General features: G+C 39.6%; 2 protein-coding genes, 1 long non-coding RNA gene and 1 other non-coding gene across 10 annotated transcripts in view; 1 reads left to right on the forward strand and 3 right to left on the reverse strand.

The window, feature by feature from the left end:
• The first annotated feature begins 6,277 nt into the window (after positions 1-6,277).
• On the forward strand, positions 6,278-158,434 carry TSPAN5 (tetraspanin 5). The gene is made up of 8 exons (XM_006208940.4): positions 6,278-6,761; positions 128,873-128,923; positions 145,488-145,634; positions 148,900-149,070; positions 151,406-151,531; positions 153,574-153,621; positions 153,711-153,827; positions 156,218-158,434. The coding sequence occupies exons 1-8, from the start codon at positions 6,681-6,683 to the stop codon at positions 156,281-156,283; spliced, it is 807 nt and encodes a 268-aa protein (XP_006209002.1). The 5' UTR covers positions 6,278-6,680; the 3' UTR covers positions 156,284-158,434.
• Positions 147,678-150,250, reverse strand: LOC140686379 (uncharacterized). The gene is made up of 2 exons (XR_012060122.1): positions 149,493-150,250; positions 147,678-147,954 (listed from the first exon to the last, which is right to left on the reverse strand). It is a non-coding gene; the product is annotated as an uncharacterized lncRNA (long non-coding RNA).
• A 16,736-nt stretch (positions 158,435-175,170) lies between the features above and the next one.
• RAP1GDS1 (Rap1 GTPase-GDP dissociation stimulator 1) overlaps positions 175,171-288,358 on the reverse strand; it is a 125,337-nt gene continuing 12,149 nt past the window's right edge. The window contains exons 2-15 of one of the 7 annotated variants that reach the window (XM_072940141.1): positions 274,030-274,137; positions 254,558-254,680; positions 247,879-248,004; positions 221,843-221,989; positions 209,027-209,155; positions 204,031-204,156; positions 196,061-196,204; positions 195,474-195,605; positions 194,178-194,312; positions 193,098-193,223; positions 190,630-190,769; positions 185,034-185,160; positions 181,305-181,433; positions 175,171-175,838 (exon numbers count right to left, since the gene is read on the reverse strand). In XM_072940141.1, the coding sequence (XP_072796242.1) occupies positions 175,711-175,838; positions 181,305-181,433; positions 185,034-185,160; positions 190,630-190,769; positions 193,098-193,223; positions 194,178-194,312; positions 195,474-195,605; positions 196,061-196,204; positions 204,031-204,156; positions 209,027-209,155; positions 221,843-221,989; positions 247,879-248,004; positions 254,558-254,680; positions 274,030-274,137 (1,820 nt within the window). In that variant the 3' untranslated portion in view covers positions 175,171-175,710. Of the gene's footprint in view, positions 175,839-181,304; positions 181,434-185,033; positions 185,161-190,629; positions 190,770-193,097; positions 193,224-194,177; positions 194,313-195,473; positions 195,606-196,060; positions 196,205-204,030; positions 204,157-209,026; positions 209,156-221,842; positions 221,990-224,545; positions 224,849-225,931; positions 226,002-247,878; positions 248,005-254,557; positions 254,681-274,029; positions 274,141-288,358 lie in introns of those variants that run through there. The other 6 variants (XM_072940152.1, XM_072940133.1, XM_072940160.1 and 3 more) reach the window with 6 other exon arrangements.
• On the reverse strand, positions 192,905-192,980 carry TRNAI-AAU (transfer RNA isoleucine (anticodon AAU)). The gene has a single exon. It is a non-coding gene; the product is annotated as a tRNA-Ile (tRNA).

Here is a 288,358-nt window from a genome sequence, read left to right on the forward strand (position 1 = left end):
GGGAGGGCAGAAGACCCAGGAGGATCCCGAAGGTGTGAAGGGTGGCCTCAGACTTGTCCGGGGGCTGCAGTCAGTGAACTCGGCAGTTTTGGGTTTTTTTTCCCCTTCCCCTGCACAGCATCACGAAAGGGGGTTTCCAGTTGACCGAACGTGTGTCATGCACTTGCCCTAGTGAGGTGAGAGTTGGGCCTGGCACCTTGAGTCAGAGGCCTCACTATTTCCAAAGCAGGAGGAAACTGAGGTGATATTTCCAAAAGAAGGTGGAATAAAAAAAAAAAATCAATGCCTGCTCTGTCATATTTTGTAAAAGAATTCATTTTATTACACAAGCAATTACAATTGATTTTAAAAAGTAAAACAACTGTGTTCTACATATGCTTGTTTAATTGTATTTATGAGTGAGACATGCTTTCTTTTTCTGTTCTTCCTGGGGCCTCCAAACTAGCTTCTTTAATGGGTATGTGTGGGCGTGGGGCCAGAGGGGCATGGGCATGGTACTGATTGTGGGGATCCATTGTATTTTAGAGAAATATAGTAGTTTAATCTACTCCCTTTTCAACCAAAGAACAGTAGGCACAATATTTAATTCACTAAATATAACAAAAATTTACATTATGGCCAATTAAAAAATGTTTTAAGTCTACTTCATTAGGTAATGGATTTGAGGTGGGAGGACCTGCTGTTTTAATCAAGGTTCTTTGATTTCAAATATGAGATGCCCGTGGCAAAGTAGCTAGAGCCAAAATGGGGTGCCATGGAAGAATTCTATCTAAAAACCTCATAAACCTCAAGGATAGGGTCCTTTTGAAGATATTCTGAAGTAGAAAGCCTTTAGCAGGGCTGGAAGCTTTTCAGAGCACAAAATATACAGCCCACGCTGTCAGAGAGTCTGACCTAGTCTCTCTCACTGTTTGTGCTTCCTTCCTCTTTCTGCAGAGAGTCTTGTCTTCCTCCTGGGAACACAGCTCTCCCCCAACACACCTCTTGAAAATATCACCTCCATTTCAGCCATGTGCAGGGATCCCTTTGCTAAGGAATCTCAACTGGAGAGAGACAGACTCTCCAGCTGGCCCCGCCTGGATCAACCCTGACCTGTCAGCTGTGATGTACAGACGTGGCTGGAGGTGGGGAAGCACTTTGTGGTTGAGAAAGCGAGAGAAAGGAGTGGGTGTGAACTGGTCAGACTGTGCTAAAGGTTTCCCCTGTGTAGTTGAAGAAAGACAGGAACGGTTGAGGAAGAGGTGGGAGAGGGATAAGGAGAAAAAGAGTGGTGCTGAGAGAAGCGTGGAAACCCTGCTGGTGACTCAAGAAGAGAAAATCAAAGGGTCGGGGGAGAACACCAGAAGGAGAGTGTTTAAAACAGAACACTTTGAGCTGCAGGAAACCGAAAACCTCCCTCAGGGTGCCTCCACCAACGCATTCTCTCCTGGGACAGGAAGCCCTGAGGTAACAAATCAGCCAGGCGACGATGGCTCGGTTCTTTTCATTTCCTCACTCTGCCATCTTTGGAATGGTCTTTATGGTCAGGCTGTAGAGGATCCAGGTGTCATATCCAAACACAATTAAGTCCAATGCCGAAAAGAAGACATCTCTTTGGCTTGAGGAAACTCCCAGCAGATTCTCCTCATTGGCCAGAGTTGTCTCATGCCCATTTCTGGACCAGACATTGGCAACAGCCGGGTTTGGCTCAGAAGGTCAAGGCTCATTCACTGGAGTTGGGTCTTCCCAAAGCATGTGGCTGTGAAAAGAGTGGGGACACTGGAACACCACCCGGGATCCGAGAGGACGGAGGCATCGAGAGTGGGTAGGCGACCATCAGGGCCGGCCACAGAGCAGGAAAAGGAAAATAGAGGATGAGAGTTGCAGAGAGACAGAGAAAGAGAGGGAGGAGGGAGGCAGAAAGGTGGATGGGAAACACAGAGACAGACAAGCTCATTAAATTTGGTGTCTTAGGTTAACATGCTGTTGTCAGTCATATCTTGTTGTCTAGCTAGGCAACTATTAGAAGAACATGCTTTACCTGCTCTCACTGCCATTTGAAAGGCTGATTAACTTTTCAGTAATTAAACTTATTAACCATTTTTTCAACCTCAGAAATATAAAGGAGATGCCTACAACATCTCCAGGGAGAAAATTACTCTTTTTTTTTTCCCTCCTTAAAATAGGTCAGAATTGATTGAGTCATGAAAAGTTGTGCTGAAATAAATAGAATGATTCCTTAGTTATTGGTTTATGTCTTTACTGATAGTTGTATCCTTGTAATTGTAAAAGCAATATAACCACATTAAACAAATGGAAAGCAGAAACATGAAAACGAAATCCCCCACAGTCCCACCATCTAACAACTGTTATTATTTGGCAAGAATTAACTCCTAACTTTTTTTCATATAATCGCCTACAGTTTTATAGGTTGACTTGTTTTTCGAAACAGGCATATTATATACATGTACAAAATTTGTACGTATACACGGTACAAATTTTGAAAACAGAAGAGTATATTAAAAAAAAAAAGCAGTAATCTCATCGAAAAATAAAGCGGGTCTCCTGCCCATTATATCTTTAGCCCTGCGGTCTGTACTCCCCAATCCCCTAAACCATTACTATGTTCTTTTATTTTCTTCCATACATAGCCTACCCATTAACAAGGAAATATGCCAACACACTTTATTATTACAACTATTTTTTACAAAATGGTAGCCTACTATGTATACTGTTTTGTACCTTGCTTTTTTCATCTAATTTTCATATTACTTTGAGATAGTTCCACATGTAGTACCTTTAAAAATTAACATTATAATGTATTCACACATTGCCACATCCTCTTTATGATCAGCATCCTTAATGTCTATCAAAGGTTTGACTCAGTGATTCATCCATATTTTAGAGAAATATTTCTCAAGCACCTGAAACACGTGCAGGGCGCTAGTGATTCTAAGATCAAAAGGCGATAGACCACACCCTTGAAGGAGTCGCAGTGGAGTGGAGGAGACCGGCAGGTAAACAAGTAATTACAGGTCGTCTCCAAGCGCCAATGCAGAGAATGTAAGAGGTGTTGGGGGAACAAAAGACAGAGACTTTAAATGCCGATCAAAAGTGTTGAGGATAAGTAAGAGAGTTCAGCTCACAGACACAGGCAGGGAGGGTGCTTCAGGCAGAGACCAGGAATGCTCTGTGCAAAGCAGAGAAATGTGAAGCAGCATTGTGGTCCAGGTGGCTACAGGAAGTTGGAGATAGCCCCTACTCTATCTAGCCTCTTGTAGCTGTGGCCAAGTCTTCAATATAAATAATGCTGTGACGTACAACGTGCAGGATATAACTTTTTCCATATTTTGGAGTATTTCTTTGGCTAAATTCCCAGAAGTGGGACTGCTGAGTCAAAATGTAGGGGAGCACTCTGACCTGTAACATACAGCCAAAATGCTTTCCAAATGGCCAGTATCATTTTATAGCTCCACAAGCAATGTATGAGCAAAGCATGCTTATTGTCTTTGTATCTTTATCAGCGATTTGTTCTAACATCTATTTCTTTAATTACTTTAAGGTTATTTTTCACCATATATTTACTACTATTTGGTTCCTTTGTATGTGATTTATTTGTCTTCTGTTTATACTCAATCATTGAGATTCTGTATTTTACCTTACCTGTATGAGCCCTACTTATAATATAGCTATTCATACTTCTTTCAAATTTGCCATCACTATTTTTGTTGTTGTTGTTGTTTGTTTTGATTTAGGTTGCTGTTTAAAACAATGTTTGACATGGAAGTTTTGAGATATTACCCAGACATATCCATTGATTATTTTCTTCTGTTGCTTCTAAGTTGAGAAATACTTCTAGCCAGAGTCCAGAGTGCTCACCATTACACGGAATGCTTCTAGCCAGAGTTTAACAAATAGTATTCTATTTTCTGGTTTGCTTTAAAAAGTATATTTAACTCATAAATCCTCCTAGAACTTACTTTTTATTTATTTTTATTGATGTATAGTCAGTTTGCAATGTTGTGTCAATTTCTGGTGTACAGCATAATAGTTCAGTCATACATATACATACATATATTTGTTTTCATATTCTTTTTCATTATAGGTCACTACAAGACATTGAATATGGTTCCCTGTGCTAGACAGTATAAACTTGTTGTTTATTTTATATATAGTAGTCAGTATCTATAAATCTCGAACTCCCAATTTATCCCTTCTCAGCTCCCTTACCCTCCGGTAACCGTAAGTTTGTTTTCTATGTCTGTGCATCTGTAGAACTTACTTTTGACATATGAAATGAGAATTCAACTAGCTACCCCCTGCCCTCCAAATTACCAGTGAGTTATCTGAACTTCCCCTTCTCTGTTGAGTTTTATTTTGAAGATAAATCCTGTTTAGGGATCAACTCAGTCATCAGCTGGATCTAATTTCTAGTCCTTTTCTAAATTGTGTCACATCAGCTTAAGATAGATCTTTCCTCTGACTTATCTGGGAATCTGCAGCAACTGTTCTATTTATATATGGAAAGAATTACAATATAGCACAAATAGACTTAGGTAAACCTTGCCAGTGCCTTCCTGTTAGTAGGGAACCTGCTGCTGAAAGCAGACTTTTCCTTTGAAGTCTACCAGATTGGTGGTAGTATGCTGAGTGTTTCGGGTGAGTGGAGGACACTTGAGGGAGAGAGGGTTAGTTTATCCAAATGGCTAAAGTTACTGTTAGCCAGTGTCATAGTTCTGGGGTATTGAATGGGTCAGATCTCCTTCTACCTTTGTGGGTACCCTGGCTCCTATCTGTGACCTCAGAATGGCCCCAATCCCTCTCAAGGACAAGCCTATAGACGTGTGGTTTATTGCAAGAAAAAGTAACTTCTTGCTGCTCCATAAGGTTATCAACTAGCTAGCTAGTTTTTGAGAAAAGTTCTTACTTTTAGTTAACTAGGGAAACCCTATGCCAAAGGTTCTCAAACTTCAGTGTACTTAAGTATCACCTGGGGACCTTAGGAAACATGCAGATTTCTGTCCCCAGTACCAGGTTACACGAGGTGGGGCTGGAAATTTTTCCTGATCTCATCTCTTTCTAGCTTTCTGAAGCCTTAAAAAAATTCCCACAGATGTTTACACAGAGTTCTGAGCGGTTCTTCATTCTTTTTCCATGAAATACTGGTACTGGCTTGCCAGAACCCATGAAACCCTCCAGGAGGTGGGCAGACACGCAACCCATGGGCAGATCTTCTCAGATAGGGTTACAACCCAATTTCCAGCCACGTTCTATCTTTCTCAGAGGTCAAAAGCTTAATCGGTCATGAGCTATAAACCCAATTCAGATTCCCCAGAAGACCGTCCTGGAACTCCTTCTGGATTCCTTCTTGGAGTTAGGACCGGTCAAGTTCCTTTGGGCACTATTCCATTTCGGAGCAGGGGGTGGGGGACTCATTTGCAGCTGGGTTTGTGTTGTTGGAAACAGACCTAGGGCGAGGATCGTGTCCCCGGTCAGGACTCCTTTGGGCCATCTCTCCTTCCTCGTCCCCATTTCTAGGATAAGCCTCTTCCTCTCGCAGATAGGGAGGTTGGGATGGAGCCACAGCACTGGGATTCCGGGGGCTTTCTTGTGCAACCCTCCACATTCGCTCTCCCCCCCCAACCCCCCTCCGTTTCCCGTCTCTCTTTTCTCCCCCTTCCCTAACACCTTATCCTTCCCCTTTGCTCCCAGCAAAGTCTACGACCCATTTCCTCTCCGGTTCGGTGGCCCGGCGTGTTCTCTTGCAACGTAACCGGGTGGTGGAGGGGGCGCGAGTGTGACTACACCCAGATGGAGGCTTGTCGGCTGGGGGACTCTCACTCAGGATCGCTACTCACCCAGCCCTCTCGCCCCGAAGCCACCTTCTCCCCCACGTCCCTCCAGAAGCCGCCTGCTGCTGCGAGTGGCAGAGGGAGACCCACTGCTTATCAATCCCGGTCACTCCTCCAGGCTGCTCCCAATGGGCGCTCTCCTCGGGTACCCTTCCTTCTCCCTTCTGCCTGCCTTCCTCCCCACCTACCCCGCTGCAGTGCCCGGGGGTCGGCGGCGCTCAGAGCTGGCCTGAGAAGGGGCGGGGAGAAAGGGTGCAGGAGGAGCGCAGAGCGCTGGAAGGAGGGGCGGCGCGGCTACGTGGTGCACAGCGGCCGCCCGGGAGCGCCCGGGCCCGTGCGCGCGCGCACCTCGCTGAGGCTTGGGCGGCAGGCGGCGGGCGGCGGGCGGAGCTGCAGGCGGCGCGGGCGGAGGAGCTGCAGGCTGAGCGGGCGGAGCGATCGGCGGGCGGAGCGAGGGGTGGGAGGGAGCGAGTAGCGTCTCCACCAGCATCTGCCGCGGCCGCATTTGCCCGAAGCCCGGAGACGGACCGACGGACAGATCGCCTGGCAGAGGGACTTAGGAGCTCGCCTTGTGCTCGAGGCCAGCTTCAGCGAAGCTCGGGGCTTGCAACGCGCGCTTCCCCGCCGGATCGCGGCCACGCCGGCTCCGGCGGCCTCGGCGCGCGAGGGGCTGGAGGTGCGGGAGCCGCTCTGCGCCGGTCGGTCCCTGCGCTGCTCAGCCCCGGCCGCCGCGCCGCGGCCCCGAGCAGCGTCCCTGAGCCCCAGTTTCCCGCCGGACTGCTCCGAGCAACCGTGCTCCGGGGCTCCAAACTCGGGCTGCCGGGGCAAGTGTCTTCATGAACCCAGAGGATGTCCGGGAAGCATTACAAGGGTCCTGAAGTCAGTTGTTGCATCAAATATTTCATATTTGGCTTCAATGTCATATTTTGGGTAAGTTGGAGCACTTCTGGGATTTCAACTATTGTGGCCGGTCGATTCGCGACGATTTCCCCCACGTTGCTCGCTGCCTTTACTTTTCGCAGACCTTTGGGAGCTTGCCGGAGCACTGAAAGGCATTTGCCTTCCGCTTTTCCAGCCTGCGCGTTGGAGAGATAAACATTTAATCCTTTCTAGGAATGAGAAGAGGTAAAAAGAAAAATCGAGCCGGAAAGGGGGCACCCAGGCCTTGGGTTGGCTTTTTAAGGGACGAATAGCAGGGATGCAGATGAAAGAAAGGGCTCGGCCGTTTGAGAAATGAGCAACCATTCGAATGAGATTTGCTCCCGGTGGGATATGGATGTTGGTCAGAGCGTGGTGTCATAATAGGGAAGGCTAATCGGGTAGAGCCGACCCTGAGGTCCACCTTCTAACAAGGATCTGATTGGACAAGGGCTTGGCTCCGTGTTGCCGCGGCTGGTCTGTGCCATGCTCAGCGTGTATCTTCTTGCACCATCTCAGGCTTTGTGTAGGATGCAGATGCGGTGGTATATGGTTCTGTAATGTGTACGTAAATAACGTTTACTGCACGCTCTTCCTCTTCATCTGGAAGGCGCTCCTTTTGCATAATGGACTGACCAGTGGGCGTGTGGGGTTGAGGGATTTATTTTTCTCTCTTATATTACTGTCAGGTTAATAAGTCACCATCAACATATGTTTCAGTGTGTTCGTGCCTCACGTCCTCCTTTTCTGAGGAGTGACATGGAGCGGGGCCGTTTGGGGGAAACCTTGGAGAAACGCAAAGGAGAAGGTGTATGAGACATGCTTTAGGGGGCTATCAAGAGAGCAGATGCTTGAACGAAAGATTCAGACCATGCTCTGCTGGCACTACAGTGTGCTGGGCACCTATTGTAATTAGGCTGGGACGCCTACTCTTTTGTTTGTTTCTTTTCCTTGATCTCACAAACATGTTCAGCAACCAGACAAAGAGTTCACAGGACAAGGGGAAAATGTTGGTTCAAGGACCTTGTTATTTTTCTTCTCCATCTCATCCCATCCCATCCCATCCTCTTCCTTACTGTGCACTCTTCTCCCCGTTCTCCTCCCATGGAAAGTAAAGATGGTGGCTGTCTGGGGTTTGGAGGGTTCTCCAAGTTGCTGTTCAGTATAGGTTCAGTATGAGATAAACAAAAACCCAATGGTGGGATCAATAATAATCCACAGCAGTCTGTACACAAGGGGTATTTATTTTGATTCTCCTTTAATTTAGGCCTTTGCTGTAAACATATACATCTATGAGAATAGTTGTCAATATAGCTCTCTATATTCTTTTTTTTCCTACCACGCATTTACCAGGCTATTTTGTTTTCATTTTCTGTTTTCTGTAGGAGCATCCTGCATTACTCACGCATGTTTTGCGAAAGGAAGTGGAAGGGGTTGGAGATCACTTTCTGTATTAATATGTCATCTGGCCTCAAGGACTGATAAAGATAATGAGGGGGGACACGTGAATAAATACCAGATTCAGTCCTTCACAGGCAATTTTTTGTCAGGGATGAGACATGATTCCTATTAGCTGTCACCCCCTCCCTGCAGTCAGACACTGCTACAAATATAGGAAGAAGAAATTATTTCTTTGCTTTCTTTTTTTCAGTCCCTCTTGGGAACGTTTAAAAGTGGTGGGTCGTCACATTTCTGACTGAGGCATTTTGATTTTATTTGAACTTGAAACTTTCATGACTTTGAGAGTCAGGGACTACGGAATTGGGGCCAGATCTTGTGAGGGTAGTGAGTCCAAGCCTCTTGATTCTACTTGAACACTTCCAAAAGTTGCACATTTCAGCTACCAGGCAACAAAAGGCACCCAGGGGCTTTCTCTGCAGTTTCATAGCAAGAGGTGGAAAAGAAATAAAGGGATTTGGGCCTGTTTCCCTGACAGTTTGGCATAATTTTGTAGTGTACAGAGGCACATTTAGTATTTTCTGTGGACTAGGTTGTAGCAAAACCTCTAGAATTGTGGAGAGCTTTAAAGAATTGCAGCATGCTTGCATAGAGAGTTCCAGAAGAGAGTCTGATTTTGAAGGTCTTCATCTCTGGAGGGGAGTTTTATGGGATGCCTGAAAGGAGATTTAGTCTCTGGAACGAAACCAGCTGCCCCAGGTGGAATTATTTCATAGATACCTTTGTTATCGGGGCCCCTCTCTTACTTTGCTTTTTACACACCTTGTTCCTCCTTTCTGTGCCTAAAGCCTTCCACTCCCATAACCCTTTACACCTTCCCTAATCTGCTGTCTGTTTCAAAGTTACCCGATATTTGAATCTCTCAGTTTGTCAGTACCCTGGTCTCTAGAGTGATAGTCAGCAGGCAGGTGGCCATGCTATTTGATCACAGTTATTCAGACTAAGACGTTAGTGACTGAATGACTGGGGTCAGTAACTGCTAGGCTGCTTCTGTACAGTTGCACACCTCTGCTCTGTACAGAGTCACCATCCTGTCTGCGACTGCCAGAAACGGCAGACTCGGGGCTGCTCTTAAAAGATTATGAACAAGAGATTGATCACAGAGAGCATGGTTTCCTAATTTTCCATTTTCACATTGTGAAATTCTAGGCTAGAAATTTAAAAACATTGAAGACATTTTGAGGTAAGGTTCTGGGAAAATAAAAATTGAGAACATAGTAGCACCAGCTCTAAGAGCTTGGTTCTCTTACTAATGAGTAGTTTGACTTCTTGCTAGTCAGTTAACTGCCCTAGACCTCAATTTCTCAGCTGTTAAAATGAAGAGTTAGACAAGTTGTAAGGTTCTTTCTGGTTCTGAAAAAGAATGAGTCTACTGAGCTCTAATACGCGGGGAAGAAAAATAGAAGAAATGGGCACTAATATATCATGAAAGAAGTATATATTGGGACACTTATTAAATTATAGACTTTTTCTCTTACTGAGACTTGTCTGAAGGTCATTTTTTTTACTCTCAAAGATCCTTTCATTAAAAAGAAAAATCTTTCCCTAATTTCTTCTTGGCTTATTCACTTATTGGCATAATATACATTCTTTCCTTTCCCCACTGTGAATCTCAAATGTAGTCCTGTGAGTCATTAAATATATTTTTATTATTACAGTTTTATGTGCAAAATCTGAATACTTTTTATAATGGTTGTAATGATATTCTAAGTAACAAAGTCAACGTCTTGTACAGATTCCTTTCTCATTAGTTATCAGGGGGAATGGGGAAAATCTTATTTTCCCTATTCTATATTGGAAGAACTCAAGCCAGAAGGGAATTGATTTCATTGAGAGTGTCACCATATTGGGACATTTCTCAGAAAACCCTGAGGCTGCTTTGGGGTGGGGGAGGGAAGAGAAAGGCAGTTTTATTTTAAAATTGCTTCTTTTGGGTACTGAACCCCCACATCTCATCACTCACCATTAATAGATGTTTTGCTCTGGACCTTTTTATATTCTGGCTCTAATACTTCACTGTTCTTAGGGAAGTAAATTGATCTCTTAGTATTCTGGTTATCTATTGCTACATAACAAACAACCCCAAAACTTAGTGGTTTAAAATAAAATTGTATTGTGTCTGATAGTTCTGTGATTTGACCAGGCTCATCTGGGTGATTTGCACTTGGAATCTCCCATGCAGTTGCAGTGGGCTGGGACTGGGCTGCAGTTACCTGAAGGCTCACAGGGGTGGGATACCCAAGATGGCGTACTCACGTGACTGGCAGGTGATGCTTGCTGAGAGCTCAGCCAGGGTTGTTGGCTGGAGCACCTAGACATGGCTTCTCCCTGTCTCTGAGACTGGAAGAAGAAACTTCCAGTCAGTTAAGGCTACTCCCGGAACTGGCCCAGTGTCACTTTTATCTTTTCCACTGTTTAAAGCATATGTGGAACCTGCTCAGTTTCGGAGGGGCAAAGAAAGCAATTCCTTCTTTTGTTGGACAAGTGTCAAGGTTGTGTGGGTTGTGACCATCTCTGGAAAATAGTCTGCTGCACTGATCCTTAATTTTTTTTATAAAGGAAAGATAACATCATTCAATAGAGTTGTGGATTCAAGGATGCAATAAGGTACGACTCAGCACAGTGTCTCAGTATTTAACAAATGGTGAATATGGTTTGTGTCATTGTCTCCAGATTTCATACTAATTTCATCCTGGCTATAGAATTTCTAGAATACCTTATTAGCCTGGTACTCCACCATCCTTACTACCAGGTAATGATGCTCCTCTTAAGATATGCCAAGAAGTTGAGGTGAATGGATTCAGCAGATTTAATCTTATTTGAAAGAAGCCCAGTGGACCAGTGGAAGGCTTGAATGACTTGGGAGATCAAGTCATTGTTCTCTTTTCTTTGCTGTACAGAGTTTAGAAAGCCTTTGATACTTGAGGCCAAATTTTTCTTTGATATGCTTTCAAATATTACATTGTGTCTTTAAGTGGAGGTTTATCCAAGTTTGATGGCAGAATGTTGCATCTAATTTGTTTCCACAGGGCTTAAATTCAGAGGAGAGAGATTTAGGGAACCTTGCGGGAGGCATCAAGTGGGAAGCCTTATCTTATGATTCACTATAAATTGTAAGATGTTCTGGGATGATGATACATCAGCAGTTTATAAGTCATAATTTTTGTTTTAATTTGCTAGACATCTGTTAGCTTCGATGGCAACCATATGGGAGTCTAAATTGCCTTTTGAATTACAGGGAGATGGTAGGAAGAAAGCTAAATATGGTTATGAAAGTGTCAAATGGGAAAAATGTAAGAAGGGTGTACAGACCTCAGTGGGGAAAGGAATTGAATACTGACTTACTTGGTCTGGTTGTTCATTCTTGGGTCAGTGAGAAGGCAGTGAAGCATTCTCACTTGATGATATGCCCAGAAGATTCAAATGAAGCCAAGGGGAAAAGTTGGAAAACCAAGTAAGGTTCCACCCACCATAAAATTGCCAAGGTGAGCTCATTTAGATGGATCACTCTGTCTTAATACATCCACGGTAATAGTTAGTCCCAGGCCAAGGGTATAAGCAACCTGTATTTTAACAGAGCTTTGTAATTATGATGTCCTTCTTCAAAGCATCTCAAAGCATTTTACAAGCCTATTATGACATCTTCGCGACAGACGAAGAAATTGGAGAGCAGGAACGTGGAATGACTTTCAACGTGTTGAAGAACATATCAGGGTTCACTTCTAGAATGTTAAGTCTCTTGCATAACTATAGCCCTAGCTTCTCCTTTGAAACTTATTTTAGAAGATGCTTGTTATTCTAAAATAAAACATCAAGCAAGTCATTTACATCTGTTCATAATTGAAAAGTGATGAAGATTTTGCATATGCCTCAGTTAACACCACCCACAAGTGCAAAAAGTTAGGATGAAAATGTTGTTAAAGAATATGATAGAATAATAAACTATTGTGTAGTCACTAAAAGTTCGTAAATGAAAAATGGAGTATTCAAGACAATGTTCTTGAGTCACATGCTTTTTTCTATATGTAATACTGATGATTGTCTTAAAATTCTAACAAGACTTCTGAATCATCATCCTTCACTGGAATATAAGGGCTTCAACTGCAGAGATTGTTACTCATTTTCGTAAGCTCATGGTCTAGCAGATTGTCTGAAACACAGTAGGTTTTTAATAAATATTTGTTGAATGAATGAATTATGAAATCATTGGAAAGTACGGAGGTGTCATCTTCTCTCACTTTCTAATCAGTGAGGCACTTTCTCTGTAACATCCTGCCAACCTTTCTAAGGATGGATCTGTTTTGGGACCACTTTAATCACTTCAGAGTTTCATCAATCCCTCACACTAGATGTAACCTTTTCCCCCAGATTCTATCTTCCTAATTTACTGTTGTTGATTTTTAATTTTTATTTTGAAACAATGTCAGATCTGCAGAGAAATTGCAAGTGGTACAATTTGTTTTTTTCCTGAATCATTTGAGAAAAAGATGCTAGCGTGATGGCTATCACACCAATACTTCAGTGTATATTTCCTGTAAACTAGGATATTCTCCTAGATGACCACAGTACAGCCATCAAAGCTAGGCGATTATCACTGATACATTACTACCATCATTCAAGTTTCCTAGGTGTTCCAATCATGTCTCATCAAGCAAAGGAATTCAGTCCAGAAGACACGTTGTATTTAGTTGGGTCTTTTTCTCTTTTAGTCGTTCAATGTCAGGTTCTTGACACTTTTGAAGATTTTAAACCAGTTATTTTGTAGAATGTCCCTCAATTTGGGTTTGTCTGCCATTTTCTCATCTTTAGATTCTGGCTGTGCTTCTTTGGCAGGAGAATTACAGAAATGTTGCTGTGTTCTGCTCACTGCATCCGTCAGGTGGCAGTGATTTCTGTTTGTATCTGTTCCATTACTAATGATGGTTACTTGATTAAAGTGTTGTCTGCCAAGTTTATCCACCGTAAAGTGACTCTTTTCCCTTTTGTAAGGTAGACATATTTTGTGGCATGTTACTGTGAAACTATGTAAATAGCTCATCCCTCATCAGATTTTCGATCTGTTCATTTAAGTACATCACTAAGAACTTGCGATCTCTTTTTTCCTAGTGTGTTTTAATTAAACTGTTATTCTTATTACTTACTTTGGCATTCCGGTCGGTCCCAGGTTTGGCAGTCCATCTTTTCACGCTGCCTCTTGTGCCCTTTAACTCCCATCATTTTTCGAGCACTGCTTTGCTTTCTGGTATAATAAGATGTTCCAAGCTCATCTTGAAATTTACTGCTGTCATCTTTTGTATCATATATTTCCCCAAGAAGTCCTGGTTCCTTTGAGTGGGGGATGATATCTAGAAGCCAAGATCCAGTCACAAAGTGTGCTTATTGCTCTGAGGCTATCACCACCGCTGGGGCATCTCAGTGGTCAGAACTATGGAATATGTGTATGCATATACACATATGCACATGTTTACATCTGCATTTTTATACGTAGCTATATATTTTGAAAACTATGCGTTTACAGTGGTACCTCAGATCCCTGTCTGATGCCACAGGGTTTATTTTAGGTTTTTCCTTTTCCATATTTGACAGTGAGAATTCTGGCTCCCATTATCCTTAACAATGTACTTATTTAATTAAATCTCCCCTTATGTAGCCAGTCTTCCACTGCTCCCCCTGCCCCTCACGTGGTTGCCCTCCTTACCTGCTGGTGCTCCAGCCCCACATCCCACTGTGGACACTGATCAGGCTCTGTTACGCTGCTCTGGGCTTCCACATCCCTCCCCATGTCTTTCCCTGCATGAAGGTCTACCTTCCTGTGCCCCTACTCGTAACTTGAGGACTGAATTTTTCGGGAAGGAAGAGTGGAAGGGCCTAGGTTAGTCCTGGGTGATACCATACGACTTGTCTTCCTTTTGCCTAGCCCTGTGTTATTAAAAAAATGGCTGTTATTGCCATTCCTAAACCTTCTGTTTTCCATCTTTAAAGGCTCTTAGTTTTTCCATTTGTTATGCATATACTATTTCCAGATTGTTCTTTGTCCTGGTCATGGTACTCGGCCTGTGGTCCCATTTGGACACACCTCCATTAATGCAGCAAACAGAAGGGAACACGTTTGCACACACTGTTCCAACCTTCCAGAGAGTGGTGGGCGGTTAGTTTCGAGCTCCCCCTTAAGTCTCTGGGCCATGCTGGACCTGGAGGCAGAAGCCTGGGTTTGTCCTGGAGTTAGTTACTCTGACATTCTTTCTTCAGTTGCTTATCTAAAATGTGTTGAATGTAATTCCAATAGCTTGCAGAGTTGTTACCTAACATTAAACGAGATCACGCATGTGAAGGTACTTTCTAAAAGGAAAAATGTCTCAGTACAAGAAGTAGTTCTTAACCCAGGCTGAACCACACATGCTTGTCCTGGCAGCCAGAGAACATTGTTGGCTCAAGTTGAATTTCTAGGGAAATGAAACCTTCATCTCTTTTTCAGGTGAACTTCTGTTAAACCCGTTTCCCTGCGCTAAGCGCTAATCAGAAGCCCTAACCCTCCAGTGCATTACTTGAATTTAGATTTAGTGCTATGTATTTATCCCATTGAAATGTCTTATTCTGGCCCAGTGGCTTTCAAACTGTGCTTCCAGCAGCCCAGGGCTTCCCTGAGGTGTGCCCAGGCCTGAGTGAGAGGTTCTCTGCCCTCTCTTTCCCCTGCAGAAGCTCAGCCATTAAGTTTAATGTTTTGGGATACCACAAAGAGTTCTGCTTGAAAAAAGGGGTCTACTGCTTAAACAAATGATTGAGAACCACCATTCTAGCCTTCAGATAATTTTAAATCTTGAAGGTCAAGGCATGTGTAGAAAAAAATATTTCTCATCTGGGTTTTTCTTCTTTGGGCTTTTCTTCAAGCATAGGAGGTCCCTCTCCCTGATGAGGGGTGACTTCTGACGGATTAGTTGATATTTCACCCCTTCATGGACACAGCAGTGTAATCAGTCAGTTGTTAGGAAATTTCAGTCTTCCCACCAGGAGGCCTAGGATGGGACCCTGGTATTAGTGGGGTGTTTTTGTTTGTTTTTGTTTTTGTTTTTTTCTAATCCCAGCAGGTGATTTTGATGCCCAGCTGAGATTGAGGAGCTCTAGCTTGTTTTTCTTGGCAAGATGTGGCATCTCTTCCCATTACTTTCTGGAGGGTACACTGGGGGAGCTGGAAGAGGGTGGTATAGGGCTATGACCAAAGGGTGACTGATCTCATCAGCACATGAAGCTGGTGTTCTTTGCTTATGAGGAAAAAAAAAATAGTGTGGCCTATTTTATCCCTCATGGAATTTTTTATTAATCCAAAAATGCCAGTTTATTTTTAAACCTGAAAGCCCTGAAAACAAAATGAGAAAATCTCTGCTAAAGAGACTCTCTTGTGCTGCAATTAGGATGCTAAAAATTAGCATCATATAGGGATGGAAGCTAGTTATTTATTCGACAGGAACAATGAAGAAATAGGCATTTTGTTCTTTTGCCCTTGCTGTCATGCACCCTTCAGTGCAGTGGACTGGATCTAACCATAGATGCCAGACAGGACAGCGCACTGCCCTCCCCTCCAAAAACCAGCCTCCCTGTCCAAGGTGCTCTTCCTTTCAGGCTCTGTTTCTGGAGACATCCTCCCATGCCCTCAGCCCCAAGGGTCCTCCCCTGGAGGTGGGGAGGTAGGGAGGAGGGAAGGAAAGGAGGAGGGGAGGAGGGGAGTTGCTTTCTGCGTCTCTGTGGCTGTTTCATTGACTTCCCTCTGCTGTCAGGTCGAGGCGGGAACATTTCTTCTCTTGTATCCAAGTTTGCAGCACTGTCACAAAGGGCTGACAGTAAAGTGAACATTGGAGACCCAAACCTGATATTTGTCACTTTTCTTTAGCAGGAAAAGTTTCAATGTTGAATATTCAGAGTGGGCATAATGAATTCTGCCCCCTACCCCCAGACTTCTTCCTTTCCCCTGCCCCCTTTAGGAAAAAAAATAGGTATTTGATTATGGCTGAGCTCCTAAATTGGTAATCTTTTGAAAGAAATACAATTTGGAATAAAAATCTCTTATGAGGGGGAGGCTATAGCTTGGTGGTAGAGTGCATGCCTAGCATGCATAAGGTCCTAGGTTCAATTCCCAGTATGTCCAGTTAAATAAATAAATAAACCTAATTACCGCCCCCCACCAAAAAAAAAAAAACCCTCAATTATTTCTCAGAGATATTTTTACTGGGGCATAGTTATCAGCATTTCTAAACAAACACACCCAGAATGGCGTACCAACCCGGTGGTTAGCACTGTGATATTATCTGTATGTACATAAACGAATGTTAATCATGAAATGTAAGGTGTAATTTTTAAATAATATAATCACCAACCTTAATAACAAAATAGTATTTGGACATGGTGGGCAAAACATTTTGGCTCTTCTCATTGAAAAGGCACAGTGATGTTCCATACCTCTTCCAGCTACTATTTACTATTTGGATAAGTATTGCAAGACATAGGGCTCTTTTTACTTGTTGAAATTTTTTTTTTCTAAATTATACTTGGCACCAAGTCTTGAATTTCTAAAAATCTGGAGGGAACAGCTGGTGCTCTAATAAATATTCAGGCCAGCTATTTTAATGGTTGGTACTTAATTAAGTAGTCCTAATAAAAGAGGAATACTTGACTTACGCATTTCTCAAAGTATAATGTTTTGCTTCCAACAAAAATTTCCCTCAACTGTTAATATTTCCCCCGAAGCAGCCTTAAAACTTAATTTTGCCAAGTGAGTAAGTAGTTCTAATCACTCTTGAAGCATTTAATGCCAAAACTTAGTTTTCCTGTTTTAAGGTATAGTCGAGTCAATATAGTGCAGCCCCTTAACCTTTGAAGATTCCAGTCATTGAGCTCTTGGAAGATTCTTTACAGGGTCCAGCATTAGAGGGTAGTTGGGCGCTCTAGTGCTCTGGTGGAAGGCAGGTGGAAGAGCCTGGTGTTAAGGGGTTCGGAGTTGGAGTGCGTCTGGATTTTTACTCAGTGCCACTCCCAGGCTTGTGTCCTTAGACAGGCTACCTACTCACCTTGAGGTTGTCTCCTCATCTGCAAAACAGCACTCCCTGTAGTAGTACTGATGCTCTTAACAGTAGTATTAAGACCTAACATCTATCTCAGAGTCAGGAGGATTGGAGGAGTTCATATGTATAAACTGCTTGGAATAATCAACAGGTATTAGCAATTATTCCTCTATTTTCCTCCACACCTGTAATTTCATTTGGGTTTTTCTTGACTTCTTTTAAAACCATTAAAATAATCTCCCATTGTAACTTATATTTTTTTGTTCTCTGTAATGTTCTGCCTACATAAGTACATTCTCAAAATAACTAAAGGGAAAAAAGATCTAACAAGTGTTCACAATGTTCTTTTCATTGTAATGAATGGCATGTAATTCTTATCATGGATACCAGACCATGAATTCGAGTCTATTGTTTGTCGTTAATTTCCCCATTCTTCTTTACCCCTCAGAGTCACTCTTCATTTTCTTGGTAAAACCAGACTGTCTCACATTAGTGTTTTGTACTGGGAAGTTGAGTTTCTGATGTTGAACTCTGGTGTTAGGCCTAACACCTGGGAGAAGTAGAAACACTGTAGTGGGGAGGGTAGAGCTCAGTGGTAGAGCACATGCTTGGCATGCACTAGGACCCGGGTTCAATCCCCAGTACCTCCATTATAAATAAATAAATAAACCTAATTATGCCCCCCCCAAAAAAGATCCTTAAAGAAAAGGAACACTTTATTAAAATCTGTTAAATCTAGATATTCTGGAAATATCTAGATGGCTGTAATGCTACATTTTTAGCTTTTAAGGTATCATAAGCCCTGCATATTTTGGTCATTGTTTTACGCTGTATTTCTGACATGTTCTTTCAGCTGTGAAGGTGAACACTGAGTCAGCTATACAGATTGGTCAGGCTTTCCCCTTGGATGTCTGTCCAGTTGACGAAGACGTAAAATTTTGGCCTGAACTGCTGGATCATTGGCCACCCATCTTGGTCTGCCTGGCTTCTCCTTTGAAGCATCACTGGCATATGCACCAAGAGCTGTGCTCTTTTGCTTCCAGGACTACCACCTGATGCAGCAGACCCAGGTGTTTTATTTCCAAGCATAATTCTCTCTCTGACTGGGCTTAGCCCTGGGAGAAAAGGCCAGGACATGCTAATTTAGTAGGTGTGAGGAGCCTGGGCACTCATTCCCATGCTGAAGGTGTGCAGAAAGCCCTGGCCTTCGAAGAGGGAAGTGGAGGGATGAAGGAGAGGGTTAAGTAGAATTTTTACTATAATATTCATTAGTAAAAAAGATGATCTGTGTCACATGACAGGATATTATAAGAGCATATTTAAAGTCATTTTACCTTACCCACAACACCCCCCAACACTACTGGTTTAGATTTACTCACTGACCTCACAATCCACTGACGGTTTGTGACTCCCAGCAGGAAAGCACTGGAGTTTCCTCCCTGTCCTTCTGACCTCCACTAGCTGATTTCAGTGAGTGCCTGGAGGATGGCCACCTGATGATCCAAAGCAGCGAATCCCAAAACTCAGTCATTTGCAAACTGCCTGCATGGTTTTGGACAAACTTTTGTACCACCCTAGAGTTTCTCAAATTTTAACTCATGTGGGGATCTTGTTTAAAATGCAGTTTCTGATGCAGTAGACGTGAGAGGGGCTGAAGATCTGTTACATTAACATGCTCCCAGGTGAGGCTGGTGCTACTGGTCCACTGAACTCATTTTGAGTTGCAAGGATCTAGACCATTTCAAACTTACTCTTTTCTTTTAAATCTACTCCGGTTTTGTTTTTGTTTTTGATGGATTGGGGGAAGGTAATCAGGTTTGTTTGTTTGTTTGTTTTTTTATTGAAGGTACTGGGGATTGAACCCAGGACTTTGTGCCTGCTAAGCATGAGCTCTACCAGTGAGCTCTACCCTCCCCCCAAATCGATTCTGTTTTTAAACCTTCAACACGTTTATTTAAAAATGAAACTTAAAAAATATCACTATTCAAATGCTTGCAACAACAACCTTATGGCTTGTTAACTTCTAGGTAGCCACGGGTGCCTGCTGGCAGCCCCGGGTCGGAGGAGCTCATTTCCTTTGTTACAGTGGAGGTTAACAAGTGTACAAAGTGTTCAACACCCTGGCATCAGATGGAGACTTTCTCCTTGATTAGACCAGAGGATTAAAAGAGAGTTGAAAAGGAAATGACTTTCTCATTCAAGATGACTTAATGCTGTATTCTAAAATTGTCTCCTCTGGCACCCCAGGTCACCAGGGAGTCTCACTTTGGGGAACACTGCTTTTAAGTAATTTGCAGGAAGACCTGCATTTATAAGCTGAAATCTGTTAGCCAGATGGATGACTCTCTTGAGGTAAAATGTTTGGGAGGATGTGTTAAAATTTTCCCCTACTCCAGGTTCTATTTCCTATTGGGAAGAAAGAGGGGTACCCCCATTTCTGAAAAGTTGCTAACCCTAGTGCCAAGTGAGTAGTTACACTGTAGGTGTAAAAAGGAAACTGCTTTGGGAAGTTGGATTTCAGGCAAACAGAAAGTCAACCTTAAATACTTAGGAAATCTGTCTCCGTGGGTTTCTTCTCCTCTGTCTCTTCTTCCTTCAAGTTACTATTATGTTCAATTTGGAATGAATTTATTTGATTGCATTTTTTAGAATAGGGTACTTTCTTTATACTTTTCTATTGTAAAAACAATACAGCAACTTTAATATACCTTTTTTTAAGGAAAAGAAATTCTACACAATCCCAGTAATTTCTCTTGGTTCAGTTACATTAAAAGTAGAGACTTAGTCAAATGCTGAGAGCAGCAAACACCCCAAAACAAATAGCCCACTTTAGAGTTTCAGTGGTAGTTACAATGATCTGGATTTAGCAAACCCCGGTTACTTAACTTTGCAAAGGAAAAGTGTGCTTTTCCATCACTAGCTTTTAAGCATTTCTTCTGACTTTACCAGTATTTATCCCCCTCAGGATAACATTTAGAATAAGTGTTTCAACATACAGAACAAATACCTTGTAAATAAACATCAATTTCACACAACTCCCCCAAAATCAATAAATCTGTGTTGGGCATTTGAAAAACCCTATACTTTTAAAAGAAGGTGTTAAAGCTTTAAGTAACTGAAAAACAAAACCCCAAAACCTAGGCTCTTAGCTTTAAATGTTTTTTAACATGACCTTTACTTGGACAGAAAAATGTAGCTGGCAACTTTCTGAATACCCGTTTCATTGTTGGTACCCTGCGAGTTCAAGGATGTGCAGAAACTGCCCACATGACAACTCATGTGAGAAATGCTACTTAGTTTTGTTTTTTTTTTTAAATGTCATCACTGGAATCTTAGAGAAAGTATTGTGTATTTTGGTACCAGTTCTTTTTAGCTTTGTTGGTTTCTGAAAGAATAAACTGAATGGAGTGGCTAGATGATATTATTATATGTGGCACTTTAACTTTTTTCCCTGGTCTGCAAGATTTAATACCTAATATTCCTACTGTCTGCTTTAAGAATTTTAAAGTTGCTGTCTAGTCAGGGTCTGAAATAATTGTGTAAGTTTGAAAATAATGTTTTACTCATTTTTTTTAAAGATACAGAATCAGTATTTTAGAAATGAAAGAATTGGTGTCACTAAAAAGAGGATTGGAATAGCTTTTATATTTTGTAAAATACATATATTCCATTTAAAACTGATATATATCCTTGAATTTTTAAAGTATATATAATCGGGGGGAGGGTATAGCTCAAGTGGTAGAGAGCATGCTCACCATGCCCAAGGTCCTGGGTTCCATCCCCAGTACCACCTCTAAAAATAAATAAATAAACTTAATTACCGCCTCCCACCAAAATAAATACATAAATAAATTTTAAAAATTAAAAAAATATATAATCAGTACATAGCCTTTCAGTTGTGGAGGTTAGCATTTGAGCCAGCGATATAGATCATTCAGGCTTTCCCCCGGATGTCTTTCCAGTTGACAAAAAAGTAAGATTTAAATTAAATATTGTATCTAAACAAGAAAAAAAAACCATTCTTGTTTTTTGTTTGCTTGTTTGTATTTGGTTGGTTGGTTTGTTTTTGGTTTTTAGATGAAAACTAGAAAATAAACTCTTTGAACTACAAAATTACTGTATCTTAGCTGGAGGCCCCAACAAGTCATTAATTATTGCTAAGAACCTTTTAAAATACAGTTTTAAAATTTTAAGCGTCCTTTCTGTTGAATCCCGCCCCACCCCCTTTTTTCCTGTGAAGTTAATTCCAGAGTTGAGAACACAGGTTTTTTGTTTTTTTTTTTTTTTTTTTTTGCTTTTGAGGTAACAAAATCTGTTGCTCACTCTTTAAAAAGGTTAACCTGCTGATGAAAGCACAGAAGGTTGGAATTATTCGGAACAGGAATGGCCGCGCACACATTTGAGTCTTCTTTGGAGAGTCTTTTTAGTGCTCAGGTATTGGAACTATCCTCTAATTGGTCTTTTGCCGTCTTGATAAAATCTCGACTTCCATGTTGAGACCTTAAAAATCTTTTAGGCCTCTAGTTTTTACCACCTTTTCTCCCCCTTTTTCCCCTCTTAATAGTGGACTCCTCCCCCCTCCCCCCAATGGAAACTTCTCTGCAAAACCCCCAATTGGTAAAGCAGGGACAGCTGGTGCTCTCGGCGCGGACCGTCTCCGTGGGCGGGACGTTCTGCGCTCGGTGCGCGGGTGGAGCGTGCGGAGCCGACCGCTAGAGGCTTTGAGGATTTGACGTGGTGCTGAGCGCGGTGGAGAAGGTATCTACCTGTTTGCTGCTTAAACGTTGATCGAGGCTGAAGCCGGCATTTGGTCTCTGCTGTCTGTAGGCTGTGTACTTGCTGAATTGCCCAGGTTTCCAAGACCCAGTGCTTTGACTCCGTTTGGTTCTACTCGTTTGGTTCTACTAAACAGTTTTGGCTCAGTCATTTTGATTAACATCAACCTGACTTTATGTTAAGTGAGTATTCGGATTATTTGTTACGCATTACTCTTGCGCTTTGGAATGAGTAGACTCAAAAACTCCTGCTTCGTATCGATTCCGTATGTGGCTTTTAAGTTACCAGAGACGCAAAGGCCTCCAGTTAAATTGCACGTAAGGTTTTGTATTGAACAGATTAAGCTTGATGGCATAGGTATTATTTGAAGTTCTTTGTCATTTCTAATATTGTTAATGTTTCATTTAAGCTATTAGGTGTTTGGTGATTCTGTGTGATGAACTTAACCTATGAATTCGCTTGTGACCTATTTGGGTTTTTGAGGGGGGGTTTGTTTGTTTTTGTTTTTTCATTACTGGACGCAGATAACCATGGATTTTGTTATTTGTTTTGCACTGATGTGCTCCAAATAGTACGAGGTGATATATATTTTTTAAAAGGTACATTTCTTTTTCCTCTCCTCCCTCCCCAGCCCCCCTCCCCCATCCAAGCTAGGCAGAGAATATTGCGGTATTTAAGATAGTCATTAAAAGTGAGACTTCTTGGGTTCAAATACTGGCTTTGGTACTTTCAAGCTGTGTGACTGTGAAGAGTTATGTCATCACTCTGAACTGTTTCTTTTGGGCAGAAAGTGGGTAACGGTAATGCCCACCCATAAGGATAATTGTAATGATTCAGTGAGATGAAGCATGCGTAAAGCTTGACAAGGGGGTTGGGGGTGGTGAGTGCCCCGTGAATGCTGATATTGGAGTCGGGTGTGGAAGGGATACCTACTCAGGACAGGTGCAGGCTTTTGATTCATTATTACCTAGGAGAGGTGATGTCAGAATCCAGGAATGTCAACTTTTCCTTACTAGGGAATTGCACTCTGTATATTAGCACTTTTCACTCACGCCAAATTTTGTTTCTTTTTGTCCTTCACCTACTGGAGGAGTTTTTATCTCCATGCTTTCCTTTGACAGCTGGATCTGAGAGTGTAGTTTTCTCCCTGGGGCAGCTGCTCCGTTCCCCAGTCTCCTGGACCCTGCTTTCTCCTCTCACAGCTGCAGCTGTTCTCCATGGCCATTCCTGCCACGACCTGATCAGCCCTCTGTGGCTTTATCACAAATGCCAGCATTTCTCATGTATTGCCTATAGGGTCATTTTGAGGCCACGTACCTACCTGTTTGTTTTTTTAATGGTAGTATATGCAGAACATTATAATTCCAATACAATAACATAAAGAAATATGCCTAATAATTAGCAGATATCCAGTAATTATTAATTGAATTAAGTTAGTTGAAACTAAAGTAATTTTCTCAGCTTAGGAACAAGGTTAGCATCCATCTGGGCCCTTCTGCAAAAATTTGTTATGCACCAGGAGGTGTGTTTATGAAATGTGGTTTATTAATATATAATTGTAATTACAAATTTTCTAATTGAATTTATATTTAGAGTCACAAGTTTTTGTTACAGTGTTATGGGCTGTTGAATTTTAAGGAATCTGGCATTTTAAATTGTTCTTCACTGTATGGGAATGAAACAGAAGTCTGAAAAATCAGTGATGTTATAGTAAAAGAAAGCAATGTCCCTCCCCAAAGTTAGTGCCTTTCAGAGTGTGAGCGTTTATCAAGTGGACTTGTTGCTTTTCATTTTCTGAGCTATGGCAAAGTGGTTTCTCTTCCTTCAACTGTACAGGGGAAGATCCCCGGAACTAAAGTTTTGCCCAGATTGAGACCAGCCTCTATCCTGTCCACTATAGATACATGTAGATTTTATACAGATAGATGTGTATAGGTATGTGTGTATATGTTTATTTTTTGATTATTTGTGCGTTTGTAAATATAGGTAAGTCTCCAGAAGTGGAGGAGAAGCAGCAGAGGTGGTGTTAGGCCACTGAATTGACGGAGGGATGCTTGGGGGCATCCCAGACCGTGCCGCTGAGCAGCTGCATTATGGGGTGTTTCAAAGTACCTTTCCAGGGAGCGGCATAGTGCTGCTGCTTTGTAACTCACGGCATGAAGCGTGTAGGCGGCTCATGTGGGGGGGGTTGTTGAGACCATGAACCCCATCAGGGCCACCATCTAAACTGAGGAATGTACACAGTTTGGAGACAGTTCTCTGTGGGTCTCTTGTGCTTCTCCACGTCTTGCCAGCTGTGCCAAAAATGCTGTTCACCTGGACTGTCCCTTAGGGTTGTGTTTGTGGCAGCAACCCTGAAGGGTGAGGTAACGTCTCTCCCTGGGACAAAGAGCAATCTAGCTTCTTACTATGAAGCAGCAGGTTCCCGAGGCACAGGCTGCACAGCTGTGACCCCGACGTAAAGCAGCACGTGCACCTCCCTCCGGGGCCCCTCAGAGCCACCTCTGTGGACTTTGGGGAGAGGAGGGCTGATGCCCATGCTGCCGATAATGCCAGGAGTCTCGAGTCTTCGGCCAGCTTCCATGAAACAGTACTGAGGTGAGTGCGTTACCTTGGAAGGAGGGTAAAAGCAAATCTGGAGCAGACACAGGTGTGCTGTGTACCCGTTGAGTGCGTAGCCAATTAAGTGTGTTCAGATGTGTCCTGTTTAGAGCATAATCACCTGGGCCTCACCTACAAAGGATGTAGTTAGGAAGGTGAGGGTGGGTGGCTCCTCGGAGCTCAGATTTCCGCGACCTGATGGGGGCTTCTCAGGCACTTCATCACGGTGCCACTGGCCAGTGTGACACCAGGGAACCGAGGGAGACCAACGCGTCTTAGCAGGCACTGTTGCGCCCTGAGTGAGGTAAGTCGTATAGCTGACACATGAGGGGCTGATTTTGAGTGTCAAGCAACAGGGTCCATGATTATTGGTGGCAGTGGAGGAGAGCCCAGAACATTGGGAGCCTCGGCAGCCCCAGAGGGCACAGACAGGGCTGGGTGCAGAGATGGGCAGACATCTGGCCCTGAAGGGAGAGAAATGGGCAAGTCCAGGCCAAGGCAGCGGTGGACCAGAGCTAAGAAGGAGCAGGGACAGTTCGTCTTAGAAGCCGCCTGGCTCTGCTGCACTGGACTAGGGAAGAGACTTTGTTTGCTTTTTGATACTTGTGGAATGAATTGTTTTCAAACAATCAGTTAACCAGCCTACTGGAGAATGACACTGAGATCACCTCTAAGCTGCTATAGGCAATTTAGAGAAGCGTTTATAATTGACAGTGGTGCAGCTGATGAAAGCTAAATAAGAACATTTGTTCAGAACATTGTTTTGTGAGTGTGTTTTTAAAAATATAGCTGTAAAAATGTATTTGCCAGTTATCTGCAATAGATACTTGCTTCTTTCCTCATCAGAGGAATAATATGTCTACATGGTAATCGGGCCAGACATTAAGATTCTAGACGGAGAGAGGGCTCTCAAGGCTCAAATACACAAGATAAGATGTAGAAACCCCACTCCTGTTGTTTCCAGCATGAAATAAATAAATACTGTTTTTCATTCATTTAATGATATGTGAAAATTATTAACTTCCTGCAGCCATCAATTGAGATCTGTGATGACTGCGAGAATCTGGGGATTCATGGGTTATGTTTAAAAAAAAAAAAGAATTCATGGATCGGGAAGTGGACTTTGATGGGGAAGTATCTGTGGGAGTGACCTCCTTCCCCTGAGGGTGCTGCTACCCATAGCGACACAGGTTGTAGGCCGCACAGTTCCCTGGGACAGACATGGAGCTTGGTCCCCGGAGTTGTGTAGGGTGACATCTTGTGGGCGTTGGGCAGTCATCCAAAGATTTAAACAAGTGGTGTGTTAAGTGGGTGATCCTTTTAAATTGAATGGTTCAGACTTTTCTGTTAGTGTGAATAAGCACCACCTGTGCCTTTCACCCCTTGAAGAGGAACATGATGGTGAGGATGGGGGCTTCTCATGGGGAACTGAGAGCTCCCTGCCAGGGGAGAGGGTTCCCCAGTCCGACAAGGACTGCTTAGTTGCCTGAGCTAAGAAACCTGAGGCCAGAGTCTGCTGTCCTGCTGGTTCCCGTTGAGCACAGCGAGACTGAAAGACCTGCAGGTGCTGAACCTCTGTGTCTCCTTGGGGTCAAGCAAGCCATTTGTTCACGTATGTTAATAAATTAATAAGCTTGCTCACTCGTGCTGAAAAGAAAGGCCCTCTTTGGTTAATAGTAATTTTCTGCCGTTACCAGTTGATTCTTGAATCCAATACATAATCAAAATGAAGAGGCTGCCAACCACATTCTTTTTAGTTTCTTAATACAGCTTACTTTCTTTTAATCATATGTGACATGTTAGCTAGTTTAAAGGCACAGATGGATAGAGGTCATTTTTTATATGGAAAGTTATTTTATTGCATACCTCTGCAAGTGATTTCAGGAAGTAACGACTGTGTATTAATATATAAACTTTCTTCACCATTCTGAATGCATTCTAACACAAAACTTTAAATTTTGCAGGGTGGATATTACAAAAGACATGGGAGTAGACCTCTCCCCCACCACATAGAGATACCCCTGTGTTGCCTTCTACAACAGGCTTCTGTTCCACCGTTCGGGTTTTAAAACATATAACTAAAGGAGAACCTTTGTCTTTAGAGCTAGGTAGAGTCACCAGCCCCTAGTATGTTCCTGTTCCCTTCCCAAGTGAGCTGATAACCTCCAGGAAAGCCTGGAGGACCTATTTCCCACCCCTATCCCCTCTTGCCCTACGGAAGTCCCTGTGTTCTATGTAAGAAGATTTTGAATAGTGGAGGGCAGTAAGGCTTAGCGTCATAAAGTCTGGGTTTGAATCTCACTTCCCTTACCTTCTAACTGTTTTAGCCCAACTCATCTTAAGCTCTTTGAGCTTTAGTTTCCTCATGCGTAAAGTGAATATGTTGGAAAACAGTTCTCCATCAATCTCATGTTTCTGTGCTGCTTGCAAGCTGAGGTACTGACTGCCTTTGTTCTGGACCGTCTTTTCAAGGCTGTTTGTAGAGTGAGAAGTCTTGGAAGCTAGATGCACATGAGAAAAATACTTGGGCTCCCTGAGTTCAAGGGTCCTCTCTTGTGATGCAGTCCACTGGGTGAGCCGTCTTTGCATTGTCCAGGGGGAACTGTTGCTCAGGGAACCGGTGCAGATGCTGATACTGTGGCTGCTGTCTTGCTGTGAGTAATAAACTATCCTTCGTCTCTGACCCAGGAATTGTGTGGGTCCTGCCAGCAGCTGTGAAACCGCGGTTAGTTTGCAGGTAGGTTAAAATCGCGGACCTTGCACAGTGCTGTCAGCAGTAACACCTGTTCAGCCTTAATCAGTGTGCTCTCACCTCCTCCTCCCCACCACCTGACCCTGCCTTGGTTCAGGCATTGCCGTTTTTCCCTTGCAGTGTTGTTGTACCCCCACTCCTTCCCCAACACTCTATTCTCTGCAGGGAGGATTTGCTAGTGGTAAATCTGATTGTGCCATACTGCCTGCTTTAAATACTTAAATGGCTTTTAACTGGGACAGGATTAAAGCTGAACTCCATGGTAGGGACTCTGCCTGTTTCTCACTTCTCATCCGCATTCTTTTCCCCGACCATAGGAATAGGCCTATGTGATGTCTATTATAGTCAGGATCTCTAAATTCAGGAGTCCTCTGCTGTGATGCAGTCGGCTGTGTAAGAGGTGTCACTGGGTTCTCTCCCCGTCACCCTGTGGGAATGGGCGTTTGGGAACGAGCCCCAAATTGTGAATTTATTTATCTTTCCTGACTTTAATTTTGCGTTTACCCCTGCTTTCAGTGCTGTGTCTGCCATTTCTGTCTACCTTCTCCCGAAGGTATGGTATCTGCCATACAAAGTTGTAAAGCACAGAGGCCGTGAGTGCAAAGCACTTCTCTCAGGGCCTGGTTGGCTGCTGGTTCTAGAATTACAACCTCTGGGAAGTCTTTGCTGAATTTCCTCTACCCCGCAACCCCACCCCGCCACTTAGCTCTACCCCATTTAGCTGTTCTGAGCTTCAGCATATATTCCTTTATAGCTCTTTCACAGACATATTTTTAAAAGCATCAGAAATACACCAAAATATACTACAATACTGAAAAGGAGCTTACAGATTTTGCTTCTGGCTGGTTGGTTGGCCTCTATAGAGGGGGCTGTGGGATGTTCTAGCAACAGAGTGCCAGCCTGTCTCTCCCCCCTCCCCTTTTTAACACCCTGTTTTTCACCTCATGGTCTTTGATTCACAGCACACTGTTTTTTAAATGGTAAGTCAAAGGTGGGTTGAAATGGTTAAAATACAGGCTGGCTATTGTGAGTGTTAGCAGCTGTCAGATCACATGGATCAGGTTCTGTCTAGCGCGGTCCACCCTTGGAACCATTTCCATTGGTGGACAGATAAAGACATCAGGCAGTAAATCTCTGCCTTGTGTAGGAATTATGTTGGCGGATTGCGCCTCCCTGGGGCACTTGCCACAGTGGTCATCTTGGATGCGGATTCAGTTAGGAGGCCCATTTCCACTGGCCTTTGAGGTCCTTGTGGGCCAGGACCTGAATGGGTTTCATTCCAGGTCTTGACAGGGCCTGGGTCCTAGAAGGCATTCCAGAAATTGTTCTGAATGCGTGAATGACTCAAAATGTGAGAGTGCTTAGTTAACTGTAAGCCATTAGCCCAATGTGAACTAATTTATTCCCCCTTCTTGGATGTGGAAAGATGTGCTGGTGCGGGAGCGGCGGCATGACAGTGGAGATTGGGGGGAATGGAAAATGCCTATTTTGCTTGGCTTTCTCTCTGCTTGTACTCCTGCCTTTTCTCACCTCTTCCCCGAAAGCGTGGAGAGGCTGGCTGTGGAGCGAGTCCTCAGCAGTGTGTGGTCCTGACTTCTGTGACCCATCTGAGCTCAAACCTAGAGGGCTTTCCAAAGATTGGCTATCTTTTGTCTCTTCTCCCACCCCCTCCCGATGGGTTTATAATCCTTTTATTCCCTTAATTCTCTCCACCTCCGTTCAGCTCTTCACCATAGAGACTCACCTCTGATGCAGTTTTGCGTATCCAGGAGAATCTCTCTCCTTCCAGAACCACAGACCCCTCCTTTGTGTCCTAGGGCCTTTTTGAGTGAGGTGGGGGTATGTCTGGTAAGATAAGAGAGGGGTGGCTATCTACTTTTAAAAATTCAACTTGGGACAAAATGTCTACAGATTTTTTCCCCCCTACTTATGGACTTTTGTAACAAACATTTTATAATGGCATACAAATTAAACTGTAATGAATTATTTTATTTTAAAGAGTACACTTAATAAGGCAAAAAAAAAGTCATATATGTGTGTGTCAGTTGATGATACTTGAATATTTGAAATCTGGATCATGGCACTCTCAGGTAGAGAAACTTTATATACTGTAATCCAGACTTTGGTCCAAGACAGTTTTCCTTTGTTGGCTCATGTAGGGCCCTTGTGACAAATCTTGATAGTCAAGTGCACATTTGCCTGCTTGTGCTTTCAAGGTCACCGAAAGTAGAGCTTTGCAAACTAGAGGGTATGATATAAGTTGTAATTTTTGCTGTGATTGATCATTTTTACTTATGTGCGTGGGGATTCTTGGCATGCAGGAGAGGCTGGGCACTGTTCTGTTTTCTGCTTGTGATATATTCACGCAAGCCTAATCTTTAGGGGTAGGGGTACAGGGTGGTGTAGCCACTGTAACCATAATGATTCCTTTCTATTTATTTATCAGATTCTCTCAAAGGGTGACCACCAATCCTCTTTAATTCTGTTCATTGAAGTGATGAAATAAATGGGGACCAGATATTTTTAAAATTCAATTTATTTTTTAAATTGAAGTAGTCAGTTTACAATATGTCAGTTTCTGGTGTACAGCATAATGTTTCAGTCAGACATATATATATTCCTTTTCATATTCTTTTTCATTATAGGTTACTACAAGATGTTGAATATAGTTCCCTGTGCTATACAGTACAAACGTGTTGTTTATCTATTTTATATATAGTAGCTAGTATGGGACTAGATATGGTTTTTTACAGATTTTCACTCCTAGAACGGATTTTCAATTTGAATACCATCCTGAAGATGGAAGGCAGACTTCCTGTATCCCTCAGAACTCTTAACTTCATTTTCAGTTGGATTATTGGGTGACATAACTGAAGAGGTCATGACAGACCCTGAGAATATTGAGTTGTTTAGGTGAATTTGTCTTGTTTAGATTGTTGAAAAATTCATTGATTTGTGGGAGAGGGAAAACTGGCAGGGTAGCTTTAAGTGTTTCATTTTAACATTATGTTGCGTGGGGTTTTTGAGGCTGCGTGAACAAGACGGCAAGGCAAGGTTAGGCAGTTTGGGAGCTGGGCAATGTAAGGAACTGGCTTTGCTGCTTACGTTCAGGCCCTTTTTTTCTGGCTGAGCCAGAATCTTGGCAAGCTTCCTCCCCATCAGTGGGGTCATTGGACGTTGCATCTCCATTTCTTTCACATCTGCTCTCGTTAGTCCACCTGTGCAATCATTGCCCGAGTCCGAGCCCTCATCCTCCTGACTGCATGGGCCTCCTGCTATCTCTTTCCTCTCTGTGGTCTCCTGTTGACCCTGGGCTAGAGTGGTCCTGTCCTGTGTCTGATCATGACTCTAATGCTTTGAGTGATCTCCCCGGCTTCCCACTGCCTTTGATCTTGCCTAAAATCCTCCCTGTCCTCTTCCTCCTCCAGTGCCCACCTTTCAGCCATATCCCCTCCTTCCTCTCTTCCTCCTCTCCCACTCCAGCTCTGGTCTTACTTTTCCTTCTGGAATTCCTCCCTACTTCACATCCTTGACATGTGCTCTGCTCAGAGCATGTGGGATTCCCCCCAAATCAGGTTAAGCCTTGGAATATTCTCTTATAACACTAGGACTTTTGAGCACCCATCATAATTAGTTAGCTCATCATTACTTATTTGGGTGATTATTTGATTGTATCTTGCACTAGTCAACTTCAAGAGGGTTGGGGCTACCCTTTAATGCCACTTTGATGATAACCTCAGCACCCAGGGTTGCATCGTTCAAGTGCTTAATGGGTCTTGGTCTTGGGCAACAGTTTTAGCTTACACCTGTAGTCTCAATGTAATGATGAGTAGTGTCCCCTTTCACTTTGGAAATTATTCATCTTGGATGGCAGCATACACAGTGATTGTACTTAAAGCCCAGGGATGTTGAATCACTCTGGTCGAGGGTTCCACTGCCTGGCTCTCAGAGCAGGAGGCTCCCGCGTAGGGTGGGGGTGGGAGGGAGCTGTTGATAAATTTCGATTCTAGCTGAAGATAATTTATGTTCTTAAAACTCTGGCAGCACATACAGACGTGCATGTTAACATTTTGAAGAGGGGAGAACGTTGCCAGTGCACCTGGGACTTCAGAATATGATAGTGGATGCATCACGACTGTTAACAAAGTGGAGGGTAAACACTGGGTAGCGTCAGGTCGGTGCTTCCTTCAGTCCAAGGCTTGTAGATTGTCAGTGGGAAGGGGTTGAGGATGCTGTTGCATTTTGTTGGGCCAGCAAGCGTGGTCCTTGCCTCTCAGTCCAGGGCAAACCCATCACTGGAGGCAGTGTGTTTTGGGGGGAACTGGTAGGAGGCACAGGGATAATATATGCTCCCATTTCCCTGCCCACCTGTGGACTCAGAGGTGATGCGGACAGTGCCAAATGATCGTGTTGCATTAAAAAAAAAAAATCTAAAAGGCAGCATGAGGAAGGCCCTGGTTTGCAAGGTCTGTAATGGCCCAGGCCCCCAGAGACTCAGTTTCCTTCCCTCTGACTTGGAGCTGCTGCGCGTCTGCCTCAGGGAAAGCTCTGAGATGAGAGCAAGAACATACTTTGCAAGACACTTTCAAATTGCGGGGTCCGTTTGGGGGAAAGGGGCTTTTTGTGACACTAGCCTGAAGATAATTTTTCATCAGATTCCATAGCCTGAGGTCTCAAAAACAACAGATAGGAGCCCCTCTCAGACCAGGCTTCTGGGCAGTAGCCGGGCTGAATCCTGAAGAGGTGGATTCCTTCACGCTGGCCCGGCACAGAGGCCCAGGCAGGCAGAGGAGCTGAGAACGAAACAGACAACAGAGCACTGTCTTTGCTCATGCGCAGGTGTGATCCTTTCATAGATGCAGGCACGGCCAGTCAGAGCCAGGGATGGGGAATGCGGGCTCAGGCCCCAGCCTCCTGGGATGTAACCAGAGTCCAAGATAGGCTCGGTGAAATTAAACACAGCCTGCCTTACTTTCCCGCCATCTGTCAGTTTCACGGTTGTGTGCCGAGGTCTCTGTTTACCTGTCCAGTCAGCTCAGGCCTGAGCATCAGAATGTGGATGTGAGGCCTCGTGGAGATTTTGCCTATCGGATGATTCAGCAAAGCATTTGCAAGGTTCCTCTAATAGTTAAATAGCTACAACAGGCTGGATTTGGATTGGCTGAAAAAGAAGGTGAAATGAGGTAATCAGAATTATGATTTGTGTGTGTGTGTGTGTGTATGTGTGAGAGTGAGTTCTGGCATCTTGTGTTCTCTGCCTACCAGGAATACTCCAGCAGAACCGTTGATAATGCCTTTCACGTGCTAAGCCTTCCAGATGGCCCCTTCTCAGCCAGTGAGCAGAAGAGGGCGTGGAACGTTTGAGATTTACGAGCGAGTTAATTCCCTCCCTTGGTATGACCCAGTGAGCTCTTCCTCGTTTGCTCTTTGTACATTGTCCTGAAGCCCTCAGCCCTGCAGGGTCTTTAAAAACCACTACCCCTCATTTTAAAGGGAGGAGTATGTCTTCACATTCCTGGGAATAACTGACTCTGGATAGAGCACTTAAGAGGCTTTCTCACAGCTCTTTGTAACCTAAGCAGACTCTAAGTTCTTTGAGAACAGAGGCTCTCCCTTCTGCTCAGCAGCGCCATGTGCAGGCGAGGTTGGCACTGGAATCCGTGGGCTCCACCTCAGTGCCTCACTGTCTGGATAGGATCCCTTCCCCTGGCTGAGGGACCCTCCCTGTCACTCTCTCCAGGGATGTTTACTGAGTGTGCAGGCCTGGGACCACAGTACAAGATGGTTTCAGATTGTTCTTGGACTTGGGGAGCTCTCAGTCCAGTGGATGGAAGACATGTAAAGAAATGCATCAGGGGAAGCGGTGTGTAAGCCTGAGGAAGAAGTGGTCAGGGAGCGCTTCCCAGGAGGCAGAGTTGCTGTGTGTTTTTAGGGGGGTTAGGGATTTGCTGAGCAGAACAACACTTGCTGTATTTTTTTTTTTTTCCAACAACAAAACCTCCGCCCCCTCTGCCCAGCTTGCCAGGGTGCAGCCTGGGTAATGCGTGTTACACACTTGCTGTATGCAGCCTGGTGGATGGAGACAGCTGTGGCGCTGTTACGCTGGCATCTTCCTCCTTTGTCTGGATCCCGTTCACTTTGAGGGCACTTGCAGTGTGCCCTGGGTGCCCCTCTCTGTGAACTCCTAGAGTGGATTGGATACTCAGGGGCTACCACTTGGTTTGTCTCTGTTAGTTTTGTTTCCCACCTAGATTTTAGACTCACTGAGGGCAGGGACCACCCCATCAACATTAAGCCCAAATGCATCAGTGCATATGGAAAGCACTGAGGGAACGCTGGTTGAGTATTTTCCTATGTCATTATCACCTTGCTCCGTAAGTATGAAAAGATAGTTCGGCATTGACTCTTAAGTACAAGCAGTGTCTTTTTTTGGTTTTTTTGTTTGTTTTTAGGGAAAGCAGAAGTTTGTGATCTGCAGCATGTCACCAGTTGTGTATTGATTTATTCTTTCATTCATTCGTTCACTTACAGGCTCTGCCTTTAGGGGTAGTGCTTATCTTTTCCTGCATTGATTTTTTTTTTTTGAATGCTGCGTTTTTACTGCACTGGGAATTTTATTCTTCAAACTTGATGATTGTTTTGATAAATCTCTATCACTTGGATACTGGTTTAGAGCTAATTCTTTTCTATTAAGTACTTCATAGAGAGGTTGACCATAAACCATTTGAGAAATCACTACTTTTATTAATGACTTTGAGATTTGACAGCCAGTTAAATTGATAATAATGGAATGTGCTCTGAGTAGAAAACTGTAAGACAGTGTTTGACTCTGCAAACCAAGGCAGAGATGAAGATGGTTCTGACAGAACATAACTTATCAGTAATTTAGGTCAGTGTATCAAGTAATACAAGGCTGGGCAATAGTGATTGTTTCTTTTACTGTTCTAAATCCTGCTTGTGTGTTAACTCATTTAATCTTCCCAGTGAACCCATAAGGTGTCCGTGCTGTTCTTCACCTTGTTCTGATGAGGACACTGAGGCACAGGAAGTGTGTGCCTTGTCCATGGACATGGTTGTGTGTCCACAGGTAGTCCCTCTGGGATTGAAAATGTTCTAATTACGTATAATCTGGTATGCAACTAGGAAATTGGGAAGTATTCAGAAAAAAGTTAAAATATTCATTATTTTGACAATTGAGGGCAATTATGCTTATTAAACTGTTTCTACTACAGTTTATGTGTGTTTATGATGGTTATTTTTTCTCATATTTTCTAAATCGTGGTGAAATATACACGACTATGATGATTAGTTTTGAACTGATGCAGAGGGTTTCTGAAACAAACAGCTGCTCGTTTTGATAAGCAAAGATACTTTCAAAGCATTCCTGTTTTCCCCAGCAAAGTGTTTTCAGTTGAAAATGATAAACTTTGCCTGTGCCAGTGATGCTTGTGAGAATGCCTTTGGAAGAATGTGAATGTAATTTATTGTACATAATGTTATTAACGTGGGCTTTCTCTTTGAAGTCTGATTAGAGCAGAATGTATAAGATACAGGTGAGAAGGGATAAATTGGGAGTTCAGGATTTGCAGATACTAACTACCGTATATAAAATAAATAACGAGTTTCTTCTGGATAGCAATATTAAAGGTATTCAATATCTTGTAGTAACCTATAATGAAAAAGAAGGAATATATGTGTATATATGTATGATTGAGACCGAATGCTGTACACCAGAAATTGACACAACATTGTAAACTGACTATACTTAAATTAAAAAAGAAGGTACAGCTCAGTTTTGGTATCCTCCTCGCAAGTTGGGCATTTTGTTGTCTCTCGTCTTGTTTTGGATTTTTTCCAAGCTGGGGTTGCAGATCCCTCTGCTTAGAGGGACCAGGCAGATGACGAGCCATTGAGGGTCGGAGGGGAGTGTGGTAAAGGGTTAGCCGTGCTTTCGCCCAGTGCAGGGAGAGCTGCTTTCCTCCAACTGATGCTCGGCCAGAGAATATGAGCCTGTGTTGCCAGATCTAACCGTGTTCCAGGAGCAGCTGGAACTTCACATTTTTAAAATAAGCCATTTCTCAATTTCACCACTGTGGAAGAAAATCTAAATGAAAACAAGCCAATACCAGAGAGCATGGTGGACCCCACATACAGAGGAGTGGAGGGAGCTCGGAGGGTGCTCTCTCTCTCTCTAGACCCTCGCTGTGGCATTAAACTCCTGCTTTCGCTTGCCTGTTGACGTTTTGGTTGTACAGTACGGAGCTGTGTCCCTGAGAAGTTGTATGTTAAGCTAATTTTGTTTCTTGCCTGTATTTTAAAAATGGCCTTATACCTCACCATGGAAGACCAGGGAACTTCTGACGAGTCCTTTGTACCGTCAGTGTATTTCTTTTGTATGTTGTTCTAATGTGTTTAAAATGGGGAACGCTGTGAGCAGTTGTACGCTGCCTGAGTTACGGGGCCATTAGCTAGGCACGCTTTGGGTTGCTCTGAGATTCTTACGGCTGTGCTGTTTGTTGTAATGATATTGGACCTGTCAGCGGAGCTGCAGATGCTTGGAAGAGAGTTTGGTCCTTAATACTGGTATCTAGATTCTAGGCATGTTGCCTGTAACTTCCAGTTTCAAAAAAAAAAAAAATCTTTGTCAGTCAGTTTCTCTATACCCCAGTGCTGTTTCTCCTCCACCCGCCTTATTTTATATTTAATCATTCTCTTTGGCTCACAACAGCAATCCAGTCCAAAGATTTACTTTTTCTGTTTTCAACCCCATCATTATTTTTATGTAAAAAGTATGTTTTGAGTTACAGCAATTCACGGGGCTCAAGCTTTACTCTGTAGGGAGAAGAGAGATGTCATTTACTACAGAGTTTATGCAGACAAATGTCCTGCTGCGTGCTGTGTTTCCACTGTGATCCAGGGGGTTTGCGTTATACTTAAAGAAAAATGACCATATTTGGCCTGACTCTAAGCCAAGATGACATAGGCCCAAAGTTTTTCTTGGAGGAATTGGGGAGCAAAGGGAATAGAAACGTTTGAAAGAAATAGTCCTTTTTCCTTCTATTTTATTCATTGGGCATTTAATTCACAGATTATTTAATGCATTACATTTACTCATATAATTCTGATTCCTTTTGTGTTTTCCGACACCCCTTGCCCCCTTTTTCTTCTTTGGAAACAATTTCAAACTTACAGGAAAGTTGCAAGAATACTACAGAAGAACTGCTCTATACCTTTCTTTATCTATGGCCTCCAGGTTTCTCCAGTTTCCACAGTAATGCCCTTTAGAGCAGAAGGATCCAGTTTAGAACCACACACCACACCCAGCTGTCACGTCTTCCTGGTCTCCCTCAATCTGAAAGATTTCCTCATTCTTTTTGTGTCTTTCGTGACACTGACATTTTTGAAGATTGCAGGCCAGTTGCCATGTAAAATATCCTTCCTTTTCTAAGAAACTGTTTTCTGTTCTTCCTTCAAAACCCAATTTGTGTTCGCTTCTGTGAGGGGAGGTGGGCTCTTCCCATGAGGAATGGGTAGTCTGTCCTCTAGAGTCCTACAACACTCCACTGGTGCCTTTATTTGAGCATTTATGATAGTCAGTCATTCATTCATCCAATGAATACTTTTTGATGTCTGTGTGCCAAGTGGTATACATTTAAGAACAAAAGAGATTGAAAAAAAAACCCCTGCTTTTTCTGAAGCTTACGTTTTAGTGAGGGTAGAAGACAACTAACAAGATACGTAAGTAAACTGGTAACTATTTCAGATACTGGTAAATCCTAAAGAGGATAAAATCAGGAAAATGTGTACGTGTGTGTGGTGGGGGAAGGAGAGTGGTTCTTGATAGGGTGGCCAGGTAATGCTGGAGCACGACTCCCAGGGAAATGAGATGCAGGCCATGAGATACCTGCAGGAGAGCAGTCCGGGCAGGGGAGCCTATGGCCACAAAGGCTGTGCCTCTGGCGGGCCAGGTGTGGGAGGAGGCAGCACAGTGATTGGCACCACGGAGAGGGGGACATGGCAGGAAAGGACAAAGTGGGAGAACATTCAGAGCTGTGGCCATGAAGGGACATGAGAAGCCTTTGGAGAGTTTTGAGCAGAGAAGTGGGCATGATCTGACTTACGCTTTAAAAAGGAACCCTCTGTTGTATAGAGACTAGCATGTATGTGTGGGGATAGAAGGGCAGAACCAGGGAGACCAATTAAGGGGCTGAGATAAGCTCTTTGCACAGCTGGGATGGTGGTACTCAGACTTTGGGAAACATATGCACAGTGTGAGCGATGCAAAATTCTGCCCTCAGAAATGAAATTCATTAGGCCTCACCTGTGTTCACAGCCACCTCCGGGCGATGCTCATGTGGATGGTCCTTGAACCACGGATTGATAGAGAAACAAGTGATTTTGGAATGAGTGAATAATTGGTTTATGAAAAGTCATTTAGAGATATTTATCGATATGAAGTGTTTCCACTCTATAATTTTTAAAATTTTTTATTGAAGTGTCATTGATTTACAGTGTTAGTTTCAGGTGTACAGCAAAGCAATTCAGTTATGCATACATATATTTTTTTTTCAGATTCTTTTCCATTATAAGTTATTACAAGAAATTGAATATAGTTCCCTGGCTACATAGTAGGTCCTTGTTTATTTTATATATAGTAGTATGTGTCTGTTAATCCCCAACTCCTAATTTATCCTTTCCCCTTTGGTAATCATAGTTTTTCTGTGTCCATTAGTCTGTTTGGTTTGTAAATATAATTTGTATCATTTGTTTTAGATTTCACATATAAATGATACCATATGGTATTTGTCTTTCTCTGACTGACTTCACTTAGTATGATAATCTCTAGGTCCATCCATTTGCTATGTTGCTGCAAATGGCATTATTTCATTCTTTTAAAAAATTTTTTGGTTGAGGAGGGATAATTAGGTTTACTTATTTATTTTTAGAGGAAGTACTGGGGGTTGAACCCAGGACCTTGTGTATGCTAAGCATGCGCTCTACCACTTGAGCTATAGCCTCTCCCTATTTCGTTCTTTTTTATGGCTGAGTAGTATTCCATTGTGTATATATGCCACATCTTCATTCAGTCATCTGTTGATGGGCATTTAGGTTGTTTCCATGTGTTGCCTATTATAAATATTGCTGCTACAAACATTGGGGTGCATGTATCTTTTCAAATTAGAGTTTTCTCTGGACATATGCCCAAAAGCGGGATTGCTGGATCATATGGTAAGTCTATTTCCACCCTTATTGATTTATTTCTTATAAACATATTACTCAAAAAATTATATGTGGTAGTATAAATTTCCTTTTATGACTTATCTAGTATGTAAAGATCTAACTAGACAAGGCTATTATTTTTTAAAGAGAAGATGTGTATTTTATGAAATAAACATAACACTCTAACATGCTATTTTCCTGCCTCCTAACATGTGGTTTCAGAAGGAATGAATAAATGGTGCTAATAGGATTCATTCACAAAGAAGCTATTAAATGTATTCAAGAGAAAATTGGATTCGGGGAGTAGTAGGTTGGATGAAGCCATTAAAGATGTGAATGAGTATTTGAGATATGAATGAGTGTTTTAGAGCCGGAATGGACCAGATATGGCTTGGCATTTTATTGTACCAGAGGTCCAAGGGACCCGTGACAGAGGGAGCAGTGGAACATGGTTCAGTGCAAAGCATTAGGGATTTTTGTTTCCTCTCCTTGGTGAAGTAAATTCAGTCTTGCGTAGGTAATCCTGGGTTGAACGTGAAAACAAGTTGTGCCTTGTTTAACAGTATAATGTTGTGGCCAAGAGCATGGACTTTGGAGCCCGACTAGTTCCAAATCCTGCTCTGAACTCTCAAGGTGACTCTGGATTTACTCCCATGCTGCCGTTTCCTCTCAGGAGAGTAGTAGCACCTGCCTCACAAGCTCATTGTGAGGGGCGGCAGTTAATGCCCAGCAGGTGCTTACTTAGAACAGGTCTGGCACGTTGCACACGTTCAACAGTTATTAGTATTTCTCCTCCACCCCCTGCGATTATTGTTATCATTATTAGTATGCTTCAGTGCTTTCAAATCATATTTTCCCTTCTGGAATACTACAGATTTTCAATGATTATTTTGGGATGAACATAGTTATTGTGTCTAAAATTAAGCTCATCCATGTCTCTGATATATACGAGGAATTTAAAGTCTTAGTGTAGTGTTTATCCTTTGTATTTATGACTAACACTCTCTTGGAAGTCGGTTGCCATCACTTCTGTAACATTGGGGTTTTTCCCTCTGTAAAAGGGGGATGCTCATACTTGCTTCAGGGACGTGTGGTGAGAATTAATGGATACGTTAATGGTTGTGGCTCTACTGTGTGAAGTACTGATAAGCAGTGGTTACTGCTCTTATAATCTAAGTGTCATCATCAAACTGGGTCTCTGAACCAGGAGCACTGGGAGGACTTTTTCTTATGAACTGTGGGGAAATGGTGTTTTGGAACACCTTGGCTGTTTTATTACTTCCCGTGTCTGAAACATGAAAATGACTCCCCATATCTAAAATTCTCATACCTCCCCAACACCACTAACAAAACTAAATCAAATAACTTCTTGTAGAACTCTTAGTAATAACATGTTACTTATTAACTGAGTATTAAGTATATTTTCCGCTGGGAGATCACCATCTTTCATTTCTGACTTTCTTTTCTCATCATCATGCAGCAGTTGCAACTGTACTTAGCAATAACATTCTAAAAATTCCCATATCAGGTCTCTGAAGGCTTAGTCTGGTGGAGGCAATTGTAGTAGTGTGGTTTAAAAAAAAAATAAAGTACATTTCAATTCTGTGTCACCAGAGGCAAGATTGGGAGCTTCGGCACTTCTGGCCCTTTGTCCGTAAAATGGGGATAATAATACCTTTGGAATAACATATGTCAAGTACCAGGCACAAATACCAGCCTGTGTGGCTGACTGTGGCTAATGCTCGCAATGATTTTTATTACTTTTCCCAGTGTGATTCAGTTTTCTAATGTAACTGGAACCAATTTCCTAGTTTTCATGTAAAGCAAAAGAAAATATCTTTTAGGTCCAAATGTCAATCGGGTTTTTGCCTGGCATGGACTTGCCTTAAACAGCTAATTTCCAAATTTACTCTGGGAGGACACCTTCTATCAGTCGATAATATCTGTTGCAAAGGGTATGAATACGGAGTGAATATGGGATTGCATATTTTATTCAAATAAAATAAGTCAGTGTAATGCAATTTTACATTTCCCGATTTTTATTAGTGTTGCGGGTCACTAAAGGAATAGACTAACCAAGGACACAGGTCTGTATCTAAAAAGGACCACAGCCTGAGCGGAGATTGGTTCCTGTGCAATGTTTCTAAAGGCAATGTTTATTTAACCCCAAGAGTCCTTTGTTCATACAGTTGCAAAGTTAAAATTCAATTCCTTGTAATGTAGTTTTAGCTGCACCCTTGATTAATATGTAAATCTCTGGATATGGCTTTTGAGGAACAAAATAATCTAAACTATAATTTTGAAATGGGACAGAAGATGTCATTACAGGTTTATTCTTAGGAGTCTCATCTTTTGATTTGCCTCTGTAATTAAATACCTACTTGTCGGCCGGGAGGGTGTGCAAGGGAACGATTTTCCTCCTGCTTTAATCGCTGTGGATTTCTTACTTTGAAGTGGCGTGTGACCGTCTTCCCTGGCTCTCAGACGCTTTGATGAAACAATAGGAACTTGTTAAGTACATTACCAGACTCTTTTCACGCGGCTCCCTTACGGGAGCTCTGTTTTAAGTTAAATAGGTTTGATGTCCAGACTGAAAAACGTTTATTCATCAGTTCGGATAAAAGATCAAGTAGTTTAACCTCTCACAACATTAAAAGTGAGGGAACTAAAATGAGTTCCTCTCTCCCTTCCAAAAAAAAAAAGGAAAGAAAATAAAGGGAAAAATGGAGGAAAAGTAAAATGGTGCATATCTGATTCTTTGTTAAAGTATCAGAATTTAGACCCTTTTCACATCTTTTGTTTCTTGTTACAGTTTTTTCTGTTTTCTTTGTTTTTTTTCCTGTTGTTTGGCTTTTTTTTTTAATCTTTTGTCTCCTTCCTCTTTCTTAATCGACCAATTTTATAATTTTGTGACCTCCTGTTTATTTTGTTCCTTTCTTCAGACTCCATTTTCCTCAATCCCACCTTTCATCTGAATCGCCTAAAAGATCAGACCACGCTTTTCTTTTTCTCCATTCTGTGCTTCCTCTTGAGGAGTCTTGGACATGCTCCAGGCTGCTGAGCCTCAGATTTTAACTGTAGAGCTGGCTGACCTCCTTTCCAAACCTCTCCTACCTGCTATCTTGCTGTTTCCACTTGAATTTTATTTTTTGATTTTTTTTTTGGAGGGGGTGGAGGTAATTAGGCTTATTCATTTAAAATTCATGCATGCTGAGCACGCACTCTGCCACTGAGCTATACTCTCCCCGCTACTTGAAAGTTTTAGGACCCATCAGTCCAAAACCAACTCACATACTTTCACACAAGCTAATTCCTCTTGTTTTTCTTTTTCAGAGCACAATTCTGATGTTTACCCTCATTGGCTTATAACTTTCCAGGGAGCCCCCAGACATCGCTGGTAGGAATGAAAATGGTGCAGCCACTGTGGAAGACACATTGATGTTTCCTCAAAAAGTTAAACATAGAGTTGCCATGTGACTCAGCAGCTCTATGCCTAGGTAGAGGCCCTAGAGAATTGAAGACAGGTGTTCATACAAAGGGTGTCCAGGAGTGTTCAGTAGTACCTTTATACATAACAGCCAAAAAAAAAATGGAAACAATTCAAATATCCATCAACTGATGAATGGATGAATAAAGTACACTCGATGGAATATGATTCAGCTGTCTAGAGGAATGAAGCACTGATACATGCTACAGCATGGAGGGACCTTGAAAACGTTATGCAAAGGGAAAGAAGCAAGACACACAAGGCCACATATTGTGTGATTCCATTTATATGAAATGTCCAGAGTAGACGAATCCACAGCGATAGAAAGGAGATTAGTGGTTGCCAAGGCTGGGGAGAGAAGGGAACAGGATTTCCTTTCCAGGTATGAAAGTGTTCTAGAATTAGATAGTAGTGATCATTACACTATATATATATTTAACACATTTTAAATTTTATTATTAAAAGTTTAAATTTTTAGGGGGGAGGTAATATTTATTTATTTAATTAACTTACTATCATTATTATCTTTTTATTTAACAGAGGTACTGGGGATTGAACCCAGGACCTTGTGCGTGTTAAGCATGTACTCTACCATTGAGCTGTACCCTCCCCTGACACTGTATTTTGAAGATACTAAAAATCAGTGAATTACATACTTTAAAGTGTTTTAAAATGGTGACAGTCTTAGTTCCCTGGGGCTGTTGTAACAAAGTACCACAACCTGGGTGATGTTAAAAGCAGGAATTTGTCGTGAAGCTCTGGAGGCCACAAGGCTGAGATCAGGGTTTTGGCAGGGTTGGTTTCTGCCCCAGGCCTCTCCCCTGGCTCCTGGGATTTGCTGGCCATCCTCTGCATTCCTTGGCTTGTAGACCCATCACCCCAATCTCTGCCTTCGTCTTCATATGCCATATCCCTGTGTGCTTGTCTGTGTCCAAATTTTCTCTGCTTATAAAGACACAGTCCTGTTGGATTAGGACTTAACCTTAGTTGCCTCATCTTAACTAACTACATCCCCCATGACTCTATTTCCAAATAAGGTCACACTGTGAGGGACTGGTTTTGACTTCATATGAATTTTGGGGAGACATAATTCAATCATAAAAGTGACTTTTATGTGAATTTTGCCTCAATTAGGAAAAAAATCCAAAAAACAAACAACCGTCCAGGAACTTCTGACTGCTGTCACATGAGAGACCAGAGCCCTGAACATGGTCTGGCCCCCGTTACCTGGTCAGCCTTGTGCTCTTCTCTCCCTGTGCTCTGCCCAGCCGGCCTCTTCCTGCACCAGCTGTGCTCCCTCTGACCGCAGGGCCTGTGCCTGCAACCTACTCTTATGCCTTTTTGACCATCCCCTTCCCTTCCTTTTGTTGCAAGCCTTTTCACCCCTTGGCTCTCAGCCCCAGCCTTACTCCCACGTAGAGCGCTTGTCTGCCCAGCGTACGGCAGGCTGCTTTATATATACACCACCTCTGATTGGGTTGTTTTCGCTGGGTAGTGGAGCACTCCACAACTTCCTGGTGTGAAACAACCATCCTGTTATGCTCTGGGATTCCATCGGTCAGGAAGTCAGACACGCTGAAGATGGCTTGTCTCTCCTCTGTGATGTCTGGAGCCTCAGCTGGGAAGATTTGAACAGCTGGGGGCTGGAATCATCTGGGAGCATCTCCACTCGTGTGTCTGGGGCCTGGACAGGGGTGACTCAAAGGCGAGGCTCAGCTGGGACTGTTGACCAGGGCTCCTACCCAGGGTTCCTTTGTGTGGCTTAGACTTCCCCACAGCCAGGGTGTCCTGGGGATGGCCAGACTTCTTAGCACGCCAGTGCAGGGCACCGAGATGGAGTATTCCAGCAAATAAAAAGAAGCAGAAAGCAACATGGCTTTTGTGACTTAGCTTTGGAAGTAACATAGCATCATTTCCACCCTACGCTAACTATCAAAGCTATCAGAGCCTACCCAGATTCACAAGGAGGGAACCTAGACCTCACTTCCTAATGGGAGAAGTATCAGAATTTGGAGCCATGTTTAAAGACTGCCACAGTACTTATCAATCTCTGTTCCTTCTCAGTGCTCCTTTGTAAATCACTCGCTCCTTTGTGTCCTTACTTGATTAATTTCTGCCTTTTCAAGCAGGCAGTATACTTACTCTGCTCACCATGATATTTCCAGTATACAACACAGTGGATGGCACATAAATGGTGCTTGATAAGACTATGAAATGAAAGTTGACTGTGAAGAATTAGACAAGGTAGAGAGCAAGGCAAGACATCGGCCTCTGTCGTAAACATCACAAGCACGTGCCGCTGAACTGAGCACGATCACCAGTAAGTACGCCCAATGGCCTGTAGCTTTATTGTTCCATCCTTATGATCTTAGTTGTTCAGCAGTAAGTCTGTGGCTGCCTTGTGCCTCTCGATATTACATGTGATGTCTGAGAACTGCTACCCAAGAGAAAGTCATATTGATGCCCGCAATAAAACAACAACAGAAGTATAAGCGAGGCCAAATGTTTGCCAAGTGAATCCCCCAAAAGAAAATAAACAGAATGAAAAATTTAAGGTGTAAATAGGCTAATACTAATAGGGTTTGTGTGTGTGTCCATGGGTTTCTGTGCTCGCTAGGTGAAGAAGGGAATGTAGTGAAGGAAACAGTTTATTTTTTCATTTCTAACAGACTGACTGTCAGAGCTGTAGGGGGCCTACTATGTTCATTTAACATTCTCTGTAGAATTTAGAAGTAGATTCTCCCTTCCATCTCTTTGGCTTCTCATTTCTTTTAGAAATTTCAAGTCTGAGACAGATGCACACATAACTTTGCCAGGCACACGGTTCACTTGTCCCCCCACAGCTGCTTGCATCTGTGCTGCAGACTTGGTAGGTGAGTGCCAGTTTCCCTCCCTTGCCTGTAAAATTTTCAGGGCAGTCATTTACACAGAACCTCTTAAAATGCAGAGGGATGTGGTTCAATGAAAAACGCAGTTTTAGTGTTTGCTTCTACACCAAAGATCCCGAGCCAGAGTGAAGTCATGTTAAAAATGGCTTTGGGGTCATGTGGACCTAGGTTTGAACCTTGACTTGGCTGCTTTTTGTTGACCTTAGGCAAGTTAGTTATCCTCCAGATGCCTCTTTCACTTAAAAAAACGAGGAGATAGAGTTGTTAGAAGAATTCAGTGAGATCATACATTGAAGAATCTCCTGCAGTCTGGCACATGGTGAATGCTCAATCAGTGTTAGTTCTTATGACTATTATTATACAAATGTAGCTGCTTGGGGTTTACTTGGAATTTAAATATAATAATGGAGTGGCTTGCAGAGAATGCTCAGTTTCATTCTGGTTTTGCTCTTAATTGAAAAGTAATTTTATGCTGTTTTAGGTCTGGGATATTGGTATATTATTAGTGTGATTGTTCCTACTTTGTATTTAATACTTGCAACTTGTGCTTCGAAAAGTGTCTATTAAAGAATAAGTAAAATGCGCATTGAAAGAGATAAATGGTCCAAGATCCTAAGAGTTGAGGAAATTGAATGTATTATCCTGGCATCTACAGTCGTTAATGCCCTGAGACAGAATACATGGAGGTGTTTGTTTCAGGATGTCGGATCTGAAACTACTGGCTCCTGTGTTTCTGGATGAGGTCCTCATGGGTGGCATCCTCTCCAAGGTCACCCCGGAGAGCACCACAGACTTGGTTCCGAAGGCTCTCGCTAACTCCCGCTTGTGTAACCAGGGATGGTGGCAGATGCCGCGGTGTGTTATGAAGTGAAGTGGGAGGAGGGAGGGTTTTGTAACAGATGGTTTCTTGGATATCTGGGGCTTGTCCAGCTCTGAGCTTGGAGAACGATGGGCTAGACCCTGAACAGGCGCAGATGTAGTCCTGACTGCCAGAGCAGGAAGTGAGGTCCGCGGGCCGTGTCTTTGGGCCAGTTGCTGCTGCTCAGCTGGTGGGCTGGCACGGCAGCACCGGCGTCCTGAGGTTTGGTGAGGTAATTGTGGCACAGTAACAGCAAGGAGGTGGGAAACCCAGCCTGGAATCTGAGAAGGTCATAACCACTTTGGAGCTATTGGTCTGTTTTAGAAGGAGTGTCAGCTACTGTGCCTTATGGGACTCATGCTACCTCTGGATGAGAATGTGTGAACCGATGATAGATGCGTCCTGCATTGATCAGCCCCGTGTTTCAGCTTGTGTGGAACAGTAAGCAGTGCTTTGTGGGAGGGCTTGGCTGTCCTCTTTGACATTTGCCTCTAGAGACTAGGAGCTTATCCCAGACTGCTAGCGTCCTCTGATACCTTTTTGGAATGAGTAAATTATTCTTGGCTGGGTTCTAGTGTTTGGCCTTCCTCTCACTAGCTGGGTATCCTTGGGCAAATTACTTAATCTCTTTGTGCCTAACTTTGTTTATCTATAAAATGGAGAGGCCTGGATGAAAGACTAGATGAAATCATACATATGAGATCTTTAGTGCCCAGCTCTGATTAGATCATTTCAATGTATCCATTTATTTTGGTATTTGTTTTTTTGAGTGGGGGGCTCCACTTTTCCTCTTAAATTCTTCCTTATGGATTCAGGTGGTGCTTCTCCATACCTAGTATTCAAGAGTTTGGAAATTAGAATCTGCATCATTATCTTACAGAAAGAGAGGGACCCAGATTTTCTCTTTCTGCAGCCTGGAAATAATTGCTTCCCATATGTGGTTGGGACAATGCTGGTCATAACTGTCATTGGGGAGGTAAAGTATGGAAAGCACGGTGTAGAATTATAGAAGCATATTGTTGCAATGGCAGTAGTGGCCATCTGGTCAACCCTGTCATGTTGTGAGAAGAACGAGGCCTGGAAAGATTTACCACCTGTCTGTCTGAGACTGTGCAGCTGGACCCCATGAGGACCGAAGTGAGCACATGTACTGTACTCTCTTCATCTTGACATCCCCACTGCCTCTTGGGCATCCCATCCAGCTGATTTCTTTATCGGTGCTTGTCGGAGTGACCTGAGGTAAAGATGCTTCACGTGAATTCTCCCCTGACCCATTCGGTTCTGAAATGTCAAATCACCCATATTCCAAAGAATAATTTCAAGATGGAGAAAATTCCAGGAGCCTTGGATTCCCTCTTCCGTACGGTCTGTGTAAGCATGAGCTGCTTCTCCGCAGCTGGGCTCAGGCTCTGCAGGTGTTCTCTGTAAGAGGTCACTTCTTACCTCTTCCTCCCACAATGCCTTTTTCTCTGGGGTTTTAATTTGTAAGAGGGAAGCAGAGGTACAGTTCTGAGGGGTGATGCAGATTCTATGGAATGCAAGAGAAGCAAGAGCTAGGTGGGTTGGGTTAATGTGAAACTAAGAACCATTGTGGGGGTGAGAGTGGGGGTAGGGGAAAGTACAGCCGGAAAAGCCTTCCAAGTCTACCTGGTGTTTGGATGGAATTCGTCTGCACAGCTCTCTGGGAAATTGGAAGCATTCTCTAGAGACTGCGTGTGCATCACCTAAAGTGAGTTCTAGTGTCCGTGTCTTGCTTCCTTTTGCTTCTCATTGTTCTACTACTTACCTGGCTGCAGCCATAACACGCCCTGTGTGACGTTTCCTAGAACTCTGCTGCCAGCCCATTTTGGCCATTTCTGCTTTAATCCCACCACTTCTCCCCAATTGAAATAGACACACTTACCTTATTTTCTTCATTCTAAGACAGTTTTTAAAAACCTGTCTGAAATCCTGGTGAGTCTAAGAATTGATGTGTATATTTAATGTAGTGTTTTTCTTTTCCCTAAAAGCACTGTTAGGAAATTTCTGCATCTAAGAATTCAGAAATAACAAGAATTAAACGCTGGACTTTCTTAGCGAAGAGATTGAAGCTGAGGGATTGAGAACAAATCGATTAGAAAGAAAGGGCAAGAAAGCCATAAAGGTGGGGATGATGTGCTAAGTGAGGTGGAAAAGCACTGTGTTCTGCCGGCCCCCTGAGGTTCTCCAGCTTGTGTAAATTTTGCACAGGGGCAGCCTCTCAAGGATTTGCAGGAAAGTTGTGGCCTTAGGCTCTCCTGTTCCCAAGGCATGGGGGTTATCATGCAGGTTACATGTGGCAAGGGAGACGGAACCTCAGGACTGTCTTACGGATACGAACAGTGTCCCAGGCCTCACACGTACCAGGTTGACAGGTTGTTTTAGACCCAGAGCAGCACTGGGGATGTTGTCAGTGGGAGTTTGTGACTACCACTTCCTCCTTGAAACCTGCTAGGATGTCTTATTGTGGGTGTAGCTAATTACCAGCATCTCTGTGTAAGTAGCACTTTTACTTAAATACGTTGTCCTCCATTGCTGCAGGGCATCTGTGTGTGTTGGGTCAGGGAGGATGGTGGAGGTGGTTGGCTGCAAGGTCATTTAGCTCAGGCCACGCATTCATGAAGGGCCTCAAATTTATTCCTTTAGTGCTATCTCCACATGTGTTTAAACCTTCAGTAACAGAGACAAAGTGGCAGGATTGAAAGAAGATGGCATTCATCATCCAGATTTAAATTTGTTTCTCATTAATAGACATTCTGCTTATAGTGCCCTGTGAATTAATATGTTTTATAAATCTTGTAACTGTCTTATGAAGAGCATAATTAGTCGTAAGTGTTTGAGTGTTAGAAACGTTAATGCATTCAATGTAGGCATTAAAAGGGCTTGTCATTTCTTTATTTTTAACCTAACGGGGAGTGTTAACAGTTGAGAGTGGCTCAGTCCTCTTGAGTCTAAAACCGTGCTGAACCGTCTTCCCATTGGCTGTCCTGGGTCATGTGCTCACTCCTGGTCCAATCAGCTGGGAGTGGGGTGGGGCCACCACGTGATACTGAAGACTTTGCCTCCTGGGTACGTGGACCAGCCTGGGAACTTTTCCCTCAGCGCAGTGGGTGTGACAGGCTCGCGACAGAGTTGAAGTTGGGGAACCTGAGAGTCCGACTTACCCGACCGAAGAGTAAGCAGAACCCTGGTTTCAGGCATGAGATTCCGAAAGTTTTAGGCGGCTTAGCTCCTTCCTCTGCTTCTACCCTCGGAAGTTACAGATGAATGTCACCAAATGACTTTGGAAAACAGAGGACTGTAAAACTCATTTGTGCTCTGAGATATCAAGCCACTGCTAAAATACTTCCTTAAAAATGAAGTAATTGTTTTGGTGGCTGGCAGTTGTTTCTGTAAAATTTCAGAGTGAACGGCTCTATGAGAAAAACAGTTCGAGAAATAAGAAAAGAATAAAGAGATGCAAGGGGCCATTTAGTTGCGGAGATGAAGGCTGGAAGTGATAATTGGTTGCACTTAGGAAGAGATAAAATTAGAAAGCGGTGTGAAAATGCAGCTTGGGTCATCGTTGGGGGGAACTCTGAAATGAAAATCTGGTATTTAGTAGTAATAGTGACCATGCATTTTAAATTCATAAGCCTACCTCCACCCCAACTCCCCCTTTCTCTTTATCAGCCTGTAATGATTTCTGTTGTAACCATCACCAATACCTTAGTCAGGGCTGGATCGCATCAGTCACCATTGTTGTTGTTGTTACACCAAAGCTTTGTTATTTACAATAGGGACTAGAAAGCTTTATGGGGAAGGATCGGCATGTTAACAGACGTTGAGGTAAAAGCAGTCTGGGACTTTGTTGCGTTATGAGGGAAGGGATTTTGGACCTTGGTGTTTTGCAAAGGTACATTTGGATGATTAGAGAGCGCAGAATTATTTATGGGCAAAATGGTTGTAACTGCTTAACTAGCCAGTATATGTGGATTCTTGTGCCTTCACAAAATAGCTTTTCTGTGTGCTTGTTGAAACTGTAACATCCTGGATAGGTTTTATTACAGTCACTTGTTGGACTGTCAACATATCTGGAAATAGTAGAAGAGAGTGGAGCGTAGGCAGCATTTGTAAGCCTGCTGCTTTCTGGACAGATGGTGCTTATCAGAAATTGCTGCATTACTGTAAAATTTTCTTCAGGCTTCTTTCGTATAGAGCGATCGACTTGATGTTTCAGTGTATTATTTTGGCAGGAAAATGCCAGGTTAGTACTCCTCTCCACAGGGCACCGTGCGTCTCAATCACCTGTGGAACTTAAAGGAAAATCTGGATCCTGGGCTCAGCACAGAGCTGTTTGAATGAAACCTGTAGTGCTTGGCCTGTCATTGTCCTTTTGATTCTCATGTCTCTTCCAGCCTCTGTTCCTTCAGTGAATGAATGCTGAGCTTGGTGGCTGTTACTGAGCTGGTTATAAAGTCAGGAACAAAACCAAAATGATTCTTGACTTCTTGGTGTTTACGTCTTTAAGGGAGCAGGGAGTAAGGACATAAATACTACAGGAAGCAAATTTATAAATTGCAGTAAGTGCTGTGGAGAGAGAAACAAAACACAGGGGGCAGTGGAAGAATGACAGAAAGACACAATTCAGGTGGGAGGAAAGGCGTCTCTGAGGACGCCCTCTGGCAGCTGTCCTGTGGGACGGAGAGGATTATTCCTGTGAGGGAGGCACTGCCTGGTGGAGCAGGCTCAGGAGGTGGAAGAGCTGAGAGGGGGGCCTTGTGGAGGAGAGCTGGGAGGGAGAGACAGGCAGTGGTCAAGCTGTGTCTCCTCTCCATTCCCTTGGCCTTGTGGTTACAAGATGACTTGCCCGAACGTCCCCTTAAAGGCAGAGGGGTCCTTGCCAGTTAGAGCGGTGTCACTGTGGAGGGCCGCTAAGCAAAATTCTAGGTATCCGTTGGCTTTGTTTTGGGAGTTGTAAGTGGATTTCACTTGAGAACATTACAAGAACCGAAAGATTAGTTTAAGCAAAAGAACTTAATTGAAGGACACATCATTGTTCTTGCAAATCCTTTGATGCCTGGCCACTGTCTTCTCGCCTTTTCATTCAGTGTTCATTGTCTTCTGCTTGGAACACTGGGCTGTCAGCCTTCACCTCCAACCTGTCTTTTTGTAATGCTTGAAGCTTTCCTTTTTTATTTTTTCCAGCACATGGGAGATGGGAAGGAGGGTTGCCTTAGCTCTTCTTTGAAATGGAATATACCTCAGTTTCCAATGAAGGAATGCTGATGGATTTAGTGACAGGTAGTGGGTTCTCTCCGGAACTGAGATCCCCAGAAATGTGATCTGCTTTATTGATAGTAATGCCGTATGCACTTTACATTTGGGACAGTGCCCATATACCGTTGTAGAGTGTTTTTCAGCAAAAGGGCCCTGGGCGAGGGTCAGATGCACTGAAAGGTAGCCCACTCTCAACATCCAAGGCCACGGAGGTGGGTCAGCCTGGAGGAAGGAGGTACCTTTTTTTTATTTCTTATGAAAGCAACTTAGCCAGCTGAGCCTATTTCCAAAACGCCCCAGAGGTGCCATAACGGCCGTTGGGGCCCTGCCTGAGAGAAACCTTAGGGGAGCTCTGGGTCCTGCCCTCCTGCTCGGGAGCGCCCTGCGGAGACCTGGTGGGGTGTGCTTAGAACCTCCTTTGGTCCTCGTTACACCACACAGGGCTGCCTTGCTTTCTCTCCTGGTGTATCACTGGTTTTGATGGACGTAGTTGTGCAGTCATTGCCTACAAATCATATTTGTAAGCATTCAGTATGTTTTAAAATATTTTCATCATCACACGGAACTCCCCTGTTAGCTTGTCCAAAATAGTAGTAGTCTGGTATAACTCAAACTTAGTTTCCTTCTGGGCAATGCTTTCCACCAGCGTGCAGTGCCCTGGTTGTGGTTACATCAGATTTGTTCACAGAGGCTGCCTCTCACAACTTTCCAAAGCATATGCACTTGAATGGTGTGCTTAATTTTTCTTAATCTTCTTTAATAACATTGAACAGGTACTTTTATCCCCAATTTATACAGGAGGAAATCATGGAAGCTGGGAGATTAAGTGGCTTTGCCCCAAATAAATTAGGGGTTGGAGTCAGGGCTGAAGGGTGGGTTCTCTGCTTCCGTGTGGAATTGCTTATGGTGTGGATTGATCTCCTGTTGTGACAACAGTCCCTTCGAGTACAGTGGTCCTCAGATCCTAGTCCAGAGATGAGTAGGGAGGGCTGGAAGGGTGGCTCTGCCTTCTTCCACCCCTGGCCCAGGTGGCTACATGCGCCACCGTGTCTCAGCCAATGGTGCGAGTGGCTTTGTCCTTAAGAAAGTGACCAAGAGTTGACTTCTCACTTTAAGTCATATCATACCACTTAGAGTCATAGGAGCTTACCTAGTTTCAAGAGAGCCTGGGAAATGTAGTCTGTGTGAGACGGGGCCACATGCCTGGTTACCAATAGGGAGACTGGGGAAAGGGTATAGCTCAGTGGTAGAGCGCATGCTTATCATGCATGAGGTCATGGATTCCATCCCCAATACCTCTGTTAAATATAAATATAATAATAATAATAAATAAGCCTAATCACCCCCCCAACCCCAATAAACAATAGGGGAACTTATTGCTAAAAGGAGCAAGAGGAGGATGCTGGGAGACTGTCTCCCACATTGAAGTATAGTTGACTTATAATACTGTGTTAGTTTCAGGTGTACAGCACAGTGAGTCACTATTTTTGCAGATTATATTCATTATAGGTTATTACAAGATAATGGGTGTAACTCCCTGTGCTATAGAGTATATCCATGTTGCTTATCTATTTTATATATAGTAGTTTGTGTTTCTTAATCCCATAGTCCTAATTTGTCCTTCCTCTTTTTCCTCTTCCCTGTGATAACCAAAAGTTTATTTTCTATGTCTGTGAGTCTTTTTTGCATATACATTCATCGTCTTTTTAAGATTCCAAATATAAATGATACCATATACTGTCTTTGTCTGACTTCTTTCTTTTAGCATAATACCCTCTAGAGCCATCCATGTTACTGCAAATGGCAGCATTTCAATCTTTTTTATGAATGAGTAATATTCCATTTTGTGTATATGTGTGTTGATATATGTATATGTTTTTGTTTTTTTCTGGATATATACCCAGGAGTAGAATTGCTAGATGATGGGGTAGTTCTGTTTTTAGTTTTTTAAGGAAACTCCATATTGTTTGCCATAGTGGCTGCACTAATTTACATTCCCACCAACAATTTATAGGAAGTTCCCTTTTCTCCACACTCTATCCAGCATTTACTATTTGTAGACTTTTTGATGATGGCTATTCTGACAGGTGTGAGATGATACCTGGTTGTGGTTTTGATTTGCATTTCTCTAATAATTAACCATGTCGAGCGTCTTTTAGTGTGCCTGTTAGTTATCTTTGGAAAAAAGTCTATTCAAGTCTTCACCCCTTCTTGGTGCAGCATTAGGGCGAGTGAGGGACACTAGGTGAGTGGTTACTGATAGGAACATATAATGAAGGCAACAGAACATTTTATGATGGTTCTACTGTAGCTTGATCAGACTCCTTTTTGTACATAGGGTTTAATGTGCTTCTCGGGGTCCAGTTCATTCACTCAACAAATACGTGTTGAGCACTGACTCTTGGCCCGAGCAGCCCAGGAATTGACGGTGCCTGTAAGACCGCCTGGGCCAGCCCTGCTCATGACCCACCAGAGAGAGGTCCTGCTTTTGCCGCTAATTTTGAACCCTAGACAAAGTCGGAAGTTGACTTACCTGTCATCAAGTTTTACAAAAAAGGTATCTGTGACTGGTAGTACCTGAGTGGAGCTGGAGTAAGAGGGGGCCGTGCCGGCTCAGGGCGTCTCCTGTGCAGGCTGGGCTACTGGCTGCACAGTCTCTTAGCCTGCTGGTGTGGACTGAGGGCCCTCCTGCTGGCTCCACGAAGGCAGGGTGCTCACAGAGCCACAGGCATCGGTTAGCCAGCCTCTGACTTCCCTTGTGCTGTCCTTCTGCTCAGAACCCTTCAGCTGGAGCTGGTTGTCACACTCACTTTCCCTCGGGCTCAGATCTGTCTCCCCTGCTCTGTCCCAGGCCTGCGTTTGTGCGGGCAGGGGCCCTCTTGCCTCATTAAGGTAGGGGATCAGTTGTGCCTGACCCTTCAGGGAAAGGGGTTTGGGGCATTAGGAACCCACTGAACTGAGAGGTGATGGTAATGATGGTGAACAGCTGCTGGGAGTGATGTCCTTTAACACACCTGTGAGTCAAAGGGACATCTGCACCCAGACCTCGAGAGGGATGGAACCTGGGTTGGGGGACATGTTCTTGTCCCCTGTGCCAGCTGGGTTGCTGTCTGTCCCTACTATCGCTTGGAGAACAGATTCCCTTCAAAGACCTGACTTTGTGTCTACTTGGTGATTGTTACTGAGAGGACCAGCAAAAAGGGGCACACAGAGACACATCTGATTTTTCCCTCCACATTCCAGTCACCACCTCTGCTTTGGCCCTGACTCTCTCCTGCCCGCCACTTGCCCCAGCAAAAGGGCTGGGTTGGGTATTTTTCTGCTCTAGCCCCACAGTGGAGTAACGTGGTAGCTTTAAAATATCCAGTGTCCAGCTCCCACTCCAGCAATTCTGAGTTAATTAGTTATGAATGAGGCTGGGCAAAAGTATTTCTTTTCTTTTTTTAAGTTCTTTTCAGTTGAATTTAATGTTATGACTGGGATTGAAAATACCGGTCTACTTAGACTATTTACTGTTGGTAATGATTTTCCTCCCTCCCTCCCTCCCTTCCTGTTGGTGATGATTTTCCTTCCTTCCTCCCTCCCTTCCTTCCTTCCTTCCTTCCTCCCTCCCTTCCTGTTGGTGGTGATTTTCCTCCCTTCCTCCCATTGTGATTTCTTAGTCTACCTTAATATGCTATATAAAACCCTCTAAATTTAAGTCCTGCACAAGGGAGTGATGTAAGTAGATTTATGAGATACCTTGGTCAATAAAAAGGGATTCGTGTTATTTATTGGTAATTGCAATTTTATCTGGGGGAGCAGCAGAAAAGATTTTAAGGCAGTAGTGTGGAAAAGAAGAAACATTGGTCTTTGAGTACTAAGGTTTTGGATTTAGTGGGACAAGGCCTTAAAAATTCAAATAATTGTTGAATTTTATCAAGCATTTAGAGAAGAATTAACACCATTCCTTCCTAAATTCTTCCCCCAAAGTCCAAACTCATTTTATGAGGCCAGCTGCATTGCTGGGCGTATTGGGTGCAGGAAGGACTCCATGTGGCTTCCTGAAGTAGAAACTGACTGCCTTCCCTGCCATTCCTCTGGCAAGAAGGAACCCAGATGGGGCAAGGAGTTTGTGAATACCTTATAAATTATGTGTTAAACATTGTGCGTGTTTGTTTGACTTTGCGTGTTTTTCTGGGGGAGAAGTCCCGTGGCTTTTAAAAATCAGAATCGTAAAGGGGTTCCATTGACTGTAAAAGGAAGCAAAGGATTCCTATCACAGGTGTGTTTGTCTGTGATGGGGGAAGGGGATGTCTATATAATGGACGAGAGAATCCTTTGAATTCAAACAGGGTTTTTTTAGTTTTTTGGTTCATTCACACTCTGGTAGCTTATACCTAGCTTGCTATTCCATAATGGATGAGGTTTCCAAAGTTAGACTGTTTCTGATGATTTCTCAAAAAATGCCATTTTATTAATAGCTACAGCATATATAAACTTTGTCAGGCATTACAAAAAAATTTTTTTAAACTATACTCTAATTATGGGCAAAAAGTAAGGAAGATTATAACAAAACGTAAATATAGACAATAGGACTAATAAAATACAAATAAATGATAAAAACCACTTAGAAGAAGGGGGAAGTAATTATATCAAATAACATAGGTTGGTGAAGTTACTGTAAATGAGCATTACATTTAAATCTGAGCTTCCTGCAAACTAAAGTAAAAACAGAAACATAGTGGGTATTAGAATTCTTTCTTAATGAAAGAAAGCAAATTATTTCAGTAGGTGACATACTGTCTGTGGTTAACATCTAAGATTTCATTGCTTGTCTCCATGTAGGGGCCATCCTCTGCGCTTTTGCCAAACACATGGAGATGCTTTTCCTTCTACGTCACCAGTTGTTTTATAGGGGAAGTCTTTGTGTGGGATGCTAGCTAGTGGGGTCCCAGTGTGTGTGGGTCTTTGAGTTTTCTCTCCCCTCTTTCTGAAAACTTAGTTGTCTTAGCTGCCAGCAGTTGTAATGGCTAACGATGGAAGATTATATCCTGGGACTGCCCGGGGCTTGGATAACGAGGAAGGCCGTAGTGTGCTTTCCTCAGGACCCACCCGCAGCAGCGATGATTTTCTGCTGTGGGAATTGAGAACCCTGGAATATCAGGAAGCTGCGCTGCAGGAAGGCCCTTTACTGCTCAGTCTGGCCCTTGTCCCTTACGAAGAACTGTTTCTTTCACCTGCTTGTGGAGCACATTCACTTCATGATTGTGCATAAATGCCCCTTTAGTTTGGAATCACAGTAAAGCCTCTTTAGAATCAAATTATATTTCTTTACCGAACTGCAAGGTTTTCTGCTCTTTTTCCTCCTCAATAAAGTTATAAAAATTCAGGAATAGAGACGGCTTTTATTGAATTCCTCATTTCTTTCTGTATGTGTTCAGTAGTTGTATAAACTTTCTCACTTAAGCCATAACTAATAATAGCTTTTATGTTGTTCTGGAAAATTAAAAACAAAGTTTCCAAATACATAAATACTTCAAAATATATTTTCTTGGTAGTAGTGTTTGCTTTGGGGAGAGGGTAGAGAATGAGGTAGGGAGAAGAAAATATTTAAATACTTAGATAGCATTTAAGAATTCTGTCTCCATTAGGATTCTATCCATAAATAGTGTGTGATGCAGACAGATTTCCTTATCTTCCTGGAGTAGCTCATGGGGAGAACCTCATATTGCTTTGGAAGGTTTTGTCGTCTGAGTGTTTTGTGTTTGTCCTATTTTCTTTTGAAAAGTACACATCCGAGCATGAACCTTTCAGAATTGGGGGGGGAAGCTAGAATTGGACGTGACCGGTTGCTTTGTGTAGCAAAGACTGTTTCAAGGGTGCAGGTAATCTGCAGAAATAAAATCAAACTTGTTTTGGTCTGTTGCTGCATCACATGAAAATGGTTCAGTAGATTTTCACTTGATTTGGAGAGTATATTTAGGGTGTTCTGATGTAAAATGTAGGCTCTTGTGATGTGCATAATTTTAGATGGTCCTGATTGCCCAGAGCAGCTGAGAGGGCTGTACAAAGAGACATGTTTAATTGCCCTCTGGGAGAGATGTACCATGGGCATAAAAATGCCGCCGACAGAGACAACCCACAGTGTTTCACTGCGAGCCCCACGTCGGGTCACCAGGGCACACTCTGCATTCCAGGGGCAGAGGTACAGTTGAGCTGCTGCTTAGGAGGGCACTTCCGTGAAGGCTGCACAACAGAGGAGCTGGAAGGTGTGCATTTCACAGTGGGGCATGATTTTCCTAAGCAGCCCTGGGTAGGCAGCTAAAATGTAGTTACACATACACACACACACACACACACACACACATACATTAACTTAAAATGGGTGAATTTTATTTTATTTTATTTTGCAGTTTTTTAATTGAAGTATAATCATTATACAATGTTGTATTAATTTCTGGTGTACAGTGTAGTGATTCAGTTAAACGTACATATATATTCCTTTTCATAGTCTTTTTCGTTATAGGCTATGACAAGCTATTGAATATAGTTCCCTGTGCTATACTGTAGGACCTTGTTTAAAAAATGGGTGAATTTTAAATTCACACATGCACATCTCTATTGGTAGACTGTTTAGAAGTCATTGAAAATTGGTTCTTCCTATGGTTACTCACAGGGATGGAGCGCAGTACTGTGGTACTACACCATCCGCGGGTGATTGAATCTGTGAATAAGGGGAACCGCGGATACGGAGAGCTGACACGGGCTTTTTTGACTCCACGGAGGGTCAGCTCAGATAACCCCAACCTTGCCCAAGGCTCAGCTGTATTGAGGGAGATTAGCAGTTAGGGGCTGAGCCATTTAAAGGCTGTATAAACACAAGGCATTTAAAGTTAGCCTTATAAATGAACTGCAGTCTCCTGTAGAATATTTTGCTTAAACATTGTATGCCTGTTGTCTTCTGGGCATTCTTTGGGCTAAAGGCTCAGGAGAGTCACACAGGAGAGCCCAGTGAGAGCGGCTCCCATGGGAAGACGCAGGTGGGCAAAGGGACCTTTCCGCTCTTCTCACCTGCAGCGGTTGTATTCTGGGGGCTCTGTCCACAGATTGGTCCTGGTACCAGCTCTGGAGGGGTGATGATACCACATCCTTTTTGGTGAATTAACTCACGCCTCCAATACTAAACTTTAGCCAAGCCGTTGCTCGATCATTGACATATTTTTCCCTGACGTGCTGATAATCCAGTTACTGCTTCAGGGTTACTTAAAATGTTTGTTTGACTCTCTCAAGCCTCAGGGTTTATGATGATGTCAGTAGACCACCAGACTTTGTGAAACAGTTCTTGATTTAACAACAACAAAAAAATTACCAAAAAAGAAAAACCCCAGAAGGAAGGAGCATGAAGAAGCAGTAATAACCTGCTCTTAATTGTTAAATCAAGAACTGTCTTCTTTTGTGGGAATAGTTATTTAAAATATTTAACAGATTACATAATATGTAAAATGTAGAGCAAATGGAGGATGAATTCAGTTTTGGATCTGCTGAGTTTGCCGAGTCTGGTAGCGGTTGAATATGTAAGGGTATGTCTAAGTGGGAGAGAGGGTTGAGGAGGCTAGTTAGGTGTCTCTGGGCAAACTGCTTCATATATTTGAGCCTTGGTTTCCACGGTTTGTGCAAAAGGCATGAAACCTGCTTTTTAAGTGGTATTAGAGATGAAATGAAGAGTCCTCTAAAGAGTACTAGGAACATAATATGTGCTCAAGAAATGCTCTTTTCCATTTCCCTTCTCTCTGGGTTTTGAGGATAGTTGTAAAACTTTTTTACACGTTTGGAAGCACATCTTTCCCTCAATGTAAGCCTCCTGGGCTTGTCCCAGCTTGTTTACCTGTCTTGAAAATTGGGACCTCAGATGACATTTGGAACCTCAGACGACATATGCTGTTCGAGTATGAATCCCACTGCCTGGATTATGGTAGGGTGGTGACTTCACAGTCCATCCATGCCTTCTTCCTATTGCTCTGTCTCATGTCATGATAGCTGTCTTATAAGTCGATTCATTGCTGATTCATCTCAGCTCTTCAGTTCCAGAGTGGCATGGTGTCCAAGAAGCAGTGACTGTTGTGTTGATGAGATCTTGGAATGATTTTCAGGGTAAGAATCTGCTTAGCATTACAAAACATTCATTTTTGTGGAAAGAAATCTTGAGCAAGCCTAGGAATTTGACTAAAGTAACTTTTTTTGTTTCGTGTTAAGCAGAGTGCACATTTGAAGTTCGTGTGACTGGTGTTGGGGAGAGTTATTACATGAACCGAGCTTTGGCCTCGTCTTCTGGAGTGACGGTAGTGAGCTTGCGTTGCGCGGCAGCACCGCCGACTCGCAGAGCACCCGGAGCTCACTGCCGTGCTGGGCGATGGACAGTGCTGATATCCCCTCTCTCTCTTCATCCTGGCTCACCCTATTTTCATACAGTTTCCAAGGCTAAGTAAGCATCAGTCAGGGACAAGGAAATGGCAGGCGAACTGAGTGGTAGTTCAAAATGACCAAACTGTTCCCAAAATTCAAGAAAGTAATTGTTTCTCAAGTGCCTATTAAGATTGAGCTGCCTTAGAGTCTGCACAACTCAGAAGTGATTAGCGGGGCTTTGTGGCTTTTCTATTCTCTGATGGCTGGAGCTGGTTTCAAGCTCCAGAGTAAGTAGCAGGGGAGGGAGATAAGAGATGCTGAGGAGCCAGGGTGGCACCGGTCGTCATTCCACTACGAGGGAGAGCTGTGTCTGTGACCTGCCGTGGGGTCCACTCACTGAGTTACACTGGACTCTTGTGTGGTACGGTAACTTCACATGATTTCACTGAAAGAGTTCGATCCCCATTGAAAGTGTGTGTTCCACTAGAACTCTTAAGACAGTTGCATAAGCCAGAAGTGGTTTATCCATTTCCTGGCTGATATCTAAGTTCTCTGGGTAACTTTACTCATGAGAGTTGAGATAGTAGAAGACAAACTCCAGTGGCATTGATGTATCAAGGCACCAGTTCTCTTTTGCTTCCCTGCCCCGGTGCAAGGTGGCTAGCTCATCATGGCTTTAGGCTTGCTGTCTACTGACAGCAGACTTGTTTTGATAATAAAATTGCTTTTAGGCTTGAGTTTCTGAAATCCGATCTTTTGTAATAGGCCTTGAGGAACATCATGAAAACATGTGATGTTAATGATGTGGCTGGGGGGTTCTTCAGCAAGGTGTGTGTGTATTTGTTGCTAGGGTTGAGAAGGCCATAGTACCAGCAAAGTGCCTGGCAGGGTGAAGTCGAAAGGAGCTAGTAGGCAAAATGATTGTTGAAGATCTGATTCTAGCATAGATGGCAACAGCCAGCTTAGAAATGATAGATATCCTATTGCCACCACCATGCTGGCCATTACTATGGGTTCTGATGTACAAAGAACCTGAGACTTTTTGGAGAATTTGTGAATTCAGAGGTATAGAAGAAGGAAAGAAACTTGTGAAAAATGGAAATAACTTTGGTAGACAGAGACTGTCACAAGGCAGGTCTAGCTTACAAGCACAGTGAACTTTCTATCCTAAAATGAGAAAGTAAATCTTCTCCTGCCTTACCTTGGACACCCACCTTTCATTATTTCACTCTACGTGATTGCACGGCTGTATGTCACACACGTTAGGGACCCGTGTGGAGTAAGAGCACTATTGTGAATTATAGAGACAGTCATTTCTTTAACCTTTGTTTGAACATCTTCATTTAAGGGTTACCAGTCCTTCATCCGAAGGTGCTTTTAATCCGATTGCCTTCCTGATTCCTAAACTTGAGCAGTAAAACAGAGAGGCAGAAGTTTTGATTTGTAGGAGAGGAAGGGGAGGGAAAGAATCGTAGCTTTAGGAAGTGGAACACTTTGGAAGAGTGTATGCACCGAGGCATCTGTGGAGACTAGGGGAGTGAAGGAGAGGTGCATAAGTGGGGCTTTGTCAAAAAGTTTTGAAATGGGCAAAGTGTTTCTAGTTTTGCCAATAGAAAGATGGCACAGGCTTTTTTTTTTTTTTTAAAAGCATCCCAGTAGTGATAATATCAGGCCCACAGCAGGCTGAAAAGACATTTGTGGGTCAGCTTTTAAACTTTAGCATTAATCGCAATGTAAAATGGCACAGGCACATTGGAAAATGACTTAGTTCCCTAAGATAATTAAAACATGTGTCCACAAAAAGACTTACTTGTGAATGTTCACAGCAGCATTATTCATAAGAGCCCCAAACCAGAAAGAATCCAAGTGTCATCATCCAGTGAAACAAACGGTGGTATATCCATACAACAGAATCCTGCTCAACAACTGCAAAAAGGACTGAGCTATGGGTATACACAACGGCACGCCTGAGTCTCAGAAACTCTGCGCCCAAAGTAATGAGACACAAAGGAGTACATACTGCATGAATCCATTTATATGAAGTTCTGGAGCTAGCAAAACTAGACTGTTTTTAGAGAGCAGATGAGTGGTTGTCTGGGGCTTGGCATGGGGGGATTATGCCAACGAAAGAATTTTTTTTCGGTCCTGGGGTTGTTCTATGTCTTGAGGTGGAATGATTACATGGTGAATATAATTGTCAAAACACACTTAACTGCGCATTCTAAATGAGTGTATTTTAAATAAATTATACCTCAGAGTTGCTTTTTTAGAAGTATCTGTTAAAAAGTAGACATTTGTAGTGTTTCTTTAAAAATATTACTACTAATTATTACCTTGTTTCTGTAGACAGGTACTACTTTCTAAGTTTAAAAGACCAATTAAAAATGACTTTTTAGATTATCTGTATGAAATTGGGAATATCTGCACTTTTATATTATTGGTCCATTTTGATTCCTTCTAAACAGCCTTCTGGATTATGTGCTATTTTCAGAAAGCTTTTAGAGATTTTTTAAAGTGTATGTTTAAACAGGATTTTCCTGTAGATTTTTGGCAAACTTTGTACTTTATTGTTTGAAAAGCATAAATAACAACAGGACAGAGTTATTTTCTGGCACATTTTCCTCCTGTCCTGTTGCTTCTATGTTAAATAACTCTTCAGTTCCTGTTGTTCCTGCTTTTGAACTTAGAAAAACAGACTATCTCTCATCTACCTGAAATAAAGGGAAAACACAAAATACAGGAGAAACCTGGCAGGGCAAAGAGGCTGGTTTCCATTGGGCTATCACTGAAGACAAAAAACGAGGGAAGTTGATTTCCTGTGTGATGCACACACAGATATTTGAGGTTTACTGAACTACCCAAAATGTGTGTTCCTTCTAGCCTTCTTTGTTTCCTGCATTGATGGCTGGTTATTTGAAGAACTCATGGTTCAAGATCTCAAAATTTCAGAGCTATTATCTTGTCAAGGTAAACCTAAATTTGATGAAACCCAAATTAAAGGGAATTGTCCGAATAAATCAGTATATTGTATGTTTGGCATGCAAAACATGAGTTGAAGTGGTTGAGGATGGGTTGTTGGATTTTCTAGGGGGTGAGTTCTGCTTGGAATCCAAGACCAAGCCCCGCTGTATTGCCAGACTGCTTATGGCCTAGAGTCGTCCTGTCCTCAGAGAAACAGATCAGATCACAGACAGTTCTAAGCTTCTTAAAGATCAGCTGTAGGCTTTTCTTAATACTGGTCACTAGGTTAAACCACTTCCCTTGGTTTAGGTAATAAGTAGAAATTACACTAGACTTTGAGTTTGACCCAGCACTGGCCAGCACTGTGACCTTCGGCAAGATAATTTATGTTTTGAGCCAGTTTCCTCATCTGTAAACTAGGGGTATCCACTTGACAGAGTTTTCTGGAAAATGAGATAAAAGGAGGGGCAGTGCTTGGCGTTGTGCCTGGCACATAATAGGCACTTGGTAAACCTGAGTTCATTTCCTTTCTTTGTTGGGTAGCTTCCTGATTCTGGTCTGTATTATGCGCCTCTGACTATATGTCCGGTAGCACCATACTCATTTTATACAGTGCTTGAACCATGAGAGTGAGGCGAGGAGAGTTTGAGGCCATGTGCTGAATGTTTGTTAATTCCTTATACCTTCTGAAATGGAAGTGGGGCCCCTTCATTTCCTAGCCTGTGTTGTGCACCTTGCCTTCAGTATGCAGCCACGTGCCTGGAATTGCAGACAGCAGGCTGGGAGGCTGAGAGTAAATCTGATTGGCGAGGGTCATTACCTTGTGATTGCGGCGAGGGAGAGAGGTGGTGTGATGTGTGAATGGAGCTCGATGTGCTATTGAAATCATAACTCAGCAGATTCTTAAAAGAGAAAAAAAAAAGAAAGGGGAAAAAATCCCCACCTTTGCAACAACATTTTCTTGATATGTTTCTGTGGACACTGTGACACCAGATAGAGATTTGGTGCATTTTGCTCCAACGTTTTACACTTGAGTCAGAGGAAACACTGACAGGCTAGTTCACTTCACACAAGGCAAGAAAAATTTTTGTGCCAGGGTAAAGCATTTGTAAAAAGCTTAATTATTAAATATATCATCGGTGTTTCTGTTCTGAGTCTAATTCTGGTAGTCTGCATGTGGATAGCGAGCCAGTCCCCAGTTGTGGGTCTAGGCAATTGAAGAACGGAAGCAATTATCCAGCTAATATAAAGAAATCTGCTAAGGAGGAAAGACAGGCGCCCCTCACCCTCTCATCAATTACTCCAAATTGGTGTTTATGGGGAATTAAATTCTTTGAAAATTGCCGCTCTCTTCCTTTGTCTGTTAGTGCCATCATCAGAGGCCTCAAGCGAAAGCCCTGGGAGTATTTCGGCCTCTTCTCTAAGTCGGGCTGTTGATCTGCCTGTTAAACACCCTCTTGGGTTGGGTAGGGGGTGCTTCAGTGGTGCTTCCAGGCCAGGATTGGTTTTAGTTCCAGGAAATTACTTGACCCTTAAGATATAATATATTGCAAAAATATGCCCACCCCAATTTGCCAACCAGCGTTTACTATGCCGGAAATTACGCTGTGGTGGCCTACAGATGTCTGGTATTAAAAGTAAGGTATGTCTTGTTTCCAACATGGACTGGTCCAGGGAGACTTTCGGCTCACGTAGGGAGCATCGTGCAGGAATGTTGCAGAACCAGCACTGGATTAGGGGCCAAGGGTGTGGAGCCTAGTCACAGACTCCCACCTTGTAGCTGTATATCATTTTCCAGGCCTCTCACCTGTTCTGGGCCTCACTTTTCTCATCTGTAGAGTGTGATGGTAGTAGTTTACTTTCCAGCAAACCTTCTAGGGTTTTTATCAAAAAAAAAAAAGTGATGTTTATAATGATACATTATAAATGAAGACACATCACAAAGCACTCTTGTGCTTTGATGTGAGATGTTATTGTAGGTAAATTCCATGACTTGGTTTCAGGGCTCACGTTGGAGCAACAGCATTTGAAGTCTTCTGAGAGCATGCAAGTAATTGGAAAGCTTCAGTTGCCCTTTGGTGAGGCTCTTTTAGGACCACTCAGTATTCCCCAGGGCAGACTCATCTCTATGAATATCATGACTGGACTTTCTTTGGCTTTCTTTTTCCATTGTTTAATCCTCTTAGCTTTGTCCTGTATTTTCAAGCTTTGGGAATAATGGGAAAACTGGAAGGTTTTTACAAAGAGTGAAAATAAGTCGAAAGACCCCTGTAAAGAGAAAAGAGGTTCTTTAAAAATGGGCAGTGGTAATTTAAACATTTCTTTTTTCAGAAGCAACAGACTCAGGAACAGAGTTAAGAAAAAAAAAAATTGAAGTCAACACCCAGCACTTCCCTTTCTTTACTTAGTGAAACATATGGTGGAGACAGATTTTGTCTCTGTCACCGATCACCTGTCGGTGTGCCATTGGCACCACTGGCTCATTTAAAAGTCTCAGTGACGTCTTAGAAGCCTAATGGCGCTCTGTTTTATTTTTTCATCCTGCAGGACATGATGAAGTTAATTCCTTTTCAACTCTCTGAGACATGGCCACTTTTACAAAACAGGAAAATGAAAGGACTCCTAAAAGTGGGACACAGAATATCCAGTTTGCAGAGTAGACAGTATAGGCCTGTGCTCGGCTGGAGGACGGAAGGCTGGCCATGGGTTTCATTTAAGAACTCAAGGTAAAAGGACCAGGTGGAAAGTGTAGGGAACACCTTCAGGGAAATAAATGCCAAAGGGGCTGATTATTATTAGAAAACATGGAAATGGCTGGGCCTTGTGGACCGGGGTCCAAGTGCCCTGGTCTTTAAGGAGATGGCGTGAGTGCCTGGCCTCTCTGAGGTCTGCACCGAAGGAGTCCCTCTTCCTGCCTTGCTCATGGCTCCCCTATCCCTGCCCACTGCCTTCAGAGTAGCGAAATATGTTTACTCTTCAAGGAGCTGAGAAAAAGGCAGACAGCCGAGGAAGAGACTAATAATTAGGCCTCTTTGGAAGGTGTGAGACAAATTGGCAGCAGGGCTGCCCGGGAAAGCACAATGGGTCTTTGTTAGCAACTCAGAACAGTAGAGAGCCCGGTGTCCCAGAGCATCAGGCTTCTGTAGCTGTGGGAGCCTGGCCCTGCCTGTGCCAAGCCAGGCTGTCTAACTGGACCACTGGTACACACGAGTGTTTCTTCTTCTCTGCCCGTCTCCCTCCAGAGCATCTATTTGTTTCTGTTACTGCAGTATTCAGAGCTGACCCACTCCCCCAGCCCCCACCCCTCCTTTGGCTTCTTTCATCCTTCTTGAAGGAAGGCTGGGAAGCAGCTGCTGGCATGTGCGGTGGGCAGTGCTGCATGCTGGCTGTCGGAGGATGTCTGTAGGAGTAGAAGCTGCCCCTCCTCGGCCCCTTCCCCTTGGCTTTTGATCCCTTCTGCCTCCCAACTGCCAATGGGTTCAGTCCCCTGCCTTTGTCCAGGCGCTGGACACAGCACCACCTCCTTGGCTTCCCTTCCCCGTTTGGAAGCCAAGGTCATCCCTCCAGCTGGGGAACTGCCAGTTTCTTGTGCACACCACTGGCTTGGTGGGAAGATAAGGGTGGGGCTTCTGACCGCTGATCGTGGGGGGAGTTGGCCAGGGTGCATGTGTTGTGCCATTGTTGGTCATCTGTAAGGGAACTGCAGGGACAAGTGTCTAGAATTAGATCCAGTGCTCCAGGACCCCCATTCCTTTTTCCATTTAGACTTTTCTCAACAGAAGCTCCTTTTCGCCTGATTAACTGTAACAAACTCTCTTTGGAGTTTTGTGTTTTGGAATCCACGTTGCCAAAGGAGGATCATTATGTCTGTTGTAAAAGCCTCTGATAAATCCCTCCTAGTATAAATGGAGGCGAAAGAATAGAAGGCTTTAATCTTTTGCCTTGCCTATTAGTGAAATGCTACTGAGTGACCTAGTTCATCTGCATATTAAATGTGCTAGACCTATCTCTGCTTTTTTCTCTTACTTGTTACCTTGGAAACGATGCCCTGGCTCAGAAATTGCTTAAGGCCTGCTGCAAATCTTCAGCATGGCTTCTTCACGCTGAGAAGGCAGTTAATGGGGAAAGGTTGGATTTTTCCAAAAACGTCTCCAGTGGTTCGTAGAGAAGAGAGGAAGGAGAAAAAGTGAGAGAGATTTTATTCTTGGAATAGTTCCAGGATACTACTTTTAAATTAACTGCAAGCGGTTTTATCTAGATTTCAAAGGAAAATCTGAGTCTGGCCTCCGATGCCTTGAGACTGCTTTTAAAGAACTTCCCTGATGCCTTTGGCAGCACCAGCACATGGGAAGACAGCTACCAATTGACACTGCATTCCAGTCCTACCACTAGGGAATCTCGCCTCTCACTGCTTTGTTTAAAGCACCGTTCTTCCAGATTGTTTTGTGGCCTCTTAGTTTCTCAGGCCAACTTGTTCAGGAGACTGAGAAGCAAGATTTGAAAATAAGGTTCAGTCAGCAGCCAGAGAGCAAAACTTGCTCGTTGTCCAAGCTGAATCTGGAGGCTGCATGTCATGGTGCAGCAGTGAACTCTCACTATCTTCTACAGCCTTACCAGCCAGGTGAGGAGACCTCCCAAAGCATGCCTCTCTTGTGGGCCAAGTCTGGACTGAAAATCAGATTTCTTGACTCCAAGTGTAGGGCTCTTTCAGCATCAGTCCTGACCTATTAGAGGTAAAGGCATGTGAAGGAAGTGTAAGAGGAATGCTCTTCTCTTGAGTGAAGCCAGCCACCAGCCACCAGCCACCAGTCAACTTGGGAAACTGGAATGGAGAGGCATGGTGTCCTCAAATTCTAACTCTCCTCTTCTTGGTATTTGCTGTTAATAGAAGGAATTAGATCCATTCTGGATCCGTGGGTGCTCTGAGGATAAGTTGTCCAAAGTGTGCCTTGTCATTCAGGGCACATTCGGTTCTCTTGGTACCTCCAACTTTCTGTTGTCCTGTATGTCTTGCTTCACAGCCGCCATGGACCCCTAGTACGAGGAGACAAGATGTCCTTTAGGCTTTTTTCTTGAAAACTTGGGATATGGACAAGTTAGCCTGAGGCAATCACAGCATCTTTAAAAAGAGACTTTAAGCTAGGAAATCGTTTTTTTCGCTAGGACACAGGATTCTGGACATTGGTCATTGACTTTGAACTGGAAAGTCTGCAGGTAAAAGGGAAAACCGTGTGTACTTTCTGCTGTGTCTGTTCCTTGTTGATAAATGTTTTCTTACCCGCTGCTTATTTGTGCATTCAGCAGTTACTGAGCTTGTATTAAGGACCACATACCATGCAGATGCTTGGGAGGCAGGTCTGAGTGTTATACATCATCTCTGGCTTCAGAAATACTTAGACATATGCCTGTTCAGTAACTGGAAAACTTTAAAAAAAAGACATGAGCATTTTGACTGCTTACATTTAATGTGAAGCATTGAATAACTTTTTGTAAGATGGTAGTACTTCAAACATCCTTATTATACGAAAAATAACTCAGAAGGTCTTTAGAAGGTCTCACTTCTCATTTTCCTCAAAACAAGTCAGGTGCCAGAGGGTATACAGAGTTCCACAGCCTTTTGGCTCAGGGGGTTGTTTAAGAGGGGAAGGTGGGGGCAGGGAGGAAGGTGGGGGGGGAGCTGTGGCCAGGAACGGTAGCGTCCCTGAGTCTGCCTGTGTGTAAATACCACAAAGACCTGTGACTGTGCAGTGGGTGGGAAAGGGCGTGGGGAAGCAGTGCATAATAGCGATATTCCGTGCACTTTACTGTAACACCTGCCAAGACCCGGGCCCCTATAGGCACTTTATATGTATCCTCTCACTTATTTCTCTCAACAACCTCGTGATGGTGGTCTGGTTACCTATTTCCATATCGCTGATGAGGACACTGATGCTGTGAGGACACCAACATGGACAGGCTCTATGGCAGCGTGGTGGAGCAGACCTTAAATCTGGGGCTCTGCTGTCCAAGCCCACCTTGCCTTGTCAGGACCATGCGGCTAGCTTTTTTCCTCCTTTTACTCATTAAAATGGGATCTCTGTGGTCCCTAAAGGGGAAACAATCTGAAGGAAAATTGTATTAGAGTGTCAAGAGTAAAAGTGAGAATCAAGGACCAAACTGGTAAAAGGAAGTAGAAGTTAAAGGAATCACATCCATAGCTTTGACTTCCAACTCACTTTGCCTTAATTACGTTATTTCAGTTGAGCTGAATTTGGGTTAGGGTTGTGGGGGGGCATGGTGGGAGGAGGAGTCCGTGAGTTCTGGATAAATACAATATTCCGTGTTCTAGGTGTCAGTAGGTCTGCCCCTCTTTTTGTACGGTACCAAGAAGTGTGTTTTGCTTTCGTCTCACATAGGGACTTCATAATTAACGGAAGTAATTTGGCCTCTTTGGCTGCCATGCACACTTCTCTTCATTCTAGGGACTGTGCTTTGATACAGTAAAGCCAACATAATCCCTGCCTTCAGAGAGTTTGCAGGGGATGCATGATTACAATATAGTGGGATTAGTGCTGGGGAGGCACCGATAAACATAGTGTGAATTCATATTTAAACTTTATTGATGTGGAAAATAAGCCAATGGAAAGATATTTTGGACTTCATTTTACAAGGAGCTTGAGGAACTCCTGGAAAAATTGTTTTGCCATTAAGACTTGGGATTTTAAGTTGTGATTTAGTGTTGATCATGGCGAGATTCTTGTCAGTGAGGCTTCTGTTCAGATCTGTGTGTGGCAGGTCAGCATATGGTGGTTGCCTTCCTGCATTTACTGTCAGAGTTGCAAGAAAGTCTCTTCATACTTTTCCATCTTATTTTCTTTGTTAGTGCATGTGTAGGGTGCATTTATTTTCCTTGCAGGTTTGCGTGAATGCGATCCTAGATAGCATCACAATTTGAACCAGGTTTTAGTGATAATCACTCAAGGCATCTGAGACATCCTGGTCAGCAGTTGAGTTTTTCCCTATTGGGCCCCTGAGGAACATCAGCTTCTAGTCAGTTTTGTGAAAAATAGTATAATTTGGTTTCATGCGGCAGGTCTCTTAGGCAGAAATCACATTTATAGGCAAATTTACTGGCTGCGCAGGTTACTTTGAAATATTTTCAGTGCTTTAAAAAAGATTCAGAAAGTCAGTGGAGCTGAAGGCAAAGGGAAAGAATTATATTTTTCTTTTTAATGTGCAGCAAAATATGCACTAATGATGCAGTTACAGTCTATGAAGTTAATACAATAAATACAAAAGTTAATCCATTTTGGACTTTATTGTGTTGTCCTTGTTTGTGGAGTAATGTAATTGGGACTGAGTAATTAATACCCTACAGAGGGATTAGCAGTAAGATGGAGATAAAAGAACAAGGAGAAAAGAACCGAGTTGTCTAGAAGACGGGAGTTTAGAAAGTGCTGAGGCATAGAAATTCCAGAGGGTGATTTTTAGCTTTCCTGACTCTAATTATACACATTCACATCTACTAGGGACCACCAGCTGGGGAATGCAGGTAAAACGTGTCAGAAATGATGGAGTTCCGAGATGAATCAGAAAGAATGCTGTTCCAGCCAAGCCTCCGGCTTTTGCCATGTTATCAAAGGCTTTCTCATCTCCGTAATTTACATGGTTTTGTTATTTTTGTTATGAAAATATCTTTTTGGTCATTATTTCATCTACACAAATCTTAGAAAACCAAGAGGAGTTCCCCCGAATGAGTACTTGGCTTTGTATCAGAGCGCGGTGGGCCTCTCAGGGCCGACGGATTGTTCTGGTTCATTTTTCTTGCCCCTTTTGTTGGCTCTGGAGTGTTTGATGGTCAGCCTGTGCTTCCAGATTGAAGTCGTTAACTTTGACCCAAATGAAAGGGATCTGAGAAGAGAAGGAGGCAGTAGAGGGGAGAAAGTGGAGATAGAGCTGGAATTCCTTGTTTTCCACAGAAATAATTGCACTGGGAAAAAACTTTAAGAACCAGATTAGGTGAGCTTTGTCCTTCTTCTCGGCTCCTGCCCCAGGCAGCAGGGAGAAAGTTCTTTCCATATACTTGGCTGACATTGTAAATTCTCTCAAGTGGCAGGCAGGTTTCTCCTTTTTGAATTGAAAAATAGGCTTCCGTATTAAATTAGTAAAAATTCTGTGGTTTGGCTTTGAAATCAAATCATTTGTTCATAGGTGAATTGGACATGATTTTTAGTTTGCTTTTCATTGTTTGTCGTCAAGTGTTGTTCATCTTGGCCTTTTTGGCTGTCGTCTTGGCGTTCATGGGTCTGCTCTCTTTGTCTCCTCTAGTCTGCTCTGGGCAGCTTTGTCCAGGTTGGTGGTCGTGCTGTCCGCCGCTGCTCTGCGCAGGAAGTCTGGAGCAGGTACAGATGGGGCTTCTGGCCTGCCCTGGAGAGTCTGAGCCCAGGGTGATTTTACCCTCAAAATCTTTCCACAGTTGACATCAGCGTCAGGGAGGTCAGCGAGACAGCTCAGCCTCACTGGACCTGAGCAGTCTGGGCCAGGTGGTGTTTCCATGGGCCGTTTTCTGGGTCAGATGGACTTGTCTGCAGAGCCAGCATCCTCAGCCCCCATCTGCATGAGCCCGGTCCTAGTGGGTGGTCACTACCTGTAATATTTCTCAGAGACCTCTGCGTGTAAAGCCTACATCTCAACGTGTATGTTTGCAACTGTGGTGGGCAAGAGCTTATTTTTCTTACAAAGGGTGATGGAAATTTGTTTCAACTAGTGTTTCTATTTTCTCTGGGCAAAGAGGTAATTTTTTTTTTCCTCCTTGAGAAAAACCTGGAGGGAATCACGAATACAAAAAATGCTGTTGCATACTGTTAAAATGTCACAGAGCAGATATCCTAGCCAGGCATCACATAGACATATAACTTCTTTTAAAGGATGATCTAAACTTTATCCTTTAGGATTTATAGGTTTTTCTTTTTTAAAAACAATGTTTACCTGGCCTCTAAATACAAATGTATGAACAATTTTACATAAATTCTCACATAAAACTTCACATAATGGTCACATCCAAATTATTTTCCTTTTTTTTTTCCTTTTATGTCTGTCTTTCACATTGTTTATGAAGGTCTGACTTGAATAAACATAACCTTGGGAACTTTTGCTTTCTGTAGATAAGCCTGAATGTTGTACTGATGCTGCATAAAATAGCTAGGATTAGAAGAACTCTTGAAAAGCAGAATTGGTAATGGGGAGTGATAGCTGTGTGTGAAAGCTTTAATGTTGAAATACATTCTTGTAACGCAATTTTCTTGTCCTCCTTGTTATCTTACAATTTCAGTGGGAAAACTAATAACAATGTTATTTCAAAGAAGTGGTTAAAAAAATAATCAAATTTAACAGAAAATGGAGTTCTGGCCTTTGGTTAAACATTCAATTACTCAAACTTCTCTCTCAATGTCTCTCTCCCGTCTGTATTTTTTTTTTTTTAAGACAGAACCACGAATCCTTTTTTGCATAGTTTCAGGGGTTGGTATTAACTCTTCCTCAGGCTACTGTTGGTTCAGGGATCCAAAGGTTTCACTTGCTCCTGGTTCAGGTGTGAAATGCTGCACTAGGGTAGGTTTGCGGAGGTTTGAGAATTTATCTTCTTCCTCCGATTGAGTTTATGGTGGGTGTGACAGAGGAAGAGGAACTTGCATGAAGATGCTGGAGAATGCCAAGATGAAGCCAGGAGTGTGGAGGGACTAGAACCAGCTCTGGCCCCCTGGAGAATGCCATACCACTGTGATGTTATGTGACAGTTGATGGTGCCCTTTCGGGGGACCTGGGGAAGCAGCTGTTCTGCTTCGGCAGCTTTATGGGGGAGGAAAGCCACCCCTCCTCCCCCCGCCGCCCAGCACATCTCCTTGTTTTCTGGACATTCATAACCGTATCAGGGATATACCGAGGACAGTGTGGTATGATGTAGGGCATACACAGATGGAAAACAGACCATCCTCATCCCCTAGTTGCTTTCAGCTGGTGGGTGTGTCGGGGGAGGTGAGCCTTAAGGATGTGCTATATTCGGATTAGAGGAAGGGATTCCTGAGATGATCGGAGGAGGTGAGATCTTGCACCAGATCTGGAAGGAAGGAGGTGCCACTATCCACCTGAGAAACTGGTACAGAAACAATTTGCTGTTTCTTCCGTAGTCTGATGGGTCCATGACAGAGGGAAGGGCTCCCTTGCTCAAAGGGAGGACTTGGGAAGAGTGTCCGGGTGCGGGTGGAGGTGTAGTTCTGTTTCCTCCTGTGGATGCAGTGTGCCTGGAGGACCCTTCGGCCAGTGCTTGTCTCATCCTGTGCCTCAGCAGTCCTGTCTCGTCCACGTAACTTCACATTACTCTGAAGTGAATTTTTAAAAACTCAAATCCATTGGGTATGGATTTTCTAAATAAAGGGGAAATTCTTCTCAGCTTTCAAACAAGGGAAGGGGCTGTGGCTCTTTTGTTTGTATCCTATCCCCAAAGCCCAGCACAGGGTTTGGCTTATAATAAATGCTAATAAATACCAGTAGAAAGAAGGGGAAAAGTCCAGGGGTTATTATTTGGAAAAGAGCTAAGAGGGGAATTCATTTTTGAGGAGAGAAACTGAATGTAATTTCAGGATTATTTTCTCCTCAAGTGTAAGCATTTGGGGGAACTGTGGATAAACTTCCTTTGCAGGTGGGGTTGCTCCGGAGGGATGAAGGGGGTGGGATTCTCAGCTCATGTTCCAAGTTCATGTCTCGAGGGGAGGCTCAGTGAGACTAGGGGCTGCCTCCTGACCACACACCTTTGCATAATTGATTAACTCTGCATAGCTGTTTGCATTTCTTTTCCTAAAATAAATATCATTTTCTAATGAACTCTCCAGAACTAATAAGTGCCAAAACCCAGGATGTGTGTTGAATCTTGTGATCTGATGTGATACACCCACAAAAGCTACAGTGCGTGATCTTGAATCTCAGGGCATTCTTAGTTCCCGAGGTGGTAAACAAACGAGCCTCTGAAAAAGCTAGTGCTCATTGTTGACCATGGGCCAGGCGTTGCACTGAGGGCTTCACCTAGTTACCTCCTTTGATGATCTTTTTCTAAATCATCATAAACACTAAGAATTAGCACCATGAGTAGTAGCTCCATTTCCAGCTGTGGGAACAGATTCCTGAAGTGGCAGTCACTCCAGGTTGACACAGCAGTAAATAGTAGGACTGGATTTGAGTTGAAACAGGTTCCTAAAAGCCAGGTGACACAGCTCCTCTCTCGTGGGTGTTCCCGTTCTCCTGAGTGCTTTCTCATTTCCGCTGTTTGTCATCCTCATACTCTTGTCAGATGTGATAAAGGGCATTTTGAGTGGGTATATCACAGATCCCAAATAAACAGACCCGGAGGCCATAACACAGGTTGAGATTTTTGGCAAATCACATCACTTGCGTAAAGGTAGGTGGCGATCACGCAGGGCGTTCGAGGTCAGTTTTGGAGCAATGCTGTGAGGGATAGATGTGTAGTTTATACCAGCAGAGACCATGAAGCTGGGGGAAACCACATGATGAGGGGACTTGCGGTTTCAGGGGGGAGAAGATTAAGGATTCTGGTTGGCAAGTCTCTTGGAAAATTTAAGGGCAGTAAACACTTTACATTCAGTACATGGGTATTTTTTGGATGAGGCGATCCAGGTACTTGGAAACACTTAACTATAGTGAGTGAGCATTGTGGTTGATAAGCAGGGTTGATGCTGATTTTCTCTTCTGTGTTACCAGAAACATGAAAAAGACAGATGAATTTTTTTTTAAATTGAGTGTTAGGTTTTGGTAAAAACAGAATATAAAATGATTGAATACCTGGATAGAAGCCTTATTAAAAGGGAATAGCTAAGTTTATGCTAGAAAAAAATCATTAGTCATGACACTTTTTGGATCAAAGTGTCATGAAAATCAAAGATAATCAGTGCCTTCAGGAAATCTAATTTGATGTACAACTGTTATTTCCCTTTTCTAAAAAAAGACAAATTTTGTGGATATTAACTTGGCAATACAACTTTACATAACTTTTGTAGCATTACAGGTTGATTTTGAGTTAATTGAACATTTTGAAGTTTTAATATCATTGGGAAAGAAGATACGTGCACATGAACTTAGATGAAAGAAAAAAATTAATACTGTTTGGTTTTTTAAAAAAGATTCTTTTGTAAATAATGTGAATCTCTGTTATGAAGAAATATACTAGGCCTTCAGAAATAAAATAACCTTTCTCCTCTTTTTTCTTTCAAGGCAGATGAATGGGGATGCATTGTTCCCATTCATCTGGATAAAATGTTCAGGGTGTTGTTTCCAATGAAAGAGAAAAAGTTCACAGAATATTGTGTTAAGGTGCTGATCATTTAGGAAAAAAAATTTTTTTAACTCTCAGGAATTTTTTTTATTAGTTAGGACATGTGGAAGAGTTGGGATATTATCCCTGACCCTCCCTTTCTATCTGAAGAAACTCAGATAAACCCCAATGGCTCTGACTGGCAAAATCGCTCAGTAAGTAATCACAGATCCTTGTCTTAAGTAGGAAGAGAAGAAATTAAGCAGAAGGAGCTGGGGAACAGTGCTCCCTAGGGGCTCACAGACATTTGTGTGTTGGAGAGTTTCAGTCTGAAAGATGAGCATTTCTGTGTCTCATTGGGAAAGGGGGAGTATGGGCTCTTTCTTCTTTAAAAACAAACTCATCCCCTCCCCCCGCCCCATCCCATTACAGGTACACTGTGTGTTCCAGTCATTCCCCCAAACTTAGAAAACCTGTATATGAATATGAGACAGTGTGTGTGCGTAATGCTTGTCCCTGCTGAATTTATATATATTTTTAACAATTTCAATATTTTTTGTGTTTTCCAAAAATTTGTGTCTATGTATCCACACCTTTTTCACGTTTAGTTTGTGCTTTACTTTTTCATCTGCCGGTAGCTAGTGAGCCTTCCTCTATACCACTAGATATTCCCTGCAAAGGGGAGTTGTGGGCTGAGAGCTTCTGTGGCTTCAGCGAGCCCCGACTTGTCCATCTCCATTCGGCACTCCGTGTTCCAGTGTCTGCTCTGCTCTCAGCTCCTGCATCATGTTCTGTGCTTTTAAACTTAATGGTAGCCTCCCCCCTTTTAAAATTTAGATGGATTTTAATGCATTGGAAAGTGGGCAAAGACCATTTTCATTCGATTACAAAGAGGAGCCTTCTTTGGGCGGAACAATCTCTAACCTCTTCAGTAATATCATCATTTATCGTGTGTCCATTGTGGGGCTCAGGCCCCTTGCTAAGCACCCTTCCTGCTTTCACATTGTATTTATAGCTCCCCTGGCTGGGAGGTGGTGTTCTTGTTTTAGAAAAAGATGAAACCAGGGCTGAAAGCAAGGTGTGAGGCCAGGCCAGGACTGGAAGCCCCCTCTGTCTCTGACCTTGGATCCTGTTACTACTTTTACTTGCGACTCGCTGGGACGTTGTGGTGGGCAGCAGGGGAGAAATCTTGGTAGGCACTTGGTGAACCACTGCATCTCTGCTAACCATTAACGGGGCCCCGATGAACTGGAAATCAGATTCATTAAAAGACCTAGTCCTGAAATACCTGAAGTTACAGAGGTCTCTGGGAGAATGTTCAAGATCTCTGAGGAGGGTAACTGTTAACAGTCTCCTAAGAATTAGTCTTAGGCTACACACATGCCAGGAAGGTAAATAACCTTGACGCAGACAGGAGAAGAGCCTTTAACAAAATCTCTCATCTCTCAGGAGGAACCCTATGTGTCATTAGCAGTTGGTAAGTTAAGAAAAATAAAAGAACTGCAACTCAACTTCAGGAAGGCAGTGAAACATGATGTGCTAAAACCTTTAAAGGTTTGAGAGGTTGATTGTTTTGGTGACAAGGGTCAACTTAAGGATTAATGAGTCAAGAGATCTACAAAGTTAAAATTTCCTTTCTTTGCACTATTCAGTTCTGTTCAGCAAATACTTCCCCAGACCAAATGGAACCATTAGCCTGACTTCTAGCCTTTTTTTAAATGATGAAATTGTGGCCAGCTTTATGAATGTAATTTCCGCTTGACTCTGGAGACCATGGGTGAGATGAATTTTCTGATGCCTTAAGGGAAGTTGGTTGATGAAGAACTGGTTTCTCTGGGTCTCACCCGTGGTGTTAATGACCCATTTCTACCATGAGATTCTGACGTTTTTCAGTTACCGAAATGCATTAGTGTTCTCTGCCATGTAATTTTAAATCATAGGCACATTTGGGGAATAATTTTTATTCATATTTTGATTAAAAAAATAAGTGAAACCAAACTAAAATCCAGAACATTTTGTACGGCTGCTTCTTATTAAGATTGTTTAGTCATTGGTGGGTGATGTGAAGAGAACAGTGCTCAACAATTTGAGAATTCTCTCATAAATCAAAAAAAAATAGCATTGGAAGACAGGTTTTGTATAGTTCCAAATGGTGATTTAAAATCATTTGCAGTTGTTACCTACTTGAGAGTGGAGCTACTCTGATTGTAAATTTGCTGTTTGATGACCTCGAGTACTAAAATGCCAGAGACGAGGCAGGCAGGACCGTCTGTAAGACAGTGTGCTTGAGTGCGCTTGCCTTCATGTCGCCAGGTTAGACCATCCGAGAGAACTAAAATTCTGGGGCTCTGAGCGTGCTCACTCTTCTTGGTAGAGCCTTTACAGTAATGTCTAGAAATTGTTAGGATTGTTTGGGTTGGTAGCCAGAGACAAAGCATAAACAGAACAAAATAACAATTTTTAATTAAAAAAATGTGGTTAGGAAGAAGTAGGTGTCTGCCCTCCCTCCAACAGCCCCTGCACCAGAGGAAAAATGGGTTTGTAGCATTTTTGGGGGGGAGGAGTGTATGTTACTGTAGTTCAGCCGTTGATGAAAGCAACATATGGTTAGTTTTATGAGGACTTAGAGACAGATGGTGACCTATGGGCTAATTATGCAGTGGGCAAGATTCTTTAAACAAATCACTGTGATTGTGGCATGGCTCTTTCTCAGGAGTTAGGCAGTCTGGACTGTTTATTGTCACACTAGGTAAACACGTTCCAGGTGAATGGGGAAGAGGCGCTACGTGAGGGAAGTATATGAACAACTTCTTTTCTTCTCCGTATTCATTGTAGTGGCTAAAGAGAAAAAGGAAGAAAAGCAGTCAAAAGAGGCAGTTACAATAAAACCCTTGCTTATGCTACCACTGCACTATTTCGGACCACTCGCTTTCTGCAGAGCAGAGGGTTTGGCCCTGTTAAACATCAACATTTGACTTTTCATCACTTTGAATGAAACCCTCTTTGAAGGAGCGAAATAAGGTCTGAGATGAGCCCGCGGGCAGGGCTGCCACCTGGGAGCCCTCCTGCTTGCTTCTCCCGCCCCGGGAGCCGGCCCTGCTGGGCTCCCCAGTTCCCTTGGGCCCATCCCCGTGCCAAGGTTGCGCCCTCTTCTGGGCTCTCCCTCTCCCTGACTTCAGTTTCCTTCACTTTGCAACCATCTGACAGATTATTATTATTTTTTTAACTTAAACATTTGTTTATTTCACATCTCTTTTCCCACAGGAAAGCCTCACAAGGGCAAGGGTCTCAGACAGCTCTCTGCTGTGACCTCTGCGCCTGGAATAGTGCTAGCACAAGAGCTTTTAAATATTTGCTGATACAGTTAACTGACTGATGAGAACTCCTTTAATCTTCACTGTGCTGCACTGGGGGGCCCTGTTCTCTCTTGCCTGTGCCCTGGTCAGATGGCCCGCTCATGCACCGCTCATGTGCTTAGGGTTCTTGGCATTCAGCTCACTGTATTTCTAATGCCTTTTCTGGTCTTTCTCCCCTGTTGGACTGTCTCATCTTTGACAGTGGACATTTTAGAGGTTTTCCATGTTGTTCACAGTGCCCAGTGAGTCTTACTGGCACTTGTTTATTGACCGCATGAATAAACGAATTCCCCAAGGAACATAGTCACTGCCCTGGGCTCTTTCCTTCACAAAACCCTTTGAGGTAGATGGTTTCATGCCCATTTTACAGATGCTCAACTAAGAGAAGCAGCCATGATTTGAATCCAGATTAGCCTGACTTCAAGGCTCATCTTTGAATATGCCCATCTTTTCACACCTAAGGACTCTTTTCTTCAGCGTCAAATTTCTCAAACCTCATACATCATGACAGATTACTTTGTTTTTATTTTTTGTTTAATGTTATTTTAAAATACTTGATTTTTTTAGGGCAGTTTTCAGTTGATAAAATTGAGAAGATGGGGCAGAGATTTCCCACATGTCCCTTGTTCCTCACGCACCTTTTGATAACCACCTCCATTGTCAGCATGACTCACCAGAACAGTACATTTTTCACCAAGGATGACATATCACCCAAAGTCCACGGTTAACCTTGGGGTTCACTCTTGGTGCTGTACATTCTGTGGGTTTGGACTACATATGTATCCATCATTATAGAAGATATATATATTTTTTACTTATCTGATTGAAAAACTGTATAATAGAAATGCTTTAAGAGTAGCAGTGCTTTTAGTTAAGAGCTTTATTAACTCTACTAATATACATTTGAAAAATAGCCGGTCCGCTACGTGGGAAGCCTTCTTATCTGTGATGATGCTTGGTGCTCCCTGGAGCATCAGCTTCCTGTAGTAACTCCGTGTCCCCTGGCAGCGCTGGGACCCCTCTTAGGCACCTCTATATCCCCTGTGTGTCCTTTCTTCTGTGAGTGGCTGCAGGCTTCTGGATCCGCTTCATTCTTTGCTCCACCCTTCAGGATGTGATGTCTCCTTGACTGTCTGTATAGCTCACAGCCAGCCCCATTTCTTCCTTCTAATTTGCTGCTCTGTAATAAGCCTCTGGTTCAGAAGTCAGGTGATCCAGCCTGCTGAAACTTGTCAGGATGAGCAAAAGGGACAGGTGGGCTCTGGGTGAGCAGCAGGAACCTGGATGACATGGGGTCTGTCCTGTAGAGGAATCTGGCTATGGTCCTCATCAGGGTACCTGCTGCTAGGCGTTGCCCGGGCACTCATTGCACACAAGCCAGTGTCGCTCAGTTCTGTGGGAGGTAGGCTGTGGACTTAAGGGAGGTGGGGTGAGAAGAGTAGAGAGGAAGAAAGGATTGGCAGGCAGGATGAAGGAACATGGCCATGGGCAAAGGTGAGGACTCGAGGGGCAGGTCAGCTTCATGTCAGGGCTGCCTCAAACCCCCTCCCTCTGCGTGAGCTTCCCTGATGCAGATGCTGTGTTGTGGCTTTTCACATCCGTGCTTTTTTCTTCTCACCCTGCAGAGGGCTGAAATTTGCAGTCAGGATTTGTCTATGCTCTATAAATAAGGCAAATTAGGAGTACAAATAAGATGCTACAGGGGACCTTACTTAGCCTTTCTACTATAGAGGAGTGGTTGCTATTGTTTTGCTTAATTTTTTATCACAGATTATAGTTAAAACTGCTATTAATGTGGAGTCTCTGGGGGAAAAAAAGATACAAATGAACTTATTTATAAACCAGAAATAGACTCACATAGAAAACAAACCATGGTTACCAAAGGGAAAGGTCGGGGGAGGGAGAAATTAGGAGTATGGGATTAACGTATACACATTACTGTATAAAACAAATAAACAACAAGGACCTATAGCACAGGGAACTATATTCAATATCTTGTGATAACCTGTAATGGAAAAGAATCTGAAAAATATATTTATACGTATGTATAACTGAAGAATCACTCTACTATACACCTGAAACTAACAACGTTGTAAATCAACTGTACTTCCATTAAAACATTTTTTTAAACGTGAGTCTCTGGTCTACACCCGGGGTGTACCAAGTCCTACCTGGGGTATCTCTAGCCATTTTCTATTGTTAGTGCCCTTTCCCCATGATTTGGTTGAAAAGCCACCACAGAAATATGAGATGCTGATCTATTTCTCCACCTCTGTATCAGTTTGCTCATCCATTTGCCCATCCCGTCATACGCTAACTTTTCCAAAAACAAAATTTAATACATTTAAATATATAAAATATAAATATACAATATGTAATATGCATTATAAATACCTTACATGGTTTAAGGAGTCATAAGGGATGTGTGGACAGGGTATGATATTAGAATGTCTAATAATAAGCACTCAATAAATATTTGCTGTTAACTATGACACTTTTTTGTTTATTGTTTTTAAGTAAATTAGGAGAATGTGTGAAGGGAAAATCAGGGATAAAAGTAATCTTTTTGCACTGGTGAGCAATTGAACTTGCTGAAAGTGTGCTGCAGATGTTTCCCTGAGCTTCCTGTTAACCAGTGCTAAAAGGGAAACACGTCAGCCTCATGTTACAAAATACGCAATACTGCTTAGAGAAGTCATGGGGCCTGGTAGAATGGATACTGTGTGATAGTGTAAAACAGCTTTAGCAAAATCCCTACAGTAAACACCATGAGGAATTTTTAGGGCAGCTTCCTAGGATATTCCTCAGTGTTGGCCATTGGGACAACCAAAAAACGCATCTCAATAGAGTAGCCCACCAGGGACAAAGCTGTTTTGAAGATGTATTCTATAGAATGTGTAATGGAAATACTTGTTTCCTATAATCTTCCAGTCTCACTCTTCTGCAAACACAGCTAGCATATTATACTAAGACTTGTTGGATTGTTGGGGTGGGGGGTGAGGTAAAAAATGTAGGCAGGAGGTATGAGCTCTAAGACCATCTTTCTTTCTGCTTTTTGATATGTCTCTGCCTTTTATAATGTCTGTCTTTCAGTGCTCTTAGTTATGTATTTTCCTGTGTACCTCTGTCAACACTGTCATGGTGACTGAGGAAGATCCTATGTCTTTCCAAATTTTCCAATTTTTGGTGACCCTAGAATATTTTCTTTGCTTTATACTGGACATCATTACTTTTTTGGAAAATTCCATTGGGTTGCAAGATAACAATATCTTGAAATTGTCTTGCTTTCTAATTTTGCTTTTCTTATCAACTGTGATTTTGTGATCTCTTAGATTCTCAGTGAGTGGAAAATTAAATTGTTAATATGAATTTCAGTTTTGGAATTTTGTACTAGATGAATGTGTGGTCATTACATAGGCAGTGCCTCTCAGGTTTGGTTTTGGCCTGAGTATTGAATGTTTGCCTTTTCATGGGTTGTCATAGACCTGGCTTCTACCTTTATTTTATTATTGGGAGTTTTCTACAAATGTTGCTGCAGTCTCTCAGCTAAAGTCATTATTTTTCAATCTTCTTGCTGTTTCTTTTTCACCACTTACAGGATGAAAGAAGATAAAATTAGATATGACTTGATGTCTGATTTACAATCAACATTTCAGTGGATTCAAAAATTCAAGAAGGTGAAAAAACAACATTGATTCTTCTTTTTAGAAAATCATTTATCTCTTTTGGCTGAAAAAGTTTAGTTTTTCTCCCCCATGGTGTTCATTTTAGAAGTTCCCATTGTACCCTGTGCATACCCCCATCATAGCACCTATATTTACTAAAATAGTAAATTAACCTGTCAACATCACTAGACTGTAAGCACTTTGAAGGCAGGGCTCCCTGGTGACTGGTGGAGTAGTATCTGGCATGTTGTAGATACTTGGTAAACCTTTGTGGAATGAAAAGAGTGACCAGCAACATAATACCTTTATGGTCCCAAGTGGTCGTTGGACTGGGCATAGCTACTATAGTGTCAGCTCCAAGGACTGTCCCAAGCCAAATCCAGTTCAGGAAACCTTCTCTCTGTGTTTTAGAGGTAGAGGCCCTACTCTGAGTCCCTGAAATTGAAAATCTTAGTCATCTTTGCATTTCTTTGTTCCCTTGATTTTCTCTTGTATTTTCTTTTTTGTACCCACTCTATTCCTATTGCCTCTACTCTAGTTTACACTTTTGGTCACCTAACACCTGTGGCTTGCAAGCTAGCTTTGCTGACACAAGTCTCCCCTTGCTGGCCCTGCAGCAGGCAGACTGGCTGCCTCCGACATCCCTGCATGAGAACCCGTGGAGACGCTCAGTGTGGGCTTTCCCAGGGAGCTTTGCAGAGCAGCCTGTTCCAATAGGCGCCCTCATTCCCTTGGTGACTCTCCACTCTATGGGCTCAGAAACAGATTTGGGGAGCATAACAAGAGTTCATCTCTCCCTCTTGTTGACTCAGTTCAGAAAATGGATATATAAAAGCGAGTTGCTAGCTTACTGATTTAAAATGAGAAGAGAACTGTTTCTACTTCCATTTCATGGCCTGGGATTCCAGTGTGGGAACAGCGGGGACATACTTTCTTCCTGTGGCCAGACCTGCATGGAAAGCCAAATCATAATCAGACGCTTAGTCGGCCAGCATGGAATAAAAACAAAGAAGTTAAGTTTCAGATGGCATCAGGGTAAGTCGGAGGCATCCATTTCACGGTCCGGAGGCTTGCCAGTGGGAGTACCCAGAGGGAGTTGGCTCATCTCCGCAGGGGCACTGACTTGCCCCGAGGTCCTGAACCCTCCAAGGACTAAGGATGTTGCCTGTGGCTCTCTCCCCCTGTCTGTTGCTCGGAGCGTCAAGGCCACTGTGGCTGTCTTCAGATCTCCACTTTCAGGTCCGACCAGGCCTGGTCTGACGGACATTCTTGCACCTAGATTCAGTACTTTCAATTTGGGGTGGTTTCAATTAGAGTGGTTTCTCTAGGATGTCTTTGCAGATCTGGACTTTTAAAGTTTAGCTCTGAAAGCAGGATTATTTCCACAATTTCAGAGCCTTACTGTTACCTAGCACCCCTACCTCATATCTCTTTTCCTCTAAGACCTCATTAGCTCCCTGACTCTTGTTGGAGGAAGTCTGAATTTCTCTGCCTAGCCTTCAAGCTCCCGCCCGCCTCAGTTGCACTAGCCAGTCCTGATACCTGCTTTCCTCCCTGTTGAATAAGTGGCCTAGAGCAGAAGCCTCAGCGCAAGTCATTCATGTCTACTGGAGTTCTTTGAGCCCCCAAAATTTGTCTTTGTCTCTTTCATAGGATTGTTGTCAGGGCCAGATAAAGTGATGTATGATCATTTATTTATCGGTGTAGGATTCTGCATGGGTAGGGTGACTTCTTTTAAGTTATCATATGTTGAGCACAAGCACTTCATACACATAGTTTCACTTAGTAGGTACTATTATTATTCCCATCTTACAGATGAGGAAAGTAAAGCTTAAAGTCTCAGGACTGATAGGGGCTGCCTGATCTGTCCAACTCCTTTAATCCACTCTGAACTTCCAGTGCCCTCTGTCACATGAGGCTGGACTCTTCACTCACCTCCAAACTAGCCCCTCCTATTTCTTGCATCTCTGCTCCTCCAGTCTGGCGAAGACCCACTCACCTGTCCAAGTCTCCTTCAGGTTGTACCTTCTCTCACTCCTCTTTCCTCTCCAGCCCTCTTTGCTCATCATTATCTCTGAACTCTTATGGTGCATGAGGATGTACTGGAGTCAGACCCATCTGGGATTACATCCAGGCTCTGCTGTGCTGCTTTGAACAAGCTGGTTAACCTCTCTGAGTCACTGAAAAAATGGGCAGTTCCCTCATGGGGTTTCTAGATGATTCCTTAAGACAGTATATGTGAAAGTTCTTTGTAAATGGCTAAATGTTCCTGGCTTCCTCAGTAAATCAGCTGCTTTCAAACGTACTTTTACTCTGATCCACAATAAGAAGTATATTTTAACTTCATGACTTGGTGGTGGTGAATACACAGACTTGAATCAAAAGTTTCATAAGAGTTTTCTCTTACTCTTGTATGTGTGTGTGTGAAAACCAGTGCTGATTTTGACCCATTTAACTGACTTTGACTACCCACTATGGAAGGCTAGCCACAGTTTGGGAAAAAAACCCACCTGGCCCAGATGGCGATAGCCCTTTGAGGGCAGAGAGGTTATTTCCTCCAACTGCATCCTCACAGGCCTAACAGGTTTTGAGAACCTTGGCAGGTTCTGGTTGATGGGTTTTTGTCTGGGGGGCAGAGGAGACTTGAGCCAATTATACGATCATTTATCGAGTGCCCTTTTGCACGAATCGGCCAGCAAGGCCCTGGGGGCGGCTTTGTTTCTGCTCTGCTCAGGAGCCTGCACCCTCTTGAGGACATCGTGCTGGCATCCGCGCACTTGGCCGCATAGCTGCAGCACAGCTGTTTCTGCGACAATCGACTTCAGTGTTTGATTCCTCTCTCCCGGCCAAGGCACGTCTGTCGCCCACCCTCCCCCCTGGGGTTGAGGGGGGATCCGCTGCGTTGGTTCTGCCCCTGCCCCGGGCACCCACCCGCTTCAGAGGCCAGCATCTCTGTTGGCGTCGTGTTTTCCCTGCTGTGCTGGCGAGGACGGCCTCCCGCAGCCTCCATGAAGCTTAGCTGTGTATATGCCGCCTGCCGGCCTCCCCAGCATCCAGGCTTCCAGGGTAAAAGGCTCTTACAGCTTACATCCTTGGGCCGGAGAAAACAAGCCTGCCGCTTGTGGTGCCTTAGCACCAATTTGTCACCCACTTCACTCAGCGCTGGCCCGCGGCTTCTCCTCTGTATGGAATCTTTCTTTCCCATGGCTGCTCCAGCTGGGCTCCGGCCTGACATTGGAATCACATGTTTTGGCTCCAGCCGTTGGCATTATTCTCAAGGTTGTCAGCACACATCTCTGCTGCCATCTTTTTCTGATGCTAAGGTCTTTTCATTAATAGATGTTTTTTTCCCTGGGAGACTTATTGAGGCTAATGCTCCCCTCACCACCCCCGACAAGGGTTTTACCTGCCAAGTCAAAGACTGATTTCCAGCCACCTTCAGAAAAACACCGGGGCTTCACTTTGTTTTTCAGCCCAATCAGCACACATAACTTTTCCTTCTTCAGTTATGTTAAATGTCACTTGCTTCTGACCCTAGAAAGAGTTTAGAATGACAAGTTAAGGTTCATAAGCACTTGTAATCTCAGGAGCCAGAGTAAGGAAAACTGGTTTCCACCATTTCCCCCAAACGGACCTGGCAGACGGCTGGTGCCCCACCTTCCCTCTTATTTCCCATCCCAATGTGTCCAAGATGCTCTCTGCATTTTTCCTTCTGTCCTCACTAAAGCCAAAGAACTTTCCCTTGTATTTCCTTTCAGCTTCTAAATTGCTCACTTGGCTTTTTATCTGAGCTCATATTAAATTGCTTCATGATTTCATGCCTGGAGAGCCTTTGGCATAACCTGGCTCAGAGAGAAGTGTTGTTTTTTTTGTGATTGGACCGCTTCGCTGCAGCAGCCTCTGCTTACATGTGAGTCGGGCATGCAGGTGAGGCTAGCACTCCGGGCCAGGGGAAAAGGAGAGACCACAGGCACCCAGGCTGACCGTTGGCAGCTGTGATTTACTCAGGAGAGATGTTACTTCTGTGACTTGCAAACAACCCCTGGGGGCCTCAGCTGCTTGTGATAAGGGCTGCAGAAAAGCGGGAAACTTCATTCCCTTTAGTACGTAACTTTCCTACCTTACAGCAGGCTGAGTTTAATGCAGAGCCGTGGAATTAGATGTATGTGACTGATGTCACGTCAGCAGCCACATCTTGAGTCATTACTCTTTTCAACAATTCTGTTTCAAGAGGATTAAGGGAACTGAGGAAATCCATGTGGGGAAAATTTTCTCAACTGTAAATGTGGGGTCTACTATGTATCCGTATCCTTCTCAATTCTTTAACATCCCATTTCATCCCATCTGAAATGGGATGAAAAGTTGCTCAAAAGTTCTCATGCAAAATCATAATAGCAGGAGATCTGATCCACATGGAGATATATTAGGAAATGATCAGATAAGTTTCTGAAATCCTATTAAAATGCTCAACAGTTATATGAAACATACAAGTATTAAGTATTTAGAACTTTAATTGGCATGGCGGAATGGGATGTTCCTGTGATTTTTAATAAAAAAAATTCAGGGCACAAGGAGGAAAAAAAACCCTTAAACATCAAAAGGGAAAATGCCCTTTATCTACTCATGAAAACAGTTCCCTTGTTCACAAAGGACACGACAAGCCGTATTGTGCAGGGTCCAAGGTTCATGAGAAGCAGGGTTGTAAGTGGCAGGTAGTGGGAAAGTGATTTATGTTCCATGAAAAGCCATTCAGCGGTTGTAACACTCCCAGGACATCTGATGCTTAAGGGAGCTATTGTCTTAACATTGGCGGGACAAAGGCCTCAATTACCAGAGGGTGCTGGTTTGGGGTAGCGATATCCTGTCTCCTCTTCCAGTAAAGGCAGGAGCATGATTATCTAGGGTTCTTTAAAAAGAAAAAGCTTTTGTTCTTTCTCAGTTACAGTGGGAATTAAAATAGAACCTTAAAAATTAGGAACATAGTCAATTTTAGTGGCAGAATCTACTAAGCACATTGGTGAAAGTTAAATCAGATGCCTCCTTATAAAACGTGTGAACAGTGTTCACTTTCATTTAAATTTGGGAAAACAAATGACTGGCTATTGAGGTTAGGCATGGGAAGCAGTAGTTAGTAATGGGATAAGAGGACTCAGGAGTGACATTAACTTAGATCACCTATATTTAGCTTCCACTTGTATTTCATTCTGTGTGGCTTTTTCATTAATCTAAATTAACTGTCAGAATTGCATTACTCAATATGTAGAGCAATGATCAAGAAGTGTTTGTATTTCATAGTAGACCATTATTTTTTCACATTTCTGTGACTTGGAAAATAATAATGGAATTTTACATAGAAAGATTTGTTTATTCTTGTTAAAGATTTTGTTTGGGGCAGAAACTTGGTATATTCTAAGAGAATGTGACAGAAATTATAGCGTTTGCTTCATCAAAAAGCACTTAAACTGTATACATCACTTAAGTTTCCAACCTTTCTTACTGGCTTTTTTGGTAATCGGAAGTGGGAGCCTAAAAGGATGGCAGCGACAGCAGGAGAAAAACGTAAGTGAAATTGTTGCCCAGTCCTTCAGTATGGTGTGGGAACTCTTGCATTTAATTTTGTCTTATCAAACGTTTTGGGGCATCAGAAGTACGTATTGGTCCCAGGCTTCAAGAAGCTTGTAGTTTAACAGTTTTCTCCACCTTGACACCACCGACACTTGGGCTCAGCGGATTCTTTGGAATGGGGGCTGTCCTGTGCATTGTAGGATGTTGAGCAGCATCCCTGGTCTCAACCTACCAGGTGCCAGTAGAATTCCCCCCACCCCCAGACTCCTGTTGGGACAACCAGAAATGTCTCGATTTAGTTAAATGTCCCTTGGAGAAGGAGCAGAATCATCCCGTTTCAGAACCACTGATTCAACTCAGTGCATCTTGCTGTAGAAGCTCAGCAGCGTTGTATGCCATTCCAGGCTTCCAGTTACTTACGTTTATTCCTAGTTTGGGAAAAGCCTTTTGGAAATGCCCTAAAGTTAATTTCATTCTAGGCCAGAGGAAGATTGTTCACCGTGTGTAGGCGAGTGTGTATGCATAGGGGTGTTTTCTTCATCGTCATCACCATCATCACCAGTTTACAAAGAAAATGGAGCCCTGGAACCTGTGAGCCGAAGGAAGACCCAGACTGAGACCTCAAGAGCGAGCAGGCTGAGGATTGTTTGCCATGAACTCCTGCTGTTCCCTGTAGTAACAGAACCTGCTCAGACCATGAGAGCTTTAGGGGTTAATACAGCTTTTGCAATCTTCAATTTAGAGGATAGAGAAGATTTTATAGATCAGTTCTGAAATGGAGTCTAAACAAAATGGATTGGCTTTGCCCCTTTTCACCCCAACCTGCCTTCTCCCTTTTTCTCCTCTTTCTTTCCTCTTGCCTCTGCTTGTTCAGGAATAGCTCTTTGGGCAAACTTGTTGCTTCTCCACACACTAATTTTGGTGAATTAGAAAGAGATGCCCTTCTCTCCAGATAATTCATTACAGTTATCTACCAGAAAAGTGCCATGATATCTGTACAAAATGGCAATGACCCAGGGCACTTGGCACTTTGGGGAGTTGTGCAGTGCACAACTTCTGCAGCAGTATGTGTTGGCCATGTTTGGGCAATTTCATTCATTCCCATAACATTAGCTGTTACTTGGATGCTGCTGGTTTCTTCTAGTTCTGAACCAGACAAGACCTTTTCCTGGAACATCACACCGGTGTGTCCAGATGCCTTTTGGACATTTCCTCTCGTGACTACCTTCAATTATCCCAAACGTAACGTCTGCAAAACTGGATTACTGTCATTTTTTCCCAGCCTGCTTTTCCTTAAATTTAGGCGTTGTCTTAAAAACTCTTTTTTCCTATATACAAAATAATCGTAAGTCCTCCCCATAGTGTTCCTGGATCTGCGATTTTCATTCTACCCCCACTCCCCCTCTTACCTTATTTCAGTTTTTGTCTCCTCTCACCTGGGGCCTGGGCCATTGCAGTCATCCCCTAAGGATCTCCTGTGGTGACACACCCCTTCACGTACATTTCAGCCAGAATGCTCTTACGAAATGCAAATCTGATCTTGTCCCTGGCAGAGCTCTCTGATTCCTTCTCTGTCCAGTTCCTGCCTCCTCTCCACAGTGACTTCTAAACTTACCCTCTTTCCCCAAATCTGGCATTTCCGATCTGCCCTTCCTGCAGGCTGGGTTCCAGGCACTGGAGACCCAACATGAAGAAAACAAAATCTTTGCCCTCTTGGGGCTTACTTTCCAGAGGGCTGAGCTATTTGCAGTTCCATGAATTCACCAAGCTGCCTAAGCCTTTGCTCCTCCCATCCCTTTGGAGCACCACCCCGAGAATCTTCTGGAACTTTAGGATCAGGATCAGCTCTGGCATCACGATCCCCAGTAGAGTTAGCACTCCTTCTCATGTCTCCTTTGCATCCTGTACTTCGAGATTTCCTCAAGAAGGGCCCAGCCGTACCAGGCTTTGCGCCTCTAGCACCTTCGGTCGTGCCTGGCTCATGGTAGTTGCTTAACACTTGTTTGCTGAAGGAAAGGTACTCAAGTATGGCCACTTTTTTGGGTCATGTCCCTCAAATATATCCTATATTTTCTTCTTCTCTTTGCTCATGCCCTTTGTTCTGCTGAGAATCTCTACCCCTACACTCCACCCATCCCTTGTAAGTCACTCACTCCATATCCGTATGGTGAACCCTTGCTCATTCCTTTCCTCAGTTTCCTTTGAACAGAACTAACTGCTTTTTTCACTATTTCAGTAGCATTAATGCTAGGAACTTGCCACTCACTAGGAGTTGTGAGGATGAAAAAGGCCTGATCCCGGTCCTCAATAAACCCACAGTCTAATAGGAGACAGCGTCTTGTTCATGCCTTGTTCAGCGGATGGCTGTCCTCATGCAGCGATCCGGGGGCCCAGCCCCACCTCTGTGGCTCTGCTGACCTCGCTGGGCTCTACTTTGTGAAAGGGAAAAAGGAGCCTGGAGTAGGCATGCCGGCTTCTGAAGGCTTTGCCTCGGAAGTGGCACGTACTGCTGCTCGCTTTCCATTTGCAAAGACAAGTCACGAGGCCACCAGAATGGCAAGGGCAGTGGAGACCTGTGGTGTCCCTGGGTGCCCGGGAAGAAGGGATGGGGTTTTGGTAGACAGCTGGCAAACCCAGCTACATACCCCATCATGCTGGTTGCAAGTTGTGTTATCATGAGTTGCCAGCATACTGATTCGTCCTCACTGTCTAGAGCATTTGCAGGATGGGCTCCCTCACCACATTTAAATCTCATCTGAAAGGTCTTCCAAGTGTAGGGCCACCCAATCTCGAAAAGCTTCCCAGCCCTTTAAACTGCTTTTTTTCTCTTTCGAGACCCTGTCACTCACACTAGATTACATATGTATGTCAAATACAGTTTTATTATTATATAGAATTTATCATATTTATAATAGTTTTAAAATTTTTATTTATTTGAAGTGTTGATTTGCAATGTTAGTTTCAGGTGTACGTATGCATGCAGATATATATATATATATAAGTGATTCAGTTATACATGCATATGTATGTTATATAATATATGGTTTTAATTTGTCTCCCCCATCTCACCTTTGACTCACCTTCTCTAAAATATATGTCCCTTCAGGGTACTAGGTTTAGTTTGGCTCACTTGCTGTATCTGCAGAGCCTAGAATAGTCCCTGGCCTTTCAAAGATTATGAACTCCTTGAAGACAAGGATTTGTCATTCACATTTCAGCAAGTATTTGGTGACAGTGCCTTGTGCTAGGCAGGCCTTGGAGACACATGCTGAACAAGGGGTTTAAGCCCCTGCCTTCCTATACCATGTAGTTTATTCAATATCTCTTTCGACTTTCTCATGTGCTTAGCATTCAAGAGTGTTTAAATATGTTTGTGGAGTGAAAAAATTCATTAGCATACCTGGAAAAAAAACTCCCTGTAGTAAATATCTTATTTAGTTTTAGGAAATAGTAATAATCTAAGTGAAATACTTTGTAGATCATGAGAAAAGCTTGGATAAAAATCCACTCTGCTCTAGCCTTTGAAAACGTCTGCTTCTAAGTCACTCTCTTCATTGCTAATAATACCACCAGTGAGGGGGGGGGCACTTGAATAAAGAGGCATTTGTCACCAAATGGTAAGTTAGCAGCATGTCTTGTTATCTGGATTGGAACACATAGTCATTAAGTGGCATTTGGACTAAATCTGATTAGAATTTAGAATCTACTTGGAGACAGAAAGATGTTTCTGCTTTTTTCCACCTCAAATGTTTTGGGTTATAAAAAGATTAAAAGTAATTTTTAAGGGAATGCCTGTCTTAGGATGGTTGTATAATGGTGGAAATTCTTCAGGGGAGTGACATCTCAGGAGAAGGAAATACAAAAACAGCTCAGTACAGTCAATTCATTTTTACTCTGAGGGAAAAATAAGTGAAACTGCTAGTTGGTTTTCTGCAAGCTGTAGCAGTTGGTTGACTCAAAATTTTACTTCCGACCAATTGTGAAAATTTAGCCTTCATTTAAAGAGTGCCTGAATGTTCATGTTCGTTAGATACAAGGGTTAAGGAATACAGCTGTGGCTTGTAAGTGGTTAAATTTCTGCAAATGCAGAAAAGCTTTGGAACCTGCTTATCATATTCTGAAGTATTTCCAGTTAATGGTTATTAAAGTAGTTCAAGCAAAATCAGTATCTAATGATAGTAAAAAAAAAATAGTTAAAAAACTGCTTTAAAACAGTGTTCAAGAAAATAGTGTGTATATGATAATTTAGCACATGTAAAGCTTTAACTCTTGTGAACTCCTACTCATCAATTTCTATATAATACCCTGTTTTAATTCAAATTGATAAATTCTTCCTTTCTGGATAACAGCAGGAATAAATAAGAATAGACAGAAATTCTGTCCCCCTTCATTAAAGTTTAAAGTTATTCTCGATGGTTCCCAAATTTGAGAGACTGGGAAGGAAGATTGTAGCCCGTTGGGCATTTTATCTAAACAGTGACGCCCTTTTGCTGTAGAGAACATCGGAGGGACATGGTATTACCGTCTTTACTGATGCTGCTTGAATTCTAGAAGGACTATATCCATGTGAGTGCTGCTGCATTGTATTTGGGGAAGGGAACATGAATGCCAGAAAGAATACAGGTTTGGGGCCAAGAGGCGTGGGTTAGAATTCCGGTCTGCCACTCCTAGAGGGAGTTACTTCTCGTGGCTGATTCTGTGTCATTAAAGTGGGGACATTTAGAGGACCTACCCCGTACCAGTAGGTTTGAACAGGACAACAAACCGAGACCCCTAGCACAGGGTAGGCTGGAACTTTTGTCCCTGCTTATGTCCTGCTGCTAAAGAAAAGGAACGAAAGTTTTCCATTTGTATTTTAAAATGACAGTCCGGAAAATATCGTGATCCTAAGTTAGACCCTGGCCTGTCCAGTCAGATGCGCTTGCCCGCGTCGCTTGGAGAGCGCGGACGGGTGGTCAGAAACGGGACGGCTAAAGTAGAAGCTAGAAAAGGCGGAAACTACGTATCAGAACTCAAACCTGCCTCCTGGAGTGTTCAGATGATAGAGGGGAAAAAACTTTAAAGGCCCTTTGGAATATTCTACGTGTGTTAATCAAGAACCTCAAAAAGTGAGTGGGCAGAGCAGATCTCTGAGGTCGCCCCACTTTAAAATGCCCCGCGGGGACTGTGCGTGTTAGCTGGCAGTGGTGCGTAAACCCTCACTTCTCTGCAACTTCCAAAACTTTCTGCCTAATAATCTCAGTTCTACACTCAGTCTGGACTGACTGTGTCAGGAGATTGAGATCCCGAGGCATGGATTTTAATTGCTAGTTTCATTAAAAATTACTTTTTCAAGCCTTTTTTTTTTCCTTTGAGCTTTTTAGTTTTCTAGTCTTCACACTCCAGTAAAATTGGAAATGCTTTTAATGTTTCAATGGCTTTTTCAATATTATAGTGTTCTACGAGCACGAAATTTGAGAGAAAACTTTTTTCTTTTAAGTTTATTATGCTCCATTCTCTGAGAAAAACATACCTTTTATTTTTATTAGCCTTTCCCCCCCGCAACTGCTAGGTTTTAAAACTGGTATTTGAGCAATAAAATAGCCCCAACTCCAAAAAGGATTCTAAGGCAGGTTCCTGTGTCCTATTCAGGGATTCAGCCAGCTGAAAAGTTTGGATAAATAAAACCCTTCAGCCAAGTTCAATGGTAGACATCTCACAGTGTAATTACTGCGTTGTAATTGTGCTTAGAACTGCTAGGAAGGAAGGAAGATGATTCCTTGCAACATTTTTAAAATTAAATTATCCATGTTTTGGAGTGCTATGCAAACCTCACGTCTCTAAACTTACTTGATTTTTTAAAAATAAAATCATTCTGTTTAGTGAAGAAATCAAGTAAAGAAGGATACATACATTTAAGTAGAAGAATGTTAAGTTTTCACCATGTGCCCCTGTTCAGACCTCTTCAGTTGTTCTTATTAAGTCTTCAGAGGATCAGCTTAGAAGGGAACTACAGGCCCTGATTCTTGGTTGAGAAAGATTCTGTTCTATCTGCAGTGACTGATCCACAGTTTCCAAAGAAAACTGCCCCGGAGTACAATAGCTCTTCCTTCCAAATTCAAGTCAGTAATCCTATCTGCAGGGTGCAAAGCAGTGAGAAGATAGACTCTTTGTAAGATTCTCTTCCTCCCAGATGAAGGCACATGTTATACCCCCCACCCCAACTTTTTAATTGTAAGCTTAGACAGAAAAGTGAAAAAGTAAGATAGAAATCCATGTGCTTCAATAACTAAAAATAATCCCTAGCAGTGAACACTGTGGGCTGGGCAGTGCCAGGAAACTAAGAATCCCATGGGTCTTGGTTGCCTTGGGGAAGGGGGCTTGCCCTTGCCAGAGAAGGCTTTTACAGGAGCTGTGTTAGCACCATGTTAACACCATGTTGAGAGGTATGTTTCCCCAAATTGCACCATGACACCTAGTCCCTGGGGATGCCCCTCCCAGCCCATAAGTCTTCTGGTTGAAGATGTTTGGAAAATGATGCAAAGTATCATCCTCTTCACTGTGGCCATTTGAATTAGAGACCCTAAGATGTTCACCCACACAGGAACCTGTTTGACCTTGACTTTACTAAGCTTGCCAAGAGATTGTGGCACAGAATTTGCCCACCACACACCCACACCCCTGATTCTTCTCTACCAGGGTTGTGTGGAACTGGCAGCCCCGCAACAGCTTTGTACAGGAAGTCAGAAGATGCCACTGCTACCTGAGAGGGGAGTCGATAAGAACAAGCTCTTCTTAGACTTCCTTTTGTTGGAATCTCTCTTGTTTTCATTCAGCGTAAAACGATCACCGTCTAAACAACAATGAAAACAAATTTTAAAAGGGTTTAGAACTCTTAGCAACATATTTCTACCTTGTTTGTGTTCATAAGGGAACTGAAACATGAAACTCATAGTTTTTAAAATAAAGTTCAATTTTTAGAAGAGTTTCAGATTTACAAAAAGACTGCAAAGTTAGTACAGAGCCCCCTTCTACCCCTTACCCAGTTTCCTGTTATTAACATCTTATGTCTCATTGTGGTATATTGATTACAGTTAATGAGCTGGTATCTATACATAAATATGTGTAGACACTAAAGTCCATGCTTTATTCAGATTCCCCTAGTTTTTACCTAATGTCCTTTTCTATTCCAAGATCTCATCCAAGACCCCACATTTTCACTTAATCATCGTGATTTCTTAGGCTCCTCTCGTCTGCGACAGTTTCTTAGACCTTTGTTTTTGATGACCTTGACAGTCTTGAGGATCTTCTCAAAACCATTCAGGTATTATGTAGTGTGCCTCTCCATGAGGGTTTGTCTGATGTTTTTCTCATGATTCAGCTGAGGTCATGATTTTTTGGGGAAGACCACAGAGGTAAAGTGCTGTTGTCACACCACTACATAATAGTACTGTTATCAGCATGACTTACCACCGCTGACGTTGGCCTTGGCACTTGGCTGATGGAGGGTCTGCCATGTTTCTCTGCCGTTACTCCTAACCCCCTCCCCTGCTATACTCACTGGAAGGAAGTCACTATATAAAGCCCACACTAGAGGAACAGGGAGTTACGGCTCCCCTCCCCTTGCGGACAGAGTATCTACATATATGATTTAAAATTCTTAAATACGTTTCTAAGTGTGTGACTTTAAAAACTACTTGGATAGGACGGTTACTGCTGTATTCATTATAGTTACCTGCTGACTTTTTCTGATAAACATGTTATTCTAACTTAGAGAAAAGTCGGCTTCCCAAATTGAAGCCACCCAGCTTTGATCAGAGACTGTCGAATTTGTGTGCCTGCCAGTGTTTGTTCTTACTAGCTTGCCAGAACTTCCAGATGCTGCCCTTTTTTCTGTGTCAAGATTTAATCCTGTTTGTGCATTTTTTTCTGCTTCAGTTGCATTGGTGTCATTTTTGAAGACCTCAGACCTGTTTGTGCCTTATGTCACTGTCAAGCGTGTACCCTATTTAGAAAAGTGCTATTATGACTAAACTTACTATGATGTCTTTATGTATTTTAAAGACACTACCATCAAAGACATCCTTTCATGTCTATTAGTTGCTTTGACTTTAGCCACCCCCAGTAAAAGTATGTAATTAAAGATTTTCTGTGTAATCAGCTTTCAGATTACTTCATATTTAACATTTGTGCACATAATAATACAGTGTGGTTGTAGGGATCGTTTTGCTTCTTAGTTCTTTCAAAATATTGGTATAATTTTTAACAAAGTTATTTTAGAATAGCCATTTCACTTACCTTTTGATAAGAATAAACTTGGTGAGAATTAGAAGTTTCTTCCCAGTATAGAAGTGTATATATATTTTTCTTATGTTTATTTTATTATCTTTATATCAATATTAAAGATTAAAGAAAAGATCGTTAATATTTTATAAATATAAAGATGAATATATACATATATTTACTTATCTTTAGCAAAGGGTTATAGAAACTGGACTTTAGAAGACTTCCCTTAAGGCAGTGATTCATAGATGTTCTTCCAGCTCAGCAATTTTATTGCTAAACATGGCTAATCACCTATCCCTATCCACAGAAGAAAAAAAAAAAAGGGTTAATAGAAATAATTTTTTTAGTTGCAAGTTTTTCTCTTGCCAACTATTCTTAAGCCTTTGGCATCAGCTGCCACATACCTACTGAATATTAGCAGACATGAATGTAAGTTGCAAAAAATTATTAACGAAAAAACTCAACCAGCCAATGAGTTCAATAACTCTGTTATTTTGTTGAGCACACACGGTTTTAGGCTGTGGTTTTACATGGCATTCATATTCTGCCTCTTCTGCCAGAAAAAGTGTTCCTGATTCATAAGAAGAAACAAAGTATTTCATGTTTTTCCTCAATGGGCAGCATGACTGCCAGGTGCTTCATCATCTCAAAATTTGAAGCTGGCTGCACTGAGGAATCGGAGGCGATTAGAGAGCCTCTGGGAGCTTCCTGAGACAGGAAGGCACGGGTCATCCTGAAGCTGTGTAATGATTGTCCGTATATCCTTCTGCAGGAAGGATAGAATTGGCTTTCCCACCCACAAATTTGGCATGCAGTGTCTGTATCTCAGGCCAAGGGTGTGTGTAAGGATTATGAAGTCCCCAGTGGGTTGGGTTGTAGCTGGAGATACCAGTCCAGTGCTGGAGAGCCCTTCCCGGCAGCACTGTGTGTGTGTGCGTGTGCACGCAAGTGCCTGAAGTGATTTTCCAGTCTTTTTACAGGAAGAAAAAAATGAATTAACAGGATTGTCTTTTTTTCTAATAACATCCTAATAATGTGGTAGATCTTTTTACTTTTAAAGGGTAGGTTAAACTTCTGAGTAGCTGTTAGTGTGTTGTTTTGTATTCAGCATTGTGATTCCAGTGCTGGTGGTGGTGAGTAAAGCACGGTATGTGGAAGCAGTCTGAGAACATGGTTTTTATTCTGCTTCATTTCAAACTAATTCTTAATTTTAACTACTTGTTTTTTTTTTCGTCTACCTTTCAGCATAATAACTGGGACATTTTTTGATGCAAGGTACCATTTATTCGTTCAGGCAACTTGCTTTTGAACACTGATGTTCAAGGCCCTACGCTGGGGGAACACAAGTGGAAAAGATGTATTTGGTCTCCATTCTCATGAAGCATACATTCTAGTAGGGGGAACGGCTGAAAAACGACTACAAATGCAATTAAAAGATAATTTTAGGACGTGGTAAGTGAGATGACGGGGGAAATAAATAGGTGATGTAGTCAAGACTAGCAAGGGTGGGCAGAAAAGACTTGTCTGAGGAGATGTCATCCAAATGAGCCCCTGCATGATGGAATAACCACTCTCTATAAAAGGAGAAGGCACAGGTTTACTAATCGCGAGGGCTGAGGTGGGAAATCGCGTGGTGTGGTCAAGGAGTAGAAAGTAGACCTGTATTGCTGGAGCGAATGGTGGGAAGGGACGTTGGAGAAGACGTGGAGACCCTCGTGGGTTATGAAGTATGTGCGTACAGAAAAGTGCTTGTCATGGTGGGTTTCCACAAATTGAACATAATTGTGTGACCAGCACTCAGATGAGAAAACTGACCATCTCCAGTTCCACTGGGAAGCGTTGTGTGTGGCTATAACTCACCCTTCTTGTTACTTTCTCGTGTGTGTGTGGTCCAGTCAGGTGTCAGGGGCTTGAACTGAGGAAACTTCTGGTTTTCACAGGCTGTTTCTTTTATAACCATCCAATGCCTAAATGCTTCTAGCAGAACACAGGGTATTTTTCTATGAGGTTTCATAATCCCATAATCCACATGTTCCCTGCAACCCTCACTGTGAACATGGGCATGGAATTATTTGGTAACTCAGATACACATTTGTTCTCCCAAAGTCTTTTCTTTAGAAAGAAAGACTTGATCTTTCAGAGGATTCTTTCTCATATTTGTGGATCTGTCTTTTAGGTCCAAGCTGAAACTTTTGTTTTCATTTGGAATTCATGCATGCTAACAGAGTTTATATTTTCTGTGGTGATGGAATATTTTAGGGCTTGTTGCCTCATTGTACTTAAATAAAAAGCCTGAGGGGGCATTTAACCAAGTTTAAGCTAGAAATAAAGATAATATAGTAATTTCAAATAGTTTTGTGTATTCGAGATGAGATTTTGAAGTGATGATTCCACAGTGAATTTTAATGATGATTGTGTATAATGACGTTTATGGATGTTCCATCACCATTCATTTTAATGAATATAATTAGTATGTTAGATTATGGATTTTTAATGTGAAATGAGAACTTTTAATAAGCTTTCTCTATAATGGTTCATGCTGCGAGCACACAAAGTATGAGACACTGAACTTGACTAAGTCATAGCAGGGCTTTCGGAATCAGTAGGCTCATGTTTCAAATCAAGATGAATTTCAAATTTTGAAAAACGCAGCTAAAAAATTAAAAGGCAGTTACATAACCAGATACTCTATATCCTTTTGGGGAAGTTGGGACAAGATGTTAATTTTTATAATGCAAAGAAAATTTTACTTTTGAAGGGATCAAGTAGAAAATGGAATTGAAGTTACACTTTGAGTAAAACTTGTTGATTGCAAGACCCCGTTAGCATTTTTAACATTTCACCACAAATGCTTTTGACATTTTCTTTGGGAAACTTTTGGAGAAGAACCAGCCAAAGTCTGAAATTTGTTTTGGTGTAGTCTTGCCCAAACTGGCAGTGAGTCGTTTTGACCCCCGATCTGGTGATCCCCAGAAGCTTTCTGGATACGTACCTGAAAATACAACAAATACCAATTTCATCATTTAAAGTTTTGTTTTTTCCCGTAAAAGGATGTGAAAAAATTTTTTTATGAAGTGTATCCATTCTTACAACATTTTGAAGAAGTATGGTATTATTTTCAGTCTATATCATTAGCTGGTCTTTAATTTTTTTAAAGCTCAATTTTTTTCCCCTTATCAAGACAGTATGATCTGGGTAGATAATTTGGGAAAGACACAAGATTCATTTTGTTCTACTTTTCTGTAATGCCGCCACCTGGAGATAACAGTTTTAAAACTGTCGAGGACTTAATGTCTTGTTTTCACTTCCTTTAAGATCCATTTTAGTGTTTTAGCCTTGGACTTTAATTTTTTTTTTCCCTCTTGGAGATTTAGGTTGGCCCTAAAATGCTATCATGTTGTTTCAGCTTTTACGTAATTTACTCTATTACTTTTAGACAACAAATCAGATACTTTCATATTTCTAGTGTTACCTAGCAATGTTTTTTCTTACTGTTACATTTTAAGATGTTAGCTCAGAAAAAAGTCTTTCAAATAAATCTGTATTAAGTAAAATGTTGAGAATTCATGCCTGTAATTAAATAAAGACCATTGTTTTGTTGACTAGTATTGTAGTGGCATCAAGTAAAGTAACAATAAATGGGTCGTTGATCATTTTAAATCTGTTATGTTACAGGACAACTTAGCAAATTGTGTGAACTAGTGATAGGAAAGCGGGTGGAAAAGTGTAGAACCTGAAATTACTGTGGTGATGGATGGACTCCACGAGGTTGGAGCTTATTAACTCATACACTTGAAAGAGCTTCAGCTACAGCTGTATCCAATGATCAAACTACGTCATAAGGGATCTGTCCATTTCTTGGCTCTGCTTTCTCTTGGGTTGATGTCATTCTTGGTCAGGGTATCCCCATATGGTTTCAAGATGGCTACCAGCAACTGCTGGCATCTTTCCTGCATTTAATAATCCTAGCAAATGAGAGTTTCTCTTGCCAAAGGCTTGAGCAGAAGTTCCAGTATTGAGTCTCATTGGACTCACTTTGAGAACTTGCTATTTTCAAACCAATCATTGTGGCAAGGTAGGTGGAATGCTGTGATTACCAGGGTTGGGTCACATCCCTCCCATGTCACCCTAGGGCACAGCGCGTTCCCCCAACAAACATCAAGATGATGTAACCAGAAGAAAGGAAACAGACTCTAAAGCAGAAAAGCTCCTGCGTGTCTGCTGTGAAGATCAATGAAAAGTAAAGTCTAATTCCCATTAAACCTTTCGCTGTTGCCACATGAGTTAGCAGGTAACTGTGTGTGGACTTCTTTTTCTACCATTGCTTCATGTATTGGTTTTGTTAAGATGAAGGGCTGAAACTTCTCTTTTTTTAAAAACTTCTCTTTCAGCACTAAGCATGGTCCTAAATAACTGAATATTGAATTCTGAGGTATACTAGAGTTAAGTAGGAGATATTGACACCACCGTTTTGTTCATTGTATCTTTTGGGATGTGTTTGAGAGAAATCACCTAACTCTATAAGTGCACAGGTTTGTTTTTTTTTTTTTTAGTGTAAGTATGTGGGAAGATTTTTTTGCTACAAATATGTTTAATACTATAAAAGGTGATAGAGATTAGGACTGAGAATATTAACCTAGGGTTATATTCTTTCTAAGAGACCATGGAGGGCTTTCTGGATGTCTGTGAGCTCCCTAAAATCCTAGCAAAATCTGTATACCTGTGTAGTTTTCTTGAGAGAAGGCCTGTAGGTTTCATTAGGTACTCAAAGGAGGACCCATAGCCTACAAAAGGTTCAGAACCACAGGATAAAATACGTTATACGAACCAGTATTTCCTCACTTGACGAGGTTGAACAACTTACTGTATGGGGGAGAAATTAATAATGCAACTTTGGAGACACACGAAGGAATTTAAGCTGTAGGATGAATTAAGTCATGCTAACCAATTCAGTCTGTACAGGGTTCAAATAAAATGTATTATGGATGAGCCTGTAATAAAATGAGCTTCCTCAGTGCTGCCAGTTCGATGGTTAATGACTGGAAATGTGCAGCCAGCTGATTTTTGGCTCAAGGCTCTGAAGCAGGCACAGGCCCACCTCTTGCCATTAGGAAGTAAAGGGAAAGTGATAAAAGATGTTACTTTGCTCTCATAAGCGATTTATGACAACAGTTTAATAAAAGTTTAATAAGTTTCCTCCCCCCAGGATGAGGAGGGGAGCCAGTCAGCCTCAGGGGGAGTTTCATGTGGGATGTGAAGCCCCTTGGCATCTGTGTTGCTTTCCCCCGGGAACCACGCAAGGAAAGAGGGAGGAAGATGGAGCCTGATGTTTCTCTAGCCCAGTCAGGGCTGCTGCTGTGCTTGTGTGTTTCTTTCCCCTGCAAATGCAAGTTGTCCCAGTGAGTTTAAGCTTCAGCCTCACGTCTGTGGTGCTGCCCAGGCTGTGAGCCTCGATAGTTTACACACAGGGCGTTCTGTTTTAATACTACCACCATCACTCTTTTCAGCTACATAAACATCATCAGAGATTGAGGGTTTTGTGAAGGGATTCATGGTCTCTAATATTTAGTGAAGGAACAAAAGTTCTCCCGGGGAGTCCAGTGGGCTCGTTTAAAGGATTGCTTCATGAAGATGTATTGCAGTGTGGGTCAGTTTTAATTTTCTTCAACCCCCCCCCTTTTTTTTTTGGAGGTACTAGGGATTGAATCCAGGACCTCATGCATGCTAGGCACCCACTCTACCACTGAGCTGTACCCACCCCCCAATTTAGGCCATCTGGTTTTAATGTCTGCTTTCCTCCCCAGTCCTGACCCTGTGGGTCCTGGTGTAGGTGGTTTTACAGCCAGCATGCACAGAGCCTTTTGTTTATTAACGGCTTAAAACTCTTTTGACAATAATCTGTAGTAAGATATGTTTTACGTCATGACCCAGTATATACATATATCAATGGGTATGTAGGCATAACAAAAAAGGTTTCACAAAGCAATATTTACTCTTATCCACTGTGTTCTGATATTTTATTTTCTATTTGGTCAAAGAAAATACTACTTGTTTCCATTCATTCAGTTGGTTTCATAGCCCACTTACAGTTTGCTCCCTGCAGTTGGAAAGCCACCTCTCCAAGGGCTACTCCATGACGTGTTGACATTTGTGCTGTGGTGAGGGTGGCTCAGGGCACCGCAGAGCGGCTGAGCCTTTGTGTGGCGTGGCAGAGCCGAGCTGTGTGTTGTCTTGGTGGCACATGGGATCTTCCGGAGGCAGTAGAGCATAGTGGTGAAGAGCAAATGTTCTAGTTAGAGTTAGAATATTCTAGTTTGGTTCATTCTTTTTTAAAAATTTTTATTTTAATTTTTGTTGAGGGAGGAGGTAATCGGGTTTATTTATTTATTTTTAAAGGAGATACTGAGGATTGAACCTAGGACCTCATGCATGCTAAGCATGTGCTCTACCACCTGAGCTATACCCTCCCACCTGGTTCAGTTCGTTCTTGCTCTGGGACACCACCATTTGTCTCTGGTTCTGGGCAAGTTTCTTAAACCTCTCTGAGTTGGTTTCCCCATATTTAAAACAGAAATAACGAGACTACTTTCTTAAAACACTGTGAAGGTTGAGTTATATAAAGCATTTGGCATAAGCACCTAGTGATGTTTAACGACTGTTTGCTATTAATGTTGTCAATATTGTATCATAATAATCACATGTGTCCCCAGTTGGATTGCATTTTCCTTCTGCCCTTTGGAATAATCTGGGCTGAGCCCACTAAGGCTATGTGGCTTACGTGTAGGGATAAATCCTGTGTTCCACAGCATGGACTGTAAGCAGTATAGTTAAATGGAAGCAATATATTACAGCCATTTACACCTTGAATTGGTCAGGACTAATTTCAATGACACGAAACCGAAACCTCAATCAAACTGGTTTAAGCAAAAACAGGAAATTATTGATTCACATAATGGCATTGCTTTTGGCACTGGCTGTATCCAGCTGCTCTGACGATATCAGAAATGTCTCTCCCTTTCTTGCCCTTCCTTTCCCTGTTGGCTTCATTTTCAGGCAAGTTTGTCCCAAGCAGAAACAGCCACCAGCTTCTGTAGTTCTGTATGAGATACCATCTCACACCCTATAGGATGTGAGCAGGAAGAGGAAGCCTCTTTTTTTAGTAGTTTCAACTTAGTTCTACATCTGATGGGCATTGACTCAGATAAACTCATCACCCCTCCTGACCTCTGTGGTCTTAGTCACTGAGTCAAAGGAGGCAGTATTACCAACCCTGGGTCTATACCTCCCCATCCCACTCAAACCACACGGGAAGGACTGGGCAGGGCTGCTGCGTGGGGCAGTCACCACAGATGTCCACCGTGCACCTCCACCGTTCCGTCTTGTAACATAGGACTTTGTGCATGAGACTGCCTTGGAAGAATACAACTGAGATCCGTGTTATCAGTTAGATACTTCTCATTCCAGACTACATTTCAGTTCCACTGTATGGCACAGCTGTGTTTGAAGATGTGCCATCCCTTCAGCAATTTTCTGATCACTGTTAAAAAAGTTTCTTTTCCTCCACCCCATTTTTTTGTTGCCACTTAGAAGTTATAATTTCCTTGTGTCTTATTTTGTGCCTCCATCTCTGATCTGCTTTCTCAAGCTTTTAGCACTTGTTGCTCTCATTACCAACACAAAAAAATGCAGATATGTGACACTCCACCTCCTCCGTGGTCACTGCCATTCATTTTGTGGTCTGGCCAGTCTGAGGGTCAGACTGTGTTGTACAGTGCCCCTTTCATCCTTTGGCCATGAATGAGGATCTCCTGTTTGCTGGACTCCATGAAGCTGGATCTCTGAGTTGTTGGACAGCCCCTGACTTTCCCTGTACATGCACGCATGCACACACAACACACACACAGCCATGCACACAGACACGGATGGGACTGGTGACAATGGGCACTGTAGCTTCAGTGGAGGCTCCAGATGGTGATTTGTGTCTGCCAGGTTGTTTAACAGTATTGTGGGTCTGGAGCCAGCGAAGTTGAACACACACCCCAGAGCCTTTCATCTGCCATGTGCAAGATGCAGTTAGCCCCCTAATGAAATTAGAAATAAGGAAAGCACCACTCTATTCTTTATTGTGTTAAAATACACATAAAATTTACCATCTTAACCATTTTGTAAGTGTACAGTTTGGTGGTATCGAATATACTTACAGTTAGGTTATCATCACCACCGTCTATCCTCTTCACTCTTTGCATTTTGTGGAATTGAAACTCTGGCACTATTAAATAATAATTCTACATTCTCCCCTCCCCTGGCCCTTGGCAACCACCATATTTTCTGTCTTTGTGATTTTGACAGTTCTAGGTACCTCATATAAATCAAATCATGCAATATTTGTCTTTTTGTGACTGGCTTGCTTCACTTAGCCTAATGTTCTTAAGGTTCATCCATACTGTAGTATGTTGCAGAATTGCCATCCTTTTTAAGGCTGCGTAGTACTCCATCATATGTATATACACATTTTGCATATCTGTTCATCCACTGATAGACACTCAGGTTGCTTCTATGTTTTAGCTCTTGTATATGAGTATAGATATATCTCTTTGAGACCCTGCGTTCAGTCTTTTTGAGTATATACCCAGAAATGGAATTGCTGGGTCATACGGTACTTCTAGTTTTTAATTTTTGTAGGAATCTCCATCCTATTTTCCACAGCAGGTATACCATTTTACATTCCCACCAATAGTGTACAAGGGTTCCAGTTTCCCTACATCCTTGCCAACATTGTTTTTTTGTTTGTTTGTTTTTTTGGGGGGTTTTTTTGGTTGGTAGCCATCCTATAGGGTGTGAGATGGTATCTCATTGTAGTCTGATTTACATTTCCCGAATGATTAGTGATGCTGAGCATCTTTCCATGTGCTTAGTGGCTATTTGTATGTCTTTGGAGAAATGTGTATTCAAGTCCTTTGCCAATTACTTGCTCTCCTTTATCTTTAAAGCCCAATATTGTGCTTTAATATTCTATAACTGTATAGGAGACACAGACCAAATGCTATGCATGTATACACAAAGGTACAAATTCAGTTATTCCAAAAGTATGTATTATTTTAGGGACAAAATTAGGAAACTCCCTAAAGACATTTAAAAACTTTTTAAGTCTCAAAGTTTTTATGTGTAAATTTATATATATGTGTGTTTATAAAATGTATGTATATTAAACACCAGGCAAGGAATAGATGTGATTTGCATATATTATCTAGTGGGAGCTTTGTAACTCCATTGAGCATGTCCAGTTGTGTGAAAACATGAGCACGTGCAGAGTTGCAGCCTTGTTGTCAAACTGAGTAGGACTGGCGACTGGTTAACCTGAAGGCTCAATTAAGATGATGAGGATACATGATAAATGACCCATGCTTTAGACATTTTATTTTAAATGAAAACATAATTTCTGAGCAACATGTTGATTAGCATTTTGATGTTTCCCAGCAAGTGATGTGCACATGGAGACCCCAATATTTTTCTCCCAGTGGTCTGTCACTTGCTGTAAAATTTTGAGGACCAAAAATGTTCTGATGTCGGCCCAAGACCTTCAGGAAGGATCCTCTAACAGAAGTATCTTTCTTCTATAAACTCAGCCATAATTTATCACCATTTGTATTTCTTTAAGGCAGATCTAGAATTTAGCAATACTTGCAAAATAATCTACGTTCAGGATCCTTCCAGAATTTTCCTAGTCTTTTATACTTCTCTCTCCCACACCTGATTCACCAGCAGACTTTTTTCATGGTTTGCTTTCACTGAGCTTGTACAAGGCATTTAACTTAGTTTTTAGAGAAGTGTCTCCTTTTTGACATTCATAGTTAATTGCTTTTGCATGATTCTTAGCGAGTATAAATGCAAAGCAAATATGATTGGCCTAGAAAGGAACCGCAGCTCACCTGGCATGAATGCGCAGCTCCCTTGGTGGCAGCAGATGCGAGCAGGTGTGCTGGCTCTAGGAGCACCAGTGACGGACACGTATGTGGGAGTTGCTGTGTGGTCTAAGCTCTTTACATACATTGACTCACTTAATCGTCACAGTACCCCTATCAGGTACGGCACGCTTATTTCTTTCTCACAGATGAGGAAAATGATGCACAGAGAGGTTGGGAGACTTGCCTAAGAGTAGCCTGCTAGCTGTCAGCCTCCAGCCTGCCTTAGTCATTTTGTTTTGCGAAGAGAATGAGAATATTTTACATGAAGGTAGATTAAGAGCGAGGAGAGTGAGAGCAAAACTGTGGCAATATCTATCCCCTAAACAAAAACCCTGTCATAACACGTAAAGCCTTCTGAAACATTCTCCGTAGCACCCTAAATTAGAATCTAGTCTTTTAGAGGTAGAAATGACCTGTATAATCATTTATCCCATCCCCCACACACCCTGACAAGATTACCAAGGCCCAGAGGGGTGAGATGATTTGCTTTACAAGGACCCAACTCGTTCGTGGCGTGTTCTTTGTGAGATTTAGCTTCCTGCCTTACTCCACGTTTCTTTCCAGGAGAAAGAGATGCATGCCTTCCTGAGAGGATCGTTCAGGAAGTGAGTCTCAGAGTCTGCCAAGAGAGAAGGAAGGTTGGTGGATATGAATCCACAGCTATCTATCTCAAGCCAGTGTAAGCCTGTACCAGAGAGTCTTACGGCTAGAAAGGGTCTAGGAGTGTGGTTTTCTCCATTCTGTCTAGAAAAGGAAGGAATGCGGCCAGCTGCACACCTCCAAGGCAGGTGGTGCAATCACTACTTTATGGGTGAGGAAGCAGAGCTTCAGAGAGGTATAGTGATTATCCAAAGTCACACAGCCAGAAGGAAATGGAAGCTGGGCATGAACCTCTACTTGCTGAAGCTGAGGCCCATTGTCATTGTGCCGCCTTGTGATGCCACCCAGGGGCAGGGTAATTGTTCATCCCACGTGGTTGTGTGACAAGTTTTCTTGGCAAGAAGTTCTTCCAAAAGCTAATCCTAAATATCTCTTTGATTTAAATCTATATCCTCTGCAGCCCTCAGTCAACAATGAAAGTAATAATAGATCATAGTATCTTGGGTAATAATCTATATGTATGTATTTAATTGGGGTGTAATTGACAAATAACAATTGTATATACTTAAGGTATATAAAGTGATGATTTGATATATGTATACAGTGTGAAATATTTTTAAGTTTTTTTTTTCTGTTCTCAAACTTTTGAAAGTTGAAGTAAAATTGATTTACAAACACTGTTAGTTCCTGGTGCATATCATAGTGATTTGATATTTTTGTACATTACAAAATGATCACCACAGTAAGTCTAGTTATCATCTGTCACCATACAGTTATTACAGTATTATTGACTTATTCCCCATGCTGTACATTTCATCCCCGTGATTTAGTCTATAACTGGAAATTTGTACTTCTTAATCTCCCTTACCTATTTTGCTCATCTCCCATACCCTTCCCCTCTGGCAACCACCTGTTTGTTCTCTTTATCTATGACTGTTTCTGTTTTGTTATGTTTGTTCATTAGTTTTGTTTTTAGATTCCACATATAAGTGAAATTATATAGTGTTTTGTCTTCCTTTCACTTAGCATAATACCCTTAAGATCTATCCATGTTGTCATAATGGCAAGATTTTATTTTTTATGGCTGAGTAATATTCCATTTTATATATTTATATATGTATGTGTGTATGTATACACACACCCACCCCATACATACAGACATCACATCTTCTTTAACTTCAATGTATTGATGGGCACTTAGGTTGCTTCCATATCTTGGCTAATGTAAATAATGCTGCAGTGAATGTAGGGGTGCATATATCATTTTGAATTAGTGTTTTTGTTTCCTTCAGAAAAATGCCCAAAAGTGGAACTACTGGATTGTATGGTAGTTCTATTTTTAGTTTTTTGAGGAAATTCAATACTGTTTTCTGTAGTGGTTTTGATTATATTTTCTGAGTGAAATTGCATCTTGGATAGATTTTTTTTGAGGAGGGAAAACGAGACCGGTTGGGAATGTTTAGGTGTCAGTAGAATCTTAGGATCGAAGCAGTCTATTTCAAATCACCGTTATCCATGCTCACATCTGCTGTGCAGCATCTCCATCAAGCCTGTGCTCTGGATGGTTTTCAGCCCAGGAATCAAAAGACATAAGACAGAGGAAATTTACCACATTAGACAGCCAACTCCATCTTTGCCTGGGAAGTCATGCTGACACATAGCCTTTTACAGGATGAAGGTTTTTAGGACATTACTTTAGACTCTGTTTACAAAAGTAAATGATGTTTGTCATGGAAACTTTAATAACAGAAGAAAGCTCAAGGAAGACTATGAAAACCTATGTATATTAGTTACTTATTGCTGTAGAACAAATTACCCCCAAACTTACCCATTTGAAGTGGGTACTTTTATTATTTCATGTGATTGGAGAGTCAGGAATCTGAGAATGGCGTAGCTGGCTTGATGGCTTAGTTCTCTCGTGAAGTTACAGTCAAGCTGTGAGTTGAGGCTGTAGTCGTCTGGAGACTTGACTGGTGCTGGAGGGTCTGCCTTCAGATTCACTCGTGTGTGGGTTGGCAGGAGGCTTCAGTTCTGGCCTCTCTATAGGGCTGCTCACAGTATGGCTTCCCTTAGCACCGTGTTGACCTGAGAGCGAGAACTTGTAGCAGCGAGTGATGAAGATAGAAGCCAGGATCTTTTATAAGCTCATCTTAGGCATGACAGCCCATCACTTCCATTGAATTCTGTTGGTTTTGTAAGCAACCCAGGTATTATGTTGTAGGAGGGACTGGACTACATGAGGCTGTGAATACCAGGAGGTGGGGACATTAGAGGCCGTTGTGAGGCTGCCTACCACGGTTTGTCAATTACAATTTTGTTTGCATAAATTACATAAATTTTTACTCACTGTTCTTTGTCCCCCCCAAGAGTATTACAAAATACAAAAGGTCGTCAGGAAAAAGAAATTGGAAGGGAACATGATGTTGAGAGATGAATGACCTGTAAACTTTTTATTGCTCTCCCATCCTAGACATTGCCAATTTTACCCCAAGTCTGCCATATTGAGATCCATGTGGTTTGGGGAGGAGTGGACTGATGGCAGTCATGTGAATAGAAGGATCTGGATGTGCCTTGATCCCAAGGCTGTTTGTGTTTTGGGGAACCTCAGATCCCACTGCCTCTGAGAGAGGATAAGAAGTTTAGGATTCTGTCCAGGCAGAAGTCTGGGAGAGGCTTTTGGCTCCTGGACCTCTTCCCTCTGCTGTTTTGGATGCAGTATTAAAAAACAGAGATTTGTAAGAGATACTCTAATTTTTACAAATACTACAAACAGTTATTTGGGAAAAAAGATGTAAGTACTTCAAACATAAATGTATTGAAAGTGACTTGAAAGTGTTTTGTGGGGATACATGCACCCCAGTGTTCACAGCAGCACTATTTACAATAGCCAAGACATGGAAGCAACCTAAATGCCCATCGACAGATGACTGGATAAAGAAGTTCGTTCGTTCCCCCCTCCCTCTGTCTGTCTCTGTCTGTCTCTCTCTCTCTCTCTCTCTCTCTCTCTCTCTCTCTCTATCTCTCTCTCTCTCTCTCTCTCTCTCACACACACACACACACACACACACACACACACACACAGGAATATTACTCAGCCATAAAAAAGAATGAAATAATACCATTTGCAGCAACTTGGTTGGATGTAGAGATTATCATAGTAAGTGTAGTAAATCAGACAGAGAAAGAATAATATCATCTGATATTACTTATGTGGAATCTAAAAAATGATATGAAGAAACTTATTTACAAAACAAATAGACTCACAGACATAGAAAACAGATCTATGATTACCAAAGGGGAAGGGTAGGAGGAGGGATAAATTAGGAGTTTGGGATTAACAGATACAGACTACTGTATATAAAATAGATAAACAACAAGGACCTACTGTACAGCACATGGAACTATATTTAGTATCTTGTAATAACCTATAATGGAAAAAAATCTGGAGAATATTTATATGTGGGTGTATTACTAAATCACTTTGCTGTACACCTGAAACTAATACAGCATGTAAATCAATTATACTTCAATATAAATTTTTTTAATTAAAAAATGTTTTGTGGGGGAATTTTGTTTATGCAAACATTATACTGAAGTCTAACAGGAAATCATAACATCTGGATAAACAATAATATTCTATAGCCCTCCACCAACTATTAAGTCCTACAGATGATATAGGAAACTCATGGGTACTTAGTAGGTAATACATTGATAGATATGTGACATTTTAAATGACACATGCAGAACTTTAAAAAAGCACACACCTGCGTAGTATTTTGGTGAATAATGGTAATGCAAAAGCAAACTGTAATATCAAATAAATTCGAATGAATTCTTTTATAGTCAAAGGAAATTTATCAGTAAAAATTGGCACAAAACAAACAGCATAATGGAATAAATTTGAGTAATTCCTGTATAGGCAGTCACAGAACATTTTGATAAATATTTCAACATAAACTGATACAAAGTGTAAAAATATTAATTTAGAAGGAATTCCTATGTCATGCATTCCATAGATGCTGATGTTTCACTGAACAGTAGTGTGTGTGTACAGAGCAGCAGCGGGGGAGACTGACTAGTTTATGGCTGTGTGTCTGCTGCTTGGAGCTGCAGGTTGCAGTAATCATACAGATGTGGATCTTAGATGTGAGGGGATAGCCCAGGCCAGTGGTCCTTGGCCCCCTCCCTGCCCATCTGGGGACCCTCTAGCACACTAAGGAGCTAACATAGCAAACTGGTGTCACCCCCCCACCCTGTCTCCCTCAGCCAGAGGCAACCCCTGGGTTTCTCTATCCCAGGCCAGACCTGTTGGTGGCCAAGAGTGCGACAGTAGGCAGGATGGCCATGAAGTAGCAACTCTTGCTCTTTGGCTGGACCCTGAGAGGGGAAGTGTGCAGAGTCATTGTTTTGAAAATGGAGCAATTTCATAGTGAACAGTTGCCTCTGGAGCCTTTGACGCATCGTCCCTTTCAGGCCTTGAGCTCTGTGGCCTTGGAACAGTCTGTGTTCTCGGTTGGATCTGAATGTGGTTGGCCTACGAGTGGGAGAGGCCCACGCCTTCTGGGGAGTGTGCTTTCCCCTATTGCTGCTCGTGCTCTAGAAAAAATCCATGTCGCGCATCACGCTGAGCCCCTTACAGGTGGCCACGCAGCCCCCAGGCCCCTTTTGTCCCGCAGTCAGCTGGAATCCAGCTAGCCTGGCCCAGAGCACGGGAGGTCAACCCCCGACATCTCTCCCTGGGGAGCAGTGCTGCACTTCAATCACGGTGCCACGGAGGAAATGAAACTAGAGCCAGGTGACAGAACACAGAGGGATCTGGCTGTGGATGGGGTTCTTACCCGCTTCTGGCAGGGAGAGACAGCGTTGGAGAGACAGACCTGAGTGTTGGTTCGGGCATTAGCACATTGGGAGGGCGGCGAGGGCTTGGTGGGGAGCACAGGATCTAGCAGTGAGAGGTCTAAAATCAATTACATAACCGCCTTCACACCTTAGCCTCCTCATCTGTTAAATGGGGCACCTGCCTAATGGGGTTGTGGCAGGATTAAATTAGATAATGTATTAAAGGCACTAAGATCGTCGCTGGCGCATCATAAGGGGTCCGTAATTCTAGTAAAGAATATAACAGCTGTGTAATCCCGTGTGACTCTAATAACCCCTCTAGTTTAATCTGCAAATGGAAAGACAGAATCTTTGTTGCTTCTAAGTATCTCTTCCTCAGATTAACCCCCATTTCCTTCTTCCTAAGTCCATCCCCGCCCGTCCCCTTGCTCCCACTCCTGTAGCCTGAGCACGGCTGGAGAGAGTGCAGCTGGGAAAGTGGAAACGGCTTTAAATTCTGTCTATTTGAAGGGTACAATTATACCTCAGTAAAGCTGGAAAAATGCAAATTTCGGTAATACTGCAGTGCTACCTCTGAAGTGAAGCAGAGAGCTCTGCAGTTATCATGACATCTTACTATAGTTGGCTGACTTTGGGCTAAGTATGAGGCCTGATCATCCCAATTTGGCCTCTGGGTTTTTGGATGTTTTATTCAACATACTTACATACACAAGTGTTCTCTACATAAACATTTATGAAAGTCAAAATTGCAAAACGGATTAAAGATCGAACCAAGTAGAGGCTACAGCAGTGTTTTAGTGGCAGCAAAAAATGTCATCCATTAGATTTAGTTACTGTGACTAGTTTGAGTTTTTGTTGGTTTGATAGTGTTTGGAGTTGATTTATAAATGTATTGGGGATTTTATACCAGTTTTCTGTTTCTGCACATTTCAGGAGTATTTTAGTAAAAGTAAATTAAGTCAACACTAAGAGTCAGTTTTTTCTTTTGAAGAAGGTCCATATGTCAGTCAAGAAGCAGCGAGTAGATGAGAGTGTGCAGAGCAGAAGCCTGTGCTCCACTGATTTTTCTGATTTGCTGGCTACTCAGTACACCTTCTCTGTCCAACTCACACACTGGGCAGAGGAGCACTTACCATCCTGGTTTCTCCAAGCCGTGGGCGACCGGGCTGTTTGGGCTTTGTGGGCAGCTTCTTTGATTCTTGTTGCTGTGCTATTTTAGCAGAAAGGGAGAAGCACATTTTCTTTCTTTGACCGCTCAGTACTCCTACCTTCCGAGTTCTATTTAGCAGATATCACCACTTACAAAGTCTTAACCTTTTCCCCCATTAAATTAGACACACCGTTACTCTACCCACTGTTATTTCTGTTTCACATTTTTATATTAGGAAGCCGACTCTTGGCAAGTTCCCAGCACCAGCCCTCCCGGTGGTAGTATCTGGGCTTTTCTCCAGCCTGCCTTTCCCTGGGAGCTCTGTCCTCTCCACAGATCACACCATTCGTCATCACAGTTGTCCCCGAGGTAGGTGGGATCAGACAGCGCCTCTGAGTGTGAGAACATAGGGCCCGAGTGAGCGAGTCTGAGGGAAGCAGTGGGTTGCTTCTTTTATATTAGTTAGCGTTTTTCTGCTTTAGGCAGACTTAGCATTTGCACCTATTTTTGTATTTTGTTCAAAGAATTTTTCAAGTGATAACAGTCATTAACTTCGTTGCTGCGGGATGAAATAAAAGGGCTACTAATGGAGTGTTGAGAAGTAAGAACCTGCACTCAGATCTCTTTAGAGTCATTAAGAAAGAGCAGTTTTAACTGTGGATTTTGGTGTGATTTTCTCCTGGGATTGTATTTAAATGGGTCTTAAATTCTGAAACTGAGTCATCAGAAAAACCCCTCTCATAATGTCGTTGTCTAAAGTCTATTCAGTTTAGCTGTTTGAAGGTGCAAGATTAATATGCCTAAAGCCTAGCTCTGATCATTTCGTAATTTTGGTTCGTTTCTTTTTAAACATTAAGAGCTTTGAAGTCAAAAGACCTGGCTTCATTTTATGGGCTGGTTATATAATCTGTCTGATTCTCACTTTCCTCCCCTAAAATGGAGATGATAATACCCACTTCAAAGGATGGTTGTCACCATCAGGTGAGATCGTGTGTGTGAGATACTAATCACAGTAGGTGTCAATAAAACTTAAAAATAAAAAAAGTGACAGGCTAAAAACCTATAATGACTTCTCTGTCTTTACAACATAAAATCCAGATTCTTTGATGCCATGTTCTAGACCCTCCATAGTCTGTCTTAGAGTGACCTCATAACCAAGTTGCTGTTTTCTGGCCAGCCAGCCAGTTTCACGCTTCGTTTTCCATAAAACTTTCAAACTTTTTGACCAAGACCCTCAATAAGAAATACATTTTACACGTGAAACAAAAGCTTCTTGAAGCAGCACGTCATCTCGCCACACGAGATACAGTCTGTCCTGTGTAGAAAATGCTGGTCTGACCCACTAAACTTGCTGGTTGAAAACCCATGGATCCAGAAATCTCTCCATCTGTTTCTTGAGATTCTCACCCTCCCTTGAGACCCGTGCCCCCTCATGAAACCCTTCCTCATCTTGGTACCTGGTAGCCTTCTCTGAACTTGCCATTTTCCTTCTATCTCATTGATGGCATCTGCTGCAAATTGGCTTGTATATTAATAATTGATCCCTATAATCTTTGTGACTAGATGGCACGTGCCATCAGGGCTTGGTCTGTGTGGTCATTTTATCAACCTGTGCGTGTAGCAGGGTGTCCTACCAATCGCTCTGGGACCCAGACCCCGAGGTGTTTGTTAAGAAATTGTATGGTGTCTTGGGTGCTTTGCTGCCTTTGTGCTGACATTTGAAAGCTATGAAATTAGGCTTGTGTGTGGACTCTTGGGAGCGGGAGCTTCTTGCTGTGACCACTGCCCAGATCAGAGGTCTTCATCTGCTGGGCTGCTTTGGACTCCTGTGTATCTGAGAAAGGATAGTACTGGGTTGGCATTGGGATTCCAGCTTCTACATGGAGATCCTCAATTTCCTGTTTTTTTGACATGGCTTTGATAGATCTGAGGTTCCTTTCAGCTCCAGCTGAGTATGAGCAGAGATCAGTAACAGCCTCCTCTCTGATTAAGCACAGCCTGGTACCTTTAAATATCAGCTCTTGAAGCATGAAACAGATAATGATTTTAGCCTATGAGACCTGCATTTTATAATGGAAGATGTTTTTAGATGTGTTCCTATGGGTGTGTACACCGTTCTGTAGATCCTCTGTGTGAGGGTATTTATACACAGCATTACTCATGTAGAGCCTTTCATCTACAATGAAAAATATGATATAAGCCAGAATAGAATATTTATATCTTTACTACACACCCTGTCTCATGTTTGTAGCCCAGTTCTGAGATCCTGACTACTGATGAAATTTAGAGGAATGTAGGACCCATTTTATGTTTACACAAATCATCTACCCAAAGGTTGACCTCATTTAAAGGGACTGATTTAATTTAGGAAAGTTATTTCATTCTTCTTTAAATTGAATTTAAGACGCTTGACTGAAATAATAACAGCAGAGAACTGTCTGTGCAGCAGTATAAACCAACGGATCTAGACATAGTGAAATCCACGGATAAAATGCATAGCAGAAATACCTAGAGGATTATGAGTTAAAAGCAAATTACTTAACACCTAGTGATACAAACAGTGAAAAGATAAATAACCCACTGATCACTGAATAATAAAATCTAGTAGAAGTTACTGATGCAGTTTTTATGATGACTTTCTTTTTTGAAAGGCTGATGGATACTTGGGTTTGTATAGTAAATCTGTTCATCCATAGGCACATTTTTCTCTTTTGAGCATCAGACACTTATCAGGGACTTGGGAAGTGAGTTTAGTTCAATTCGGTGCTCAGAGAGTTTGCACACAAGCTTCCTTATTTTTATTGTTCCCTATCCAGTCTGCCATTTACCATTTAAATGTATGTCAAAGGAAGCAGGATTTGTCTTAAAAAAGATTTGGAGAAAAATCTTCCTTCAATATTTAAAGTGCTCAACAAAGTCACGTTCACACAGAAGTCAGTTTTGAGATGAGGAAGTTAAAATCAGGCAGCTTCTTGTACATTTCTGGCTGAAAGCCTGTCTGATGGGATTGACATGGAGCACTAATTAATCACCCAGGGTCTCTTCATTCACTAATTACACTGCATCAAACTTCCCTGCTGGCTGAGGCTCAAGGGCAAACCGTGGGCTTCTAGCCAGCTTATTTTTCATAAGCATCATGCTACCTCTGTAAATTAGTGTGAACCTACTGCATACTGTCAGTGGTTTACTTTCCCATGGTGACCCTCTCCGGTTAAACAGCTTTAAATGAAAATTTACATTGAGAATGAAAAGAAGTTTCTTGGAAAGGAGGGGAAAAAAAGAGAAAGATTTTAAAATCAGTTTTGTAATCTTTTTTTCCCACAGTATATAGTATTTCGGTTCCAGTAAAAAAAAAATCTGCTAGATTAATTGACTAATGCACAGATGACATGATGAATACCTTTTGTTACCTGAAAAGTGAGCCTCTCTGATGCTTAAGGAAGTGACTTTTTCCATGACGTTGTTAATTGCAATGATAACCTGTTTATTGAGTTTCTACTACACACAAAACACAGACCGTAACTCATAAACTCTCACATCAGTCCTATAAGGATGTTATTACTGCCTCCATTTACAGGTGAGAAAGTTGAGTCTGTCGACTTGTATCTAGTAAGTGCTGGGGTCCAGATTTGAACCATAGTTTGTCACCAAAGGCCGTGCTCATTTAATTGTGTTACTATTCATGACTCATCGAGTTCCTTTATATGACCCCTTTTCACTTGAGGAAAATACGAATGGTCTTAGTCTTTAAAAATATTCCTATTTCCATATTCCTCTTTTACATTCTTCTGAATTAATAAATCACTTTAGAAGCATGTTGATCTCTAGCACGTTGTTGTTATGTCTTCAAATTATTTTAATGTCATGCAGCTTTTGTTTGGAGAACAAAAAGTTGTGGGCATCTTTGAACCAGAGGAAATAGGTGCGGCATATTCACACATCATTCACGCTGCTGTTCATCTTGAGACACTTCCAAACAGCTCTGATAGAAAAGGAACATTCCAGAGTGCACATACATGGATAGTTTCCAAGGCAGTGCCTGTTGAGAACCCGGCCTTCCATCCTGAAGCACTGAATGGTTTGGCTACAGCTTGTCCTCTCTGTAAATTAATTTGCAAGAGCTGTGGAATAAACTCTTACATAAAAGAACAGTACAAAAGAGTGATTTGTCAAAACCCAATCCCCCTGTTAAAAATACGGAACTAGAGAGAGCAGGTTGATAGTCAGTGGTTCGTACGGGTACTGTGTTAAGCCAATACTCTCCTCCTTAGTATGCTGGGCCGATGGTCTTGGTTGAAAAGAATCCATTCCATTTCTTTTTATAGTGTCATGAAAAGTTGAAAAGAGGAAAAACTGAGCTGAACATACAGAATAAATAACTAAATGGTGCCGGCAGTCTGCGCTTTTGTTTTCAGACCTTCTCCCTCCCCATCCTTTGTGAGTCATTGAGCCAGTGAGATGGATCAAAGACGCCTCAGTGTATGGGACATTTTATGTGGAGTTTTATTTGTCATCCCCGGCAGAGGACTCACTGCCGGCCGCCTTCAGCAGGATAATCAGTGGGTCCGGGTCTCCGGGGTGTGTTGCCTGTATCCTGCATTCATCTTGCAAGATGTTTTAGGTTGCGGTTGAATATAAAAGGTCAGAAAGATGATGTTAATCCAGGGAAAATATTAAGGGAATTTTATTTTATTTTTTAAACAACTTTTTTTGTGGTGTAATTTCTGTACCGTGAACTACACGTATTTCAGATGTGCAGTTTGATGAATTTTGATAGATGTGTACAGCTATGAAACCACCACTACAATCCAGATACCTAACAAGTCCATCACTCCTGAGGGGATTTTAAACATGAGTGTGGACATGTGGAAAAAAAAAGAGCTTGAAGTGAAGGTACCTAGTGTCATTCTTTTTGGTGCTTATTTAATTGGATCAGAATTCTAAGTCCTGTAATAGCTGTTAAGAAGCCTTCATGGCATTTGTAGGATGTGGCTTATTCCTCTTAGAACTTAACATTTCAGAGACCCAAGGGGAGAAAATTCAGTTCTGTTTTAATATGAACTTGTGGTTCTCAAAGATGATTTCTTGAATGCCTTTGTTATGAATGTTATCAGTAAGATTTCATTTTAAACATTCTGAATTCTAACAAGAGGTCAGTGTACTCTGAATATAGTTTTCTGTAGTGCCTTTGCCTGCATGTGGTGGGAGGAGGGTGTGTGAGAGTGGGTGATGGGGGCAGAGGGGGAGGCACCACCATTCCGCTCATTCTATGTAATGCTGGAAAAATCGAAGTTACATTCCCCTGGGATTCTGTAACAGTTATTTCTAACTGAGGCACCATGTTTACTGAAATTCACCTGAAATATGCAGTTATTTCTTTGAAGTATTTTTAATATTTACATTTAAATGAGAACATTTTTAAATGAAAGAATTATACATTGACTAATGTAAATTATAAACGTGTAAATTATACATTGACTATAATGGCAGAGATGTTTATTTAGTAACAGAGTCACTTTTTCCCCTAGAAAATATGTAAATGTCACTGTAATTCTTAGAAAAGAAAGTAGATTTTACTGGCCAAGCAAACAAATTTTTTAAAAAAAGACAACAAAATTAAAAAAAAAAACACAAAAAACAGATGGATACACAGGCACAGACAGTATTCTTTTCCATTATAAGTTATTACAAGATAGTGAATTTAGTTCCCTGTGTAATACAGTAGGACCTTGTTTATGTATTTTATATAGAGTAGTGTGTATCTGTTAATCCCAAACTCCTAATTTATATCCCTCCCCTTTCCAGCACTTCTATTTGTATGTCCAGCGTTCATCCAAGTGGTAACATGTCTAAAACTGAACTTTAAAATTGATCTTTCTCCTGAAATACTCTCCTTGACCTGTATTCCTAACTTACAGAAGGCCACCACAGCCTATCAAGTTGCTTCAGCTAAAAGCCTAGGAATTTTCTTCAATTCCTCTCTCTTCCTCATCGCCCGCAACGAATCCACTTGTTTATTCAACAGACACTTACTTAAGATCAACTGCAAAACACATGTTCTAAGGTTGGGGGACACAGGATGAACTCAGCAGACAAGAGTCCTGCTCCCAGGGAGCTAGTTTTCATGGACATGAATATCCCCATTTTATAGATTTGGAAACTGAGGAATAGAGAGTAAGGGGCTTGCCCTTGGGTCACATATTTAGGGTTCAGATCCAGGCATTCTGGTTCAGAAATCCATGGTCCTACCCTTATGCCCTGTGCTTCCTGCCGCCCAGTCCCGAGTCCCCCGCAACCTTCTCTTCTGTCCTCATCCTCCTGCCATTGCCTCTGCCTTTCTGGGCCAGGGTCACTGTCACCAGGATCACTGCAGTAGCCTCCCAGCTTGTCTCATGGCCTGCAGTCTTGCCTCCCTTCAGCTCATTCCCTGTGCTGTCCTGGAATGATTTTTCTAAAATGCAGTCTGATCCTGTCACTCACTGTTTTGCTAAAAATCCTTGGTTAGCTTCGAGTAGCCTGGGTGGTGCCTTGGTCCCCAGGACACACACTGCTGCCTGCCCTGATAAGGCCCCTGCTTAGCCACCTCTAGCCTAGAGGTTCTCAGACTGGACTGTGCATCACCATTAGCTGGAGGGCTTGTGAAGACGAGGCTTGCTGGGCCCCACCCCCAGAGTTTCTGAGGAGGCAGGTCGGGCCGCTGAGAATTTGCATTTCTAGCAAGTCCCTGGGTGACCCACTTGCAGATTCCTGATGGGCATGCTGTTTCAGGCTTTGATCCTTTGGTACAAGCTGCTTCCTCCACAGGAGGTGGTCTTCCCCTCTCCTTCCCTTTAAAACACAGTTCAAGTGTCACTTCCTAGGAAGCTTCCTCTGACCACCCCTCCCTCCGCATCCCTGAGCCTCCCCTCTGAGTTTCTATGGCAACATGTCTCCGCGAAGACACCACCCATTCCCTCAGCCTGAGCCTTGGTTTTGCTTATCTCTTCCCACCCACTGCCCCGCAACTGTTAGCTCTTTAAGAAAAAAGATCATCTGTTATATTTTTCACCTTTCTGTCCCTGGCACCCCATAGGGCCCAGTATATATTGAAGGTATGTACTTATTAAATGACTTGAAATATATAACCCTACTTGTGCTTTAAAAAAGAGTAATCCTATTTTAATTTTTATTTGCATTAACCTTTAAATCTTGCCTAGGTTGTTTCTTTAAAACCTGAAGATGTTTCAACTCAAAAACAGTATACATCTGAGGGCATTAAACTTTCAAAGCTGCCATTAGCTGGAGCTGCACTGCTTGGCTGTTCCATGCAGACAGCAGGAGCTTATTTCCACAAAGGCTGATGTTTGTCTACAGATAACTTACTTCTCATGGCTCTGGTTTGAAATACTTGAATTATCCCTCTGTCCTCCTCAGCCTTCAGAACATCTCTCTGGTCTGTTCTTGGGCTTGGTTTATCTCATCAGAGAATCACAGATGGAATAGCCTGGGCAGCATAAGGCTGGCTTTTCCTGAGACAAAGATCAGTGGGCTGTCAACTTGCAGCCTCCACGTTTCCATCCCGAATTGTGTAATCCCCCACGTTCCTTTCTGTGTGCCTGCATTGCCTGAGTAATTTCCGAGAGGCATACAGGTTTTATTGCCTACATTGCCCTCCCCTTTTCTCTCCCTTCCCACCTCAGATTGCTAGTTCTTGCCAAAATGTTGATAAGCTCCAACCTCTAGCAAAGGAATTTCTGAACAAGACTGTCCCCTCATCATAGACATTTCTTCAAGAGGTGCTCTGACCTTCTCCCGGTGTGGAGCAAGCTCAGAGGCCTGGAGCCCCTCCATCCTCGGGGGACCAGGAGGAGAGAACATGGGTCCACAATGCCTAGGGGCCACTGCAGCTTCAGAAACCATTTCTTGGGTTCTAGCTGTATCATTCTGCTTCCAAAATTCAACAAGCAAGTAGGGGGCAGCCATCTCTGTGAGGTAGAAGTGTGGCTGAATTATGTGTAACTTCTCACACCAAGTCAGAACCGCTCACCTGGTTGTTCAGAACCACGAGAGTCTCTCCTCACCTACTTGGAAAGGAACTGCCTCTCCATCAGATCGTTATTAGTCTCTAGAGCCCCACCGTGCTCGCTCCTGTTCGCATGTTTGATTGTTTACTGTAAACTTGTCACAGGACTAAGCACAAAGGAAATTAATCTGCTCTCTTAGCTTAGGACCCTCTTGGTTGCAAGTGACAGAAAACCCCCAAGGTAGCTTGAGGTAAAATGGGAGGGGAGGAGGGGAGACGTCCAATAAGGACCCAGGGGCGGTGCATGGAATGCAGGATCTGGAAATGGGACCAGGGGTCCTGGGGATAAGGAGCAGAGGGTTGTCGGAAACAGAAGTCCGCCTTGGTCTCTTCTAGGCCGTCGGCATCAGCGTGCTCTCCCCATAGCACCCAGACTGTTCTAGTGTAAGGGAGACTGAAGCTGACCAACACCACCATGTCCAGAACCCGATTTCTGGGCAAGAGAGCCTCATATTTAGTGAATAGCTCTTCCTGAGTCATGGTCCTGCCTTAGTCTCCTCCTCAGTCTACAGAGGGTTGAGAGGGAGTGGGCTCTCCTTTGCGAACGTGGCTGCAGGGGCCCACCCTTTGTGGGGCCAGTTTTCCCAAAAGGCGGGGGTGATATATCCCACATTCTTCCAAAAAGATTGTGTTTTTTTAAATGGATGTAACGAAACCAAAACACATCACAGAGGATATAATACAAAAGCAAGGAGTTATAATAAGGTTAGGGAGAGGGGAGATAAATCAAGAAGCCGTGATGGGGAGAAATTTACTGTAATGTGGGATTTCAGGATTATCGGGCCAGTAAACACCCAGCGTTCACGAACCAGATTGCTAAGATTAGAAATGGAAAAGACCTGAAGGTAAACGTGATCTCGGCATTCTGATCAGGGCTGGCTTCTTGTCAGTGCACGGGGATGCTTGTATCCACCGTTCCTGGAAGGAGCCTCCTGCCTGCGTCAGGGGAAGGGACATGATTAATTGGAGGGCAGGTGCTGCTGCCCCTTAAACAGGCACCTGCTGTCCCTGCGGTTCACACAGCCCCCACCACTCCTGGAGTCTGACCCATGGCCACATCACTCCCTGACAGTCCTGTGTGTGTAAATGTCAACTGAGGGTCCATGCAGCGAGTGGTGCAGAAGGTGAGACGAGAGGGCCCTCTGGTCACTGTGAGTGAGGGTGCGCTCTCATCCCAGGAGAAGGCAGGACTGGAAGCAAGGTTCACACTGACACGTGGTGGGTCTGGGAGGGGAGGGGAGGAGGCTGAGGACGGGGAGGGGAGGGAGCTAATATGTAGGAAGTACCGACTATTGTAGACACGCGATTCGATTTGTGAACCTCATCCGGTCCTCACATTGTCACGCTGACCCCTACAGTTGTTTTGTGCATTTCCTGGGGTGCCCTATTACCTCCATCTGACAGATGAGGACCAGGGGGCTCTCGGAAGTCAGGAAACCCTCCAGTGGTTCTTTCTCTCTCTGGGAGAAACCAGCTGTCACCACGGCCTTCTAAGGCCAACCAGCATGACTCCTGTTACTCTCTGCCCTGTGGGCTCCGTCCTCAGGTGGCCGTTCCTCCAATGGACCTGCACACCCGCGCCTTAGGGCCTTCACCAGGCTGCTCCTTAGCCTGGAACACAGTTCCCCGACACCTGCCAGTCAGCTCCATCTCCTTCATCATTTTGCTTATCTAACTCTCTTAATGGAGACTTACTTGGTCCCTCTATTTTAGTGTCATAAGCCCTCCCTCCGCCCTGGGCCACATTTCAGCCGCCTTGTGCTGTTCTCTTTTCCCGCAGTGCTTCTCGTCTTCTAAAATTGTGTATTACCTAACTCACTTGTTTCTTTTTATTGTCTTTCCCTCCACACGCCGGACTAGAATGTCAGCCCTAAGGGCAGGCACGTTTGTCTGTTTTGCCTCTCAGTTCATCCAGAGCCCCTCGAGCGCTGCCTGGCTCTTAGTAGTTGCTCAGTAAATATGTGTTGACTAAATGAAGAGCCTTTCCCGAGGTCACCGAACCACGACGTGCGGGAGCCGGGCTTCCGCAGGCTGCACGTGTTCAGGCCGCGTGGAGGAGGCCTTTTGGGCCAAGCAAAGTGAGAAGTTGACCCTGGCTCAGATGGGGAATGTCCGGTTTACAAGTTCAGACTTTATCTGCCATGCCATCTTATCATGAGGATTCCAGGAGGTTTGAGTGTACAAACTGGGACGTGGGGACCCGGTGGCAAAATTGAGATTGCCTTTCTGTGTATTGAATTTTCCACCAGCCCATGTTTACTCCTCTGACGTGGCAAGAATTGTGCCCACAGGCATTTTGTTCCTGAAATCACCCCTGCTTTATAAAAACAACATGGGTTTTGTTAACATAAGTATTTAGCCCACTTGTGTGGCCTGCTCCACCTCACCCACCCCTGCCAGGCCTGGAGTGGTGGTCACAAGTGTCTGAAAGCATCTAATAACACGTACACGTGTTGCAGCTTCAGGAAAATACGTCTTTCCTCGTGGCATTCTTTCTCTTTCCTCTTTTCTGTGCCAAACATTTTAAATGAATCTCTCCTGTTTATTCAGGCAGAACTTAACATTTTAAAAACAACTTTATCAGAATGATGAAGGAGTAACAGTTCTTTCCATTGTTACTTAGGATAATATTTTTGAGGCTCCAGTTCAGGTGGGAAGGATTGACCTGGTTTTTATTGTCCTCTGTTGTGTTTACCTTGCTGCCTTATTATTTTGAGTCTATTCACAGGATGCTGGCAGATGCCGTTGACGTAATTGTTACTTTTTAAGCAAAAAGGATTGAAAATGTCCATCTGACAGTTGCCTGTGGACTTTAATGTCCATGTAGACATTACTACTTCCTTCTATGAATAAAAGTAATAGGTGGTGGTGGACGTGTGTATAGATTTTACGTAATTTATTTTTTTTTAAAGTATACAAGCTGAAATTTGCTTCAGAGAGAATTCAGACAGCAGCCCAAATGCCCACGAAAGAAAGCTGTCCTTCAGAAATGTTGCTAGATCTAAAGCTAGTTATGAAAGTGACACCCGAGAGTTATTTCTGTCAGAGAGGACGAAAGATGGATTTTGAAGAACCATGGTCTCCATGAAGAAGATGCCAGAAACACAGGCGTTACCCTTATCCCCACCCCACACCTTCTCCATATTCAGGCATCGCTGAAAATGTCAGTGTTAACTTCTGAACACTCTCAGTTCCACCCACTTCTCCAGCACATTCCGTCCAGGACACAGTCAGGTCTTGTCTGCAGGACCAAAGATGCCTCCTTCTAGCTGCTGTGCACACACACTCAGCTCTCTCTCACCTTTTCTGCAACTCAGATCCTCTTTCCAAAGCCCAAATCTGATAAAGACCCACCTCCTCACCCCACCCTAGCCCTCTACCACAGGGGGCCCTTACATGGCTGCCTGTCACTCGTAGGGAGATGACTGAATTCCTTAAAAGTGTTTCACGAGGCCCTGCATGGGTTGGCCCTGTTTGCATCTCTACTTGAAAACCTGCCATCCCTTCCCCTCTTCCCGTTCTCTGTGCACCAGCCGTACCAGTCACTGTTTAGACCCTTTTACTTGCTGTGCTTCTCTCACTGAAGGGCCTTTGCACATTCTCGTCCCTCTGCCTGAAACACTCTTCCTTCCTTCCTTTGCCTGTTAACGTCTTCTCATCTTGCCGACCCCAGTTCCTACATCGCTTACTTCGAGAAGCCCTCGTGGACCACGCTCTGGGTCCCACTTCCCTCTTACGGTTTGTACTGGCTGTATTTTCTTCTTTAGAGCACTGTCAGGGGCTGTGTCTGTTACACTGTGTTTGTCTGTCACTGTCAGTTACACTTTGATTGAAATCTTTCTTACTGAACTGCAAGCTCACTGGGGGCAGGAATTGTTCCTGTCTTCTTCCCTCCATTTATCAGCAGAGAAAAGCAGTGCCTAGCACATAGTAGGAACTCAAGAATATTTGTTGAAGGTTGTAGATAGATGGATGAACACCTTGAAATATCCACTTTTGCACCGTTACAGTGGAGCACTGGTCCATTTCTAAGCTGTTGGAGGCTCAGCGGGGATGAAAACAACAGATGGGGGAAGAGATTCCCTACTTGTGCCCCTCCTGGCCCTGGTCACGTCCCAGGGCCATCTTTCTCTCCAGCGTTTGCTCAGGGTCAGCTCCACAGGATCTGGTCCCACCAGGCCTCCCCCTGGTGCCACTCTCACTCCCAAGCAGGAAAACACACCTTTGCCTTGAACACCTAGAAGCTAAAGGAGCAATTTTGAGTCTTAGGACATGAATTTCAGGATAATTCTCTCTCTCTTACGTGGCTGGACAAACATTTTAGGCACATTGGCAAAGCACTGTGATAGTTTTGAGCTTGGGATGAGGGGTCAGGTCTCCTGGGCAACCCGGCTCAGGCACCTGTGTAATCTCAGGAAGCTGAATTCATGTTTTGGAGTCTCAATTTCCTTATGTATAGAATGGGGATAATACTGTTACTACATGGGATTATCGTGGGGTACTTTAGACCAGCGTTGTCCGTTAGTAATATAGGGTGAAACATGTATATAATTTAAATGCTCCAGCAGCTGTATTTTGAAAATTACACATAAAATAAATAAGCTTCAAGGATATGTAAACAGCACAGGGAAATATAGCCATTATTTTATTGCTTTAAATGGAGTATAATCCATAAAAATATTGAATCACTATGTTGTACACCTGAAACTAGTATAGTACTACAAATCAACTGTACTTCAATTTAAAAAGTAATGTGAAATAAGTGAAGTTAATTTAATATATTTAACCAAATATGTTCGAAGTATTATCATTTCAACATCAAAATCAAAAGTAAATCAACTGTTAATGAGATCTTTTACATTTTTTTTCTCTCTTAGAGTCTTTACTTTTTAAAAAAGATTTCTTATTTTTTGGAGGGGTGGTGATTAGGTTTTTTTTTTTTATTATTATACTGTTTTTCTGTAATGGAGGTACTGGGCATTGAAACCAGGACCTCGTGCATGTTAAACATGTGCTCTGCCACTGAGCTACACCCTCCTTGCAAGCGTTTGCTTTTGAGACATGACAGAAAAATCTTACAGGTACACATGGAAAAGTATTTCATTCTAACAATTCATATTGTCTTTAAAATCCAGTGTATATTTTACACCTACTAGCACATCTCAGTTTGAACTAACCATGTTTCAAATTCCTGCTAGCTGGGGGCTACAGTATTAGGCAGTGCTGTTTTAGCTCATTCATGTAAAACCCAGTACTTAGCACAGTACTGAGTTCACACTTAGCATCTGACAAATTTTGGCAGAATTAATATTCATTTGAAACATCAAAAGCTGGATGGACAAACATTTGACTGCATGTTTGCATATATTGCCACATGGGAAGATGCCTCAGATCTGGTTTTGTTTCTGTTTTAAAGGAACAAAGAGCTGACTTTAATGTTCTCAGTCGTTCCCCGTAAGGTTGCCTCTGGGTGTCAGAATGAGGTCAGTCGGAAGGCTTATGGTCGCCTTTTCTTCGGGAGGTGGAAAAGGGGAAACTCGGTGTGCTTTTAGTACTGCCTGCCTGTCTCATTTTTTGGCTCGTCTCTGTTTAATTATTTGGAGCTGGAACAACTTGATTTTAAAACAAAACATACGGGCTGAGAGAAATTGGGAGGACATTTGCTGGTGATGGAGCACCGAAGGTATGTGCGGGCTGAGGCCCCGCCTGGCACCATTTGCTTAGCTATTGACTTCAGATTCAGTGTCCTTTCTCCAAATTCTTAAACTACGTTTGGAAAGTCACAGTTAAGGCAGGAAATATTGGAGAAGGATTATAAAGGAAATTGTGCATCTTCTTTAAGTCCTGATTTTTTTTTTCTTTGTCGAAAACTTGGTTTCCAATCTGTTTATGTGATTCAAAGTGCCAGGAAGAGAGAGGAGAACTTTATACCAAGAGGAGAAAGTTGACCCACCCTGAATTTCTGTGTTTTCTACTTTACTCCATCACTGACACCAACACAGGGCATGTCTGTCCTAGAACCAGTTCTTAACGTGAGGGCAAGGTTTTCATCTCTTTTTACCTCCTCAACTTCCCTTTGCTTCCTAGGGAGGGAATATATGATGTTCTCATCAGGTCCCACATAATTCTAGCCTGAATGCGCCAACTTTCTGTCCTATGGGGGAAAATGGGGACTTATCTGGACTGATAAGAACATGTACGTTGATTGCTGTTAGACTCATCTTGGCTCAGATCTCTGCATCTCCACTCAGAAGCTGTGTGCCTCTAAACAAATTAAACTCTCCTAGCGTCATTTTGCTTTCCTACAGTGGGGCTAATAATAGTGCCTATCTTAAAATAAAATTGTTGTGATGCTTAAGAGACACACTGCATAGAAAGCACTAAGCATAGTGCTTGGCAAGTAATAAAGAGAAATAAATGTTAGCGGTGAGGCCGGGGCCCTCAGCAGTACCACGTCCACCCTCTTCAGCATCAAGAAGGACAGCTGATCAGGATGTCCTCTGCCACAACATCCCACCCACTGCTTGTGGTGACACTGATTAAGCACCGCATCGGGGACATGACCGAACATTTGTCTGCAAAGAGCTTTAGCATCAGAAAGTCATTCATTTCACTGTGCTGAGTTTGATTGTCAATGTGGATGAAGTCAAGGGCTCCATGATTTCTGGGTCTGATGGGCTCCTGTGTGCGCTCTTGTCCCTTGTTACCCGGTTGTGGCTCGAACCTATGAATATGAGAGTGACATGCCAACTTGCTTCATTTTTGTACTACAGAGTCCCAAGGACCTTTGAGTCGTTTGGGGGACTGTTCCCTTTCTGGTTATGGATTGGAACTGTAAAGTGAAGTGGCATTCTAGCTAGGACGGCAGAGAGGTGGACCATACTGGTTTTTTGTTGGGATATTGAAAACAAATTTTTTGAAACATTTTTCAAACCTCTGTGAGCCAGGTTAGGAAGAAGAGGGAGGGTCCTCCATTTTTGCTAAATCAAGGGCACACTGAAGCTTCTTTGTGTAGGGGCTCACTGTATTGAGGGCTGTCTCACAACAGTGTCAGATAATTGCCAGGGGATTTGGGAAGTTCTGCTTTTAAAGACACCACCACTTTTTCAGAGCAGTTATGTGTTTTCAGACCCTGCCTTTCCCTCTGCTCCTGCTGTTTCCCAGCCCCTTTTCAGATTTATTAGCCGCTGCCTGCAAAGTGTCAGTAACTCCCCACTGCGAATGGTGGAGACCTCGCCAGGTGGACGGTTCTCAGATTTCCCTGAAACTGGAAAGAGTAACCACCCTCACTCTCGTTTTCTCCACCCACCCCCCTCCTGTGGACAGCTTCCCTGACATTTAACTTGATCAAGATGTTAGTAAAATAAACAGCGTGTGCTGCTGCCATCGGACTGAAGCTTCTCCTCAACCTGCGACCCTCTTTTCAGTGTCTGGAGAGAAGGTTGAGAGTTGCTGTTGATGATAAAGATGAAGACAGTGATGTGTCTTTCTTCGTGGCCAGTCACACCCCGTCCTGACCACTGAACTCTTCGTGGGTGGACAACCGTGTGCAATGTGTCACCAAACCTGTGATAATCTCACTTTTAAGACTCACTATTATTTTATGTACAGTCAAGGGGGAAAAAAGCAATTAAACTATGAGATACCATCGATTTTAAGACACATCCCAATTTCAGAGATGTTAAATTGTGGTAGAAAAATGTGTATCTTACAGCAGATGGAATACAGTGAGAACTAATTAAAATGGACCCCCCCCACCCTGTTACTATCTTCTCCCCTCCTCCGCCCGAATACTCAGCGCAGCTGGTGGACGGCTGAGTCTTCATTTCAGTCTCTCATAAAAGTGTGTTATCTGTGTGCTCCGTGTTGTGCGTGAAGTTAGGGTACTGAGCTGAGACTGGGCTGAGTCATGGAAGCCCTCTCAACTACAATAGAAGTAATTTAAGTTTCTGAAAAACAGAAGAGTCCAGGCATTTTCTTGGGGTCACCTTGGACTTGATAAGATTCCTGGTCCCTTTTGTTTGTTTTATTGGTGGAGGAGGTAATTTTTTTTTTTTAACAGAGGTACTGGGGATTGAACCCAGGACCTCATGCATGCTAAGCACACACTCTACCACTGAGCTATACCTTCCCCCCTGCCATAGTCTCTTTTGAAGAGTGATGGAGAGCTTGCTGAGGGACATCAGGGGCATTTGCATGCTCTCCCAGACCCAACCCGTTCCTGATGGCGTGACTTTGAAGAGAAAATCACCAGCTCTTCTAAATTCACGCCCACACTTACCCATTTTTAGTGAATGCCATGTTTGAATTTGTTGGATGGGGGGCTCCCTGTTTCCTCTCCTTCCCAAAAAGGCAGCATTAAACTTCACTGATGACTTTCATTTTACTCAAGATTCTATCTAATTCTTCTCCGTCATCTGAATGACTTCTAAGCAAGTGTCCCTAACCCTTCTTAATGACAATGATAACTTTAATCAAGGAGATGATGGTATTTCATTCCCTGTTACAGACAGTCTGATTTCAGAGAAAACTATTTCTCAGCCCAGTAAAGTAACAAAAGAATTGATTGAAAACTTTATTTGTGTTAGTAAAATCATGGCATTTACCCTCCTACTTACCCCACTTTCTCCCTTTCTTTCAGTTTTTGGGAATCGCATTTCTTGGAATTGGACTGTGGGCGTGGAATGAAAAAGTAAGTTAAACATCATTGAATGCTCACGTTTTGGTTGTTAGAAACTGCACAGTATATACTGTCTTCCTCTTCTTCTTTGACAACCACAAGTAAACGGAAACATCACCCTTTAACAAAAAACTATTCTTGAAAGATAATGTAGTTCAGAGACTTAAATTGGTCACTGCTCCAAAATAATTACAGAAGTAACAAAACACATGCATAGTAGAGAATGAGTACTGGAATTTTCTCAGTTAGCTAGAGAGATGTGTTGCTTTGGAATGTTTCCTCATGCTGACACAAGAATTTCAGTAATCATTATAAATAACACTAAACCACCTGTAACCTTTTTTTTTCCTCTTTTACTAAAAAAAAAACCTTTGAAAGATTACACAAGCTGTAAAGATGATATTTTCGTGTGAGCATTATGTGCGAGGCTAACATGTTAGCATGTGAAGGAAGCTAGAGGTAATTCATGTTTGAATGTCACATAAACTTGTCACTAATGCTAAGAATGGAAACACGTGTCTGCTGATTGAAAATGTTAAGGCATATTCAGTTTGTGATCAATTACAGTATAAGGGAAAATCTGGAAACGTGGAGAAGCATATTCTAGGCTGCAGTGAAGACAGCGCGTTCTGGGTAGTTTATCCTGTAAGTAACACACTCATGACACCCCTGCCCCGTGTCCACTCCTCCGCATGTCTTGCCAGCCATTCCTTTAAACTTTCTCTCTGCAGCTTCTCCCTCTGAGGCCAAGCACTGGAATTCAAAATAAATCCTGACTCCTTTTTTTTTTTTTCCTTCTTTGGAAGTGAAACCGTTTGGCAGCATTTTATCTATTCTGGTATTTGGCTACATTGTAAAGCTTTATTATCTCCCACCTGTGAGAGTGAGCGAGCAGCTGGATTGGTTAAAACTTGAAAACTAAGAGGTTAGCTTTGATTTTCCCAGAACATTCTCTTATCACTTTGGTATTTCACCCTCTGAGTTTGACCAAGGCCTGAAGTCAGGAGTTCCTTTGAAGTGTGTTAGGTAATAGGAAGAGAGAGAGAAGCTAAGAAAGTCCAGCAAACAAAAGACCCTCAGATGCAGGAAGGAATTTCCACAAGTAAAACAATGTTTAGATAGACTGCATCAAAGAAAATGCAAAGTAAATCCAGAGTTTTGAAACTGAACCACCCTCTGTGTGTTTACAAAATACTTCCACAGAATGTGAAATGTTTTATGGAAAATGGACCACCTTCCAGCAACCTTATGAGGCAGGGAGTGATTGTACAGGAAGGGAGACAAATTAAGTTCCCCAAACACAGATAATTTTATCTCTAGAAACTTTTATGTTGAAGACTGGTCTTCTTTTGGATTATGATGGGCTTCTGCCTCAATCCCTTTGTAAGCTTGGAGATTTGTATTGGTGGAATCTCAGAAATTCCACTTTTAGAAGCCTTCTCTTTGGTTCCGTGCCAGATAATACAGCTTTTTATAACTCTCCTTTAATCAGAGTCCATTTCTATCTGCTTTGAAATGACGCTGGAAGGCATTATATGAACTAATTGTCTGTTCTAGCAATAAATAGACAATTTGTTGTTTTGAAGGATTTTTTTCTCTTTGTGGAATATATAATTATCCTTTTGTTTCATCAGTTACCCCAGATGTCTCTTCTTTGATAAAAATCACAAAGTTCTAAAACTGGCAGTGTCATAGAAATAGCAGAGCAAGGGGATGACGTGGTCTTTAGGGAGGGATGAACAGCAGTTCCCTCTTTCATCAGGGCCACCATCAGTAAAGGGTAGTTTCTCTGCAGACTTGAAGTTACGCGGCCAAGGTTACCCAGCTACTGTGTAGCAGAGCTCTGTGAGCTGGGACCAAGCAGAGGTGGTAGCTGGTAAAGGACACACAGCAACCCAGTTTGGTGCGCACTGGCCACGTGCCTGGGACCTGGCATGGGGATGAGGATGCAGCAATGAACGATGCAGGGTCCTGCCCCGTGGAGCTTACGTTCTAGTTGGGGTGTAGGTGCACTGGCTGTAAGCAGTTAACTAGCCAAGAGTACACATGCAGGTATGGGTGAGTGCTCCTGAGAAACGTAAGGTGTAAGGTAAGGGCTAGTTACACAGCAAGGGGGCAGGGGTCTTGTTTAGACAGAGTAATTGGGAGCGGTTCCCAGAGGAGGTTTCACTGGAGCAGAGACTTGGATAAAGTAAGGGGGTGGGGGGGTGGGGTCCTGCAGAGTCCTGAGGGAATAGCGTTCCAGGCAGAGGGAATAGCAGGTATGATGGCCCTGAGTCAGGGACTTCATGATTCCAAGGAACAGGAAGACTGGCTGGTGGGCCTGGAAGGGTGACAGCCAGAGCAAGAAGAAGTAGGGGTGTGGCAGGAGAGGCAGGTAGAACCCAGAGTAGGCAGAGTCCTGCAGGAATTGGATGGGAGGAAGTCATCAGGGCACTTTGATAAGGGAGTGTCCTGATCTGGCTTTTGTTTGAAATCGCTCTGGTTGTTGTGAGGAAAAAAAGCACAGTTCTGGGCTGAACAAACTGGAGTTCAAATATTGACTCCTCCATTGACCATCATGTAGAAGTGTGACTGGGCAACCTCATTAACTTCTCCGAGATACCCTTTCCTCGTTTATGCAAGGGACAGTAATGTCACCTCACAGGATTGCTGTGAGGATGGAATGAGATGGCTCCTAACACAGTGCCTGGTATAAGGTAAATGCTCTCTAGAGACCAGGTTTTGTCCTCTGGATGCTTTACCATAGTATGTCCACTCCTAGTTGGGGACACGAGCAGAATGGTGGCTTTGAAAGCTGCCTCAGAGTTTAGGAGAGTTCCGGGCTCTGATCCATGAACTGAGAACTGGCTTTGTTTTGGGTTCTCTTAAGGAGCATGTGATGTGCATTGATTGACTTGGTAACTGCAGAGGCTGCTCTGTTGAAGTCCTTTGGGTTAACTTCTAAGCTAGACCAGGCCTCTGATGGGATAACGTTCTGAGGTGAACCACGGCCGATCAAGTGTGGCAGGCAGTATGCACCTGCAGGGCCAAACCAGCCCAAGAAACAGTAAATCCCCCCAATGGAGATGTGGTGACATTTAATTGAAAAGAGGCCTAGAGGGTAAATCCCCAAACTGGGTCACAGCTGGAAGATCAGGTTTCTTTCATAGACGGGGCTTTGCACATTTTTATGTGGACAACAGAAACATTGGAGGCAAAAATTATTACCCCTCATACTTAATACCAGGCTGAGCTTTAAACCTAGGACTAATATTACAGTTGAATATAGACATAATAATTAAATAATTCATTTTATCTAAATTTCAAATTGTCAAGATGCAAAGGATGAGTGTGTCTCCAGGGGACGGTGTGCAATTTTTCAGAAATCATAGAATCTGCTGTTTTAGAAGGAACATTAATAATTACATACCATGAATCACCTCTACAACAGGCTTGGCAATGTCCATCCATAATCAACTCATTCATTCAAAGAACACTTACTGGGTGTACAGAATGGGGCAGAGCTTGTGCCGAACTCTGGACATGTAATTCCTCAGGGAATTTATGTTCTAGGAAGGACATGCCTATATATAAAATAGATGCATATATACATAAAATAATACATTGCAATCAATGCTAATTTGAAGTGCATGTAAGTAACAATTCCCATAGCAAAGTACTCATCACTTCTCTCCAGTTTTCTGTGTTAGAAAGACCTTCCTCCCACCAAATTAGAATCCTGTCCTACTAGTTTTCATTCATTGAATGTGGGTCTACCCTGTTGGATCCCACAGTAAGTCCTCCATATCAGCCCTTTGGGGTATCTGGGGTGTAGTTCCTTCTGAGTTTGTAGACTAAACACCCGCTTCTCTCTGGGTGGAGTCCCTACACCATCTTAGTCTTGCTCCTTTGACCTCCCTCTAGGGTGTCCTCTGCATCAGGGAGAGAGTGCTTTAGGCGCTGTAGAGGGTATGGCTGGATCATGTGCCTTCGCTCCTGTCTGCTCTCCATGCAGCAGCTTGAGATCGCGCAGTTGATCACTGAGAGTCCCAAGTGGATGCCCCAGTGCCACCTGGGAAATTCTGATTCAGAAGGTCTAGGGTGGACACTGGGAGGCTCCACCCCCCCCACCACTGGAGAGGGGAGGTAATTAGGTTTATTTATTTATTTAAATGGAAGTACTGGGGATTGAACCCATGACCTCATGCATGCTAGGCATGCACTCTACCACTGAGCTATACCCTCCCCTCTGGGAGGCTCTGTTTTAACACACCTCCTATATTGTTCTGATTAAAGTCAAGGGTAGTTATTACTGATAGAAGGCTGTGTTGGGCAGGCCAGGGACAGAACCCAATGACATGTCACTAGAAATTTCCGTTGGGGTTGACACTCATTCACTTACATGTGCCCTTGGGTGTCATCATTCAAAGAGTTTCTAATCCATCTTCTTGTCATTACATCAGATTGTCTTTCTGCATCTTGTCTTTGTCTCTGTTAACCAGCAGAAGACTTATTTGACCCTGGCCCTTGTTGAATCCATACTGGGTCCTGGAGCACATCCAGGTACCCAGAAACCTTTATCAGTAAAGCAAGGACTAAGGCATGGTTTATCATTCCTCCCTTCAGGGGACACATTCCTCACTTGGCTTCCAAGATATCACACACTCCTGGTCTCCTACCTCATAAGCAGTGCCTTCTCACACTCCTTTGCAGGGTCCAACTTGCCTCTTGGACCTCTGAATTTTGGAGTGCCCCAGGCTTGGTCCTGAGACACCTCCTCTGTCTTCACTCATGCTCCAGGAGCTTTCATCCCGGCTTGGGGCTTTAGTCACCATCCATCACTTAGGACTTCCAAATTTAGGTCTTTGATCTCGACCTCATTTGACCCTCAAACTTGTCATAGCTAGAAGCCTACCCAGCATCTCTGCTTAAATGCCCTCCGGGCTTTTAACGATCCAGAACAACACTCCTGATTTCTTCCCTCAAATGTGTTCTTCCCAGTTGCAGGAAATGGCATGTCTGTGCTATCAGCAAATACTGTCAGCTCTGCCTTGAAATTACATTGAGAATCTGATTTCTTCTCACCACTCCACTGCTATACCCTGATCTAAGCTGCCACTTCTTGCCTGCATTAGTGGCAGAAGCCTCGTTTGTTTCCCTGCCTCTGCTCTTATGCCCTGACTCCCACCACAGGCCACCTCCCCATAGCAGCCAGAGTGATTCTTTTAAATGTGGGAGAGATCCTGTCACTTCTCTACTCAAACCCTCCAATGAACTGTCTCACTCAAAGCTGTATATGGTGCCCCATTTCTTCTGAGACCTTATTTCCAACACTGTCCCCTCCCCCGATGTACTCTAGCCCCCATTAAGCAGCTTGGTGTTCCTCCAACATCTAGATGTACCCCCGACCCCAGGGCCTTTGCACTGCTCTTCCCCTGCCTGGCATTCTCTCCCCCATAGGTCCACAGTGGCGCTTTCCTTTACCTCCTGGTCTTTGCTCTAACTTCACCTTTATTTGTAGGCCTTCCTGGCCTGTTTAAAACCACTCTCATCCACTCTCAGCACTTTCTTCCTCCTTTCCTGTGTTTTTCCCCTCTGTGTTTTCATAGGACTTATTACTTCTTTGCTAACAAGGACTTTTAAAAACAAATATAAATAGGGACTTTTTTTTTTAACTGCTACACTCTGGTACTTAGAACGTTTACTGGCATGTAGTAGATGATCAAGAAATAATGCGGATGAAAGAATGAATGAGCAAAGGTAAGATGAAAGCATTTTTTAAAACCCTGGCTGTATCATTCAGTATAGAAGTCAATAGTCACCTCAGATGTCGAGTAAGCATACTGTATTAACAGTTCTTACAGTCTAAAAGGAAGTAAAATTACATGTGGTTTCCGACGTCTGATATGATAACGGTACAGTGTTAGAAACAGCACATTTCTAACATCCACTAATTCTGGTATCAGGGGAAAAAACACTTATTTTGGGGATAAAAGTGGAACTCTATACATGATTGTCTTGATTCATGGAAAAATTAGGGGTATCTTTCTTTCCTTTTCTGTTTTGCCCAAGGTTTATGCTTATTACTCAGTTCTTAGGCGGGGCGAGGGGCAGCGATATGGCACTACCTACCGCAAGTGAGGGTGCTGCGGCAGAGCTGGTGGAGGGTGGGGAGACAGCTTTACCCTGGTCCTCAGTGCGAGTTCCTGGTTCCTGTTGCTCCTGCTGCCACCTCTAACACAGCCCCAGCCCCAGCCCCCTGGGCAGAGGGTGAACTGGGCCTGGCTTGTCTGACCGAAAACTCCTTGAGGGCAGGAGCCTGTCTTCGTCACCCCTTGATGCTCAGTTCTGGCACTTCACCTCCTGTGCCGTGGATGCCCTGGTATTTGTGACTGAATGAATGGGAACACGCAGGAGAGCTTTATACATCATAAAAGACTCCATGGGGCCTCCATCCCCAAGTCCCCTCCCTGGTTCCCCATCGCGCTCGCCCAGCTGGGCTCTGTAGGGAGCAGCCAGAAGGGAAGGGCTGGGGCACCGCCCTGACCCCAGGAGTCACAGTGGGAATGAGAAGAGCTCCAACGCGTGTTGCTCTTCTCCCTGGCTTTCCTGGGGACAAGGATGATTCCTCCCTGGAGGCTTTTCCCTCCAGCCACTCTCTGTAGTTATCATTTTCCCTTCAGAACTCTCCAGTGGCTTCCTGTCACGATCATAGCGTAGACTCACCTTGGAAGAACTTTCCGTATTTTCCCAGGAAGGAAAAATGAGGCAAGGAGACTCAGTGATTCAGGCATTTGGAGCAGGGGTGGTCAAGTTTCTGGAGCCAGGGGGCCAGGGTAGGTGGCAGTGCTCACCCAGACAACTCAAACAGAAAATGTATGCCTCGGCTGAGAGGCTACTTTAAGACATTTCTGAGATGCTGAAGCTACTTTTGAAGGTTTCCTATTATTGACTGAAATGTAGCAAGCTTGCATCTCTCTTTTTCAATTGTCCATGTCATCTTCTTACGCTCTCTGTTGCAGCTAAAAATTTTATCGAAGTACTGGAAAGCGTACAGTCTGACGTGCTGTGATCAGTATATTCAGCAGATATGGGAAATAAGTTGACAAAAAAAGCAACAACTTTTTTTTTCTCTTTTTGAATGTCCCTGTAAACTTTTTTCAGAGGAGTTTCTCTGGAATGAAAATTCAGGTGGGTCAAAAATGCAGTGCCTTTGTTGTTCACCCTCAGGTGCCCAAGTCCTGCCTTCATTTTGAGGGACAAGGCCAGGCCCAGTTATTAGCCAGGGCTCCACAATGATCGCAGCCCCAAACCTCACTTTGCATTAAAATACTCCCCTTTGCCCGGCTCTGTCAGCCTTGGGCCCCTGAAGGGAGGAAGGGGGTGAGGCCTTCGCCCCCTGCTTCCTCCTGTCACCATGTCCCCGCCCCCCAGAGCTTCTTCTGCCCACTTCCTGCCAGGGAGGGGTGGGGGTGAGGCTTTGCCCTCCAGGCCTGGCAGATGGTAAAGGAGTGATGTCTTGGCCTTTCTGAAGCTTCCCTGTGAGTCCCTTCAACTTGATGGGCATCACCATTCTGGGTGGCTGCCTGGTAGCCGTGCCCAGACCTGCCATCTCCCTCAGCCAGTGCTCCTCCAATCTCTGCCTTCTGAGATCTCTTCTTCTCACCCCAAGCTGCCTGTCTGGTGCTGCCCTCATGTTTTCTCCTGGGCACTCTCATCTGGGGGTGAGGCCAGTCCCGCCAGAACAGCCCTCGTCTGCCCTGGCTCCCTCCTCGCCCCCTAAGGCAGGGGTCAGACCTCAAGCCCACAGCCTCCTTCCTGGCAGACGCAGGCCCTAATCGCGATGTCTCAGAGCTTCCTCAGTGGTCCTCCTGAAACTCTACAGTGGGTTTTGGATAAAAAGAAATCGGCTCACTCCCCGGGGAGTGGAGTCACACAGCGCAGCAACTGCTTTCCCCAGAGGAATCTGCTCCCTCACCAAGTCCTCCCTTTAGCCACTTTTTATCCCCCTGATTTCGCTGGGGTCTTTGTCTGTGGGCAGTTTTGTCTGTAGGGGCCGTGGGGAGAGGTCTTGTCTCCTACTCACTTTGGTTTTCAGATCGTGATCAGTGTGGTCTGAGGTAAGACTATCGCTCTGACATCACTTTTCATACTTAACATTATAGGACAAGTGTACGATGTTGCGTTGGAAGTCAGAATCCTCTTGCCCAGTGCTGCCTGCTCTGGGGTCAAGTGGCTGGGCTCAGATCCCTGCTCTGCCACTTTCTCACCAGGATCACCTAGCAAGTTACTCCATCTCTGGGTGTGCGTCTTGCCCTGGGTAGCAGTCCAACCTGGAAGTTTTACTTGGGGGGAAATAATCCAGGTCTCCCGGTGCTGGCATAGGGTCAGTGTTCAGTTGTGTCGCTCTCCTGTGGTTTTTGTCTGGCTTTTGTTCAGCCCCGCCCGCCCACATCACCACCTACTGAGCCAACGGCTGTTTCCTTAGCACCTACCTGCTGCCCAAGGAAGAGTGAGCTTTCTAAATGAACAAATGACCTGGGCTGCCTTCTGCTTGAAATGCCTTCAGATTCAATCCCGGCCCTGCCCTGCCAACCACTTAGTCTCCTCTGCCCATGTGTCACACTTGCACATAGACCCCTCAGTGGTCCAGGTCCTGCCACTCTGTCTCCACACTTGCTGACATGACCTTCTGCCCCTTCCCTCTGCACCCCCATAACACATATGCCAATACCTCTGCCCAGCGCTCTCCTACTTACTTACCTGTCGCCCCTCTGAACCAGCTCCTAAGGGCATCTCCATACGTTCACTCAGTGACCCGTGACTAACACAGTACCTGGCATCTCTCAGGTGATCCCCATGAGACCCTTTGCTCAATAACTGAATGAGCTGTATATCTCTGAAGCCCCGGAACATGGTGATCACCTGCCACTAGGGCTAGACTTCAGTGTTTTTCACTTTAGTTTATAGGGACACCATGATCAGAGTCTCTATTACATATTTCAGTTTAAACTTTTTACTTGGGAACATTCCTGAGTCTGTCTCTCATCTTTTGAGCATGCAAGTGAAAATGGGAGTGGCCAGGAACATGCTAGACTTCTGAAAAGTGACACTTGCAAGTGGCTGTGTTTCCTCGTTCAGAGAGGCAGTCATTCCCACCAGGGTGGTGAGGTGCTTTCCTGGCCTGAGATGGTGCCAGCGAGGAGATGTGGCACGGCTGGCCTCCCCGTCGGCTGCTTGGTTGCAGGATTTTATGGAGACCTGAAAGTGACTGCCCCTCCTCTTCCAGCCTCTCCACAAAAGCAGATTAGGGCCATGTTTTATCTGCAAGAAGGGATTCCTTGAATCTCACCAATGACTTTTAAAAACAAAATTGTTTTTAATGGGGGTACTGGGGATTGAACCCAGGACCTGGTGCATGCTAGGCATTCACTTTACCACTGAGTTATATCCACCCCTCTATCCCCACCGATGACCTTTTTTGACAAGAAAAAAAAGGGAAGCCCCGTGCATTGAAAGCAGCTGGTCTTCCTTTAACATTGCATCTCTTCGCCAGGCCATGAGTCATGCGGCCCCTGCGCCCTCACGGCTCCCTGAACTGCTCAGGGCCCAGCGAGCTCCCGTTTTTCCATGTCCTCTCTCTGGATTCTGCTGCAATTAGAATTGCCTAGACAGATGGATGCTTTGGGGTTTGCAGAGTGGCTTTGACCTGTACCATTAGAGAATCGCTCATGAATTGTTAAGGGGCAGATTTCCCTGTGGCCCATCTTGGTCTTCCAGTGGACACAGTTTTAAACCACATCACCCGCTCTCCAGGACCACCCTTCCCTCCCCGGGTCATTTGTTTTCTTTAAAATGTTCTATCTTGTCTTTCTTTCTCAAGTAGGGAGATGCCCCTCTCCCTCTTACTGTAGGAAAACTGTTGGCCAGTTCCACCCAGTAGGGTCTAGTTTAGGGAGGGTGGGTGAATCAGGATCCAGGCTCATAAATCTCGAAGGGGGTCCATCTGGCCTGGCTTCGGGTACACATTCCATATGCCTGTCTCTGTTTCTCGTCCAGCCGTTGGAAGGAATGTGCGTGTCTACGCCAAAGCAGAAGAGTCCCAGACCTCAGGGGCTTGTTAATGCTATTTTTTGCCTTTCTCTTCTGTGTGCCTTGAGAGAGAAGAGGCTGAAGCTTGCCAGGTGGCACACAGGCCGCTCTGCGCTGGTGGAGAGAGCCACAGACACCCCCGAGGTTTCTCGGTTTGAAACCCTTCTGGAGCTCTGTTTGCCTTTTGGTGTCTGCACGTGTGGAGAGACCTCTTTCAAGAAGAACTAGTTACACCCAGAACATAGTCCTTTATTGCAGAACCATGGGGAGAAGCTGCTTCAATTCCAGAGATTGTCAGATGAACGAGGTGCCAATGAGGAGACAGAGGCTGGAGGGACAGTGGGCTGGTTTCTCACATACTTACTGAGATGTACCGTATTCATCACACCACGGAAGGGCGAGCCTTCACAGCGAGTAGGACACGCTGTAGTACCTGGAAAGTCAGGAGTCGTGAATCTTCAGTGACCGGAGTGCCTGGTCAGCGTCTTGGCAGCAGTGAGGTCCCTGGCCTGGTTCAGGGGGCCGCGGGCACGGCTGCACGCTGCTGACTGCTCGCTGCTCTTGCCCCGCTGTACCACTTCTGTGCGCTCTCAGCTTCCTCCCCCTCACAGCTTCTGCCTGCTCCTGGCTTTTGCTTACTCACGGCCTTTCCCTCCTGCCTTTACTCTGAGTGCCTCTTAGGTGATTTCCAATTTGTCAAGAAAGAAGATGGATTGGCAAGTCGGTGACTGCCACCTCCTTTAGGCACAATCATCCAGTGTGGCCATGGCTTTCTTAGAAGGGGGTCTGGCAGGGCAAGTGCCAGAGCAAAGTGGATTCCTCTCCAATGGTGCTGGGTTAGAAACCCCTCCAGTGTGCTTCGATAGCATCTGATGTCTTTCTCTTGGTCCAACATAATAGTGATGATAATGACGATGATGATGAACTTTGACCGAATTCTTGTTATGTGCAAAACAGCATAGTGTTTGCATTTCTTGGATTATTTCCTGTATTTTCATAATAGCCTTGGGGTGTAAGGTACCATTTCACAGATAGGGAAATTGAGGCTTCGGCAGGTTTGATAACTTAACCAAGATCACACAGGTAGTAAGTACTGGAACTGAGATTCAAGACAAGGTAGTCTGTATTGCAGGATCCTGTCTGTCTGCCCACATCTAGCGCTTGTCCAGGCCACCCTTTTTCTGGATTCCAGGGAAATGGCAGGTGAGCCAGGTGGCTTGAGAACAGGATGGTTTGTGCAGAAGAAGGCTGACTGGAATGCTCTCTCTGCCAACCTCTAGAGCTGGCTTCCCTAAGTGGCTGAGATTTCAGAGTCTCCCTTGTACAGTAACAGGTGCACATCAATACCTGTTTTGTTTGTTGGCACTCTCAACTTCTGTTACCTGATACTGCCTGAGACGTGTTTCATTAATATGCCTTATTTCTTCTTAGATGCATATTGGTCTCCTTGCTAAGTTCTGAGAGATCCTGTCTAGTACCTGAGGGATCTTGGGAATCTATTTTCACTAGAGGATCATCTCTTAAAGCCTCCAAATTGATATGCCGAGAGCTAATTGTCTAATAGCCAATTTGTGGAATGGCTAATTTGCAGAAAATATTTGTTTCAACTTTTTAAATTGACTGCTACTCATTTTGTCTCTCTAGCAGCACTTTGTTACGGTCAGTTTGTTTTTGCCTCTGCTGCCTGCTGCAGCAACAGCTGCAGACTTCGAGGAGATGACTGAGGGTCACGAGACTAAACATATAGGAATACTCAGTATGAAGAGAAAGAATTCTTATGTTCATTTATGTGAGGTTTTCTTAATATAATCTTTGTTACTAAAGAATACGTGTATAGGAAATCCTCCTATATTCTCGAGTCTGTAGTTTTTGAATATATTCTTCTTGTGACCTGCTGTCTTGGTCTCTGGCTCGGTCTCTCATTCTGACTCTTTCCCTTTCTGTCCCTGCTGCTGCTGTTCCGAACTCCGCCTTTATGTCACTCGAAACAAATGACTTAGGGAATAAGGACCTGTGGACAGTGGCTCCACGTCTCACTCATTTATTCTAATTCCAGCTAGATTCAGCTTCATAGGATGATATTTTCTGGCTTTACACACCAAGTCCAGTACCCTTGCCGTCTTTAAGTCCCAGGGCTCTGCTAGGATTCAGGTGGGAGGAGAAGGGGCTTACTACCAGGGTATAGACAGGCTCTGTGTGTGCAGCAGAAGCAGCAGGTTCTGGGTACAGAGAAGAGTGGCCAAAAGACAAATTGCATTTTGTTCCCAATCAGTTTGAGTCCTAAAAAGGTCATTAAACCAAGGAAATGAACATTCACGTTAATGTGGAGAACTGGACCTTAAATCATGTAAGAATTATCAGCAATATAGACAAAACACCTAAAAGTTCCATTCCGAACGGATTGTTTCACTGGTGATGCTGAACGGATAGTGAGTCAGCCGGAAGGAAGTCATTCACACGGACTCAGTTATTGCCTGCAGATACCAACCAGTTGAGTAACTTATTAAATAAAACTTCCCTCTGCCCCTCGTCTGCTTCCCACCCTACCCCCAACACTTTTTTTCCAGCAGAGATTGTGAGCTTTAGTTTTGGGTGGGGGTGTGTATGTGAGAGAGAGAGATGCCTACGTGCCGCACTGAAGCATAGTTATCCAGACTCCTCAGATGTAAATGCAGATCCAGACTGAGCCAGTCCACGCAATCCTGAGGTCTGAGGATCCTGGAGTGGCTCAGAGCACCCATGCTCAAGCCAGGGATTCTAACACTGGCAGGATTTTCTCTCTCCCCCCTTATTCTTTGTTTCTTCCTAAGCACTGGCTGCCCCTCTCACTGCAGACTGACTCTCTCCACAAGGTGAAAAACTCACTGCGCGTGGCTCCCGAGTGGGGCCTTTTACAGCTTCAGCCACTAGAGACAGACCCTGTTTTAAGTCCTAGTGTCTGAGGATGGGAATCTGGGGCTTCCCAACTCTCCCCGGAGCAGTGGGGTCAGGTGAGAGCTGGCAGCTCTGAGGGGCTGATGGAGCCGATCTGGGGAGAGGGAGTCCTTACAAGAAGGGGGAGGGAGGTGCTGTTCCCCGAAGGAGAGGGTGGTGCCCACAGGTTCCCAGAAGATGAGGTGTCTGCAGCCGGGTGCTTACGCATTCCTAAGGATTTACCACAAATCTGAATGTCTATTTTAAAGCACTTGGCAGACTTAACTGTAATCTTAGATTTTTTTTTCTTCCGGCTTCTTGTCAGCTACAAGCTTTAATTATAATTCTTCGCCAGCCGGCATGTTCTGGCACTTCTTACTCATTTGTCAAGTTGAGTTTAACAGAATTAAGAAGTCCAGTCAAAGACCCCATCTTTGAGACAACAGAAGGCCAAACTGTCAACTCCCCATCATTTTTGTAATCCAAACTCTTTGTTGCCAGAATTATGTTCAGCATCTCTTTCTCTCTCTCTCTCTCTCTCTCTGTGTGTGTGTGTGTGTGTGTGTGTGTGTGTGTGTGTGTGTGTAGTCAGAAACAGTAAGACTGCTCTTCAGTGAATATTTGGAAACATTGCACAGGTCAAAGAGTAAGGTTTTGTTTTTTTTTTTTTTGGTCTCCGCCTGGGTAAGTAACCCTAACCCAAAGGGAAACAAAAGCGGGCATTGGGCATTGACATCCACATTTTGTGTTTGAAGATTCTAATTAGTTTCCAACGGATAACTACCTGTGTAGATTTGGAATCCATTAAAATAAAGTTCTTGGTAGTCTTTTCCATGCTCTGCAGAATACTGTTTCCTGCAGGCTCTCAGTATCTCTCTCCAGCCCTATCTTTTGCCGGAACATAGGATTAAATGAGTAGAATCTGCAGTCCAGCTCGGCCCCCAAATGATGGTCGTTTCCATGGAAACAGTTGAAGGCCTCTCAATTAAAACTGCCCCTGCAGGCTGGGGAGACTAAAAGTATGAAAATGAGTTTGTCTCAGAAGCCAAATTCTCACCCTCCAAATTAAGCCCAGAGAGGACCGTGATCCAGGAATCCACTGACAGTTGGGCTGGTCAGGCAATCAAAGGCAATTTTTTTTTTGCTTTTGGGGAGGGAGTGCTCAGTATTTCAGGCGCAGGTGTGTTGTTGGTTTGCTTGTTTTGCTGAATTCCCCAGATAACTGTCCCTGTTGTCCATGGAGCTCTCTGTGTACAGCCAGGGAGCACAGAAGAGTGTTTGGAAACAATCTGATCTTTGCGCGGACTTCAGTGTGAATCACAAACAAAAAGCCCATTAAAAATGGATGAAATCATAGAATGGTCTTGAAGTTGGAAGAAACCTAAAGGTCACTGAGTCCCAGTTTCCCAACCACTTTGGGAACCCCTCCTGGAGCACTGCTGATAGAGGCTCGGCTGCCGCGAGGGAAGCCCATGTTTCCTTCTCTGAGCCTCCTCTGAGCCCTGCTGGTATTGGAAAGGCCTCCTGAGGATGGAGCTGACGTCTCTTCTGTCACTTAGACCTCTGCTGCCTCTTCTTGGGGCCAAGTAAATTGAGTCTACTTCTCCCATAATTAGGTTGACTTTTTAAAGTTTTAGAATATCATGTACCCCTTCTCCTGGCTGGGTGGGTCCAAAACATTGAGATTTTAAGTATTAACACCTCGAATGTTCAAAGGCGTTCTGACAGGAGAGGTTAATTTCCTCCCAATGCTGGACCCTCACCACGGTCGCTTAGATTTTGTCTGACTCCTCTGGCGATATTTCTTTCCACAGCATCATTTTATATAGGTGGAGAATTGGTAACAGTATTTCTGTGTTTTTCTTTTCCCCCTAGAGTATTCATAATTCAGAGCTTGGAAATCTAAGAAACACAAGGTTCGGTCAAACCATTGGTCTGTGCAGTCTCGTGGAGGGTGTGGTTGCCTATATACTGTCACCCTAGACGTTTGCGAGTACACCCTGCATTCCTAAGTGTTTAATAATCTCTCAACCCTTCATCTGTGACTTTATTTAAACCCTTGCCTTTTTCATAGGGTTTAAGTTGCACCTTTCAAGAGTCCTTCATTCCTCGTATGTGTTCTGTTATTAATATCCTATGATTGTTCTTAAGGTGATCTGCCTCCCGAAGAAGCAAAAATGTTACAGACAAGATAGCCTTGTTCAGTGTTCCTACAGCCTTAAAATGGGTTAACGCATAAAACTCCTAAACTCAGGTGTCAGTTAGTGCCGACTGGGAAGTGCTGGGAAGCGAACACCTAGCTTCCACTTGGTAGAGAAAGATGACCGAAGTAGACATTCTCTTCTGGTTCCAAAAAATCAATAGCGGTGTGACCTTCAGCAAGTCACCAACCTCTCTTTTTCTCAAGTATAAAATCAGATGAGTGCTTTTTATTCTTCCAGGTTGTTGAGAATGCTTTGAAAAAAATTGTTAATGTTTAGACATTATAGCAAACTATACTGTGGTACTCAGAGGGTATTTTGAGAGCTCAAACTTAATAAGAAAATAAAATATTGATGATGCTGGGTATCTAAGACTCACATACATCCACAGCTTTAAAATAACAGTAGCTGGCCTCTGTAAGAATGAATGGTAAATACATACTTTCCATTTTAGAGAAAAAAAAACCTTATAATTTCTAACATAGGTTCTGGGTGATATCTGATATGGTATCGCACTTAAGGGAGAAAAGATTTCAGTAAAGAAGTGGCATTATTTGTGGATAAATGAAATTACTCTGGGTTCTTTTGGCAGGAGAATAAAAGGATTGTAAGCCAGGGAGTAACCTTCGATCTGTAAGTCATTTAAATCCCAGTTCTTGGAAAAAAGGTGGTAAGGAAATACCCCAATAACTCAGTGTGGGGCAGCCATCAGCCCAAACCACCCACGTGGGCTTTGGGGATCTGAGCCTGTTGGGTGTCCCGCGAAGCTCAAGGGAGGACCTGACGTGAGTGTTTCCCTGGAAAACTTTTCGAGGCTGTGGCTGGGACTGGCTGTTGTATTGGCTTTAAAGATTCCAGCTCTACCTCTGTTTCCTGAGAAATGCCAAGGGCTTGAAGCAGGCCCTGGTCTGGTATCTGCCTGCACTGAGGATGTAAGGATGACCCCTGTTGGGGGTTGAGAGGTGTTTTTCTAACACATCTGTTTTTTGCTCAAGACCGCTTATGTTTGGAGGCCCAGAAAGCAAAGGGTAACATCCACGGCTGCTCCATACAGGATCTGATGACAGTTTCTTGGGGTCACTTCTTTGCTTTATATAGTTTTACCAAAAATAGGAACCAATCTAGACCTTGGAAAAAAGGTAGTTTCCCTCCCCTCCCCTTGTCTTTTCTTTTCTTTCTTTATTTTAATTTTATTTATTTTTATTTAAATTTTTCATTTATTTATTTACTTATTTTGCAGTGTCTCTTGAGTATTAATCATACATATGATCAGATTACCTCTGAAGTTTTTCTTAGGGTGGGGCAGGGAAAGACAAGGGTGATCATCTTTTGTTGGAAAACTGACCCTGCCTCCTGGCACCCTGTTGTGTGTTCTTTTCCACGCCCAGGGAGTTCTGTCCAACATCTCTTCCATCACCGATCTCGGCGGCTTTGACCCGGTTTGGCTCTTCCTCGTGGTGGGAGGAGTGATGTTCATTCTGGGATTTGCAGGGTGCATTGGAGCTCTACGGGAAAACACCTTCCTTCTCAAGTTTGTAAGTACCACACTCTGCTCTCAGGTTGAGAGCCAAACTCTTAGCTCACGTCAGGAGGGCACCCTGTCTACAGGCAGGAGTGAGCGGTACCAAAGGCACCAGCAGGAATGCGGCTGGGGTGATTCTCTTCCTTTAGGAGGGCTGTTTAGGTTCCACCCCACCTCCACCCCCACCCCCGTCTCCTTAATAATACAAGTGCCACCCCCACCCCGAGCCGTCCATGGAGGTTCTGACATGGATATCATGCGTTTGCATTCCATCCCTAAAATACCTTTAGGACTAAGGTGGGTCTATATATATATGTATAGCTTTCTTCTTTTGAGTGATGTGTGCCCCTTCTTTTAAGCGCATAGTCAGTAGAAAGCTGTTCAGGTAGTTGGTTTAGAGAAACCAGACATAAGCACAGTGGCTGTGGCATGTCTGTCTCAAGTCTATTAAGCAGTAGGTTTTGGCGAATATAGAGAAACAGTCCCTGCACACCCCCTGTGCTCTCTGCCAGTGCAAAGGCCTCCTTTGTATGACCAGTGTAGTTTTTAGGTCCCTCGCAGAATATTTTGGTGTGATCACTTTTAGCATGAGTATTTTTGGAAGAGGAGTTGTACCAGGGGGTAGATAAGGATTAAGTCGAAGATGAAAAGTAAAAGCCTTTCCTTTGGAGGGAACCTGGCAACATGGCAAGTGCTTATGCGCGTGTGCACGTGTGTGTTTGTGTGCATGTGTGAGAAATCCGTGTGGTAGGTGTAGCCGGTGGTCAGCCGAGTGTGCCTGTCTGTCTGGAGCTTGGTGGGCGTCTGTCTCACAGCCCTCTGTACGACAGCATCCACTCTCTCTCCAAGAACAGAAAAATGATTTGAAAAAAACCCCGCCTTCCTGTGGTGAGATGGTAGGACTTCTAAGAAGAGGATTAGTGTGATATTACCTGCTCCTAGGATGATTCTCAACCCTTGCTGACTCAGCATCACCTGGGGACATTTTCATTTAAAACAAGAGCATCTCCCAGAACTAGTCCCCACAGCCGGGCCGCGCGCGATTCTCTTCCCCGGCGTGTCTGCCGCATCTCCCCTGGCATCTTTTCTTGAAGTGCCCAAAGAAGAGCAGACTCACTGCCCACTCACTGTTCCCCAGGCTCTCTGCTTTTGAATTGAGGTGGCTCTGCCTCAGACAAAGTTCTGGAGGCTGTTTAGCCCAGAAGTTCATATGGCCCATGCTAATGGGAAACCCAAGGGATGCTTGGTCCTGTGTGCCACCATTTGATGAGCAGTTGGTTCTCTGTTCTTTATACGTAGGTGTGACACACACACACACACAGAGCACACACTTACTTCATTCTTCACCTGATCGTGCCCTGCGGAGCTCCCAGGAGAGCTTTGTCTCTGATTGTGACCTGCCAGGCTTCATGGTATGAGACACTTAGGAGTGGTACCTGATAAAGCGGGGAGTTGTTTCATGCTGTGGGGTAGGCATTGCATGAAGTGATAGGATTTTTTCTCTGTCTTTTTTTCTGGATTGAGGAAAGCTAACTTTGAAATTATTGGTACTACTGATAATTGACAACTATTTAGGTGGTGTATAGCTCAGTGATAGAGTGCTTAGCATGCATGAGGTCCTGGATTCAATGCCCAGTACCTCCATTAAAAAAAAAAAAAAAGAACTGTTTGAGATTCTGTTTCTAGTGAACTCATCATGGACAGATAACCAGGAGCTCTTTGGAACCTGAGGGGCTGAGCTGGAGGGTCTAGAACTTGGACGTAAGCCTTGGGGTCCTAGACTTTGCCAGGCACTTATTTCTTCCTTCCACCCCTCCGCTCAGGCCCATCCTCCCAGAGTGGCACTTGGCACGCTGGAGAAACACTGTCAGATACACTGACATCTAGTGTGAAACAGCCTCGCCCAACCCTCATCTCCTACCCCCATCCCTCAGTCACGAAAGACTGAGCTCTTTGGAGGCAGAGCTGTGGTCTTACTTATCCTTGCTTCTGCAAAGCCCAGCTAGGCCAGGGCCTGATCTGTTGTGAGCTATTCAGTAAATATTTGCTGAATGAATAAACGTTTTTTGTCTTTTAATTCTCACAAATAACTGTGCTTTCCTTAGCACCCCTGGCCTATGTATTTTTCTCTCGGTTGGCTGCTTGATGTCTCCGGCTGGATGTGGAAACAGCGGGCGGTTCTAGCCCCACTGCCTCCTCAGCCACTCACTGGGCAGCAGCCTGTAGGAGCTCGGCTGAGCAGGGGGCCCCAGCGTCATCTTTTCTGCCCTTGTCGCCAGAAATTTGCTTGCACTTTATACCCTCTGGTCCTTCACAGCCTCATTTCTCATAATCTGTGTGAGCAAAAAAGTTTGAAAAGGGTGAGAATGTGGGGGTGGGAGGAAGTGGAAAGAACCATGGGTGTGAGTGGGGTGTCGATGTGACTAAGATGGGGCACTTCTTGTGGGTGAAGGGGACATTTCTCCAGACGGACGGCAGCCATACATAACCCATGGCCTTTAGCCTCCGTCCTTCCTTCCTTTCAAATGCTTGTTGTCTCCATCAGCCAGGAGTCTTCCTCTGACTGTGTGTTGATGTTGTTTGAAGTATTTCCGAGCCTGGTGCTTCACAAAGGAAGGCTGGCACGGCTCACATTCCCGAGAAAAGCCCTCAACCCAGTGGTTTCGTTTTGTTTTCATGACGGGAAATTATTTTCATGTCACAGCTACCCGCCCCACCCCCCTCCTCTTTGAGCCCTTCATCTCAGATGAACACATCTGCTCTTGTACCTGTATAGCAGGGGCAAAGGGGAATTAAAACAGTGTCTGAATCCAGGAAAGGAATGTATTGCACACAGAATCAAGGCCACAGTAACAAATAACAGGCGATCTTAAAATATTGGGATAATTTATCTTTCAGCATTACAAAAGCTTATTGGAGGTAGGGGCAGGTCATTGTTCAAGCATCTGACAAGTGCATTAATCAGGAGAAATTCATTAAGCCTCAATGTGGGTCTAATGAGAAATCCCTATTACCCGTGTTTGCTTATGGGCTTTGTTGGTAATTACCAAGTGAAACACCAGAGCCCCTAAAAAGTGATTATGAAATGATTTTTAAAAATCCTTTATTGGAGTGTGATATTGTATCAGTGACTCTTAAGAAATTGATGGTTATCTGCTTTGGACATGTGTAACAGCCCAGTGTGATTACAAACCTTTTTAGAAAGAGCCATGTAACTATCTATGTATGATCAAACTAGTCCTCATAACTGTTCTCTTGTGTGTGTTCTTTTGTCTTAGTTTTCTGTGTTCCTGGGAATTATTTTCTTCCTGGAGCTCACTGCCGGGGTTCTGGCATTTGTTTTCAAAGACTGGATCAAAGACCAGCTGTATTTCTTTATAAACAACAACATCAGAGCGTACAGGGATGACATTGATTTGCAAAACCTCATAGACTTCACCCAGGAATATGTAAGTTTGAATTTGGTCTGTTTTCAAGTTGAAAGCCTTCTCAGAAGGATGACCCCAGTGAACACTCCTCCTGGCTTCTGTGTCTGCCAGCTGGAACCTACCTCTCACTTCTCCACGTGGTTTTTTGTTTGTTTGCTTGTGTGTTTATTTTCTGACTTGCTTTATGACGTAACATGATCTGCACCCTAATTGGAAATGTGTTATTTTCGCTTATCTCCGTTTCTACTAAGAGGAACCAAGAAGAAAACTCTTGAGCAAACATTTAGGTTATCATTAAAGCTGCCCATTCCTGTTGACATTGAAGGATGTTTTGCCATAGGTTTACCATTTGATTTGGTGTTAAGTTTGGATTCTTTCCTATATTCTTTGCCCCTTTTTTGGTTATCCTGTATACTTCATAAAGCTCATAATACTGTACTTACCAATAGAATGTTTATCCACAAAGTTCCTGAAGTTATGCCCCTCCAGGTATTTTTAACAGCACCTTCAGTTAAAACTGAAAAGCGAGACACTTCTAAGCCTGGTGGCTTCTCACAAGTGAAGAATCTGTGGAGCGGCACCACTCCCATTGAGGTTTCTGGACATTGCTGTGTGACGGCCTCTGCTACACGAACGAAGTAGCAGCTGCCCTGTTCTGCTCAAAATGCACAGTGGTATAAACAAGGGGTCAGAAGACACAGAACTAGTGCCAAAATCTGCTTAGCCAAATGACCTCGGGCTAACAGGACCTCGAGCTATTTCCCCAGGAGTTAAATGGAAACCCTAGAAGCTGCTGTTAAACTCATGGGGATGTTATGATGCGCTGATGAGCTGTGCGTAGTTGTATTAGGCTTCAGGTGTCACTGTCCTACAAGCGGTCAGGCCTATATTGCACGTGCTGAAAAGCTGGGTACGGTGAGCAGACCTGGACAGTGACGTCCGTGACATTCGTGTATATGGCAGCACCGGAGGGCTGACAGAAACCCAGCGGACCAGGGGCTGTCTCTTGGTTGGACAGCCTTCCAGAGTGAGCTGAGGTCCTTTGGTGAAGGGAGGAGAGGGCTGCCTTGACATTCACCCTGAGGGAGCTCCCCCCACCTCTGCCCTCACCGGGCACGCAGAAGTGAGCTGAATTGTGTTGGTTTTGCTCGGTGACAGCGTGACTGTCCTGGAGCTTGCTGTCCCTCAGGTGTGAAATTAAGCCCTGTTTCGTCTCCTCAGCAGACTTGACTGTTTTGTTAGGTCATAATGGATGCAGGCTCACCTCTTGCCAAGTGTTATTGCTGACTAGTTGGCGTGGCAAGTCTGATGGAGCTTTGTAGGCAAACTGGAGGTGCACAACCCAAGCCCGAGGAGGACCCAGCGAGTTGGAAGAGCATGCGGATACACGTTCTCTTGAGATGCTGTCTGCTTCCTATGGAAATCTTGTTATTTCATGTGATTTCACTTTTCTGTCATGGACTTTTAATATTTTGAAGTAGCTGTTGGTCCTGAAACTCTTAAAATGGTCAAGGCCTGATGTGTATTAACTCGCAGAAGTCGAGTTGGTCCAGCATGGGGGGTGTCAGGGGCTTATTATGGGACCCCTTTTGAATCAGGCCTCGCTGAAGACCCACTGAACTGAACAGCTTGTTTTATTATGTTTTAATTAGATGATTGAATTTTTTCAGTTGAAAATACACATACATGCTCTTGCTTTAAAAAATTCAGAGTAGAAACATATAATGAAACAGATTTATAATGCAAAAAGTAATAAGGCTCTAAAACTTGGGGTGATGGATATCTTCAGTATCTTTTGATTGCAGTGATGGTTTTACCACGTATAAATATGTCAAAACTTATAAAATGGCACACTTTAAATATGTACAGTTTATTGTATGTCAGTCAGACCTCAATAAAATGGATTTTTTTTAAAAAAAATCATCAAGGTGTAGAGATCAAAATTTAAAAAGCCTCTGGATGTCCCGCCCATAGTCCCAACCTGCCTCTGTCAGACACTACCACTGTTTGGTGTCTTGTTACTCCTTCTAGAATATTCCACGTGTACTCGAGCCGAGCAGGTCTTGTTCAAACTGAGCCCTGCTGTACGGCTCCCGGTCTGCCCACCCTCCCCGGACACCATGGGCCTCGTCAGTGGTTCAAGTCTCATGCAGATACATCCTTCCAGTTCTCCAGCCTTACCTTGGAGGCTTTTACAGGGGCCCCTTAGGTTCAGTTTGGTTTACAGATAGATTCTGAGCCAGAAGAGAAGGCAAGAGCTGGCAGCAGCTGGGTGTGGGTCGTTCTGGCGGGTGTGAGTGTAGGTGCCTGGTCGCCTCGCCGCCGGGGTGTTCTAACTCTCTCCTGTTTGCTCTAGTGGCAGTGCTGTGGGGCTTTTGGAGCTGATGATTGGAACCTAAATATTTACTTCAATTGCACAGATTCCAATGCAAGTCGAGAGCGATGCGGCGTGCCCTTCTCCTGCTGTACTAAAGACCCCGCCGTAAGTCCCTGCCCGCGCGCCTGCCCAGAGCGCGTGGGCCAGAGCAGAGCAGGCTGTGGAAACCTCTCCTTAGTCCTGACGGTAGCTCCTGCTGGAGGGGCGGGTGTGGGCCAGCGCCCAGACCTTCTGGAGGAGTCCTAATCACCAACGGTGACTTAGCCGTGCGGGCGCTGCTTCCGGTTCTAAGCCTTTTGTGTGTTGGCACACTTAAGTTGGGAGCACTCCGACTGGCAGGTACCGCCACTGTCTTCCCTTTTCAGGTGAAACCAAGGCCCGTGGAGTTTAAGTAACTCTCCCCAGCTCCCACTGCTTGTGAGTGATGGAGCTGAGCTTTGGACCCAGGCAGCTGCCGGCACTGCCTGTTACTCCTTCTTTGTGAGAAGGACGGGCTCGTATGAGCGCGCTCTGTGGTGTCTGGGGTTAGTCACGCTTTTCTTCCTGCCTTCATGCTCGGGGAGGGTTAGGAGCAGGAGAAGAGCGTGAGACCAGCTAGGGCTGGACTCCTGGTAGGAAGACTGCAGGTGTCTACTCGGTCGTGATACCTACAGGAATGGCAGTTTGTATTTTATTTCATACATATACATACATTTGTGTGTGTATATATGTGCGTGTATGCGTGTGTATATATGTATATATAAAGCCTGTTCGTAGGCCACTATTTTTGCCCCAGGTTTGATTGTATTTTGAGTCAAATCATGTGCCTGGCATACAGAATGGCTTAAAATGCAGCTCTCCTGCTGTGAATTTAAAAGCCAGAATTGAGTGTTAGAACAATCCATGTGGTAGAAAAGGCATCCTTGCACTTGGCCCTTCGGCACCCTCCAGCCTCTCTGGCCAGTCAGTCCCCAGCAGCCCTCCCCAGACCAGCCCTTCCCGAGGAAGAGCAGAGCCCAGTGGGCACTGAGGAGTCCAGTGGCCTGTTTCCCCTGAAAGGGTGGGGGTGCGGGGCCCTTTACAAGTGGCCATGGTTACTCTGTAAGAATAATGAATCACAATGCTGGGCCCCTGAAACTAATATAATATTGTAAATTAACTATATGTCAATTTTTAAAAGTGAAAAAAAAGGAGGGGAGACCATGCTCTCAGTTGGAAAAGCCGAACTTGCTGCAGGCCACCCCTCAGGGGTCAGCCCGGGCTGTTACTCCTGGTCTGAGGGAGACTGAGAATCAGAGGACCACGCAGCCCTGCTGAGACCTCCCCGGGAAAGCCAGCCTTTCCCACTGGCTCAAGTCTCCCTTTCCTCTGAGGGGACTGAAGGCAAGAGAGTGCCCGGCACAGAGCCCAGGCAGCAAGTACAAGCTGGGCTCTCTCAGTCTCTAGCCCCTGCCCTGAGTGAACGTTCCATTGGAAGAATTCTGAAGATTCTCAGAAAGCATTATGCTCCCCTTTCAAGTACAGATCCTCTGGGTAGAGATACCTTATTCCATAAGTGCTAAGCTAATAAAATCTACCCTGTACCCTGCAGAGGGGAAACAGACAAACCTAAAACAGCGGAACCCATGTTTCTGATCAGGCCTGTGAGATGTCAGGGCATCTGTCCACCTGTGATGTGGTCAGGGTATTGCTTTAATTATTAAAGTAATACATTCTTGTTGAAAAACCACTTAAATAATGCACAAGTATATAGATTCAAAAGTAGAAGGCCCCCCCCAAAAGAGCATAAATGAGGACAGTCATTATAAAAAAACAAAAACCCTTTAACGATGGTTTTTGTTTGTCTCCAGTTCCCTCAATCCATAAGCTCCTTGAGGCTGTCAGCTTTGAATCTGGAGCCTTCTGCATAATGGAATTGCTAGACTTTCCGATGTTTCCTGAGTTTCAGTTTTCCTCATTTGGAAAAGGACTGTTTAATACTTTCTGAGACTCGTCATAATAATTACATGGGATTATATATAAAAGCATTTAATGAGGTGTCCGGGACACGTGCGTGCCCAAATATACATTCTATTACCAACATTTGACGGGGATCTTCTGCTAATTCCTAGGTGGGCTTCCTGTCGAGCAGGACTGGATTTCACTTTTCTGTTTCCTTTCTCCCCCAGGAAGATGTCATCAACACTCAGTGTGGCTATGATGCCAGGCAAAAACCAGTAAGTGGAATCTCCTCTTGTCGCTTAGCGCATTGGAGGAGCTTTTGAACTTGCTTGGTGACGCTGTGCTCTCCTCTTCCCTTGTGAAGGAAGTCGATCAGCAGATTGTGATCTATACGAAAGGCTGTGTGCCCCAGTTTGAGAAATGGTTGCAGGACAACTTGACCATCGTGGCTGGTATTTTCATAGGCATTGCGTTGCTACAGGTAAGTCCAAGCTCCGCGGTGGGTGTCACAGGGAAATGACATCCCAGGAGAGCCCTCACCAGGGCAGGAGCTTTGCTCATTCACCTTCACATCACAGTTTTTAGGACCCATTGGAGAGTTGGGGAAAAGACCTCAGCTGGATTTGGTTTGGATTTTATTGAAGCTCTGATTTTCAATGCTACTATCCTCAAATACTTTAGGAAACCTGCTTTCCTTTTCAAGTTGGAGAGATTGGCTGAGTCAGACAGGAATGGTCAGATGTAGAGCCTTGTCCAGTGGCAAGGCAAAAGCTTTTTGGAGCTTCACAGACGTGCTATGCCCCACCCCCCTCTCTGTGGCCCATCTTTCGAAAGTGCTAGTGAGGGAAGGGAGCCTCCACTCTTCCTCCTAGGTAGTCCTGACAGCTGGGCTTTTCATCTTGTGGAGATGTGATGCTTTTAACTTAGAGGGTTGCAAATGGGGCACAATGGTTGAAAGAAATTAAAGAAGACCATCCGTATTCATGGATTGGAAGACTTAATGTTTTTAAGGTGGCAGTACACTTCAAATTGATCTACAGATTCAGTGCAATCCCTGTCAAAATTCCAACTGCCTTTTTGGGCAGAAATGGACAAACTGATCCTAAAATTCATATGGAAATTCAAGGGACCCCAAATAGTCACACAAAATTGAAAAAGCAAAAAGTTGGAGAAATCTCACTTCCGGGAGCAACACTTACTACAGAGCTGCAGCAATCAAGATAGTGTGTACTGGTGTAAGGTTGGACGTAAAGATTAGTGGAATAGAATGGAAGGTTCAGAAAAAACCTCCACATCTATATCAGTTGATCTATTTATTTGACAAGGGAACTAAGACCATTCAATGGGGAAAGAGTGGTCTTCCCAACCAATGGTGCTGGACCAACTGGATATCTATGTGTGAAAGATTGTATTTGGACCCCTAATTCACACCACATAAAAGAGATTAACTCAACGTCAATCAAAGACCTAAATGTAAACGGTAAAGCTGTTAAAGTTTTAGAAGAAACTATAGGTGTAAATCATTGTGACATTTAATTAGGCAGTGTTTTCTTAGATATGATAGCAAAAGCACAAGTAACCAAAGAAAGGATGGATCAATTGGGCTTCATCAAAATTAAAAACGTCTGTGCTGAAAATGACACTGTCAAAAAAGTGAGAAAGACAGCCCGCTAGATGGGAAAAAATATTTGCAAATCATTCCATCTGATAAGGATCTTGTGTATAGAATGTACGAAGAACAACTCAACAATTAGAAAAAGACAAACTCTGTTTAAAGGCGGGCAAAGGATTTGAATAGACATTTCGCCAAAGAAGATACACATTAGCTATTTGTAATGACATCTTTCATTGTTGGGTAAATTCAAATGGAAACCACAGCGAGACACCACTTCACACCTACTAGGATGCCTGTAATAAAAAAGATGATAACAAGAGCTGGTTAGGATGTGGAGAAATTGGAACCCTCATATGTTGCTAAGGGGAATGAAAATGATGCAGCCTCTTTGGAAAACACTTGGCAGTGCTGAGAAAATGAAACAGTTACCATATGAGCCCGCAGTTCTACTCCTAGAGTACTGAAAATATGTCCACCTGAAAACTTGTACCCAGATGTTCATAGCAGCACTATTCACAGTAGCCCCAAAGTAGAAACCATCCAGATGTCCATCATGTGATGAGTGGATAAACAAAATGTGGTTTAGACATATAATGGGATATCATTCAGCCATCAAAATAGTTGAACTGCTGTTACGTGCTGCATCCTGGATGAACCTTGAAAACATTTTGCTCCGTGAAAGCAGACTGACACAAAAGGCCATGTATTACATGACTCTGTTCATATGAAATGGCCAGACTAGGCAGATCCATAGAGATAAGAGAGTAGATTCGTGCTTGCCAAGGCTGTAGGGGTCGGGGCACTGAGGATGACTCCTCTTGGGTACAGAGTTTCTTTTCGGAGGGATGAAAACGTTCTGGAATTAGTGGTGCTAGTTGCACATCCTTGTGAATACACTGAAGATCACTAAATTGTACACTTTAAAAGGATGAATTTTATAGGCTGTGAATTGTATCTCAATTTTAAAAATCAGTTTAAAAAAATTTAAAATAGATGCACAAGTTTATACTGTATAGCACAGGGAACTATATTCAATATCTTGTAGTAAGCCTATGGTGAAAAAGAATATGAAAACGAATATATGTATGTGCCTATGTGACTGAAGCACTGTGCTGTACACCAGAAATTGTTACAACATTGTAAACTGACTATACTTCAATTAAAAAAAAATCAAAGATTTTTTAAAAAACGGGATTCGGTAGCCAAGGAAGAGCCCAGAGTTCCTCTGTTTGACTCTCTTTTCCTTCCCCTCTCAGATTTTTGGGATCTGCCTGGCCCAGAATCTGGTGAGTGACATTGAAGCTGTCAGGGCCAGCTGGTAGAGCGCCCACCACAGCTGCATCAAGACACTGGACAGACCCAGCCTTCCTGCCCCACCGTGTGCCGAGCTGATAGCCATGCGGCACGGACCCTAATCACAGAGGCACCCTGCAATCCCACCTGATGGAGCTGCCAAGAACTCGTTCTTTGGGGGGTAAAACTGGGAAATGCTGCTCACTGACAGAATTAAAAAAACAAAAACCAGTATGAAAGTCGTTGCACCGTGAATCTCTACTGTGGCCGTGAATTTCTGGATGTTTGGATACTGACCAAAAGAGAAAAAGGGAGGGTGGGGGACCCAGATGTACTGAATTTGTGGAAAAGTCTCGTTCTCTGCTTCGGTGACTGGAGGGCCGGGGGAGGCAGCCTTGCTGGTGTTCGTCATGCCTTGAAAGCACGGCCTTCTGTTCTGTGGCTGGAGGAGGTGCGCCTTTCCTAAGAGGGCTGTGGGGTTTGGGCATCCCGTCACTGTACATTTCAAGGAACTATTACAGCGGTCACCCCGAGAAGAAAGCAGCTTGCCTTTGGGTTCAGATTTTTGTGACCACGTTCAACAAGTTAACTTGGGCGGGCACATCTGGTCTCTCCTGGAGTGTCTCCGTGTAAGAGAAGTTGTGTGTTCTTTGTGCACTGGGCATGGGCTTTGGAACACTTCATGATGCTGAGTTTTAGTGGGACAGATCTTTTTTCTAAGTAGGCCTGAGTTTTATTTATCAGTGCAATCCGAGGAGAAAATGAGGTTAACGAAGAGGTATTGAATACCACAGCCCACCAAATTAGTCGTTGGACTCTGGAATTCTCTGGGGTTTTGTTTTGTTGTGGATGTTTTCCTTCCTTCCTTCCTTTCTCTTTTTTTTTTTGTCTTCCAAAAGTGAAAGCTATGATACAGTTTCTCTTGAATTTTAAAGTCTTCTCTTACTTGGCTCGAATATTAATTTTTTTCTATAATCTCTCTGCATGACCCGCGAATCTGAATCCACCAGCTCTTTGTCCTGTCATCTTTCCCACAAACCTTTATAAACGTTACCTGGTCAGCGTTTATTTCGGAGGTTCACAGTCTGGAGAGGTGTGGTGTGTCCTCCCAGTCTGGGAAGGGACCAGCTGCGCCATCGCTGATGCTTGCACGGACTCCACCGGGAAGTCTGTTGCTGGGTCTGGGGATTGATCATTGTGGCCTCTTCTGCAGCCTCCCCCTCTTTCTCTTTAAATGGAATTAAACCAAGTTCTGAAATGGTGTTGATACAATCACAGGGCTTCTGATGCTTTTTTTCCCCCCTTCTGGTTTTAGTTTGTTTTTATTAAAAAAACAAAAAAAACAAAAAGGAGTGCATGGCCAGAGGTCTTTCTGTTCTCTTAGTGCAGACTCACCATCAGCCTGGTAACAAAGCACAAATACTTCAGAGGGGAGAGTAGGAGGGGGGCAAAGTGTTCTGTGACACAAGGTGGGAAAGTGCACCTCCAGGCACTGCCCCCACCCCGCCACCCACTCCAGATGGGAGGGACGAGTTTTGCCCCCAGATTTTTCCTACTAACAGGTGTCTACCAGGATGTCGCTCTCCTGGGGAGCAGATATTAGTCCGTGGAACACCGGGAAATCCACAGGCGTATTTGAGGGTGATGACACATTTGCAGCACATAACTGGGCAGCCAGCCTGCGTAGTTTGTGGAAACTTAGCAAGGTTTTCCATTTCAGCCCCACGTTGCATCGCCATGGCTGATGAATGTGTCAGTCTGCTCAGAGAAAGGACAAAAGTTCTCTGCAATTCTAGTCTCCAGAGGGAGGGCGTGTGTCTGACTGCATGTTTGTGTTTTCGTGTCTGTAGGCTTAGAGATGTGGAGTCCATCTGCTGGCTGTAAGATTTTACTTCCCCTCTGCCCCCACCACTGTGGTCATTCTGCACTGTCATTCCAGTGTGGAGGAGACTTGAGCTCTCCAGTTGGCCTTCTTGTCCTGTTGGTTACCTCATTCTCCAGTGAACTCCACCTGACCAGTTGATGCAGAATCGGGCGAGATTCCTACCCTTTGGCACATCCAGTGAAAGGCCAAACAGCAAGTCCAAGTGAGTTCTAAATTTTAATTAATCACCCTTTATTTTTCACACTTGAGAGTGGTTGTAATAAAGGCTGTCATTAATAAACTTGGTTCTACCCTACATGGAGTTATGTCTTGGCTTCATTACTTCTCTTTCGAAATTGTACAGTTCTCTAATTTCAGTGGTACTCAAACCCCAGCATGCACTGGAATCACCTGGAAAGCTTGTTAAAACACACAGGACTGGGTTTGCCGCATCCCTGGCATTTCTGATCTAGGTCTAGAGCGGAGCTTGAGAAGGGCGATTTCTGACAGGTTCGCAGGCGGTGCTGTTGTTGCTTGTCTGGGAGGAACTTGGACAGGCCCTGCTATGGCCCGGTTTTCTGACAGGGGAGAAGGAGAGGAGGGATGTTTTGTGGCTGGGGAGAGAAAGATCCCTTTGTGCTGCTGGACACAGACTGATGAGAGATGGGCAGAGCAGGGGACGTAGGAAATCTCCGTCCCTGAAATCATTGTCTGCTGGTCATAGTCACCTGGGGACCGTGGAGAATACAGATCAGGCCTTGTCCCTAGCAATTCTAGAGTGGAAGAGCCAGATCCTGTATTTTTAAGAAACGCCCATGAAAATTTAATGCACGGTGAGATTTAGGACCCATGGTCCCAGGTAAATCTTAATAGCAATCACAGGTATTTTCTGAGAAAATAATTTCTAGCGGTCCCTTAGAGCAGGAATCTTAAAACCCCCTCTCCTGAGTTTTTAAGATTAAAATACCAACGTAAATGTCCTTTCGTTGTGGATTTTCAATGCAGAAGGCTTCTGTCTTTCAAGCTATTAAAGACTATTTTTCAAAGATCAAATGGAAGCACAGGTTTAAGGTTCACATAGTGTCAGGGTCTGAGAATACTGTGTCCCAATACTTGTTGGAGAAACAGTTTGCCTCACTTCCCTGGATATTTAAAACGAAGATAAGGAAATTTATCAGGGGTAACTGGAGATAACCAATCCCTATTTCTAGAGTTTTCTTAGCTGTGCTGTAGAGATTATCCATGCACAGGAGGTAATTGAGGATCACCCTCCTTGTTCAGAGCAAACTCTGGACCAACAGAGGAGAAAAATCACAGCTCGGAAGTCAAAAGATGCTTTGTCTGCAAAACTCGAACTTACAGGAAGTTTCTTCCATGTTTGGAAGGTAGACTTTGGAGGGGGATTATTTAATTTCTCTTTATCTCCATTGTTTGACCGGTTCCCAAAAACATCCTTTGCTTCCATGGTGTAAAAAAGGTTTAAAAAACTAACAATTTTTAAAAATGAATGTAGGAATTCAAAAGTAGAATTTCACAGCACGAAGCACTTGAAGAAGAAGTGCCTTTCCTTGTTCCTCCTCCTCTTTCTTCTCCCAGAGAATTAACCTCGACTTCCCTTTCAGTTCCCGGTCATCCTTCTCTGAAGGAGGTTCTGCAAAGTGTCTGTGGCTTTTTCTTATTATGCAGGATGTTCCTCCACGTGCTGTGTGTGCGTGTATGCGCGCACTCGCCCCGCACTTCCATGGGGCTCCTCTCGGTGTCCGTTTCTGGGGGTTGGACTGGAGCCCTGGGAAGCCGGTGGGCCAAACACTGAGGAGCCAGTGACCTGGCAGGCCCTCCGCAGCTCTTTGTCATTTATTCCATGGAGCCCTCCTTCTCTAGGGAAATCCTGCTGAGACCTCCAAGGAAGAACTGGGAAGAGCCTCTCCATAGACACTGGCCAGCGGGGGTGGGTGGCCAGCACCCTGCAGTGAGGGCCGGGGGGGGGGGGGGGGGGGGCTGCTTCTAATCACTGCCTTCTCAGGAGTGGGAGGCCTGGTCCTTGAACTAGAGGGAGAATGCAGCGCTTGCCTGGAAATACTCCAGCTCTGGCCTTGTCACAGTGACAGGGTAAAATCTCTACACCACCACAGGCAGATGTATCTGGGCGGGGTCGGCGAGGGGGAGGGAAGCCAAACTCTAAATGGGGACCCAAGCCATTTCTTTTTTGGAAGAGTTTGCGATTAAAGTAGAGTTTATACGATTATAGTTTCTAAGACTTATTTGAAGAATCAAATACAGCTTTCCTCGGGGTGCGCGTGCTGAGTAGTTCTCCTGGGACCTGGGCACCAGTTAGAGGGTGCGTGCCTGAGTGAGTCTAGCCTGGTGTCTTTTAACCCAAACCAAACCTGCGCCGACCAGTGCGCCTTATTCCTCCACTTCTAGGAACTCCCATCAGAAGACAAGGCCAAGGAAGAGCAGGTTAGTTCCTGGGCTTTCCACTGTGTAAATTTACTCCGAAAAGAAAATGGTCGCGTGCAAGCAGGGTAGTGCTTCCCATGCTGTTGCTCATCATGGAATGTGTAGTTGCATTTCTTGTGGGAGAGAACCAGCTCCAAAGCGGGAGCTTGTCATCCTGTGTCAGCTTTTGCGGAACAACTGGTCTGAAAGGAACGTTTTAGTGGCCTGCCCTCTAGTGGCGATCGTGTAGGGGTGGAATCACTGTCTGTTCGGAGGTCCTTGCACTTTGGAGAAACTTAAGGGTGTACAGCTGTATGTTGCTTGCTTGGGGTGGGTAGGTGTTTTATCCCTTTGACTCTCCTGAAAATGACAGAGCTTGTTTTGGAAAGCTAGGGAGCCAGCGTTAAGCTCCCGTCAGCATCTCCGTCTGATCTGGCTGCTGGGAACTGCAGCGTGTGTGCGGGTTAAAGCTGGGCGCTGCCCTCCTGCCCGGGCTCAGACACGGTTTATAGAAGGGGAGGTGACGGTCTGAAACCGCTAATCTGCCGCCCCGCAGAAGGCACTGCCTCTGTCAAAATGCCCAGCGAGGTGGGAGGTGCGCTGAGCTTTTGCGCTTTCCCTTCAAGGGCACCCCACGCTCCAGGGGAGCTCCGGAGGCTTGTGTGACCCAAGGCCCTGATTTACATCTCAGTTCCTCTTCAAAAGAAGCAACTCTCCTGACATGATTAGACATTTCTTGTATTTCCTCTAAAAGCACCCATGTGGATCGCCCTGTGGAGTCTGCTTTTGAGCTGAGAATTCGCAACCTTGATTTTAAAGACTGTGAAGACTGGTAGTGTTCCCGACTGTAACTTGTGTTTCAGGAGTTGATTATAGGTTGAACTGCGTCTTCCAGAAATTCATGTGAAGTCCTAACCTCCAGGACCTCAGAATACAACCTTATGTGGAAGAGGGGTCTTTGCAGATGTAATTAAGCTGAGGTCATACTAGGTGGGTTCCTACTCCAGTAGGCCAGTGTTCTTATAAAAAGGGGACATTTGGACACAGACACACCCGCAGGGAGGATGCTGTGTGAAGTGAAGGCAGAGATCGGGTGATGCATCTGTGAGACAACTGCCCACACGTCATGGAAGATAGGAGGGAGGCACCGAACCGATTCTCCCCGGAGCCTCTGGAAGGAACCAACCTTGCCAACACCTTGATTTCAGACTTCTAGCCCCAGAATAGTGAGGCCATACACTTCTGTGGTTTTGGCCACCCACTTTGTGGCATTTTGTTACAGTAGCCCAAGGATGCTATTGGAGGTTGTGCGTCTACTGCTGGTTTTCAGGCTGGAAAGTGTAGGACCACGTGCTAATTTCAGCTGGTCAAGTGATTAGTGTGTATTTGAACATGTGCACCCGAACATGGGACAGGCTTGCTCTCTGTATCTGCTTTACTTTCTTTGAAAACAGCTTTGATATATTTTGTGGGTATTTTAAACATAAGGAATGCCTTATTACATTATGATTAAAAATGGTCATGCAGCAGTCTGTATTTCTTTGACATAAACTATCTTAAATGCAACTTGTTAGAGTGATTAAAGTCTTATAAATAAAATAGCTCTATTTCTACAATTGTGCTTTCTTTAGTCTTGTTACTTTGTGACTGAATCAGGCCATGGTTCACCAACCCCGGCAGCAAGCTGGCTCCTGTGAATGCATCTTCCATCCCTTGAAATCACAGGTCACAATTACTGAAAGTTTACTGTGTTCCAGGCACTGTGCTATAAGCACTCTGCGTACATTTTTGAGGAAATGTAAACTGAAGGAGAGAAAATGTAGACTTCACCAAGAGCTTACCTGCCGTCATGCAAGGCGTTGCCAGCGAGATGGGAAGAACTTGGGGTCAAGGAAGAAAACGAGGAGGAAGAAGAGAGGCCTGGCCTGGGGCCCCAAGGGAGAGTGGAGAAAGACACTCGGGGCAGGAGTGAGGAGGTGAGTGGCACTGGGGAGATGGGAGGCCCCAGGACTTCCAGACTGGAGGAGTGGGGAGAAGGGCAGATAAGCCATGAGACTGTCAGGTACGGAGAGTCCTGGAGCTGTGGCCAGGCTCTGGTCCAAGCCAGCTGTCAGAAACCTACTTGATGACTGGGGTTGGTAATGGAGGTGATGAGTATGAATGAAGAGGTGACTGATGTAAAATATAATTTGGGGTAAAGCTGGACGGTGTCTGCAGGTATTAAACCCCTGCCATCTGATGGGGATTGTTTAAAAAAAAAATCATTCCAGGAAGTTTGCCAGAATTGTCTATTAAAAGGTTTTGTGGGAAGGCAAATAAAGTAACAGTTGCAACCCGCCTCCTTTCCCCATGCCCTCTCAAGAAGTCACCATAACTTTACAAACCTGCAAATCAGACGGCCTTAGAGCTCTGCAGGGCTACAGGAAATGTCACATTTGATCCTTGTTCTGGAACCCACCTGTTTCCTGCATCCAGTTCCACTGTCTGGAATTTCTGTGACCTGGGAGCTGGCAGGGAGATCACTGTGTTGCAGTGGGGGACACTGTATTCAAGCAGGTGGCGGTTGGAGGTGACCAGGTCCTTGCATTTGTAGCGGGCAGTTCCCCAGTCTAACCAGTCCAGCACTGGTAGTTCTCAGCTCTGGATGCCCATTAGAACCACCCGGGAGCATTCAGCAAACAGAGACGCAAACCACTGTGCGGCCATACCCCGCTTCAGTTCTGAAATCTCCCAGGTAATTCTAATGTGCCACAAACCAGGGTTTCTCAAACTTTAATGCACATGAGTCACCAGGTCTTAATTCACCTGGGTCACAATTCATCTTCAATCATCTGGGTCTGATTCAGCAGGTCCTGAGTGGGGCTGAGAGTCTGAGGCTCCAGCAGGCTCCCAGGTGACACTGATGTCATCTGCAGACCACACTTTGAGAGGCAAGGACAGTGAACAAGTAGGCCTGATTTAAAGCTGTGCGAAATGAATACCTCATTGACATTTCTGGGTCATACCTCTCCTAAAACTACTATGCTGAAATTTTCAGGTCTGGGTAGGAGAATACAGGGTGACTATGAATAAGCAATATGTATATGTTTGTTAAATGCATTTTATTCTGATTACGAAAGAAAATGTGCTTAATGCAGAAAACACAGGAAAACAGAAAAAGAAATATCTGTATTTTCACCATCAAGAGGTCTATGCTGGTATACACCGTCTCGAGGTATGTTAGTGTGTGTGTTTCCATTACTTTCTTGTTTTAAAGTCTGTAATATTGTTTATACTGTTCTGTAGCCTGCATTTTTTTTTAAACAGCACATTTTCGATGTCAGTGAGTATTTTATACAATAAGAATTTTTAGTCACATGGTATTTTATCGTGTAGATCAGGGGTCCTCGAAATATGGTCAAGGGAATTTTGGGGCTTCTTCAGACTTTCTCAGTCCACAGGCTCAGAATTAATTTCATAACATGGTAAGACATTATTTCTTTTTTGTTACTCTTTCTGAGTGTGCAATGGCGCTTTTCAGAGACTACGTGATGATGCGATGTCATCACTCTAATGGAACATGTGTTTGTGTATTTCTGTGTATAAACATTTCTCCCTTTAAATTTCTAATATGGTAAATACTCATAGAAATACATAGAAATACACAAAATCTCTTTCAGGGCTTTGACCATTTTTAAAAGTGTAAAGGAGTCCTGAGACCAAAAAGTCTAAGAACTTCTGGTGTAGACAAGCTGTAATTTAATCAACCAACCCATCACTATTAGAAATTTAGGCTCTTCCCAATTAAAGAACATTGCAGTGACCTTTCTTACACATTTCTGAGACTTTGCACATAGATAGAACCCTACTCATGGAACGACTAGATCAGAGGATTAAAAACATCTAATTTGTGCCACCAAGTGAATACCTTACCAGTAACATTTAAATTTTAAAGTGAAAATTGTTCAAGTCAAGATTTGCTCCCAAATCAGAAGAGGGAAAATTCATGTGTTTTATCTGCTCCAGATTTGGATTTTTTTTTTAACCTAACAAAATAGAATGCCAGTTACCCTACAAACCACAGTCTGCTGTGATGGGGGAATTAAATTACCATGGAGGGTTTGGGGTGCAGAGCTGTGCTCCCCCATCACTCGCGGAGTGTGTGAGAGCGTGAATGAGAACGTGGCTCTCTGGGGTACTCAGGCTATTTTAGGAGTGATCATCTCAAGACTCTGGCTTCACATTCTAATTTAATTTCTACTGATGCTTTCATGAGTCTGCTTCCTGGAACAATTGGTAACGAGGATTCTCAGCACACGTGTTTTGAACCTCATGTCTATCAAACATTCTACTAAATTCTAGAGCCAGAGAGGAAAGAGTGGGAGGTACTAAAACAAGCACAGAGAGTAAGACAGGGCTCACTCTCCACCACAGTGCAGAGCAAAGCCTGGAGGAGGTGTTGATTCCTTCACTGGCTGTTGTGGGAAGAACTAGAGTCAAACTGGACAGTGGAACTTACACCTTAATGACTCAGTCTCTAGGAAGACCTTGGGAGTCTGGTCATTCACTAAGTCAGAAGGACATTGTACAATCGATACTCAGTGAAAGCTCTTCGGGTTGCTTTCATAAGGGAAACCCCTATGCGGGAAAGTGAGAGAGTCGAGCCTGTGTGTGTGCTGGTTGGACCCGAGCGCCACTCCGAGCCCAGCCGGTAGTGACGGTGTGGGTGTGGCCTCAGACACTGGCTTTCTCTCTGCCGGCCTCAGTGCCTCCCTCGCAAGCTGGAGATCATACCTACACCACGGCGATGTTGCAAAGGAGAAAAGGTCGAACTGCTCTTCTTCTCCATACCCCATTCACGCTTCAGGACCTCACCTAAAATGGCTTTCTCAGGCAACCCGTTAGCCCCCTCTACACGCTCCCGCAGCATTCCCTCTGGAAGGACTCATCAATTTGAACTAACTTGCGTGGCATCTTTCTTCCATGGCATTGGGAGCCTCTGTGTCTGGTACCCAGACCAGGCAGCTGCTTTAAGCATCCTCAAAAGAGGATGGGCATGCCTTTGTTTCTGGGCAGAGAGTATCTGGTCACCTAAGGGTTGGACTTTGATTCTGAAAAATATTTCTACTTTCCCACAATATGGATTTTTCACAGAGGAACTGATCCTGGCATCTGTCAGCCACCCCTGGATGGGCTCAGGCCTGTGTCCTGAGCACAGCAAGTGCCTAACCCTCCCAGGGCCCCTCCAGCTCCCCGCCCCCTACCCCAAGGCTGTTGAAGTATCAAACAGGGATGGCAAATGTGGGTGAGGTTAAGCCTTGAAAGAAACGATTTTGTTCATGAGTTCTGAGTTTTTCCCAGACTTGCAGGATTTCTGAACCAACCGTTTTTTGAAATAGCTACGTTGCCAGGGGTGGCATCCAGGTTAAGCTGAGAAAAAGTCTTGTGGGACTGCCAGATTGAACCGAGACCCTCACGAATCTCATACTTTTAGGTTCAAATAGTAGTAAGAGTATGTGTGCTGTAGTAGAGGGCTACCCTTCATGTCCTGCAGAGGCAAGGGAGACCGACACTTCCAAGACAAGAGGAAGTCATGGGGCACCCGTGTACGTCTGTAAGGGTCACAGGGACACGTGGAAAGCTGTGTGCACCTCAGGAGTACAGCCACTCCCTTTGCCTTTTCTAGATGCTCAGGGCCCAGACTCTCAGCAAGAGGCTCCTGCTGTCTGGGCTTCCCATCAGGCGGATGGGGGACCGGGTGTGGCAGGGGATGGTCAGAATCTAGTCCAGGCAGGTTAGGGTGGCAGAAAGGTCTTGACCATTCTGGGAGATGTCTACCTGAGACCACATCTGGAGTCAGCAGCTCAGGAGGTCGGCTTGCTCTGACTGCAGTGGTTGACTTGGCCAGTGATAGTGGGTCCCTAGGTTAGAACTGAGTGGCCTCAAAAAGGAGGGAAGTTGAGGGATCATCCTGGGTCACTGGTGCTGTAAATGGCCACCCTTGGAGCTTGAGAAAATTCCAGTGCCCAGGCTCCAGCTCCAGAGATTTGATTCCCTAAGTTTGGGATAAATCACGCTTTTTTTTTTTTTTTTTTTGGGAGTCTGTTGTTGGTGTCTCTTGGGGACTCTGATGTGACACAGTGATGTGTGAGTTCAGGAAGTGCGGAAGGGTGCACTGGGGGTTGGGGGGCTGTTTGCGGAGCAGGCTCTGTCGTGAAGGCTCTGCCCCCAACGTCTCCTCCTCGGGAGCCCCTCAGCACCTCGGCCCCAGCTCATCGTTCCTTCGCTGGAGCCTGCTTCTCCTCCTTTGTTCCTGCCTTTGGTTCACATCACCACTGGCTTCTGCCGCGTCACCCAACGCAGACATTCGAGAATCAAATTTGATTCCAATCTCCACCCCACACAGGTATCCTAGACCTCTTCTGTCTCTCTAGTCCGAATTGAAGCACCAGGACTTTCCCTTTCTATCCTCTTGCAAGCTAACAAGTTAGCCTGCCTCGGTCTCACCAGTGCCTGCAGGAGGCGTGAGACTCCTGGGTCAGAGACAAAGCACTTCATCGTTCACGGCCCCGCAGATGCTGTGGGTTTTGTGTGTGTGACAGTCCCTCGAGCCCCCAGTCCCTTTAGGGACAGTGATTCAGGAGGGCTTCTGCAGGCACAGTAGGTTTGTGCCCCAAGGAGTGCCAAGCTTCGGGACCCCCCAGCTTTACTGGGGGGTGTGTAAGCAATCCTGACTTGCCTTTGCCCTGAGGGAGGCGTGATGGTCATCATCCTGTGCAGTACAAAAATCTGCCTTGTCCCCAGAGGGAGACACCATCTCTATCTTACAGGGCTGTTTATTACATAAGCCTCCCTGGAGAGAGTGTTGGAGACACAAGTTCTTCAGAGAAGTGTAGAAACACCAGACACCCATGGGGAGCCGTCTCCCAGCACCGGGAACTCATCACAATTACCAGCAATAGTTCTGGTTCCAGACGGAAACATAAAGCAAACATGCCAATCTTCTGTCTAAACTTTGTTTATCTACTACGTTGTAACAAATTAAAATGTCTAAGGCCGCTTCCCATCTGGTCTGCTCTGTTTTTCCTGTCTTACCTCTTGCTGCTGCTCTGCTAGCCCAGGTGCCTTCTGCTCCAGGATGCCCAGAGCTCAGGGTCATCTCTCTCCAGACCTCCAATAACTCTGTTTATACCTCAGTTAACACCCTGACTTGTTTGCTTTACTGTAATAGATTAGTGTTTCTCATCTTCTCCCCTGATGAACCAAATCTATCTCCTCATTGTATTCACAGTCCAACATGGTGCCTGGTGTCCACACGAACTGCTCAGTAAGTCTTTGTGTGCGGAGGAGGTCTGCTAGGTCAGCAAGTCAGGCTGTTGGGGGTTTTTCTGAACTTTGAGGGTTAAAGCTGGTAGCCCCAGTCATTTCAATCCTCCAGACTTCGTTTTCCTGAATCCTGTAGCCGTGGCCTCTGTAAGCAGAACAAGTTGTCTTAGGGACATCCTGACGCTTTAGTACCTAGCCTTATGAATCAAGATTTCATCCTGTTCCAAACAACAGAAAACCTTGCTCCAGGGGTTTAAACAGGCAGGCATGTCGCCTGCACTGTCTGAGGCTCCTCACCATGCGGCTGGTCCTCTGGTTCATTGATGCTACCTGGGATCCAGACTCTCTTCACCTTTCTGCCCCACTGTCCTGGAGCAGAATGTGGAGGCTTTCATCCTCATGTTGTACCTCATGGTTACAAGAGGGCTGCCATAGTTCTGGGGCCTATATCACCATTTGAGCCAGAGAAAGGAAGGAAGGAAAGGTGAAGGGTCAAAGGCCTTCTAGCAGGTCTTTGCCTTCTGATTCACAAAGGGGTGCCCTTCCCAGGACGTCTAGAGAGTGGTCATGCCCGTGTGGGAAGCTGGGGAATTGGAGTACTTTAAGCTTGGTACATTGTCCCCCTGAACAAAATTGGGGTTCTGTTAATAAAGCAGAAAGGGGAGCTGGATATTGGGTAAAAAACTCGCAGTATTTGCCCTAGAGATGAAATGTTCCTTTTCTTTGGTTTGTATGTTTGTTTTGTGGGGTTTTTTTTTTGTTTTTTGTCTTAGTATTATTCTTATTTTTCGGTCCACCAACGCAAGCCTTTGCCCGGGCTCACTCTTCCTGTGTCTGCTGACTTTGTGGACATTTGCGTCCTGAATTGAGTCAAATTTCTCCTTCCTCTTCCTTTTCCACGCTCTGCCTCATCTTCTCCGAGACAGAAGGCATTTTTGTTGTTTGGGTCTCTAATTGATACTGTCTTCCTCTTTGACTATGGGGTGCTCTGGCACCTTTTGGTCCTGGATTAGTCCAGAGAAAACAAGATTTGACTACTGTTCCTGTGCTGTTGGCACACTGTAGCTCTGGGTCTGCGTAGTCGCCGGTGGTCCGAGGTGTGGAGACGTGCCTGCCCTGGGGCTCGTTCGGGGGACACAAGGGACATGATGTCAGTGAGACATTTAGGAGCAGGATGTTCCTCTTCACAGAGGTCTTGGCTGAGAGCAGATCGAAACTTCCAATTGTATGAGCCTTTTCACATGAGGAGACTCATTTCTCAAGTGTTGGCTGCAAGAAATTGTGGTTGATCAGATATCCCGGGAGGTTGGCAGGTGTTAGAATTCTCTTCTTCTCAAAGAGCAGTGTAATCGCTTGGGTTCGCAGGGTCCCTGTTCCACGCGAACTCCTGAGTCATGGGAGAGAGGGGACGGTGAGGATACTTCTGGCTTCAGGAGAAAGGCTGCGCTCCCCATCCAGCCAAGAAGGCACTCGCTAAATCTCTACAGTCACTTGAGGGCGCTGCCAGCCGTGTGAGGGGACAGGCCGGTCAGCACCAGCTTCCTCCTGTTAACAGATGGAGCGGATCCAGGTGTAAGTCTATGTTTCCATTTTCCTGACATTTGATAGTCAGACTGCAGCTGTCATGGGCCCTCAGAATGTCAAGTCTTCTCTGGGGGGATAAAAAAAAAAATGCAAGTTTGCACAGGTCATAAAAATGCCCTTGGGTCAAATATGTGGACCTCTAGTTGACATGGCCTTGCCCATAGTGCTGCTTCTCGCCCCCTTTTTAAAAGTGCCCTCCCCTCACTTCTGGCCTGGAAGCAGACAGACTGCACACAGGGTCTCCAAGGGTCAAGCCACGTGGGCTTCCAGGGACGGTGGAGCTGAGGGGAGCAGGGCAGGTGGGGGCTCTAACAGGCTGGCGACGCCTGTCCTGTCCAAAGGCACAGGGTCACAGCCACATGCTGCTCTCTTGGCAGGCAGAGTGGCTGGTGCCAGCGCTCTCCTCATTTTAAAAGAAAAGTCAAAGAACTAGATTTTTATGCAAAATCATCCTCCAAATTTTAAATGTTTAGAGCTGCTCTTTTTCATCTTTTTTCCCCAAAATACCACGGAGAACAGACAAAGACGTAGGAGGGCCCCAGTGCGCCATCTCTGGCATACAGAGGAAGAAATGTGCTAGCCAGGCCACAGACACCTCAGGGCATTAAATGAGGACTCTTCTGGAAGAAAAGCAAATAGTTCTTAGTAATGTGGAAAAATGCTTATTGTGTAAGTGGGGAAAACAGTGGCATAACGCTCTGACTACATAAAATACGCACTGTGCAGGGTAAGTGCTGTGGAGAGCATGCCAGAACATCATTCTGAATCTGCATCAGACAAAGCCTGCATGTGATGGAGGCAGGGACTGTCGCATCAGGCTCTAAGCATCCACACGCACAGGTAATAAATATCTCCTTTCCATCACTTGCTTTTCTTTGGTCGGTGCACATCTTACTCCCGCTTCTCATGGCTCGGGGGAGAGCCCTGCGTCTCATAAGGATCCTCAGAGGGGATCAAGAGGGCAGGAGAGGGGACAGCAGACGTTGTGTAGATTGTGATATCACGAAGCTCAAAGGCCATTCTGCCATCTCACTTCCCCTAACTTCTGGGCACCGGGGTGTGAGGGGTGTGAGTGAGAAGAGTGGAATCTGAGTCATTAGTAACTCCGCTACTTCTCTTACCTGCACAAGAGAAGAAGTCATTGCAGGAGAGGCATGGTGAGGAGTGGGGTACATTATAGAACCATAAACGAAGGGAGGGTAGGGTGGAGGAATCGTCCTACTGATGGTAGGCTCCAGTTGAAATTAGGACTATTTGGGGTTCCTGCAGAGATTAACCAGAAATCAAAGCTACTTGGGTTAATATTTCTTCCTGTTGTTCACCCTGATTAGGGCAGCTCTTTGTCTTCTTGGGTTGCAACCCACACGCCTTTGTTACCTGAAGAGTACAACTCAACCTTTACCTCTTTCATTAGTTCTAAGTGATCCCAGGTATTCATCTGATGTGCCTGTGCTAGGCATGGGGAGGAACCCAGCACCTAGAAGCAGAGTGGAGCATCCCTGAAGAGCGGTCAGGGTCACAGGCGGCTGACCTCTGGCCCTGGGGTGGGGGTGATGATGACCACAGGAGAGCACTGTGAACTGTCTTAAAAGGAGAAGGGGTTTTTCATCTGAAGGCATGGACACCCCGAGGGCAGGGGCACACAGCCAGCCTCCCAGCAGGCATGGCTCTATTCTTTGTATGACAGTGCATTAAAAACCAATCAACCAGCCAACCAACAAAAAACACCATTTGGCTAGAAGGTGAGGCAATAAAGCAGATATGGTTATAAAACTCAAAGTGAGCATTCATATAGGAATTATTTTTAACAGTAATATGAGAGTACAGTTGGAGTTTCTCTCCTTCAGGATGCCTGGGAGTCAATAAATGACTGACTACTGCATGGTAAGTAGTATCTGTCAAGTATACTTGACAATTAGATATTTTAAAAATTGAAGTATAGTTGATGTACAGTGTTATGTTAGTTTCAGGTGTACAACATAGTGATTCAACATTTAAATACATTATGAAATAATTACCGTAAGTCTAGTAACCAAAAAAGGCTATTATAATATTATGGACTATATTCTCTATGCTGTGTCATCATATTCCCACAGCTTATGACTGGAAGTTTGTACCTCTTAACCCCTTTATCTGTTTCACCCAACCACACCCCACCGTCCCCTCTGGCAACCACCAGTTTGTTCTCTGTATCTGTGAGTCTATATGTTTTCTTTGTTTTGTGTTTCAGACTCCACATACAGGTGAAATCACAAGGTATCCATCTTTCTGCCTGACTGCCTTCACGTAGCATAATGCCCGCAAGGTCCATCCATGTTGCTGCAAATGGTAAGATTTCACTGTTTTTATGGTTGAGTATTATTTCATTGTATATACAGTTGACCCTTGAACAACATGGGTTTCAACTGTGCAGGTCCACTTACACATGGATTATTTTCCCTAAACACTACAGTATTACATAGTCCCTGGCTGGCTGAATGTGCAGGTATGAGACCACGGATACAAAGGGCCAACTATGGGACTTGAGCATCTGCGGATTTTGGTATCAGCAGCAGGTCCTAGAACCAATCCCCTGCAGATACAGAGAGACAACTGTATATACTATGCCACATCTTCTTTATCCATTCATCTATCGATGGGCGCTTAGGTTGCTTCCATATCTTGGCTATTATAAATAATGCTGCAGTGAACATAGGGGAGCATGTACCTTTTCAAATTAGTGTTTTTGTTTTCTTTGGATAAATATGCAGAAGAGGAACTGCTGGATCATATTGTAGTTCTATTTTTAATTTTTTGAGGAGTATTAGATATATTTTTAGAACTATGGTTGCATTTAAAGTTTATATACTGGAAATCTGAGTTAAGGCTTTAAAATTTTTGAGATAACAGAAATCTAATAGAGATCTTTTGAATTATTTAGATAAAAAAGCCCCAAACCTGAGACTAAAAGGCTTCAAAGCATGAGATTAGGTTTTAAACTTTTCTTGATGAAGATTAAAAAAATCTAGCTAGTTAATTTTCCTAAAACCTAATCCTGAAACAGAAAATTCTCTAAGTGACCAATACCAACTGAACACTACAAAGTTCTACACACCACTCAATGTGGTTTTAACTTTATTTGGTTAAGCAGATTAATACAAGATTGCATTTATGCCTACCAGCAAAATCACAGATCTCTGAGCGATGGCTAATTCTAAGTCTGTGCTCTGAGGTTGGGGGTAAAGGTTAAATCCAAGTTAGCTTTTTAGGTTGGAGATGTTATTTGAATCAAGTCACTTCTCGCCTGAGCCCCTGTTCCCATGCCTGAGCCATCCTACCTGCTCCATTTTTACTCCTTGAAAGCTGCATTGATCATGCTGGGAGTCAGAGAAACCATTTGTCACTTATGAGAAGAGGGCACTGCTCATAACATCAGTCTGATCTTCTGGTTTGTTTAGGAAGTGGGAGGGCCTACACTTCTCTCTGGACAGTATGACATCAGGCAGTAGAAAAGCCAGGGACTGAGGAAACAAATGTCAGGAGACCCAGAGGCATCAGTCCCTACCTGGCTGAAGTTTGTTCTGCTTATAATTGGTTCCGGTATAGAAATGAGTTGTCATCATATTCAGTTCCTGTCTAGTGTTATAAATAGCAGACAGATGCATGTTTTCCATTTCTGCAATGTTAGATTAGAATCTCTGCGGCCATGGCTAAAAAATTCAATTTGGTAAGAGGTTTTAAACGTTTTGTTTTCCTGGGAAGAAACAAAGCAAGGATAAGGAAATAATGAACTTTTAAAAGTCAACTGAGAAAGAAAGAATATTAGTTAAACTTAGGAGCATAAATTCCATGAATAGTGTCACTTTTTCCTTCTGTAGCGGACCATTCATGGCATACAAGAACCAACAGCTTATAGCCGGAAACCTCCAATATAAAAGGGATTCTGCCTGTCTAGCCAAGAAGTGTAATGATAAATAGACCATCGGAGGTGAATTCTATCAGAGGATTTAAAGTACAGCTACCATAAGCCTTTATGCGAAACACACAGCATTTATATTTAAGAAAAAGACAAAGACAGATACCTGAAAGGTATGTACGTTAAAAAGGTGTATTTTATAAATACTAGTAAGACGTCAGCATTGAAAATGAGAAGGGGGATTATTTTGTTTCTATATTGAAAAACTCATAGTACTACAACTTTATATTGACTTAGTAATAATCTTAATAAAAGCTAGTATCACTGAGCTACTCCTGTTACGCCACTTTACAGACGAAGACGTCTGAGATAGGATGAGGAAGTCCTCTAGTGGGGGTACATTCAGGGCCTGCTCTGCCCACCTGGCATCTCAGTTTCAGAGGGAATGAAGTGAGGGGTTGTGCATTCTGCACTGAGGATAACTGGGTGCTCCTCAAACTATTAATAGACACCATTAATACACTATTAAGGATAGGCTATTACTACAGACAGCTCCTACTATCAAAAAAAAAAATTCCCTGAAGTCAGACAAATATTTACATCTCAATTTCTCTAGCAGTCTATCTAGAAATAATTCAGGCAGGCAGCCGGGAAGTTTCATGGAAGTAGGGATTCATTCAGCAAATAGGTACTGAGCACCAACAGTGAGCAAGTACTCTGACAGGAGCTGGAAATAAGTAAAATATACAAACAAACCAAATGATGCCATTACAGTTTAATATACTATTTATTTAGTTATTAATATGGACAGCCTATATTGCAACATTACAGATATCTTTCAAAACCTGTAATAAAATAGAGCCCACTATCCAGCCCAGGAGAGGACAGTAAACAAGACCATTCTGACAGTAAGAGTAGCATTAAGCACTCACAGTATTAGTCCCGTTCTTGGACATCAAAGGGAACAGCCAAAAGGTTCTTTACCTCCACTGGGATGTTAACTTTCTTGAATTATAGCTGTTTCAGAGTCAAAAGTCCAGCTTCGGTCAGTCCGTCGAGATGTGCAGCATCTCACAGAGAGGAAGGAGCCCATCTTACCTTTTGGCCAGTAGTGGTCAGACTTGGGCACGGGAAGAGGCAGGTGAGGCAGGTATGTCACAGGGGGTTTTGGTTACTTTACAAAGATTGTGTCCTAAAGCTCTAAAAACCCATCTGGTGGTGGTAGTGGCAGTGAAGAGTATATACTACATTTTGCCAGGGAGGTCTTCTCATCTCGAGCCTTGGCACTGTCACCTTTTCTGAGAGCCTTGAAGACGGACTGCAGTTCTCTGTGGGAAGTGGAGGCGGGGAACTAACAGCTACTGGTATGAGGCCATGTGCAGAGTGAACTGGACCGGCGACTATGGCTTTTATATAACCTGCTTTCTTTAGATGAACATTTCTTAATTTTTTTTGTAAGTCCTGCTAGTTCTAATATAAGATTTAAAGAGGCAATGACCGGGAAAACATCTTACTTTCAAGCTGAATGATGAAAAACGGGGGGGAAAAATCCATTCTCCAATGAGCTATACTCAGTTTTCTGAGTTGAAAGCAAATGCCAAGTGACTTTTAAAAACAAGTGTTGGACAATGATGATTAATTGATGGAAGAAATTCTGAGGTCAGACTTTACATACAGCAGAATCAAAAATACAGGCAAAAAAAGATGTACTAGTGTAACATTCTTCAACCCCTTAGTTTCATGCTGAAAACCACCAATGTTTTCAACATCAGGCTACTGATGACTGGCAATTTCAAGCATCTACATAGGAAGGAGGAGAAACCATAGGGTAAAGAGTGAGAGCATTGGATTTTATTTAACTCTAGGTACCATGGTTTGACATTAGTAGGGAAGACTAATGAATGAGCAGCCATACAGATTTTTTGGTCACTGTGCTTTCCAAGCACCAAGAAATGGAGCTATTTTCACTAGTCAATGCCATCTTTAATAAGCTAGTTAGCTCCTGCTGCAGTCTTACTTGTTTCTTATTTACCAGTACATTATTATGTAGTTTACCCAGGGTGAGGAGCAAGTCATTATGTAGTACCGAGTTTACATCATCATAGGACTACAACATGCACGTTCTACTCAATGTAGCTCAAGCAACAGGAATACAAGAAAACAGTTATTAGTGGAGACTCGTTTTGACAAATTCATGTTCACGCTAACAATGGGTTTAGAAATCTTATTGGGCAGGTACCTACAGCAGTTCTTCAATTGGTATTGGAACATTACACGCATGCACAAGTGATATGGAAGAGGATGAAGCAGAAGAGGCAGCTGGATGGAGGACGAAAGGGAATCAGAAATGTATTAGGGAGGGGCCGTTCTCAGCTTTCCACAGCCAGTCTCTGCTCTGTGAGAGAGGCCTGCTGAGCAACGCTTTTGTTCTCATGACTGCGAAGTTTGGATACAACATCCAGAAAGGCCAGATCTTGTACTTCCTTGTGCAGAGGTTCTGGAAGACAGAAACCGGGTAACAGATATGCTTCTACTAGGCTGTTCTAATCTTACTATATACTCTATTCAAAATGCTTATTTAGATGATGCTGAGTTATAAAACTAGGACCAATTCTGGAAGAAGATGCAGCAATAGCCTAGAAATGTCATCTTTAGAGATATCTTAGGATAAAAAAAAAATCAGAGACCCATTACTTGCCACAGTTATATAAAACTAAATCAAATGTCAATCAAGTTCTATAAGGTTGATTAAGGTAGTGAGTTATAATTAAACACAGCACAGTGTATGATCTCAGGGTTCAGCAATGTACCCCTTGACCCTATCATCAGTTTCATCAGTTCAGATATGAAGTTCAATACTTATAGGAAAATCTTAGATCTGTTTCAGATTAATTTTGTGGCAAATAAAATGGTTATACTCCACATCCTTTCAACAAATTGTGACAGAAGGCTCCTTTTTTAGATTTCCTATCTTCCTCGTTTTGGTTTTCTTGCTCTATTTAACCTTAATTACAGTAAAATACAGGGCTGCTTTTAAGACTCTGAGAAGTGATATATGGGAAGACTTAAGTCTAATAACTTTAATGTAATCAGCGTCCTTTAAACTGATGTGTTTATTTTGATAAGACTGAGGAATAAAACCAGAAATACTGTTTTTAGCACAAATAGAAAAATTCATCCTAAAATTCCATCCTTAAGATGGAATCTCAAGGCATTCTTGGATATCCAAAACAATCTTGAAAAAGAACAAAGCTGGAGGTCTCACTTCCTAATTTCAAAACTTACTACAAAGCTACAGTAATCAATCAAAACAGTGTGGTGCTGGTATAAAGACAGACTGACAGAATAGAAAGCACAGAAATATATAATCAAATAATTTCAACAAGGATGTCAAGACCATTCAATGAGAAACGGACAGTCTTTTCAACAAATGGTGCTGGTAATATCCACAAGAAAAAAAATGAGGTTGGACCCTTATCTTACAACAAACAAAAATTAACTCAAAATAGACCAAAGACCTAAACATAAGAACTAAAAGATTCTTTAAAAAAAACAAAAAAACTTAGGGGAAAACTTTATGAGATTAGGTTCAGTAGTGATTTCTTGGATATGTAACAAAAGGAGAAACAGATAAACTGGACTTCATCAAAACTAAAACTTCTGTGTATCCAGACACAATCAACAGAGTGAAACGGCAACTCTTGGAACAGAAGCAAGTATGTGCAAATCACATATATATCCAATAAGGATTTAACATACAGAACATATAAAGAACTTTTCCACCTCAGAGAACAACCTGATTGAAAAAACAAAGGACTTACATTTCTCCAAAGAAGACAAGACATACAAATGGCCAATGAGCACACAGGAAGATCCCCAACATCATTAATCATTAGGGAAATGCAAATCAAAACACAGTATGATACTACCTGACACCCAGTGGGATAGCTATTATCAAAACAGAAAATAATACTAGTGAGGATGTAGAGACTAGAACCCATGTGCACTTCTGGTGGGAATGTAAACTGGTGCAGCCACTGTGGAAAACAGTACAGTGGTTCCTCAAAAAATTAAACAGAACTACTGTATGATCCAGCAAATCCACTTCTGTTTACATATGCAAAATAACTGAAAGCAGGGACTTGAACAGGTATTTGTGTACCCATGTTCATAGTGGCATTATCCACTATAGCCAAAAGGTGATAATAGCCCAAATGTCCATTGATGGGTGAATGGATAAACAAAATATTTTTTCATTCAGCCTTAAAAGAAATGGAATGCTGACACATGCTGCAACATGGATGAAGACAGTATGCTAAGTGAAGTAAGCCACACACAAAAGGACAAATACTGTATGAGTCCACTTAAATGGGGTGCCAAGAGTAGTCAAACTCAGAGAGACAGAAAATAAAATGGTAGATGCCAAAAGCTGGGGATACGGGTGATTAGGGAGTTATTGTTTAAAGAGTACGGAATTTCAGTTTGGAAATAAGAAAAAGGTCTGGAAATGGATGGTGAGGAGAGTTGCACAATGATAGTAAGAGACTTAACCATTTTTAAGTATATAGGTCAGTGCATTAAGATCACAAATTATATGTATATTTTACATTAAAAATGCTTGAACAATTACGAATATGCTTGAAACAAGTAAGAAAAACTGAGTTTCAGCAAGGAAAGAGAAAATGTAAAGAAGAGAGTAGACTGAAAACTATTTTACCTGAAATAGAAAACTTGAGAGGCTCAACAACAGAATGGAGTAGAAACAATCAATGAACTTAGACAGAGCAACAGAAATTAATCTGAACAGAGATAATAAACTGGAAAAAAAATGAAAAGCCTCAGTCACCTGTGCTACATAACTAAAGATCTCACATTTCTGTCATTAGTCTCAAAGGAGAAGAGAAATAGGGTGGGACTGAAAAAGTACCTGGAGAAATATGGTTAAAAACTTTCCAAATTTAGCAAAAGACATGAGCCTACATATTCAAGAAGCTGAGCAAAACTTGAACAGGATAATCCCAAAGAGATGCATGCCAAGACACATCATAGTCAAACTTCTGAAAACTAAAGACAGAAAAAAATCTTGAATCAGAAATGACACCTTGCCTACAGGGGAACGACAAATAAGGAGACAGTGGATTTCTCTCAAGAAGCCATGGAGGCCAGAAGAAAGTGGTACAGCATTTTTCAAGTTTTGAGGAAAAGAACTGTCAACCTAGAGTTCTAACACAGAATATTTTTCAGAAATGAAGAACAAATCTACATATCCTGAAAGAGAATGAATAAGTGAAGGAATAATAAAGGAAATGAGAATTTGTCATAAGCAGATCTCACCTAAAACAATGGCTAAAGGAAGTTCTCTAAACAGAAAGGGAATGTTTTAAAAAAAGAAACTTCTAACATCAGAAAGAAAGAACAGATATAGCAAAGATGTAGATAAATACAGTAGTTTCTCCTTCTCTCAAGAGTTCTCTGGATTATGTTTGATGGTTGAAAACAAAAATGGTAACATTATCTAATGTGGTTCTAAATGTATACAAAGGAAATATTACTAATTTGAAACCCTTTGCACCCCTATGTTCACTGCAGCAATATTCACAAAAGCCAAGATATGGAAGCAACCTAAGTGTCCATGAATGGATAAAGACACTGTCATATATTTATAAAAATGGAGTATCATTCAGCCATAAAAGAATGAAATCTTGCCACTTGCGACAATATGGCTGGACATCGAAGGCAAAGTGAAGTAAGTGAGACAGAACAAGACAAATACCATATGATCTCTTGTATATGTGGAATCTAAAAATCAAAAACCAAGCTCATAGACACAGAAAATAGACTGGTGGTTGCAAGAGGCAGGGGGTGGGAGTAGAAGAAATGTGTAAGCTAGTTTTTCATTTAAATAAATTGAATAAAGATTTTATACAATGATCATTTTGAAAAACCTCAAAATAGTAAATTATTTTTGCTTACTGATTAAACACCACACAAACCTTTTGTTTCCCATTACTCCAATTTGAGTTTCATATCACAGTATTTCTATTTTCCTCTAACTGCATTATTTTAAAAAATGGCTCTGGAAAAATCCACAGAATACCCCAAGAAAAATCTTCCCTAACTAAAGATTTAACACAAGAGTATCTTGCCCATTTAATTGGTCAATCTGAGAATAGAAAAACTCTTTGTGAAGGAGAATTTTATCATGCAATGTGTTGCCCAAGCAGGATTTGTGGGAAATATCCTCAAAGAATACAAGCAAAGCAGAGATTACTGGGGCGCTGGTCAGCACAGCAGCATAGAGCACAAACACTACCTAGGGCAGTGTAGACAGAGCCGCAACATCTAAAAAGATGACAGGTGCCTCAAGCCAAGGGCTTCCAGGATTATAATTCCTTTGTCAAAGTGGACCCTGCTGCAAAGACAGATGCATCAAACCACCATGACCTGATGCCACTACACAGTCCATTCATTTAACTCCTTGTTCTGGTCAAAGCTCATCAAGCAACCCTCGATGCCTGTCTGCCCTGCGGGAGTCAGTGCACGAGACATGTGCATGGGGGGTGTTCTGAGATCAGGGGCAGTCATACTTGTCATTATAAATGAGTAAACTACCATTCTGGTTTTGTACTTGGATACGGTGAGCCCACCCCAGGAGACAGGTCCACCTTTAGTGTGTGCACAAAATGAGGCACGTGAACCTGCTCAGTTGACAGCTGAACCTCAGGCCTTGGTGAAAGCACCAAGCCACTTAGGATCCCAACCCCTCCCACCAAGACTTAGTTCCAGAAGTGCTTTCCCGAAACTGCCCTCCGTAGTTGTCACCATCACCTTGAAAATACCTGTCCCTAACAAATGGGACCATTCATGTTCATCACTCCTCACCCAGCACCACTGCACTGTCCCTGCTTATTTCCTTCACAGCCTTGACTTCCTCATCTAACAAATGGTAATAATAATAATGATAACCAACTTTGTGGATGAAATCACACAACTGTTAAGCAAAAAAAAGGTGAGGGAGACAGAGTGGAGTCAAAAACATGACCCAACAATGCGTTGCCTACACTTTAAATTGAATGACGCGGCAGACTGAAACTGAAAGGGAAGAAAAAGATACGTGAATTTTACTCAAAAGAAAGTAGGAGTAGCTAAATTAATATCAGACAATGTAGACTTCAGAGCAAAGTACCAGAGACAGGGAGGAACATTACATAATGATAGAAAGGTCAATCCACTAGGAGGGCACAGTGACCCTAAAGTTTGTATGTACCTATCAACAGAGCTGCAAAACATGAAGCAAAAATCTGACAGAACTGAAGGGAGATACAGACAAATCAACAATTGTAGTTGGAGACTTCAACACCCCTCTCTCAAAAACTGACAGAACCAGTAGAAAATCAGCAAGAATACAGAAAACACTAGTATCAAGCAAAAGGATCTAATTGACATTTATAGAACTCACCACTTGATAACAGCAGGATATATGTTCAAGTGTCCACGGAACATATACCAAGATATGCCAATGATTTCTTGAACAAATTCCTTAGTTAATATCATGGTATACAAAATCAGAACTTGTTCTTTATATAAAATAATATTTTAGGGTTAATGAAACTTAAAGGTAAACTTTTTTAACATTGATTTTTGTTTGCTATATAATACTTTCTATTATTAAGAATCTTTTTGGGGGGGTGGTAATAGTTCAGTGGAAGAGTACCTGCCTAGCATACAGGAGGCCTGGGCTCAATCCCCAGGACCGCCACTAAAAATAAACAAACCAAACAAACCTAATTACCGCCTCCCCCCCACCAAAATCCGTGGCGAATATTTGCAAGATAAAAGGAATCCTGTATCTTCCATAAACTAATTTCTAATGCCTTTTAAACCCAAAGCAACCATTATTATTATTTTATATTTAATGTCAACCATACGTTGATGAATATCAAATGACAGAAGAAATACTTACCAGACCCCATGAGAGCACAGATCAGGACCATGGAATTATATTTGATTTCAGGAGCACTCCTCTCATCTGCTAGCAGTCTGTGTAAAATCTGTACAAGTTTAGCACTTTCTAAATCTTTCTCAGCAATGCCTGGAACATGGAACAATTAAAGTATCAGTTACATTCACTGTGTATGAACCTGACACAATCTGGCTAAATACTGCTTCCCTTTCTAGAAGCTGACCATGTGAAACCTTCCAAAAGGGACTGATAATAATAATGACGTAGATAAAGAGTATTAAATTCAGGCCTTGTTAAAAGGGTAGATAGATCTAAATTTCAATAGACATTTCAGGAAATTGGGCTTAAAATTCAATATTAAAATATTCCTTTAAATATGAGGCAATTAAAAACCTCTATTACAAAAACTGTTAAACATACAAAAGAAGAGAAGATGATATGATACACTTTGTCACCATCTTCAAAAATTATCATGGCCAATCTTGTTTCCTCTGTCTCTAGTCTTATCCATCTATTCTCACCCATCCCAAATTATTTTGGAGCAAATCCTGCAAATCACATAATTTCCTCCATGTGTATTAGTATGTATCTTTGAGATAAGGACTCTGCAATTCCCATCAAAATCCCAATAGGATTTTCTATAGAAAACAGGCATGTACTACAATTTATATGGAAAGCCACTGGCCCTAGAAAAGGTAAAAAAAAAAAAAAAATGATCTTGATAAAGAAGAATAAAGTGGGAGGAATTCCTCTACAAGGCATGAAGGCTCACTGGACAGCTACGGTTAACAAGACGGTGCCGAACAGGTGGAGAGACAGGTAGGCTCATAGGTCAAAGGAACTGAAAGAAGACCCGACAAAAAGACCCACACAAATGTGCTCTACTGACTTTTGACAGAGGTACAACATCAAATCAGTGGAGGAAAGACAGCCTTTTCAACGAATGGTGCTGGAGCAATTATATAACCATAGAAAAAAACAAAAAAACGATGCCTGACCTAAACCTCACATCTTATATAGATATTAACTCAAAAAGGATCACAGACTTAAATGTAAAATATAAGACTATAAGCCTTTTAGAATTCTCAAAACTCAATAGTTCAAAAAATGGAAAATGGGCAAAAGACATAAATAGGCATTTCACCAAGGAATATATACAGATGGCAAATAAGTATATGAAAAAATGTTCAACATCATTAGCCATTAGAAAAATGGAAATTAAAACGAGGTATCACTACATAGCTATGAGAATGGCTAAAATTTTAAAAAATAGTGACAATACTAAATATTGGTGAAGATACAAAGAAAACGAGATCACTTATACAGCACTGGTGGGAATGAAAAATGCTACAGCCGTTCTGTAAAACAGTTTGTCAGTTTCTTAAAAGATCAAACATGCAGTTACCATACCATCGAGAAGTTATCTTATAACTCCTAGGCATTCTTTAGAGAAATGAAATTTTATGTTTACACAAAATCCTATACATGAATATTCACTGCAGCTTTATTTTTAAGTCCCAAAGTGGAATCAGCCCAGATGTCCTTCAATAAGTGGAAGGTTAAACAAACTGTGGTACATACATATCATAAAATACTATTCAGAAAGGAGAAAGAGTGAACTGTTGATACATAAAACAAATCAGTAACTCTTTAGGAAATTATTCTGAGGAAGAGAAGCCAATTCAAAAAGGTCAAATACTGTATGATTCCATTTATATAATATTTTTGAAATGAAAACATTTTAGAAATGAAGGGCAGATTGGTAGTTTCCAGGGATTTGAAACAAGGAAGGGGGAGGTGGGTGAGTGTGGTTGTAAGTGGAGGATCCTTGTGGTATTAGAACTATTCAGATACACCTCCACGGGTTATAAAACTATGAACTTTTAAACACAAATGAGTACAAGTATAACTCGGCAAGTCTGTCTGAATAAGATAGGTAAATTATATTAGTGGTTGAGATGTTACACATATGTTTTGTAAAATATTACCATTGGGAAAAGCTGGGCAGAGTGTATAAAGGATCTTTCTATATTATTTTTTATAACTCTATGTGAATCTATAATTAATAAAAATATATAAGGACTCAAAATACTGCTCTAATATTTTCATCATACACAAAATTTATAATTCCTTAATAATATCCAATAGCTTGTAAGGATGCAAGTTGGAGAAGTATGATTTTCAAAGTGCACTATACATTAAAAAGGTAGTATGGCCTTATTTTTAAATCTTAGGCTCAAGGAGCCTAGGAAACATGAGATAACAACAACAAATGTGATTATGTATTGTCAGTTCCACGGTAAGGTGACCAGACCCAGGCAAATACTCAGCTATCAGGAAGCCTGTTTAGGAGACACTAGTTACGAAGGGCATAAAACCAGATTTCCCCTAGGATGGGAGGCCAAGGATGTTCTGAAATTGCTCTATCACTTTAAGCCATTTAAAAAAATCAAGCCCTGAACCCAATTTGGTATTCAATGTTCTCACCAACTCTCACCTCTTCATCACAGCTCCCCCCACTTAAAGGTGTCTGGACTTCAGGACCGACATCCATAATGTCCCCAAACCATGGGAGAAATCACCGAGTATGCCAGGACTCGGACTGACCTCTGCAGCATCTCTAACCTAAATCAGTGACCAAAGTCACATACATTTTCTTAAAGTCTTTTATCTTTAAAATTCAAGAAAATTTTAAATCCTACTTATTTTTTTTAAATTATAAGTTGTTTAAAAATTTATAACCCTTTAAGAGGACAAAAATTCGTATCTCTCATACGTGAAATCTGAGAGTGACAGAGTAAATCTGACAGTGGAGGAAAATATACCTTGTTTATCTTTTGGCTCCTGGGGATAAGAGTTGGTGGGTCCACTTGCCCCAGTGCGAAGATTATGCACATAAATTGCCAATGGGAATTGAGGTGATCAGTTAGCAGTACTTACCCAAATGGCTCTGAAATGAATAGGACATGCCTAAGTCTATAGTCCTCTTCTGTGTAAGGCAGCCTGAGGCCTTTCCACAGGCTTTGTGACTCTGATTGTCCCCAGCTGACTGTATCAGAGGTTGGTTCCTGAGACAAAGTTGCTACCCATAAGCTAAGATGCCTATAAGCTCGCTTATTCTGAAGAATTCTGACCAACAGAGATGCTACTGATAGAGAGAAAAAGACTGAATCATTCAGACTTTGCTTTAGGGGAATTCTGAATGTAAAGTATACAGAAGAGTGACATAGACGGTGAGAATTTAGAATGAAGGCAATGCTGTCAACAGAAACCACGGTGAGAGGGAGGAGGTATATGAGCAAAAGAAAGAATGAGTAGTAGATACGGCAGCGAAGGTCTGGGTGTCTGGAAGGGCAGCAAACTCTAAAGTTGATTTTGTATTCTATATATTTCTTTATTTCCCCATGAGGCCTTCTGAAAATGTTTTCTGTATTTCCTAAGTGCCTATAATTTGAGATAACATTTAAAAGAGTCAAACTAACCTTAAAAAAAAAAAGAGTCAAACTAACCTTAAAGTACTGCCCTAAAAATATTACCTAAAGAACCACCAAAAGGGACAGCTGTGGTGATACTCTGTAGAATATGATTTTCCATATACTCAGATATGGGTACAGACACACTGGCAAAATGCGTACAGTCAAGGTTCTGTCTGACCTCTGTTCCACTCCTGTGCTTCCTTTCATCCAAAATAAAAATAGGAAAAAACAAGTCTGTCACTGGGGTACTTACCCAATTCTAAAGCTGCTATTAGTGCCAAAGCAACAAGGGCCTCGTTCTGCATTATTACATGTTCACTAGTTGCCATGGTAACTAGATGCTTGACGCCACCACTTTGTACAATGGTTTTAATTACATCCTACAATAAATAAATATCACAGAATAATAAACTTTAATTTTAAAACATAAAGAAACTGCATTACAATCAGTCAATTCACTGTTGAGTGGTTTTCTGACAGTGTCCCATATGAATCATTACATTTAGCCATAATTTTTTTCTTCACACAAGAAAAGGAAAAAGCTTTTAGCTTTAAATAAATCCATCAAAAGGTGACAACTTAAATTACCTAGGTGAAAAAGACCACTGCAGTTCATATCAAGGAACAGAGTCCCAGACGCTTCCAAAGTCAAAGAAATAAAGTGACATTGCTCCAAATGTTGACTTACCACAAGATCAACAAGAGAATAAGTCTTGAAATAATTTAAAAAGTTCTTTCCTTTTTCACATTTTTAATGTAACACCATGTAGGTGTTCTCCAGATGCACTAGGTGAAGCTATTTATTTATTTATTTATTTGCTTGCTTACTTACTTACGTAGCTTTTAAAAACCATCGTTGGATCTGACAAAACTAGATTACATACAAAGGGACTTGAGCAGAACTTAAAATTCTGTCTCCCTCATTTTTCATGGTGCCTATGGTTCTGCCCTCTGCAACTGTAAAGGGAGCACTGGGCTCCAGACTAAAAATATCATAGCACCAACACTGACTTTGAGCAAATTACTGAAGCTCTCTGCCTCTCAGAGACTTCACCTATAATAATGAGATAATGTAAGTGTATATCTCATAGGGTTTTGTTAAAATTACAATGTTACTACATGAAAAGCACAAAGGCTAGATTTTTTTAAATGATCACTTTTTTTCTAGTACTCAGTTTTGTCTTCATCTCACTTCATCTAGTACTCATTGTTGCCTTAAAACTCTTGGGTTAAATATGATTTAGTAGAAACTCTCAATTATAGAATATTTTAAAAGTAACTTTATTACTTTTCACTATTTTTAGTAATCTGAAGTAACCACTGGAATATTTTAAGTAGCCTGTCCCAGTTAGCTTCAATGGTACAAAACTAACTGTAATTAGAAATATTTTTCAAATTAATTTGTTAAAATATTTGAAAAAGGAGTTCTTTTCTGCTTCTACCTTATGTAAATTTTAAGAAAACTATTTATAGACAGTATCTTTGTTTTGAGCCCAGACTTGTTTAGTGGTCAAACATTCTAAATCAATAGAGTCCAAGTACTGAGTTTTTTGGTGGCTGTGTTATAGCATCTAATGTCTTTTCCCACCCATTTCTTCTAGAAAGTGAGAAACCATGTTTCAAAGCCTTTCTTAGTGAAAAGGAAGGGCCTCCCAATACAAGCAACCCTCCGTATCTGTGGGTTCTGTATCTGCAGGTTCTGAATCCATGGATTCAGCCAACCACGTACCAAAAACGGGGAAAAGATAACTTCCATAAAATTCCAAAAAGCAAAACCTGAATTTGTTGTGTGCTGGCAACTATTTAGTATTTACATTGTATTTACAAATACTTACATCGTATTTACAACTATTTACATCGTATTTACATTGTATTAGGTAATTTAGAGATGACAAAGTATATGGGAGGATGTGCACAGGACAGATGCAAATACTACATACACCATTTTATATAAAGGACTTGAGCATCCACAGATTTTGGTACCTGAAGGTGTGTCTAGGAACCAATTCCTCGCAGATACCAAGGGACAGCTATATACTGCGTACTCAGAGGCAGCTTATTTGAAACTGATACATAATTCTTAAAATTAGTAAAGAATTTTATAAAAATCACAAAGATTTTTGAGTCAAGAAGACCACAAAAGATTCACAAGATACATAGGCAGTCACCTAGGAAGATTCCTGGACTATCATTTCATCCTCCCATTTGTGATTCACCCTAAAAAGTCCACTGCAGTAGAAAGAAGGGAAAGGAATAAATGAAGAAAATCTGTACATCAGAAGTGAATACCACTACTACCCTTCAATCCAAGCATAGCTTTTTCCCACCTCACTTTTCTGAAAGAGATACCTGAGTATTTCCCTTTAAAATGCCTGCCCTCGCTCCTCCTACTTCAGTAAATGCTTACTGAGTAGCTTCTGGCGTCACTCTGCCTGATAGAATGGAGGATAAAAGATAAATGCAGCCTTGTACTTGTCACATATGACAAAAGAGGATTATTACTATCGGTAGCTACCCTTTATGGAGCAACACCTACACCCAGGACACTGTACTGGGTAGCTTACAGACAACAGCTCATTTTTACCCTCACAGAAAATCCCATTAGCTAGATAGTATCTCCAGTTTATAGATGAGGAAACTGAATTTCAGATTGTTATATAATTTGCCTCAAGTCAGACACTGATTAAATAGTAAAAAGCCAAGATTCAAATCCAGACAGTCTGACCACCAGGTCCTCATTTTTAAGCATTTGTGGTCTATGCAAAAGTATATGTACTGAATTCATTATAGTGCCAAGCAGAGGCAGTCATTTAATGTGATTTCAAGAGGCTCTATGAATGTATTTTAAAGTTATGCTTTTAACTTCAAGACAAAAAATAGCACCACTCCATAGAGCAAGAAGATTCATCTGGAGAATTACAAATAACTTTAACCAATACACTTCCAAAATTAATCCAGAGATTATTTTTACCTCTCTGAAACCATTTCATTTATAATAAGTAAATATATTTTATTTCATAATCCTATTTTTCAAGAAGTTTTTCTATAGAAGGCTAAATTTCAGTAAATATATAACCAAGGCAAATTATCTATGTTAACAGTCTCACATATTTATCATTTATGGTCAGTTTGCTCTTAATTGTTGAGATAAATTCAGCTAAAGACTTTGTTGAAAACATCAATTACTATGGAATGTTTTGAGATAGGCTTGAATTTGAGGTAATTTATAAGATTATAGGCTCATGTAGCCCCCGAATCACCTATCAAAACCTTTCTTTCTCAACAATCTATCATCAAAGCTCTCAGTCCAGGGTTTAAATAAATGTTTGTTGGATGAATAAGCAAATGACTAAATACATTTGTTTAAGTAAGTTTTTAGCTTGATAACTGATGAAGAATGTTTTACTCTTAAAGGTTAAGGAAAAGTACCCTGCTTTGACAGGAGGGAATTTTTATATTCCTGGTGTAGAGGCAAACTATGTTTCTCAAGCTAGCTGCTTAGGAGCCCTAGCTGAGGGCATGCTTTCAAGGCAAGATGTGAGTTTACCTATTGGCATAAGCACAGGAATACACTCTGTATGGCCAAGATGCCTAAGCCAGGGTGAAACTGTGAATCAGTGCAAACTTCTGGAGTGCTGTACTCTAAGACAGATATCAGGGTGGCTTTAAAAGTAGAATCTTCAAAGTTTAAGAACAACACAAGGAGAGAGCCATGATTCACAACAGTTGGTTAAGGATCTACAGGAATGCAACAGATTTTACCTAATGTTTAATTACTTTTTAAAAGCTTATTCCATAGCATTTTCCAAAGTATGTCCAGTGGAATGTTAATAGGTGTCTCTTGCAAAAAAAGACCCACAGTGAAACAGTTTGTGAATCAGTGAACAAATTAAAAGAATTCCAAAGGCAAGTTAAGGGAATGTGCTATTTCCATAACTAACCTGACCATAAAATCCTTTTTCTTTGTCAAACATTTCTTTGAGTTATTATTTGATGAAACATATTTTGAGAACTGCTGCTTGAAAGGAATCGCTCATTCCTTTCATGTTTGTTAAATTTAAAAATAATTTAATAAATCTAATCCAGAGGTCACACAAAGAACATACGTTGTATTCTTTTCATTGAAGCCTGTGAATCAAAGTTCCAATTGCCTCTTAGCAGCAGTATAATCTCAATTGTAGTAAAGATATGTAAAGGAAAAAAGCAGTCTATTTGGTACTGAATTGTAAAAAAGTTATAATGCAACTATAAATTTGAAACCCTGTATTATTTCCAATTATTTTTTTATTACACATACTCATACCAACACCCACATCCCTACAAAGGTACCATCTAGTATTTCTCATTTTTTTTCAAAAATCTTACATGGTTGATAGATGCTTAATGGGTACTTAAAAGTTCTTGACAGGGAGAAAATAAGAGATTAGATGAGGCAAAGGGAAACCTGTGATAAATGAAACTCACAAAAAAGTCTCAAAACCCTCAGATCTCAATTTAATGTTATAGCATTTGAATAGTTTTGGTTCTAAGACATGGTTGTTTAAGATGCTGGGATGCATCTACCTACGGACACATTTTTGTGTCCACTAATGGTTTGGTTATATAATTGTTAGTTGCTACTGAACTGATTTTATGAATTAATCAACTCTTCATTGGACTCACTGGCCTAACTACCACATGTAACAGAAATTTATCTTAGGGTTCCAAATCAGATGCCAAAACACGACTCCTGTTGTAATACAGTTAATAGAATATACTGCTGTCAGTAAAAATGTACAAACCTTTAGGCAACTCTGAGTGAAATAAGGAATAGGAAAGCCCTAATGAACAGCTGCTTTGCTCCACGGAAAGATGCCAAGAGATAACTTCTGATGGGGAGGAACATTCCTGTGGCCAGTCAGCTGGGATAGCTATTATGGTGAAGTCAATTATTTGTATGAAGGAGATTTACACAAGTCAAGGAATACCCTTATTTTTAAGCTTTTTCTCTTGCCATCTTCTTTTAATTTGTTCCATAAATAAATGAAAATAGCTCGTGGATTTTTAGTTCTAAACTGTCGTTTGTCTCACATACAATCAGTTGTAAACAAGTGAAGTGGTCAAAAGGCTCACTTTAAAAATGAGATTATAAAAAATAAAAGGTATCTAACTTGGATACTAATTCAGCTGCTGAACTGTTGGCCTGAGTTCCCACCACTGTGATCTTAAAATAGTTCATTTTTTCATTCATTTCTTCCTTTCCTCAACAAAAATTTACAGGTGATTTACCACGTACCAGACACATACCAGGCTGGACCCTGACAAGAGAATGGATTTCATCCAACTTTATGAGTTTGGGGCATCATCTACCATCCAGGTATCATTTAATTTCTAAGTATCTGTGGCTTGCTGGGTCAGAGCGTGGCACACGGAAGATGCTTGACACAGATGCTGGTAATGGTGGAGAACGACAGTACCCTCCACTGACTGAGTGCTCACTGTGTCCAGCGGCAGCTGAGCACTCTGTCTATGTGATCTCACCGAATCATCCTCACAGCACTTTCATGTAGGTGTCATCCCAATTTTCATAGGTGAAGATACTGAGAAATGAATACACTTGACCAAGTAAATAGCAGAGATATAATCTGAACTCATCTCTGCTTTGATTCCAAAGTGTTCCTCTTGTCTATTACGGAGTAGAACTAAATTTTAAAAAGTTCAATCTTCAATTATTTTTTTCAGAATTGTGGATTAATGTATTTACACATGAATACATAAAAAAGGTAAGCTTATGATACAGGTCTATGTTACTGGGTTTCCGAAAAGGCCACTGCAATGTTTGATGGTGAACGGTTTCCTCTGGGACTTACTTTTGATTTACTGTGTCGTATGAGGGCAGAGAGCAGTCTGTTTGATTCCCCCATCACACCAGCGTGATCTTTGGCTTCACACCATTCCACCAAACGCTCCACTAATTTAAAATTCTTTCCCAGTTGTTCAGCAGCTTCTGCTATAGAAAAGAAGGCAAACCACAAAGGAATGAATCACTGCTAGGCAATCAACTGAAATAACTGGTAAAGATGTAAAGGAAAATTACATGTCTAAAAAACATAACAATTTTATTAAAGCAAGAACTGCAAATATTCTGTTTCTGATGAACTATTGGGCTTTTTCTATCAAGTTGTGGACTTTCATACAAAATACGAAAACAAACAACTTTGTACTTGTTTGGTTCTGCCTGACAGTCCATTAGTACTCTGGCAAACTATAATGAAGAGTTTTTATAAGGACTCTAAGGAATCAGTAAAGAGAAAGGTTTAGAATTCAGAAAGAAGTAAATAAATATAACTAATTTCCAAGGAGTGATTTTCATTACTGTTGCTGTAAACAGAAAAATGATCTCCCTGTTTGCAAAACAAATTTTACACAATTTTGACTATCACTGTATTGAAACTTGGTAATTTTGAAGACAGGCTGAAAATGGGTATGGAAAAAATGCTAAAACATAAAAGCCCTTCAAGAACTGCTAATAAATCAAACTAAAACCAAATTATATATACTGATAAAGAGATATGCAATATAATTTCCATTTAAAGTCAATTATAACAAGTATGGAAATTAATGAACTGGGTTCCAAAACCAATCTCTATTGCCTTTTATTTGCTACTTATCTTCTTTTTTTAACAAACATTCGACAAAGGAGGCAAGAATATACAATGGAATAAAGACAGTCTCTTTAGTAAATGGTGTTGGGAAAACTGGACAGCAGCATATAAATCAATGAAGCTAGAACACTCCTTTATACCATATACAAAAATAAACTCAAAATGGATCAAAGCCTTAAACATAAGACAAGATACAATCAACCTCCTAGGGGAAAATATAGGCAAAACATTATCTGACATACATCTCAAAAATGTTCTCCTAGGACAGTCTACCCAAGCAGTAGAAACTAAAGCAAGAATAAACAAGTGGGACCTAATTAAACTTACAAGCTTCTGCACAGCAAAGGAAACCACAAGTAAAACAAAACGACAACCTATGGAATGGGAGAAAATTTTTGCAAATGATGAAACCGATAAAGGCTTTATCTCCAGAATATATAAGCAGCTCGTATGACATAAGAAAAAAAACAAACAATCCAATCCAAAAATGGGCAGAAGACCTAAACAAGCAAGTCTCCAAGGAAGACATATAAATGATCAGTAGGCACATGAAAAAAATGCTCATTATCACTAATTATCAGAGAAATGCAAATCAAAACTATAATGAGTTATCACCTCACACCAGGCAAAATGGCCATCATTCTAAAGTCCACAAATGACAAATGCTGAAGAGGCTGTGGAGAAAAGGGAACCCTCCTACACTGCTGGTGGGAATGCAGTTTAGTGCAGCCACTGTGGAAAACAGTATGGAGATTCCTCAAAAGACTAGGAATAGACTTACCATATAACCCAGAAATCCCGCTCCTGGGCATATATCTAGAAGGAACCCTACTTCAAAAAGACACCTGCACTCCAATGTTCATAGCAGCACTATTTACAATAGCCAAGACATGGAAACAGCCTAAATGTCCATCAACAGATGACTGGATAAAGAAGATGTGGTATATTTATACTATGGAATATTATTCAGCCATAAAGATAACAACATAACGCCATTTGCAGCAACATGGATGTCCCTGGAGAATGTCATTCTAAGTGAAGTAAGCCAGAAAGAGAAAGAAAAATACCATATGAGATCGCTCATATGTGGACTCTAAAAAGAAGAGGAAAAAAAAAAAAGAAAAGAACATAAATACAAAACAGAAACAGACTCATAGACATAGAATACAAACTTGTGGTTGCCAAGGGAGCAGGGGGTGGGAAGGGACAGACTGGGATTTTAGAATTTGTACATACTGACAGGCATATGGAGGATAGATAAACAAGATTATACTGTATAGCACAGGGACATATATATAAGATCTTGTAGTAGCTCACAGCACAAAAAAAAATGTGACAATGAATATATGTATGTTCATGTATAACTGAAAAATTGTGCTCTCCACTGGAATTTGACACAACATTGTGAAATGACTATAACTCAATAAAAAAAGTTTAAAAAATTGGGGGAGGGGTAATTAGGTTTAATTAATTAATTAAATGGAGGTACTGGGGACTGAACCCAGGACCTCATGCATATTAAGCATGCACTCTACCACTGAGCTATACCTGACCCCCAGCTACTTATCTTTATGATGACATAATTCTGAAAGCTAAAAACAAATCTTTTTTCAACTAGAGGCACATTAAAACTATTATACCAAAAATGCACCTTGGGAAAGCATTTTGTTTACCTTGTGCATCTATTAACATTCTCAGTGTTCCCAGAAGTTTGAACTGAACCGGCGGCATTTCAGATTTAAGGAATTTCAAAACTGCCTCTGTGACTCCAGCTGATAACATCTTTGCTTTATTTACAACTGGAGAGAGAGAGAAAGACCGTGGTTAAAATGGTATTAGCATTCTAATACCATTGATATAATATATAATTATATTGATATAATCATTCAATTCAATACACATTTACTGAATGTCTTATTATCATCAAGGCCTCATGTTGTATTTTTCTATTTAAAACCAATCTTGTTACTTTTCTGTAAATTTTAAGAATGGGATTGGGGTGGGAGGACCAGGGGTAAGTATCCTGTTTGTCTACAGGAGCACTACATACAAAATTACACTTACCGGCTTTTAAATCTAATCATAAAACAAGTAAGGAAATCTGACAATGTTGCCTTCTTATTTACAAAAAGCACAATTCCTCAACTTAAATAAACGTTTTTTTTTACCTCAGTCCTTGCCCCAACTGTGTTAACAGAGACTACAGACATTAATAAATAATACTAATCTGCTACATGAACCAAACTGATTTCCTACAGATTTCATTTTCATATAGTGTATACTATTTCACCTAATCAGAAATTTATCTTTAGAAAGTAGAATAATGAATAGTTTTGACTATATCCTATGTTACTTCCCATGATGATATGATTGAAAAGCCTTGTAATCCAAAAAGACACATTGGGGCTATTTTAAAACAGTGTACGTCTGCTGGTGGGGAAAAAAAAATCTTTAAAAGTCATTCTTTATGGGACTCTGTTAACTGATACCATTATCTTACCTCAACTGAAGATGCTTGAAAAAGCTTAAATATACAATATGATGAAAATCTAGGCATTCACAAAAGGTAATAAAATATTTGAATGATCTGAACAAAGATTATGCCTGTATAGTCTCAGAAAATTTATTTAACAAAAAATCTCCATCTGATTCTTCTTTTCTTGTTCAGGGCAGGTCCACAAACATAAAGTAAATAACTTCCCAGAACAACAGATTTTTTTCTTACATAGCTGCCTCCCATTCTTAACTCTTACCTGGAATGGCTAGGTTCCTGAGGGCACTTAGTGCTGCATGCTGTACAGTTACGTTTCCATCTTCTACATGTCTGTCCAGTAAATCCATAAGTTTTTCTACAATTCCATTGTCTACCATATGGATACAATTTCCATCTGAACAACAACAACAAAAAATACTTTTTTCCCTCTTTACAAATCTCTCTATATATTTTTTAATATGGATGCCTGTCCATTAACTACATTAGGGAAATAAAATGAATTCCATCTCTTTCTCCCGTCAGATTTATAGATTTGTTTTGTTTGTTTACTGAGTAAGAAGTCTGATTATAAGATTCTTAATACAGATAACATTTTTTTAAAAATCTGAAAATTGGCCAAAAACATCTCTAGCTGAGATCCTGATAATATATCAGAAGATAAGTAAGTAGAAACCACATGCTTAACACATCCTGCAACGGTTTCCATTTATAGTGAAGTGTGCCAGCGTTCTGCCAACGTTACAGTGACAGTACTCTACATTTTGCTATCATGGCTGATGTTTAAATTGTTTTTTTAAAGACAGAATTTTTGGAACATTTATAAAACAGAGAGATTATTATAATGAACTACTATTTACCTTACATTTAGCTTCAATAATTATCAATATTTTGCCAGTCTTTATTTCATCATTGAGGGGTTAATGATGGTCCCCAAAAGGAAGGAAGGAATAATGGAATAACATGCTTTAACAACAGTTCATATTCAAATAAAACCAAATAAAAACCAAAACAACCCATATTTCCTAGACACAGTGTTAGGTTTCTAGAATGAATAGCAGAAGTGTCAGACTTAAGAAATATACACGGAGGCCTGGTGACTCTGAAATATTATTTAAGTAAATATGCGGTCCTAAATCGGAGGATACCCACACTTAAATTTTGTAGGCATAAAAGTATAAATTGAGGCACAGTAACTGTACAAAGACTACTCAGATTATTAAATCCAAAATAAAATCATCAAGCAAAAGAGCATATCCTCCCAGATCAGATGTATGTTAGAATGAGACCCAAGTTTACTAATCTCTGAAGACAGAGCACTCAGAAGGCCTGAATTCATGATCACTGTTCATGACCTTTAAACTATCAGAACTTAGTTGAACTGCATTAAGTAAGTAATTTGTGTGGAAAGTTACTGTAAGTACTCCAGATTACTGAAAAATCAAGTTAGCAGCACACACAAATACTATGTACACTTCTGAACTGTTCCAGGTTATGGCAAAGCAAAAATTAAAAATATAGAATGTCTGATTTAATAAGGTTGAACTGACACGCTTACCATTTCTGGCAAAATTTGCAATTGCCAGTGCTCCAGCAAGCTGTAGCTGGTGGTTGTTTGATGGAATCCAAGACAGTACCTTTTGAAACACATTACCTTTTCCTCCTTCAAATAATTTCTGCATGGATTCATCTGGAGGTAAATCAAACAGATATAAGGAAAATCATTAGGGGTAACACATCCATATTCCTAACTGAAGATCCAATTGGGAAATTACATACTGTATAATCTATAATTCATAGAGGGAAAAGTAATTACTCTTTTTATAATAAACTTTTAGAAGAGACTGGACAAAAGAGTTTAGTCTAAGCCCCAGGTAGCCATCTAGCTAGCTTATTTATAGTCCTTTGGTGCTGAAGTCCTCTTCTATATGACAACTCTTTAAATATTGGAAGATTTACTCTTTTCCAGGTTCATTATCCCTAGTTCTCTTCCTGATGTGTTTACGATTTCAAAATCATCACATCAATGGGATTAAATGTGATAGTAAAATGAGAAAATGCCTAATACCGTATTTATAAAAGAGACAATAAATTAAAAAAAAATATGACAACCATGTTCTTTGGTCAGCATAAATTACAGCTCACCTCCAAGAAGTAATAAAACCATTAGATCTGAAGCTGTTTTGAGCTCAGCAATATCTTCTTCTTTGTCACTATCCACTTTCTGCTGAACAATCTCTAGTAGACATTCTACCAGGCCTGCTTCAACCAGCTGTAGTTTAATAGCATCTAAAGAATAAGGTGAATAAAATAAACAGAATTTGAGATGAAACAGGAGTTCTAGTATAAGCAAATGATTCATAGTGAAGAATTATAAAACACCAAGAAAGTGCATGATTTAGATAACACACCTTTGAAGATTTGAGTTTGAAAAGGAAATATCTGACACTGCAGCTTAAATACACAAAGCTTTACTTCATTTTTCCATTTGAAATTATGTCACCTTTCACAATGTCTGGCAGCACCTAAACAAATTGATTCTCAGCTCTGAAGGCAAGTAACATCACTCTGATGTTTTTCTAGATAGTACCCTTATGTTTAAAAGACAATATATAAAATATCTGAAACTGTTTAAAATAAAACACACATACCTGTTACATAAAGTTAAAATATATCCAGTTAACAGAGTTTACAAAATTATAGAAAGTTGTTGAATACAAAGTTACTGAAAAGAGCTTTGAGTAAATTTCAAAGTTTATCACAAGTATGTATATTCATATTTGCATGAATGTTATCTTTTAAGGGCAGTTAATTAATCTGTAACTTTCTGAAACTGAAAAGTCATGTCTTAAAAAAGGGCTTCAGTTTTTCATTAATTTGAAGCTTTCTCTGGTGATGGCTACATGGTGGTTCATTATACTATTATTCTTTCTACATTTGAACAGGTTTTAAAATTCCCATAATAAATGTTGAAAGAAAAAATAACTTCCAAGTTTTCTGATGGATAACTAAGGAATTTTAAAGACAGAATTTAAACCCCAATTATATTTAAAAACATTATCTTCATAGCAAACTCTACTCGTCTATCAAATCAATATTGTTTACACCTCAATATCTTAAATATTCTTTCATTATAGAACTTACTTCATTGCAGATTTTATATTCACATCTGTATCTGTCTCCCCCAAATATTCTACCTCATTCACTTTTGTATTTTAATCTAAATTGGCCTACTTAAATGTTTTGGGTGTATTTGATACTGCTTAAGATAAATGCTGATCAACTGACCTTAAAAAATTTCTGTGTAGCCAATGTATTTCTAATTTAAATTTTATTTTTAAGTTGGATTTTATTTTAGTCTTTGGTTTCCCTAAGCTGTATATGCACACATCTACAGCAATGACAATTTAGGCTTGTTATCTAATTCCTGAGACTTTTTCTTTCGGACAATTTTTATGTGTAAAAATTCAGCTTTTCTTTCTATCACCAGGACTACTGATCTTCTTTAGAATATTATTTCAGAATACACAGAATAGTCAACCTGGAATATTTTTTTTAAAAGGTACACTTGCACTCTGCCATGCTGAAAGTAGGGCGTTTCCTTGGTTACAGAATGATAGAACTAGAAATGTGTGGCGACTAGAATTGAAAGCCACGATGAAACAGCCTTAAAAATACAAAAAACCTTGAATTATACAAATCCCAATTTAAATGTTGGAATCACTCTCCATTGCATATAAGGAAAACCAAGGATGATATGCTAAGGATAGTTCAGAAACAAAGTTTTACAGGTATCATTCAATCCACTGCACAGTTATAAAACAGAAGTGAAGGTGGTGAAGGTGAAAACAGAAATAAAAAAATAAAAACCCTTTTATTATAAAATACTGCAAGAAAGGTTACAGGTCATTCTCTGGCATAAAATTGACTCAAGGTCACAATAAAAATTTCCTATTTGGCCAAATCGCCAAATGAGATGAAAAATAAATTTCTCCCTAAAGAATAAGATCCAAGGCATTTAGAAAATTTAAATGTGTCAAAATTAAAGTTTACAGATCTCTCCTCTCACACTTGGACTATAATCACACATATTTGTGGGAGGCTTAAATTGCCATATTAAAAAGGATTAGCAAGGCAGACAGCCCAGCACACATTTATCTATACCATTCTGCCAAAGGACATCTATCTTTATCACCACTGTTTGCATATATATATATGTATGTACATGTACATACATACACATATAGATATATGTGTATATGACTGCGTATGTATACATATTTTAAAAACTTTTCTAAATGATGAAAAAAATCCCACAAAAGCAGACAAATACATTAAGTATACATTACACTTAATCAATTATTATTAAGCAAATAACCATGTAACTGCCACTTAGATCAAGAAATTCATCGCCAACAAGGAAGCCCCTTCATACATTCATTTTTCCTATCACAAATCCCTCCCTCACCCCTTTCAAATCACTACCCTGACTTTTATGGTAATCACATCCATACTTTCACTGTTTCATCAAACAACCATTCCTAAAAACTACAGTGTAACTTTAGCTTTTCTTGAATTTTACACAAATGGAATCTTATAATATGTATTTTTCAGTGCTGACTTTTTCCTTTTAATACGTTTCTAAGATTCATCTACACTCTTGGGTGATGGCTGTCTTCATCCCTTCTCATAACTGTATTATTTTTTTCCATGATATGAATATACTATGATTTATTTATCTTACTGTAAATGGGTATGAGTTGTTTCCAATTTTTCGTTATTATAAATAATGCTGTTATAAGCATTCTTGTAATGGCTCCTGGTGCACATGTGCTTGTTTCTGGGTACACACCTAACAGTGAAATTGTTGGATCACAGGGAACAGGCTGTCTCCAACTCAGTACTGTCCTCCAAACTGTGCCAATTTATACTCCCACCAGCACCTAAAGAGTTTCCACTGTTCCATGCCTTCATCAACAATTGGTATTATCAATTTCTGATGAAATACAGTGGTATTTTTTTGTGGTCTTATTTTGCATTCCCTGATTTTTAATAAGCTGAGCATATCTGTATGTGCTTATCAGCCATTTGGATTTTATCTTTTGTCAAGTGCCTTCTCAAATCATTTGCACATTTTCCCACTGGGTTTTCTACTTTTTCTTAATGATTTGTGGGATTTTTAAAAACTATATTGTACACATGAGCCCTCTGATGGTCACATGTGTTGTATCTTCTCACCTACCGTCATGCTTTTCACTCTTAATGGTATCCCTTGAGGAACGGAAGTTTTTACTTTTAAAATAACCAAATTATCCATTTTCCCTTTATTGTTAGAGCTTTCTATGACTTAAGAAAACTTTCTGTACTCCAAGGCCATAATGATCTCATGTTTTAAGATATCTTTCTGGTTTTAACTTTCACATTTAGGTCAATAATCTATCTGAAATGAGATTTTTAATATAGTGTAAAGTGGGACTTTGTATGTGTGTCCAGTAGTATTTTTTTCCATTCCCCGCACTGCTTATTAAAGACTGTTCTTTCCCTACAGTTTCGCAGTGACATCTTTTTTTCTAATAAAATAAACATCTTTATTAATACACCCACTTGTTTCTGAGCCATCCGGTTCCACTAGCCTTATTGTCCATCTTTGAACCAATACCACAGTGTCATTTAAATACTACACTTCTATCAGAATACAATTTTATTATTGTTATGCCATAAAACCAGTTCTGCTGTCTTGTTCTCTTTCATAATATCTTCGCTATTCTTGGTCTTTTGGTGAGAACTGCAATGAGTCTACAGATCAGTATGAGGAGATATAACATCATTACAAAACTGAGGTTTCCAATCTATGAAAGTGATACAGCTTTCAATTTATTTAGACCTTAATTTGCCTTGATGATTTTCTACAGTTTCCTGCCAGAGATCTTATACATGTCTTATTAGTCCATTCTTAAGTATTCCATTTTTTATACCATGGTAAACAAGTATTTTTTAAAATGTATTTTTTAACTGTTTTGATTGTATGTAAAAATATAATGCTTTGAGTTTTTAAATTTTTTATTTGTTTTGGCTAGCAACCCAACCAAGTTCTAATTTTAAAAAACTTACCTATATTCTTTTGGATTTTTAACACAATCATATCACCTATGAATAATGTTAGTTATATTTATTTCTTTCCTATATCTCATCTATCTTTCTTTTTTACTTTATGCATCAGATAGTTCCTACAATACAATAAGGAATGAAAATGGGGATGACCCTTCTTATGCCCAAATCTTAAAAGGAAGTGCTTTTTGTATTACTACTGAGTATGACATTTTCTACAGGCTTCTAGTTATGTATACTTTTCATTTTCTTCCAGTGCTGGTTTGCAAAGAGTTTTTAAAAATTATGATGGATGGTTAACCTTAATAAATGTTTTTTCTGAATATGACAAGATTACATGATTCCTTTTACTAAGTCTTAATGTGATAAACTATATTCATTGCATTTGGAACTGCTTTACTTTTCCAAAATAAATCCAATTTGGTATGATAGTTAATTTTTAAATATATTATTGGATTTTGTTTGCTAAAAGTTTATGGGAATTTTGGATCTACGTTCATGGTGAGACTGACCTTTAATTTTTATTCTTGTATTGTCTTTGTTGGTATTTTATTAGCCTCATACAACAAATTGGTGAGCATATTTGCTTTTCCTATTCCCTGAAACAATTTAAGATTACTCAGCTTTTCTATTTCTTGCTTTAAAATGTATTGGCATCAATTTTTCATAATATTCTCCTAACATCTGTAAGATTTGTAGTGAGATCTCAGCTTTCTTTTTTTTCCTCTTTTTTTCCCCAGTTTTATTATGTAGAATTACTACAGTTCGGCTGCACATACACATTATATTGCATGTAAATACATATATTTAGTACACAGCACTTTTTTTTAGTTTTCATATATGTACTAGTTATTATTTCTCAGGAGAGATCAGATCTTTAGCTTTTTAAACTTACATAGTTATCAAAGGAATAAAGCCGACTGCAAAATAAGAATCAACAGAATGCGGTAATCCAATCATAAAGGACAGTCAATGTGCTTACACATATTCAAGAAATCAAAATAATTATTAGTTCATTTGTGTCATTATTATTATTGTTATTATTTTTTAGATTCTTCATATAAAAGATGTCATATGGCATTTTTCTTTCTCTTTCCAGCTCACTTCTGCTTTCTTGATTTTGGTTATTTGTGCCTTCTCTTTTTATCCTGATTAATCTTACTAGGGATTTACTAGTTTTATGACATCTTTTCAGATTCAACATTAGCAAATATAGGCTTGTACTGCATTATGTATTTTCTATTTTATTAATTTCAGTTCTTTATATTTCCTTCCTTCTACTTTCTTTGGGTTTAATTTATGTTTTTCCCCCTTCAATTCCAGCAATTATTACTGAGTTCATTGATTTTAGCTTTTTTCCTTTTCTAATATATTCATTTAAAGCAAAACAAAAAACAAAACAAAACAGAAACCTTCTAAATGACTTTATCTGCATCACATAAGGTTTGAGATAGTATTTTCATTTGTTTAAAAAAAACTTCTAATTTCCACCATGATTCTTCTTTGACCTCTGAGGCATCTGAAGCATATTTCTTAATACATACATACATACATATATGGATTTTAGTTTAGTTACTACGTAATTCATACTCTAAGACTGCAATCCTGTGAAATTTGTGGAAACTTTTTCCACAATAAGTATACATCTTCTAAATGCTTCATATGTACTTGAGAGGAAGGGGCTCTGAAGCTGGGTGCAGTGTTCTAAAATGTCCATTAAATCAATTTTCTTACACGTTGCTCACATTTTCTATATCCCTGTTTTTTTATGTTTGTTCTATAAATTACTGAAAGGTATTAAAATCACCCATGATTTTTGTGAATTTGTCTGTTTCTCCTCATAGTACTGAATATTTTTGCTTTATATATTTTAGGATAATGAATAATTTTTTATACCTTCCAGGTGAATTGAACTTTTCATCACAATAAAGTCACCTTTTTTTTATCTCTAGCAAGTCTTTTAACATTAAAGTCTACTTTATCTGACATTAAGATGACTACCTCAGCCTGTTTTAGGTTTGAATAGTATTGTTTTTAGTCTTTTTAATCTCAACCTTTAGAATCTCCTTATATTTAAGAAGTGTTGCTTGTTTAAAGTATAGTTGGTTTTTAAATATTCAGTGGATAATTGGTCTTTTAATTAAAGCACTTAGGCCATATACATTTATTGTTCTTACTGAAATACTGTACCATAAATCTAGTATAGTTTTTCTGTCCTATTTGTACCTCTTACTCCATGTCCCCTTATCTCTCCATTATTCTATTATTTTGGATTGATGGAGCAGTAAAAAAAAAATCTTCCCAGAAATCCTTCTATTAGTTTGGTAGTTACACATTGGTTTTAAAAATTATTTTGGTTCACCTTAAAAATTAAAATCACTTATTAATCAGAGCCTAATAGTACTTTCTTCCAGATAATACTCTTACTTCCCTCCAGATTTATATACTCATTTTGTGGTATATTTTAAATTATATACCTATATACTTTAAACATAACACGAATTATTTTTATTATTTTATACATTCAATGCCCATGAGATTTACCTATATATTTACTTGTTTTTTGCTCTTTCTCCTCCCTTGCATCTATAACCTTCCCTCTGGAATCTGTTTCCTTTTTTTTTAGGGGGGCAAGGGGAGGGTATCATTTTTCTTTTATCTAACAAACATCTTTTATAATTCCTTTTACTGAGGGTATATTAGTGGTGAACTTTCTCAGTTTTTAATCTGAAAATATATTTTGCTTTCAGTCTTGAAGGGTATTTTCACTGGGTTTAGAATTTTAGGTGGTACTTATTTTCTTTCAGCACATACAAGATGTTTGTCATCTGGCTTCCACTGTTGCTGTTGAGAAATCAGCTGTCAAACTTTTGCCTCTTTTCAGGTAATCTGTTTTTCTCCTGGCTCTTTTAAGATTTTTGTCATTGGTTTTTTTTTTTTTTTTGGTAATTTCAATATGTATCTAAATGTATATTTCTTTTTATCATATTTTAAATTCATTGGGTTTCTTGAACCTTTGATAGCTTTCATAATTTCCGGTAATGCTCTGCCAAAATTTCTTCAATCATTGCTTCTGCCCTCCAACCTCCCCGTTTTCTGGGACCCCAAAAAATGTATATGAGGCCTTCCCACTTTATGCTCTGTACCCCTGATGTTCTTTTATGTATACTGGTTCTTTTTTTCTCTATATTTCTTTCTGGATTTCCTTCCAATCTATTTTCCAGCTCACTGGTTCTCAAACTCAACTATATTTAACCCATTGGTAAACTCATCCATTAGGTTCTTAACTTTTGTGGTATTTTTCAATTCAGGAATTTCTAATTGTTTCTTTTTCAAATCTACTTTGTCACTTTTTATAGTTTCTTTCTAAAATTTTGAAGGTTGCTTAAAATTCTTTGAACATAATAAGCATACCTGTTTCAAATCAATGTCTAATAATTCTAGTATCTGGAGATTTGATGTTGCCTGTTCTTTGTGCTGATTCTTGCTTACAATGTCTTGTCTCCTCATGTGTCTGGTCCTCTTTGATTATGTGCTAGACACTGTATTTGAAAAATTATTTATATGGGATAGTTTGTTTAAGCTGGTTCTCTCTTATTCCTAGGATGTATCCCCTAAGATTTTTTTGCCCAAAGACAGGAGTAATTAACCACAAGGGTTAGCAGGTCTAGTACTCCAACTTTTATCCCCTCTGCCCTGCGAGGATACATAAGTGGAGTTTAGCCTCTCAGCTGCCTTTTCCAGATTGGCATGAGAATGTGTAAGCTGCAAAACCAACTTTGCCAGGATTTAAAAATCAAAAAACTTGGGAAGTAGCTTTGGCCAATATAGATATAGTTATGAAGTAATAATGCAGCTGAAGTTAGAGATAAACAAAATAAAACTTATCACATCATTAATAAAACAAAGAAGGATTTTGATATTAAGAGATGGCAATTAAATAATATTAGAAAAAAATGGAAGGAGCCTACATTATCAAAAATCAAGAGGTATATTTATTTTCTCACCATTTTCTGCCAATGGAGCAAGAACTTCAAAAACCATTTCCCTCTTATCATGTTCTATTTGTTTCTTAAAGAGTTTTACCAGCTCTTCAGCAATGTTTGTACTGGCAAACTGCTCTTTACTTGACTCTGCAAAAAAAAATTGGAGGAAAATTTAGAGTAAGCAAACAAAATTAAGTCCAGAATTTGTTTTCGACTACTTTCAATACTTGGTCATTTTGTACCATTACTCATAAATACAAACACTCTTCAAATACAGGAACAATCAAATCTGTCTTTTAAAAATGCCCCTGAAGGGGAAAAATGTCTAAGGCTTTAAAGAAAATGTTCTGACCCAATTATATTCGAGGCTATAAAAAAAAATGTTTAGTAGCATGACATATAGGTAACCACAGCAACAGTAAAATTACTGTTATAAATTCATAGTTTCAAGGCTTTTAGTCAAAGAAGAAAAATTACTCATAACAGACTACATTTTACATGGCTGAATTACTGGTGACTTATCTTTATGCCATCAAAGTGGTATGCTTTCGCTCTATTCCTGACATACCTTCTATCAAAGGCCAATTTCTCATGTGTATTTGGGGTCTCATTCCCTCCTGCCTCTTTACTATCTCCAGCCTCTCCTCTTCACTCTAGGGCCTCATCATTAGCATTTAAATATGCTTTAATATTTCTCACATAAAAAAGCAGTATTAAAAATAAACACCTTCTCTCTACTTTTATTCAACTACCATCTAATCTGTTCACTTTCACAAACAAGTTTCTTGACACATTGTCTACACACACTCTCTCTAGTTTCTCAACTCACATGCATTTCTAAACCCACCTCAAATTAGTTTTGGTCACCTCTACACTCTGTACTCTGCTTGCTCCTCTTTTCCCCCAGACCTCTATAAATTCTTGTTCCTTGAGACTTGATCCTTTGTTCTCTCACCTTTTTGGTCCCTATGCTCACACTAAACAATCTAGTTCTCACCCACGACATCAAAACAGCACCCGTATGTTGATGCTTATACAATCACATCTCTACCCCTCTCCTGGACTCCACTCTACTTACTTAACTGGCCGTTTAACATTTCCATTGGAGTATCTGCCTAGCATCCAAACTCTATGTCTAAAATGGACTTTTGATACTACCCTGAAGTCTTCTTCCTCCAGACTTCCTTAATTTGGTAAATACGTGTACCATCTATCTACCTGCCATGCAGGCAGAAACCTGGGAATGACTGCTCACTTCTTCTCACTCAACTATACATCCAATGAATTACTAAGGTCTATCAATCTACCTCCAAAATACAACCAGAATCCATTTCATTTTCTCCAATTCTTTTCTCAACTTCTTTTGCTACATCAGATATCCTGTCAATTTACTTACAAGTTTTTCTCAAAGAATTCTGACCAAATCCAATCTAGATTGGTTGCTGTCAATGTTTGTAGGACACAACTAACAGCCTGGAATTTTTATCATTATCTTGATGAATCCTACCTTCTTCCTATGTTAGACACTCTTCCTGATTCCTACATAATCTTATTTATATAGTCTTATTTATATCCCTTGTTTTGGTGCAATACATCTATCTTCCAGTGGCTTCCAGAGGAAAGGTATGTAGGGTACCAGTTTTCTGAGACATTCATGTTTGACAGTGTCATTATTATAACCTCACACTTGATTGACAGTTTGGGTACAGAATTCTATATTGGGAATAATCTTTCCTCAAATTTTTGAAGGCAATACTCCATCTTCTACCAGTGTTGTTTTGAGACATCTGATGTCTACTGATTCCCAGTCTTTTGTATTCAAGTTTTTTTCCCTCTCTCTGGAAGTCTGTAAAAGGTACTCTTTGTCCCCATTACACAAAAGTTTCATATCGATGTGCAATGGTCTGGGGAATTATCTTCATCCACTAGACTAAGCATTTGACAGACCCTTCCAATCTGGAGAAACACACACTTCAGTTCTGTGATATCTGAGTTATTTGGCAATTTCCTCCTGTTTACCTCTTTCTAGAACTCTTGCTTTGATCTTCTATCTACATTTTCTCTTCTATTTTCATCTGTTTTTTGCTTTACTTCTGTAAATACTTCTTTTACTCATTTTACTCTCTTTCATTTTAGCTGTTGTATTTTTAATGTTCCAGCTTTTTTGGTTTTCTAAACTAATAGGAAACTTTAGTTTTCTAAACTATTAGTCTCATGCTTACAGAATTTTTCTCATTTATCTGAGGATATTAGTTTATTTCCCCCACCCTGCATAGTTTCTGTTTCCTCCAAGTTACTTTTTCCTGTTCATTTCAGCATCTTCCATTTCAGAGGCTGTCTTCACCTCTCTAGTTGTCTGCCATTGATTAAGAATTGAGATTTAAAAATTAATTAGGAGCTATAAGTATGAGTGGTCTTGCTGACTGCAGGAGTCCCTGAAGATGCCTCTTTTGTAGAGAAACCCCAGTATCTTTATGTTCTGGAGGACAAATGGGGTAATTTGGCATATTTACCTTCACTTTATCTATTTTCAGAATAGTACTCTGGTACCTCTTACTTCAACTTAGTCTGATGTCCTTAGTCTACCAATCTTATATTTTCAGTCTCTCCAGAGAATAAATACAGTCTTCTGCTTAGATGGGAAGGGGTAGTTACCATAATGTGGGATGGGAAAGAGGGTTAGAAATCCTGATGACAACAAATCCTAAACATTTTGAAGATCCCAAAGAGCAAACTGGTTAGTTCTTGTCTTTCCAATTCTGGATTTAGATTTCAAAATTTTGCTAAGTGAGTTACTGCTTGTTTTTCTTCACAGGTTCTAAAATGTTTTTGTGTTACCCCCTCTACTTGTTTTTTATTTCTCCCTTTCTTTGAGGGCTTAGTACTTTAAAAAGAACCTCTTTACTGTAGTTTTAGTTGGTTCCAGAAGGGAGTGAAATTAAGTGTACATTTTCATTCTAACATATCTACCCCCAAAATACTAGTATTTAAAGCAGGCAATTTTATTTATAAAAGATTTTGAAGCCAAACAAAAAGGGTAAAAATCCCAATCTGCTTATTCTATAATGTTAAATAAGAATGCAAAGTTTAAATAAAATTGTATTTATGCTACAACTGTGAATATAGAAAAATTATGTATGCATATATTACTAGGATTCAAAGAGAACAATAAAAGGTAGAGCTGCACATTCCTTTTCTGGACCCAATTCTGAAACAGATTGTACTTGTTAAATTATTTTATATTTTGCCTTTAAGCTATTATGTATCTTTAGTGAGCAAAACCACACAAATTTTATTAAAAATTTTTGACAAAAAGTAATAACTCTAGCATTTAGTGATATGCCATACTAAGAAGTATGTGATATGATCCTGATCTTTACCTGTGTCAATAAAATAATACTAGGTGATTTATTAACTCATGGGCAATAAAGCCCACACTGAAAAGAGAAAAAGTATTTTGGGGCATACATGTTCTATTTCAGTGTTGATGTATAACCTAGCTATTATATGAGCATAACAGATTCATGACATACTCTAAAAATCTTGGCAATAAAGAAATATTTCTCTTTCATCCTTTTTTCCCCCCTCCATATGGGATAAGGGCAGAAACAGCTGGGTAAAGAGTATCAAATAGGGCTAAACTAAACTGGGTGCATATTCAGCTTTTATGATAGCCCATGGAGACAGGGCTGAATTGAGGTGGTGTATGTAATCTCCCAAACAAATCCTGATTCCTTAACACAGGAAACTTATATTAAATGGTGTTTGTTTCTGTTACAAAGGTTATAACATTACCAGGGAGTATAACATGATTTTTTTTATTTCTACAAACTATCCTAAGCACAAACTCCTACATTCCATTTTAATAATGGAAAATAACTTGTGAAACAGTAACTGAATGTTCTTTCACTCTTGGTCTTACTTGAATGATAGAAATAATGACAGTATGAAAAAGGAGAAAAGCAGAAGAGGAGAGACGATAAGAAAACATTCACAAATACCAGGAGATGACCCACTGAATAAAAATGAATTTTAAAAATTAACTTTGATAAATAATCCCTATTCCCTTTACTTCTGCTTTGACTTCAAGTTAGGTACTGAAATCAAGATTTTAACGAGTGTGTAAGGACAAGAGCTTTCAGTTAGGAAAACGAAAGTTAGAATCCTGGTGCTTCTGTTTATTTATTTATAAAATGGGGGTAATTAATAGAATTGATTTACTTGTTTGTTATAGTTATTTTAGCAATGATGAAATATCATTTGATTTGATTATCCTCATAATGAACAATTTACGAACATGGTTGCAGGGTGGATTCAGACCAGGAGTTGTAACATTCTATCAAGAATCATGGGGAGGGAGGAGAAAAAGAAGAAAGAGTAATATACATGACATAGAGAAAAACGAAACAGGGAAAAGAGATGGGGGTGCTGAGCTCATCAGTCCCCTTTTCTGTTAGGACTGGGCTGTGTTACCAGCACTGGTCTGTTTTTGTCTGCCTTCTGATTTTCAAGAATTTCTCATATTAAAAAAAAATCCTTAACAAATATATTCCTATGAAAAATTCTTCTATCATTTTTAGGGATTTTGTAAAATGAAGGGGAAGAACTGTAGTCTGCTAGATTCTTTTCAAATGAGAAGCCAATAATTTATACAGAATGTAATAAATTATGAAGTCCTCTATTTTTGCCCCAGAAATACAATATTTGATTTTAAGACCAGCCCTAGCCCTCATATAAGAATACTAAAGTGGAGATCATTTAAAACATTCAATTCTATAAAATAGTATACAAGTTTAAACCTTAAATGTTAATACATAAAATAATCAGGGAAGCAAAGTAGCTCCAACTGTAAACAATACTACATTTTTTTTAAACATTGAAGCAAGTATCTACAATGCTAAAAAAAAATAAACTAATATAATCTAAATGGATTTCCAGGTTGTTAACATCTAAAGGAAAATTTATTATAAGCACAGTAGTAAGTTAATTATATGTTTGATTCACAACAAGGACTTACCAAGTTCTGCTAAATTGCCAAATGCAACAAGACACATTTCTGTAAGAGCTGCATTTTCGCAGTGGATGCCCAGTAATTTAACTAAGGTAGGAATAACACCCATGTTGATAAGCTGAGCTTGAAGGGAATCTGTAAAAACAACAACAACAAAAGTGTTTATGTATTAAATGGACGTTAGTAAGAAGAAAATACCTCTTATTTTCCCTATTGCAAACTCAATACTATTTCAATTACAATAAAGCAAGATTAAATCCAGTCATATAATTATCTTGAAAATGTTTTAAGACATTAGTTCAGAAGAGTTGAATTTTAAACCTTTTCAATGATTAAAAAAATTTAGAAATGAAAATAATTCAAATAATATGTCAAAACTTTTTTTTAAATAAGGTCTTATAACTATATACAGTAGGCTTTAAAATGTATAAATAATTAAATGTTAGCACTGGTTTTTAAGTTTAGAGGTTAGACAAAGTAACATTTACATTACAGGAAATCACAGAGTATATGAAAAGCATAAGGAAAAAAAGCAAGTTTAATAAAGACCAAGAGATAAGATAAGAATCTTAGAATCCCTAAAGTCCAGCTGCCTCATCATAATGGAAAAGTGCGCAATACACACAAATTACTGTTTACTTGTAGCAGAGGGTTCTTCGATGGCTGCTAGGATGGAAAGTAGCTTTAAGAAGGAAAAAAATGGGTTACTTAAAATACTTTTCTTTGCAAAGTTCTATTTAAAATGACAATCATCTTAGTAAAGAAAGGAAAACTTGGCTTCAGAGGTGAAGCAAACGAGGTCAACATGGCTTTGTCATCATCGCCTGCCTTCATATTCTGAGAACCTAACTGGCTTTAAACTATTCATATGCTTTGGCCTCCAAAATGGCTCTTCATGAACGATCACTGAATACCCACAGCAGAGTTGAAGGTAAGCAAACCTAAACGAAGACCAAAAGCATTGCCTCTCAGAATAAGCTAAGAAGACAGAAATACATGTCTATGCAAAACGCTATCACTGTTGATAACTGAGTCATCCAAAGATGCAGGAATGCTTTCAAGAATTTTCTTTTAAAATGTATGCAGTTTTCAAGCTCATGATTTTCTCCAAGTTAAGTGACTTATTGGGAATCTGAAGATAAAAATCTGTTTCTTATAAAACACATTCTCCTCATGGCATGCTTCCCTTGACAGAGTTGCCTACTAATCTCTTTACCACTCTTCATAGTTCTTAACCTATAGATGAGGAGGTGGCTGGGTGATTATCAGAAAGAACATAAAGGCAAGGTTGAGCTGTCTCACATGCCAACTGATTACTTGCCTGGTGGTCCTTGTTAATTTTTCCTGCTTTTAGAGTGAAGTATAAAAAGATAAGACAACAGAGGCTTATTGGCCCTGAAAACTGATAATTACAGATATTATCTGGTTCAGTTGTGGGGGCCCATCTATACTAGAAAGGGGTCTATTACCAAAACAAGAATAGAAAACAGGTTGGAGAAAAAGTAAAGTTTACACTTAGAGTACAAACAGTCTAAAACAATTTCAAATTTTGCAATGGAATTATGAAGTCTGACCTAAAAAGTGAGAGAAATCAAAGAATGTAATATATTCAGCTAAATGATTTGTTTTTATGCTTTTGATGTTAAACATCTTTTTCAAACTATACCCTTCAGTCATTAATGAATGATTTGCTATACTTAGAGGCAAATTGCTTGTTATACCTATAGCATTACACCTGTTACAGTATTATACCTATGTGTTGTATTGGCAGAATATTTGTATTATGGTTATAGTATTTTTAATGATCATGCACCAAGAAGCTTTCCAAGTGAAAAATTATTTTGATTACTTACCAGTAGAGCTCCTTATTATTGAATCACCTCTGCAGATCCTTGTTCTTAGCAGTATTTTTAACTTTCATCTTTTCAATTTATTCATTTTGACTACCTCTTCAAATACTGCAGAGCTGCTGAATCATTAAATTTCAGGTACGTAAGCGTGAGCACTAGCGCATGCATTGAGTGTGAGTCAAACTCCACTATATGTCTGCATATATGTAAGCATCACACACCCCCTCAGTACTGTTGGTGCAAACAATAAAAACCCAACAGTCCAGGGACATCAGAGGAATAACAACTTTTATGAAGGAGATAACTCAACAGGAGAATGCCACGTAGAAGGTGACGTTCTTCACGTTCTCTTAACTTGGTATCTCTACTACTTTCTTGGACCACTTTTACAATATTATGAATTTTGGTTCCAGGGAAAAGAGGGACAAAAAAGTTGAGAAATATTGCAGAGTTTCATAAAATCTTTGGCTTACAAATTGAAGCAGCAATATTTGAAACTGTGGTAGATCAGGAGAAAAAGTAGCATAGCTCCATGGAATATGGTGTGAATTGTCCTAATTCATGAAAATCACATTGCTTCATGAAAATGTGTTATCAAGCTACCCAGGAGCCAAATTATTTGTATACTCACATACAACACACATACCACACACAAGTAAAGAGAAAAATATATAGTTATCCAATGGACAGAAATCATTTTGGACCACATGGGTGCTTTCTTTTATATCCATTTCTATGATGCTAACTAAAACAAAAATTATACTCAGATAACTCTAAAATCTGCTCATACCAACTGCAAAGCAAGTCATTCTCCTTTGATAATGAAGGCCCAGAAGAGGAAAAAAAACCTAAACAGGTTGATACAAGTTTTCATTTCAAGATAAACAGGCATCCTAGAACGTGGTTCCCAAAGTGCAGTCAGAGGACCACTAGGTCAAAACTACTTTCATAAAAATACCAAGATTTGATTTGTATTGACACTTGCACTGATGGTACAAAAAACATCAGTGGGTAAAACTGCTGGAGCTTTAACATTAAACCAGTCAGTGGCACCCAACTTTATTAGTTGTTGATATTCCTCACCGTCACACACCCACAGTACAATAAATGCTATTCTCCTCAGCAATTTTTTTTAACTTTGAGAAGTTATTTTTCATAAAAATATGTTATTTATGGGTTTTTATTATTTTAAAATGCAAGACTAAATAATTTTTAAAATTGTCTCCATTTTGATTTCTAATACAGTAAATACTGATAGATATAATCTATATATATACAAATGTTCTTTGAGATCTTCAGTAATTTTTAAGCATCTAACAGAGCCCTGAGAGTAAAAGTTTAAGAACCACTGCCAATGGATTACCTAACTTTTATAGGAATTGGGAAAAAAAAAAAATAGAAAAGAGATTCTGAAAATCAATGATATGCTTGGCAGATGTGATAACAGAAAAAATTAAAGTCAGAAAGCATGGTAGGAATCCTAGATTTTGGTTCTCAGATATTTCAAGCAAATTTAAGCACCTAAACATTTCATTTTGCTTATTTGAGTAAAAATTCTACTTAAGCTTAGGAGACTATTCCATGATTAAATCTGTTGCTTATTTCGTTACAACTTAGTATGTTATCAATAAATAGTTTTTTCGGGGGTTAAGTTTGTGTGCAATAAATTAGTATCAATTCTTATTGCTGGAAGCAAATGATTAAGTTTAATCACTTTTTCTTAATGCCCAAAGAAAACTGAATGGACTTCAAAGGGTAGTAGCTGACACTCATGCTATTATGAATGTTATCAGGAACATGACTTTAAAATCAAAGACTAACTGGAAGAAATTCTTAAAATCAGGAAGAGTTCACATTCTCTAGATACATTTGAGAGAGTAAGTGACATAATGCAAGACTGAGACTTTGCATCCTTCAGTAAGTACCAGCAACTCCAAGGGAATGTTTATCAGAGCTCAACAAACACAATCCACAAAAAATGCAACCCAGGCCCATACAGAGCAAACACTTATGTGAGAAAGACAGTCTTGAGACAGCACAATGTCATAAATGTCTGAAGACTTTGAAAAACTGCTCCTGATGCACATCACAGACAAATACTGACCAAAATACAGAATTACAAAATTACATATCAAGATGACACAGGCCCTGCATGATCTATGGGGAGGAAGAGGAAGAAAGGCACTGAGGGGGTGCAATACAGATGCATATACAAAGAGATATAAGGCAATCAACGCATGCGCTGGTGTGAACACTTACCTACCTACATTTGAATTTCAATGGTTCCAAGTTCTTCAGGTCCCACTCATGGAAACTCCAAAGAATGGAGATCTGGAGAGAAGATCTCAAGTTGAAGAACCTTTTTCCCCCTGAGTTTTAAGTTTAATGTTTAAAACATTGGTACAGATAGATCACAGGTCCAGAAAAATATGCCAAGAATTCCAGTAACTCAACTGAAGTTCTGTTGATCAACTACTAAAAAGAATAGGTTTCTTAAGATTATAACATGTTTATCTTATTCCTAAGAAAAGGCCCTCATACACAATGCTATAAGGTTATTAAGCTTATTGGTAAATAGGACTTAATGACGAAACTGTGTCAAAACAATTCACAACACAGTCTCTACAGCAGTAATGTATATACGGTGTGTATATTATTCATACTATAAAGAACACAATATTTCTATTCACAGACTTGCATAAAAACCCCATCTACAGTCAAATAAACTATGTACAGTTGAAACAATAAAAACAAGAGGATATAAATCTTGATGAGAAGTTTTAATACAAACTGTATAAGGATCATCTGGGCATAATGAAGACTGAAGAAAATTACCCTTGTCTAATAGAACATCTATATTTCAAAAAAATATATAAAAATTAAACATTAGAAAGGATGTAAAAGTGAAGTAGAACTTGCAAGTTGAAGCAAGTTACAACTCTATTATAATGTTGAATAGCAAACTGACTTAAATACAGCAACCAAGAGGATGGTTTGTGTTTAAAAACTCTATACATACACACTGTGCAGGTACAAGACTTCCTTTTCAGTTACTTAGTACCTTTTTGTTGACTGATCAGGAAAGTGAGGAATTTTTATTCTAAAATCTAGTGCTGAACATAAGAAACTAAAAATTACAATTGTTTAAAATGAATTTATTTTGAAAGCCCTCTTTACACAAAACGTGCATTAGATGTTTTGCACCCAGATTACCCCTGTAATTGACACCCCAGGTTATACATTTCAGTGACAAATAGCAATTTCAAAGGAAAATAAAGAGAACCAAGATTCATTAGTATCGAAAATACTGGAGGTTTAAAAACAATACTTTTTTTTTCTTTCTAAAAGTTAACAAAAAATGGAAAAGAGAGTTCAAAAGTTTTTCTGGGTTCTGAAAATAAGAGAGTCTCTACAGAGCAAAATTTCCCTTCTGTAAAAGTTCTAGAGTTAAATGACAAAATTACACGAGTATAATGTAAAAACAGCAACAACCAAAACCCCCTAGAGCAAGTCACAAGAGAAAACTCTTACTATTCGTAAGAAGCTTATCCATTTACTATTCTCAATCCAATGACATCTAGAATGATTATGTCCTAATCTAGCAGATAACTTTTTCCCTAGACTCACTCCAGGTTAAATTATTTATTATAGATCAACTCTTGTTATAATAAATACTGCTACAAAGATTTCCACAGATACATCAACTCTGATTAAAGAAAACTCTAGGCTTTCATCGCAGAAAGAAACTGGTCTCTTACAGGTTAAAATTGGTTTCTTGTGGCCTTTTGTTTTTTGTGTTTTTTTAGAAGAGAACTACTGCCAGCTGTTGCTTAAGTAGCTCTTGTTGGGAGAAATAAACCCAGTCATGCGCCATTGCTGAGAGAAAGGCCACATCTACATATACATCTAAGTATAAATTTAAGGCCTATATTTTTGTATAGTAAATTAAGCTAAATACCAGGTTAATTTACATGACAACATGTCTATCTTACAAACATGTGTTTAAAAGCATAAAAATTTTTTGCTTTGCAAAAGGATTTACTGGCTTTAACAACAACCAAAAAACCCCACAAAACCAAAAATAAGCATTACTAGTTACCTGGGAACATTTCTATGATTAAGTTTTTATACTTTATAATTACATGGAAGTTATTTGCAACACACAGACTGTGTTAACAGGAAATATCTACATAACCCAAAGATTTCTGACTTCTAGCCAGTAACAATTCTTAAAACATTATTTAATTAAAATTTTTTTTCAGTAAATAAAATATAGGCAGTTTGTTAACAGAATTTTACTGGAAGTTAGAAAACTGGGTTACTAATTTTTATACAAGTTGATTACACATCATAGTTTTCTGCCCTGAATTTCTCTCTGAATGAATATTTTAAGTGACCTAAATTAAAGATGCATTGATATTTGTCCAAAATCCATTATTTATCTATGGCTTTGGTCTCAGCTCTTAAAGGCCAAACAATACCTGATTGCTCACTTCAATGTCATTTCTGGTACCTACAAACTTGTGCATAGGCAATAATCAGGTGTTTGATATCATCATATTTCAACTGTTATAGTAACATCAATAATAAAAACAAGGCCTGGTCTTTCAGTTTTACTGTCACTATATAAATATTCATTTTCAAATATAGGTAAGCATTCCACGTACAAAGTCTCCTGATGTGTTTCATATGTTGAAATTATATCAGCTGAAATATAAATGAATATTTATATTGCAATATTAAAATGTGGCAATAACTAATGATGAAAGCTATACAAATGTAAAAATTAAATCAAGGCAGAATAATAGAGATTAGATTATCTATTCTCTTTAGAATTTACAATAAAAAAATAAAATACATGTTAGAAGCTGTTGTTGATTTTTAGTTATTTCATTCCATTCAGGCCATGACTGGTTCAACAAAAAGTCCAATTTAAGAATTCTTTACATCTTGTGAGGATGAGTTAAAATCAGAAAGCCAACTCTGCCACCTCAAATTTTCACTATAAGGAAAATCTCAAAAATAATATTCAATAACATCTATGATAGTTACCGTCAATCCAGACATAAAGCAAATAAAGAAAAACATGTTAGAGAATGAGGAACCCCAAACATACTTTGTTACTCCACTGCCTGCAGTTAAAATTTGTTATCTATTTAGTATCACAATGCTAAATGCACTATTATAAAAGCAATCTAAAAGCTGAAAATGCTGCAAAAAGTATTATTTTTGTATTATCCTGCCAAAGTTTAAATCATTGACAAAAAAACTGTAAGAACAATTCCATTTTTTGTGTGTGATAAAATTTCTGATTCTTGGATTCAGAAGTTCATTCCATAATGGCCAAAGCTGAATATCAATGCCAATACTGGACCATATGGAATTAAACCAAAATGTGCATTTGGTACACCTCTACTAAAAACCAAGTTCTTAGCCTGTCCATTAAATAACAGCATTATTATAGTAATTGTTTAGAAGGATTATGATGAAAAGCTAACCTCAATAATTGGTCAAATTTCATAGGCAGAATTAGCAGGAGGCACAAGAATAATTAACTGCTCTGTTCATCAGTAAAACAATTTGTTTAAAATGACATTTGTAGCAGAACTTCATGAATGCAACCTGCTTCAGACTGATTACAAAGCTCTGCTGGACAAGCAGTAAAAATTCAGAAATTTTTTACAAAGAGAACAACAGTTAATAAATAAAGAATTCCAATGTTATTTTTTTTAAAGCCTAAAAGCTTTTCAGTGGCACAATAAATCTTCAACACACTTTGTTCGACATACTATAGAGTACTTTAATTTGACAAACCAGGCTTCAAAAGATACAATCGTAAAAGTACATCTTCTATGCCTTTATAAACAGAAAAATGAACAGAAAATACAATGAAAATACTATGTAGGAAAATTAATATTATTACTGAAAAAAGACAATAAATTGCAAAGATATAATTTTACATTTTTAATTTTGTTTTGTTTTCTCCCCTAAAGTTACGGGAAAAGCTTTTAGTATTTAGGAAATATATGGAATTATTAATTAGCTTATACTCAGAGTAAGTCAACTTTGGAAATAGTTCTTCACTCATGCAAACCTAATCATTTTCTACACATTCCACATCTAGGAAGTATTTTTTCCTTACCTATAATAAAGTAATGCCAACACATAAACAAGTAGCTCAGGCCAAAATGCTTTTTTAGTTTTTAATCAGGATTCTTCCTTATTAATTTCTACTATTCCTATTTTAAGTATAAAGAAAATTCAAGTAAGCCAAGTCATTGGGCTGAGTTAGCTGGGAAAATGAACAGTATTATGAGAATTGTGAAACTGTTGCCATGGTTGAAATGAAAGTAGCAGCTAAAACGAATTGCATACTAAGTGACCTTTAAATTAGAGAAAATATTTTACAGGCTTTTTTTAAACAACTGAATTTAAGTACTTGGCTTAATACTTAAATTCAATTGTTATGCTCCAATAACATGCTCTGTGTGTTGCACTTCCTAAGTAGCACAGATGGACTTCCTTCAACCATAGTTTAGTTAGCATAGGTCCATGAGGCCACAAAGGTAAGAATTATCATGAGAGTATCCCAGAGAGATTTCAGGAACCACAAAAAAGAGAGAAATTAGTCTTTCAATAACAAGGAGGTATTAAAATATCACAGAAGAATCAGCTCTATTTATAAAAATCATATATACATATACAAATATATGTATATATTACATAGGTCACATGAAGAAACCAGCCATAGACTGTGTATATTACATTAGTTATTTTAGAAGGAAATGAATTTTTCCTTTCCTGATGGCATTTCTGTTTCCTTCACTTTTTCCCCTCATGGCATAGCTTACGTAAAACAAGTAATTTTAGCCTGCTTTAATGCTTATCATCATTCATTAATAATTTTCTTTAGCATTATAATAGATTTTCCCCTGTATTTTCTGCTTCTAGCACAGGTATATTAAGAAAGAATTAAACTCTCAATTACAGAGTTTTCCAGGAGATACATACTGATTAATCATGGTTACTTATAATATAGTAAAAATGGTGACCATCAATAGATTCCTCAACAAGGTATTAAATTATTCCAGTGCTTTACTTTAGATTACTGGTTTGTTTCTATTCAAACTGCAATCAACTTACAAGTATACATACACAGATTTATCAAGTCTGTAGATTACCTATGGTAAATTTTTAACCACAGATTTGGTACTATTACTATCATTGTGTTTTCAATACCACTTTCTCCTATCACCATGTATGTGAACAGCAAATATAAACTAATACAGAGGGCAAGAGTTTATAATGCTTCTAACTTGTTTAATGAAGAAAATGCATTCCAGGAACATATTTTTCTTCCAAGTATAGATTTTGTTAATAAAACATTCTTAGACAATACTAAGCATCCAGAAAAGTCAATCAATTAATATTTTCCAAACTCCTATTATATGCTAAAATGGTGTTATATTTGAAAACAGTTGAATATCTGAACAAAATTTTCAGTCTTCACTGCAATGTTTTGGCACTGGGTAACCAAAGCTAGGAAAAAGAATACCCAAGAAACTAATGAGATAAAAACATCTACAGTAATGTTTGAGTTCCTTGTTTACAGAATAACTAAAACTTTAAAGTAGTAACTACATAAAAAAAATACAGGAACTTCACATTTCCTCAAACTGAATGTCAAACTGTCAACACACTTTTCTCTAACCACAACTGTCAAATACTTGGACTATTTTGGAGGGCCACAGAACTGAAGAGTTCTCTTTTCCCATGGGAAAAACAGGTATGATTTTCCCCAAAAGGATAAATATGCAATGACCTTTACTAAACAAAAAGTTTTATCTTATTCTATTTAAACATGATTTTATTTAGCAATATAATTGATACAACTTCTCTAGTTAAGCAATTATAACTTTTTCTATTCAAATATTCCACTCTTACTTGTCTGAGTGTAAAAAGTTTTAATTGCTTTACCAATGGGGAAACAAAAGAATATACCCGGCTCACAGCTTAAAAATTCTGAGCTGGTTTTAAAATTTCAAAACTCATGAACCTTGAGTTTTATATAGTTTTATCAAAGGATAGAAATATGCCTTTACTGAGTAAGTGTTTTCATTATATACCTGTCTTGCTTCTGTTTAGGAAACCAGATTTCTTATTTAATGGATTCAAAATTGGATATGCTCAGAGTTTTCCATTATATGGACAGGAATCAAGGTATCCTTAGTCTCAGTCTGGTGTCAATCCACTTTTAGGACTAATAAACAATGTACAAAAGTTCTTACTAGAGAAACCATGTTGGTGAGTCTTGGTGACCATTTTCAGTACTTTCTTATCTTTATATTTAAAAAAATTTTATCTATGAAGCTATAAAGTAATCCCTTAACTATGAATGAGGCTTAAGCTACTGGGCCCAAGGGGAGAGTTAATTTCTTGGCTAGAGTAACAGGGAGTTAGTTATCACTCAACTGCTCTACTCAGAAACTAGCAGAGACCTGTATATTGAAATTCAATAGTAAATACACATGAAAAGGAATTTTCATTTATCAGTGCTAACAAAAAGTGCCTCCTGAGTTTCAAAAGCTCTGCTGTTTTCTTGTCTTCAGTGACTCATCTGGGTGGATAGGATCAATACCAAATATCTGAAGTTAGCCAAGGAGATCTAAAATTAAGTTGGAAAGTCTGTAAACACTTATTTTAAAGAAAAGAGTAAGTAAATAACCGACACAACAACAAAGATACTTAATAATTATGCAAAACAAAAGAGGGTACAATTTAAGTCAAAGAGCATCATGGACAAAAAGAACCACTTCACAAACTATGATCCCCATGATAGACAAACATAAACGGAAGCAAAGGAAAGAAGATAGTTACAAGTTTGGCATTTCTTCCTTAAAATACTAAACATAACTTTACTTCTATTTTATCTAAAAAGTTTTGAAAGCTGTATTAAATTGCAGCTTTTAGAATAATGGAACAAAACGACCACTGCTCCAATAATGTTCTGAGAAAAGTTAATAAAGCTTTCCAAAGTATCTAAGTTATTTCTTGTGAATACTTGCACACCAGGGGAAAAACCTAATCTTACAAAAGAAATGTATTATGCATTTAGACTGTGCACTCTGCACATTGTTAACATTACCTTCTCAGAACACTTCCCTACACAGTGTGATATCCTATTATAGAGACTCAATCACAATCTCTTTTGGATTAGAATTAGTAATGGTTTTGAAGACCATTTTGCCATTTGATATGTTTTCGTACCGATTTTTGAACAACAGCTTCCTCAAAGGATAAAGAAATGGTTTAGATGCATAACGAGACTAATTCTTTTATATCCAGAGCTGCTACAGTAACTGCATGACTAGTTTCTTTCATTTATCTTTCTAAACCTTCTTCCCACTCAACTCTTGTCCCACTTTCTCAGGTGTCCAAACCAAAATGTAGCTGAAGGGAAAGGAAGTGACATGAACAACTGGCCAATGATTTCTGAATGCAATTCAAATACCCATATATCATGATCAAGTTTCAATTATTTAGGAACTAGCTATTCATTTTGTAGGTTACCCAGATACCGTGTTTCTGTTCCTCCTATTTATATTTAGGACACATTCTCTTCAAAAATGATTCCACCAGAGGGCAAGAAAAATAGAGGTAACTGATCCTATAAAAACTACCATTTGTTATTTGCTCAAGTTTAACAGGTAAGCCATTTGATAAATAAGAATACTTTTTTTATTATTATAACTGATAATTTTAATTCAGAGGTTTAAAACTGGTATTTCTTGGAAAGGATGTGACCTGAGTACACATTCTGTCTAGCTTTTACAGTGCTAAAAAAGCAAATGTAATCAAACATTTAAAAAACAGATGTCACATGAAAAGCTAGATTTCTAGCTTCCTCCTATCCCCAAAGTTAAAGATCTGGCAGTATTTGGCCAAATTGCCACACAGAAACAACTGGCTAGAGGAGAGTAGCAGCTCTCCCCTTTCAATGGGGCAGGGCTAAAGTCCCTACCATCTGCTGTTACAGTAACTAACACCAAGGCCAAATGCCAGTAGCCATTTGTCACCAATATTTATTTACTTATTTTTAACTATTGAGAATAATTTCTTTGGACTCATGAAAAAATAAAAATATACCTAAAGGGCCATGTGTTTCTAGAATACATGAACAATACTATTACATGTTCAGTATACAAATAAAGTTATCTCTGTCAAAGATCATAACTTAAAATGCCATTATGAAACAAACCACAGAAAGACCTCATTAATGTTACATTCTAGGAACCTACCAGAATTTGAGTGTTTGAACCATTCAGTAATTCATATAAGATGATAAATGGATGAATTTTTTGTGACATTTAAAAGTACAGTAAATGAATTTATGTTCATTTAATTAACAACCATATAGACTATCTGAAATTGACATGTCATTTGTTGCTGAGCTCTAAGAATGTTTTACAGAAAAAAGAAACTTCTGTTACATGTATTTATTAAAATTCTAAAATCAGGTATCTGCAATTGCTTTGAACTTTATTTTTCTAAGGCCAGATTTCATTAAAATTTTTTATTGTTACAAGTAAAACTAGTATCTAGATAAAATAATTTTAATAATATAGACAGTATTTATGTTTTAAAGCTGCCCCTGGTATTAATAGAAAGTAATAAACATAAGATATTTTAACATTGTTTATTTTAAAAATATTCGTAGCAAGAAATCTTAGACCATAACATTATGTTGTTTCTTGTTTTTGGTATTAACATGGACAATCTTTCAACAATTAGTTCCATTTAAATTAGACCATTTTGTATTTTTGAAACATTGTAATTTAATGTTGGCTAACTACTAATTTTATATGCTACTTATGAATGCTTTGTTCATAATTTTTCCAAATTTTTTGTACTATTATAATGATGATTTTTAATTTTTCCCCCAGAGATAAAGCAAGTTTTCAATTTTGTTTACCATTCTCATTGCTATAGTTCACCAGCATGCCACAAAAGACAGTCAAGAGCTTCTCATTGGCGGGATCTGTTATACTGCACAGTGACCTTAAATGGTCAATTACAATCTGTGCACCACCTGCTTGGTCAACTGCACTTCTGCCCTCATCTGTAAAACAAAGAGTTAAATTAAAAATAAAAGAAAAAAGAAATGTACCTTACAATTTCAATACAAAACATAACAGAATTATTTCTTATTTAGTGAGTAAGTAGAAAATAAATCTAAGCAGGGCATTAAATGTCTTTTTGGAAAAAACAAAACAAAACAAACAAACATGGTAATGGGGGTGGGATGGGGAAAAGAGACAATCATTTTTTAGGAGAAAAAAGATTATTCTCATTGGTATCAAATAGAAGCTTAAAGAACTTCTCTGTGTCCTAAAGTTTATGACTATGACATGAAATTTTTTGCCTTCTCTTTCACAAATGACAACTCTGTGTAAGAGAAAAAAAATAGGAACTAATATTCTATTGGAATTTTCTCAGTTTGAAGCAAGTAAATATATCATTCTGTCAATGGTTTCAAAGTCAACTATTATCAAAGACAAGCATCTGCAGGACAGTATAATTCTTGGTCACAATGTGTAATTCCTAAAGATTAGTACTAGGGTCTCTTTAACGGTATTTCCTATAGTCCATAATGTTCTTCTTTTTCAATTCTGAGTAGTTTGTGTTTTCTCTCTCCTTATCCTCTCCATTCAAGAGTACATCAATACACTTCAACATCACAACCAGTGGTCTAATGATAGTCAAACATACTTTCTGTTACATATACATCTACATTACATAGAACAGATGTCATTTAACTGCTGCAACATATAAATAGCTTGAAAATACTTTCTAACCCTTAGATATAGGCCTGGAAAGAGATGAAAGAAAGAATATTATCTTTCTAAATCTGACTTCCTTACATAAAAGTACGAGTGCTGTCCAAAAGAAATATGAGAGCCACAAATGTGAGCCATATATGTAATTTAAATTTACTAGTAGCCACATTAAAAACATTAAAAAGGTAACAAATTAACTTTAGTAATGTATTTTACTCAGCCCAATAAAACAAAAATATGATCATCCCAACACACCATCAATATACAAACTATTAATGAAATATTCTACATTCCCTTCTTTTTAATCAATCTTTGAATTCCAAGTTACATGTCTGTTTGGACTAGCCACACTCAGCTGCTCAACAGCCAAATCTGGCTAGTGGCTGCCATACTGGACAGTGCAGCTACAGAAGCCTAACAAAAGGGTCAGTAAAAGAAATGGCTGACAAAGGAATTACAGCCATGCAGTTAGTTAGTAATGAAAGATTTTCATTTTCCTAATAAAAGAAGTGAAACTAAGGTCCTATCCTTATCATTGTTGCCAAATCATATTAGCAAATGAAACAACAGACATCATTTCTTGTGATAGATACACACACACACACACCCACACACACCACTTATATAGCAAGGCCTTATAAATACGAGCTTCGTAATTTTGAAAAATTTTAAGGAAATTCGTACTAAAATGAAACAAAATAGTTTTGTTCACTGAAGTTTTGCTCCATGTCCACTTAGCTTTTTTATACTGTTACATAGATGCAGAAAAGGACCCTATGCTAAATAGCTAATGAGATGACAGAAAATTCTTAAGTCCAGGTAGCTAGTCAAATGAGCCAGCAAGTACACTGGTCAGATCTCATTTAAAAACCTGATTTCTAGGGTTTTCTTTTCCAATAACATAAATGTAAATTGTTGGCAATTTGCATGCGGATGATGTCAGAAAAAACTGAATATTGGGATTACAAATCTGAATGTTCAGACCTTCAATACTATACATTTATAGTATATTCCATCCCTAAATTGTAAAGTTGAAATAGTTTCTTATTCTAACTGCTGAGTAAATACAGGCCTTTAAAATATAAATTGTGTATGCTTAGAAAGCTAAGTTGGTTTCCTGTCAACACTCAGCTATTCAATATTCAAAAAATCAATTCAATAAATTTAATAAAAACTTACTCAAAAACTTTTTTCACCAAATCTATTAATGCAATAAATAAGAACATAACTAAAATTGAAAGGCAAATTACCTATTTGTGTTTCAGAGCCACAGTATTTTTCTTCCCTTCCTTTGCTTCCTTTCTTTCTTCTGTTCCCCCCTCCTGCCCTGCCCTGTTTGGACTGTCTACCACAATGCTATGTGTTACCAAGAGTTGGCTGCTGAGCATAAACTCAATCTGTACATTGAAAATTACATTATTACCGAATCTGAGAAGAAAAGCAAAGCACATATAGCAATAGACCTGAGTTGAAGAGAATTTTATTAAAATATTTTAAATAATCTGAAGATGCAAAGAAATAAATGATGCTGTGTTCTTTTACTCTACTAAAACCAGTAAGCTTTTAAAGGCATCTTACAAATTATTTAAAATACATATTAGAATATCTGTTAATGCACAAGTCCATATGAATTTTTTTTCCATAGTAAAGGTAGCTCTTTATAGCTTTATGTTTATGATAGTAAAATGACACTGTTTACTTAAAAATAATTTCTAAAAGGTTCCTTATCCTAAACTTTCATACCTCTAAATGTAGGCTCATTTTTAACACTTCTCATAATAAGTAACTTCTAACTTGTAAAGAACACTGAGTTGTCCCTCTAGAAATATAATTTATACCTTTATTTTTCATAATTATGAGGTATGCAACCACTGGAGAAAGTGCAGCCCCACCAACTCTTTAAGCCCTGCTACATACATTCTTTAATGATGGCCTGTCACAAAAAGTAGTTTCCAGTACAAGTATGATCTTTTTTCACACTAAGAGCAGAACTTTAAATCTAATGAGACATTACTCTTCAATAGCCAAGAGCAGGAAGCAGATGTCACAAAGGATTATTACTTCTGGTGGGAAATAAGTAGTTTGAGCAGATGGATGCATAAGGAATGAAGGTCTTATTATTATACAAATAATTAAAGGGTGAGAGGAAAATATATAAATATATTTTATATATTTTTTAAATAGATAAGCATAATTCTTTAAAAATAGGTTTCTAAAATTTGTATTTGCCACTGAGAATTTCTGAGAAGAAATATGAAAAAGGTGATGTTTAAAATGCTGTCTAATATTCCTTGTGTGAACACATCATAATTATTTGTCTATCCTTTTGCTATTACTTGGGTTGTTTTTAGGTTTGGGCTATTATTTATAGCACATAAATGATACTGTTGGTTCATAGAATCTGTACATCTTCCACTTTTTTAGATAATGATAAACAGGTGTCCAAAGCCAGTGTTCATTCCCTCCAGCAGGTGTGAGTTCCTATGGCTTCACCTCTTCACTACCACTGGCATATTATTTGATTTTTAAATCTGATGAGTGAGGTTTAACCTATTCCAGAATATACAGGAGCAGGTCTTTGCTGATAGTTGATTTTTCTGTACTCTCAATGACAGTTAACTTAGTATCAAGAGTATACAGCATTTACAGGGAAAAAGTAACAGTTGAAATTAAGGATGGGGAGAGAGAAAGAGAGATAAATGGATGCATACATAGATACTAGAATTTGAAAAAAAATGGAAAAAGAGCCAAATAGCTAGTAGAAAATGACTATCAAGCCTATGTAATAATATGACTGGATAGGCACAATTTGGAACTTTTTAATATTCATGCTGATGTTATATAATAACATTATATAAAAATATCAGCAAACACATTATTTTTTAAATATCATTTTTATCATTGCCAGCTTTCAACAAAAAAGAGAATTTAGAAGGCTTAAATCTTTGACATGACTAAGGAGGAAACTTGGGGAAGCAGCGTGATGATGGATGCTATTGCCCACAATCTGCAATAGCAAATTTTATCTAAAATTAATTTTTTTAATACTAATCTATTTTTACAATCTAAAAGTCTACAATTTTCATGCTACCTTCTACTTTTGCAGTTTAAATATCACCTTTTTCATATTTCTTCTCAGAAATTCTCAGTAGCAAACACAAATTTTAGAAACCTATTTTAAAAGAATTATGCCTACATATATACTTTATATATTTTCCTCTCACCCTCTAATCGTTTGTGTAATAATAAGATCTTCATTCCTTATGCATCCATCTGCTCAAACTACTTATTTCCCACCAGAAGTAATAATCCTTTGTGACATCAGGAGTGGTTTCTGTGGTGATGATTATGAGGTAGCACCTTAGAAAACTGTATCTATACAAGAGGAATAAACTGCAGGAGCTGATCACACTAATAAGCTTTCATCTAAATTTTGTTAAAAATTAACACTGAGAAACATGAGAAAATTACATGTTGTGGAGATACTACTGAATGAATACCTTTTGTGTTTTCAAAGAAGTTTTAGTGACTTAAAGAGTTCATCTTTAACATGTTACACTGTCATGGATTTGTGCACTGCTTCACTATGTTTTGTGTAAGAGCATCCTGCACAAACACGCTGCAATTGTTAATTAATGATGCTGGCTCTGCACAGGCTGCACACACACATTACAGTAAGTGCTAGAGTGTTTGGCATTAATAAGATGGTATGCAGCACAGAGCTACAAAGGTTTTCCAGGGTTACCAATAGCCAAATTAAAGCTACGGCACTGAGCAGATAGATACAAATGACTTTTACTGTAAATGTACTTTAGAAATAATAAGTAAATTAAAAAGATAAATTTTAAATCATATTTCTTTTTTCTCATGTTTCAACTCAGACTTTGCTTAAAGAAATCATGATAATTAAATACTAGCATTCAGAACTAAAACTTGGGAAATCTGAATTCTAATTCAGTGTTCCCTCATTAAATACAAAAAAGGTATATTGAAATACCTTTGCCATTTTGTTCAAAAAGACAATAACACTGTCTTGGTGTCAATCAAGAATCTTTTTTAAAGATTCATTTCTGGGAAGTCCTTTGGTATCTTACCCCCCAAATATCTTTTTAGGGTATCCATGAATTTAAATACTAAGACCAATCTACATTAAACAGCAGCTGTCCAAAATGCCTGCTAAATAGAGAGAAGTTTTTAGACAAAACCTATTACACATATAACTGGTTAAGAGATTAAAAAGGCACAGTACAATAACACAATTTTCATATCCATATCAAAACTCATGAAGAGTCACACATCCGCTCACTGAGATCCATTTTGATAGTGAGAAATTTCCAAATCTTTGAGAAAATGTGTTTTAACTAACAATAATTAGAACCACAGCAAAGAATGAACCAATTGTACAATCTTTAACTTTGTAAAAATTATAGGCCTTATAAGCAAAGACAAGCCTTTAAACTATGCTGCACATCTTTTCACACATTCCTGTCACACTACCCACCATGACCCATCCAAATAGTCAAAACTTTTAAAGCCCCTCCCTTTTCCAATTTCTGTACTCTTAACAAAAACCATGCTTCCTACTTCACAGAGAAAAAAAGATGACATCAGATACAATCTTCCTCACTTTTTCACCCTCTTCACTGTCAGACCTAGTATTAGATGCATTTTTTTCCCAATCACTTTCAGTATCTCATACTGTAATTAAAATTCAATATAGCTAATTAAGGCTAAAGAAAAGAAAATGAGAAGATTTATTTCCAACAGAAGGTAAGACTTTCTTCTTTGAGTAAACAAATTGTAGACATACCAAAGATGCAAACCCAAATGGAAAAAACATTTAACAATGAAATCCTAGGACTAGTCCTGGTAGTTGGAGTAGGAATTAGATTTCTTTGTTACCTAAAATTTGACATGTTAAACTTAAGAATTTCAAGTAGGTAAAGTAGAAGCTTTTAATATTTAAAAACTAATTATCACTGAGGTAATGACTTATGAAATAACTATAACAAGGTCTTTAAATTTGGAGTTTTGTAAAGTTTGACCGTAAGAAAGCCTCTTAGCCTCTGTTGATGTCAAATTCCAGTCTGGAAAAGGGGGGAGGGGGGAGCAGGAGCACAATACTGCTGAACTTCTTTTTTGCTTGACACAACTTCAATTTCTACTTTGTCCATGTTGTGCACACAGGATTACTTATATGCTGTGTAGGGTTTTTTTTTAATGTGTTGAATTTTGCTGCTTCAGCTTTCTATATAATTCAGGTACTATCTTTATTTTTCCCAAGTAAATATTACTAGAAACTACAAAGACTGATGGCAAATAAAAATTCTTTTTACAAGCTAAGCTGGAAAGCTGAGCTCCGAAAGATTATACTGTCTAGAAATAATAATTTTTGATGTGCTTTTTCTTAGTGAACAGAAAGGTGGTTCAGAATAGATGTTTAAAGTCAAAACAATTATAACTTAAGTCCTTACTAGCTTGGAAAAAAGTGATGGCATTACAAAGATGCCACAATAAAATTTATTTTAATCACATTCATCATTTTTTCCCCTTCAAACTCCACTATTATGCCACTTTTTAACCTCTAAAAACAAATACTTCATTATAATAAGATTTGAAAATGTGTAACATATACCTAGCAAGGATTTAAAAACAATAAGCAACATAAATTAGATTCATTTTAAATGCAGGGACAAGAAAACTATTCTGAGACTTTTTAGTCAATACTAAGCTATAACTGAGAATAGAATCCTAGATTTGAATCTTCAAAAAGCCCATTAAGTTTTCACTGAATGCCAGTCACATGTGAAATTCAGATGTCTTAGAAAGCTAAATGAAAAATATTATCGAAAATCCCCAAACTATACCATTGCTGAGTTAAGGAAATGATTGAATTTCTTAGTTTACCAGAATTTTGCAAGAATAATGCTCCAAATGAGGAGTAAACAGGATGGAGTTTGTAAACATTTTCATTAAAATGTGATTTTTAGAAACATTACTGGCTATCTTTAAATTTGCCTAAATTGAAAAGGAATCAAATATCAAAATTCTTCCTATAAATTTAAAACACAAATGTATGACACAGAGGTTTACTAGTGAGTACATTCTTAGCCTGCCTTTTAGGTTCATTAGTTTAGTATCTTTACCTGTTTGAAATAATGCTAGTGATATAGGAGTATGCTTTTGAGGCACAGACATGATCATTCCTGTTTACTGAACTGTGTCTCCCCAAAATTTATGTTCAAATTCTAACTTCCAGTACTTCAGACTTTATTTGGAAATAGGGTCACTGCAGAGAGATCAGTTAAGATGAGTATGGAGTAGGGTCCAATATAGCTGGTATTCTTATAAAAAGAAAAGAGAGATGCAGAGAGAATGCCATGTGAAGAGATGAAAACACAAAAGGGGAAGACAGTCATGTGAATGAAGGCAGCAGACACTGGAATTTGCTGCTACAAGAATTTCTGAGGACACCAGAAGCTTGGAAGAGCCAGGGAAAAAAAAGGGGAGGGGGGGTGCCTCTTTGCTTACAGGTTTAAAGGGAGCATGGTCCTACTGATACTTGATTTTGGATACAGCCTCCACAACCGTAAAATAATAAATTTCTATTGTTTTAAGCCACTCTGTTGTTTTAAGACATTTTGTTGCTTTACGTTTGTGGTACTTTGTTACAGGAGCACTAGGAAACTAACACACTCCTCTACATAAACAACGTGAAATATCTTCCTATTAAAAAAAAAGAGTATTTGACATTAAGTAAGCCTTAAATATATATTTAGATTTTATACCTCTTACAGTACTTTTACAGTTTTCAGTTTACTAACAATAACATATCTCAGATATGATTAATAAAGGACATTAATTACTTAATAATATAAGACATTTAATTATTTAATCAATATATGGTTTTAATTATTTATTTATTTAATTATCTAGTCACATGTAGCAACTATGATATGGGTATAACCAAAGGAAAATTACAGCTTCTTTCCTAATTAATCTATCTCTGAATTTTTTTTTTCTACTTAGCACCAAAATTTTTAGAAATGGGCTTTTCCTTTATAGACTAAAAAACAATAGTGATGGATGTTCTGCATAGTGCTTGTCAATAGCACTCTATTTTGGGGAGAGGAACCAGAGTATGGAGAGAATCTCCTTGTGGTACAGGCATGCATGAATGGCTAAAGGCTGAAGAGAAAGCAGGAACACCATAAAGAGTTCTCCAGCACCCTTACTCTAAGCACAGAATAAGAACAGCCCAGTATTAAAGTTTTGAAAACTACAGCACTGAAATAAAGTTATCAAAAGCAAAACGTGAACCCAGCTCAACTTATGACTAGATTGGCTGGAAGTACACCCCTTACTAGCTGCCTGAAATAAAAGGAAGTGTGCTTATTTATAGTGATTAAATATTGTTAATCTCTACCATTTTTCTACAAACAATGTCCAGCATTTGATAAAAAATTAAGAGATGAATTTTAAAAACAGGAAAAAAACTAACCCACAGTCAAGAGATAAATCAATCATCAGAATGAGACTCACAGGTGACCCAGATGTTAGAATTAACAGACTTTAAAAATCCATGAACAGATGTGGAATTTTGCAGAGAAACGGCAACTGTAAGAGTTAAATGGAGATGCCAGAAATGAAAGATAATATCAAAGATGAAGAATTATTTCAAAAGGCTGAACAGTAGACTCATAAAACCAGAGACTCAGTGAACTTGTAGATCAATAGAAACAATAAAAATTAAAACAAAAAAAGACAAAAAGAGGGGGGGAAACCCCAAAGAACCTAAGAACTGAGAGAAAATAGCAAATGATCTAACATAGGTGTAATTGGAATCTCAGAAAGAGAAGCAATTGAGAACAGGGTAGAAGAGATATTTAAAGAGTTAACAGCTGAGAATTTTCCAAAAATAATGAAAGACATCATGCTACAAATCTAAAAAGTTTAGGGACCACCTTTACCCTCCAGCAAAGAAAACAAAACAGAAACAGACCAAATAGCCAAGCTGCTGAAAAATTAAAAAAAAAAAAAAAAAAGAGAGAGAATCTTTTACAGGCAGCCAGAGTGGGGGAAAATTAATATTTGGAATAGCAAAACTATAATACAGCAGAATTCTCATCTAAAACTATGCAAGCTAGAAAACAATGTAAAAACACCTCTGAAGTATTAAAAGAAAAAAAAAAGCTTGTTAACCAAATTTTTTTCAGGCAGAAAGTGTACAGTACTAGACAAAAATTTGAATCTACCCAAAGAAATGAGGGAGAGTAAAAATGATAAAAATCAAAGTAAATATAAAAAGTTTTTCTCCTGTTTTTAAAAATAACTGACTGTCTAAAGTATAAATAACAACAATATATTGCAGGGCCTCTAACATATGTAAAAACGAAATATATGACTATATGGCACAAAGGATGGGACAGTGGAATTGGAAGTACACAGTTATAAAGATTATTAAACTATATGTGATATAATATTTGATGGTAAACTCTGATAAGTTAAAGATATATATGGGTTACCACTAAAAATTTTTTTAAATGTATAGAAAGCCAATAATGAAGATAAGTGCGAGAAATAAAAATTACTCAATTTACCCAAGGAAAAATGACACATTCAATTATAGAACACATACTTATTAATATTAAATTAGCCTTTATGTCAGGCAAAGTGGATATAAACAGGAGTACAAGAAGGCCTTACTTTTATAGAGTTTCTATTTCAGTGAGGAAGATAGAACAGTAAACAGAATAAAAGCTTCAATACAGTTTTTTTTTATAGGGTGTTATGGAAGCACAGAGAAGAGAATATGTACCTCTCTAGAGAAACAGATGGAGGAAAAATGAGAAAGGAGGTTTAAATAAAACTTCACAGAAATTAAATGTTCATGATAAACATAAGCATATTCACCTAAGATCTATAAATTATGAATCCATAATAACAGGTAGATTTATACAGTAAAATTAAAGTTTTCTTTAGCTCATCTGTAATCTAAATTAAATCTTATTTAATAGGAGTAATAGTTCCTTAAACTACTGATTAATGATATAAATTACATACTCAGTTTAACTAAAGTATTTTAAGACCTGGGGCCAAAATAGCATCGATTCTGACTGTTTCAGGGATATCTATGATGCTTCACATACTGAGGTAGGTTTGGACAATACAAAGATAAATAATTCACAGTTCAGGAGAGAAAAGTATGAATAAAAATATTTAAGCAGTAAAAACAATTAAGTTTTCAGAGTACAATGGAAGCACAAATAAATAAATTTTACCCAGAAGGGTTAGAAAAAGATTCATGCTCATGGTTTCCAGAATGGCTTTCAAGTCCTTACTGGCATTTATTATGTGTATTAAAAACAAAACAAAACTATGTACTGTTTTGTTTAGATTCTGACTGGATCCCCTTCCTTATTAACTCTATTGAGGAAAAATTTATGTAAAATAAACTACATAGATTTAAAATATATAATCAATGAGTTTTGACAACTCTGTCCACCCTAGAAACTACCTATACCATCAAGATACAAAGCATTTCATCACAATCAAAAGATTCCTCATGTCCCTTTGCAGGCCATCTTTCCCTCCACCCCGGCCCAAACAACCACTGTTTTCTGTCACTCTAAATTAGTTTGCATTAAACATACATTCATATAGTATGGATATAGTATGTATTCTTTTTATGTCTAGGTTCTTTATCTCAGCCTAATGCTTTTGAGATTCATACACAGTTTCAGGAATGCAAGTGGTTTATTCTTTATTGTTGAACAATATTCCATTGTGTGGATGTGTCCCAATTTTTTAAAAATCTGTTCACCTACATTGGTAAGACATTTGGGATGGTTCTAATTTGGACCTACTGTGAATATGGCTGCACTGAATGTTGATGTACAAGTTTTTGGTTAAATATCTGGAAATTGAATAGCTGGATCTTATAGTAGATGTATGTTTATGAGTATACGGTTATTGAGCACTATTACAGTTAAAAGAATGTGATGTGCCACTGAAAAGTTATATTTAAGAAGTTCTCAGAGAAATGCAAATCAAAACTACAATGAGGTATCACCTCACACCACTCAGAATGGCCAACATTAAAAAGTCCACTAACAATAAATGCTGGAGAGGGTGTGCAGAAAAGGGAACCCACCTACACTGCTGGGGGAATGTAGTCTGGTGCCGCCATTATGGAAAATGGTATGGAGATTCCTCAAAAAACTAAAAATAGACTAAAAAATTACCATGTGATCCAGCAATCCCACTGCTTGGTATATATCTGGAGGGAACTCTAATTCAAAAAGATACATGCACCCCAATGTTCACAGCAGCACCATATACAATAGCCAAGACATGGAAGCAATCTAAATGTCCATCAACAGATGATTGGATAAAGAAGTTGAGGTATATTTACACAATGGAATACTATTCAGTCATAAAAAGAAAACAAACAATGCCATTTGCAGCAACATCAATGGACCTAGAGATTGTCATTCTAAGTGAAGTAAGCCAAAAGACAAAGAAAAATACCATATGGTATCATACACTCATATGTGGAATCTAAAAAAAAAAAAAAAAAAAGAAAAAGGAAAATGAGGACACTAATGATCTCATCTACAAAACAGAAACAGATCCCAATATAGTAAACAATCTTATGGTTACCTGGGGAAAGAGGGTGGGAAGGGATAAATCTGGGAGTTTGAAAAATGTTAGCCACTATATATAAAAACAGATTTTAAAAAATTTCTTCTGTATAGTACACGGAACTACTATTCAATATTTTATAATAACCTTTAATGAAAAAGAATATGAAAATGAATATATGTAGGTATATGTATGATTGGGACATTATCCTGTATACCAGAAATTGAGACATTGTAACTGACTGTACTTCAATAAAATATTTTTTTAAGTTCTCAAATACTGTAAAAATCAGAAATTCTCAAAAGAAAGGACAACGTATGTATTCCTGAGCATAAGAGGTACTTAAATAAATGTATATTAAATTGAAGTGAAACCTTAGCCTCAGATCTAAGTAAGCATAGGGCTTCTCCTCCAAAATCAATGTGTACACTATAGAAAAGCATTAGCCTCATTCTATGAAACTGCTTTTAATGTATAACTCTCCTAATTAATTTTACAATACGTAGTAGACCTTCATGCAAGAATGAGACAATTGATTCCATGCTCAGAAATCATTAAATATTTTCACCTAGAGGCTTGGTTGTTAGTCAGTCAATTTTAACATCAAATTACTTTTTAAAAATTGCCTGATTTTCATTCAGTTTTGGCTTCATGAAATATATATCAATCTGAAAAATAATTTGGTATATCTTCATTTCTTCCTTTTATTATAAAGCACTATACAATACTGATCTGGTCTAATAAAGATTAGGTGATACAAATAACATATATTAAATACTTAACTGAGCCATATATTATGTGGAAGAAAGAGAGAGAAAAAAAACAACCATCACCTGGTTTTCACTTAAATAACAAGCTGTCCAAAGAAAAGAACATGTTCTTTTATCATTGCTTATTGTAGGAAGGTTTTTCAGGTTACTCAGGAGCTTTTTTTGCTGCTAATTTGACATGTTATTATGGTTTTGCTGCTTTAAACTCATATTTATTTATTTTGGAGCACAGTATGAGAAATAATTCTATGTTAGAGAGCTACTAAATAGAAAAGCTCACTTTGCTATAGCAATAAATTAGAGAAATTTAAAAATGTGTATCAATCAGCAACAGTTGAATAAAACTGAATTTAAAATATTTATTAAGATATGTAAGATGTTTATATATCCCCTTCTATTATTTTTCACCCCCAAAAAAGAATTTATTCAAGCAAATTAGTAAGAACAGCATAATTTTAATTTTTATTATCTATATGCCTTATGTGCAGAAAAAATAGTACAAAGCAGTAGATATTTGTCTGAAAACTTGAAGAGTTTACCTATGGTTTTCTAGCTGGTTTATCAAGAATAGTAAAACTCTCAGATTTTTAACTGTATTTCCTTAGTTTTACTAAAAATCCTGATCAAGTCCAAATGTTCTTTATTTCCCAATAAATAAAAAGAGAAGTCAGTATTTCACACATTCTACATTTAGTGAAAGTGACAAGAACAAAGGCTCAAGCATGATAAAGCATGTACACACACATACTTTTTTACATGAAGTTCTCAGATTTGGAAAAATGTGAAAAGCTTTTCCTTAATCACTTGGTTCTGCTCCACCTTCTTGCAAATGAGGTAAATTTTACTTTTGTGACTAGTAACAGATTAAACAAAATATAGGTTTAGGATTAGCTTTTAGTAAGATTATTACAATATATTCCTGTATCTGCAATTCTAAGAGCTGAACAATGAATACTGAAGCATAAAGGTACTGGATGAAGTACTGACATATTTATCAAAGTGATAACTTCTACAGTTATAGTACTTAGAGAAAATGAATTAGAGACATGAATTATAGTTCAAACTACCACCAGTTTAGCTATTAATCCTGAAAAGTCATTTGAACTCTCAGGCCTCAGTTTCCTTATCTGTAAAATTTGGAAGGGATGGATTAGATGACTTCTAAAAGTCTGTTCTATTTAAAAATTTTATAAAGTCTAGGTGGCTTATTTCTCTTAAGCTTTCTCATTTTTCATAGTTCCTTGAATCTACATATTCTATCCAAGTAACATCTGAACATTTTGCTAACATGAGAAATTATTTAAAATTGTTGAATGTTTATCCCCAAAGCATGTAAGAATATGAAGATACAGAAATTTCTCACCTGCCATTTTTATATTGCATATCTCTATTAAGAAACTCAGATTTACTACTGTCACCAGCAAAATAAAGTAAAATAAAACTAAGCAGCAATCACAAAACTCAGAAAAACACAACAAAATAACCCTCTGTTCTTTCCTTTATCAGTAGACTGCCCCATCCTCTGTGCAGCTGCTCAAGCCCCAAATCTAAGAATCAATCTTGATTTCTCCCTTCCCCTCATTCCTGATATATCCACAACTCTAAATATTTCCCCAATTCTTCTGATGCCCCTTATCCTCACCATCACAGCCCTAATCCAAGTCATTATCTATTTCCTGGACAAGTCTTACAACTGGTGTCCAAGTTCCATTCTTAACTCTTGCATCCTTCTCAGACCACTTTTCTTGCAGCTCCAAGAGTAATGTTCTCAAAATCTATGTCAGATCCCCTCTAATAGCTTGTCATTATCTGGGATGGCCCACAAGGTTCTCTATGATCTAGGTCTCATTTATTCCTTCCACTTTACTGTACAACACTCTCCCTGTTCACTGCATCTCAGGTATACCTTGGTCTCCTTCCTGTTCTTTGAATACACCAAGTTCTTTCCTCACTCAGGGCTTTGCAACTGCTACACTTCTCTAAGGAATATTCTTCCCCTTCTCTCTAAATAGCTAGTTTATTCCATTTCTTAGACCCACAGCTCAAATAACACCCTCAGAGAGAACTTTCTTCACCTTCAGATACTCTCCATTACATCATCATATTTATTTCCTTGATATCAATTATTATAACCTGTAAATATCTTCTTTTTGTAGTATTTACTTGTTTATTATCTATTCCCTCCTGTACAAGACCCACAAAGATAGGAATCTTAGAAATAAGATCTAGGAGTCCCTATTACCTGGCACAATGCCCTGAACACAGTGGGCTCAATCAATACTTGTTGATTAAAATATCTGTTGCATATGCATACATGAAAGAATACAAAGGCACAGAGTGAGAAGTCCCTGGGATTTACTCATAATCACTACTGGAAAAAAAACATTCAAATCATATGACCCAAGGTGTAGGCACTGAGACTTTCTATAAGCAGGAACATAAATACGTATCTTCAATGACATAAGGTTATGTTTCTATTTCTAATCTCACTGAGTAGAGATAATTTTTTCCATGTCGTATGGAAGGCTGGTTAAAAAAGAAGAGTAAACAGGTTAAATCTTTGCTAGTTTATTATTCTACTATGGTGGCATGTCTCTTTTGATTTGCAATCTTTGGCATCATAATACTGGATTTAAAATAAACATTTTGTAAATGACCAAAGATTATCCTCCAATATAAAAATTCTAGCCTTTGAATCTACATGGTATAGATGTATTTTCCTAATAAACAAATTTTGGAAGTACAGTCATTACTGTATGTGAGCTGTATCCTCAAAGGTGGGGGGAACAATTATTTCTGGTGCTAAAAAGAGGGTCTTCATATTCAAGAAAGTTGGTAGCCTGCAAAAACTATAATCCTATTTGTCACCCATAACAAGTTGTTAGTCAATGATCTAAATCATTAGGAGTGGTGTCATATTTTTGTAAGTCAGACATATTGGCTATTCTGATATGCATGATTATAAAGGACTTTTTGTAGTCTTCTTAAATATATTGCCTTTTAATTTGGCCTGGTGCTATTTTACTTTCCTGGAGCAGGGTATTGCTTAATAGACACACCTACATTGTTTTTCAAGATAAAGTCAAAAGACATTTATGAAGTATACTAGGGAAGAAAATTAACTTCTGGTACTTATATTTCCCCATCTAATTTTGTCAAAATAGAGAATTTCTATTATGTACCACAGACATATTCAAATATGTTTTAAGCATTCAAATGAAAAATTTAAACCCATCAACATCTTTTCTGAAATTCAAAAAACAACTTATTCACCATCCAGGTGCAGGTAAAATGCATGAAAGACCAGATATAAATGCAAAAGCTATAAATGTTACATCAGTGAAATCATAAAGATGAGTCATGAAATAAACACCATGACTGTTAAATACCCATATATCAAAAAAGAAGCATAAAGCTTGTAATTTTGTGTATTACATTCAGGTTTAAATTTCGCCTTTATTTAAAGCAGAAAATTTTCAAATATATTTAAATATTTACATCTATAAAGCAGGATCAGGAGAGGAAAGCACTAGATCCACAGATGCAGCTTAAAAATAGGTCACAGTGCAGCATTTAATGGACACAGCTTTGATGTGCCTACTGATGTTAGTATTAAATTTTATAGACCATAAATTTCTCACATCAGTAAAAATTGTTGACAATTCTAATTTTTTCAAAAAAGTCTTTATATAATAATAGAGCATCTATAAGTCACAATACATTTGCTAAAGAAATCACTGAAGCTACACTATTCCCTATATTTTTATATTATCAGCAAAAGATTGAATATCTGTATTTCTATAAACAAATTATTAATCAACATCAGCTATATCAAAAATTACCTTAAGTGACTTCTGAACATTATTCAGTTAACAACATAAATAATTTATTGCTCCAATTTATTAGTCTAATTGCTCATGATCAAAATTAAATTTTATTCTAATTATTTTAAATATGAGATGCTTTTGTATCAAACTATTTCATACTTATAAACTATGCTAGATTATGTACATGTATTGTGTACACATATATATAGTTACGATTTAGAACAGTGATAACAGCACAATTTTTCAAAAGTGCTATTCCACTCATGAAGAATGTGATTATTCACCTATAAATAGTATTTATCTTTTATATTCCTTCCCAGCCAAGGAAAATATCCCAAACTTATAGCATTGATAACTCTGATTAAAAGCAGAGAAAGCTTCCAGTACTTCAGGTTGTTTACAAAGAAGAAAAATAGAAAAATAAAACCAGACAGAACACAATTAAGAACAGCAGAGGATAATATGTATTAACCGAGTTTTACTAAGCAGACTAGAAATTTTATGTTTAAAGTGTCTATACTTTGAGTTCACCTTTAACAGATCAATTAGGGTAACAAAGGTAAGTAAAAGTAAGGGGAAAAAATATATATGACTTCTTATTGAACTAAAGAAAAATCATTAATACTTTTGCCATGTGCAAGTCTCCCTCACATGTTGCCTCCACTTTTCTTACGTATAAAATTGATCACAACTACCTGAAAAGTGTAATTCCATTTCTCTAACAAAGCATTAGCTTTTTTAAAACATGATACTTAATAGCTAACTAAGCATTGGAAAAAAGCAGCTATATAATGTGTTCTTTGCACAAGTTTTATTAAGATAAAAATTTACAGATTCTTAGATTTTTAAATCATTTTAATAAACAAAAGGGATCTGAATGTAATATCAAACACAAAAATGGAAAGATCATAGTTCCTCAAAGTATAAACTATTTGAAGGGTTATTAGTTAAATATTTAACACTCTTTAAATCTGGTGAAGTACTTTGCAAGAACCAACCAAACTGATGATAAACAATCCAATCTTACTTTAAAATTTAATTTCACTCTTTCTGCTATAGTCATTATTTGCCACAGCATACCTGGCCTACTATAATGGCGTCTTGATATCTCTGCCTCCCTTCTCTTTTCATTTCAATATAAACTATATCCTTCTATGAAACTGAAAATACCAATTCAAGTTATTTTCAGTGGCTCTTTCCTGTCGACTCATTCAAGTACAAAATAACTCCTTAACCTGCACACACTCTAAGTGCACAACACACACCAATAAATGAATGCCAAATCAAGATCTCTAACTACAGTAAAACTTCATTACCATTTGGTTATTTAAAAAAACCATATCTTCATGACTGTTTATAACATGCCCCACCCTGCAAGTTCCGAACTCTTCCCCCACACCACAAGTTTCCTACCATCACCTTGCTGCTGAATTTTATTAATAATGGGCCTGACTTCTACTTTACTGCGAAGATGAAAGCCATGCGAGAAACATTCTTTTGAATGCCTTCTGTAGTACCTTAAATTTTTTTTTAATACTTTAACATATATTCTGCCATTTTTCTCTAAGGCAGAAGTGTTCTTTCTCATTCAAACACCAATTCTGTTTACTCGGATTCAAGATTTCATTTCTTTTTTCACCTATGATCCTTCACCATTAATTATCCCTTCTAGGAAATTTACTCTGTCCTTGTCCATAGGGTTCTAGCCCAACAAATATGTTACTGTTTACACTACTCTAATTACACTCAAAATGCAGCCCTTTCCACAAACCACTACTGTCTCTTTTCTCATTAAACTTTTAGAAAGTTGATACTTTCCCTTCATTTCCTCATTACTCACCATCGCCCCTGAGATTTGATTTCTTTCTCCACAAGACTCAACTTAAAGATGTTTTTTAAAACGTGAATGTCTGTTAGTCAAAATCATCAAAATTTAGTACTTTTTTTTCTTGGCAGTACCTGACACTGTTGACTATCCAACTCTTTGGAATCCATGACAAGAAACTTGTTTTCCTCCAATCTTTCAGTGCTTCTTCACAAGCTCCTTCAGTTATATATCCTAAATATGGCTGTTTACCTCATGCTTTCCTTTAAATATTCCTTCTATGCCTACGGGTCAACTATCACTTTCAAGTGCATGAATCCCAAAGCTCTGTCACCTGAATATGACAACAGCACTTCAACAAATTTCCAAACATACCCATCTGGTTGAGATCTATTTCTGCTGTTAGTGTTATCCAGACCCAAATTTTGGACTCCAAGATTTTTTACTCTTACTTGAGTCCTTCTTGAATTCTCCCTTTTTTCTCTTTCTTGTCTTTTTCTCTTTTTTCTCTTTTCTCTCTCTCTCTCACACACACACACCTCTTCCTTCCTGTTCTCTTTATTTTTCAAGTTTCAGAAGAAACAATAAGCTTCTAACTGGTTATTCTTCATCTAGTCCACTGTCCAATGGCTTTTAAGTAAGAATGTGCATCAAGTCCACTGTCCAATGGCTCTTAAGTAAGAATGTGCATCAGAGTTTTGGGGGGTTTTTTGCAGAAGATAGATGATAGGTTAGATTCTAGCCTCAGAGATTCTGATTTCTGGTTTTAGGCTGTGGCCAAGAAAATGTACTTGGAAAAAGTTCCCTGTTTCAGATGCATACTTCTTATTAAGCATGACTGCCAATCTTATAATGTTTCAAATTAACTTTTTCCATGGTAACAATTTGAATATTTAACTCTTTTGCTCAAATACCTTCAATGGCTCCCCATTGTACAAGGCCTTCTGCAACCTGGGTCCCAGGCATATCTCTCTTTATATTATATTATATACCTTTGAAGATGCTTTTCTGTGCTCCTGAAAAATCTTTTAACTCTCTCTCCACATGTCCAAATCCTATGCAGATTAACTGCTTCCTCCTCTACTAATACCATTGGAAGAGCTCAAACACAAATGAGCTCCCTTCTAGAACCCTGCTGTGTATCTTCTTACAGCATTTAACACATAGAGTCCTATTTTTACTTGTTGATATACATGCTTCATTACCCTGAATGCACTATAATGTCTTTAAACACAGGAGGCACACACACTTGGACAACTAAACAGAAGTGACTATCAGTAAAAATATTTTTCCCCTCACATTATTTGCATTGGTTTTTCTAGAACAAAGGTAAATTATAAACTACTTATAGGCTGATCCTGACTCACCAGAAATCTCATCTGAAGTAGAGGCTTGTGGCCCAACACAGAAATTCCCTTGAACTAGGAACGTTAATGTATAACATATCCCTATAGGTTGCATAGAAGCAGAACCTGATGATTACCTATTCTGATCAAGGTCCCAAAAGTATGAACTGCTCCTCTCTAAACTTTATTTTGGGGCTATCAATTTTTTGTTGATTCTTTTTTCTGAAAGTCAAACTTGGAGGGAGAAAAAATTAGAAGCAATTTTGTCCTCTACTTTGATTACACAAACCCAGTAAAACAGTAATTTTCATGCTTGAAATTTTTATATGTATGTGTATATGTATATAAATTTGTGTGATATATATATATGTGTATACATATATGTATATATAATTTTCTCCCTACTCCCTCAAGTAGGGCTGAATGAAATAAGATAATTTCCCAAAGAAGAGAGAATATGTATGCCTCTTGGAAACAACGTTTTTTAAACTTTTCATTTTGAAATCATTAGAGGCTCACAGGAAGTAGCAAGAAAAAATAGTAGACAGGTCCCATGTACGCTCCCATCCATTTTGCTTCAATGGTAACATTTACATAACTCTGATACAATATCCCAACTAGGAAACTGACAATCTACAGATATTCTTCAGATTTCATCAGTTTTTATATGCATATGTGTATGAGCATCTATGGTTCTAAGCAATTTTATCACATGTAGAGATTCATGCAACCACCACCAATATATGGTATTTTTAAATATTCATTTTCATATACATCAGAATTTTATCAAATCAATGAGACTTAAAAATCAAAGGTAAGTATATTTTTCAGTCTCAGAAGACAGAACTTGGATACATTATACAACATAGAAATTGAGCAGGTATAATGAATGTGAAGTAGAATTGTATTTTGGTTTAAAATAAACTAGGAAATATATTCAAGACAAAATTTCTTGAAATTTCTAAGTTGTATGCTTCAATCAAGATTGACTACCAAAACCTACACATTTGGGATATACTACCCAAATAGAACCACCCTTTGCTAAAGTATCATGTATTATTTCTTGGATTCTGTTAAAGATTTGGTACAAGAAACAATTATATGGAGAATATTTGAGCAATTTTAGTAGAACTACTATTGAAGACTCTGTCTGTAATGCCAGTCAGTATCTTTTGCATATTTTAAGAATGTATGCAGAATTACTTAGGGAGCTAACGATACCTGATGATAAATCTCTTCCAGCATTTGTCTCAACAGTTTTTTGTTTGATTGAAGAATCAGAAAATTTCTCCTTAGCATTAAATAAAAACTAGATAGCATACCAAGTGTTTTTTTTTTCCCACCTTGGCAACTGAGCAGCTCAAATTAAATTAGAGCTCATTACAGTAAGTATATTACCCTCACTTCTTACTAGGTTTCTCTTTTCCTCTCCTTTTAAGGCTTCTGGCCTTTAGATCTTTATTTTGAATATTTTGTGTACATTAGTATATGTGTTACATTATGTCACAGCACACTTTTTAGAAACAATAATATTATGGACTGAATGTTTGTGTTCCCCCATAAATTCATATGTTGATATTCTAACTCCTGATGTGACGATATCAGGAGATAATGAGATCATGCAGGTAGAACCCTCATGGAGACACAGGACAGCCTGCTTCCTTTGTCTCTTCTCTCTCTGCCATGTGAAGATACAATGAGAAGGTGGCCGTGGGCAAACCAGGAGTGTCCTCACCAGATACTGAATCTACTGGTGACTTGATCCTGGTTGGATTTTCCAGCCTCCAGAATGGTGAGAAACAAATTGTTTTTTTTTTAAGCCACTCAGTCTGTAGTATTTGGTTATAGCAGCCCAAATTGACTAAGAAAAATGATCAGACATAAATGCTATGTATTTCCTTTGCATAGATGTTCATAATTTATACTGTAAATTTATATATAAACCTTATTTAATCCACACAACAGTCCACTTTACCAATGAGGAAACTAAAACTGAGAAAGATTAAATGACAACTTTGTAAATGGTAGAACTGGAAATCTTATTCATCTATAATATTTGGAGAAGGTAATAGCTAAGTGATAGAGCACATGCTTAGCATGCTTAGTATGCATCAATTCCCAGTATCTCCATTAAAAAAATTTGTTTAAACACAATATTTGCCTTCTAGAGGGCATATTAAAATTTCATTTATTTATAATTTTATTAATTTAAAAATAAATTATTTTATAAGCAAATAGGCACTATTTGCTTAATTTCTAAAAAGTGGTTTGAATTACTACTCCTATCATCCATTTATTTTCATTCTGATCAGAAACCACATAGGTAGTGTAACTGTCCACAAATTGTGTTCTTTTGTGCATTTAATTTTTTCCACCATATTAAAAGCTCTTTAATGGCATGAACTTTTTAAAAGAGCTTATGATAGTGTTACAAAACAACATCTATTTCCAACTACTATATATTTAGGACACCTTTACAATGGAGTATTTTCATATGATAAAAGCCATAATTACTGTCTGTAAAAATAGCAGTAGCATATAGTTGTTTATACTTATATACATGATGTACTTTGACAATAAATCCATTAATAAAATATAAGAGCTTACTTGATGAAAGCTGAAGAATCTTGTTTTATACTTACTGGCTGATAATTCTATTCTACTCTAAAACTGAATACTGAAAAACAGTAAAAAAAAAATAGTATATAGACCAGCAAATCCTTTAATAATGCAATCTGATACTTAACCTAATTTATATCACTGAAATAAACACTTATTTTAAATGCCAGGGATAAACAGTTCCATGTTGAATATAACTGCTGCAAATATATTTTGATTACTTAGGCAATTTCAAAGCATATTTGTGTTATTAATACACACTTGTCTAACAAACATATGTTATGAAATACTGTAGAATTATTGTTGATTATTTTTCAGCATTTGCAGTCAGAATAATAAATTCATTCTTCATCCCTTACATAAAAATAGTGTAGCATAGTTAGAATCACTAACATACAAATAGATCCATGTATGTATTTGGGCATCCTTTCCATTTACCCTTCTTTAAGTCAATGAAATAAACTACATTTAGTTCATCTCATCAACAATGGCTTTGGCAAGCCTGATTACCACCTCATTTTGTATATTTATTTATTACTCAATGAGCAAGAATTCAATTTTCCTTACACCATGTAGGATGGCATATCATGTAAGACTAAGTGTGCATCTTTTTAATAATAGGATTAATTATATAATCATAAGCATTAATTTCATTTCTGTAAAGAATCATACTTAATTTTAATATGTATTCATTTGAATCGTATATTCTTCTTTCTCTGGTAATGCAAAAATGCACAAATATTTACTCTCATGTAATCATTTTATTTTAGCTTACACTAAATAAATAACTTTTAACCAGCATTTCCAATATCAACTATTTCCTGACCTCAAGCAGTAACATCTGCAAACAGAGAAAGCTCGGTCTTCAGTCACCAATTTATCCTTACAAAAAAGCATTAAGTACAGGGTGGGAATTTAACACGAAGGTCTTCAATACCACAGAACCATATACATACATATATAAGAGCAATTTTAAATGTGCACAGCTATATAAACAAACTAATCATTAGAAGAGACTACCATAAAAATGGCCACATAAGCGGGGGAAAAAAACCCCTCATTTTTTTCCCATATCACCTTTGAGAGAAATGAGCAATCAAACAGGCCAGAGTATGCATTTCTGAGATTTAATACTATTTCTCTTTATTTAAAGTCACTTTCCCTAACATATCCCATCACAGCTCTGCTGACTCCTTTTCAAATTGAAATATAAGTTTTCTCTCTTCTTTAATCTAAAAGATGTCAAACTTCTTATAAAAAGTTATTTTGGCAATGTTAAAGGGCAAAAGAGCTTTAAAATGTTGCTTCTATAAGAAGTCTGTTTGGATACTTGTAAAGTGAAATCTATAAGCACCTCGGAGGCTCTCTGGAAGAACAGAAAGCAGACCAGGCATTTTAAATGAAAAATGTCCCCACTAGGTGAATCTTTCATCTCTATATGCAAGAGAGTGGAATTCAAAAAGTTCATCAGCAACAAAGCCTCACTCCGTCCGTCCCATTTAGCAGTTACATCAGTCTATTACCTGATGTTAGGATTATATAAGACAGTTTCCTTCCATTAGGAAGAGTTCCTAAAATGGGCACTGTTAAAGCTGGTAAAACTGAAATCTGACCTACTTTTTTCAAAAGATGTCCATGAATTTTGTGGTAAGTGTAATTTTTTGCACAGTTGGAGCTCTCCTTTCAAAAAAACCATGTTAAGTGAAAAACGCTAGAAAATGCCTTACTTTCTAAGTGTCAAAATTAAAATCTATAAAATATGCACAAATTTCTTAAATTTTTATCTCTAATACTTAATTCCTTATGGTACTTTATGCATACATTGGCTTTACTATCTATTGTAAGCCTAACATCATTCTGAATAAACCAACAATAAAAATTATTCATTTGGAGTACATTTATAAAACAAGAGTTTGAGAGATGAAAATGTAATGAGAAAAGTGTCTCAGGTAAATTTGAAAATCAACCACATAGCATTACATTTATAGATTTTGATATCATTCTCGTCATTCAAATAAAGGTGCTGTACTTTTTCCTACAATTATTCTGGAGAAATCACTGAGACGTTCACAAGAGATTTAACTTCAAATAAAAGGATAAGGAAGCATATTGTCTTATGGAAATTATATGCATTAGACACCATGGCACAATGAACACATTTCACCACATGATTTACAGTAATAAATCGCCTCTTATATTTACTCACTTTTAAGATTACTAATTTTATTTTCCTAAAAGGTTAAAAGTATAAAAAATAGTCTGTATTCACTATGCTTAGTTCTCCACTTAACTATAATTTCCACTGAATTAAATGAGAATGAAGTGGTTATAAATATTCAAAAATAAATGAAACAACAACAAAAAATTAATCTCATAGCCTAAAGCATATCCACAGACTTTATCCTGTATAGCTTATAAGAACAGAATAAATGGATATGATAAACACTATAATGGACTTCATTTTCATCAAAACGATAATCTTATTAACTAGACATTTATCACCCTAACTTCAAAGTTCTTTAGAGTACACAGGAAATAAAATTATTCTGTGTCCATGAAAATCAGAGCATGATGAGATAATAGATCACTATGGGTATTTCTTCATTGTGCCAACATAAAGTGAAACTCTAGGACAAAAGTACTCAAAATAGTAATTCCTCTGTTCAAACAATGCATAATTCAAGAATATCTAAACTGAATAAAGATTAAAGAATACTTCTTATAGTCTTAAATTCTAGTAATAAACACAGAAGGATAAAAATAAAAGCAATAATGATTAATGCTCTCCAAATACATGCCATCAATCTTTGACTATCATTCTGCACAGATCTTTTTAATATACATTGTTAAAATTAATTATATAAAATATACATTCATTCTTGAAAGCTAACATTATAACTATAGTATTTAATAAAAAGCATAGTATTTAATAAAAATCCTAAATATGAAAACACAAAATTATAAACATAAAGCACTAGTATTTTATAAACAAAGCTAATACCCACTATGATAAGAACTAGAATGAAGGCACAGATTGGAAAATTTCTAAGCAGCACTGGGGACAGAAATTCTCCAATTAAAATTCATATTAAAAATCATTCATGCCCTCAGACATAATATAAAATATTCCAGAAAAAGTAGGGAAAGGAGAAATGAGGCTAGCCTTACCCCTATTGGTACAGACAAGTTATAATTAAAAGCTGTAGTTTTAATCTTCTTTTCTTCTACTTCTTTCTTTTATCATAAATGTGTTTATAACCTTATTTTCTACCTGGCTTAAATGCACAAATCACTTTTTGAAGCACTGCATGTTATAAAAGAGCTATCTATGCCTTTTATATATAAACTCAATGGGGAAATTAAACAAAAGTTATCCTACTTATATAAACAGAACTAAATTCCTAGGAGATTTTAAAGGTGAATATTAAAAAGGTGTTTTAGCTCAGAAAATAGAAAAGTAAGGAAAATCAGGATATGCCTAATAAGTTGAATATACTCAAGATTTTTCCGTATCTTCTTTACATATATGTGGGAAGCAAAAGTAGAAAATGTAAAATTTTTGCACTGTCTATACCCATTCCCAAGTTCTTGCTTTCCCTTTGCCTACTAGAAACAGTGCATTATAGAAAGTGGTGAGGATGACAATGGCATTATGATAAATAGGAATGGAGTCAATGCAAGATGCAATAGGCCAGTCCAGCTCTTGAGAACATAATGGTTTTTATGAATGGTTTTACTAAATTGCAAGTAATTAAAAGTGTATCTGGACAGACTTAGAAACTAAAAAAATGTGTTATTAAGCATTATCAGTTAGAGATGGTACTTCGATAAAACCTAACTGAAGATACATTTTTCCCTAAAATTAAAAGTCCCAATCCTTAGAAATTGACTTACTTCCCTCTGAAAGTATCATCTGTGATAGAAGGGAAAAGGAATGCCTTTCCAATTAAGTCATAGTTAAGAACACTATGGGCTAAATTTCCCTCAGTTCTACTGCATAAGCAGAGCTAAGTCATAATTGGCCCATGTTAGTGTCTTAGCCTAGAAAAGACAGTGCTAGCACTAAAAGTGGAATTATTATGAAAATCATAATTCTTAAACAAAAGTTTATAAGTGTATCATTGACATTTCAACACTTACGGCTATCGTAACATATGTTTCCTAGAGCCCTGCCCGTTTGAAGCAGCACTTCCTGGTCTTTGCTATTTAGCAGCTGCACCAGTGGTGAAATCAATCCAGCATCCACACATGGAATTCGCATAAATTCTGAAAATAAGAGACATATTGAATTAAAAATCTACAGATTTGCAATTACACAAATAACCTCCCTTAAATAAAATAAACTTAGTATTAAATGTTTAAGATGGTTACTATCTGAGGTGTATATTTATGTTCAAAAGAACCATTACAACCCTACTAAATACTTCATAAAATAAGTACACAAAAATAAGTGGGGGTCATACTTTTTTCTTTGCTGACCAAATCTCCATAAACCAAAAGACGTTTTCATTAACTTTCATTATACCTAATTTATCACTATCTTCTTAAAACTGGATGTGCCTGGAAAGCAACAGTTGATGACAGAAACACCAGCAACGTTCTCTCCACGAGCCTGATCATTCAAGTACTGCAGTTATATATGAGGCCATCAATCTGTGTCATTTTTCACTATCTGTTCTCTAAAGAGCCAAAAATACAAAACGTTTTCAATGGTTCGAGTTAATGATTAAGAATATGTCCTTTTCAACTGGTAAGACTAGTGGAACCATCTATTCCTTATCTTCATTCCTACTCTTTATTAAAATTCATGTTATGCATCACTCACATCAGCTGCTGCAACCACGCATTCAGGGGTCTAAAGCACCAAATTAAATGCTATGCTTTCTTATACTTCAAACCCATTTTTTCTCCTTAGCTTTATAGTAAACCACTCTCACTTTATTGATTCCCAATGATACCATCACAGTCATGCTTAGACAAACTTTTTTACAGTGTCGCATAAGAGACTACTACAAAATCTAAGGATAACAAAGATATCTAATTGATGAAAATTCTTCAATAGCCAATATTAGAATTATCATTTTGAAGTTCATGACTTACTGTAAGGATGTTCTGGTCACTTATTAACAAAGATCTAATTTCTCAGCCTATAAGCCATCTTACTTAAAAATCACTATCTTTTCATTCTCACTTTTAATGGGGGAGGGTTCCACTCCTCATTCTGTTTCACAAGTGGCCTCATAAGCAATCCTCCCTCTCTCTTCTTCACTTTCAAATTTTTAGAGCATATCATACAGGGTTGTTATGTGAGCTGTTAACCTCTGAAACAACTTCTTTTCCCCAATATAGCTTATAAGTCATAGAGGTATTCCTCTCTACCTAAATAAAAGACTGCATTCCTATCATCTCTCTTACTTACCACTATATTATTGAAAACTCTCTATAATTCAAACTTCTAAGACTAAGAGTACTTCCTACTTTTAAAGCTAACCTTTAAGTTTATTTATTTATTCATTTTTTAACTCAGTAGCATGAGGTATCCCATTACCTATTAGGAAAACAAATTATGTTACATACTTCCATAAGTTCAATGACCATCCACAGGAGATGACACATTAATCTACTTGTCTACCTCTTAAATGAATGGTTACTTGAGAATCTTTATAGATTTCAAATCTTAAATTAACTGTCACCAACTTAAATTAATGAAATCAAAGACATATTCATTACTTTTTCCACCTGTCCCTAAACTTAGTTTCCAACAGTGGGATCATTTCAATGGCTACTAAAGTAAGAAATTTAGGAATAGTCTGTTGCACTCTTCTTCCAAAAATGGAATCTGCTATTACATCTTAATTGCTCTGTATGTTCGTTTTCTTCTTGCTGTTCTTCAGGCAATGGCGACATTAATGAATTACTATTTTTCTTCGCTTTTTATGTTCTAACTGTCTATATGACACCAATTTATCTTTCAAGCTTTTGATGCTACAATGTATTCTTGAAATGATAAAGGGTAAGTAATTATAGGAAAACTGTAGAATCAAATAAAAATGTTTTGAAATTTTTTTTATTCAAAAGCATATAAAGAACTTCTTAAACATGCACAATGTCATATGCCAATTATGTCGTGGTTTTTTTTAAAATACAAAAGTAAGACAAAACTAGCATATTCTCAGCTTTCAGTCAATGTAAAAGCAACACTGCCAGTCCCTGGGGAAAGTAAACCCCTTCTAAAACCTTTTGCTTTTCAGCCAATTTGCTTTTTAACTGAGGAGTACAATCCTCCTTAGCTAGTTTTAAAGACATGGAGTTACACACTTTAGAGGAATGTATGTAAAAATATACCCAAAATTTATCACGATATGTTTAAAGTAATATATAATACAATACTGGAGAACGACTGTAACAGTCATCCTTGTTCAAAGGGGTTTCCAGTACACATACCTCTAGTTCACACCACATGAATCTATTACCCGATTACAGCCGGCTAGACTCTGACTCAAGTCCAGCCTATATATAGGCTGGCCAACAGTCTATCAGATGGTCTAGTTTGAAAGATCAGGCTAAACATGATAATGAACTAAAAAAAAAAAACCAATCAGGTTCTCACTCAGCAATTTTAAATTCAGACAGACGACTGAAAAGTTCTTGGGCGGTGGAGGGAAGGACAGTCAGAGAGGGGTTAAAACAAAGATACATACAGAATGAAAGTGAACAGAAACCAAAGTCAGTGGAAGCCATTAGGTAATAGAAGGCAGAAACATAAAGTAGCTGTATGTGTATATGCATGTCTGCACGAGATAAAATCTATCTGTTTTCTGGATAATGTGTGGACTTCAATGAAAAAATTCAATACCTCAATAGCAACCCAGACTTATTAATATAAAATTGACTTATATCTAAGAGTAAGTTTTTTCATTTGATTGTAGCAATAAATAAATGCTTCTTATTTGATATTTCTATTCTTTCTAAATCTTGTAGTAATTCTTTTATTTTTTACTTTTACTTTCCTAAACTTACTTGAAGTATACATTCATTTAGCATTTTCATAAAGTGTAAGCTATGATGAAAACCACAAAAAGTGTTTTCTTTTTATATAGACTGAGATTCATAAAATCTTTTTATATATCTACTTCTCAAATATTTAAAAACTGATTTTATGTACTTTCCCATTTTTAACTACCTGAAGGAACTAAGTCTTTTATTAAAACTTTTTAAACTCTGTAAGCCAAATAAAAACACAGTGCTAGATTCTACCTTAATGTTTGTTAGGCTAAACAGTAATATACATTGAATTTCAAATTTTCTCTAATACTTTTCTATAATTAATTCTTAGCTTTTTACATTTTTCTTTAGAAGAACAAGAAAAAACTATGAGGCATGAATATAAAAGAATGAGTGACTTTTATATGTGGGTTGTTGACTTCACATTTTTCATTCATACTTTGTATTGCCTTTGAAAAAAGATAATACTGATAACTGTAATAGATTCTTACAAAATGAGGTTAATTTCCAACACTGAAGTGGCAATGTATATTTAAGCTACCTGACAACACGGTGCATTTTTTTGACTATCAATTTTACTCAGTGATTTTTCTAGGTATACATATGTTTTATACTAAAATAAACATATACTTGCTATGGAGCAGAGGGTAAAGTTAAAATAAATAAATTTATACAACAAAACAGGAGACTTCATGTTTTTGGTGGTGCCCTCACTAGTCCATCCTGTGTATACACTTTCTTTTGTTGTTAAGAGCATTCAAGTGGAAAAGTCGGATAAACACTTTCGCAATATGATTAAGTACAGATAGGGAGGGAAAAGCACGATATTGATCCAGCCCACTAATTCCATATTACGTTAGACTGAGTTTGGTTCTCAAGCTTTATAGGCATTCGAATCACCTGGAGGACTTGTTAAACTAGATGGCTGAACCCAGCTCCCAGAGTTCCATTCCAGTACATATGGGTGAGAGGGTCCAAGAATTTGCATCGAACAAGTTCCTAGTGATTCTGATACTGCTGGTCCAAGACAGGAAATCAGTATTTTGGAGTAACAGAAAAATAAGAATAAGATAACAGTAATAACTACAACAACAACAATTAGGAGGAAGACTAGAAGAATAAGATGTAAAGTTTTGTTTGCTTTTACACGTTTTCAACTTCAGTTATCAGCCTAATCTTTCAAACCATACACTCAGACCATTGGTACACTTTCCAAGGCTATCATAAAATCTCATTTACTGAAGAGAAATGAAAGGAGAGAAAACAAGATGAAGTATAAATTCCAACTATTATCACACAAGTGATTTAATCCCAGCTTATCACCAACTAGCTGTGTAAGATAGGCAGGATATGCAATCAATTATCTCATGTGTATAAAATAACCCTATCTTATATGAAGTTGTTATGAGAATCTGAAATAATGTATACAACACCTGCTACGCTGGAGACACATAATAGCAGTTAGCTATTACTCAGAAATTCATCATTACTATTATTACTACTACGAGATACCTTGAGAGTACAATCTGAAAAGGACAAAACATTTCTAGATACTTCCTGTCTTATTTTTTCCTTTGCCTCAACTCAGTTTTAAATCTGTTATATAGGGGACTACTTTATTTAAAGGTATCAAAATCTTGCGACTTACTGCAATTTATGGTCATAGCTATGCTCCCACATTCATCTTGCTCATGAAACTTCTTACTAATTCTCTGGAATTTTGAGCATCAGCACACAGATCTGTTCATTTTTAGAGGATTTTTTTTGTATGTGCAAATTTAAACATAATTATGTTTTACAGTTAATCCAAATCTAACAAGTATATGCTAATATCGCTCCTCTACTGTTATATAAGGTGCAGAGCAGCGTGACAACGAACACATCAATTTCTGATTTCTTTTTTTTTTTTTCTGGTTCACGTAATCTTTTTTCATTGTTAAATTTCTAACAAGAAGAAATATAAGCCTAATTAACTCTCTTGGGTCATGTCACATTTCTGAAGATACTTATTTTAAAAAGGAGACTCTAATCCACTTTCTCAGCCAGTCATATAAAAAAAAAAAAAACCAATGTGGTGATTAAGCAATAAATAACCATTTAAATGTATCCCATTTATTTTAATGAGATTAGTGATATGCCCTTAACAAGCCTCTGATTAAATGTATAAAAGTTACAAATTATGTCTTTAGAACACAGCTCTCATCTACTAGAATGTTATTTGAAGCAATCTCAAACAGCAGAATTATCATGAAACTGTGACAAAGTATTATAAGGACTGATACTAAGTAAGATCATACAGGACTATCAATCTACTTCAAAAGAATCTGTTCAAAATTTCTGAATCTATGTTGTAGTGTGTGTGTGTTCATTCTTAAGAAAAAAGGTTTTATGACAAAAATCGATTTCTGGAAATCCATACTGTGGTTCTAATGAGGTTGAAAGTAAGCTACTTGATTTAAAAAAAATCAAGCTGCTTTGCATTTAAGAAGATTTAAATAGTGGTTGGTCTAGGTTAACAAACAATGCCTGGAGGGGTTCCATTGTTCAAACTAGATCTGCTTCAGTTCTTTGTGGTCCCAAGGGAATTTCTATCTATTCAGAGCAGGTCAAATCTACTTCAAGTACACTAAATACTCCCAGACCATTAGGAATCTCTGAACTTTTATGACCAGCCTGAATCTGAATAACAGCACAGTGATTATAATTACAATAGCTTAGATGTACAAACAAACAATAGATGGTCAGTTTTCACTAACCACCAAAAGATGATTTACCAATATAGAACCTCAATGGAATGTGAAAGACATTTGGAACATCTCTAAACAAATGAAAAAATTTCACGCCAATTTTCTTTTTGGTAATACACGTATGAACAAGTTGTTTTACTAGGCCAAAAACAACAGAAATTGGTACTTACAATGCCAACTGCCACAGTGATTACATAATGTATAAAACTGTGTAAAACTGAAGCCAGAATTTTAAAGTATCTTCTCTTTAAAGTGTAATAATATAATATAATATAATATAATAATACAATACATATATGCAACTTACTAAAATAAAAGGACTAAAAATAATATCAAATTTTGACAAATAGAGGTATAGTATTGGCCTTCCCTTAAGCTTAAAAACTGCTTTAAGAAGTCAGTGTTTCTCTCGAACTAAATGAACTAAAATCATGTACAAATATTTCTGCTACAATATAATTCTCCCAAAGAAATCTCCTCTCACTGGATGTAAGCCACATACAATCAGGTGGATTAGATATTATATAATCTAAGCTTTGCTGTCACTTGTTTTTCCAGAGTATATTCACATGGAAACCTAAGAAATAAATATTCCCCAGGAAGGTGAGTTCAGAGAACAGTATATTCCAACTGCACTGTTGCAGTCAAGTGCCAGTATCAGAAGGATAGGCCAAACTAAAAAAAAAAAAGAATAGTGAGTTTATCTGGGTATAACACAAACCAACGTATACATTGAAAAAGACAAGCTCTCCTGTGACAGTGAAGATGAATGACTCAGTGGCAGCTCAAGAATCCTATAATCAAAGTAATTAATGATAGAGGTACAGCAGGGACTAGCAGTGCTGTTCTTCAACTCTACTCGGAAGGAATGGAATAGCAAATGCGAAATGTATGACTGTAACTATAGTCATTTTAAACAATTACATGAAAAAAGTCAAAGAAAAGAGAAATAGAAATAAAAAATTTCTAATCTATAAAATTAAAACATAAATTAATAAAACATACTGACAAGTAGGGTGTAAAACTGAAGATGTTCCCAGCAGAAAAGTTCTTGAGGAGAACCTCACCATTTTTGGCTATTTCTGCTATGATGTTAGCTACTTTGGCTGTGCAGGAAGACTGTGGAATCAACAGACTGGCGAACAGTTGAAGTATTCCACTTCCTTGGATTTTTTCACTTGTTTCCATATCTGAAAGAGATACACACAAAGATCTTCAGTGAAAATCTTCAACACTAATACTAACTTCATCTAAAATAAATTTTTAAAGAATTTTCACCATCCATAGTGAAAGTTAGTTCATTACATATAAAAATGTATATATTTATATAAAATTACTTCAGTTCCATAACCTGCTTTTATCCAGTTTTCATTTACACAAAACACTTTTAATACAATCATTTGTCTATCTAGAACAGATTATAAAGGAATCCTTTCTGAATATACCATTTGCATAACAAACTTACTTTTCAATGTTATTTCCAACCCCATCTATTCAAATCAAAAGAATGCTCTTTTTTCTACTTCACTTCCGAATTCTCTAACAGCACATTATTTTATTTATATATATTTATATATATATATACACACACAAATTCTATGATTTCCTATAATGCTATAGCAATTAAAAATAACAACAATTAAATGAACAAAAAATTCACCTTATATCATTTTATATGGAGTGATACAGGAGAATATGCAACTACATAGGACTACTATGTTTCTCACACAACCTACTCAAAACCACCACTAATGAAAATGGGATACAGTAATCAGCAATAAGACCATGGTATTCAGAGATCTATATGGTGATAAAGAAATTCAAGAGGCCCCTGCTTCTTCCCTTTCCTCACTATCTTTGTTAAAATACAACAAAAGAGCCTGGGCATGAAACCAAGCCACTTTACATAAAAAGTATGACCTATTAAAATAAAAGAGAACAGGAACACCTGGAAAGATGATGGAAATAAAGAAAAGCTCAAGGATATAAAACTTAAAATTACTATTTGACTCTGAACAATAAAGGGGAATGACATGTGTTTAAAAATAGAGAGTTATAAGGCTCATTAAAACATTCCACTTAAATTTGTTTCTATGTGTTGTTCCTCTCTATCCTCTACATCCTTTGGCAGACATACCAGTAAGAGAACTCTAATGATTTCTTGTTAAGTAACTGGCACCTGCTGTGATCAATAGAGAGTAGGAAAAAAATTTTTAATAGAATAATTTGAGAAAGTCTAAAAAAAATCTATTTCTTTATAGTAAGTGCTGACTGTTTAGTTCAGTGTTTTTCAAACTACAGGTTCCAATCCATTAAGAATTCTGAAGTCAATCGGGGGAACAAGGACCAGCAATTTCTTAAAAAGAGAAATAGAATTAACAATATTTGTAACAACAAAAAAAATAGAAAAGAATTTCACGCATAGTAAGGTAAAACACTAAGTGAAACTTCAGTTCAAATTACATGTATGCTTACTGAATGTAAAATGTATTACTAATCATAGGTTCTGGTAAAAAAAAAAAAGTTAAAACACAATGTTCTGTGCAACCCTTGACTACCCAGGATTTTGGGTTAAAGAACCATAACACTCTTAACATCATCATCAGAGAGAATTGTTGAATGTCTGAAGCAATAGAAAATTATGTGGAAAACCGAATGGCTGAAGCAATAGAAAATTATGTCTAAAACTATAAATCTGTAAAAACTGAAAGTTGTAAAAATGTCAGGGATTTACTATCTTAAAAACATTCATTCGCAATTACTGTAGTTATGTGTGTGTCTGCGTGTTTACCTATGACATTAGTACAAAAGATCAAGTATCAAGATTATCCAGTGTTAAAACAACATCCATGCATTTCCTTTTCCTACCACAAGCCTAGTACACTTTACTACAGCTAATAATATTTCAGTTTCTTACATTTTATGTACTATAATAAAATGGCTGTTTTGGAGATACTTCAAAACAACCTTATTTATTAGGTGAAGAAACAGAAGTCCAGAAAGATGAAGCAAACTTGTCTAACGGTCACCGATCATACTAATCACGAGAGCATAAACAGCAAATTCAGATTCTACTACACTAACAAATCAATGTGTGTCACCTGGCTGGTAACACTGGTGTTAATTTTTAGAACAGAAAACTTACTTAAGCATAAACAAAACCTGTCTTTTTGTATGCTGTTACTCACCAGTTTCTCGCAATTCAGATTATTATAAACGTAAAGTATACCTAGTGGTATATAAACACAGCAGCTGTCCTTTCTTTCAGTAAGCCCATTTATAAAATGTAATGTGTCTTTTTGTTTTTATTTTGCTTCTCAGGTCAAAAAAAAAAATACGTTTTTAAGGTATCACCTGAGAATCTGACACCAAATTTCTTTCTTTCTTTCATTCATTCATTCATTCATTCATTTATTTTTAGCAAGAAGCCAAAAAGAACTGAACCAATTTGCCATGTTAAAATCTTTTCTTTTCTGACCACTGCTGCCAAAAGATGTACAACCTTAGAGCACTGGGGCAGACTACCCCAGGGGTCTTGCCCCACCATCTGTTGGTGCTGGTATGACAGCAAGAATCTGGCATAAGGCATGAATCATGATTAGATGTGAAGCTGAGGCATTTGTGTATGTGGAGGCGAGCAGTTAACTGCAAATCACCCATGCATGTCTCATTTTAACTATAACTAAGAGAATGGCTTAACATCAGAGCTGAATGTCAGGGGCAAAGAAAACAATATAAAACTCTTGCTCTCTGATGAGTTTCCACGAATTATAATCCAACTAATCAGGAGAATAGTTGTAATAAATGACTCAAGATTTGGGAATAGTTTTTCTTTTAATGCTATTGTCAGAAAATAAAAGGAAAAAATATAATCTACTTCTTCACATAAATCTGGTTTACAATTTAGAAAAATCTAAAAGGAATTCTATGTACTTGCTAGCATGCGGATTTCTATATAGGTTTAGAATTTAAATTAAATAGCTGGGAATTACTTTCTTTCATTTAGCATAAAAACATAAAGAACCAAACACTGCATATCGTTAAAACACCACCATCCAATAAATAATTACAAAATTTCAGCCTCATTTCATATATACCTTCTACACTGACATTCTACTGCATCTCAAAATGCTTATCTGTGAACTAAATATGTTCTCAGATATCTTGAAATGATTTTAAGATTTAGTAGTAGTCAATGGTTGGTGTTTGCAGGTCTAAATGAATGACTGCTTGTTAAAAAAAAAAATCATGCACTGTGATCAGGAGCTCTAAAAAAAAAAAAAAAAAAAGGCAGACTTCTCATTATCTTTAGCCAGACTAGTACTGACCTTTCAACTACAGCCCTTTAAATGTTTAACTACACCCAGGAATCAATTCAAGTTCTTTCTCCCCCTTCACACTTAGGTGCAGGCATAAAAATGTTCAGGTATGCCTACAAAATTACAGGCAGCTAGCAGTCTTTGAATTCGGAAGGACCCATATAAAGGGCAACTGCTACTCTAAAATAATAACTGTGGGCACCACCCAGGATAGTAGCCCTTGCAGTTCTGCAGGCACTCATTCTGTTTCAGCAGTCCTTGGCCCACACTCCACCTGACCTCCGGATGGCAAGGAGGCAGCTTAGTTATAAAACTGCCAGTGACAGAAAGAAGAAAGAACTGGGCAATCCAGTCAGAGAAACTTGAAAGAAGAGTAAATCAAAGAGCTGGGCTACAATGCACAACTCAAAGAATTTCTCAAGGCCAATAACTCAGTACAAGGGAGGAAGTAGGTAGAATGGGAAGGAACTCATATAATTTAAGATACAGCTTGAGAAAGACTCAAGTTCCCCAAAATGCTGCCAGGTAAATACATTAAAATAATAGGCTTCACTGTAAAACAACAAGAGGGGTTTTTCAGGTATGCTACTATAATAAGGTGAATTTACAACTTATGCAAGCATATAGGCTTCATGAGGATAAATTAATGAAAAGCATTTGATTACCAATTTACAGTAAACTCCAAGTTAGAAAAACAAAAACAATAATTGCTATTACTGTGACTCTATTCAATTAAAAATGTATTTGGATAAGATTGATAGTATTATTTATTCAGAGTTATGAAAACAATAAAGAACTGCTATTTTTATATTATATGTCCAAGGATATTTACAACAGATTGTGAAGGTAAGACTCAGATTTGGGATTGACTCTAAGGACCAAGAACATGACTCGAGGGCTATGTATATCCTTGTCTCTGGGGAACCATTTATTTCTCAAGGGGTAGATTTTTAGAATAGTATAATAAGAGTCCTGGTCCTGTGCCTGGGAGATCTGATCCAAATCTAAGGCTTCATTTACTACCACAGAGACACGTCCCTAATCCTCCTTTTACCCTACTGAAAACAAAGTATGTGCAGTTGGATATACCATAAATGCCTCAAATTTAACATTCCCCAAATCAAACACAGCCTCTTTCCTTTCCTTTCATTCTAGTCTATATTGCAGTGAATGGCAGGGAACCCATCTAAGCCAGAAGCCCTAGAAGGATTATAAATTTTTCTCTTGTCAGTAAATGCTTTTCTACCACTCACATTAATCAGGATGTAGGTTCCATAGACTCTACCTAATTAGCATCTTTTACATCTATCTTTTCCTTGCTACATTCATGTTACTTCCAGTTCTCGGTTCTGACCTTTATTAGATAAAACAGCCTTCTCAAGAGTCTAACTCCAGCTTCCACCCCTCATCTGCCAACCACATTGGATGGCAAAATAAACTTCTGGAAATACAAATTTTATGTCAGTCCCCTACTTTAAACCTTTACATGATCCTCCATAACTTTTAATTAAACGGTCAAGCAACATCGATGATATATCCCAACCATATCCCCTGATACTCTTCCACTGACAGCCTCCTCTCTAGCCACACTAAATTACTTGTAGTAATCCAAATTAATTATTTTATTTCATACCTTCTTACTGCACTTGTTCCTGCTCTGAAATGCCACACCCACTCTACCACTTTAGCTAATTCCCACGCATAGTGTCATCATCTAAAGGTACCTGACTGAAAGCCACTCAGTCTTTTAAAGATACCTGACTACCATAAAAACTTATTTTTAGAGCAGCCATGTGATGTGGGCATGATTGGTTATGTTTTCCTCATACTACAAATAAGGCCATATAAGATTATATTGGAAAAGCAACAGGAACCTTGTTCTTCTGATTCCCAGTCCAGTGCTCTTCCTACCACAACTGTTATTTATGAAATATATTGTGATAACAATACCTCGATCAGGTTTGCCAGGTTATTATAAGTATACTTAACATATTTTGCAGAAGTAAGAACTAAAATAAGACAAGTGAGTGAGAAAGGAATGTATAGTATTTTGAGAGAGATAAAATGACTCAGTTATTGAAGGAGAGAAAGGGAACTGAGTATAGAGAAAGTGAAACAGGTTTAAAATAGATTTAAAACACGTAAGAGGAATATGCTGCATATAAGTATATTAAAGGGCCTAATAATAAGAAATTATTGTTTCTAAAAGAAAATGGAAGTACATGAAGGGGAGTTATAAAATACTTTTTCTTTCACTTTTTCCCCAATAAGGATTTTAAGCAAATACAAGGAAAAGATGCACAGAAGAAAAGGATATATACAGTCATGAAAAGAAAGAGGGAAGAACAAAGACCCATTTACAAAATGACTCACCGTCAGAAACAGGTCTTACTAAAGGATTAAGTTGTGAGAGTCATTCTATAAAATTACAATAAATGATTTTGACAGTTTTGCAGTCATTTCAATTCCAGGGATAATGTAAGCTGTGGGAGTCAGAGAAGTCTTCTGTTTGGAAATCATCACTTGAATAAGCAGGGAGATCTGCTAGTTTGACTATTTTCTTTAAAATTATGACTAACTAGGTCACATAAAGTAGTTGCTAAAAATTAAGAGTTGTGTGGTTAAAAAATAAAAGATATTGACTGAGAAAATAAATACCAGGATGGATTGTGTTAATCACTGTGGTAAAAACATATACAACTAAAATTGTTCAAATCCCAAAGTCATTCTATGAAGCCACCATCATCCTGATACGAAAACCAAAGACACTACCAAAAAAAGAAAATTATAGGCCAATATCTCTGATGAATATAGATGCAAAAGTTCTCAATAAAATATCAACAAACCGAATCCAACAACACATTAAAAAGATCATACACCATAATCAAATTGGAGTGATTCCAGGGCCACAAGGATGGTTCAACATATGCAAATCAAGGTAATACATCACATCAACAAGAGAAAGGACAGAAACCCACGCTCATCTCAACAGCTGCAAAAAAGCATGTGGTAAAATTCAACATCCATTCATGATAAAAACTCTTACCAAAGTGGGTATACAGGAAACATATCTCAACATAGTAAAAACTATGAGAAACCCAGAGCCAACATAATACTCAACGGTGTAAAGTTGAAAGCCTTCCCACTAAAATCTCGAACAAGACAAGGATGCCCATTCTCACCACTGTTATTCAACACAGTACTGAAAGTCCTAGCCACAGCAATCAAACAAGGAAAAGAAATAAAAGGTATCCAAATTAGAAGGGTAGAGGTAAAATTGTCATCATACACAGATGAAATGATACTATATATAGAAAACCCTAAAGACTTCACACAAAAACTACTAGAATTGATAAATTCAGCAAGGTAGCAGAAAAAAGATTCACATACAGATATCTGTCACATTTCTTTACATTGACAATGAAATATCACAAAGGGAAAGTTAAAAAACAACCCCTTTTAAAATCACATCAAAAAACAAAGTAAAATATTTTTAACCATGGAGGTGAAAGACTTACATGCTGAGAACTACAAAATATTGATAAAGGAAACTGAAGATGATTTAAAAAAAAGGAAAGACATCCCATGCTCTTGGATTGGAAAAATTAGTATTATTAAAAGAGCCATGCTACCCAAAGCAATCTACAGATTTAATGTGATACCTATCAAATTACCCAGGATATTTTTCACAGAACTAGAACAAAGAATCCTAAAATTTATATGGAGTCACAAAAGACCCAGAATTGCCACAGCAATACTGAGGAAAAAGAACAAAGCTGGAGGCATAACCCTCTCAGACTTCAGACAATACTACAGAACTACAGTAATCAAACCAGTGTGGTTTTGGCACCAAAACAGATATATGGATAAATGGAAGAGAATAGAGAGCCTAGAAATATACCCACAGATCCTTGGTCAATTAATCTTTGACAAAGGAGGCCAGAACATGTAATGGAGAAAAGACAAGTAGAGGCAGGAAAGCTGGACAGCCACATGTAAATCAATGCAGTTAGAACACTCCCTCACACCATACACAAAAATAAGCTCAAAGTGGATTAAAGACTTAAACATAAAACAGGACACCATAAAATTCCTAGAAGAGAACATAGGCAAAACATTCTGTGACATAAACATAGCAATGTTTTCTTAGGTCTGTCTCCCAAGGCAATAGACATAAAAGCAAAATTAAAAAAAACAAAAAGGAACCTAATCAAACTTAAAAGGTTTTGCATAAACAAAATGAAAAGACAACCTACAGAATGGGGGAAAATATTTGGAAACAATGTGATGAACAAGGGCTTAATTTCCAAAATATACAAACAGCTCACAGAACTCAATAACAAAAAAACAAACAACCCAATCCAAAAATGGGCAGAAGACCTAAATAGACATTCTTCCAAAGAAGACACAGAGATGGCCAACAGGCATGTGAAAAGATGCTCAACATCACTAATCATCAAAGAAATGCAAATCAAAACTGCAATGAGGAATATCATGTTAAACCGATCATAACGACCATCATTAAAAAGTCCACAAATAATAAATGCTGGAGAGGGTGTGGAGAAAAGGGAACCCTCCTACACTGTTGGTGGAAATGTAAATTGGTGCAGCCACTATGGAAAACAGCATGGGGATTCCTTAAAAAACTAAAAGTAGAGCTACCATATGATCCAGCAGTCCCCTTCCTGGGCATTTATCTGGAAGAAACTCTAATTCAAAAAGACACATGCATCCCAATGTACACAGCAGCAATATTTACAATAGCTAAGACACAGAAGCAACCTAGATGCCCACTGGTAAATGATTCAATAAAGAAGTTGTGGCATAGATACACACAATGAAATACTAGTCAGCCATAAAAAAGAATGGAATAATGCCATTTGCAGCAACACGGATGAACCTAGAGACTATCATACTAAGTGAAGTAAGGCAGACAAAGACAAATATATCACTTATATGTGGAATCTAAAAAAGTGATATAAATGAACTTATTTACAAAACAGAAACAGACTCAAGACATAGAAAATAAACTTATGGTTACCAAAGGGGAGGGGGGAGATAAATTAGGAATCTGGGATTAACAGTTAAAAACTACTATATATAAAATAGATAAACAACAAGGTCCTAATGGATAGCACAGGAAACTATATTTAATACCTTGTAATAAACTGTAATGGAAAAGAATGTAAAAAAAATGTATCATTAAAAACTGAATCACTTTGCTGTATATCAGAAACTAACACAACACTGTAAATTAACTATACCTCAATTATAAAAATAACTAGAATTGTTCAACTATAAGTTCAAAGTAATTATTGATAACATTGTCCCTATAGTAAATGTGGATTTCCTCACTTCAGACTAAGAGAATGAGAATATAGTAAAACACAGTGAAGGAGTATTTTCAATAAAAGATCCACCTCCATCCCACTGTGACCTTACAAAAAGAGACCCCAGAGAGATGCCTTGCTTCTTTCACAGTGTGAGGTTCCAGTGAAAAGACAACCGGAAGTGGGCCCTCACCAGACACCAAATCTGCTAGTGCCTTGGTCTTGGACTTCCCAGCTACCAGAACTGTGAGAAATTCTATCCAGTCTAGGATATTTTGTTATAGCAGCTCACATGGACTAAGACACATGGCGTAAAACTCATTTCATAGTCTGACAATTTACTCCCTTTCCTTTTATCATCTCTTGTCCCTTCCCTGCATGTACCCTTTTTGCCAGCAATACCAAACTTCAGTTTCTGATTGAACTAGGATTTTCCCCATCACTGTGACATTGTATATGTTGCTTCCTCTGCTTGGGATGTTCTTCCCATAATCCTTGTGCCCTCACATTACCTGGGTAAATGACACCATATTTTCAAGATCCAGAACTCCCTGATCCTGCTTATCAAATTCACCCCTCTTCCCCACTCTTCACACACAATGCTGTAGTTTTTTCCAAGTTGTTAGAACCTATTTGGTAGTTGAACACTTAGGAGTAGATGATATTATCCATGGAAAATGTATTTTTACTGAGTCTCTATATATTGGGAATATAAGCCTAAAGAGGATACAAATCATATCCTCAGAGAGCTGTCTAGTAAGAAAGAGAGCAGTAAATAAATTACCACAATTCAGTGTGATGATACCACCATGGAGGTTACGTACCATGTCTAATGGGAAGCACACACACAGCTCCATGAAGACTACGGAAATTTCCATAAACAAGGTAATTATTTAGCTGATTTCTGAAGGCCAGTAAAGCATGTTCTAAGTAGAAAAGGAGAAAAAAAAATTTTTTTTTTGGCCAGCAGCTGAAGGGTACCAGAATTGAGAACTGGAAAAGGCTGATATTATCTAAGGTTTGAAGAAAAGGCAGGTAAAAGAATAATAATAAGAGAATATACTATGAAACACGTATTTATCCATCAGAACCCAGGAGAAATGTCAGTCCTTCTGTGACACTTTGAAAGATTTTTACAACTACAAACTGAATCCAGTTCTCTGAACACTTTGTAATCAGCTCTATTATATAATGTATTATACTGTATTAAAACTTATCTGTTACTTGTCTATCCGATCCCTCCAAGGCAAAGTACCAACTAATGCACAGTGGTACCCAATTAATGCTCATTTAATAGAACTGCCCTGTCCTTAAGGAGTTTATAACTGAATAAAAAAGGCATACACAAATAAGTAATACACACTAAAAAAGTTCAACCAGAGGGACGTATAAACTGTTATAGAACACTAAAGATGAAACAGCTGAGCTACATTTATTGATGTTATAGAAGTTATAATTACTTTTAACAGAAAAAGAGGACTGAGCTTATAAGGAGACTCTTATATTTTAAGAATTCTCTCATCAAGAATGGAAAATTTTTGGTAGAACTACCAATCACTAGCTCATGCAGAGACTAAACTTTTCACTTTGCATTAAGCTAATGAGGTCTCAGACTACATTTTTCAAAAGCAAACATATGCAAAAATGCTCTTAAAACCTTCAGAAATCATTTTAGAAAATTACCTTGCCTTTATCTTATCCCTCCCACATGCACATATCAGAAAGAAGAGATGATCAATCCGTAACTATGTTATTATGAGCCAAATGAAAACATTCTGTTTGCTCCTTTAGTACAAGGAAGAGAAAAGATGTGTAATACTTAAATATGGGAAGAGAAAATTACCAGCATCTGAATGAACTCACCTCAGAGAACATTGTGTGCTAAAACCTAGAATTTAAATCCAGATGTCTCTTTTAAAAAGCCACTACTCAGCTTTCTGGAGTCTCATTTTGGGGTTTATTACAATGAATAGGAAAAAGTATGTCACAAAATCAACCTAGGTAAAATCAATTATAGATTCATATGTGGAAAGCTCTAATATTAATGGCATCATTCCTCACTAGCAGTTATAACACATAACTATTAAGCCACACAATCCATTTTGTTATGACAGTAAAACACATAGTCCACTTGTGATGTTTATTTTTATAAGTCAACTCACCTGTGCCATGGTACCCAGGTATATGGTCAAACATTATTCTGGATGTTTTTGTAAGGGAGTTTTTGGATAAGATTAACATTTAAATCCATACACTCTGAGCAAAGCAGATTGCCCTCCATAATGTGGGTGAACCTAACCCAATCAGTGGAGGCCTGACTAGAACAAAAGATTTACTATCTAATCTCTTTCCCCCCACATGCCCTGGAGCAAGAGGGAATTCTGTCAGCAGAATAACTTATGACATTTCACACAGTATTCTCCACTACAGCTCTGCTCCAACAGCCCTGTATAATTAGAGTCAGGGGAAAAAAACTTACTTTGACTACCTACATGTGCTAGCTTTCTTCAATCTCAAGAAGTCACACAATGTGGTTTTTTTTTAAACTGGTGGTAAAACAGCCCAAATTTCCAAGTGAATGTATCTGACAATAGAAGGCACTGAATACTGAATACTACTAGTTTCTAGTAAAAAAAAAAAAATTAAGAGAATAAAGATTCTCTATATTTTATTGCCCACTATATGAATATTATCTAGAAAATTACAACTAAACTCTATCTTACTAAAAACATGAAATATTCACACTTTCTCAGTTAATAGTGTTTTTTTTTTTTTGAGGACAGAGGATGTATTTGCTTTTATTTATTTATTTGTTTATTGGTCTCTTTACTTTTGAAGTATTTTTTATTTATATCATGTTAGCTTCAGGTGTACAACATAGTGATTCAATGTTTTTATATATTATACTCCATTTAAAGTTATTACAAAACAATGGTTGTATTTCCCTGTGCTGTACAATATATCCTTGTTGCTTATTTTATACACCATAGTTTATATATCTTAATCTCATATTCTTCTTCATTGACCACCCCTTACCTCTCTCCACAGGTAACCACTAGTTTGTTTTCTATATCTGTGAGTCTGTTTTGTTACATTCATTCATTTTATTTTTTTAGATTCCACATATAAGTGATAACAGACTATTTGTCTCTCTCTCTGACTTACTTTACTAAGCATAATACTCTCTACGTCCATCCACATTGCTGCAAATGGCAGAATCTCATTCTTTTTTAGGGCTGAGCAGTATTCCATTGTGTGTGTATGTATGTATGTGTGTATATGCGTGTGTGTGTGTGTGTGTGTACACACCACTTCTTTATCTATTCATCTGGTAAAGGGCACTTATATAACTTCTTCCATATCTTGGCTATTGTAAATAATGCTGCTATGAATATTGGGGTGCATGTATCTTTTTGGAACCAGTGTTTTCTTCAGATATATACCTAGCAGGGGAATTGCTGGATAATGTGGTAGTTTTGTTTCTAGTTTTTTTGAGGAACCTACATACTGTTTTCTGTAGTAGCTGCACCAATTTATAATCCCACAACAGTGTATTAGGGTTCCCTTTTCTCCATATCATAGCCAACATTTGCTACTTGTAGACTTTTTGGTAACAGTCATTTTGACAGGTATGAGATGATATCTCAGGTGGTTTTGATTTGCATTTCTCTGATGATCATTGATGTTGAGCATTTTTTCATATGCCTGTTGGCTATCTGTATATCTTCTTTGGAATTATGTTTATTCATATCTTCTACCCATTTTTCAATCGGGTTCTTTGTTTCTTTTTGATATTGAGTTGTTTATATATTTTGGCTATTAACCCCTTATCAGTCATATCATATGCAACTATTTTTTCCCATTCTGTAGGTTGTCTTTTTGTTTTGTTGATGGCTTCCTTTGCTGTGCAAAAGCTTTTAGTTTAATTAGGTCCCATTTGCTTATTTTTACTTTTATTTCTTTTGCCACCTTAGGAGTCAGATCCAAAAAAAATATTGCTATGATTTATCTTGTGATCTGTTACAATAGAGTAAAATGACCATGAACTACATATGGTTAAAAACATGGCATATAATACTTTTGGCCATAGTATTCTTCATCAAGATCCTATTGTGTACCAAAGAGAAAATAATGTAGTATCTTATATTCAGTTAAGAAGATATATTTCTGACCTAGTATAAATTTCTTCAACTCCTTCTTAGTGTTTCTAAAAAGTGTTTCTTAATTTGGGAACTTTTCCACTTCCCTTACTTTGAATACTTGAAGCAAAGATTTAATCTTTCAGTCTCAATTTTGTCTTTAATGTTATGACTATTTTTCCTATTTCAACAACTTTTACAGTTGGTTATTAATATTCAAATACATTCATAACTCAAAAAATGAAAATTGCAGTAAATAATAAATGAGTAACACATCTCTTCCAGTTTCACATAATAAACTATAAGTTTATGTGAGTTAAGATTCATATTAAATAAAACCTCCAAAAGGAGAACTTACTTCAATTACCTACTTTTCTGTGTGTTTCTTTTTTTCCAAGTGAAATGTTAGAAACCTTTAAAATGATTTTAAATGCCAAGTATTAAAAAAAATTTTAATTATAAAATTATTTATATTCATATTTCATTAAGTCTTAAGATACCAAAATTCACATGACATTAAAAATGTCTAAGAGGAATCTATATAAAGCTACATTACGTAAAACTACATGTAGAGGGGTGGGTAATAGCTCAGTGGTAGAGCACATGCTTAGCATGCAGAAGGTCCTGGGTTGAATTCCCAGGACCTCAATTTAAAAAAAATTTTTTTAATAATTTTTAAAAACCCTACATGTAGAATTACATTTACATTTATGTAAAACTATTAAGATAAAGTAAGAAAAATAATAAGCAATCAAGTTCACATTTTCAGGGTTAAGTAATAAAAACAAAAAAATTAACACCTAAATTTACAGCTAAAGACATAATTCAAAGGCTGATATGGTATGACCCTGTGATCTTAAGAAAAACAATTTTCTGTTAACAAAATTAATACTTTACTGACTGTAGTTTTGAACCTTTGGGGTTATAAATTATTAAATGGAGAAATTTTCTATAGTGTTTATCAGACAATTTAATAACCATTCATTCTAAAATATATCATTAATATTATTAATATTAATTATTCTTTAGGTGCTAATTCCCACTAAGTAAATATTTGTCCCTGAATACACAAAGATATAAATTGTACTGAACCTCACTATTATACAAAATGACCTTGAATCTGAGATTGTAAAACCATGTTGTATTTTATATTCTTAAGAAAATCTTCCTCTAGTATTAAAGCTTTCAACAAATAATGGTATTATAAACAAACTTTAAAATAATAAAAATGGTGGATATTTACTGTTTTAAATATTAATTGATTAGGTTGAGGATTTATAGTTTAGAGGTACCTGGTGGTCTTGATTTTTTTAAGAATGTATGTATTTTATACAGAGGATTCCACGAGGAAAAACAATGATTCATTCATTTAAAAAATTCCTCAAAATGTCTCATTTATAAATTCCAAAGTCTACCTAATGGTAAAACTTTAACCTTTGTTTTACAATGCCAAGTGTGTACTCAGGAAATCTGAATTACAAGAGGTAAAAGTGAAAGGATTTAGTCTATGTAAGAAAGCTTTCTAGAAACAACCATCATGGACTATTAAGTACTAAAGGAGCTAAAAAGAAGTTATGCCACTGCTCATATCTTTAATACCAGGTTCAAACATCTATAATCACAATAAAGGCACTGAAAATAGGTTAATTTAATCAATTTCTTAGTTTAAGCCATTTTCCTTTAAATATCAGACTACACTTTTCTGTTGAGACTATATAATTCTTATTAATTCATTATACCAATTAAAGTCCTCAAATTCTTTGCATTGCTTGCATATTCTTTGCAAATTTGCATGCCTCATATTCTTTAACATGTTCAGGACATATTGAGTTAGTGTTTACAATCAAGTATGGCCATAGAAGACCCACAGCTAGCTGCAGATACAGAGTCACATAGGACCCTGTTGGAAAGAATGTTAGGAAGACACAGCAGCACAAACCCATCACTTCTCTCTCAGTAACTTAGTGATAGTACTAGTAGTATACTGAGGATAGCAGATCTTTTTCACTATATATCTGGCATACATACATAGCATCATTTCTAATCACATTTCTCTCACATACTTTACTTTTAGGAACATAAGAAGCTTTTCAAATTTAGCAAACCTAAGAAGCAAAAATGGTACCATTTATTAATTAGCTAATGTTAAAAAACCAAGATCCTCTGCCAATGCTTCAATCACAATCTACAAATACCAATGGAGGCTTATCTCCTGGAGACTGTACATAATGAGAGCTTTTTTTGGCCCTGTATGAAACATAGTGCTTAAAAACATATCAGAAGGTAGGCAGCAAGTACGCAGAAGGTATACAGACAACACCCAGTATCATGTTATATCTTTCTTTTGTTGATGATTAACAGTGACATTGATTTTGTTTCTAAGCTGCATTTGCATCATATCATACTGGCTGGCCCAACTCTTAAACCTACTTTGGTCAGCCATCACCCATTCAAGAAATGATGGCCTATAAAGCTCCAATAGAAATAAAATATTTATAAATATTTTATAGAATTTTAAAAATGAGATTCAATATGTAATCAATAATTTAAAAACTGTTAATGAGCTATTTTACTTTTGGGGGGATACTAAGTCTTTGAAATATAATATGTATTTTATACCTATTGCATACCTAAATTCAGACTAGCCTCATTTCAGATGCTCAATAGCCATGTCACAGAACTGATACTGTATTGAACAGCACAAGTTTAGAAGATTCCTCTAGAAGTCTAATGAGTATAGTACTTCTTGTGTTCTTCCATGTTTAACAGTATTTTTCTACAGCCTTGATACTACCTTGGCTCAATATAAAAGTCTTATTCCTTGAGTTTTCTGAAACCACTGCTCTAATATTGAATTGCTTTGCATATTGTTGTTGAAGAGTCTGATGCCAATATGATTTTCTTTTCATTTTAAATATCTTGATCTTTTGGCATTCAGGCCCTGAGGATTTCTCCTTTGTACTTATTCTTAATTTTAAAGTTTAAAAGTTTTGCTAGACTTCTTCAAGGTCAATTTTCACAAGTACATGATGACTCCTTTCAACATGTAGATTCTGGTCTTTTTTTTAACTTAAGGAAAGTTCATAGTTTTAAATATTAGCTCTGTTTCAATGTTATATTTTTCTCCTTAAAGACTCCAATTGCATGCATGTTGATCTGATCCTTTATTTTATCTCCATTTGGCCCATTTACTTCAATGCTCCTAATTAGATTTTCAGTCACCTCTACTCTTCCTTGGTACCATATAATGCAGTCTTAATTCCTAAAATGATACTTTTTTTCAATATCTTCTAGTCAACTCTTTCTTCACATCTTCCTGGTATTTATTCACTTTGTTTCCAAGTTTCTGAATTTCTTACTCAGACTTTTTTTTCTTTTCATATCTGCAAAGGCTTAAGATGTTTAATAGACGTCGTGATGTTCTATTACTAATAACCGCTTCATGGTTGGTTTCGGAGAAAAAAATTTAATAGCAAAAATGTTTTGATTTGTATTTTCTGCTTTGTTCTTTGTAGCCCCAATGTGTGTATATCACCTGCAATTTCCTACTCAGTGGTATTTTTCTCTTCCTTAACTAGCAATAAAAGTTGTATGCAGTAAGGGTAAAGATTTGGGATGAATACCTAGGTTTCTTAGTTCAAAAACTCCCTCTTCTAAACTTAAACCAAAGGGGGTTGTTAGTGTGTCTTCTAACAGTATGATTTTCTTATTTCTACAGAACACTTAGTTTCCCCATCTTGCATCCTTCTTTCCCTTCACCACAAAGTCTACAAGGGAGAATAATTTCATCCCCACAAGGGGCACTGTCCTCATCTGTTGCCTAGGGTCCTGTGTACTTTTAAGTCTCCTCCTTTCGATTTCCCTATAGCCAATGTTCTAGTCGAATCTAAGACCAGATTTTAGTATTTTCCCACCAACAGAAGACTTTTTCTTTCTAAAGGCAATTTTAATTGTATACTATCACCCCTAGGCTCCTGATTCAACCTCTCTTGTCTTTTCCATGTAGTCTCTGCAGTTGTCACCAAACTCTCTCTGTAATGGGCTCTGAAGCTGAGTAAGCTAGATTTGGAATATTTATTTCTTTCCCTAATATCTGAAATTCTTAGTCTGTCTCCTAGTTATGCTGAAGGCATAGGTTATTTGGTTTTATTTGATCTCTCTGTTGATTTGTATGGCTTTTTAGAGATTGTATGGAAAAATTCAGATTTAGGTGGCAACCACTATTCTATGGCAATCCAGGAGTCTGAGTTCATCAAGAACTGTCTGTCTTCAGTTGACCATGTTCTCTAGTTTAGTCTAGTTCTAGTCTCTCTATTCTTCAAGTACTACCTTTATTTAGTAAAAATTGAACCTTTGGTAATTTATGATTAGCACCAGTTATAAGCCCTCATGAATGATGTTCACAGTAACTTAAAGAGCCACATAATACAAAAATATGTAAAGGAGGTGAACAACATAATGAATTCAGCTTGCAAAGGAAACATATTGCTTTGATGCACTTGATAACTTAGGGTAAAAAAGTGAAATCTAGATATTACTATAAAAGAATAAAGTAAAATAAATTCTCATTTCTACTAAAACAGCAACAATCTTTCATGTTTAGTAACACCAGATTTAACATGGCTATTGAAAAAGTTGATAATAAGTTTCAAAGTTCCTTAGGAAATCTATCAACAAATCAATAAGCATTATAAAGTAAGGAATATGGCACTACATAGTACTTTTTTTCTTTAAAGACAAGTAAACTGGTGTTCTTTCATAGGGTTTTCTATAGAAAATAAACAATTATGTGACAATGTGTATGAAGCAGGAATTGTCATCAAGCAATTAACCAAAGTTAAAACATAAAGGTATGCAAGGCAATGAAACACAGGAAAACAGCCTAATCTGTTAGGAAAAAAAAATTTTTAAGCTGTGTTGGTGATCACTGTTTAGTGCTTCTGCAGCAACAAAACATGGTCCCCATGCTCTTACAATGGAATAAAATTTTTATTATGAATATATTAGGTAGTTAGATAAGTGGGGGCACAGGGCAGATAGGTGGAGGAGAGGGAGGAATGTCCAGAAGATGGCATTATGTCTGCCTCCAGCATAAAGGGACTTTACTTCTCCTAAATGAGTGCCATCAAGAAAAACTGGACACGATCCAATGTTCATTGTATTATAATTAACACTGCGATTTAGGGGCCCCCACAATGGGTTTTTCTATGTATACCATGGGTAAGGACATGCACAAAGGGGCCAAACATAGCTGAGCATTCCAGGGACAAGAGCCCTCAATCAGTCAAAAGAACACCTCTAAGCAAGGGTATAAGAGAAATGGGAGACAAAGGATACTGCGATTCCCCCTTGAATCAGCCCACCTCCCACTACTGGAGGTGTGCTCTTTTCCTAAATAAATCTTTTAGCTACACAACACTTTTCAACTCCCGCCTGTAAATCTTACCTTTCAGGAAAGACAATAACTGGGATCTTTTCCATTTCCCTTTTGGGTAACAAATAGACTGTTAATTTTGCTTACTTGGGGGCCTTTAATTTATGCTAGTAGTTTGTCTTACAAGGTGGTTCAGATGTCATACTCTCTAAGAATAATTCCAGTCAACTATGGCTACTGAAAAGTTATACTAAGAAACTTAGCTTTTAATTATATTAAATTTAGTTATTAAATTTAAATAGCCACTCATACCTACTATAATGGATAGCACAGCCTTAGACATTCTCTTTTATTGTTCTTTTTCTTTACCACTGGGACCCTTATCCAGATGTTCTTACTGAACTTCTTGTCTTAAACCACTTCTCTGTTACCTCTAAGATTAAACAGCTTGACAGTTATGATCTCAAAGGCTAAGAGAACTACTGAAATAGATTTTTAAAAGCTAGCCTTAACATGTGCTGTTCGATGAAGAGTGCAACAATTATTTAAAATTTTCTAATCAGTTTACTTAAAAAGAAAAAAAATGTGTATACCTTAGAGTGCACAAAACTGAACTTTAACAACATATTTTATACTTTCTCCTGAATCATCTGTCAGCTACATAATTAGTCCCAAGATAAGATAATGTCATAATTAAAAACAAATGCAGCACAACCATAGCACAACCAAGCAGAATTAAGGGAACAAATGAAAATCATTCTGTATCTATCTATTCACAGTGCTAACACAAATTAGTGAACAGAAATATGATGGACCAAATGCAACAATACAATGTATTAGTCAATAAAGAGTTGTATAATTTTTATCTCTAGTATTATTTACCACACCACCAAAGATTAAGCCTTACCTCAATTTTAAGGGATTTTTGGATGACTGCTGATGGCTCTTTCCAATTAAATCTAAGCATACATATTATTTTAAAGTAAAATAATTTAAAAGATCTCAAAAAAAACAATTTTAAGTGTTTTATGCTCCGTTTCTTCTCCCCACATATAAATAGTTTTTTTTTAAAAAGCACAAAAGTAGGCATTAAGAAGAACAACTTCCACGCTTATCCATTAAGAATGGCCTCTCTCTGGGACTGGTATTAATGTCATCACCACCACTCAATTCCTCCTTTCTTCTGCCTATCAATTTGGCTTTCAGTACCTTGGGGTGGGGAGGTGGAGTAGGAGGGTGGAACATGTAAAACAGCCTCAGTATTCAGGGATAGGATTCAAAAGAATTCAAGTTATGTGCTAAACTATAGACCAATTTCTGAATGATTGTTGATTTGATTTGTTTGTTTGGCACTTGAATAAACATAATAAAACTTACTACTTTGAGCCAAGGCTTGAAGTAGACAATCCAAGCATCCTTCTAAGCTATCATCAGTTCTGTCAACAGCTGTTATCTTCAGCTTCTTCAAGGTATCACTGAGATTATCTGCTTAGAGAAAAAAAAGAGAAATCAGAAGCCTTACTAATTTTATGACCATCATATGATACATGATGCTCCCATTACAGTGAGTTAATTTCCACATACATTCTAAAATGACAATGGACTATACAATTAGAATTTTTTAAAATAAAAGTTTATCCATTTAACTCATACAAAATATTAATTCTGTGTCTGTAAGATGCCAGGAATATTCCACAGATTGTCACAGAACATCTTTCTCAGCATTCTTATACCTTATTTAGCTTGTACAGCAACCAGCCATGGTTAACTGAAAAAAACTAAAAGCCCAAAAAAATTACACAGCTTTGAAAATAATACTTTATTTCATTCTTGGCTTCCTCTGTTTTATTTCAAATACATATAATGAAAATGAAGGTTTAGAAAAGTTTCAAAATAATATGACTTAAAATAATACAAAGTTTGATGATGACAAAACCTGTTTTAACATTGCCATTTAAAAAACACTTCAAAGTACTGCTTTAAGCTAAAACATGTACATTTTGGATTATAAAGCAATGCTCTCCTCCTAAACTATATGTGAATTCCTACAGACCACAGATTGCTAAAATCTTTTTACACAACTAAAAATTATCTAGAGTACCAAAGAGCTCTTTAAAAAAATTTTTACTGAAGTACAGTTGATGTAAACTATAAGTTACAAGTGTACAATATAGTGATTCACAATTTTTAAAGGTTATGTTCCATTTACAGTTATTATAAAATATTGGCTACATTTCCTATGTTATGCAATATACCCTTGTAACTTATTTTATATATAATAGTTTGTACTTCCTAATCCCCTACCACTATGTTGTCCCTTCCCTGTTCTTTCTTCCCACGGATAACCACTAGTTTGTTCTCTGTGAGTCTGTTTCTTTTTTGCTTTATTCACTGGTTTATTGTATTTTTTAGATTCCACATATAAGTGATATACAGTATTTGTCTTTCTCTGTCTGACTTATTTCATTTAGCATAATACCCTTGAGGTACATCCATGTTGTGGCAAACAGTAAGATTTTATTCTTCTTTATGGGCTGAGTGGTATTTCATTGTGTATGTATGCCACCTCTTTTTTATCCATTCATCTGTTGATGGACACTTAGGCTGCTTCCATATCTTGGCAACTGCAAAAAATGCTATGAACATTGGAGTGCATGTATCTCTTCCAACTAGTGTTTTGGTTTTTCCAGACAGGACTGGAATTGCTAGGTTATATCACAGTTCTGTTTTTGGTTTTTTTGAGAAACCTCGATAGTGTTTTCCACAGTGGCTGGATCAATTTACATTCTCACGAACAGTGTACAAGGGTTCCCTTTTCTCCACATCTCAGCCAATATTTGTTATTTATGTTCTTGTTGATGATAGCCCTTCTGTCAGGTATGAGGTGATACTTCACTGTGGTTTTGATTTGCATTTCCCTGATGATTAATGATGTTGAGCTTCTTTTCATGTGCCATCTGCATGTCCTCTTTGGAAAAATGTCTATTCAGGTCTTCTGCCCATTTTTTAATCAGGTTGTTTGTTTTTCTGATGTTGAGCTGTATGAGATGTTTATATATGTTGGTTATTAACCCTTTATAGCTCATATCATTAGCAAATATTTTCTCCAATTCTGTAGGTTGTCTTTTAATTTTGTTTATGGCATCCCTGGATGTGCAAAAGCTTTTAAGTTTAATTAGGTCCTATTTGCTTATTTTTGCTTTTATTGCCATTATTCTAGGAGCTGGTTTGAAAAATACTGCTGCAATTTATGCCCAAGAGTGTTCTGCCTATGTTTTCCTCTAGGAGTTTTATAATATCCAGTTTTACATTTAGGTCTTTAATTCATTTTGAGTTTACTTTTGTATATGGTGTTAGAGAATGTTCTAATTTCATTCTTTTACATGTAGCTGTCCAGTTTTCCCAGCAACACTTATTGAAGAGACTGTCTTTTTTCCATTGTATATTCTTGCCTCCTTTGTCATAGATTAATCGACCATAAGTGCATGGGTTTAGTTCTGGGCTCTCTATCTTGTTCCAATGGTCTATAAGTCTATTTTTGTGCCAGTACCAGTTTTGATTACTGTAACTTTGTAGTGTAGTCTGAAGTCAGGGAGCATCATTCTTCCAGCTCTGTTCTTCTTTCTCAAGATTTTTGGTCTATTCAGGGTCTTTTGTGTTTGCATACAAATTTTAAAATTATTTGTTCTAGTTCTGTGAAAAATGCCCTTGGTATTTTGACAGGGATTGTATTAAATCTGTAGACTTCCTTGGGTAGTATGGTCATTTTAACAATACTAATTCTTCCAATCCAAGAACACAGTGTATCTTTCCATCTGTTTGTGTCTTCAATTTCTTTCATCAGTGTCTCGTAGTTTTCTGAGTATAGATCTTTTAGCTTGTTTATTCTTAGATATTTTATTCTTTTTGATGTGATGGTAAATAGGATTGTTTTCTTAATTTCTATTTCTGACAGTTCAGTACTAGCATATAGAAATGCAACATATTTCTATATATTAACTTTGTATCCTGCAACTTTACTGAATTCATTGATGAGCTCTAGTAGTTTTCTGATGGTGCCTTTAGGATTTTCTGTGTATAGCATTATGTATAAAAGAGCTCCTTTTACATCAATTATTTCTATTGATATTTAACATACTAAAAATTAAAGCTGAGACTTTCAAATATTCATTTTAATAATTCATTTAAAACTAACAATTATACTAACATATATATAAAATAAACAACAAGTTCATACTGTATAGCACAGGGAACTACATTCAATATCTTGTGGTAATTTATGGTGAAAAAGAATATGAAAATAAATATATGTATGTGCATGTATGGCTGAAGCATTATGCTGAACACCAGAAATTGGCACATTGTAAATTGACTATACTTCAATTAAAAACTGTACAAAAAAACTAACAATTATAAAACCATTATCTGTTAACATAATTAAGTTTCTAATAAAAATAACTATATTTCAAAGCCCAATAATGAAAAGAGTAGCAATATGTTATATTTTGCCAAATTTCTGTAATGTCTGCCTTGATAGAAGAAAACTGTAGTCTCAGATATGCTACTGTACTGAATTTTTTATAATTTGTTGTTTTGGTTGAGTAGATGAGCAGTTCAACTTCACACATACACGTAGTTGGAAGACAGGAGAGTATTTTAACAGCCTTTTCAGATAATCGTGGATTTTCTCTGATACTACACCAAAACTTGACAACTGATAGTTTTTCAAAGGTTAGCTGCCATGTAAAATCTTAAACAGTATCAATGAGCATTGCCAACTGTTACAGGAAAATTCATTGCTCTTTTGCTCTTTGAATCTTTTATGCATGCATTCATTTATCATCAATGCACTGGTCATTTAAAAAATTAAGTCATGGAGCTATGTATATCTTCCAAAGACTGACATATTTCCTTGTACTGATTTAAATTATCATGTTTGTTAACATCAGTTAACTTATTTAAAGACTAAGTACTGGGATGCTGTAAGTTCAAGGTGATACAAGTCTTCCAAAATTCTAATTTTATCTTAAAAACTCTAATTTTATCACCAGCAACAAATACTGTCAATTGTCTTCTTTAAACAACAAATTATTCTCATTCATTTGTGAGAAAATATCTGCCAAATATGAAGTCAGTTTGTCTCTCAGTTATTAAAAACATGTTATTACATGAAAAAAAAGTACCTCAGTCAGCTCACAACTCAAAAGGCTGCACAAGTGGTTTTCTTCAAAACAGCCATCAGATTTTACAACACAATGAAAATGTTTTATATGTACTTCCCTCTTCATCATACAGTATATTTTTAAAATGTGTACAAAAAGATTGAGAGTTTTAACAACATTTTTTCCCCTCACTTCACCATGGACATTCTTAAGTGAAATTGGTATTTTTTTTTCTTTTTACCTCAAGTATATGATGGGAAAGAATACAATAACTACTAGTACAGCTTGGTGTTACTACTAGCCTGATTCACACATACTGAAGTACTGGAAGTTTTTTACCCAAAGTTCCTTTTGCACCACTGTCAGTGCAAATGTCAACACAGTGAAAAAGATAAAAAAAAAAAAAAAAAAGTCTTGATGATACTATGCAAACAGTTTGACCTCATGGACACCCTAATAGGATACCAAGGACCCCTGGGATTGCTGCTCTCATATTAGAATTTCAGGCATTTTCTTACTTCAAAGTAAGGTATAAGGAGGGGTGGGGAGGGAAATGTAGCTCAGTGGTAGAGTGGGTGCTTAGTATGCACAAAGTCTTGTGTTCAATCCCCAGTACTCCATTAAAATAAACAAATAAATAAAGTAAACCTAATTCTGCCCTCTCAAAACAAAATTTTTTTAAGTAAGGTATAAATTTTAATAGACTTTTGTACATTGCCAGCTCATGACAATTCTGAAATTTAATGGACTCCTGTTATAAAATGAGTGCTAATTTACTTTCTATGTTAACCCAAGAAAAAGTAGACTTTAAAATTTACATTAAATAATACTAACGTGCTCTAGCGATGCCTAGTACAACTTGTGACTATCTAGTAATCCTAAATCTACCCAGGTTATCATTCAAACCAAGACTAATATTTATTTTCTTAAGAGGGCCTAAATAGCGTTGAGAAATTGATTTTTTTTCCCTAGAGGGAAAAAAAAAACATATCCATATTATCTTCTATTAACTAAGAAGTTATAGGGCATCATATCTCAGCTATACTTGTTCAAACTTATTAAGTGGATATTAGGTTGACTTTTCTGAAATATAGTATTAATAATGTATACTATCTAAATTCATATTATTAAAAGTAATAAAAAGTAACTATCACAACACTGAGGAAAAAGCAAGACACAATGTGAGTCAAATTATAACAATTCATCAAAACTATCACTCAACAAGTAATAAAAAGCAGTTAAAACTTATTTATATTGTTTATGTAAACAATTCCTTCATTCCATCCCCAATGCTCCTTGCTTGACATCCCTTTCTCATCAAGTCTCATCCTAGATGTCACCACTCCAGAGACCCCAGATCTTTGCTCATTCTAAGTCCTCGTCTTTTTTAGCCCTCCAGGGTCATTCTCTATCACTGTGTCCATCCTTCACAGCACTATTCACAATTTGTAATTATATATTCTTTTTTAAATTGGTAATATATGCTCCCCTACTGTACTGTATGGGGCACTTCGTTAATTATAGTCATTGCACTATACGTATTACCTGGCACACAGGAGGTACCCAGTGTTTAAGTTAACTAAATAAATATGGGAATGAATTCCTCATTTGCAGAAAGCTGTCTAGGTACTATCCTTTGCATCACACACTTATAAGCCAAAGTGTATCAACAGGGAAGGGAAGGTAAACATCACTTGTTAAGCACCTACACTAAGTACTCCATATTATCAGAACTATAAATACAGAACTTTATATTTTAAGATAGGAAGACATCAACGAAGCCAACTTAAAGTATTTAAGAATATAAAATACATAACTGAAAACTACATAGAATATCTCATTTTTAAAAGATTTCTAATAAGTAAAAAAAAATCATTCAGTCTCTCCACAGAAATAATTATATGCCTATTAATGATGTCAGATCTTTTTAGGAAAAGTTCATTAACATCTTCATCTAGAGACAACCAAAGCTGTCAACAAAATTATTAAAAATTTAATGTTTTTAAGCATTTTTAAATGAATTAACAGGTTAACTTAGAGGAATCTTACTGTGAATCAGTTTACAAAGGGCTAGAATGTTGGTATCTTTATTGGAATAGTGATTACATGAGTATATACCTTTGTCAAAGCTCATCAAACTGCACATTTAAAATCTGTGCATTTTAGTTTGTGTGAATTACACCTCAATTTTAAAAGAGCATATTGGAGAATAAAATGATTAGGGCAGTAACCCCTTTCCTACTTCAAGCTTCCTTTTGGAGGAATTTCTATTATGGTTAACACTTCTGGTCATTTCTGCTTCCTCACTTGGCAACTGCTACCTCCATTCTCCTAGAGAGGAATGATCTGTCTGATAAGTAAGTTGAGAGAGAACTGGATATGCATGGCTCAGCCCCTTCTGGGTTCCTGATCTTTTAGGAGAGGCAAGAACTCTCTGTTCCTCCCAGTCTTTGGCTGTCAAGCTGCACCAGTGACAACAAGCTTAGTAAATATATCTAATTCAGCCCTGAAGTATTAGCAGTTCGTTTGTGATACACAAATAAGCCCTGTCCTTCACTCCAGACTTTATCAATTTTAAAGCAGTTCCTTTGAATTCCACCAGAGAACTCATCTGCTTGTACTTCCAGTGATTCTGAACTTGGGTGAGGAACAGAGAGTATTATTTTTGGACTCCCTCAAACCTTGACAGTATGTCTTAGTAGTGAGTCCCTACCATCCAAATTGTTGTGTGTAAATCCGGATTTCTGCGTTTTATATTTACTTACGATTTAAGACATTGTAATTGTTCTAATAGAAAATTTCTCAGCTTTTGGATGGTGGGGAGTAGAGCAATGTAGAGGATAATTTTCTAGTACTAGGTTCTATACTAAGAAATATTAACTAAAATAAAATTTCTTAAAAGAATTTCTTCCCTATATGTTAGCATATGGTCTAGCTTGTCTTATGAAAGAACATATGACATCTTCAAAAAGTTAAAGCAAAGTTGACTCTGGTCATTAACTCTGTCTCCTACTTTGTAACCACTTAATCACTCTAAAAACCACAATCTAACCAAGTCCTCTAAAACTATCAAAATCAGTCTAGCAAAGGTCTTAATAAATGATATCTTGACAAATCCAATGGACTCTTCTTAATTCTCTTATCTACTATCTTTACAGCAACAGACTCTTTCTCCTTCTCTTTACTTTAGAACCCCAGTCTCTGAACATTTGTCCTTGGTCGTCATCTTCTTTGTCTGCCCCTTTAATATTGGCATGACCTTGGTTTTGCCTGGAGACCTCTTACCTCTGCGGATAATATATACACGTTCACCAGAGTATTAGAATGGTATACTAGCTTTCCTTCTGTCCTTCCTTCCTTTGTTCAGCTGGATAGATAACTTCCTTTATCCATCCGGCTATCTACCTATCAGTGTAAAGAACTGCCACTTTTTAGGCCTTAATTTGGATAAAATGTGACTACCTAAATACCAAATGTTTACTGAACACATATACACTTGACTGGGAAAAGAGATCCCTGAGCAAAAATTTAACGGCTCAAAGTGCATCTGTTGCAGTATTTGTTTTCAGTAGCATTTCAGGAAATACTTAAGAGAATTAGAAAGTTTTAATATTTAGAGGGAAACAAATGAAGACATAAGAAACTGTTCTACTTAAGGAAAGAACTCCAAAATAAATTTCAAAAATATTACACTCCCAATTTTATCTTAATTCATTAATTAATTTAACATGTTATCATAACTCTTCATACTCTTGGGTTCTCTCTCAATATGCTACTCCAGGTTGCAATGACACCATAACTCTGTGCCCATTTGCCAATTAGTATGCATCTATCTACTGAATATGCCTCTTTCATCCCACAAGATGACTGTAATTACACATCTCACATTACTTCCTCCCTCACTTGAAGCAAGATTACTAACTTAAGAGTCCATAAAAATATAAGGGCTTAGATGAATTTAATCAAACTTTTTCTATGCATCAACAGTTTGAAGTATATGCTAAGTAGATGAATCCCAGCATTTAACTTCATAATCAAGTTCACAAATCTATTTAAGAAATCATTTTTATAAACAATTACACAGTTCTACTTCTTCTGTATTTTTCACTTTGCTAGTTTTATAGTCCTGAGTCCATAAAACTCTTTATTTCTACTATTAGATAGAAAATTCTTGTAGGACAGGAGATTCTTCTAGGATACTGACACTGCTCTCCTATAGCAGAAACTTAATAAATCCTGAAAACCGACCTTACTGAGTTTACTTGCATTTGCATCTTTTATTACAAATTATGGTGTAAACTTGCCATGATTAAGAAATATTTTTATTTAGATGTTATACTAAAAACAATGATATATTTCATGGCAAGTTTTCTTCTCTTTTTAATTAGTTTAGAAATTGAATAAAAACGTTTTGAACAATCACTTTTCATTCATTCTTAAACGGGGTTAAAGTCTATTTTAGTTTGAACCAGAAACACTGCAGTTTAATGTCTGTTAGATGATCTTCACAATGACAAGATTAAAGCATAACGGTTAACAGCAAGATACAGTTTGTAAAATTTTTATTTCACAATGCCAAAAGACCTTTTCACACAGAGTTCAAGAATTATTTCACTGTTTTATAGCTGTCAAATATACCTTTAGCATGTAATATGACACAAATTGCTAATATGTTAATACATCAGCTTTTTTAAAATTAGAGAATGATTTATATTGAGATCCAGGCTTAACTAATTCTTTGACCCATAACTGACCAAGAAAAATAGCAAGGTAATTTCTTCTCCTCAAGAATCCCCTAATGGAAAGATTTTAAATGCTATCATACCAAACAGGGGTCAACATCCAAGATATTGTAAGCCAACTTAGAAAGTCAATGTAGATTAAGTCTACACAGCATGATAGCATTTGTTCAAAGAATTTTAAAGACACTGAAGAATTATACTAGAACAATGTTGGTGAAAATGTTTCATCTGTCATTACCAACAGCTTCTGTGTAGAATGTTGGAATGATCTCTGTAAAAGAGTTCCAGAAGATGCTGGAAAGTAGAAACTATATATTTTCAAATTTCACTTCTATACAGGTAAGCTAATTGAGTCCATAACAAAAGAGAAACTCTCTAAACATAAAAAGAACTACTTGAAATGTATTTGCCCTGCTCCAGCTGCTTATACCTGGTACGTGCCTGCAAACCAACTGAGTCCTCACGGTGTCAGTATTCTATCACTAGGATTCTTTGGAACAAAGTTTTATCAGTTTACTTATTATCCTATATTTCCCCGTTTCTCAGACCCCATTTATCTTCAGGCTCTCATACTCCATTTAGTCCCTTTAAATAGTACATTGATCTTGTTTAATATCATAGCTGTGACCTTTTACTCCTCCAGGACACGACTCAAGGGAGTGCCTACAATGCTTTAGCTCCTGGCACTTAGATTCAAGAGTAATAGATATTCTGCTTCCAAGCTTTGCCTGGATTTTAGGACATGTCTGACGGGGGAAGGGGAGGAAGATCAGACAAGGGACAGATACCATAATTTCAGTAAGAGGAAAGTCTGCATAAATATATGGGAATTTCTAAAGGCTATATAAGGCAGATAAGCAGAAGTGTTTGCGAGCCATCTACTTATACTTCCAAACAGTCTTGAGCAGGATTCTTCACCAGAACATACTTAAAGCTGTGACTAATCAACTATAAAGATGAAGAAGTAAAGACCCTATGTTATAATGCTTTGTAATAATAGAGACCTAAATTAAAGATTGACATAAAAGACCTACATAAATGGAACTTTACCTAGAGAAATATATAAAGAAGTATTTCGTTAAGATTGGTACAAAGCAAATAGTCTCACTTAGTAACCTAATAAATACAAGGAAGAGATAATATATACTGAAATTTTAAACTTTTAGGCAACACCAACTTTTCTGCGTAATAAAATGCCAACCAGAGAAAAACAATATATACACAAGTAGTTGTAAATGTGACAGATGAGTTTAACACAGGCATATATTAAGGAATATATTAAGAACTTTAAAAATCTAATAAAAATTATACTGCCCAAACTATAACTTATGAATCCACAAAGGAAATATTTTCCCAGGATACTGCTACAGTAAGCAAAAAGGAACTTGAGGGTCAAGATACAACAAAAGAGAATTTAGATTAAAAATTAAAGATATAAAACAGAAAACATGATAATCTCCTTACTTAAAGCTATGATGTAACCATTAATTTAAAAGGAATAAAATTCAAGCAACAGGATAAAGCAACATTAAGTCAGTTATCAACGTATTTGTCTCTCAGCTCCAAATTCACTCTTATTGTCTAATCTGTGAAAATGAATCTGGGCCCTTTAAATATTTTTCCTTTGCCAGATGGCATGATCCAAGCTTTGTCTGTAGAGGACAATGGATAGCACTGAAGAGAAAGGTGCTCTCCTTCCTGCTCAGCCTGCATAGTCTTCTCCAGTATCAAATGCATAGACTTCACCATACATTTTCTCCAGCTCTCAATTCAGGCAGCAGCACTGTATACAACAGCTCTACACAACTGAAGTCTGCATCCCCGCCCAGGTTAGTGCTTCCCACACCATATCCTCAGCCCTGAACTGTGCATGCCAGAAGCCCTGTGGGGCTGGCCATCTAGAGCCACTTTATCCCAAACTGTACACAGAAGTGTGCTGGGTTCGTGCAGAAGAGGGCCTCTCCAGCTCCAGGTTCTAGCAGCACCGGCAGGGGTGCTTCTGCATGCCCAATTTCTGCGTGTCACCCATCAATCTCAGCTTGCTTGTTCTCCAAAGAGCTGTTCCTGCAGGCCTAGTGACTGTGATCCGGGTCAGTCCCCAGCAACCCAGCGAACTTCTACGCCATCAGGAGAACTGAAGTGATACTTATTTAATGAGAACCCACACTTCCAAGGAAGTCTATCCTTCCTTGGATACTCCTGTACCAAACACTTTAGAGTCTGCTGTCTACCTTTAAAGTTACTCTCCAATTATTGCTTAATAATTTTTATATTCAATGCCCCCTGTGTGTTAAAAGATAATTCTCCCTGGATTTCTTGGTGTTTCTGCACTGCCGGGGCCCTCTGAGCAAAGGAAATTGATAACCTATAATAAAGGTAAGTCTCCCACCATGGAGACATTCTGGGATTGTAAAAAAAAAAAAAAAAAAAAATCTCTTCTTTCAAGAGATTTGCTTTTAGTCTACTTTTAGGGTAGCAAACCTTGAGGTGCCATCCCCTTCCCTAGGGAGGATTTGTTTAATTCAAGAGCAAAGATAAGAGGGATATGCATGTGTTCCTTGGATGGCACATGTGCCAGCAACCCAATATAAGCTCTCAGTGTCTTAATTTTAGGATACCTCTCTTAAAAGTCCTATCTGCTACATGTACAGGGTAACCAGTATTCAGATGTTCTATGAGTAATAAACTCTGTTCTATGATCTACAGACCTCATACTTCTTGTCAGAATATATATATATAAATTTAACATTATGTGGTTTGTATCCTGATTGGTCCTAGACTGATTCAGATATCAGATGTCAGCTTAGAAAAAATGAGGGGTTAAATGAGAAAAGACTAAGAATATTAGCCCTTTCAGTGAACAATATCATAATCTATCAGATCATGAATTCTATATATCAGGTGAATAAAGATTAAGATAATCTCAAATTTCTACTCATCCAACAATATGTACTAAGGGCCTAACAAGCACCAACCACCACACTAAGTGCTAAAGATACAAAGATGAATACAACACAGTTTGCAAAGCAGAAAAAACTTTTTTTTGTTTGTTTTAATTTTATTTTGGTGGCAATTACCTTCACATGTCCCAATTCTCTCCCAGGAGCAATCAATGTTAACATTTTCTTATGTTTCCTTCCAGAGCATTCTGTGTGTATGTATGCAATTATTTGTACTTAAAAACACATACACACACACACTTTAAGGCATAATCAATTCAACTGTTACTACAGTAGTAATTACCTTTCCCATGGTAATAATCTTAATAAAGTGTCCATTATTATTAGAATCATTGTATTATAACCGCTGTATATCTGAAATCCCTTGGTAATCACATAACAAAGTATTATTACATGACACAGTGGTAATAAACTTAAAAAACCCACTGGTTTCCAAAAGTGATAGGAAAAATTCAGATTCAAATAATTTTGCCAAATATACTAATATGAGCTTATTATTATAAGATTAACATTAAAATTAACATCAGGGATAAAAATTAAATTTTCATTTGGAGAGATGAGTGTTGATATTCCTCTGTTCCTATGAGGTTTTATTAGGCTGTTAGGTTTGAAAAATAATACATAATTTTTAGTGGTAACTATCCTTATTAACTTAAGAGTAGTCACTGATTTTTTTTTTTTATCAGCCAAACAGGTAAAGTTTGTGGGAAAGCTACAGTGAAACCTATAATACTGTCAAAACATGCATATTTCTTTTCTGGTAGCCAAGACAGTCAACAAATACTTCTTCAAGGGAATTAATGTCACAAAATGAACAATTAAATAAACCGTAGGGAAATGCTTACTAGAAAAAAATTCTCTGTTAGGCTATCTTCATTTCAAATTAAAGAAAAACTCAGTAAACATTTATTCAGCAGGTGGTTCCCACTTTGATGAGTTTTAACAGCAATCTATTTCTTACTGAGACAATGTATCTTTCAGGCTTTACAAATGTTTCAAATACTGTTATGTAACAAACCACCCCAAATTTACTGGCATAAAACAAAGGCCAAAATATTGTGCTCATAGATTCCATGAACCAGGAATTCATAAAGAGCACACTGAGGATGGCCTGTGTCTGCTCCACAAGGTCTTGGGCCTCAGTGCAGTTTCAAAGGATGGTTCATTCACCCACATGCCTGGTGACTGGTCTGAAAGGACCTGAATGTTAAGATTGCTGACCTGAGACCTGACACCTGAAGCCTCTCCACGTGGCCTGGTTTCCTTACAGCATGGCATCTGTAGGCTCTTAGGCTTCTCAGGGCCCCAAGCAGACCAATATTCCAACAAACAAGGTAGAAGCAACACTGCTTTCTACTACTGAGCCTAGGAAATCACAGCATCACTTCTGCTGCCTTCTGGTAACAACTGAGTCACAAGTATGCTCAGATTCAACAGGAAGAAAATTCCTCAACTCTCAATGGAGAGCGGCAAGCTTTAGAAGAATGTATGTGGGGCCAAGAGATATTGTTGTGGCCATCTTTGGAAAGTATAATCTGCTCCAGTAACTTAATATTTACTACATAATTTGGTTAAAATAATACAACAAACAGCATTACAATGTTTGGTTTTAACTCTGAATACAAGATAAAGTCTCTCCAAAATGATTGTATTTTCAACTTTGGAAATAGAAATTTAAATTTATATGATTATTATGTTATATAATATTTACACCTACCTTGTGAAATAGATGTTACTATGATCTGTATTTTAACAGATGAGAAAGTTGAATGCAGAAGCTGAATAACTTACCCAGAAAGTTAAGTGCCAAAGTTGGGATACATCCAGATACCGATCTGCACAGCACTGCTGTAAGTGAACCTCAGGCAGATCTCATGCATATCAGAGCTGTGCAAAGAAGGGACTACCTGTATCTTGCTTTATATAGATGTAAGCTCTTCAAGAATGAACTTATAACTCAACTATGTTAGATAGTTGTACTAACTAACAACTGCCTATTTATCATAATATGTGACCAAAAAAAAAAAGAGAGAAAATCACAATGAAATGTACAAGGGAGTAATCGCTGCCATAGTATCTCAAGGGTATTACAATGCGGTTTAGTACAACTAAGTGTTTAATGGAATAAATAAATTCTACGAAAAATTTTCCAGATCATTATAAGTAATGGGCACTTGTATTTCCAGAGAAGCTGTACTAGGTGCTGAAAGGGTAAATATCATCTATCCTATCATTTAAATTCTTAGGAGGGGGCATGTTTTCTCTTTTTCTAGAATCTGAATTATGGCCTTATCTGTTTCTATTACCCATTCTTTCATATTATTCTTTACATACAAGTTAAGCTTTTCAAAAGCAAAAAAAAAAAAAAAGTGACTACTTGCACTACTTATCTTACTACTTTCTGTAACGTATAGTCTTGTATTTCTGACTTGACTGATGGTGCTTTGTACAAACTATATAAAAGCCAGAAATGTGACACAGTAGACAGTTATTTCTTCTGGGAGCTTAACACCACCTTCCCCAAAAATGTGTTCTTGCAACTAACAGGAAATTAAGTTAATCAGCTCATATAAATTTTCTTTGTTCTAATTGATTTTATTTTTGAGGCCAACTATAGCTTTTAATTTTAAAGATAAACCAAACATTTATATTTCTATGATGCATAAAAATAACAACTCAGTTTTACTTTCTTATAATGATCAATCTCATCTTTCACAATGGAGTTACATGAGTAATCGTCAAAGGGGAATTTTTTCAGAGTTAAAGGAAATAGTTTTTACAACTTAACAAATTTCTTATTAAAAACAATCTTAGATGATGTGACCCTTTCACAGTTTTGAAA

This window comes from Vicugna pacos, chromosome 2 (genome assembly GCF_048564905.1).
Source record: "Vicugna pacos chromosome 2, VicPac4, whole genome shotgun sequence".
Taxonomy (NCBI): Eukaryota; Metazoa; Chordata; class Mammalia; order Artiodactyla; family Camelidae; genus Vicugna; species Vicugna pacos.

Excerpts from the sequence above, each read along its gene's own strand:
- TSPAN5 (XM_006208940.4), top strand. The coding sequence starts at position 6,681 with ATGTCCGGGAAGCATTACAAGGGTCCTGAAGTCAGTTGTTGCATCAAA. Across the intron at positions 145,635-148,899 it reads ACACCTTCCTTCTCAAGTTT|TTTTCTGTGTTCCTGGGAAT; the intron begins GTAAGTACCACA and ends CTTTTGTCTTAG. Across the intron at positions 153,828-156,217 it reads TAGGCATTGCGTTGCTACAG|ATTTTTGGGATCTGCCTGGC; the intron begins GTAAGTCCAAGC and ends TTCCCCTCTCAG.